Raw genomic sequence first — 288358 nt, 5'->3', positions numbered from 1 at the left:
ATTTGTTGCTTTTCCCTTGTCACTTTTACTATGCTCTAGCTTTAATTTTTGTCATTTTGATTACCAGCTGTCACAGTGTGTTCCTCTGTGGGTTAATCCTGCCTGGGATTCTCTACATTTCCTGGACTTGGGTGACTGTTTCCTTTTCCATGTTAGGTTAAGTTTTCAGCTATCATGTTTTCAAATATCTTCTCAGGCCCTGTCTCTCCCTCTTCTCCTTCTGGGACCCCTATGATGCAAATGTTGGTGCATTTAATGCTGTCCCAGATGTCTCTGAGACTGTCTTCATTTCCTTTTATTCTTTTTTTCTGTTCCATAGCAGTGATTTCCACCACTCTGTATTGTCTGCTCACTTTATTCTTCAAAAGCAGTTGTTCTGTAACTGATTCAATTTGGTGTATTTTTCATATTGTATTCTTCAACTCTGTTTGATTGTTCTTTATGTTTTCTAACTTAAAAAATAAAACTTCTTATACATTTTTGTTTGCACATCCATTTTTTCCCCCAAGTTTTTGGATCAAATTTACAATCATTACTATGAACTCTTTCTCAGGTTGGTATTGTTGTTCAGTACTAAGTCATGTTTGACTCTTTGCAGCCCCATGGACTGCAGCATGCCAGGCTTCCCTGACCTTCACTATCTCCGGGAATTTGCTCAAACTCGTATCCATTGAGTCAGTGATGCCATCCAACCATCTCATCCTCTGTTATCTCCTTCTTCTCTTGCCTTTAATTTTTCTCAGCATCAGGGCCTTTTCTGATGAGTTGGCTCTTTGCATCAGGTGGCTAAAGTACTGGAGCTTCAGCTTTAGCATCAGTCCTTCCAATGAATATTCAGGGTTGATTTCTTTTAGGATTGACTAGTTTGATCTCCTTGCAGTTCAAGGGACTCTTAAGAGTCTTCTCCAGTGCCACAGTTCAAAAGAATCAATTCTTCAGAACTCAGCTTTTTTATGGTCCAACTTTCACATCCATACATGACTACTGCAAAACCATCGCACTGACTCCATGGACTTTTGTTAGCAAAATGATGTCTCTGCTTTTTAATACATTGTCTAGGCTGGCAATAGCTTTCCTTTCAAGGAGCAAGAGTCTTTTAATTTCATGGCTGCAGTCACCATCCACAGTAATTTTGTAACCCAAGAAAATAAAATCTGTCTCTGTTTCCACTTTTTCCCCCCATCTATTTGCCATGAAGTGATAAGACCAGATTCCATGATGTTAGTTTTATGAATGTTGTGTTTTAAACTAGCTTTTTCACTCTCCTCTTTCACCACCATCAAGAAGCTCTTTTCTCAGGTATTTTGGCTGTCTCCATTTGACTTAATTGTTCTTCTAGGATTTTATCTTGTTCCTTTACCTGGAACATATTTTTATGCCATCTCACTTTGTTTAAATTTCTATTTGTATTTTGATGTACATAGTAGTTATGCTTACTGAAGGCCTGAAACCTAATCATAGGAGTCCTGAAAATACCTTTTCCCCTCACATCTTACCAACAAATTACTTAAAGTTTATTTGCAGCAGTTCATTTTACCCAGTAAATCATGTTTGGGTAAGAAGAAAAAAATTACAAGACACACTAAAAAGCAAAAAAAAAAAAAGTCAGTATGAAAAGACAGAGCAAGTATCAGAACCAGAGTGAGATATGGCAGGAATGTTGTAGTTATCAACCCAGGGAATTTAAGGCAACTGTTATTTATCTGTTAAAGGCTCTAATGGAAAAAGTAGAGAACACATGAGAGATGGAAATTCTAAGAACCAGAAACAAATGCTAGAAACCAACAAGACTGCAGCAGAAGTGGAAAATGCCTTTGATGGGCTTGTAAGTAGACTGAACAATAGACTGGAGAGATGTCTACCAGACATCTTACTGGAAATGGCCAAAGCTGAAAAGAACACAGTGTCTGCTCGCAAACCACAGTGGTTTTAATCTAGAAATCAATAGAAAAAACAGAACTGAGAAATTTCAAAATACATGGAGATTTAACAACACACTTCTTTATAACACATGGTTGAAAGAATAAATCTCAAGACAAATTTTTAAATATTTTTAACTAAGTGAAAATGAAAGCACAACTTGTCAACAGTTGTGGGATGTAGCAAAAGTAATGTATGAAAGATATTTGTGTCATTTAATGTATGTATTAGGAAGAATATTTAAAATCAATCATCTGAGTGTCTACCTCAGAAAACTAGAAAAAAGTGAGCAATTAAATACGAAGTGCTCAGTCACTCAGTCATGTCCAACTCCTTGTGACCCCATGGACTGTAGCCTGCCAGCCTCCTCTGTCCATGGAGTTTTCCAGGCAAGAATACTGGAGTGGGATGCCATTTCCCTCTCTAGGGGATCTTCCCAATCCAGAGACTGAACTCATGTCTTTGTGTCTCCCGTATTGGCAGGCAGATTCTTTATTATTAGCACCACTTGGGAAGCCCAAAAAGTACATAGAAGAAAAGAAATAACAAAAATTAGAGCAGAATCAATGAAAATTGAAAACATAAAATCAAGAGAGAAAATAAGTAAAACCAAAAAAAGTAAATAGAAGGTATACTGATTGAATAGGAAGATACAAAATGTCTTTGTTCATTTTAGAATATCTAAATCAACAAAATAATTCCTGCAATTAATAAGCTATTATAGCAAAGTTGTAAGATACATGGTTAACATACAAGAGTCAATTATTTTCCTATATATTGACAATGAACAAGTGGAATTTGAAATTAGAAACATAACACCATTTAATTAGCACCCCAAAGATGAAACATGTCAGTATAAATCTAACAAAATATGTTCAAGGTCTATATGACAAAATTTATAAAACTAAGGAATGAAATCAGTTTTCATTTCTGAAGAAAGAGAACTAAATCTATGGAGATGTATATCATGTTCATACACAGAAGGGTGTAATATTGTTAAAATGTCTGCTCTTCCCAACTTATTCTATACATATAATGCAATTTCAATCAAAATGCCAGCAAGTTATTTTATGGACACAGACAAATTGATTCTAAAGTTTGTGTGAAGAAGCAAAAGACCCAGAATAGCCAAAATAACACTAGAGAAGAACAAAATCAGAGCACTGACACTACCTAACTTCAAGACTTCCTGTATAGCTACGTAATCAAGTCAATGTGGAAGAACAAATTGGTATTGGTGAAAGAACAGACAACAGAGAAATGGAACAGAATGGAGAGGCAATAAATAGACTCACACATGTACAGTCGACTGACTTCTGACAAAGGAACAAATGCAGCAAACATATTCTCTTCAACAAATGGTCCTGGAATAAATGAACATCAAAATGCAAAGAAATCTAGACACAAAATTTTACCCTTCATGAACGTTGAATGCTAACTCAAAATATATCATAGACCTAAATATAAAATACAGAACTATAAAAGTCCTAGAACAAAACATAGGAGAAGACTTAGTTTACCCAATACAACACCTAAGCCATAATCTATGAAATAACTGATAACCTGGTTTTCATTAAAATTTAATCAAAATAAGATCCTCTTTGACCCACCTCCTAGAGTAATGAAAATAAAAACAAAAATAAACAAAAGAGACCTAATTAAACTTAAAGGCTTTTGCACAGCAAAAGAAACTATAAACAAGATGAAAAGACAACCCTACAAATGGGAGAAAATATTCCAAATGAAACAACTGACTAAGGATTAATCTCCAAAATATTCAACAGCTCATGAAACCAAATATCAGAAAAACAAACAACCCAATCAAAAAATGGGCTGAAGACCTAAACAGATACTTCTCCAAAGAAGACATACAAATGTCCAACAAACACATGAAAAGATATTCAACATCTCTCATTATCAGAGAAATGCAAATCAAAACTACCATGAGGTATCACGTCACACCAGTCAGAACGGCCATCATCAAAAAAATCTACGAATAATGGTGGCTGGAGAGGATGTGGAGAAAAGGGAATCCTCTTACACTGTTGGGGGGATGTAAATTGATATAACCACTATAGAGAGTAGTGTGTGCATGTGTGTGTGAGTGTAGTCACTCAGTCGTGTCCAACTCTTTGTGACCCCTTGGACTGTAGCCTGCCAAACTCCGTTGTTTATGAGATTTTTCAGGCAAGAATACCGGAGTGAGTTGCCATTTTCCTCCTCCAGGGTGCCTTCCCAACCTAGTGATCTAACTCATGTCCCCTACATTGCAGGAGGATTCATCCCATTCTGGGCTCCCCTGGTGGCTCAGATAATAAAGAATCTGCGTGCAATTCAGGAGACCCGGGTTTGATTCCTGGGTAGGGAAAATACCCTAAAGAAAGGAATGGCTACCCACTCCATTATTCTTATCTGAAGAATTCCATGGACAGAGGAGACTGGTGGTCCATGGTCCCTGGGGTCGCAAAGAGTCTGATATGACTGAGTGACTAACACTTTCATTTCACTTTCTTTACCCTCTGAGATATCGGGGAAGCCCATATAGAGATTCCTTTAGGAAAACTAGGACTAAAACTATCATCAGTCAGTCAGTCAGTTTAGTCGCTCAGTCGTGTCCGACTCTTTGTGACCCCATGAATCGCAGCACACCAGGCCTCCCTGTCCATCACCAACTCCCGGAGTTCACTCAAACTCACATCCATCAAGTCGGTGATGCCATTCAGCCATCTCATCCTCTGTCATCCCCTTCTCCTCCTGGCCCCAATCCCTCCCAGCATCAGAGTTTTTTCCAACGAGTCAACTTTTCTCATGAGGTGCCCAAAGTACTGGAGTTTCAGCTTTAGCATCATTCCTTCCACAGAAGTCCCAGGGCTGATCTCCTTTAGAATGGACTGGTTGGATCTCCTTGCAGTCCAAGGGACTCTCAAGAGTCTTCTCCAACACCACAGTTCAAAAGCATCAATTCTTTAGTGCTCAGCTTTCTTCACAGTCCAACTCTCACATCCATACATGACCGCTGGAAAAGCCATAGCCTTGACTAGACGGACCTTTGTTGGCAAAGTAATGTCTCTGCTTTTGAATATGCTATCTAGGTTGGTCATAACTTTCCTTCCAAGGAGTGTCTTTTAATTTCATGGCTGCAATCACCATCTGCAATGATTTTGGAGCCCCAAAAAATAAAGTTTGACACTATTTCCACTGTTTCCCCATCTATTTCCCATGAAGTGATGGGACCAGGTACCATGATCTTCATTTTTTGAATGTTGAGCTTTAAGTCAACTTTTTCACTCTCCTCTTTCATTTTCATCAAGAGGCTTTTTAGTTCCTCTTCACTTTCTGCCATAAGGGTGGTGTCATCTGTATATCTGAGGTGATTGATATTTCTCCCGGGAATCTTGATTCCAGCTTGTGCTTCTTCCAGCCCAGCGTTTCTCATGATGTACTCTGCATAGAAGTTAAATAAACAGGGTGACAATATACAGCCTTGACGTACTGCTTTTCCTATTTAGAACCAGTCTGTTGTTCCATATAACCCAGTAATCCCCCTATTGGACATATACCCTGTAGCAACCATAATTGAAAATGATACATGTACCCCAATGTTCACTGCAGCACAATTTACAATAGCCAGGACATAGAAGCAACCTAGATGTCCATCGATAGATGAATGGATAAAGAAGTTGTGTTATATATATAGAGTGGAATATAACTCAGCCATGAAAAGGGACAAATTTGAGTCAGCTTAAGTGAAGTGAATGAAACTAGAGCCTGTTATACAGAGTGAAGTAAGTCAGAAAGACAAAAACAAATACTGTATTAATACATATATATATGGAATTAGAAAATGGTACTGATGGACCCATTTGCAGGGCAGGAACAGAGACACAGATGTAGAGAAGGGACCTGTAGACACAGTAGGGGAAAGAGAGGCTGGGTGGAATTGAGAGAGTAGCATTGACATATTTTCTCTTTCTTTCTTTAAAGTTGCTCAGTTGTGTCCAACTCTTTGCGACCCCATGGACTATACAGTCCATGGAATTCTCCAGGCCAGAATACTGGAGTGGGTAGCCTTTCCCTTTTCCAGGGGGCCATCTCAACCCAGGGATTGAACCCAGGTCTCCTGCATTGCAGGAAGATTCTTTACCAGCTGAGCCACTAGGGAAGCCCGGGAATACTGGAGTGGGTAGCTTATCCCCTCTCCTGCAGATCTTCCTGACCCAGGAATTGAACCAGGGTCTCCTGCACTGCAGGTGGACTCTTTACCAACTGAGCTATCAGGGAAAACTGCATTGATATGTATACATTACTAAACATAAAATAGATAGACAGTGGGAAATGTCTGTAGAGCACAGGGAACTCAGCTCAGTGTTCTGTGATGATCTAAAGGAGTGGGATGGAGGTGGGGTGGGAGGGAAGTTCAGGAGGGAGGCAATATATGAATCATTAAAGATGCTTCACGTTATTGTATGGCAGACACCAACACAACGTTGTAAGGCAACTATCCTCTAATTAAACATAAACTTCAAATATAAAATAAAATTTTAAACTTCTGCTTTGCAAAAAACAGTATCAAGATAATTTCAAGACAAGCCACAGGCTGAGAGAAAATACTCTGTAATGACCTAAATGGAAAAAAATTCCAAAAAAAGATGTATGTAATTTATACATATGATTCACTTTTCTGATTCAGTTCTGATTCACTTTGCTCTACAGCAGAAACTAACACAATATTGTAAAGCAACTAAACTCCAATAAAAATTAATTTAAAACAGGGCTTTGCTGCTGCTGCACCTTCCTAAAATTGTGTAGTTTGAGGGCCTGAGTTGGGTATAAGAAAGGATGAAGGTGCACAGAGCCACATGCACCAAAGTCAGGAAGAAGCCTGTAAACAATCACTGCAATGCAGACTGTAGGGTTCAATACCCCAAGTCTGTGTTATACAAACAGTCATAGCAGAACAACGGTATCATCCCCTTTTTGCAAATGAGGAAACTGAGGTGTAGAAAGATTGAGAAACACCTGAGGTTGACAACCAGTAGTACAGAAAACATGATTTGAACCTGAACTCTATCACTTTGTTGAACTGCCTTTGTCAGATTTCATAAATGGTGTCAAGAGTGAAACCCTCCCCTGTACCAAAGCACACATAATGGGAACTCAGGAAGTAGCTACTGGTTGAGTGAATGATTCAAATTTTTCATATAATGAGGGGATAAACAATATTTCCCATTCTCAGGTACTACAGTAACTCCTGAGAGACTTGAAGGTGGGGGGGGGGTTCACTTTTTTTTTTTTTTAACAAATTTTCCTATTGGCTATTCCTTTTTTTTTCAGCTTTCTTGAGGAATAATTGACAAATACAACCATAAGGTATTTAAAGTGTCTATCATTAGGATTTGATATTCATCCATTGTGAGGGGAAAATTAATACATACATCACTTCACATTATTTCCCTTTTTTGGTGGGAATATGCTTTACTCACTTAGCAAATTTTAATTGTACAATACAGTGTTATCAACTATAGTCATCATTTTCTACATAATTCCTCAGACATGATTCACCTTATAACTGAAAACTTGTACCCTTTTACCAATCCTTCCCTATTTCCTCCACCTCCCAACCCCTGGCAACCACTTTTCTGCTCTTTGTTTCTTTGATTTGACTCTTTTTTCAGATTCCGCATATTTATGCGACTCCATGCAGTATTTGTCTTTCTCTGTCTTGCTTATTTAATTTAACATAATATCCTCCAGGCTTATCCACTTTGTTATAAATTACATGATTACCTTCCTTCTGAAGGCTGAATTATATTCATATATATACATATATATCAACCACATTGATATTGATATTGATATATATATATATATATATATATATATATCAATCACATTCCTTTGATCCATTCATCCATTAAGGGACATTTAGGGTGTTTCCATAATTTAGTTATTGTGAATAATGCTGCAACAAACACAGGAGTACACATAACTCTTCAATTTCCTTTGGATACACGCCCAGAAGTCAAATTAGCTGGATCGTATGATAGTTCTATTTTTAGCCTCCTGAGGAACTTCAATGCTGTTCTCCACAGTGGCTGCATCAATTTCCATTCCCACCAGTAGTGTAGAGGGCTCTGTGTTCACACCCTCATCAGCATTTTTATCCCTTGTCTTTGTGCTAATAGCCCTCCTAACCAGTGTGAGGGCTTCCCTTGTAGCTCAGTTGGTAAAGAATCTGCCTACCATACAGGAGACCTGGGTTCAGTTCCTTGGTCGGGAAGATCCCTTGGAGAAGGAAATAGCAACCCACTCCAGTATTCTTGCCTGGAGAATCCTATGGACAGAGGAACCTGGCAGGCTATAGTCCAAGGGTTGCAAGAGTCAGACACGACTTAGCAACTAAACCACCACCAAACCACCAACAACAACCAGTGTGAAAAACATCTCATGGTTGTTTTGTTTTGCATTTCCCTAATAATTAGTGATATTCGGTGCCTTTTCATGTACCTGTTGTTCACTTATAAGCTTTCTTCGGGAAAATGTCTATTCAAGTCCTGAAGGGCCTTATTCATAACAGTTAGGTGAAGACTGCCCCTGGATCAAGTCTGTACATTCCGAGTTCAGAGAGAGCATTCACTGTGGCCAACAGGTGTACCTGGCTTGGGAAAACAATCTAGTCATATTACTATAGATCCAAGAGCAAAAATCAATGAAGATAGCAGATGTGACGCAGAGCTTAATAACTCTCCTGTTTGTTGGCACTCCAGTTCATTACACAAACTTAGAGAAATGTATTCTGGTCTAATCTTACAGTAGGTTTTATACCATCTATTCTTTGCACTGTCATTCTTTGATATCAAATGCTCACTTTGCTGTCAGCTGCGGAAGTTACTATTCATCCTCTGAACAATGGAAATGACTCCCAGGAGGCGGGGAATTACCTGTCTTTCTCAAAGCAGCTCACCGCATACCCAGGCATGTTGATCTGAAGGTAAGATCTGCTCCAGTAGCCTGGTGCTACTATATGATGTTCGGAAAAAGACAAAACTGTGGAGGCAGTAAATAGATTAGTGTTGTGGAGATTGGGGAAGGAGTGATAAATAGGAGAATCACAGAGGACTTTTTATTTGGGGATAAATAGGAGAATCGCAGAGGACTTTTTTTAAATCACAGAGGACTTTTTATTTTGTATTGGAATATAACCAATTAACAATGTTGTGATAGTTTCAGGTAGACAGTGAAGGGATTCAGCCATTAACTCCCTCCCATCCAGGCCATCACATAACACTGAGCAGACTTCCATGCTATACAGCAGGTCTTGCTGATTATCTGTTTTAAGTATAGAAGTGTGTACATGTCCATTCCAAACTCCCTAGCTATTCCTTCCTCTCATTCTCCCCCCGGTCAACCATAAGTCCATTCTCCAAGTCTGTGAGTCTCTCTTTTTTATAAGCTCATTTGTATCATTTATTTTTAGATTCCACATATGAGGGATGTCATACAATATTTCTCCTTCTCTGTGTGACTTACTTCACTCAGTACGACACTTTCTAGATCCATCCATGTTGCTGCAAATGGCAGTATTTCATTCTTTTTAATGGCTGAATAATATCCCACTGTATATAGGTACCACATCTTCTTTATCCATTCCTCACAGAGGATTTTTAGGGCAATGGGAATACTCTATATGACATAATAATGATAGGTTATACTCTATACATGGACATCACCAGATGGTCAACACCAAAATCAGATTGATTATATTCTTTGAAGCCAAAGATGGAGAAGCTCTATACAGTCAGCAAAAACAAAACCAGGAGCTGACTGTGGCTCAGATCATGAACTCCTTATTGCCAAATTCAGACTTAAATTGAAGAAAGTAGGGAAAACCACTAGACCATTCCGGTATGACCTAAATCAAATCCTTTATGATTATACAGTGGAAGTGAGAAATAGATTTAAAGGCCTAGATCTGATAAATAGAGTGCCTGATGAGCTATGGAATGAGGTTCGTGACACTGTACACGAGACAGGGAACAAGACCATCCCCATGGAAAAGAAATGCAAAAAAGCAAAATGGCTGTCTGGGGAGGCCTTACAAATAGCTGTGAAAAGAAGAGAAGCAAAAAGCAAAGGAGAAAAGGAAAGATATAAGCATCTGAATGCAGAGTTCCAAAGAACAGCAAGAAGAGATATGAAAGCCTTCTTCAGCGATCAATGCAAAGAAATAGAGGAAAACAACAGAATGGGAAAGACTAGAGATCTCTTCAAGAAAATCAGAGATACCAAAGGAACATTTCATGCAAAGATGAGCTCGATAAAGGACAGAAATGGTATGGACCTAACAGAAGCGGAAGATATCAAAAAGAGGTGGCAAGAATACACAGAAGAACTGTACAAAAAAGATCTTCATGACCCAGATAATCACGATGGTGTGATCACTGACCTAGAGCCAGACATCCTGGAATGTGAAGTCAAGTGGGCCTTAGAAAGCATCACTATGAACAAAGCTAGTGAAGGTGATAGAATTCCAGTTGAGCTGTTCCAAATCCTGAAAGATGATGCTGTTAAAGTGCTGCACTCAATATGCCAGAAAATCTGGAAAACTCAGCAGTGGCCACAGGACAGGAAAAGGTCAGTTTTCATTCCAATCCCAAAGAAAGGCAATGCCAAAGAATGCTCAAACTACCCCACAATTGCACTCATCTCACACGCTAGTAAAGTAATGCTCAAAATTCTCCAAGCCAGGCTTCAGCAATATGTGAACCATGAACTTCCTGATGTTCAAGCTGGTTTGAGAAAAGGCAGAGGAACCAGAGATCAAATTGCCAACATCTGCTGGGTCATGGAAAAAGCAAGAGAGTTCCAGAAAAACATCTATTTCTGCTTTATTGACTATGCCAAAGCCTTTGACTCTGTGGATCACAATAAACTGTGTAAAATTCAGAAAGAGATGGGAAGACCAGACCACCTGATCTGCTTCTTGAGAAATTTGTATGCAGGTCAGGAAGTAACAGTTAGAACTGGACATGGAACAACAGACTGGTTCCAAATAGGAAAAGGAGTACGTCAAGGCTGTATATTGTCACCCTGTTTATTTAACTTCTATGCAGAGTACATCATGAGAAACGCTGGGCTGGAAGAAGCACAAGCTGGAATCAAGATTGCCGGGAGAAATATCAATCACCTCAAATATACAGATGACACCACCCTTATGGCAGAAAGTGAAGAGGAACTAAAAAGCCTCTTGATGAAAGTGAAAGTGGAGAGTGAAAAAGTTGGCTTAAAGTTCAACATTCAGAAAACGAAGATCATGGCATCCGGTCCCATCACTTCATGGCAAATAGATGGGGAAACAGTGTCAGACTTTATTTTGGGGGGCTCCAAAATCACTGCAGATGGTGACTGCAGCCATGAAATTCAAAGATACTTACTCCTTGGAAGGAAAGTTATGACCAACCTAGATAGCATATTCAAAAGCAGAGACATTACTGTGCCAACAAAGATCTGTCTAGTCAAGGCTATGGTTTTTCCTGTGGTCATGTATGGATGTGAGAGTTGGGCTGTGAAGAAGGCTGAGCACTGAAAAATTGATGCTTTTGAACTGTGGTGTTGGAGAAGACTCTTGAGAGTCCCTTGGACTGCAAGGAGATCCAACCAGTCCATTCTGAAGGAGATCAGCCCTGGGATTTCTTTGGAAGGAATGATGCTAAAGCTGAAACTCCAGTACTTTGGCCACCTCATGCGAAGAGTTGACTCATTGGAAAAGACTCTGATGCTGGGAGGGATTGGGGGCAAGAGGAGAAGGGGACGACAGAGGATGAGATGGCTGGATGGCATCACTGACTCGATGGACATGAGTCTGAGTGAACTCTGGGAGTTGGTGATGGACAGGGAGGCCTGGTGTGCTGCGATTCATGGGGTCGCAAAGAGTCAGACACGACTGAGCAACTGATCTGATCTGATACATTTCATTGTACATTTGTCCCAAACCATAGATGGTAAAGAGTCGACCACTACCAAAGTGACTTAGGATGGATGGATAGATTGTATAACACCAAGAACGAACCCTATGGTATACTATGCATTCTGTGTGATAACGATATGTCAGTGTAGATTCCATTGTAACAAACGTCCCATCTGGCGAGGGATGTTGATAATGGTGGAGACTGTGCATATGTGAGGGTCAAGGGTATATGAGAAATTTCTGTACCTTCCTCTCTTAATTTTGCTGTGAGTCTAAAACTGCTCTAAAAGTAAAGTTTTAAAAGATTTTTTTAAATTTAATTTTATTTTTAAACTTTACAATATTGTATTGGTTTTGCCTTATATCAACATGAATCCACCACAGGTATACACGTGTTCCCCATCCTGAACCCTCCTCCCTCCTCCCTCCCCCTACCATCCCTCTGGGTCGTCCCAGTGCACCAGCCCCAAGCATCCAGTATCGTGCATCAAACCTGCACTGGCGACTCATTTCATATATGATATTATACATGTTTCAATGCCATTCTCCCAAATCATCTCACCCTCTCCCTCTCCCACAGAGTCCAAAAGACTGTTCTATACATCAGTGTCTCTTTTGCTGTCTCGTATACAGGATTATTGTTACCATCTTTCTAAATTCCATATATATGCGTTAGTATACTGTATTGGTGTTTTTCTTTCTGGCTTACTTCACTCTGTATAATAGGCTCCAGTTTCATCCACCTCATTAGAACTGATTCAAATGTATTCTTTTTAATGGCTGAGTAATACTCCATTGTGTATATGTACCACTGCTTTCTTATCCATTCATCTGCTGATGGACATCTAGGTTGCCTCCATGTCCTGGCTATTATAAACAGTGCTGTGATGAACATTGGGGTACATGTGTCTCTTTCAATTCTGGTTTCCTCAGTGTGTATGCTCAGCAGCGGGATTGCTGGGTCGTATGGCAGTTCCATTTCCAGTTTTTTAAGGAATCTCCACACTGTTCTCCATAGTGGCTGTACTAGTTTGCATTCCCACCAACAGTGTAAGAGGGTTCCCTTTTCTCCACACCCTCTCCAGCATTTATTGCTTGTAGACTTTTGGATCGCAGCCATTCTGACTGGCATGAAATGGTACCTCATTGTGGTTTTGATTTGCATTTGTCTGATAATGAGTGATGTTGAGCATCTTTTCATGTGTTTGTTAGCCATCTGTATGTCTTCTTTGGAGAAATGTCTATTTAGTTCTTTGGCCCATTTTTTGATTGGGTCATTTATTTTTCTGGAGTTGAGCTGTAGGAGTTGCTTGTATATTTTTGAGATTAGTTGTTTGTCAGTTGCTTCATTTGCTATTATTTTCTCACATTCTTTTCACTGTCTTTTCACCTTGCTTAGAGTTCCCTTTGTTGTGCAGAAGCTTTTAAGTTTAATTAGGTCCCATTTGTTTATTTTTGCTTTTATTTCCGATATTCTGGGAGGTGGGTCATAGAGGATCCTGCTGTGATGTATGTCGGAGAGTGTTTTGCCTATGTTCTCCTCTAGGAGTTTTATAGTTTCTGGTCTTACATTTAGATCTTTAATCCATTTTGAGTTTATTTTTGTGTATGGTGTTAGAAAGTGCTCTAGTTTCATTTTTTTACAAGTGGTTGACCAGTTTTCCCAGCACTACTTGTTAAAGAGATTGTCTTTAATCCATTGTATATTCTTGCCTCCTTTGTCAAAGATTCTTAAAATAGCCAAGTGTCCTAATTCCTCCAGCCCCTTCATTCTCTCTCCATCTCTTTTCTGTTTAAAAACAACATAAATTTATAGAGTAAAAAGAAGGAGAAAAAGTATATATAGAGTCATTCAATTATAGGCCAGATATTAGTTCATTTTGTTTTTAAGCACATATATGCTGTATTTTCAAAAAAAAAAATTTGTCTTACCTTTGGCCTCATATCAAAAAATTATATTTCAGATGTAGTGTATAAAATTCTGAAAAGTCATATCCGTGTGTTCAAATTAACTTTGGAGGATTTGAGTGTTTAGATTTTTGTTTCCAAGTTTTAAAAATCACTTTGGTCATTAGAAATAGTGTTAACTTTTTTTACTTACTCGATCACTGGTTTATTATAAAAGGACAAAACTCAGAAACAGCCAGATAGAAGAACTGCATAGGGAAGGGCTGGGTAGGGAAGGTGTTGGGAAGCCCTCTCCCAGGCCATTGTATCTGTTCTCCCTTGTGTTCACCAACAGAAATAGTGTTAATTTTTACTACAAATATAAATCCATGAACCAATATCTTCATCCACAAACACTTCTAACTCTGATATTTTCTATTTACTGTCATTCCATGTGGTGCTAGTGGTAAAGAACCCACCTGCCAATTCAGGAGATGCTTGAGACAGGGTTTGATCCCTGGGTCGGGAAGATCCCCTGGAGAGGGGCATGGCAACCCATTCCAGTATGCTTGCCTGGAGAAACCCTTGGACAAAGGAGCCTGGTGGGCTACCGTCCATAAGGTCGCAAAAATATGACTGAAGCAACTTAGCAAGCATTCACAAAAAAAAGAGAGAAAAATGCCCTTTCAGATTCACGCATTACTTTTTGATTTTGAACTAAACATCTTTGAATGTTTTGTTTGTTTTGTTTTTTAATTAGAATGAGAGACTTTCAATGCCTGCACGCATGAACACACACGTTCACACACACACAAATAACCTTGTTACTATGAGATGTTCTTCTTCCTGTTCTCCCCAGCCTCACATCATCTTTCTGACAGAGGCAGAAGAGGTCGTGGAAGGCCATACTTCTGAAGCTTTTTCCAATTTTTAAAACATCCTCAGCCATTTCACAAGGGACTGCAATTTCAAGCACACAAGTCGGATGAGTTTGAGGCTGGCTCCATATGGCTCTGCACAGTAATTGAAAAATCCTGTGAAGTTGTATCATTTGCCAAGAAACCTCCGGACCTGACTCTGAGTCTGCTTAAGCAAAACCAGAAGCATTGCAGAACAATTTTTTATCTGTTTAACTCAGATTTAGTAGCTATTTTTCATTTATCTTTAAGATGGTAGAATAGCACAGTGGTTAAGAGTACAAGCTTTGGTGATACCTTGTTCAGTCACCTGCTGGTTGGGTGGGGCTAGAAACTTGACTCAGACAGTAAAGAAAAGTTGTTTAGCATCCCCCAATTTTATTTCCCTTATCAATAAAATGAGGAATCAAGATCAGTAATTTGTGTAAAGCATTGACGCAGTGCTGGCAATAGCAATGTATTTAATAAACAATACATTTTATTTATTAAAATAGTAGAGTAAATCACATGTATAGTCTTTCCTAATATACAGACATATCCAGATCACAGATCAAAACATTGGAAAATAACTCTTAGAGTCACTCTGCAGTGGGTCTGTTGCCACAAACTAGAACAGCCTGAGGGAATGTATTTTGGTTCAGGTTTAGTAGAACTAAAATTCCACAGATTAATTGAAAAATTCATGAAAGGCAAGCAAGAAAAGTTTTACACACTGTGAAGTTATTCTCTATAACTTTCCTCAAAATTAGAATTTTTCCACCGAATGGTCAATAAGACTTGCAATGAATGAATCATGTTTTATAACTAAAATATTTGTGATACATTTATATTAAATATTTCTAGATACTTAAAGAAACTATGAGTGCAGACAAATATTTTAAATTTTAATACAAATTTTAAATTGATACACTGAGGACTTTTGAATTAGCCATTATCAAGCTAAGTCATCCATCATGTCAGACATTTAAAAAAATGAAGAGATGTAGAGAACAAACTTATGGTTACCAAGCAGGAAAGGGGTAAGGGATAAATTGGGAGATTGAGATTGACATATACACACTACTATATATAAAGTAGTTAGCTAATAAGGATCTGCTGTATGGCACAGGAAACTCAACTCAGTGTTCTGTGGTGATCTAAATGGGAAGGAAATCTAAAAAGGGGGGATATATATATGTGTAGAACTGATTCACTCTGTTGTAGAGCAGAAACTAACACAACATTGCAAAGCAACTATCCTCCAATAAAAAGTTTTTTTAAAAAACCATGATTCAGTGAAATACATGAACTTTATTAGAAATTCAGTGTATCTCAAATTGGGTACTAGGAACTGGGAATTATAAGATAGAATCCTCACCTTCAAAGAATTCATAGCTAAAAGAGGAAACAGACAAAAAAGTAATAATTTAAATACACATTTTAAGTTCTGTAATAGATATAAGCTTAAATAGCTAAGGGAAGCAAAAACAGGGGCAAGAAGAAATCCTAGTGGAGTGGGGAGATGGTAGGAGCCTACAAGCTGGAGACAACTGATCATCCTCAAACTGTATCTTACAGAATGTGTAAGAATTTTCCAGGCTGGCAGAGTGAATGGACATGGAAAAGTGGACACACTGCATGACATACTTGTGCCTTCTGACACACTGCTCTTTAAATCACCGAGACACCCACACAGAACTTTCCCACAGGGCTCAGAAATGCAGGTTTAAAGATAACAGAGCTGCTCAACCTCATATCCCTCCCATGCTGCTCACTAACTCATTCCTGATTTGCCTGTCCCTGCACTTCTGCTCCATACCCCAACTTTCATAGCTACCTCTTTCCCCCTTCAGTATCTGTGACCTGATGGATGGTTAGAAGTTTCTTAGACTCTGGTATACCCACAAGAGTTTGGGCTTCATTGTTTCCTTTCATATACAGAGAATCACAACCAATATTTTAGAACATTCCCTCTCAGTTTATTTCCTAAATAAAGACACATATAGATATTGATTGGATATATGCACCCACACATGGTGAGGAGCAAAGGATAGACCTACTGACTGTCATACAAAGAGAAGTAAGTCAGAAAGCAAAAAACGATTATGGTATATTAAAGCATATATGTATAATCTAGGAAAATGGTACAGATAAACCTATTTGCAAAGCAGAAATAGAGACACACACAAAGAGACCAAATGCATGGACACCAAGTGGGGGAAGGTGGGTGGGATGAACTGGGATATTGGAATTGACATGTATACACTACTGTGCATATAAAATATATAAGTAATGAGAACCTACCATATAGCACAGGGAACCCTACTCAGTACTCTATGATGACCTAAATGAGAAGGAAATCTTAAAAAGTGGATATATGTGTAGGCATAGCTGATTCACTTTGGCTGCACAGCAGAAACTAATATAACACTGTAAAGCACCTTGACAGATTGGGATCTAGCAATATGAGCCCAGAGTAACCTCAGATTTCATCATAAATAGATGAAGCATTGCCCCTTCTATAAATAGGTGAGAAATAGAAATATAAATCCACCTTTGATTAAACTAGAGAAATTTAATCCTCCAAATCATAAAACAAAAAACAAAAAAAGTGGACAAGAAATTGAGACAGACAGGAAGTACAGAAAAATGCAAAGAGAACAACCACTGCTGAAAATCTCACAAACGCTGGGTAGGGCATTTGTGAGATAAAGTGCATGGCATGCTCTGGCATCGTTTTAGGAACGATTTCATACTTGAAACAAGATAAATGACATGTTTAGGCAAATAGTAAGAGTCTCTCTGGGTTGTATTTGCTATCAAGTGTAAAATATCTCAAACAGTGGAGGTAATTTAGAAAACACCCAGACAAGCTAGATTTGGGCAACCACCTGAGTGGGAGATAAGGTTGATTAAAATCAGACTACAGTGCTATTTTTAATTGACTAGAAAGGAATAAAAGCAAAAAGAATGTATTTAGACCCATGGCAGATACAGAATTCTCTTTATCAAACTCCCCTGAAAAGAGCAATTCTGGAACAGTTCAGGAACAATTCACCTTTCAAAAATAAAATATAATGAAAAAAGGAAACTGTATAAGATCTGTTTTTTAAAGGAGAAAGCAACAAGGAAAATAAATGGTATGCAGACTAGTTACAGAAGAAACAATGACATGGAGAAAATTAAAACTGCAGCCAAATACAAGGTGCTTTATATGAAAAGCATAAGGAAGCAAATGCCTGTTTAAAATGAAAAGACAAATCAGAGATACTAGAATTCAGAGCACTCGTGGCAAAACAGTTGAAGGTGGAAAATAAGATAGATGAGCTCAAAAAAGAAGTGCAAGGGGGAAAAAAAGTCATCACAGGAATGAGAACCGAATTGGAAGCACCACAACAAAAAATAATACACAGTAAGAAAATAGAGCACAGGGACTTCCTGTGTAGTCCAATGATTAAGAATCAGCCTTGCAATGCAGGGAACATAAGTCTGATCCCTGGTCGGAGAGCTAAAATCCCACTTGCTGCAGAGCAACTAAGCCCACGTGGGCAAATACTGAGCCCATATGCCACAACTAGAGAATCTGTGGGCTGCAATGAAAGATCCCACATGGTGCAACTAAGACTAGAGGCACCCAAATAAGTAAATAATTTTTAAAAAAGAAACTAGAGAACAGTTATACAAAAAATGAATAAAATTAAAAGAGCAAGGATTTTTAAACATTAGAAAGGAAATGGTAGTTTAGGAAAATAGGTGAAGGAGATCCAACATTTGCATATATATAGTGTTACCAAAGAAGAAAATCAGAGAACTTGGGGGAAAAAATAACTTAAGGAAATGTTCCAGAAATAAAAGGAGCAAATGATTGAAAGGAGTATTTCCACGAGAAAATAGAACCACGTTAATAAATTATGATAGTAATAATAACCATTTATATTTATGTTTTGCAGGTAGTATCTCCTCACAACACTGAGGCACTATCAACATCTGCATTTTCAACTGTACTAAAACTAAATTAGAGAAATACGTCTAAGCAAAATGATCTAGTGACTTCCATAGTAAGAATTCTGGCTAACTGTGACTTCTCTAGAAAAAACCATTTACTGTTAGAAGACAGTAGAATAACACTCACAAAACCCTCAAACAAAGAATTTTATATACAGACAACCGAATTTATACACATACAACTCAAGAATTTTATACACAGCCCAACTGTCATTCAAGTATAAAGACAACTGAAAAATACTTTTCAATATTTTAAAACTCAGAGAACTAAATTCACTTAAACCTACTAGAAGATAAACTTCAGCCAATCAAGTAATGAATAGAAAAGTTACCTCTTGTAGCTCAGTTGGTAAAGAATCTGCCTACAATACAGGATGGCTGGGTTCAATCCCTGGGTTGGGAAGATCCCCTGGAGAAGGAAACGGGAACCCAGTCCAGGATTCTTGCCTGGAGAATCCCATGGACTGTGGCCTGCCAGACTCCTCTGTCCATAGGGTCACAAGAGTTGGACATGACTAAGTGACTAAAGCACTAAACAACCATCACATTGCAGAAAGATCAGCAGTATTGATTTCACTTAAGTATAAGACCAAGAACAAAACAACTATATTTTCAGTCTGCATTGCCAAAACCTAGTCAAAAGATAAATTAAAACATGGCAAAAAAAGAGAAAGAAATCAAAACACAAAGCAAGAATTTCTGTACTATGGAGGTTGTTCCCATATTATAATCTAAGTGTGTTAAATTGAATTATTTCTCAAATTTGCAATTCTCCCCCCATAGAATAATTATACATCCTCTGCCTTGTTGGATACAGATGGAGCCATCTTTGCTTTTACCAATTGATTAGGGGCAGGATTGACATGTGTCACTTCCAGGCACTGTGTAATCTTTTTGTTTGGCTTCTCTTGCTGAACACAAGATTTTTGAGATTTGCTCATGCTTTTACATACATCAGTAGATTGTTTCTTTTTGTTACTGGTTCATAATACATCGTGTGAGTAGACTGCAGTGTAAGTATATCTATCTTCCTGTGGATGAACATTTGGGTTGTTTCTAGTTTTAGACTACTATGCATAATGCTGATTTGAACATTCTTATGCAACTATTTGTGGACATGTGCTTTCAATATCTTGGGTAAATATTAATACTTAAAAGTAGAATTACCAGGTTGTAAAATGCCATTAAAAAAATCTATGGAGAAGGCAATGGCAACCCATTCCAGTACTCTTGACTGGAAAGTCACATGGACAGAGGAGCCTGGTAGGCTGCGGTCCATGGGGTTGCTAGGAGTTGGATGTGACTGAGCAACTTCAGTTTCAATTTTCACTTTTCACTTTCATGCAATGGAGAAGGAAATGGCAACCCACTCTAGTGTTCTTGCCTGGAGAATCCCAGGGACAGGGGAGCCTAGTGGGCTGCCATCTATGGGGTTGCACAGAGTCAGACACAACTGAAGCGACTTAGCAGCAGCATGTTTAATTTTATATAAAACTACCTGTTGGAGGAGGTCATTGAGAGGACATGACCAATACCCCTCATCCCCTCCCAACCTTGGAACATAGGTTCTGTCCACTGTTCCTATACTAGGAGATACTTCAAGGATGCAGCCTTGAGAGAGTAATGTATTGCCAGACCGAATACATGAAAAAACCCTGTTAAGGCCTCTGTATAAACTTTGAGACTTTGAGGGGGGACTTCCTTAGTGGTCCAGTGGATAAGAATCCACCTGCCAATGCAGGGGACACAGGTTCTATCCCTGGTCCAGGAAGATTCCACATGCCTTGAAGCAACAAAGCCCATGTGCCATGACTATGGAGCCTGCCTGCCGCAACTACTGAGCCTGTGCTCTGGAGCCCAAGAGCCACAACCACAAAGCCCATGTGTCACAACTACTGAAGCCTATGCGCCCTAGAGCCATTGCTCCACTGTGAGAGAAGCCACCACGATGAGAAGCTCATGCACGGCAACAAAGAGTAGCCCCCGCTCCTGAAACTAGAGAAAGCCCCCAAATTAATAGTTAATTGAAAACAAAAAAGATTCCAGGGATCAACTCATCTCACAGAGTCCAAGACAACATCTTATGTAGGTCTCCTTGTTTGTTAAAGTTACTTTACTGCCTACCAATCTGGAGAGTTCTGCCTTTTCCTTCAGTCTCTCCCTGACTTCTGTGTCCAGGGGCCAGCTTTGAATTTCACCTGGCAAACTCCGAAGGTTTCAAACCAACAGTCACATCTCCAAAGTGAGAGTTCCTCATCACTATTATTTGGTGCTACCGGTCTTCTTAGTTTCAGCCATTTCAGTGGGAGTAACACATGAATTTATTGTGGACTTAATTTGCATTTCCTTGGTAACTCATTCTGTCACCTCTTTAGTGAGTTATCTGTTCAAAAGCTTTGCTTATTTGTGTTGGGCTGTTATTGAGCTACTGTTCTTTATATATTTATTTCAATGAAGTAAAGTTCTTCATTTTCATTCTGTTAGAGTTACTGGATTCATTGCCCTCTCTAAGAAATTTTTGCCTACCCCGAGATCATGAAGATATTGTAAAAGTTTTCATTTGTATGCTAGAAGCTTTTATTTCCTCTAGAAACTATAACTTTGTTTTTAAGTTAGGTTCATGCTTCACTCAAGTTAATTTTGAGTGCATTGTGTGAAGTGTGAGATAAGTATCAAGGTTTACTATTTCCCCAGATATTTACCAGTTATTTCAGCCCCATTTGTTGAAGAGACTTTCTTTGTCCATTGAGTTAAATTGAGCTGGCGACTTTTCAAAAAGCAATTGATGTCTGGGTGTCTGTCTGTGGCCTGTCCATTCTGTTTCCTTGATCTCTTTGTCTATCCTCATGTCAGTTCCTCTCTGCCTCTATTACTATAGCTTTACAGTAATTGTAGAAATCAGATGGTGAAAGTCCTCTAACTTTTCTTGCAAGACTTTTCTAGCAATTCTAAGTTCTTTTTTTCCTCCATAGATAGAGAGTAGGTTGATGATTCAAGAGAGAAAATAATTGTTTACAGTATGTATACAAGATCATCCACATTCATTGCATTGACTGTATTTTCTTACTTTCTGTATTCTTGATGTTCTAGTATCTGGGACCTTGCTGATGGGGAGGAGTCATTAATTCCAGGTTATCTAATTCCTAGAGAGAGTAAAGGGTTGCCTGGAAGTATGTCTTTAATATGAAAACAAACCAATTTGAGTCATATCCCCTTCTGCCTGCTTTTATCAGGCTCTTGCTGTGTGGGAATGCTATCTCCCTATCCTAATCACCCCAAGACCAGTTACTGGACAACTAGGGTTCACTCTAGCAGCCCTGAGCCCACCAAAGTTATTCAAAGTGTCCAACTCCAAAACTGCTTAGCTTGCTTACCTTGTCTGTTCCTTCCCAGGAAAACCACAGTAAAGTCTTCTACCCCACAGCTCCTCTCTGTCTGCTCATCTTGCCCTGGTGCTTCCATCTGTGCCCTGCATGGCAGCCAGGCCTTCTGTGTCCAGGGGGTTATGAGCATAGCAGAAACTTCTTCCTTCATGACAGTCATTTCTGTGTCTGTATGTCTTACCCTACCTGCTGGACAAACATCCAGGTACCATTAAAACTATCACAGATCACTGATACTGGGATTTATCATTTTAAAGTTTTGTAGAGCATACAAACCAGTCAATCCTAAAGAAAATCAACCCTGAATATTCACTGGAAGGACTGTTGCTGAAGCTGAAGCTCCAATACTTTGACCACCTGATGTGAAGAGCCCACTCATTGGAAAAGAACCTCATGCTGGGAAAGATTGAGGACAAGAGAAAGGGACAACAGAGGATGAGATGGTTGGATGGCTGACTCACTGGTTGGATGGTTGATCACCGATTCAATGGACATGAGTTTTAGCAAGCTCTAGGAGACAGTGAAGGACAGGGAAACCTGGTGTACTGTAGTTCATGGGGTCACAGTCGGACATGACTTAGTGACTGAACAGCAATCAATTTGATAACTGAAATTGATGTTTTATTCTCAGTAGCATCACTTGACTATGTAGGTATCTTACTGTTTTCTCTATGTTTGGTTTTTCATATTTCTTTGTTGAAGAATTCTTTTCATGTATTTTGTTCATTACTTTGTTTTGCCTTTGTGTGGTTTTCCCTTTTGCCTCAGATGAGAATGCCCACACCATGTCTGGCTCTCTCAAATAGTGCCAGGATATGGACTTGCTAGGATGACAATAAACAGTGCAAGATGGCAGAAAAAATGGTGCATTTGGAGAGCAGATGGAGATGAAGGTAGAAGCCAATAGATGAAAGATCATATTATACATGTGCAGGAAATTGTGTGTGGAGAGAGCAATGTGACAGCTGAAGGGATGCGCAGGACTGGAGTGCAAACAAGTTAGTGGGCAGTTATTACCCAGGACAGACTGAGACTTTCAAGGAAAGAACATTCAAGACCAAAAGGAAAAGTCTTATCAAACAGAACCAAGATCATGGAAAGCAACAAAACTGCAAGACAGATACAGAGGCTGAAACAGAGCACAAAGAGTGACTGGGATCACTCAATGAAGTGACCTCAGTGAATGAAGGAACACACGCCTTAAGACGACCCAAGTGAACCAAGCTGATGGTGACCAAATGCAGACACAGAGCAAACCCAGGTCATTAGGATGGACATGAACAAATCCAGCCTCAGGAAACCATGGAAACAAGGATTATGTACCCAAGAATTTTTCACAAAAGAATACTAATTAATAAAAAAATAGGATTGAAGTTTGGAGGTGATTGATAGGTGATTAATATGTTTATGGCATAAACTGTGGTGATGGTTTCATAGGTGTACACTTGTCTCCAAACTCATCAAGTTGTGTGCATTACATATACATATACATAAACATATATATATATACAGTTTTTCAGGAGCAACATTGAAGAAAGTGGGGAAGTTCCAAGTTAAAATGTACAAATTCTCTGTCATGAAGCTTTTTGTCTTTTTTTAATCAACCAGATTGTAAATTCCTAGAGAGTGGGGACCTGTGTTACACAAGTTCTCATACCTTACAATGAGCACTTAATATGTAGGCATTAAACATGATGGTGATATTCCTGTCCTATTTCTTTAAGTGCAGACTACAGTAGTGTTGAAGACATCCAGCGTCACAAAAAGTTCATGTGTTCATCCCCATCATGTAAACTGAAATATCTTTCCTACTTTATTTGTATACATTGTCATCAAAATGCATGCTGCGTGCTCAGTCACTTCAGTCAGGTCCAACTCTTCGCGGCCCCATGGACTGTAGACCCCCAGGCTCCTAAGTCCATGAGATTCTCCAGGCAAGAATACTGGAGTCAGTTGCCATTTCCTTTGCCAGGGACTCTTCCTGACCCAGGGATCGAACCTGCATCTCTTATGTTTCCTGCATTGGCAGGCAGGTTCTTTTCCACTAGCACCACCTGGGAAGCCCTCTAATCAAAATGTTCAACTCCAAACAATAAAATTCATATAACATAAAACAGTAAAAGAAAAGTAAAAAATTGAGACTTCCCAGGCAGTCCAGTGGTTAACACTTTACCCTCCAATGCAGGAGGTTCAGGTTCATATCCCACATGCCTCGTGGCCAAAAAACCAGAACAGGAGCAATATTTTAACAAATTCAAAAAACATTTTTTTAATGGCCCACATCAAAAAATCTTTTTAAAACATAAAAAACTGCCCTCTGAATTTCTTTCCAAATGTATAATAGCAATTACCCAGCCCTCTGGTAGACACCAGGGGCTTCCCTGGTGGCTCAGACGGTAAAGTATCTGTCTGCCTGCAGTGCGGGAGAGCCGGATTCAATCCCTGTGTTGGGAAGATCCTCTGGAGAAGGAAATGGCAACCCACTCTAGTATTCTTGCCTGGAAAATCTCATGGATGGAGCCCAGTAGGCTACAGTCCATGGGGTCGCAAAGAGTCAGACACGACTGAGCGACTTCACTTCACTTCACTTCTGGTAGACACATGGGTCAGAATGGGTAGCAGGTAGAGGAGAGGTGCTGATTCCTGAAGCCCATCACAAACTGAGAAAAAGACCTAGACTGATGAACAGAGAGACCCAGAGATGGAGCAAGAGGGACTCAGAAAGGAGAAGCAGAGGAGAGTATTAACATGTCAAGGAAAGAAAACACAGGAAGCAGAAAGCATCTCTGGCACCTGTTTGTGATAAAAGTGTGGTTTCAGGGCAAAGAAAAACTTTTAGGATAAAGGGTTTTTAGCCTTCCCCAATCAATAAAGCGCAGGCGGCTGCGACTGGCGCACTAAAGCGCGGCTGAGAGGAGCTACCCCACGTCAGAGGTCAGGGGCAGCAGCCAAGAGTGCCAGGCTGCAACCGCACAGAAACGGCTGAGAGGAGTTACCCAAGTCCGAGGTCAGGGGCGGCAGCCGAGAGGCGCTACCCCACGTCCGCGTCCGAGGTCAGGGGAGGCGGCTGGGAGGAGCAACCCCATGACCGCAGGAGGGCCTAGAGGAGCTATCACACGTTGAAAGTCAGGGAGGGTGGCGGTGAGGAGATACCCCTCGTCCAAGGTAAGGAGCAATGGCTGCGCTTTGCTGGAGCAGCCATGAAGATTTACCCCACGCCCAAGGTAAGAGAAACCCAAGTAAGACGGTAGGTGTTGCAAGAGGGCATCAGAAGGCAGACACACTGAAACCATACTCACAGAAAACTAGTCAATCTAATCACACTCGGACCACAGCCTTGTCTAACTCAATGAAACTAAGCCATGCCCATGGGGCAACCCAAGATGGGCGAGTCATGGTGGAGAGATCTGACAGAATGTGGTCCACTGGAGAAGGGAATGGCAAACCACCTCAGTATTCTCGTCTTGAGAACCCCATGAACAGTATAAAAAGGCAAAATGATAGGATACTGAAAGAGGAACTCCCCAGGTCAGTAGGTGCCCAATATGCTACTGGAGATCAGTGGAGAAATAACTCCAGAAAGAATGAAGGGATGGAGCCAAAGCAAAAACAATACCCAGCTGTGGATGTGACTGGTGATAGAAGCAAGGTTCGATGCTGTAAAGAGCAATATTGCATAGGAACCTGGAATGTCAGGTCCATGAATCAAGGCAAACTGGAAGTGGTCAAACAAGAGATGGCAAGAGTGAATGTCGACATTCTAGGAATCAGTGAACTGAAATGGCCTGGAATGGGTGAATTTAACTCAGATGACCATTATGTCTACTACTGCGGGCAGGAATCCCTCAGAAGAAATGGAGTAGCCATCATGGTCAACAAAAGAGTCTGAAATGCAGTACTTGGATGCAATCTCAAAAACGACAGAATGATCTCTGTTTGTTTCCAAGGCAAACCATTCAATATCACAGTAATCCAAGTCTATGCCCCAACCAGTAACGCTGAAGAAGCTGAAGTTGAATGGTTCTATGAAGACCTACAAGACCTTTTAGAACTAACACCCAAAAAAGATGTCTTTTTTATTATAGGGGACTGGAATGCAAAAGTAGGAAGTCAAGAAACACCTGGAGTAACAGGCAAATTTGGCCTTGGAATACGGAATGAAGCAGGGCAAAGACTAATAGAATTTTGCCAAGAAAATGCACTGGTCATAGCAAACACCCTCTTCCAACAACACAAGAGAAGACTCTACACATGGACATCACCAGATGGTCAACACCAAAATCAGATTGATTATATTCTTTGCAGCCAAAGATGGAGAAGCTCTATACAGTCAACAAAAAAACAAGACCAGGAGCTGACTGTGGCTCAGATCATGAACTCCTTATTACCAAATTCAGACTGAAATTGAAGATAGTAGGGAAAACCACTAGACCATTCCGGTATGACCTAAATCAAATCCCTTATGATTATACAGTGGAAGTGAGAAATAGATTTAAGGGCCTAGATCTGATAGATAGAGTGCCTGATGAACTATGGGATGAGGTTCATGACCATCAAGGGATCAAGACCATCCTCATGGAAAAGAAATGCAAAAAAGCAAAATGGCTGTCTGGGGAGGCCTTACAAATAGCTGTGAAAAGAAAAGAAGTGAAAAGCAAAGGAGAAAAGGGAAGATATAAGCATCTGAATGCAGTGTTCCAAAGAATAGCAAGAAGAGATAAGAAAGCCTTCCTCAGTGATCAGTGCAAAGAAATAGAGGAAAACAACAGAATGGGAAAGACTAGAGATCTCTTCAAGAAAATTAGAGATACCAAGGGAATATTTCATTCAAAGATGGGCTCGATACAGGACAGAAATGGTATGGACCTAACAGAAGCAGAAGATATCAAGAAAAGGTGGCAAGAATACACAGAAGACCTATACAAAAAAGATCTTCACAACCCAGATAATCACGATGGTGTGATCACTGACCTAGAGCCAGACATCCTGGAATGTGAAGTCAAGTGGGCCTTAGAAAGCATCACTACGAACAAAGCTAGTGGAGGTGATGGAATTCCAGTTGAGCTATTCCAAATCCTGAAAGATGATGCTGTTAAAGTGCTGCACTCAATATGCCAGCAAATTTGGAAAACTTAGCAGTGGCCACAGGACTGGAAAAGGTCAGTTTTCATTCCGATCCCAAAGAAAGGCAATGCCAAAGAATGCTCAAACTACCCCACAATTGCACTCATCTCACACGCTAGTAAAGTAATGCTCAAAATTCTCCAAGCCAGGCTTCAGCAATATGTGAACCATGAACTTCCAGATATTCAAGCTGGTTTGAGAAAAGGCAGAGGAACCAGAGATCAAATTGCCAACATCCGCTGGATCATGGAAAAAGCAAGAGAGTTCCAGAAAAACATCTATCTCTGCTTTATTGACTATGCCAAAGCTTTTGACTGTGTGGATCACAACAAACTGTGGGAAATTCTGAAAGAGATGGGAATACCAGACCACCTGACCTGCCTCTTGAGAAATCTGTATGCAGATCAGGAAGCAACAGTTAGAACTGGACATGGAACAACAGACTGGTTCCAAATAGGAAAAGGAGTATGTCAAGGCTGTATATTGTCACCCTGCTTCTTTAACTTATATGCAGAGTACATCATGAGAAATGCTGGACTGGAAGAAACACAAGCTGGAATCAAGATTGCTGGGAGAAATATCAATAACCTCAGATATGCATATGACACCACCCTATGGCAGAAAGTGAAGAGGAACTAAAAAGCCTCTTGATGAAAGTGAAAGTGGAGAGTGAAAAAGTTGGCTTAAAGCTCAACATTCAGAAAACGAAGATCATGGCATCTGGTCCCATCACTTCATGGCAAATAGATGGGGAAACAGTGGAAACAGTGTCAGACTTTATTTTGGGGGGCTCCAAAATCACTGCAGATGGTGATTGCAGCCATGAAATTCAAAGATGCTTACTCCTTGGAAGGAATGTTATGACCAACCTAGATAGCATATTCAAAAGCAGAGACATTACTTGGCCAACAAAGGTTCATCTAGTCAAGGCTATGGTTTTTCCTGTGGTCATGTATGGATGTGAGAGTTGGACTGTGAAGAAGGCTGAGTGCCGAAGAATTGATGCTTTTGAACTGTGGTGTTGGAGAAGACTCTTGAGAGTCCCTTGGAGTGCAAGGAGATCCAACCAGTCCATTCTGAAGGAGATCAGCCCTGGGATTTTTTTGGAAGGAATGATGCTAAAGCTGAAACTCCAGTACTTTGGCCACCTCATGCGAAGAGTTGACTCATTGGAAAAGACTCTGATGCTGGGAGGGATTGGGGGCAGGAGGAGAAGGGGATGACAGAGGATGAGATGGCTGGATGGCATCACTGACTCAATGGACGTGAGTCTGAGTGAACTCCGGGAGTTGGTGATGGGCAGGGAGGCTGGCGTGCTGCGATTCATGGGGTTGCAAAGAGTCAGACACGACTGAGCAACTGAACTGAACTGAATCAATAGAAATTGATCAGAGGCCAGACAAGAAATTCAGGCAAGGCTTTATTGGGGCCTCTACTGCAGCAGTGAAGGGTAAGAACAACCAACAAGTTCCCTTGCTTACTCACTCCCCAGGAGGGGGCAAGTTATTCCTTATATGGCTTGGGGATAGGGCTATGTCCAGGGGTCAGGCTGGAGGGATGACTTAAGTGGTCTGCTCAACCCTTAAGAGGTGTTTTTTCCATGGGGCATGAACAGCACCCTGCTTTTTCTCCAACACCCAATTTTTGCTCCAGGTTCTTCAAAAGTGGCAGTTGGATTGTTTGATCTCTTTTTATCTTTGGGGTCCAGAATTTGCCCCAACTGCACACGCATGCATTTTTGGTCCCGTAGAATTTTTTCATTTCATTCATTTTCATGAATATATTTTATTGCTCGAGGAGAGGTATATCTAGATGCAAGCACTGCAGCACTGCAGCAAAGGGTCCCAGGTCTCAGGCTGTCTCAATAGGATGGATTTTAAGCCCTGTAAGTTGGAGATCTTGAGGTGAGTTCTCACCATGAGCCATATGACTAAGACTCAAAGACAACCCAACTCAATAATAGAGTATCAGATTCATACCACCAATAAGAATAAGCTTGTTTTTTATCTAATTTAAGCTACACATAGTTTTCTTATTTAAAACACCTTGCAATTTGGAAGAATCACACTGAAATAGTTTGTGAGGCTTAGATACAAAAGAAGCACTAATAAAGTTCATGACCAGCATAAACTACAGCCTAACTTTGAAGATAAGTCAGACAGCAAACTCTGATAAGTATCTCAGCATTAGTAACCTGTCTGGACCACTGCATTATTAGAGGTATTTGCTTCACATCACTTTGCATCCAGCGTCTGTGTTTAACAGACCATCTCTTCCAGGCTATGGCAACTACAGAAATAAGACATAACAAATAGGAAGCTTCCAATCTCCTTGTCCTTATATTAACAAGAGATGCTGAGTTAGTAAATCGTGTTAGTAAAATTTTAACACTATTAAAATTGTACCGAATATGTTAGTAAATTTTAATGACAAATTGAGGGAAAGTCCATAAAACAGTTTATTATTAATTTTATCAAGGATGATTCTTGAAAAGTACTATACTCTTAGTTTAAATTTTAGAGAGTGATCTCAGAGCCAAATCATTACTCTAAAATACCACCAACTCAATCTAAAAGACAAAATTTGTTTATAAAATATATAGGTGGTGGTGGTTAGTCGCTAAGTTGTGTCCAACTCTTGCGACCCCATAGACTGTAGCCTTCCAGGCTCCTCTGTCCATTGGATTTCCCAAGCAAGAATACTGGAGCATGTTGCCATGTCCTTCTCCAGGGGATCTTCCTGACCCAGGGATTGAACCCAGGCCTCCTGCATTGCAGGTGATCTCCTGCATTGCAGGCAGATTCTTTATCAACTGAGCAACCAGGGAAGCCCAAAATATTTAGGAGGGCCTATTTAAAAACACATGATTTATTTACAGTGAAACACAATGAGAAAATTCAAATGATTCTTGAAAAGTCATTTGAAAGGAGTAATTCTATTTTGCTCAAGAAAATTGGAACATGTCAATTTTCCATTGACATGAGGGAAATGTCAATGAACAGTAAATTCCATTTATCTGTTATTTCCATTTCAAACAAGGAATAAACAGGGCATGCCATTTTCATGTCTGATTCTTATGAAACTTCACTGGCTTATGAATTCATTTGGAAGATAGACAGTGTCATTAGTTTATAAGAAATACCTAAAGTTCCAAGGATGAGACATAAACTTTTATTTGTACTATGTCCACTTAATTTACATGTTCACAAGGAAGAATTGAGGTACAAAGATATTAAAAGACCCATATAAGGTCAACACAGTAAATTCAATCAGAGGGAGAGGGAGAAATGAAGTGTAAGTTTACTAATCTAGTATCATAATACTGGGATTATCTCAGAATCCCAGTAGTTTTCACAATAGCCTCTTTTTCTATGAATGCATCCCAATTTATACAAATTATCATTCAAGACCCTTGCCAGAGTTTCAAAAATCTCTTTTTTTAAAAGTAAACACGTATACCTCTTTCAAAGCTCTGCTCTATGAGATTTCCAAGATTAATGGTAAAATTTAGTCTTCTGACATTGGTGAATGGAAACATTCATCACTGGTGGGGAAGAAGACATCCACATCCAATAAGCCAAATATATTTTTCAAGAGCGATTCATGTTTATGGAAACATCCACATGTAGTGTTCCCAAGTCTGCCTTTCTAGGCCAGCTGCTGTGTCTGTCATCAGACAAGTTGCATAAACCAGCACCTGGCTTTTCCAAAAACTGCCTATTTTGCACCCACAAATCATATTGCTGACCTCATCAAGTGGCTGGTAACTCACCTGGCCATCAACATTGGAGAGTTCTGACACAGCAAGGACAATGTGTGTTGATTAGGAACGGGTTCTATAGGGAAAATGGACTGCTTGTTTTCATGAGAATACTAGCCTCAGACTGGAAATTATGTAGTAATTTCATGCTTTCCTCTTTATTTATTGCAGAGATACATTTTAGATTATCAAAAAACAAAGACCAATATTACTATTTAAAAGATGAGCAAATATTTATAATTGAAACTCTGATCATAGACAGTTTAGCCATTATCTGACACCAAAAATGCATTTGATATTTATTTAATGCCATTAATTCCCACGTGAACTTTACCAGTTACCAATGTTATATTATTATTCCTCAATATATGCCAGTCAAGAAGTAAACACCCAGCATTACTTAACCTTTCTCCTTATTTAAATTATTTTCCCAAATCCTCAATGCCATGCCTTTCTCTAGACTGGGAAGTATTGGGTTGGTTACAGAAAAGCCTGAATGAACTTTTGGCCAACCCAATACCATCCAGCTTTCAGACAGAGTCTACTGATTTCCAGAAATGAGGAGTTATATCCATGTAAGACATCTGTGTTGGCTTAAAGCTCAACATTCAGAAAACGAAGATCATGGCATCCAGTCCCATCACTTCATGGGAAATAGATGGGGAAACAGTGGAAACAGTGTCAGACTTTATTTTTCTGAGCTCCAAAATCACTGCAGATGGTGACTGCAGCCATGAAATTAAAAGACGCTTACTCCGTGGAAGGAAAGTTATGACCAACCTAGATAGCATATTCAAAAGCAGAGACATTACTTGGCCAACAAAGGTTCGTCTAGTCAAGGCTATGGTTTTTCCTGTGGTCATGTATGGATGTGAGAGTTGGACTGTGAAGAAGGCTGAGCGCCGAAGAATTGATGCTTTTGAACTGTGGTGTTGGAGAAGACTCTTGAGAGTCCCTTGGACTGCAAGGAGATCCAATCAGTCCATTCTGAAGGAGATCAACCCTGGGATTTCTTTGGAAGGACTGATGCTAAAGCTGAAACTCCAGTACTTTGGCCACCTCATGCGAAGAGTTGACTCATTGGAAAAGACTGTGATGCTGGGAGGGATTGGGGGCACGAGGAGAAGGGGACGACAGAGGATGAGATGGCTGGATGGCATCACTGACTCAATGGACGTGAGTCTGAGTGAACTCTGGAGGGAGGCTGGTGTGCTGCGATTCATGGGGTTGCAAAGAGTTGGACACGACTGAGCTACTGAACTGAACTGAAGACATCTGTGTGGACGCGTCAAATGTTATTGGACTCTGAGACTTTCTGGTTTCTGTATTCCTGTTTTGTTAAATCCTATTTCCTGGCCTCTTGTTCTAATTACATTACCACCTCCAAGTTTCTCCTCCAGGTCCGCAGTAGAGCTTCCTATGACACCTTTGATGTCACCATCGCTTAACTCTAATATCAGTGTGATCCTTTGAATTTATAGTACTTGCTTTTCTCAGATTCAGTGTAACTCCTTTTTTTCTCCAGCTTGTAACCTCATGCTTTCCTCTCTGTGTCTCATCCCCAAACTCTCTGGTACTGTTTCGTTTTGTCCTGACCAGTCTCCATATCAGACTGCAATCGGTCATGCAGAACTGATAGCTATGCATGAAATACATATTATTGACATATACAACCGGGAATTGTGCATATTTACCAAGTAGGATGCTAATGGTAAAGAACCCACTTGCCAATGCAGGCCACATAAGAGACACGGGTTCAATCCCTGGGTCAAGAAGACTCCCTGGAGGAGAGCACAGCAACCCACTCCAGTATTCTTGCCAGGAGAATCCCATGGACAGAGGAGCTTGGTGGACATTAGTCCATAGGGTCACAGAGTTGGACAGAACTGAAGTAACAGCACAGCACAGCACCAAGTAAGGCAGCGGTGATACTTTAAAAGACAATAAATGGCCTTTACTTCACATGCTAACATAAATACCTCTATAAATAATTAAATGGGAAACTCACTGATAGACAACTTTAAAAATAACAAGTAAATAAAACCCAGAGAGAAAAACAATGTGTCAGAGACAGCTGATGGTCAACTTGCTGAGTGGATCGGGTAGAAAGAGCCAAACAAAATATACTAGAGAGCTTCGTAAACAAAACAAGATATGCATTTTTCAGAGAATCATTTCATTGAAATAGGAGGACAATTAACCTAGTGCTTTCATACAGCTATTTGAATTTTTTTGGAAAAAAAACTTTTATAAAAATCCAATTTCCCCCCCATATTCAATTTTTTAATGAATATAAAACCAAAGCATTTTAACTGGTGCACTACTCAGTGTGACCTTCCTTAGTTTCACACGTGATTCTTGTGCAATTCCTAAAGAAAAGGAAGAGATCTTAAGGTTAGCAAAGATTTATCATGTTTTATCTTTGCGCTTCCAGTATGTATGCATATATAAACTCTCAAGTCACCTTGGGAATAATAACCAGGTTCACCCCAGTTTACATCCTTTATGGGGCTGAAGGCCAGGGCAGGTCATGCAGCAATTGCTTAAGGAAACCTCAGTTCAGTTCAGTTGCTAAGTCATGTCGGGCTCTTTGCAACCCCATGGATGGCAGCATGCGAGGCTTCCCTGTCCATCACCAATGCCTGGAGCTTACTCAAACTCATGTCCATGGAGTCGGTGATGCCATCCAACCATCTCATCCTCTGTCATCCTCTTCTCCTCCCACCTTCAATCTTTCCCGGCATCAGGGTCTTTTCCAATGAGTCAATTCTTTGCATCAGGTGGCCAAAGGATTGGAATTTCAGCTTCAGTATCAGTCCTTCCAGTGAATATTCAGGACTGATTTCCTTTAGGATGGACTGGTTGGATCTCCTTGTAGTCCAAGGGACTCTCAAGAGTCTTCTCTAACACCAGAGTTCAAAAGCATCAACTCTTCGGCTCTCTGCTTTCTTTATGGTCCAACTCTCACAGCCATACATGACCACTGGAAAAACCATAGCTTTGACTAGATGGACCTTTGTTGACAAAGTAATTTCTCTGCTTTTTAATGTGCTGTCTAGATTGGTCATAACTTTTCTTCCAAAGAGTAAGCGTCTTTTAATTTCAAGGTTGCAGTCACCATCTGCAGTGATTTTGGAGCCCAAGAAAATAAAGTCTGTTACTGTTTCCATTGTTTCCCCATCTATTTGCCATGAAGTGATGGGACCAGATGCCATGATCTGTTTTTTCAATGTTGCGTTTTAAGTCAACTTTTCCACTCTCCTCTTTCATTTTCATCAAAAGGGTCTTTAGTTCTTCTTTGCTTTCTGCCATAAGTGTGGTGTCATCTGCATATCTGAGGTTATTGATATTTCTCCCAGCAATCTTGATTCCAGCTTGTGCTTCATCCAGCCCAGGATTTTGCCTGATTTATTCTGCATAGAAGTTAAATAAGCAAGGTGACAATATACAGCCTTGATGTACTCCTTTCCCTATTTGGAGCCAGTCTATTGTTCCGTGTCCAGTTCTAACTGTTGCTTCTTGACCTGCTTACAGATTTCTCAGGAGGCAAGTCAGGGGGTCTGATATTCCCATATCTTTAAGAATTTTCAACAGGAAAAAGGAAACCTCAGCCATCCCTTTAATCTTATGTTGCAGAGACATGGAAGCAAAGCACTCTCCCACGTCAAACTGGTGTCATAACCTTTAAAGGAAACATAGAACAAGGACAGTCAACCTAAAACTGAAAATAGTTACAGGAAATATGCCTAAGAATATGAGATAGAGTTAAATGAATGCCTAAACCAATCTGAGGAAGGACATTAAGTTTTTAAGAGGTAGCATCTGACCATCCTCAGATTTCCCTGATAGCTCAGCCGGTAAAGAATCTGCCTGCAACGCCAGAGACCCCAGTTTGATTCCTGGGTCAGGAAGATCCCCTGGAGAAGGGATAGGCTACCCATGCCAGTGTTCTTGGGCTTCCCTGGTGGCTCAGCTGGCAAAGAATCAGCCTGCAATGCAAGAGACATGGGTTCAATCCCTGGGTTGGGAAGATCCCCTTGAGACAGGAACAATTACCACTCCAGTATTCTGACCTGAAGAATTCCATGGACTATGGTCCATGGGGTCACAAAGAAGCGGACACGACTGAACAACTTTCACTTTCAGAGGGATCTACTGAGATATTTGCTCTCTTCTGGCACTGAGGCCACCGTTTCCCAAATGTATTGATAATAATAACAAAGAATACTTCCCTTGTCAAAAGCATAACACTGTAAATTTAGACAGAACTAGTTTCAAATCCCAACCACTGAAATGTCACTGAAGCTATGTGATTTTAAGCAAGTTGCTTTATTCTCTAAGTCTTAATTTCCTTTTCTAAAAAATGGGGATAGTAGTATCTTTCCTGTAATTACTATTACATGGGAAACCCTTGGTTTTGGTGTTTGTCACAGAGTACATGCTCAACAAATGTTAGCTAGAGTGATAAACATGAATAACTTGATATGCAGAAGCATTCCATTGGTTTCTTACCAGATTCCTTCGGTTCTCCAAGGACCCAACTGTGTGTCTTACAATTTGATGGACCCCTTGGGAGTGACAAAAGGGCCCTGTCTAAGACACAGTAGGCTAAAGTCATGGAACAGGCTAAGGCAGGTGGTATTATACTGATTAAAGAGGGAAAGAGAGTGAAAAACAGATATAACTCCACACCAGGACAAGAGGTATACATGTGGCCATGGAAAACTATAAAAAGTTAACTATATACCATAGCATAGTGACTGGTTGGACAGCAACATCGGACTGAGGTCAAGTTCTAAAGAGCAGGCAGCTTCATGGCTGGGTAATCACAGATTTTTGAGGATTTTGTTCTGCTTTTGTTTTAAGAAGTGGATTTATTTAGAGAGAAACACACTCCACAGACAGAATGTGGGCCATCTCAAAAGGAGAGAGCAACCTTTAAATTTTATTTTATATTGGAGCATAATTGGTTAACAATGTTGTGTTAGTTTCGGGTGTACAGCACCAAGAGTCAGATATACATATACTTACAATTTATTCTTTTTCAGATTCGTTTCCCATTTAGATTATTACAGAGTACTGAGTTTAATTCCCTGCGCTATATAGTAGGCCCTTGTTGCTCACCTATTTAAATACAGTAGAGTGCATATGTCAATCCCTAACTCTTGGGTTGGGCAGTTGTGATGGTTACTTTTGTGTGTCAGCTTGACCAGGGATGCCCAGGCAGCTGGTAAAATGTGATTTCTGGGTGTGTCTGTGGAGGTGTTTCAGGAGGAGATTAGCATTTGAATTGGTGAGCTGAGTAAAACAGATGAACAGATGGCCTTCCTCAATGTGGGAAGGTGTTCTCAATCTTTTGAAGGCCTGAAGAGAACACAAAGGCAGAGGAAGGTTGATTTCCTCTCTGTGGGACTGACTCAGTTGGAACAAGCCCTTGGCATGCCTGGTTTTCAGGCTTTGCAACTCAGCTTTTAATCTAAACCATTGATTCTCTGACTCATGGGTCTTTGAACTACATCACCAGTAACCCTGGGTCCCCAGATGCAGATGGCAAATTGAGTGACTTTTCAGCCTCCATAATCACATGAGTCAATGCCCTAGAATGAAACTCTTTATGTGTGTGTGTGTGTGTGTTTGTATTTCCACTTTATCATTCTGTCTCTGTCTCTCTTCTACCCCCATCCCCCTCCATTGATTCTGTTTCTCTGGAGAACCCTTACTCACATGGCAGTATAGCATATTTTCCCTTATACCCTGTATAAAAGGATGTCTCTTGGTAGCTCTCCCAGTTCTACAGAAGAACTAGGTCCAGATGACTCAGAGTGGAAAAACTATGTTAACTATCTGAACTATGATGGGATATTAACACTAAATTTTTCTCATAGATTACTTATCTTCCAGCTAATGAGTCCACCATGATTATAACTCACTAGCATATATTTATGACCAACCTAGATAGCATATTCAAAAGCAGAGACATTACTTTGCCAACAAAGGTTCATCTAGTCAAGGCTATGGTTTTTCCTGTGGTCATGTATGGATGTGACAGTTGGACTGTGAAGAAGGCTGAGTGCCAAAGAATTGATGCTTTTGAACTGTGGTGTTGGAGAAGACTCTTGAGAGTCCCTTGGACTGCAAGGAGATCCATCCAGTCTATTCTGAAGGAGATCAGCCCTGGGATTTCTTTGGAAGGACTGATGCTAAAGCTGAAACTCCAGTACTTTGGGCACCTCATGCAAAGAGTTGACTCATTGGAAAAGACTCTGATGCTGGGAGGGATTGGGGGCAGGAGGAGAAGGGGATGACAGAGGATGAGATGGCTGGATGGCATCACTGACTCGATGGACATGAGTCTGGGTGAACTCCAGGAGTTGGTGATAGACAGGGAGGCCTGGCATGCTGGGATTCATGGGGTTGCAAAGAGTCGGACACAACTGAGCGACTGAACTGAACTGAACTGAACATATATCTTCTGTATGATGCCCCTGGATACATATAAATTATGTGACTTCAAGACAATTTTTTTTTTAAGTTAGCTCTGTAACCCTAGGAGGATAGCAACTGTGGTGGAGGGATGGAAATGAGAAATAAGAAGCCTTTCCCAATAAGAAGAATTCCCACCCAGTTAAGAGCAGCACCTTGGGTCATCAGGATCTTGCCTGAGAACTCTGCACAGCTCCACAAGCACAAGCTGCAGGGTCCACGGACCCCCTGGGATCATAACATCACATGAAGCATCCTTTCAGCAGCATTATGACCATGGTACCCTGCTTCCCTGAGTCCATCATCTTGTAAATATTTTCCTAGGGAGACCAAATGCCAATATATTACATAAACCATAAATAATATAATCCACCTGCAATGCAGGAGACCCTGATTCGATTCCTGCATCAGAAAGATCTGCTGGAGAAGGGATAGGCTACCCACTCCAGTATTCTTGGGCTCCACTTGTGTGGCTCAGCTGGTAAAGAATCTGCTTGCAATATGGGAGACCTGGGTTCAGCCCCTGGGTTAGGAAGATCCCCTGGAGAAGGAAAAGAGAGCCCACTCCAGTATTCTGGCCTGGAGAATTCCATGGACTGAACTGTCCATGAGGTCGCAGAGTCAGTTCACTTACTTCTTAATATTCTGCCATTTGTAATAACAAAATCATTCACTCATTGTCCCTTGTTATTCAGTTTTATAGATATTGTCTACAAAGCACATCTTTGAAACATAAAGGCTCAATTCTGACATTTACCACCTGGAAAGCATTCGTGTCTTCCTCTTGGGTCCTGCAGTATGTCACTTTGTGTTCATAGCACCTATAGAGATGAGAAGAGAGACATCTAAAAACACTTAAATTTTATCAAGGTAGGCAACAGGAAAATATCCAAAGGATTTATTCAAAAAGAGTGCCAGAATTATCAAAGGAGGAAAAATTAGTATGTTCCTACACGTTTGGGCTCCAGGCTTGACAGGGAGTGCTTTGTGAATGTCAGTATTTGAAAGAGACCTGCCTGAATAATTAAATGGTAAATCAATGAAAATGAGATCTAACACAGCAAAAATAATGAGTGCTTTCCTATCACATCCCCAGCTCTTCACTTTGTTAAAGGTTCATGTTTTCCAATTCTTCTTTAATTCAGTGGGACAGGAAAAAGGATTTATCTTCGTCTTGTTCCATCTCATTACCTCTAAACTATTTATCTATCTCCTTCCTTCAAGTTGTCTTCATTTTATTTCAAATTCACTATTTTCTCCAAATCATTAACTGAAGTCTAAGAACACTTTTGACCCTCTGGCATAACCTAATGACTGACTGAAATTTCCCTAATTCTCAGTCCTGAGTGTCACTTCCCCACCCACTCAATTTATTGATCCATTCATCCACTCAATCAATATATTGGATGGGTAAGTGAGGAAGTGATGCTCAGGACTGAGAGCTAGAGAAATTTCCACGTAGGGCTTCCCTAATGCCTCAACTGGAGAAGGCACTGGCACCCCACTCCAGTACTCTTGCCTGGAAAATCCCATGGATGGAGGAGCCTGGTAGGCTGCAGACCATGGGGTCGCACAGAGTCGGGCATGACTGAAGCGACTTAGCAGCAGCAGCAATGCCTCAACAGGTGAAGACTCTGCCTGCAATTCAGAGAGACCCAGGAGAGCTGGGTTCAATCCCTGGATGGGGACAATCCCCTGGAGGAGGAAAATGGCAACCCACTCTAGTATTCTTGCCTGGAAAAATCCCATGGACAGAGGAGCCTGGCAGGCTACAGTCCCTGGGGTTGCAAAGAGTCAAACATGACTGAGAGATTAACACGTTCACTTTCACATCTAGCCAGTATAATTGCTTGCTAGGTTTGCAGGATAAAGTACTGCAAACTGAGTTATTTAAACAAACGAGATTTATTTTCTCATAGTTCTGGAGGCTACAAGCCCAAAGTACAGGTACAAGCAGGGTTGGTTCCTTCTAAGGAATTCAAGGCAAGGATCTATCCCAGGCATGTCTCCTTGGCTTTTAGTCAACTGCTGTTTCCCTGGGTCTCTTTATATCATCTGCTTCTGTGTGTGTCTGTGTCCACATTTCCCCTGTTTCATAAGTCATGTTGGGTTAGGGACCCATTCAACTCCAGTATAAAATCATCTTCACTAATTATATCTCCAGGGACTTTATTTCCAAATAAAGTCACATTTTGTCATCCTGAGAATTAGGACCTCAACATATGAATGTGGCTACATTTAGAGGCAGACAATTTAACCCATAATAGACAACTGTAGTAAAGTGCCATTAAGTGTTGTGGGTATCATGTTTTCACATATTTGTCATCAATGTATTAAATTCATGGCTGAGGCAGTTTTTAATTTTAGAATTTAAATGGTAGATATTTAGAATATGCTCCATTAAAATAATCACTCAAATATAATTTGTCAGGTATATTTGCAGGCATTTTATCTCTATTCAGTTATATTTTGCCTTTGTAGATAAAAACCCTTCACTATCTTTCTAATAAAAATTTTCTTTTAATAAAATTTTTTAAATGCTGTGATTACAAGGGGCAAAAGGGGTTGGGGAGGGAAGGATTGGGAGTTTGAGATTAGCAGGAGCAAACTATTATACATAAGATGGATAAACAAAGACTTACTATAAAGCACAGGGAACTATATTCAATTTCTTATGAAAAATCACATGGAAAAGAACAAGAAACATAACATATATGATAGATGTATAACTGAGTCTCTTTGCTGTACCAAAGAAATTAATGCAATATTGTAAATCAACTATACTTCTACAAAATTAAAAAAAAAAAAAAAGACTCAATTATTGCAAAAGAGTGTTAAGAAAGAGGGAGGCCCCAGAGAAGAGCAAGTGACACACATTCACTGCCTGACAAGTAGGGAGTAGAACAGGAAAGTGAGACGTGCTTTTGCAGGAATGAGAGAAAAAATCCTATCCATGAATGAAATCCAATATAATGGCGGTTTAATAACCAAGTGAGAAATGTATTATTTGGGAGCTATCTCTTGGTACATGATTAACTTAATTCACTCTTCAGATGTTAAAAAGAGCTTTAATCTTTGATCAAAGAGCTTCCAAAGGAACAGAAAACACAACATTCATTCATTTGTTCAACACTCAAAAATATGTATTGTGCCTCTGCTATGTGCCAGGCAAGACACATCATATTGAGTAAGAAAAACACAATTTTAAATATTCAACAGAAGAGGCTAATGAAGAAAATTTTGTACTGCAAAGTGAGATACTGTCATAAATAAGAAAGGTGATGTGGAAATACTAGCAAAGGTTTCTAACCTCATTTAAGCCTCTCTCCTATCTTCCTAAAAGGAAAAGTGTATAAAAAGATAAATAGCAGAACTTCCCTGGTGTCCCAGTAGTTAAGACCATGACTTCCAATGCAGAGGTTGTGGGTTCAGTTCCTGGTCGGAGAGCTAAGATTTCCACATGCCTCCTAGCCAAAAAAAAAACAAAACATAAAGCAGAAGCAATATTGTAAGAAATTCAATGAAGACTTTTAAAAAAGCAATAAGGACAATGGGGAGAGAAGTATGTCCCAGGTAGAAATTCACTTCAGTTCAGTCACTCAGTCCTGTCCCACTCTTTGCGACCCCAAGGACTGCAGCACGTCAGGCTTCCCTGTCCATCACCAATGCACGGAGCTTGCTCAAACTCATGTCCATTGCATCGGTAATGCCATCCAACCATCTCATCCTCTGTCGTCCCCTTCTCCTCCCACCTTCAATCTTTCCCAGCATCAGGGTGTTTTCCAAAGAGTCAGTTCTTCACATCAGGTGGCCAAAGTACTGGAGTTTCAGCTTCAGCATCAGTCCTTCCAATGAATATTCAGGACTGATTTCCTTTAGGATGGACTGGTTGGATCTCCTTGTAGTCTAAAGGACTCTCAAGAGTCTTCTCCAACACCACAGTTCAAAAGCAGCAGTTCTTCAGCACTCAGATTTCTTTATAATCAACTCTCACACCCCTACATGGCTACTGGAAAAACCATAGCTTTGACTAGATGGACCTTTAATGGCAAAGTAATGTCTCTGCTTTTTAATATGCTGTCTTGGTTGGTCATAGCTTTTCTTCCAAGGAGTAAGCATCTTTTGATTTCAAGGCTGCAATCACCATCTGCAGTGATTTTGGAGCCCAGAAAAATAAAATCTGCCACTGTTTCCATTGTTTCCCCATCTATTTGCCATGAAGTGATGGGACAAGATGCCATGATTTTAGTTTTCTGAATGTTGAGTTTTAAGCCAACTTTTTCACTCTCCTCTTTCACTTTCATCAAGAGGCTCTTTAGTTCTTCACTTTCTGCCATAAGGGTGGTGTCATCTGCATATCTGAAGTTGTTGATATTTCTCCCGGCAATCTTGATTCCAGCTTGTGCTCCATCCAGCCCAGCATGTCTCATGATGTACTCTGCATTTAAGTTAAATAAGCAGGGTGACAATATACAGCCTTGACATACTTCTTTCCCTATTTGGAACCAGTCTGTTGTTCCATGTCCAGTTTTAACTGTTGCTTCTTGACCTGCAAACAGTTTTCTCAGGAGGCAGGTCAAGTGCTATGGTATTCCCATCTCTTTAAGAATTTTCCACAGTTTGTTGTGATCCACAGAGTCAAAGGCTTTGGCATAGTCAATAAAGCAGAAATAGATATTTTTCTGGAACTCTCTTGCTTTTTCCATGATCCAGCGGATGTTGGCAATTTGATCTCTGGTTCCTCTGCCTTTTCTAAAACCAGCTTGAACATCTGGAAGTTCACAGTTTACATATGAAGCCTGGCTTGGAGAATTTTGAGCATTACTTTGCTAGCATGTGAGATGAGTGCAATTGTTCGGTAATTTGACATTCTTTGGCATTACCTTTCTTTGGGATTGGAAGGAAAACTAACCTTTTCCAGTCCTGTGGGAACTGCTGAGTTTTCTAAATTTGCTGGCATATTGAGTGCAGCACTTTGACAGCATCATCTTTCAGGATTTGAAATAGCTCAACTGGAATTCCATCACCTCCACTAGCTTTGTTCGTAGAGATGCTTTCTAAGGTCCACTTGACTTCACATTCCAGGATGTCTGGCTCTGGGTAAGTAATCACAGCTTCATGGTTATCTGGGTCATGAAGATCTTTTTTGTATAGTTGTTCTGTGTATTCTTGCCACCTTTTAATATCTTCTGCTTCCGTTAGGTCCATACCATTTCTGTCCTTTGTTGTGCTCATTTTTGCATGAATGTTCCCTTGGTATCTCTAATTTTCTTGAAGAGATCTCTAGTCTTTCCCATTCTATTGTTTTCCTCTATTTCTTTGCACTGATTGCTGAGGAAGGCTTTCTTATCTCTCCTTGCTATTCTTTGGAACATTGCATTCAAATGGGTATATCTTTCCTTGTCTCCTTTGCCTTTAGCTTTGCCCTTCATAAGTGAAGTAACATGAAGTCACTCAGTCATGTAGGACTCTGTGACCCCATGGACTGTAGCCTTCCAGGCTCCTCCATCCATGGGATTTTCCAGGAAAGAATACTGGAGTGGGGTGCCATTTCCTTCTCCAGGGGATCTTCCTAACCCAGGCATTGAACATGGGTCTCCCACACTGCAAGCAGACTCTTTACCTTCTGAGCCACCAGGGAAGCCTTTATCTTCATTACCTCCACCATAGTTTGGCCTCAGGTCAAGCAACAGGGAGGGAACACAGCCCTGTCCATCAGCAGAAAATTGGATTAAAGTTTTACTGAACATGGCCCCGACAATCAGAACAAGACCCAGTTTCCCCTGGTCTTGTTTCAGTCAGTCTCTCCCATCAGGAAGTTTCCATAAGTCTCTTATCCTTATCCATCAGAAGGCAGACAGACTGAAAACCACAATCACAGAAAACTAACCAAACTGATCACATGGACCACAGCCTTGTGTAGCTCAATGGAACTATGAGCCATGCTGTGTAAGGCTACCCAAGGCAGATGGGTCATGGTGGAGAGTTCTGACAAAACTCTGGAGTGGTTTTTTCTCCAGTGGTCCACTGGAGAAGGGAATGGCAAACCACTTCAGTATTCTCGCCTTGAGAATTTCATGAACAGTATGAAAAGGTAGAAATTAGGAGAGTCAAAAAGAGCAGTTGGGAAGGCTGACATGTTTCAGATTATGACACCAGCTCAAGTGGTGGCAGTGAAGGTTAAGAAGTAGAATGATTTTGAGAAATATTGTGGAATGGAATTGATGCAACTAACAGTTGGGGAGACCCCAGGGAGTGAAAACACAAAAGGAGTCAGGAGTGACCCTCAGATCCCTGACTTGAGAAAACAGGTGATGTTTCCTCTGGGTGAGGCCAGGACCACAGGAGGTGGAGCAGATGGAGGAGGAGAGATGGTGAACAGCTCTGTATGTTCTGACGCAGGGATGGCGCTGGGGTGACATTAGGATGATGTTGGGATGCCACAGGCCTCAGCTACTAGGCAGGAGAGGAGCTCCAAAGAGAGGTCTCAGCTGCAGAAACTGACTCAGGACTTAGCAGCAAAAGGATGGTGACTGAGCTAGGATAGGAAGAGATTTGCCTGAGACTCTGAAAATAAGATGTGAACAAGGCCTCTGGAGCACCTTGACAATGAAGGTTTAAGCCATTCAGAATATTTGCATTTTAAAGAGGAGCCAGTTGGGCCAGGGGTTGGATAGAAAATTAATTCTGTTTCCTATATACAAAGTTTGAAAAGACTAAAATTTTAAAAAAATAATAAGCTAGGTTAGAATTAGGTTGAATCACACATCTTCCTGCTTCAGTAATGGAGAAGGCAATGGCAACCCAATCCAGTACTCTTGCCTGGAAAATCCCATGGACAGAGGAGCCTGGTAGGCTGCAGTCCATGGGGTCGCAAAGAGTTGGACACGACTGTGCAATTTCATTTTCACTTTTCACTTTCATGCATTGGAGAAGGAAATGGCAATCCACTCCAGTGTTCTTGCCTGGAGAATCCCAGGGACAGGGGAGCCTTGTGGCCTGCCGCCTCTGGGGTCGCACAGAGTCGGACACAACTGAATCGACTTAGCAGCAGCTGCTTCATTAAATGTCAGAGTAACAAAGGTCAAAACAGAGAAGCGACTGCAAGTATTGATGTTTGTTCTTTACTGCTGCTGCTGCTGCTAAGTCACTTCAGTCATGTCCGACTCTGTGCGACCACACAGACAGCAGCCCACCAGGGTCCACCGTCCCTGGGATTCTCTAGGCAACAACACTGGAGTGGGTTGCCATTTTTTCTCCAATGCATGAAAGTGAAAAGTGAAAGTGAAGTTGCTCAGTCATTTCCGACTCTTCTTTACTAAGACCATTTAAAATTATTTGCAAAGGAATAAAATAGTTACAAACTCACTATAATCCTTATAAGAAAATACAGAATTCCAGGAAGAAGTGATCTCAGGAAAATATTTGCAAATGATATTATTCTTGAGAAGTTATTAAGAACTTGTGAATGTAATAAAAGCAGTCAATGCAACAAATTAGAAACCTAAGTAAAATCTTCAGGCAAAAAACAAAAGTTGCCTATAGAAAGAGCTAGAATCAAAGCAGAATGGGAGCCAGAGCAAAAGCAGTTCAGTTCAGTTCAGTCGCTCAGCCGTGTCCGACTCTTTGCGACCCCATGAATTGCAGCACGCCAGGCCTCCATGTCCATCACCAACTCCCAGAGTTCACTCAGACTCATGTCCATCGAGTCAGTGATGCCATCCAGCCATCTCATCCTCTGTCATCCCCTTCTCCTCCTGCCCCCAATCCCTCCCAGCATCAGAGTCTTTTCCAATGAGTCAACTCTTCGCATGAGGTGGCCAAAGTACTGGAGTTTCAGCTTCAGCATCATTCCTTCCAAAGAAGTCCCAGGGCTGATCTCCTTCAGAATGGATTGGTTGGATCTCCTTGCAGTCCAAGGGACTCTCAAGAGTCTTCTCCAACACCACAGTTCAAAAGCATCAATTCTTTAGCGCTCAGCTTTCTTCACAGTCCAACTCTCACGTCTATACATGACCACTGGAAAAACCATAACCTTGACTAGATGGACCTTTGTCGGCAAAGTAATATCTCTGCTTTTGAATATGCTATCTAGGTTGGTCATAACATTCCTTCCAAGGAGTAAGCGTCTTTTAATTTCATGGCTACAATCACCGTCTGCAGTGATTTTGGAGCCCCAAAAAATAAAGCCTGACACTGTTTCCACTGTTTCCCCATCTATTTGCCATGAAGTGATGGGACCAGATGCCATGATCTTCGTCTTCTGAATGTTGAGTTTTAAGCCAACTTTTCACTCTCATCTTTCACTTTCATCAAGAGGCTTTTGAGTTCCTCTTCACTTTCTGCCATAAGGGTGGTGTCACCTGCATATCTGAGGTTATTGATATTTCTCCCAGCAATCTTGATTCCAGCTTGTGCTTCTTCCATCCAGCGTTTCTCATGATGTACTCTGCATAGAAGTTAAATAAGCAGGGTGACAATATACAGCCTTAACGAACTCCTTTTCCTATTTGGAACCAGTCTGTTGTTCCATGTCCAGTTCTAACTGTTGCTTCCTGACCTGCATATAGGTTTCTCAAGAGGCAGGTCAGGTGGTCTGGTATTCCCATCTCTTTCAGAATTTTCCACAGTTTGTTGTGATCCACAGAGTCAAAGGCTTTGGCATAGTCACACATAGTGATAACAAAGTAAACAGCGTTTGCTGTTTTTCCAGTTTCAGAATCAGTCACTAAATAAAAGCAGATGAATTAATTATGGTTACTAAATAAAATTAATATCTTATCAACCTTAGCAATTTAAAGTGAAATGCCAGAAATTTGGTGAAACAGAGACAAAAAGTGAAAGAGAATCATATTCCAGTAAGAGAAGTCAAGATTTACTGTCTCTAGTATGCAACAAGAATTTAAAATCTGTGATTTAATTAATTATTTAAAACAGGCAGAACACTCTTTGACATAACTTGTAGCAGTTAAGATCTGTCTCCTAAAGCAAAGGAAATAAAAGTGAAACTCAACAAATGATACCTAATTTAACTTAAAAATTTTGTATAGCAAAGGAAACCATCAACGAAATAAAAAGACAACTTACTGAATGGGAAAAAACAATTACAAATGGTACAATCAATAGGGGGTTAATATCAAAATACATAAATAGCTTATACAGCTCAACATCCAAAAAAAAGTTAAAAATGGGCAGAAGACATGAATAGATATTTTTCCAAAGAAGACATACAGATGGCCAATAGGCATCAGAGAAATGCAAATCAAAACCACAATGAGGTATCAACTCACACCTGTCAAAACACACACACACACTCACACACACACACATAAGTAACAAATGTTGGCAAGGATGTGGAGAAAAGGGAATCCTCCTACACTGTTGGCGGGAATGTAAATTACTGCAGGCACTGTGGAGAAATGGAGAACATCTGAGCAATGGAGACTTCTCAGAAAACTAAAAGTAGTTACCATATGAGCCAATAATTCCACTCCTTGTTTTGTTTATATTCAAAAGAAACCCCAAGGTTCATAACAGCATTATTTACAATTGCCAAGATATGGAAACAACTTAAGTGTTCATCAGTGCATGCTAAGCTGCTTCAGTCATGCCTGACTCTTTGCAATCCCATGGACTACAACCAGGCTCTTCTCTCCATGGAGATTCTTCAAGTAAGGATACTGGAGTGGGTTGCCATGCCCTCCTGCAGGGGATCTTCACAATCCAGGGATCAAACCCACGTCTCTTATGTCTCCTGCATTGGCAGGTGAGTTCTTTACCACTAGCACCAAATGGATAAAGATGTGGCATATATCTATATCTATATCTATCTATCTATATATATATATTCAGTCATAAAAATGAATATTTTTCCATTTGCAGCATAATGGACAGATTTGGAAAGCATTATGCTAAGTGAAATAAGTCAAAGACAAATACTGTCTGATATCATTTATTTGTGAAATCTAAAAAATACAACACACTAGTGAATATTAAAAAAAAAAAAAAAAACAGCAGACTCAGATCTAGGGAACAAACTAGTGGTTACCAGTGGGGAGGGCAATGTAGAGGGGATTAAAAGGTACAAGCTGTTATGTATGAAATAAGCAACAGGATATATTATACAACACAGGGAATATAGCCAAGATATTATAATAACTATAAATGGAATATAACTTTTTCCAGGATTAAGCATGTATTATATTCTGGGACCAAGAAAGGTGGTGTATATAATATACATATATATAATCAAAGAGTATATATAAATCATTGCATACAATTTTTTCAGATCTCGTAACAGTCCACTAAGATAGTCTAACAGAGGCTCAGAAAAACCAAGCTGATTCTCTCGAGGTCACACAGTTATGCAACTAGTGTGTAGTAGAACCAAGATTCAAATCTGTATTTTTTCTGTCTCCAAAACCTTTGCCCTTATGCAGGGTTACAGTCACTTTGATCCTGGAAAGGTTTGAAACAGATTATGCCCACAGAACTATCATTGATTAGCCATTTCTGGACCATAGATTTCCCCCAGTTATTATGCTGTGAGTGACAAAAAGCCTCAAATCAGAAGGGCTTCTGCAATTCTCCCCAAAAGGGTGTACCTGACTTGTCAACATACAACTTGTCACATACACAGACAACTCTTATCTTTTTGAGACCCATTAGACTTGGGAAAATGATGCTCTACAGAGCACCTCTCATCAAAGTAAAACTTGCAAGCTCTAATTGAATTAAATGTGATTAGGCTAAAATAAGAGTAATCCAAATCATAAGTCTAAGTAAATCATTCCAATCCAAATCTTGTTTTCAATACTGCACAGACCAATGTGTTTATGACACTGCTGCTGCTGCTAAGTCACTTCAGTCGTGTCCGACTCTGTGCAAGCCAGAGACAGCAGCCCACCAGGCTCCCCCATCCCTGGGATTCTCCAGACAAGAACACTGGAGTGGGTTGCCATTTCCTTCTCCAATGCATGAAAGTGAGAAGTGAAAGGGAAGTCGCTCAGTCATGTCCGACTCTTAGTGACCCCACAGACTGCAGCCTTCCAGGCTCCTCCATCCATGGGATTTTCCAGGCAAGAGTACTGGAGTGGGGTGCCATTGCCTTCTCCGATTTATGACACTAACTACCTATATAATGCCAGGTACTGTATCTTCAAAACACTGCAAAACACCATCCTATTCTTAGTCAGTCAGTTCAGTCGCTCAGTCGTGTCTGACTCTCTGTGACCCATGAATCACAGCACGCCAGGCCTCCCTGTCCATCAACAACACCCAAAGTTCACTCAAACTCATGTCCATCGAATCGGTGATGCCATTCAGCTATCTCATCCTCTGTCATCCCCTTTTCCTCCTGCCCCCAAACCCTCCCAGCATCAGTCTTTTCCAATGAGTTAACTCTTCACATGAGGTTGCCAAAGTACTGGAGTTTCAGCTTTAGCATCAGTCCTTCCAGTGAACACCCAGGACTGATCTCCTTTAGAATGGACTGGCTGGATCTCCTTGCAGTCCAAGGGACTCTCAAGAGTCTTCTCCAACACCACAGTTCAAAAGCATCAATTTTTCGGCACTCAGCTTTCTTCACAGTCCAACTCTCACATCCATACATGACCACTGGAAAAACTATAGCCTTGAATAGATGGACCTTTGTTGGCAAAGTAATATCTCTGCTTTTGAATATGCTATCTAGTTTGGTCATAACTTTCCTTCCAAGGAGTAAGCGTCTTTTAATTTCATGGCTGCAGTCACCATCTGCAGTGATTTTGGAGCCCAAAAAATAAAGCCTGACACTGTTTCCACTGCTTCCCCATCTATTTCCCATGAAGTGATGGGACCGGATGCCATGATCTTCGTTTTCTGAATGTTGAGCTTTAAGCCAACTTTTTCACTCTCCACTTTCACTTTCTTCAAGAGGCTTTTTAGTTCCTCCTCACTTTCTGCCATAAAGGTGGTGTCATCTGCATATCTGAGGTTATTGATATTTCTCCCGCAATCTTGATTCCAGCTTGTGCTTCTTCCAGCCCAGCATTTCTCATGATGTACTCTGCATATAAGTTAAATAAGCAGAGTGACAATATACAGCCTTGATGAACTCCTTTTCCTATTTGGAACCAGTCTCTTGTTCCATGTCCAGTTCTAACTGTTGCTTCCTGACCTACATATAGGTTTCTCAAGAGGCAGGTCAGGTGGTCTGGTATTCCCATCTGTTTCAGAATTTTCCACAGTTTGTTGTGATCCACACAGTCAAAGGCTTTGGCATAGTCAATAAAGCAGAAATAGATGCTTTTCTGGAACTCTTGCTTTTTTGATGATCCAGCGGATGTTGGCAATTTGATCTCTGGTTCCTCTGCCTTTTCTAAATCTAGCTTGAACATCTGGAAGTTCATGGTTCACGTATTGCTGAAGCCTGGCTTGGAGAATTGTGAGCATTACTTTCCTAGCTTGTGAGATGAGTGCAATTGTGCGGTAGTTTGAGCATTCTTTGGCATTACCTTTGGGATTGGAATGAAAACTGACCTTTTCCAGTCCTGTGGAAACTGCTGAGTTTTCCAAATTTGCTGGCATATTGAGTGCAGCACTTTCACAGCATCATCTTTCAGGATTTGAAATAGCTCAACTGGAATTCCATCACCTCCACTAGCTTTGTTTGTAGTGATGATTTCTAAGGCCCACTTGACTTCACACCCCAATGTTTACTGCAGCTCTACTCACAATAGCCAAGACATAGAAGCAACCTAAATGTTTATCAACAGATGAATGGATAAAGAAGATATGGTATATACATACAATGAAATATTACTCAGTCATAAAAAGGAATAAGTGTGAGTCAGTTGAACTGAGGTGAATGAACCTAGAGCCCATTATACAAAGCGAAGTCAGAAAGAGAAAAACAAATACCATATACTAATGCATATATACAGAATCTAGAAATATGATACCGATGAACCTATTTGTAGGGCAGTTATAGAGGCACAGACATAGACAAAAGACTTGTGGACACAGCAGAAGGAGAGGGTGGGACAAATTGAGAGAGTAGCATTGAACCATATACATTACCATATGTAAAATAGATAGCCAGTGGGAATTTGCTGTATCATGCAGGGAGCTCAACCTGGTGCTCTGTGACAACCCAGAGGGGTAGGATGGGGTAGAAGGTGGAAGGGAGACTCAGGAGGGAGGGAGTATATGTATACATACAGTTCATTCATTGTACAGCAGAAAACTAACACAGCATTGTAAAGCAATTATCTTCCAATTAAAATAAATGAATACTTTTTTTTTTTTTAAGCTGTCTTTATTTCACACCTTGATCCAGCACATTCTACCAGTACTGTCTACCTTTGACTGGATGATAAAGAAGGACTGGAAAGAACAGGAACTAGGAGTCACCCTGTGTTTCACTCTCTTTCTCTGTAGTGACTTTCAAGGTATGTGGTCAGCTAGTGCATGGAAGGAACAAGAAGGACTGACTTGCTGGGGCCCTGGGTCATGGATGTTTCCTAGAAGCCATTGTCTGCTTTTGAAGCTTGTCTGATTGGAAAAGACAAGGAGACTCTTGAGGCTGTGGCCTCAGCCACAGATGTAACAAGCCTTCTTTGCACACCCTCTGAGTCTCACTGAATTCTCTTTTCCTAAAGAGTGATCAAACTTTCTGTTCTCAGTCTCAACTTGATGGCGGTGGTTTGGAGTGGGGGGAGCGAGGCAGAGCAGGAGAGAAATGAGTTACTTGTCTTTTGGAAACTTCTTTTAGTAAAGGATCCCTGGGCCAGTTCAAGAAATGCTAAGGTTACAAGGTCCCTGGGTAAATGTCTGAACCAGCTACTCTCCACCAGAAGAGGGGCACAGCTCAAGGTTCAAGTGAGGAGTTTGGCTTCTGCAATATGGGACCTTCAAAGGATGGCAGGCTCTGTGAGTGCTGGGGCCTGTGCACAGACCATCAGGGCATCTCAAGAGTGAGGGCAAGTTCTGATGCAGAAAGTAGACAGCTGCTGGGCCAAGCCGTACACACCTGGCTTTGAGAGCAAGAGCAAATGTCCCCTGTGTTGGACCTCACAGAGGAGCTGGGCTCTGGAAGCTGCATCAGTGTCTCAAGCAGCAGGGCTGCAAAGTTATTGACATCAGCTGTCACATAGCAAAAAAAAAAAGCGATGGTAACCATGGTGACCACCCTGGCCATCCAGGGTCAGGATCCCTGTGAAGGGAAGAACACAGCCAGGTGGGATGCACCTAGAACTAGATTTAATTTATTTAGAAAAATAAAGGAACATAATATCTTCTATATTAGTCTCATAACCACTTCTTACTTGAGCTAAAAAAAAAAAAAGCACCTCAGTCTTTTTATTTTTTATTGAGATAAAATTTACATATAACATTGTGTAAGTTCAAGATATGCAACTTGTTTCAATACATCATATATTGTTATGTGATGACCACTGAAGCTTCAGCTATGTAATTTCTATCATGTCACATAATTACCACTTCTTTCTTTATGTGGTGAGAACATTTAAGATCTAGTCTCTCAGCAATTTTGAAATACATAATATAGTATTATTGACTCTAATCACTATGCCATGCATTATTTGATCTCTAAAACTTAACTCATCTTCTAGTTTGCAAACTGGTACCCTTCAACATCATCTCCCAACTTCCCCCAGCCTCAGACCCCAGCCTCTGATAACACCACTCTACTCGCTGTTTCTACAAGCTTGGCATTTTTAGATTTTACATCTAGGTGATATCTTACAGTATTCTTCTCTACCTTATCTTTTCAAACTAGATAATTTCAACTTAAATCTCAAGTCACACAAATTCTTTCAAGTGCAAAATTCTGAAACCTCTTTTAGATAGCATAGGTAGGTATTTAAAGTCAGAACTCAACAAGGACAAATTTCTTTCATGTACTAGACATGCAGTAATGATTGCTTATATCATTTGCTTCTAAACAAAGAATATGCATTCAGCTAGTAATCACAGCCAATTTATACAAGAGAAATCACTTTCAGTAGTTCAGCAGGAGAAACCACATATTAACTTGGAGAAGTCTTAAGAATTAATTCTTTATTGAAGAATTATTTGAGTAAAGGAAATTAGCTTAGGTAAATATGTTTGGTAAATGTGTCACCAGGATGCAACATGACATTTGGAAAAATTCCTTACTCCTATAACTACTAAAGTCCTTCTACAAGACACCTGCACAATGGCATTTGATTCATTTCACTTAAAGTGGTAATGTGATCTAAAAACAGGTGTTTAACTCAGAATTAAAGATACAACAGGCCCAGACTGGGTTCCACCAATAGAGCTTGGCAATACGTCTTCATAGCAGAACTTTCTAACATCACTGGGCCTCAAATATCATTTAAAATACAAATTTTCTTGTTCTTGTTCCCACTAGGTGATGCTAAACCAAGCTCTTATGTACACATGTATTTTCTCCCATTGGTTCCCATGCTGCTGATTGAAAAGAACATTGAGCATTCTTCAAATTTCTTCACGGATTCCTAAGACATATTTCCCCAAAATAAACAATTAAAAAGGTAAAAGAGTTTTATTTTAGGCCACTCATTGATCTTCTAGACCACCAGAATTTCTAGTTAGCATTTGGCACAAATCTCTGTGACAATTTTTAACTACTTTTAAAAGTTCATTTTTCTGAAAATTAAATAAATGTACTTTTCCCCTGCAATCCTCTTTCATTCTTGATGTGGTTTGTTTTCCAAACTGCCAACTTGAAAAGCCAAGAGAAGAGGAACCCCCATTGTTTTTGTCTAATACTCTTCATTGATGGGTATTTTTAGCAACTGGGTTTACCCACTCAAAGAAGGAGCATGACAAAAATTCTCCATTAGCTTTTCAAGTTTCAAATAAGACAAGAAAGCCCAGTGGTTCTTCAACTTGAGTGTGTAATGGAATCATCCAGAAAGCTTGTGGAACCATAGCTCGCTGGCTGTACCGCTAAGTCTCTGCTTCAGCTGATGCGGCTGGAGTCTGTGCATTTGCATTTCTAACCAGTTTCCAAGCCCACAGCCTGAGGATCACTGCTATGGAGGTCCAATAAGAAACAAAAGTTGGCAAAAATAAACAAATGGGATCTAATTAAACTCAAAAGCTTCTGCACAACAAAGGAAACTATAAGCAAGGTGAAAAGACAGCCTTCAGAATGGGAGAAAATAATAGCAAATGAAGCAACTGACAAACAACTAATCTCAAAAATATACAAGCAACTCCTACAGCTCAACTCCAGAAAAATAAATGACCCAATCAAAAAATGGGCCAAAGAACTAAATAGACATTTCTCCAAAGAAGACATACAGATGGCTAACAAACACATGAAAAGATGCTCAACATCACTCATTATCAGAGAAATGCAAATCAAAACCACTATGAGGTACCATTTCACGCCAGTCAGAATGGCTGCAATCCAAAAGTCTACAAGCAATAAATGCTGGAGAGGGTGTGGAGAAAAGGGAACCCTCTTACACTGTTGGTGGGAATGCAAACTAGTACAGCCACTATGGAGAACAGTGCGGAGATTCCTTAGAAAACTGGAAATAGAACTGCCTTATGATCCAGCAATCCCACTGCTGGGCATACACACTGAGGAAACCAGAAGGGAAAGAGACACGTGTACCCCAATGTTCATCGCAGCACTGTTTATAATAGCCAGGACATGGAAGCAACCTAGATGCCCATCAGCAGATGAATGGATAAGAAAGCTGTGGTACATATACACAATGGAGTATTACTCAGCCATTAAAAGGAATACATTTGAATCAGTTCTAATAAGGTGGATGAAACTGGAGCCTATTATACAGAGTGAAGTAAGCCAGAAAGAAAAACACCAATACAGTATACTAACGCATATATATGGAATTTAGAAAGATGGTAACAATAACCCTGTATACGAGACAGCAAAAGAGACACTGATGTATAGAACAGTCTTTTGGACTCTGTGGGAGAGGGAGAGGGTGGGATGATTTGGGAGAATGGCATTGAAACATGTATAATATCATATATGAAACGAGTCGCCAGTGCAGGTTTGATGCACGATACTGGATGCTTGGGGCTGGTGCACTGGGACGACTCAGAGGGATGGTAGGGGGAGGGAGGAGGGAGGAGGGTTCAGGATGGGGAACACATGTATACCTGTGGCGGATTCATTTTGATATATGGAAAAACCAATACAATATTGTAAAGTTAAAAAATAAAACAAAATTTTTTTAAAAAGGTGAACTAAAAAAAGAAGAAACAAAAGTTGTTGCAAACAATAGCTATAAATTACCACTAAAGAAATAAAAACACTCATACTTCTGACTAAAATTTATCTTATCATGATCTCAAAATAGTTTTTTAAAGAATTTTTATAAGTAATGATATTATAAATATCCATTTTTAATTGTCAAAAATATGTCTAATGCTATATACTATACCTATTGTTGTCCTCATATTTTTAAGTTTAAGCACAGCTATTTGTTTTAGCTTATAGTTTTCCAAAGAACATATGTCTTTCATCTCAGAATAACACAAAACTAAAGATATTGTATTAACATCAAGAAACTAAATTAAATTGATTTCTTATACATTTATAGATTTTCCAAAAATTGCAAAGTAAACTCTGACTATATATGAAAGTTAAAATTTTCTAAAATCACACATGATTACATGGGTGTGGTTTGCTACCAATTGTTTGCACTTGTTAAAAGCAAAGCCACATTTTTAAGAATATCCAGTATGTACCATTTATTGTTATACTGCCATTTATGTGATAATATAATAAAAATATCAATTTCCTGTAGAATTATAAATACATACACTATATTAGAGAATAAATAAGATTAGCTCTTGTAATAAATTATTAGCATTAGTTTCCTAAATCTTATGGTGTAAAATTAACATCCAAAGGAAATATTTTTCATTCATTCATTAGACTGGTGCAGGGAAAGAGCAAAGTAGCCAAAACGGCATGGTGAGGCTCTCTGGCCCCACATTTTGTAAATAATGTTGCATAACAGCTGAGCTCTTAGCACTGCTCATGCGCATAAGGAGACTTACTTGGCCATGGGCTACTTTTGTTCTCTAAGCATATATAAGTGCCACCTGAAGAAGCCCTTGGAGCCACGTTATGGCTGCATTATGGCCGTGAGGCTGCGTTAGGGCTGTGTCCACTGGGTCAACCATGAGAGGAGAGAATACAGCGTGTCAGCTGTTACGGCTGCTGTGCCAGTCAGGAGAGAATAAATGTGTTTGCAGCTCTTATGACTTCTCACATTTTCTTCCATCCTCTTAGCTCACACCTTGCCTACCCAGGGTTCAGCGAACAGTGAGATACAGCGAGATAATTAGAAACTGAAAATTATTAAACACATGTGCCTAAGAGTTTAATTTTAATTGACTTTAGGCCCTAAATGTTTTTATGCTCATCTGAAGCACTTTAAAGATGAGCACTTTAAAGCACTTTAAAGTTAATGCCTTTCACTGTTGAGTTCTCTGAAACTAGCTGCATACTGACTAATGTAGATAAAGAGAATTTAGTGGTGACAAGGGTGCCCTCAGACAAGTTTCCTTTTCAGGACTTCAGGTTGTTTTTCTTATGGTATCATTAAATAATCAGGCAAGGTCTTAATGACAATTCTGCTCAGAAACTCACACTGGGAACACCAATTCTCCCAGCCTTTCAAAGGGATATAAGTTACTACTATGATGTGGAAACTTACAAAGCATTTGGGCAACGTTAACAAAGATGAATAAATTGCTGGAGTTAGAGAATAGTTACTATTTATTTGGGGGGAACAAAGGTGAATCCAATAATGGCCATTGAGGATATGCAGGTAAGCATAGTTTGCCATCAATTGGCTAATTCGAAATAATACACCTGGATTCATTGTCTCTCCAATCCTACCCTTTCTGACCCTTTAATGAACACTGTATTCCCAGCTTCTCCCTTCAGGAAATCTCTGGGTACCAAGTACCAGGCCTTGTCTAAGGTTTCCCATAGCTGACTAGCATCATTTTCAGAGACCGGAGGCCTAGCACGTTAGGTTGACCCATTCAGGATTCACTTCCAGAGCCTTATCCTCCTACCTGCCTTCTTGTCTCTATATTGATCATTAGTACCCAAGAGTCTGCCAAGTTTTTGTTAAGTGCCTATTTGACTCTTGGTGTTTTTACCTTGAGTCCTTATGATTCCATTTGGCTTTATTCCATGGTTTACCTCTTGGTGCCATGATTGAAGAAACTGCTATTTCTCTAGGACCTATTTATCATCTCCCCTTAGTTCCAGCAATATTCTATCCAGAATATTTCTTATCCCCCTAAAGCAAATCTGGTAAGATATTTGATCTTTCTAGGTATATGACCATTTGATATGTTTATAGATTTGACACATTATAGAAAAAGCCCAATTTCACATTTTGAAAGGTGAATAAATGCTAAACATGGTAGGAGTGAAGAGATGCCAAAATATGTCTTAAATTTTTTACACCTAGATCCAATTGTGTGTTGTGTTTGACTAGTCTGTGGAAGATGCAATAGTTGAGAAATTCCCTGTAGCTGCTCATGGCACGCTAACATCAGCAATAGTCAGTTATCTAGGACACAATTTAGAAATCATGGGAACTTAGATTTGAACTGTAGTAATTCTAAAAGAAAAAGGAGACATATGTTTGCTATGGATTTCTTATTCCAACACCTTCTTATTTCAGCAGAAGAGCCTGAAGAGTGTTATCTCACCAAAAGAAAAATAATTTGGCTAAAGTGGTCTGCCTACACATAGCAAAGTCATAAACTTAATTCCCTAATTGTATATTTCTTTATAATGTTTGCATTTACGACTACTTTGATAATTTGTAATTATAAATTATACAATTATACAATTATAATATATATATATTATACAATTATAAATTGTAATTACAATTATCAAATTGTAATTTGATAATTACAATTACTTTTAATGTTCTTCACAAGATCCACATGCACCAACTCACAAAGCCTGAAAATATCCTCATTCAACTTATAGTGGTTATTGATTTTTTATTTACCATATTTACCATGTGTTCTTTCCTTTGCCATCTTTCTTTTCCTCGGTTCTCATCCCCTCCTTTGTCCTAGTTCCTTCTTGCCAATACTCACTAACTCTGAACACCTCCTAAGATATTATCAGCTTTGGTACTATTTCTGTGTATACTCACTGGCATAGAAACTTCTGGATTGTAGTAGGCTGGGCATCTGCCCATCAATACTACTCATTCTCCATCATTTGATAATGTGTCCTATACTACCTTCTAATCATCAAGGGAAACACACAATCTAGTCTCTGGTAATTCTAAGGTCCCTTCCCCTAGAAGTTAGCTCAGTAAGTTAGCTCAGGGCTAAGCATGGAGCCCAAAGTCAGAGACTTGACCAATAATTCTCTGCTAGACTAGGAGATATGCCCTTGCTTTGGGGATTGTGGACAATGGACATGAAAAGATAACAACCAGGTGTTACCAGCATCCATTATTTCAACCACATGGAGAAAAATCTGTCTAAAGTAGCAAAGCAGAGAGAAGCAGAAACAAGAAAATAGAGTGAGAGAGACAGTAAAACAGAAACAGAGACAGATGCACAGAGAGAGACTGATGACCTCTGCTGAGTTGGATTTATGTCACTTGAACCCAATGAATCCTGACAATATAAAAATGGGAGCTGGGTCATAAGTGTTTGTGTACTTAATTGCTCAGTTGTGTCTGACTCTTTGTGACCCCATGGACAGTAGCCCACCAGGCTCTCTGTCCATGGGGATTCTCCAGGCAACAATACTGGAGTGGGCTACGATGCCCTCCTCCAGGAGATCTTTCCAATCTAGGGATCAAACCCAGGTCTCCCACATTGCAGGTGGATTCTTTACTGTCTGAGCCATTAGGGAAGCCCTTGTCAATAAGTAAGACATGCTAAATGTGGGCATGACTAGTTAATTAGTGGAGGAAAGCAATGGCAATCCTTCAATCCATGACTGGAAAGTTGGCAATTGATTCAGTTTAAAAAACATCTGACTGAACTATTGTTTCCTGTGTCTTAGGACTGAGTGTGGTTTGCCACCTTCCTTTCTCCCCAGCACAACCAAAGACCAAAGAAATGTGTCTTAGGATATAATCTTATCAGTTTGGGTCCCTGACTGATCACAATATGAAAATTAAACATTTTTGCAGGTGGCTTTTTACTGCAGTGCATGTACTGGCTGATTCAGAAATCAGTGTAAATTGAAAGATTGCAATTGACATATATAGACTACTACATATAAAATAGATAACTAATAAAAACCTGCTGTATAGCACAGGGCACAGGGAACTCTAATCAATACTAGGTAATGAACTATATGGGGAAAGAATCTGAAAAAGAATCAGTTCAGTTCAGTCGCTCAGTCGTCTCCAACTCTTTGTAACCCCATGAACTGCAGCACGCCAGGCCTCCCTGTCCATCACCAACTCCGTATATGATAAGTGATTCACTTTGCTATATACCTGAAACTAAGGCAACATTGTTCAATAAAAATTAATTTAAAATAAGAAATTGGTAGCTACATGTGGTATGCTATCATAGCGACAAAAGGAAAACTCATTACCAAAGGGGAAAGAGGGAAGAGATAAGATAGGAGACTGGGATGAATAGATACACACTAGTATATATAAAATAGATAAGCCAATAAGGACCTACAGTGTAGCATAGGGAACTATACTCAGTATTTTGCAGTACCTGATAAGGGAAAGAATCTGAGAAAGAATATATATATATGTGTGTGTGTGTGTGTGTGCGTGTGTGTGTATAAAACTGAATTACTGTGATGTACACCTGAAACTAACACAGCAATGTAAATTAACTATACTTCAATTTAAAAAAGGATTAGAAAAACATTTTTTAATTTGAAAAAAAGAAACAGAAGAAAGGCATTAAAGGAAAACAATGCAGCAATGTAAATTAACTATATTTCAGTTTAAAAAATGATTAAGGGAAAACAGTTTTTAATTTAAAAAAACAGAAGAAAGTCATTAAAGGAAAACAATGCATGTAATTAAAGATCAAGATTTAACAAAATTAATAATTTTTCAAAAAAGAAAATGGGTGATATTGGCTTAAAAGCTAGGGGGCAGACAGAAAAGAAACTGCTATCAGAAGCTCTGAGGATAGTCATCTATGGATAAGTAGTGGCAAAGCATTTCTTAATATCATCACCAGTGATAACCCAGCAATTAGATAGTATACCTAATGAAGATGCCCTGGAGAAGGAAATGACAACCCACTCCAGTATTCTTCTAGGAAATCTCATGGACAAAGGAGCCTGATTCGCTACAGTCTGTGGGGTTGCAAGAAGTCAAACATGACTTAGCAACTAAATGACAACAAAAGGATGAGAGATTCTAGAAATGCAGTAGGATGCATTGGTTGCTATTGCCGATGTTCTGCAAGATTTTATAAAAAAACAAATGAGCTCAGTAAAGAATTTGCCAATTTGCAAAAATAAATAAATGAAAAGAAATAGAGTCCAGAAATTCATAATTTGAAGGATTAGGACTGTGTGCTTCTCAACCACAACCAGTAAAAGATAAAACTGAACAATTCCCTAAGTGACAAAGGTCAATCAAAATCAGCCTTGTAGTAAGGAATAAATTAAGGTTATGGCCATGACATACATTGTTAAAATCTTTGAAGGCCCTAAAATATTTAAGAGTAAAGGACCAACTAAGACTGTGGCTCAGAAAATCCTTTCAGTTAGACCAATGGATCAGGGAAAAGACAAAAGAAGGGACTATCAGCAAAGTTAACTGACTCAAGTTACCCTCAATATATCGATAAATGAAGAGATAGGGGTGGGGGCAAAAAAAAACCCAACACAGAAAATCAGGGAATTATGTTCACAAAACCTTCCTGAGAAAAGAACTATAGAGGTGACTGCTGACACGTGAAACTAATTGGAATCAAATAAGTACACAATCAAGTCCATGAAAAAGTTGAGTTGTATTGCCACAAGGACTACTGCTGCTGCTGCTGCTAAGTCGCTTCAGTCATGTTCGACTCTGTGCGACCCCATAGACGGCAGCCCACCAGGCTCTCCCTGGAATTCTCCAGGCAAGAATACTGGATGGGTTGCCATTGCCTTCTCCGACAAGGACTACTAACCTGAGCTTAAAATTTAAAAAGACAGCAACCTTCCTGTTTATAGAGCATTGTTGTGATACAGGAGGAAAGAAGGGCAGATCTCACCATTTAAAAGAATGACAGCCATCAGTTCAGTTCAGTCGCTCAGTCGTGTCCGACTCTTTGCGACCCCATGAATTGCAGCACACCAGGCCTCCCTGTCCATCACCAACTCCCAGAGTTCACCCAGACTCATGTCCATTGAGTCAGTGATGCCATCCAGCCATCTCATCCTCTCTCTTCCCCTTCTCCTCCTGCCCCCAATCCCTCCCAGCATCAGAGTCTTTTCCAATGAGTCAACTCTTCGCATGAGGTGGCCAAAGTACTGGAGGTTCAGCTTTAGCATCATTCCTTCCAAAGAAATCCCAGGGCTGATCTCCTTCAGAATGGATTGGTTGGATCTCCTTGCAGTCCAAGGGACTCTCAAGAGTCTTCTCCAACACCACAGTTCAAAAGCATCAGTTCTTCAGCACTCAGCCTTCTTCACAGTCCAACTCTCACATGCATACATGACCACAGGAAAAACCATAGCCTTGACTAGACAAACCTTTGTTGGCAAAGTAATGTCTCTGCTTTTGAATATGCTGTCTAGGTTGAACATAACTTTATTTCCAAGAAGTAAGCATCTTTTAATTTCATAATGCAGTACTTGGATGCAATTTCAAAAGCGACAGAATGATCTCTGTTTGTTTCCAAGGCAAACCATTCAATATCATAGTAATTCAAGTCTATGCCCCAACCAGTAACGCTGAAGAAGCTGGAGTTGAACGGTTCTATGAAGACCTACAAGACCTTTTAGAACTAACACCCAAAAAAGATGTCCTTTTCATTATAGGGGACTGGAATGCAAAAGTAGGAAGTCAAGAAACACCTGGAGTAACAGGCAAATTTGGCCTTGGAATACGGAATGAAGCAAGGCAAAGAATAATAGAGTTTTGCCAAGAAAATGCACTGATCATAGCAAACACCCTCTTCCAACAACACAAGAGAAGACTCTACACATGGACATCACCAGATGGTCAACACCAAAATCAGATTGATTATATTCTTTGCAGCCAAAGATGGAGAAGCTCTATACAGTCAACAAAAACAAGACCAGGAGCTGACTGTGGCTCAGATCATGAACTCCTTATTACCAGATTCAGATTTAAATTGAAGAAAGTAGGGAAAACCACTAGACCATTCAGGTATGGCCTAAATCAAATCCCTTAGGATTGTACAGTGGAAGTGAGAACTAGATTTAAGGGCCTAGATCTGATAGATAGAGTGCCTGATAAACTATGGAATGAGGTTCATGACATTGTACAGGAGACAGGGATCAAGACCATCCCCATGGAAAAGAAATGCAAAAAAGCAAAATGGCTGTCTGGGGAGGCCTTACAAATAGCTGTGAAAAGAAGAGAAGCGGAAAGCAAAGGAGAAAAGGAAAGTTATAAGCATCTGAATGCAGAGTTCCAAAGAATAGCAAGAAGAGATAAGAAAGCCTTCCTCAGTGATCAATGCAAAGAAATAGAAGAAAACAACAGAATGGAAAAGACTAGAGATCTCTTCAAGAAAATTAGAGATACCAAGGGAACATTTCATGCAAAGATGGGCTCGATAAAGGACAGAAATGGTATGGACATAGCCAAAGGACATGACAAAAGCTGGTTAGAACCAACCAGGTCCAAGACACCATAAGATTCGACTTCCAGTAGAGCTTGAGCCTCAGTATATGCTCATTGTAGTACATTAGCTGAATGACACACCCACCAATGCAATGACAGTTCCAAGGCCAACCATAAAAGGCCAAAAAGTGGGCAGTGGTCCAGTTCCTGGAAATCCACAGCCCTTCCCCAAAATAACTGGAATAACCCTCCCACTCATTAATCTATGAAATTATTCAACCCATCAAACCTAACCACGCTGTATTTTGAAGCTCTCTTGCCTTCTGAGATGGCCCTCACTCTGCCTGTTGAGTGTGTTTCTCTCTAAATAAATCCACTTCTTACTATCCACTTCATCTCTGAATTCTTTAGTGATGAAGCAGGAACCTTAAATTCACTTGGAGCCCTTGGGGGTTGGAGCAGGAAATGGCAAGCCACTCCAGTATTCTTGCCTAGAGAATCCCATGGACAGAGGAGCCTGGCAGACTGTCAACAGTCGGACATGACTTAGCGACTAAATCACCACCACCACCACCACTTGGGTATACCCAATCAAATGAAGGCAAAGAAGAGGTTGTGAACTCTGCTCAGATAAAAACAATATTGTAACAAGATCAATAAAGACTTAAAATGGTCCACATCCAAAAAAAAAAATCTTTAAAAAAGTCTCATTAAAGTCAAAGTGCATTTATGATTAGCCATGAGTAAAATGGTGCTCTCTCCGGCAGTGACTTGTTTGTGGGCCTTTGTAGTCACATTAGACCACATAGTTAACTTACCTCTCTGACAAAACAGCCTCATCTTCCCAACTACAACCTCTGCTTTTGCTCATCTTTGAAGCCCATAGTCATGAGACTGGTCTTCCTTGTTAGCAGCCTTTTGATTTATATCAATTCATTGCTCAGAAATGAATATCAACATGTAATATAAATCCTACTTTGTGGTCTAAATTAATAAACCTAGTGCCTGACCCTCTCCAACAAAACATTACCCCATGACTCTCTGCTATCATTTCTTGTTATTTTCTGACATAACCCATTCATTGCTGCTGTTTGCACATGCTTATCCCTGCATTCACTCGCTTTTGACATGAAATATTGTTTCTATTATTGTTCTGTCAGTTCATGATCTTCTCTGTCTCCACACTCACTATGCAGATATTCTTCTCTAAAAAATCTTCCATAGTTGAACCACCTAGTCCGTCTTGAACTGGGTAGACTCGATTTGAGTAGAAGAGTCTGAAACTTGAGTGTGTTCTCTTACAATAGTAAGTAAGTAAGGCAAGGTTAATATTACTAAATTCTAGATCTAGATTGTACTTAACAAAGGCCATCAATTGATATTTACTGTGTAAGATGATAGATAGATGGATTAGATAATAGATTATATATTAGACAGATACATGATTGGTAATAGATGATATATAGATTAGACAGATACATAATGCATAAAAATGATAGATACACAGATTAGATGGGGTTTCCCAGATGGTAAAGTGGTAAGGAATCCGCCTGCCAATGTAAGAGACACAAGAGATGCAGCTTTGATCCCTGAGTCAGAAGATCCCCTGGAGTAGGCAATGGCAACCCACTCAGTATTCTTACCTGGAAAATTCCATGGACAGAGGAGCCTCATGGGCCACAGTCCATGAAGGTCACAAAGAGTTGTCTGTGACAGAGCATGCACACATGCAGATTAGGTAGATAAAAGATTAGCTTAATAAATGATAGATGATAGATAGATAGATGTTTTACATAGATAATAGGTTAGTTAGATAATAAACTAGATAGACTAGATAGATGATAAGTAATAGATTACCAATATATTAGATTAGATAGACACATGGTAGATGATAGATTGATTAGCTATGTAGATTAGACAGATGTATAATAGATGATTGTTATTGTTTAGCTCCTAAATCATGTCAGACTCTTTGCAACCCCATGGACTATAGTCCACCAGTCTCCTCTGCCAATAGGATTTCCCAGGCATGAGTACTGGGATGAGTTGCCATTTCCTTCTCCAGGGGATCTTCCCAACCCAAGGATCAAACCCCATTTCCTGCATTGGCAGGTGAGTTCTTTAACACTGAGCCACCTGGGAAGCTCAATAGAGAACAGATTAGATAGGCAATAGATTAAGTAGATAATAGATTAGCTATATGGAGAAGGCAATGGCACCCCACTCCAGTACTCTTGCCTGGCAAATCCCATGGATGGAGGAGCCTGGTAGGCTACAGTCCATGGGGTCGCAAAGAGTCGGACACGACTGAGGGACTTCACTTTCACTTTTCACTTTTCACTTTCATGCATTGGAGAAGGAAATGGCAACCCACTCAGTGTTCTTGTCTGGAGAATCCCAGGGATGGGGGAGCCTGGTGGGCTGCCGTCTATGAGGTCACACAGAGTCGGACATGACTGACGAGCCTTAGCAGCAGCAGCAGCAGCAGCAGATTAGCTAGATATGTGATAAATGATAGATAGATAGGCTATATTATAGATTAGATAGATAAGTTGGATAGATGCATGGTAGATAACAGACAGATAGATGGATTGATAGATAGATGGTGTTGAGCTTTCTAACTCTGACCCCATCTTCACACTGTCAGTTCTGCAGAGGATCACTTAATTCTGTTATTTCCATATTATATGCTTCAAAGACAACACATGAATCCATACAAGAGTTGGTTTATTGTTTAATCTTTGATTCTCTGCTAAAATGATATACGTAATAGCTTCAGATCACTTCCACCTGGGATGAAATTGTTCAGATTTTGTACAAAATGTCTTCTGAAATGCCTGTACCTATTTGTTGCTCTGTTCCAGGTGCACATTTTGCTTGATATCATTCCTCAGCAATCATTGAACTCCAGAATTGTTTAATTAATGCTAAATCAAGACAGCTAAAATTGTCTTTTGCCATGGCTTAGCGATGAGTAATCTCAAGGGTGTTGCTTGACTGACAGCTGTCAATTAGAAATGGATCCATAGGATTAGCTACATGACAGCATGCATTTAGCTCTTGGATCTCACCTATTTTTAATGTATGAGTTGGCTTACTGTTTTCTGAATGTCTTTACATTGTGGAGCCCTGAACGAGATTTTATCAACCTCTTTCATTGGGACTTTCCCAGGTCTACATTCAAAAACAGACATTTCATAAAAATGACTGTTTCTGCTGCTGAAAATGATGGTGTCAAATAGATTCAGAAGCCTGGACCAAAGCCCTTAAATATCATTATCTAATTTTAAAATATGATGCTGAAGAACATTGTTGTGTATTATTTCAGTAGTAGTGGGATGGGAAAACCACCAGGTTAGAAACTTGAATCTACAAAATACAGACAGGTTAATAATGCTCGTCTGGTTTGGCTCACCAGGTTGTTCTGAGAAGTAATCTTCAAACTGAAAATTTTGTTACTATTCGGAGAGCCGCAATAAGGTTTGAAGAAGAGGTATTGACCTCTACAAGCCTGTGTCAGCACAGATGTGGGGTAGAAACCCCAGATGCACCCAGCCAAGCAGAGGCAGTGATGTCACAGATCCCGTGGGGCCAGTGGTGCAGGTGATCATCAAACAACCTGGGGGAAAGGGAAAGTCAAGCATGTACAACACCCGTTTGGGTTTTTTGTTTGTTTTGTCTGATATGTCCTCTATTTTCTTAATTTAATTTTTATTTCATATTATAGTTGATACAATGTTATGTTAGTTTCAGGGGCATAGCAAAGTGATTCAGTTATACATATATCCATTCTTTTTCAGATTCATTTCACATAAAGATTACTACAGAATATTCAGTATATTTTGTTGTGCTGTACCATAGGTCTTTGTTGGCTAACTATTTTATGTATAGTCATGTGTGTTCATCCCAAGCTCCTGGTTTATCCCTCCCCTCACCAACATCTGTTTGTTTTTAAAACTAAGAAAAGTTATGACCAACCTAGATAGCATATTCAAAAGCAGAGACATTACTTTGCCAACAAAGGTCTGTCTCGTCAAGGCTATGGTTTTTCCAGTGGTCATGAATGGACGTGAGAGTTGGACTATGAAGAAAGCTGAGCCCCAAAGAATTGATGCCTTTGAACTGCGGTGTTGGAGAAGACTCTTGAGAGTCTCTTGGACTGCAAGGAGATCCAACCAGTCCATTCTGAAGGAGATCAGCCCTGGGATTTCTTTGGAGGGAATGATGCTGAAGCTGAAACTCCAGTACTTTGGCCACCTCATGAGAAGAGTTGACTCATTGGAAAAGACTCTGATGCTGGGAGGGATTAGGGGCAGGAGGAGAAGGGGACGACAGAGGATGTGATGGCTGGATGGCATCACTGACCCGATGGACCTGAGTTTGAGTGAACTCCGGGAGTTGGTGACAGACAGGGAGGCCTGGCGTGCTGTGATTCATGGGGTTGCAAAGAGTCGGACATGACTGAGTGACTGAACTGAACTAAACTGAGTTTTCAGGTACTGCAAAACACGAACACAATACTGCAAATCAACTATACTCCAAGAAAAAAAATTTTTTAAATAAAATCTTAAAAAAAAATTGCCAAACAAGAAAATGAGAAAATACTTTGATTTAAATTCAGGGAGACTTTCCTGGTGATCCAGTGGTTAAGACTTCATCATCCACTGCAGGGGGTGCAAGTTTGATCCCTGGTTGGGGAGCTAAAATCCCACATCCCTCGTGGTCAAAAAACCAAAACATAAAACAGAGACAGTGTTGTAACAAATTCAATAAACACTTTAAAAATGGCCCAAATAAAAAATAATCTTAAAAGATAAATAAGTAAATTTAGGTAGGAAAAATTCTCTTTCAATTATCTGTTTAAAATCAATACTTGAACACGGTTCAGGGAAATCTTTTGCTACGATGCACTTCTCAACTAGAAGCACATTGCCCCCAGGAGGCATTTGCCAATGTCTGGGGACATTTTTAATTGTCACATCCAGGGAGTGCTATCGACATCTAGTGGGTAGAGGCCAAGGATGCAGATTAACAGACTACGAGGTAAAAGACAGCCCATCACAGTAAAGAAGCCTCTGACCCTAAATAAAAATAGTGCCTGCAGCAATGTGTGATAGGGGCACTCTGATACACTCACATTTTTTCCATCAATGTGCTTATGTAAAACTAATATTCCAAATTTACTGTCTTTGCCAGAAATAAGAAAGATTTTTCATTTCCTGAAAAATCAAATGTTTAAAATTGTTCCTCTGAATAGTTATTTTAGCAAAATCTATTTATAAAGTCTTAGAGAAATGAGAAATTATTTTGAAGTTTTGTAGTGAATTTGAGATTAAAAATATGCTAAGTCGCTTCAGTTGTATCTGACTTTTTGCAGCCCTATGGATGGTAGCCCACCAGGCTCCTCTGTCCATGGGACTCTCCAGGCAAAAATACTGGAGGGGGTTGTCATGCCCTCCTCCAGGGGATCTTCCTGATCCAGGTATTGAACTCATGTCTCTCATGTCTCCTGCATTGGCAGGTAGGTTCTTTACTGCTAGCGCCACCTGGGAAGCCCCGAAATATACTCCCTGTATGTATTCTTAAAGAATATTGAGGGAAAAAAAGAATATTGGGACTTCCTTGGTGGTCCAATGGCTAAGACTTCCAGCTTCCAACGCTGGGGGCCTGGGTTCAACCTCTGGTCAGGGAACTAGATCCCACATGCCACACCTATGACCCAGTGCATCCAAGTAAATAATTTTTTTTTTTTTTTAAGGAAAGAGTGTTTCCTGGCTGCTGGCCATTGTGTCTTTCTGTGTCATAAGCTCAGGCAAAACATTCAAAGCTGACAAAATAACATCAGGATTGCTTTGCAAACCTCTGTATTAACAGCTCACTTTATGCAGACACTTTCCAAAGCAAGTTCCTCAGCACTATTGTTGAGAAGCTTCTGATGGGTCTGCCCTTGACATGTCCCACAGCCTCCTCCCAGGAAACACTATTTCCAAAGTAATTTTTAAAATTATTAACTACTTAAATCAAGTATTATTATAAACAATAAACACTAAAGGAACACTTATTGATCATGAAATGAGCACTCGAATCCAGTTAACAGTAAACGTTGCTGCAAAAAGAATGACATTTCACTAAATAAGTCTGCTAAATGAATAAGGAATTGTGAGCATTCATATATCTCATTTCTCCTTTCATGGTATTAATTACCTCTACTAGAAAAAAAAATGGTGTTAATATGATCATTTAGCCACCATTTAGAATTAGACTTCTTATGTCAGAGTCAATGATATAGTTCAGTTCAGTTCAGTTGCTCAGTCATGTCCAACTCTTTGCAACCCCATGAATTGCAGCACGCCAGGCCTCCCTGTCCATCACCAACTCCCAGAGTTCACTCAAACTCATGTCCATCAAGTTGGTGATGTCATCCAGCCGTCTCATCCTCTGTCGTCCCCTTCTCCTCCTGCCCCCAATCCCTCCCAGCATCAGAGTCTTTTCCAATGAGTCAACTCTTCTCATGAGGTGGCCAAAGTTCTGGAGTTTCAGCTTTATCATCAGTCCTGGCTAGAAAGATGTCTTCCTCCAGGGAGGCAAGGCTCAGCCAAGAATCAGTGGCTCCACAACTCTCAAAAAGCTGACTGTGACTCAAACCCAGGAAGGTTTTACTCTACCACCAATGACACAGCATGGTCTCCACCATAGTAAAACTAACGAGTCCAAGAAAATGTAAGATTTGTGTGTCATCCCTTTAGATTATTCTGTGAACAACATCCTATCCTTCAAATGCCTAAACTCAGACAGCTCACAGAAGATTACTTAAGTTATAGTTTAACTCCTGCCTTATAGTTCTTTCCCCAAAGGCATTTTGTGCTGCATAGTCCTGTACTTTTCCTAGTCCCAAATCACACAGGGAAAAAACAGTTTTGGCTCCTGGTGCATCTCCAAGCTCGATTTCTGTCTCTCTGTGTAACTTTGATCAGTTCAGACATTTGTCAGTGTCCGTACACATCCTCATTTATAGACTGTTGCCAGGGATGGAGGCTCGATATTTAAAGTCAACAAGAAGAGCCTGCGTGTTCTCTGAAACTTCATCTGTGTGTGTGTGAAGAAAAATATTAAGACTTTTACAGAAGGTGGGTGGGGAGGAGAGACTGTGAAAGGGAAAGGAAGAAAGAAAAAAGAAGGACCGGGAAGAGAGAGGGAGAGGCGGGTGGGGAGGTTGCTGTGTAACTGCTAAGATTGCAGACAGAAATAGCATGCAACCACCGTGAGCAGAAGCGACTCAGTAACCAGGACCAAACTGTATTCACTTCCATTCATCAGTTTCTCTGGGAAGGAAATGACATCTCGTCCTGTCTTCCTCTACATCTTGATTTTTGGAAAATATTGTAAGTATCCTCAGCATTTAATTTTGTCTACCTTAGGATTTTATGAAATAATCAAAAGGACAAATGTTGATTACTGACATGTATGCTTTTTAGATACAAATGCTTTTTTCTGGTAAAACTGTCATCTCACTTCAGAAGGATTCTTCGGAATACATTTCTGGTATTTACATTAAAAGCTGAAATACTGACATTCCGTGTAAATCTATGCTTCATAACAATCAATTGGTATAGTTGACGTTAACATTTGTTTCATAAGTCATGATATATTTCAAGAGGAGCGGTACTTAAAGAGATTGTGTTCAAGGAATGTGCCCAATGACACTTCCTGGGATGTTCTGTTGTTTGCTCCTGGTTCCTGAGTGTTTGCAATGCTTTTTTACCTTAGCCTTTTGTGATTTGTATCATAGGTTTGCCTCCTCACAGAGAGATGCTTTCAGAAAACTCCTTTTTTATTTAGCAAGGTTTCTCACTATTCCCGAGAAGAAAAACAAGGCAAAGTAGAAAGCAGTGAAAACCGCAGACACACGAGGAGCCCAGATGGACAGTTTACTTTTGTTATCATGACAGTTTTTTTGCTTCCTCTCTGTATACATTGTTTTCAAAACAAATCTATTTTTTAATGAAAAGAAAGAGCTATTCTGCATTAAACTTTATTTAAACTATATTAGGTAAACAGAAATAAAATGTTTTCCTTCTTGAGTAATACATGATGAGAAAAGTCAAAGCAAATTGAGAAAGAAAACTTTCTAGGTCCCTTTCATACCTTCTGGATTCACAAGCATGTTTACATTGCTCTGTCTCTTAAAAGTTTGCAGAAATTTATTGACCCTAAGACACTGTACTGAGGAATGCCCCAAAGTGTATTTCAGTTACTTTCCCAATCCTGATGGCATACTCTGCACGCAAGTGATTTTTTTCCTTTATCTCCAGTCTTCCTGACCTCTTAGTACACCTCACTTTGACGGTCAAAGATGGAAGACAGTGTGAAACCAAGAAAATGATTCCAAATCCTGGAGAAACATGATAGTTCCTAGCTTTCTCCATCTCTGATCTTACTGCTGTCATTGCCATTTTTTAACTAGAGAGTGAAAAGTCAAATTGCACACCACCACTAAAAACTGGGTGGTTTTAGTATAATCCAAGTGTTGTGGATATTTGCAAGCAACAGCCTCATAAATCCATAATATATTTTGCCATCTCCTCTCTCATTTCAATGAAATGAGCAGGTTAAATAAGCCAAAGGAATACTTCCAAATAGGCATTCTAGTATGAGGTATTCAAGGAAATTCAGGGCAAGTTGAGAAGCAATTTGGCTAGTGTGTTACCAGTCATGTGGTAAAAATGTTCTATGTTTAGTAAAAAAGAAAAGTTCTATGTTCTTTTGTCAATAGAAAATTATTTTCATGAGCAAAAAAGAGGTAATAGTGATGAAGACAATAATTGTCAAAACCCTCCAACTTTTTAAATTTATCTTTGGATTTTTAAAATAATGTTGATAATGCACTGTGAATACTTGAGAATGCCAAGTCCTCCTCCCTCCATGCCCTCCAGAAGTGGAATTGGGCAAGCAGGACTCCTGGATACATGCCCTCCACACAGTGGGCAGGCTGGAGGGCATTTGACAGGGGCCCCCAACACAGCAACCCACACCCATGACTCACCTGTTGGCTTATCCCATCACCAAGCCCTACCAAAGAGAGGATTTCCTGGGCATATAGCAAAAGAAGTCAACCACATAAGGACAACATCTAAAATCTCCTTAACTAACCCCATGGTTGTTGCTGGTGGTTTGTTTACTAACATTATCTCCTGTTGCCTGGGAAAGATAGTGTGCTGTCATGAAAGACTTAAGGTTCTTGACAGAAGCACCCTGTATGAGCTTTATAACTGTCCACAAGGACTTACCCTCTGAGCCTTAGTGAAATGGCAATAAAGTCTTGTGCCCTCTCTACCTCCCACAGCCCCTCTGTTTCATTCTTTATTGCATACATTACCTCCTTGGATCTTCACAACAACTCGATCAGGTAGATGTAATTAAGCACGTGAGCAAGGCAAGACCAAGGACATTCATTACCTTGTCAGAAGGCTCAACCTAATAAATCCCAAAGTTTGAATGCTTTCATTGTCTACACTCTTTCTCCTAGACCATGAATGTTCTCGGTAGAGATAATGTGTATAATAAGGGGACTTTGAAAACTGAAAGCCCCTTATAGACCTAAGCAATTGTTAGTCACCCTTTTACTCAAAAATGTTTATTGAATGCCAGTTACTTTAATAAACAATAAGACTAAAGGATGGCTACCACATGATCCCTCCTCTAAAAGGTTGGAGTGGAGAAGAAAAGGGTATCTAGGATCACCAAGTTCTGAGACAAGGGCAAAAACCTAGGTGTGCACAGTAGGAGGTGGGGTGGGAAGGTGACATGAAGATTCAGAAAAGATTTCCTTTTATCCTTGAGAAATTTTTATTCTTAAAAAGTTTCCTCTGTCTATGGTCTAGTTAGCTGTATCTTATAATGTTAATTTCTCAGTTTTGATAATGTACTGTGGTTATATAAGATGATTCCATTAGGCAAAGCTAGGTCAAGGATCTATGGGACCTCTTGCAGTATTCTGCAACATTTTGTGAGTCTAAAATTAAAAGTTACAGAATGATCCTCTGGGAGAATTGTATCCTAAAAAGTCCTTATCCACAGTGCTTTACTGTTACTTAAACAATATCATCAAGCGAAAAGCAATCATTTTGCTTAACACTTTGGATAGGCAGAGAATAAATAAGGAAATAAGAAATAAAAGGCCCCAAATATGAACTTGATCCACTTTAGTATTTTGCCAAGGACTGACCCAGCTGGGAAGGTCCTCACTTTTAGATTTCAAGTGAATACGTACAAGATGACCTGATCTTTGCTGTGGGTCCTGGCACTGGCATATCTCCTAGCAACTGTCTCTTCTAACCACAAAGAAGGGGCCAGGAGGTTTTCTGAACTAATAGTTGGTACACGAAAAACAGACCATTAGCACACAAGAAAAGGGAATACTGGCATATTTATCTACCTCCAAAAGATGGAGAAAAATCTTTCCAAATGCAGGCTACAGAAATCTCTAACTGTTCACCTTACTTTTTTTTAAGGTTGCTAACAATTTCATATTGTTCTTAATTAGGAATTTGGAATCACATCTTTATGTCTCAAACAGAAATAAAATTAACAAGTCTGTGCAAATGCAGCACCATGATCTGTATGAAAAGAAACAAATGATTACATCTGGGAGCTAAATCATTTCGCAAGCTTAATTCCACACATTGGGCGGACTTGTTAAACTGAAATGGCTGGAGTTGTATGTTCTATTTAGGCTTAATTTTTGTCCTTAAAAAAAAGAATTTGTATTATATAATTTTTAGGTGGAATAGCATTATAATTCAACATCTGTATACACTACAGAGTGGTCACAACTCCAAGTCTAGTTACCACAACTACAAGTCTAGATTGACCCATCCGTTACCATTGAGCCACTTCACTCACTCCATTTCACTCTCCCTGCCACCCCCTTCCCTTCTGGTAACCATTAATCTAATCTCTGTATCTATGAATTTGTTTTTGTCTTATTTCATTTGTTTGTTTTGTTTTTTTCAATTCCCAATATAATGAAATCATACGGTATTTGACTTTCTCCATCTGACTTATTTACTTAGCATGCTGCTAAGTACTGCTAAGTAGCTTCAGTCATGTCCAACTCTGTGCAATCCCAGAGACGGCAGCCCACCAGGTTCCCCCGTCCCTAGGATTCTCCAGGCAAGAACACTGGAGTGGGTTGCCATTTCCTTCTCCAATGCATGAAAGTGAAAAATGAAAGTGAAGTCACTCAGTCGTGTCCGACTCCTAGCGACCACATGGACTGCAGCCTACCAGGCTCCTCTGTCCATGGGATTTGCCAGGCAAGAGTACTGGAATGCGTAGCACATAGTAAATGCTCTGTTCCAGGGCAAAAAATCGTAATTAAAGGGCTTATTTCCTATAGGATTAGCATAATGCCCTCCAAATCCATCCATGCTGTCTCCCATGGCAGGATTGCATTGTTTTTTTATGGATTAATAGTGTCCACTATGGGGGTTTCCCTGGTGGCTCAACAATAAAGAATCCACCTGACAATGCAGGAGATCCAGGTTTGATCCCCGGGTCTGGATGATCCCCTGGAGAAGGGAATGGCAACCCTCTCCAGTATTCTTGCCTGGGAAATCCCATGGAGAAAGAAGCCTGGCAAGCTACAGACACGGGGTCACAAAAAAATTAGACACACTTAGCATCTAAACAACAACAGTATCCATTATGGACCTATATCCCATCTTCTTTATACATTCATCCATCAGTGAATAAGATCTGCATTCAGTTCAGTTCAGTTCAGTCGCTCAGTCGTGTCCAACTCTCTGCAACTCCACAAATTGCAGCACGTCAGGCCTCCCTGTCCATTACCAACTCCCGGAGTTTACTCAAACTCATGTTCATTGAGTCGATGATGCCATCCAGCCATCTCATCCTCTGTCGTCCCCTTCTCCTGCCCCCAATCCCTCCCAGCATCAGAGTTTTTTCCAATGAGTCAACTCTTCTCATGAGGTGGCCAAAGTATTGGAGTTTCAGCTTCAGCGTCAGTCCTTCCAATGAACACCCAGGACTGATCTCCTTTAGGATGGACTGGTCGGATCTCCTTGCAGTCCAAGGGACTCTCAAGAGTCTTCTCCAACACCACAGTTCAAAAGCATCAATTCTTTGGCGCTCAGCTTTCTTCACAGTCCAACTCTCACATCCATAGACTTTACTTACTGTAAGGAAATTGAAACAGTAATCAAAAATCTCCCAACAAACAAACTGTACCCATTTATACCATTTGAATGTCAAGTTGTATATGATTGTGGTTACGGATGTGGTGGTTATATACATGGTGTTATATACACTGCCAGTTATTAAGAGCTTTCCATGGACCACAAACGGTGCTAAATGCTTATGAACATGATCTGACTTTATCCCTATAACAACCTTAAGAGATTTTCTCACGTTACAAATAGGAAACAGAAAATGTGAAATACTAAGTTGCAAGCCTGGCATCACTCCTTAGTAAGTGTTGCAAAAGAGATTTCAATCCAAGTTTGTGTCCTCGAACATCCTATGCTAGTAAAACATGATTCAAGCTCAACATGTTAAAGCTCAACATCTGAGAATCAAAAGAGACCTGAACAGATCCCCTGATCTAACCCACTGGGTTTTCTTTTAAGACTGATTTGTTTATTTATTGGCTGTGCTGGATCTTCTTTGCTGTGCAAGCTTTCTCTAGTTGCAGCGAACAGGGGCTACTCTTTGCTGTGGTGTGCAGGCTTCTCATTGTGGTGGCTTCTCTGGTAGCAGAGCACGGGCTCTAGGCATGGAGGTTTCAGTAGTTGCAACACTCAGGTTCAGTAGTTGTGGCTTGTGGGCTTAGTTGCTCCATGGCATGTGGAATCTTCCTGCACTAGAGTTTGAACCCATGTCCCCTGCATTGCAAGGTGGAGTCTTAACCACTGCACCTCCAGGGAAGGCCTAGCCCATGGTCTTCAGATGCATTAGCTATTTCTCTATTTTACTGATTAAGTAATAGAGAAATATGGACCAGCCCATAGTCACAGAACTGGTAAATCCAAACAAAAACAAAGTTTCCACTAAAGCAAGGTTATCCCCATCCCAGGAGTCTGAAAAATCCATGCTCTGTATTTGTGCATCTCCTCCTGTTGGCCGGTACCATCTGCTTTGCAGACACTTCCAATTAAGCACCAAGAATTTATGGATGAGGAAAGGTGTGGAAATAACTTGAATGAATAGAACACTACACTCAACCTGTATTGATTCCAGGATTTTGCTTCGAAAGCACTTTTGCTGATAGAGCATGTCACAGAGATTTATACACAGGGAGAACCGATCCATAGTGACGTAATTCTCATCTTAGCCCACCTCTCCCACCCGCTGGATGTTTTCTGCCTTCGTTGTCTGCACAACCACAGCAGCTTATTCCCTGTTTTACCTACTGTGGCCCAACACCCTCTCATCATCTTCAAATCTGCGCCTCTAGCCATCATACTGATCAGATCAACAAGGCGGCATCACTGAAATCAAAAGCTCTTTCCTTCTTTGGAATAAAATGAGGGTGAGTTGTGAGCATTTAAAATTTAGGTTTTATTCTCTATCACAGCCAAGATAAATGTTGAATGGAAATTTTAAAAGAACAGCATAAATTGGGATCTCTGGTTATTTGTGTTAGAAATTGACATTTTCCTACAAAATCATTGTATTTTATAATAATTTGGAGATTTGATTTTCTGCTAAATAAATTTATTTTATAATTGTTTCATTATTACCTGAATTAACTAGAACCAAAGAAGTCAATGTTTTTTTGGGCTTCACAGGTGGCTCAGTGGGAAAAGAATCCACCTGCAATGCAGGAGAGAAAGGAGATGTGGGTTCCATCCGTGGGTTGGGAAGAGCCCCTGGAGGAGGGCATGGCAACCCACTCCAGTATTCTTGCCTGGAGAATCCCATAGACAGAGGAGCTTGCGGGCTACAGTCCATGGGGCCGCACGGAATCGGGCACAACTGAAGCGACTGAGCATGCATGCAAAGAGTCAGACACAACTGAGCATGCACCCCCCCCACACACACACCCCTTATTTCTTAATTCTTCTCTAATAACGAATATGTTGTTGTTTTTTTAATATTCAGTGCTCTCAAAAAAAGTAAGGATTATTTTGGGGGAAGGGGACCCTTGGCTTCTCCACTGGCTGTTCCAGGCCATGTGGAGCCCTGGCCTCTGGTCACTATGCCAGCTCCTCTCTCCACATCTCTGCCCACCACCTACATTGGCCCAAGAGCTCAAGTTCTCATTCTATGATGAAGAACACACAGATATCTCTCCTTAACCCATCTCCAATCTCAAATTCCAGGTTCACCTTTAGTCAAGGTGCCCAAGTGATTAGCCTCAAAATGGGATAGCAGATAATCTGTTGCATTCTCTAATCGTAAGATTCACCCTTTTTAGAAGGCAGTTGAGATTTTCTTTTATTTTTTAAAATTAGTGTATAATTGTTTTACAATGTATTAGTTTCTGCTGTACAACAAAGTGAATCAGCCATAGGTATATCTGGGCTTCCCAGTTGGCACTAGTGATAAAAAACCTGACTGTCAATGCATGAGACATGAAACACGGATTTGATCCCTAGATCGGGAAGATCCCCAGGAGGAGGGCATGGAAACCCACTCCAGTATTCTTGCCTGGAGAGCCTCATGGACAGAACAGCTTGGTGGGTTACAGTCCATGGAATCGCAAAGAGTCAAACACGACTAAAGCAACTTAGCACAACACATACATATATTCCCTCCTTTGGAGGCTTCTTCCCACCCCTGATTCCCACCCCTCTAAGTCAAAGGCAGCTGAGACTTTATTTTTTAGTAGCAATGTATACATATTTATTCCTTGTTTTTTTCAGTTGAGATTGAAATCATTTTTCTGTTTTTGGTAGAGTTGATTGTGTGCTTGACCTGGGTGGCCACACAATTACATGAGATAATTCATTGATAAAAACATCTCGTTGTACTATTTTTCTCCTGACAGTTTGTTCTCCTGATTCTTACCTCATTCATGTAAAGTAACATTACATGAAGTCTCTTTTTCTGCCTCCAGCAGTCTGAATCTCCAGTGAATTGCAATTTGATTGAACAGTTTCCTCATATCTCTCAAGTACTTTTTTAATTTGTTTCACATAATTAGACTTTTTGAGTTCAAAGGAGATGTAAAGCTCATATAGTACAATGCCCTCATTTTCATGTAAGAAGAAACCGAGCCTAGATAGCTGTGCTCTCTTTTATTTCCGCTTTCTTATCTTTTACTCGCTTTTAAAAGTATGCCTCCAATTTCATATGTAGGACAGGATGGGCAAGAAAAATCAGCAGGGTAAAGCATCACCTTTAAATAGAAAGAAGCTAGACCACAGTTATTAAATTACATTTATTACCCACCAAAATCCTAGCCTCAAAAATTAAGATTTGCAAATACATTGATCTTGCATTATCGTGTGTCACACTTCCACACACCTGCCTCGAAGATAAACATTTTAAACCATTCTCTTCACCAAGGAGAGACTGGACAGAGGAGAGAAGGTTCTAAGGACGCCTTCCCAAGTCCATGCTTGTCGTCAGGTCCAACTTTAAAGGAAAGGGCTTTTCAAATTGTCAGAGGAAATTCAGAGCCCGTAGATGTGTCCGCTCTCCACATCCCTCACTCCCATGCTATTCTCCAGACAACTATAAGATGCATCGTTTTCATCACATGCCATGCAGATGAGTGAATGTGGCCGCCGGGGCATCCTCATGAAGCACAGGAGGCCTCCTGCCTGTGCTGCAGGCCACGTGAGACTGATGGCTCTGCAGGAGTGCAGGAGGAAACCATCCACATCCCAGGAGAGGTTGGTATGCGATCAGAACCTCAGTGCTTCTCACTTCAAGACAGACATTTCCTAGTCTCCATACAGTAAGTCCCCCACATATGAACAAGTTCCTTTCCAAAAGCCTGTTCGTTAAGTCCAATTTGTTCAAGTCCCACAAAGTTAGCCTAGATACCCAACTAACACAATTGGCTATATAGTACTGAACTGTAAAAGGTTTATGATACTTTTCACACGAATAATACATAAAAGACAAACACAAAAAATAAAGAAAACATTTTTAATCTTACAGTACAGTACCTTGAAGTGTACAGTAGTATAGTACAACAGCTAGCACGCAGGAGCTGGCATCGAGTGAACAAGGCGAGAAGAGTTACTGAGTGGAGGAGGGAGATGAGGTGGGATATAGTAGAACTGGGAGAAGGCAATGGCACCCCACTCCAGTACTCTTGCCTGGAAAATCCCATGGATGGAGGAGCCTGGTAGGCTGCAGTCCATGGGCTCGTGAAGAGTCAGACACGACTGAGCGACTTCACTTTCACTTTTCACTTTCATGCATTGGAGAAGGAAATGGCAACCCACTCCAGTGTTCTTGCCTGGAGAATCCCAGGGACAGGGAAGCCTGGTGGGCTGCCGTCTGTGAGGTGGCACAGAGTCAGACACGACTGAAGTGACTTAGCAGCAGCAGCAGCAGCATAGTAGAACTGAAGGACCATCAGCAATAGGAGATGGAGGGCAAGCTGCAATGTCACTCATGCCTGACACTGATGGAACACATGTTTGCATCTTTGAAAGTTCACAACTTGAAGATTCGTTTGCAGGGAACTTAATCTATTATCCTCAAATAGCCTGGGCACCAGTGCTTATGTGTTTAATCCTTCTCACAATCCCTTCCTTCTCCCTACCCCAAAATACCATGTCTTCTGTCTCTGTATCTGTTCTGAGGCTGATGCTGGAGGGGGAGAGGGAGGGGGCGCAGTGGAGACTCTGTTCCTAAGGACACAGGCCCCTGAACTTCCTTTCCTCCTGCCCCCTCCCCCCGCCCCCACAGCTCACACACCATCTCCCGAGATGGAGTCGTGTTTTCCAACTTCATGGAGCATGAAAGGATGCTTACAGAAGTCCTGCAATGCACCTTCACTGTTGCGTGTTGCTCCCCGCAGGTATTAATATCAACAATTCATGGCTCAGTAGCAAATAAACCCCATACAAGTAGTAAGCTCTTGACTCCCAGACCAGTCCAACATTCTCTTTATCATGTAGGGTGAGATTGTCTTCATATTTTGGCTCCAGGCATCGAGAGATAAAGTGAAAATTAAGCAAGTCTCCTCAGGCACTTTCCCACTTCCTGCAAGTTCTCCGTGCTCACTTCCTCCTCCTTCTCATCCCTCCCAGTGGAATCTCAGCAGCACCTCAACTCTGGCCTCTGGGTGGCCCAGATATTAATTCCCAGTCCTAACCAACCGGTTCCTCCTTCTCTCTTTTTTTATGTGAACTTTTGTCTCTATTCCTCAGATTCACCACACCTCCTGACAAAATTTACACTAGAGATTTTGGTCACAAACCTTGCAACCGGAATCCTTATTTCTACCCACCTTTTCTCCCAAAGATTCTCCTCACAAATTCGTCCTTTCATAGAGGACAACTGCCTATTAAACACACTCTATGCACATTATACCTTATCCTTCCAACCTCATTCCACCGTTACCCAGATTCATGGAGATTTTTGGCTTTTCGTTGTTGTGTTAGTCTTTCAGTCGTGTCCAACTCTTTGTGACTCTGTGGACTGTAGCCCGTCAGGCTCCTCTATCCATGGAATTTTCCAGGCAAGAATACTGGGGTGGGTTGCCGTTCCCTTCTCCAGGGGGTCTTCTTGACCCAGGAATCAAACCCAAGCTAATTCTGCATTATTTAGGAAGATGGTTCCAATACCTGATCCTCCCAGTGTAAGAAACTTATGATCTTGCAAATTTCTGTAGTTGTAGTCATTTCAACAGAGATAGCTTTCTTTACAGATTTGAAATTGAAATGTTACAGACCTAGATATACAAATGGACATGAATTGACAAACTGTGAACAAAATTTGTAAATGTATGGGCCTGGATCTACTGGGAGAAGTCAGAGAAGCTGAGAGAGGCTTTTTTGGAAGCCTTTATCCAGCACACATACTGCAAGTACTGATTAATGAAATAACTGATCAAATTCTCAGGCGCATGGAGCCCTGAGAACACCAATCACACTCCCATTGCGTTCACTTGCAAAGCCTCTGATCCTCGCCTTTCCTTTTTATCCTTTTCTCTCACTCTCTGCTGCTTACTCCAGCCTTTTGATATTTTAATAGGTTTTTCCCAGAGCAGGCTGGAAATGTTTGGCTCATTTTCGATGGTCCAAAAGATTTGCCATTTTTACTTCCTGCATTGTGGATGATTTGTTGGAAATTGCAAAACTGCCTCGTGGTTTATAAATGTTCTGCTTTCTCACACATTTCAAATTAAGACAAGAAGACATCAGTGGTCATGCTGTAAGTTTCTCTGAACCTCCACTTAACCCCCTCTTTGTGTTAACATCAGGAGAAGTGGCTGGTTTGGCTAGGCTAAATATAGATTTTTACTTCTGCCTTTCTGATTGCAGTCCTTGCCCCTGAACTTCTAAGCTCACAGCACAACAGTTAATGCTTCCTGGAAGAAGGATAGTTTTTGTTTTTTCAATAACTTTTGGGGGCAACTGAGCATCCATCTCTAATGTTGACCTGGAATAACATGGCAACTCATTTGTCCATCAAGTTCATTTTAATTAAAAAAAAAAAAAATGCCTGTACAAATCATTTTGTAATGCTGCTGGCTCCTGGGCATCTTTTTTCAAGATTCCTAAGCTAGTTTATGCAGCAGATTTCTTATTATCTCATGGTCCATTATCCACACAAAGATATTAATAGATGTATTCCCTGCCCTCCAAGAGTTCAGAATCTAAGACATAATGTACATATTGTAGACATGCATAGACATGAGCTAGAATTATTAAATTAAAATGATAACAGACAGGTTAAGGCCAAACAAGTTATTATTACTATATCCTGTCAACAATCTATCTGTAGAATAGTCATCGTGAATGCCTGAATTGATAAATGGAGAATGAATCTGGTACTGATCAAAAATGGAATTTAACAAGGCTGGAGTTATGGAGGAGTCAAAGAAAGAATGATGCCGTGTGGTATTGAATTAAATAGTGTTTGCAGACAGAGACCAAGCCCTCAGATAAAAGAACTCAGTGAAACCACCTAGCTGGCCATGATGCAGAGGCAGGAGGGACAGGATACAGTGGATATGTGTTGGTGATGATGTTCAGTTCAGTTCAGTTCAGTCGCTCAGTCGCATCCGACTCTTTGCAACCCCATGAATCGCAGCACGCCAGGCCTCCCTGTCCATCACCAACTCCTGGAGTTCACCCAGACTCACGTCCATCGAGTCAGTGATGCCATCCAGCCATCACATCCTCTGTCGTCCCCTTCTCCTCCTGCCCCCAATCCCTCCCAGCATCAGAGTCTTTTCTAATGACTCAACTCTTCACATGAGGTGCCAAAGTACTGGAGTTTCAGCTTCAGCATCATTCCTTCCAAAGAACACCCAGCGCTGATCTCCTTCAGAATGGACTGGTAATGATGTTAGTGTAACCCTTATAAATCCATTATGGACTTTCCTGGTTGTTGTTGTTATTCAGTCACTGAGTCCCTTCTGACTTTGCAACCCCATGGGCTGTAGCCTGCCAGGCTCCTTTGTCCTTGGAATTTCTCAGGCAAAAATACAGGACTGGGTAGACATTTCCTCCACCAGGGGAGCTTCCCAACCAAGAGATCGTACCCATGTCTCCTGCACAGGCAGGTGGATTCTTTACCACTGAGCCACCTGGGAAGTAGTTAAGACTCCATGCTCCCACTGCAGGGTGCACAGCTTCCATCCCTGGTCAAGGAAGATCCCACATAGCGCCTGGCCAAATAATAATATTAATAAAGTCATTTTTTATAAAGCCCTTATATATGGCACAGTCCCAGAATGGGCTCATATTTAAAGACACTCATCTAGAATCAAGCACAGTCTGTCTGCCTCATATGGCCAGGGAAGGGTGAAAAAAAGGAATAACCAACAAGACAGCATATTTGGATAAATGCTAAAAACATGGAGCATTTGACAAGCGAGAATTATAAACACAAAACATCAATAGTTTGAAGTAATAATTACAATGACATGTATTAGTAAAATAAGAACTCTTTTGAGAATGTTCAAAATATATAATATGAAATATTTAGCTGTATTTCCACCACTGTTAAGCGGATGTAGGGAAGTCACATGTTTACTCCCACTTTTAAGAAACTTCGAAAGATAAAAGAATATATGTATGCATGTGTATAACTGAATCACTTTGCTGCACAGCAGACATTGACACAACACTGTAAATCAGCTATACTTCAATTATAAAAATTTTTTAATTAAAGAAAAATCAGGATTTGCAAAATTTTCATGATGGTAGTAGATAATGTTATTCACTTTACCAGAGGGGTATCTTCATTTGTTAGATTTTTTTACATGCGTGCATGCATGCTCGGGCATGTCGACTCTTTGCGACCCTGTGGACCTCTCCAAGCTTCTCTGTCCGTGGGATTTTCTAGGCAAGAATAGTGGAGTGGGTTGCCATTTCCTCCTCCAGATTTTCCATGTCTCTTCCATTGGCAGGCAGATTCTTTACCACTGAGTCACTTGGGAAGCTTGGTAGTTTTTTTTAATCACCCAAAAATGTGCCCACCCTATTCGGATTCTAACTCAAATATCATGACTCAAAACTCTACGCTCTTTCTGGTACTATTCCTCCCACTCTTCCATTCTGTGGCCCAGATCAGCTATTCTTATTTCACTTACCTTTTCTGTTATTTTTGTTTTCAATGTCTTTTACCTACATTTTATTTAATGCTTTCTTTTCTTGTGGCTCTAACCAACATGAATCACAATACTATAGATAAAACCACCAAAACAGAGAAGTGTTACTCAAATAGTGACAAATCCCAAATCATTGTGTTGGTCTATTAACTGTCTTCCACAAATTCCTTCTGACAGAATGTCTAAACAGCAGAGTTTGTGATAAATAAGAGGAACAAAGAGGAGTCTGGTGTGACGATCCCATCCTACCTAGAAGCTGCACCATCACAAGCACACATGTCTAATGAGTCCCCAGGAATCTACTTTTTAAATTCATTCTGAGGAAACTTCCAAATTTTTAATATGATTCATAGTGTGCTTAGAGACATGAAATGTGCTAGGCCAAAGTTGCCGTATTCTGATGATTAACATGAATTATTTATATTGCTGAAGTTGTAATTAGAGTCAGTTACAGTACTGAAGTTATGGTTAAATGATAAACACTTGGAAGTGTTGTCTAATTAAATCTTCCTATGAACCATGAAGGGCGATGGATCCTCCCCTCCCCAGAGGAGGAACTCAGTCTCAGAGAGACTTGTGGAATTGCCAAGATCACAGGCTCCTAAGTGCTTAAGGCAGTATGTGAATTCATGTTTATCTGAGTTCTTTCCACTTGCCATACAAATACCAAAATCATGGTGCATCGTTATGTATACTGTCTCTCATTTTATAGGACAGATGAGCAAACTGACCATGCAAGGTGAACTCAATCCAGATCTCCCACTTGCTGCTTCTGGGGGAAGAGGTCAAGGCAGGGCAGGAACAGGTGGAGAGTGGGTGGGGCCAGGCCTGGGAAACTAGGAGAAGGTGGGGGCTCAAGAGGAAGGCAGGAGGACAGGCTGGGAGATGAAGTTGGAGGAGATCCTTGGATACAGAGTGAGTCTCAGTGAGCTGCACTAAAAAATGACTTTGGACTTAGGGCATCAGCAATTGGAAGGAGGTTTTGAACACAATGAAATAGTTATCTTTCCTTAAGAATTAACTCTGGCAACTTACCCAAAATAATCTAGAGTGTGAGGAGCTGAAAGGAAGCCCTAAAGGAGTGTGGCTGTTGCTCTTCATCACTAGAGAGGAAGAGGCTACGACCAAGTCAAGTCAGCTGCTTTCCTAGAACCTGAGTACCTTTTCAGTATATTTTCTCCCTGACTAGTGCTGAATAAATATACCTATGAAATATACAAAATACATGTGGAATGCAACACAACAGTTTTGTCTAGTACCCTGACTGCAACAGGACTGGCCAGTTTGACACTGCACTCCACAAACATGCAACTCCCATCTCTACTTCTCCTTCCCAAAGAAGTCTTAGTACCTAGTCTGTATTGATGACACTTTCAATTTCTCCTGTGCTCTCTTGTTACTAACCCATCTGTTAACTTCTGGGTCCAATTTGCAAACAAGCAATAGATAGAAACACAACAGAAAACATTATTAACAAAGATGCATACAATGATGGAAACTAGGTGGACAAAGTGTCCAAATACAGGGTCATTTAAATCAAAGAGAAAGTACTGACCGGCTAGAGGTACAATCTGTCTTCTTCAATCAATAAGTAACTTTGCAAATCAAGGCTGTTACTAAGAATCAGTCCAGTCAATAAACTTTAGACTTTACTCAGCAGCTGCAACCTCCCAACAGTGGAGGAAAAGCATATATATAATTTTAAATATTGTGTTAATAGGTCCAAAACCTAATCTATAAGAGCATAATTTTACTCTATTTTAACACATTTACATTTTAATCAATAACACTCTCCATGGTAAGTTTGAGGCACTTATAGGTATACATTCATGACTTTATTTCTTGGTCATTCCTTTAGAAAGTGCACAGTAAGGATAGGGTAAAATGGTGCTGAATATTTAAAGTGCATCATTGGAAATGCATCAAGATACTTTCAACCCTCAGCACATTTTTAATCTCCCTAAAAATTGCAGAACCATGGTCATAACTAGAGAAATAGCTTGCCCAGAACACCTTTGAAGTCAGAATACATTATATCATTCTTGAAGGTATTAATAATTATTAACTCAAGTACTGAACTAAAAGAGATACATGAATGAAAATAGGCTCTTTTTTGCAAATACATTATATAAAAACCATGCTAATGGCTTCTAACATGATAAGAAATGCTTTAACCACAGGTCACATAAAACTGAAAAAAATAGTTTTCAATACATTTATGAAAAGACAAGTGATTCACCTTCAGTTGGACCAAGTAATGTCTTTTCATTGAATAAATTACTTTCTGGTATAAATTAAATGTGCATCTGGAAACCCTATTAACTCTTTAAAAATAACATAGAAAATTATATTCATTCTGGAGTTACAATATTGGTTTACTAAATGGGGTTTACAGTGGTAGACTGAAATAACTTCATGCATACATAATGTGTAAAGTTTTATTTCTTGTTTCACCCCAAAAGTAAATCCCATGTCAATTTAATCTCTTGTCATTTAGAGAAATCTAGCTAACCTAGGAAAATAAGTTTTTATTCATTCAGTTAATACACATGTATATTCTAGATTCTAAATCCAAACTCTCTTTAGGATTTTCTCTATCATTTGATAACAAATTACAGCTATGGTAAAAACAGTATTATGCTACTACCAGCTTTACTGAAAAGCTAGTCCTAATCTAAAAATATTTCTCTCTTTATCCCTTTCTTCTTTAATTTTCTATTTCCTCCCTTTCCCTCCTTGCCCTAACAACAACAACAACAAAACAGCTAAGACTCCTTAGTATGATGGTTCCACAGACAAAATGTAGACCTCAGAGTTGCTAGGTGTCTGTAAAGGGCTCAAGTCCTTTGAGAAACAAAGACCAATATAGTCAGATTTTCTGCTGACTGTACTAGGATCAGACCCAGGAGGCTTTGGGGATTTTTCATAACTGGAGGTTTGTACACTTTTTCACTGCCTTCATCCAATTCCCCCTTCCTATACCCACCCCCCCCCAACTCTCCACCTCTGATAACCACAATTCTGATCTTTTTTTTTTTTATGCATTTGTTCATTTGATTGTGTTTGAAGCATAACTGACCTAAAACACAGTGTTAGTTTCTGGTACAAAACATAGTGTTTTGATATTCCTGTATATTACAAAATTATCACCACAATAAGTCGTTAGGTTATGTCACTATACAAAGATGTCACATAACTGTTAACTTTATTCTCCACACTGTGCATTTTATACTGGTGACTCATTTATTTTACAACTGGAAGTTTGTGGCTCTTAATCTCTCTCTTCTATTTCTTTCCTTCCTTACCACCTGGTTGTTCTCTGTATCTATAACTCTGTTTCTGTTTTGTTATGTTTGTTCCTTTGTTTATTTTTTAGATTCCACATATAAATGAAATCATACTGCATGTCTTTCCCCGTCCAATTTACTTCACTCAGCTTAATACCCTCAAGGTTCATCCATGTTGTCACAAATGCAAGCTTTCATGCTTCTTTAGGGTTAAATTGTATTCTATTATATGTATGTACAGAGAAGGCAATGGCACCCCACTCCAGTACTCTTGCCTGGAAAATCCCATGGATGGAGGAGCCTGGTAGGCTGCAGTCCATGGGGTCGCGAAGAGTCGGACACGACTGAGCGACTTCACTTTCACTTTTCACTTTCATGCACTGTTGAAGGAAATGGCAACCCACTCCAGTGTTCTTGCCTTGAGAACCCCAGGGACAGGGGAGCCTTGTGGGCTGCCGTCTCTGGGGTCGCACAGAGTCGGACACGACTGAAGCGACTTAGCAGCAGCAGCAGCAGCATATGTATGTACAACATCTTCTTTATCCATTCTTCTATTTATGGGCACTGAGGTTGCTTCCAATGAACATAGGAGTGCACTTTTGTAATTAATGTTTTCATTTTCTTCAGATAAATACCCAAGAGTGGATCATACGGTAGTTCTATTTTTAATTTTTTTGAAGAATCGCCATACTATTTTCCAAAGTGGCTACACCAATTTATGTGGACGGGGACGGGACGTCCTCTTTTGGAGGGCGGGGTCTTAGGCCAGAAGAGGAGGGGCTTAGACCGGAAGGGGAGGAGCCTAAGACTGAAAGGGGCCAGGGCCAGGGGCTAGGGCTGCTGCTGCTGCTGCTGCTGCTGCTGCTGCTAAGTTGCTTCAGTCGTGTCCGGCTCTGTGCGACCCCATAGACGGCAGCCCACCAGGCTCCCTCGTCCCTGGGATTCTCCAGGCAAGAACACTGGAGTGGGTTGCCATTTCCTTCTCCAGTGCTGAAAGTAAAAGTGAAGTCGATCAGTTGTGTCCAACTCGTAGCAACCTCATGGACTGTAGCCTACCAGGCTCCTCCGCCCATGGGATTTTCCAGGCAAGAGTACTGGAGTGGGGTGCCATTGCCTTCTCCAAGGGGCTAGGGCTAGGGCTCTCCTTAGGGTCAGGGCATTAGGGTTAGAGGTTGAAGGGCACACCAACAGTGCATGAGGGTTCCCTTTTCTCCACATCCTCACCAACACTTCTATTGTTTGTCTTTTTAATGATTGCCCTTCTGTCAGATGTGAGGTGAATATCTGTGGTTTTCAATTATATTTCCTTATTAATTAGTGATTTTTGACACCTTTTCCTATGTCTGTCAGCCATCTGTATGTCATCTTTTTGGGAAAATGTCTATTCAGGTACTTTACCCATTTTAGTCAGGTTGTTTTTTTGATATTGAGCTGTAGGAGATCTTTGTATATTTTGAATAACCCCTTATCAGGTATCTCATATAAAAATATCTTCTTCCTTTCCATAATTGGCCTTTTTGCTTTGTTGATGGTTTCCTTCAATGTGCAAAAGTTTTTAGTTTAATATAGTTCCATGTGTTTATTTTGCTTTTGTTTCTCTCGCCTGAGGAAGCACATCCAAAAAAATGATTAAGATCGATGTCAAAGAACTTAATGCTTATGGTTTCTTCTAGAAGTTTTATGGTTTCATGTCTTACCTTTAAGTCTATAATTCATTTTCAGTTTATTTTTGTGTGTGGTGTGGCAGAGTTCTGCAGTTTGATTCTTTGGCATGGAGCTTCTACTTTCCCCAGAACCACTTATTGAAGAGGCTATCTTTTCCCTATTATATAGTCTTGTTTCCTTTGTTGTAGACTAATTAACTATATAAGTGTGGATTCATTTCTGGGCTCTGTATACTATTCCATTGATCTTTGTGTCTTTGGGCTTCCAACCTATACACTGGTCTAGTGAGCTGGGTGCAGGTGGGCAGCTCAGCAGGCAGCCACTCAGAGTCAGCCCAGGTGACAACAGCAATCTCCAAGTATGACCAGAGAAAAGAAAATGAATCTTTCCTCACTGCTTAACCTGGTGACCTGAATTAGCAGCCACTTTACATCATATGCTTCACTCTTAATTTGAGATGGCAGGGTGGACAGAAATAGGAAGACAGGCAGTCAGTACAAAAACCGAAGTACCCACAGGTGCCAATGTCCATTCGAACTCAATCATGGTGGGTTTGAGAATGGGAGAGCTCTACAAAAGATTAAAGGGGTATATTAACTCGTTCCTGATACACATTTATAAGAGAAGAAGAGAGGCATAAGCAACGTTTACTTGGTATTAGAGAGACTCTTTGGAGAAGGCAATGGCACCCCACTCCAGTACTTTTGCCTGGAAAATCCCATGGACGGAGGAGCCTGGTGGACTGCAGTCCATGGGGTTGCTAGAGTCGGACACGACTGAGCAACTTCACTTTCACTTTTCACTTTCATGCATTGGAGAAGGAAATGGCAACCCACTCCAGTGTTCTTGCCTGGAGAATCCCAAAGACAGGGGAGCCTGGTGGGCTGCCGTCTATGGGGTCACACAGAGTCGGACACGACTGAAGCGACTTAGCAGCAGCAGCAGCAGAGAGACTCTTAGTATCCAAGTGGACCACATGTGGCTCTTATCATCTCAGTCAGTATTCATCCTATGCTACTTACAAGTTCATGGGTTGTACAGTATAAATTCTATTAAATGTATTTTTAGAACAATTGTTAGTTACAATAGAAATTACCTGGAAATTAAGACCAATGGGCTAAAGAAGGGAAATTCACATTTAGTATATGTGACTTCTTTCTCATCCATTAGCTTCATCTAATCACACCAAAAACCCTGGGAAGGAGTTTCACTATTCCCTGCTTTCTGGAAGAGGAAACTGAGAAGTAACAAAATATACTTAGAGTCCACAGGGCACAATGGGAACTCCTACCCCATGGCAGCCATGCACAAACTGCACTGGGCTTGTAGGCACGGTGTAGGGACCAAGCCTCAGGAAATGCTGTGGCCTGTGGTTGCAGTAACTTCAAGAAAAGGCAAGATCAGGAAAACACTGCTTTCCAATTTAAATGAGCCTGTTTGACTTTTGCTGAATTGATACTTGGCTGTATGGAAAAGCATTACAATTAAGCCTGTGGTAGATGTCATTCACAAAAGAACAGCCACATGGGAATTCTAAAAAGGAAGCAGTGGACACTTAATCTGCAGGCTGCAGATGTTGATTGGCTAAGTGTCCCTGCCCTGAGCTGCCCCGTAATGGCATTTAGAATCTTGCTCATCATATATCCTCCCCAAATGGTAATATCCCCACTATGCATCAGGAGACATTTATATCATAGCCAACAAAATCTTGTCCAACTCTCATAGCCTGAAAAATGCCTTTGAAATTGTCCTTTGGGTTAAAGATGGAAAAATATCAGATTCCAATTCATTAACACACAGATGATATGGAATGATATATCTTATAAACAAATAACGCTTCTGGCATTTAAAATTCTTTGTCTCACTCCCATAATTTGAGAAAGCTTAAAGCAGACATGCGTTATACACACACACACACATATGATGTCCAGGTAATTTCATATTTACTCAAAAACTGTTGGTATATATCCAAATACCAGGCATCTAGGAGTGAGTTAAATGTTCTTCACATAATAAAAATTCTAGGGAATTCTCTGGTGGTCCAGTGGTTCAGACTCTGTACTTTCATTGCCATAGAAACTTTACAAACTGTTTCAGCTACAATAAGTTTAAAAAATTAAAATATGTACCAAAAATTTTTATTGTACTTTAAAAAATTTCAAATCCACAAAATTATGATAAAAGTAGTACAATGAGCACCCATATACGTTTCCCCCGGGCTTACCCATTAACATTTTCCCACATTTGCCTTTTCTCTCTCAACAAACTCACACACACACATACGTTTTCTTGAGGAATGATTTGAGAGCAAATTGCAGACACCAGGACTCCTCTCCCCTAAACACTTCATCCTGGCTCTCCTAAAAACTACGTTCTTATGATTACTAAATTCAAGAAAGTTAACACTGATAAAATAAGGCTATCTAATATAACATCTATATTCATATTTTATCAATTATCCTAATTACATCCTTTATAGAAAAAAATTATTTCTTTTCCTAATCACACCCTTGCATTCAGCAGCCACAGCTCTGTAGCCTCCTTTAATCTGAAGACAATGACGTAAGTTTAAAACGAGGGCCAGTGGAACCATACAGAGTATTCCTCAAATTTTGGTTTGTCTGATGCAAACACAAGACTGTTACGGAAGCTGTCATAGAAATGTACCAGAGGAAGCATTGCTGCTGTGTTGACAGTGGATCTCTTTGTAAAGTACTGTGTCCCATTTTTGTTTCTTTTTCTTTAAAATTGTGACTCTCAAGATTTCCAGTTTTTACCCATCTCTATCACAGAGTCGGACATGACTGAAGTGACTTAGCAGCATTCTTGTAAATGTCCTCAGATAATGCTTAAAGACTTGCATTTATCTATCCTAACTTTCAGAGTCATCTCTGAAGCCTTACCCAAGGCCAGTTGGTGATTGTTCCCAGGTTCCTTTACCCTCAGAGTTCTGACATTCTCCACCAGGTAGAGGGTCTCCATTGCTGTTTTCATCCATCCTTCTCTATCAGTGAGAAATGCCCTCTCTGTGCAACAAAGAGAAGGACCAAGCAACTGTGTCTTAAACAAAGAAGAATTAATTTTTCTCACATTAACAGTGCAGCAGTCAATGCTTATGGCACCAGATCAGCTCTCCAGCCATGCCATTAGGGTCCTGGGTTTTTCCTGTATTTCCCACTTCACCATCCTCTGTGTTGATTATCAAATTAAAGGTTTATCTCCTAATTCATGGAAAGATGGCCACTGAAGCTCCAGACACCAAGTCCAAGTGGCATGTAGGTCCATCTTTCCACAATAGTTTTCCCAGAAATCCCATTAGAAGAATTCTGATTCTCAGATTGTATAGGTCAGGATTTGGTCCCACAGTCATGCCTAAATGCCCAGGCAGCAGAGAACCTGGGAAATGAAAGTAGCTTTACTATTTAGACAGACGTTTCTTTTTTCGGCACTGAATGCACCATCAACACAAAAACAATGCGGATTCCGGTATTAGAGGAAAAGGGAAATGGACAGCCAGTCAGCAACCAACCGATTCCCTGACTCCTCCCAACACTGTAGATTCACTTATTCCCTCCTGCTCAATCTCATTCTAGTTTTCTTGTCAGTTTTCCTTCTTTTCTCTTCTCTCCTATCTACGGCCCCTTGAAAAATGAACTTTCATGCATGTTTATTAACACCTCACCTTCCTCCTTGAGTCAAATAATATTACAACAACTGGTACTGTTTCCACCTTTAACAGGTGAGGAAAGCTGGAGTCCAGGAAAATGAAGAACCTTGCTAAAATTTGCCCATCAACTGAGAGGCACACCCAAGAGTAAAACAAAACCCTGCTGGCTTTCAGTATTGTCATCTGCCTCTCAGAACACAGGGTTCCTATTTTCCACTCTGCTGTTTGGCCCCTCTTGCACATACCTGAGATATTTAAATATAAAGTTCTCCATGAGGCTTCATCAATTCAGTTGTTTATTTCTGGAAACTTCTTCAAAAAGGAAAATTAATGAGAGAACCATGTTTTTTCCTTTTTGCTTTTTTAATTTACTCTCTAAATATGAAGGAAGGAGAAGCCAGGGTGATAAACCATTGCCTTCCTTGGAAATTATTGCTCCTCTGAACCCTGAGTCCAAATTTGCAGGGCTGCCATCTCCAATATGTCTGTCAAGAAGCAGTGGGACTATGTCTATGTAGACACATCATGCTTGTCTTTGACCTTGTGGGGAAATATCTTGCAACACCCAAGGCAACATAAATGTAAAGTACCCTGATGAAGCAGCCAGCATCTCATCCTTGCACTGAAAGGTTTCAAAAGAGGGACAGATCACCCAGAATAGAAATGCTCAGAGAAGGGATCAGTTTGAAGTTGTAATTGACCTTGATTATGAAGGGTAAAACTTGGGTGAAAATAAGATATGCAGAACAACTGTCACAAGTCAAGAAACAGAAATATGGGTGGTTTTCAGGAGCTCCTAGGCTTGTCAATATATGGGAGCAGTGGTTAAAAGCACACGTTCTGAAATCAAACAGTCCTGAGCCTGAACCTCAGTTCTGCCATGTCCTAGTTGTGTGATCCCTGAGCAACTTACTGCTCTGTGCCTTACCTTCTATGGTAAAATTATGATAATATTAATAATGATTCAATGGCATTGTTATGAGAATGAAATAAAATATGTAAAGCTCTCATTGCTAGTCCCTAAAATTTAGTACATGCTCAAAAACATGAAAGAAAAATCTTCTGATTAGAGTGAGAAGGTCAATGCACTGGACTCTTAGGTTTAAGAAAGTAGATTGTGGTTGTAGTTGCTTTGACTCTAAGGCTAAATTGTAATGCAAAGGAAGCCATTAAAAGTGTATCAACCAGATGAACTTACTTACAAAGCAGAAAGAGACTCACAGACTTAGAGAATGAACTTATGGGTGCCAGGGGGAAGGATGGGGGGAAAGCATAGGGAGTTTGGAATGGACATGTACACATTGCTATATTTAAAACAGATAACCAACAAGGACCAACTTGTATAGCACATAGAACTCTGCTCAATGTTATGTAGCAACCTGGATGAGGCGAGTTTGGAGGAGAACAGATACACATAAATATATGGTTGAATGCCTTTACCGTTCACCTGAAACTATCACAACATTGTTAATTGGTTATACCCCAATACAAAATAAAAATTTTTTTTTTTTTAAAGTGTACCAGGCAGATGTGAGATAATCTAGATTGGAATCACAGCTGAGACAATGGGAGTGGAAAGGAGCTGCTGGGTAGAAAGGTCATTAGGAAGATGTTTAATTGCCCTTGATTTCAAATCTGTCTTTTTGCTGCAGTGTCATCAATAAACTGCTGTCAGCCACTGAGCAGGAATCAAATGGGATGGTTGAACAGTAGACAAAGAATCGTGTCCTAGTTTGACACATAGACTAGAAATGTAAAAATACAAGATTTAGGACTCCCAGCTATTCTGTGTGTTGGGAAGTATGTGCGCTCACTTGGCAAATGCTCACTGGATGTTTATTATGGCAGAACCATAAGCCTTGAACAATGCTTACAACAGCATCTCACCCAACTAAAGATCACTCATCCTACAATCTCCAAAACTTTAATTCTTGAAAACCCAGGCATTAAAAAAGAAAGAAGTCTTCTCCTTTTTCATAGCTCACTGGCTCACACTTTACACAGAGGTCTACATGTCATGTCCAAGTATCTGCAGTTTTAGCCACAGCAGATTTAAGTAATAAATTAGAAATGGTAATGAGTGCACCGAGACCACAGAGCAGACACATTAACGATAGTGAAGTGACAGCTGGTAAAGAACCGTGCAGGAAAAAACACAAGAAGCTGAAACAACTCCAAAAGCACAGGAGTCTGTGGTCAAAGTTATAGGACACGAATGCCCTCAAGGGCCCTAATGCGTCAGTGTCTTAGCAAGCCCAAGCTCAGACTGCTTCCGCATGACAGGCCAATAAATCGAGAGATGGGTTGTTGGGATAAGAAATAGTGCCTTTATTCAGAAAGCCCCCAGACCAAAAAGATGGTGGACCAGTGCCTCAAAGAGTTACCTTTCCCAGGTTTCTTTTGTAGAACAAAAAGCATGAGGGGAGGAGATAAAGGTAAAAAGGTAGTAAGTTGTTGCAAATATATTCTGGTTCTAACCAGACTCCAGAAAGGATATGTTAATTTCTTCTTTCCCGCAGCCATTCACTGGAGGATCTGGTCAGGATATTTTCTGTGAGTTTAACAAAGGTATTATAGCTTAACCCTCAAGCTTAACTCTTAACATTCAAGGTTCCCAGAGATGGGGCATTATATATACTTTAAGCTGTAGGCAACATTCCTTTAGTGATTAAGTATAGCAAAAGCCATACCAAGTTTAAAGTAAAAGAAGCCGTTTCAATATGGAATCAGAGTTGTTCTTCCCCATTACAAACATGATAACCCAAATTCATTTGGTTTCAACAGATCTCCAAACCTTTAGAAGTAAAAGTGAAAAAGTGAAAGTGTTAGTTGCTCAGTTGTGTCCAACTCTTTGGTATCCATGGACTGTAGCCTGCCAGGTTCCTCTGTCCATAGAATTCTCCAGGCCAGAATACTAGAGCGGATTGGCATTCCCTTCCCCAGGGTATCTTCCTGACCCAGGGATCAAACCTGGGTCTCCTGCATTGCGGGCAGATTCTTTACCCTCTGAGGCACCAGGAAAGCCCTTAGAAGTAAAGCTAAACCCAAAATAGAATCAGACACACCAGTATAGACTTTTCTGACAAGTTTTGCTAAAAGGGGGAGATACAAAATAAAGATGCACCTGGTGTGGGGAATGAAATGTGTTTTCTTTAGTCTTGTTTTTAAGAAGGGGGACACAGCATGTTTCAGGAAAGAGGTGAAAATGGACGTGGTAGAGAGAGAAGGGAGAATCATCGATCCATCTGAAGCAGGAAAGAAGGATGGAAATGGGGGGGAGGGTGCAGGGGTGGGATGCTGACTTTGGACCAGTGTGAAGAGGGTGCAAAGGAGGCAGAGTGTGCAATGTAGGCTCAAGGAAAGAAGGAATGAAATCATCGTCTAGGAGATGGGAGAGTGCGTAGAACAGAGATCCGCTGCCACATGGCATCAAGGCCCCTCCCATTTTATTAGAAGGAAGAGTAGTGTGCCTGGCACATTTGGGGACCACAGACAGTTCCGCTCTTGAGTCAGTGCTCTATAAGTTCTGCAGTCAGACTGCAGTGAGGACAGTCAATAAGAGAGGCATAATTCTTGAGAAATTGAATGTCTAGTTCATCTGGCCCCAAATGAGTTATAAGAAGAAACTGGACTAAGACAAGATCATGAAGAGACATTGAGTACCAGGATTTAGTCAGGATGTTGCAGAAACCAGTAATCAAGAAACCAAGCACCACACTCAGAAAGTTGGAAAACTCAGTTTTATTATGCTGGTGGGCTCAGAGGAGTTAACACTCTAAGCTCTGAGTCCCAAACAAAGGGGTTACAGACTTTTTATAGACCTACTGCTGCTGCTGCTGCTGCTGCTAAGTCGATTCAGTCGTGTCCGACTCTGTGCGACCCCATAGACGGCAGCCCACCAGGCTCCCCTGTCCCTGGGATTCTCCAGGCAAGAACACTAGAGTGGGTTGCCATTTCCTTCTCCAATGCATGAAAGTGAAAAGTGAAAGTGAAGTCGCTCAGTTGTGTCCAACTCCTAGCGACCCCATGGACTGCAGCCTACCAGGCTCCTCCACCCATGGGATTTTCCAGGCAAGAGTACTGAAGTGGGTTGCCATTGCCTTCTCCATAGACCTACTAGAGTAGGTCAACTATATAGTAGGTCAGCCTACTATAGTAGGGCAACACTAGCTGCTAATAGGCTGATTTAAACTAAGGGGTTTCATGTGCCCGGGAACAGCAGTCAAGACAGGGAGGGGGATGCCTGACCTTTACACGGACAGGCATGATTAAGCAGGTTTGCAGGGGCTGGGCAATTGCAAAGAGCAGGACAAGGGTGAGTGAGATAAGCTCCAGTTCCTAGTATTGTGAGTCCCCACTTTCTGAGACTACGTGACCTACATGATCCAGACTTTGTAAGAAGCAAAGTTACAGAGGCAGAACGAGCAGGAGGTTATGTAAAATTTTAACATTTCCTCTTCAAGGACATTGGTGATGTTGTTTTTGTTTTACTTGTTTTTTTTGTTTGTTTTTTTGTTTTTACTGTTTCAGCTTTATTGAGGTATAAGCAATTGAATTTTTCAAGTTTTTTTTGTGTATATCTCAAAATCTCAACGGAGAAGGCAATGGCACCCCACTCCAGTACTCTTGCCTGGAAAATCCAATGGACAGAGGAGTCTGGTAGGCTGCAGTCCATGGGGTCGTGAAGAGTCAGACACGACTGATCGACTTCCCTTTCACTTTTCACTTTCATGCATTGGAGAAGGAAATGGCAACCCACTCCAATGTTCTTGCCTGGAGAATCCCAGGGATGGCGGAGCCTGGTGGGCTTCCATCTATGGGGCCGCACAGAGTTAGACACGACTGAAGCGACTTAGCAGCAGCAGCAGCAAAATCTCAAATTTGAAGTCTAAAATATTCCTTTAAATAATAATTTCTTTTAAACATCTGTTTATGTTATTCACAGACTGAGAGAATGAATTCAAGCAGCCTGAAAATATTTTGCTCCCAATTCCCTTAATTTGGCAGAATACTCTTAAATTAGCTATCCAATTTTTCAAAACCTCCAGAGGTTGTCTCAGTAACCCCATCCACTGTTTAATGATTCCAATAGCTAAGAGATGACTCCTTATAACTGACTTGAATGTCATCCCTGGCATCAGGGCACAGAATAAACGCAGCCTCTTCCCTGCGTTACTTGCCAAAACAACAGTGATAACAACCTTCCAAGAGACACAACAGCTGCAGTGGTGCCTCTGTTTGGTAATGTCCCCCCACTTCTAAGATCTCATGAAAGCAGCTAGAAAATCTCCACTAGGAGATAAACAAGTCACAAAAGTAACAAACTGCCTGCCTGCAAGTGAGCCCATGTGTTCTAGGCTGCTGAAAAGGAATGCTTTCCCCACTGGGGCTTCAGCAACACCTACTTCTGGGTTTCTCAATCTGGGCACTATCGACATTTTAGGAAGACAAATCTTTGAGTGAACTGTCCTGTGCATTGTGAGATGTTTAACAGCATCACTGGACTTTACTTATTAGATGCTAGTAGCACCTCCTGCCAAGTAGTAATAATATAAAATATATCTCCAGACTCTGCCAACTGTCCCCAGGCTACAAAATCATCCCTGATTGAGAGCCACTGGCTTGGTCCTACCTCTTTTCAAAAAGCCTAAAGAAAACAGGCTGGTTACAAATCAGTGTTTTTTCATCTATAGCCAATAAGCCAGATTTTCATACATTTGAATTATCTGTAAACAGCTTCAGATTTTTTTAAGAAGAAGAAAATTTTTACTGGAATATAGTTAATTTATAATGTTTCCAGTGTACAGCACACTGATTCACTTGTATAACACATAGCTATATAACATATAGTTCTGTAATTACATAACATTTTTACTTAAGAATCCTCTATTACTACTGGTATTTTTATTTGTTTTGTTGTTGGATATCTGAAATAGTTATTGATAGTCAGCATTTGGGCTTTCCTCATGGCTCAGGTGGTAAAGAATTCACCCACAATGCAGGAGACCTGGGTATTTAAGATAGAAATTATAAAATAAATGGGTTAAATATATGGAAAGTTTCTAATGGGTTTTCCTTGTCTTGTTTTAAGTTTTACTTGCTAACAAAGTATTTTAACAGACTCCTACACTTTTGATGTTGTGGGTAGTTACCCCCAAAATAGGAATATTGCATATTTTTCCATAGAGTATAAAAGGGATTTCAAATGTTGGTAGTCAGACACAGAATCCAATAAAACTCTTATCTTAGTGTTTGCCAAGTCATGGCTATTCAGAAATACTATAAACGATTAAACATACCAATTATATTCACCTCCTTTATTCTGAATTTAAGTTTGCAGAACGGCCTTTAATGCAGTGACTGCACTGATTCGAGAGCAACAAAGCTGACATTTTTCTATATTAACATTTAATGGTGTTACAGAATAAGGGCTATAATTTCACTGAGTTACTGTTTTCCATAAAAAATGAGTTCCCCTAGACACATCCATAAGTGCTTGTGCATTTCTGTCGAGGTCTGTCAAAAAGTAAAAGCTGACTTTTATTCTACTAAAGATAAATCAGAAGGAACTTAGTTTCCAACACATATTTATTGAAACCTTTAAGATTTTAGTTCTGATAGAGGGATTCAAGATTTAAACGTGACCCAAGTCAGATCATGTCGCTCCCCTCCAAATGATAGCCAGCCCCATCATAACCACTTTAGTATATGGAAACATTTGAAAGCAGAGTTCCAAAGAAAAGCAAGGAGAGATAAGAAAGGCTTCCTCAACAATCAATGCAAAGAAATAGAGGAAAACAATAGAATGGGAAAGACTAGAGATCTCTTCAAGAAAATTAGAGATACCAAGGGAATATTTCATGCAAAGATGAACATAATAAAGGACAGAAATGGTATGGACCTAACAGAAGCAGAAGATATTAAGAAGAGGTGGTGAGAATACACAGAAGAACTGTACAAAAAAGATCTTCATAACCCAGATAACTATGATGGTGTGGTCACTCACCTAGAACCAGACATCCTGGAATGTGAAGTCAAGTGGGCCTTAGGAAGAATCACTACAAGCAAAGCTAGTGGAGGTGATGGAATTCCAGCTGAGTGTTTTCAAATCCTTAAAGATGATGCTGTGAAAGTGCTGCACTCAATATGCCAGCAAATCTGGAAAACTCAGCAGTGGCCACAAGACCGTTAAAGGTCAGTTTTCATTCCAATCCCAAAGAAAGGCAATGCCAAAGAATGTTCAATTTCACTCATCTCACATGCTAGCAAAGTAATGCTCAAAATTCTCCAAGCCAAGCTTCAACAGTACATGAACCATGAAATTCCAGATATTCAAGCTGGTTTTAGAAAAGGCAGAGGAACCAGAGATCAAATTGCCAACATCCGCTGGATCGTGGAAAAAGCAAAAGAGTTCCAGAAAAACATCTATCTCTGCTTTATTGACTATACCAAAGCCTTTGACTGTGTGGATCACAACAAACTGTGGAAAATTCTGAAAGAGATGGGAATACCAGACCACCTGACCTGCCTCTTGAGAAATCTGTATGCAGGTCAAGAAGCAACAGTTAGAACTGGACATGGAACAACAGACTGGTTCCAAATTGGGAAAGGAGTATGTCAAGGCTGTATATTGTCACCCTGCTTATTTAACTCATATGCAGGACACATCATGTGAAATGCCAGGCTGGATGAACCACAAGCTGGAATCAAGATCCTGGGAGAAATATCAATAACATCAGATATGCAGATGACACCACCCTTATGGCAGAAGTGAAGAAGAACTAAAGAGCCTCTTGATGAAAGTGAAAGAGGAAAGTGAAAAAGTTGGCTTAAAACTCAACATTCAGAAAACTAAGACCATGGCATCTGGTGCCATTACTTCATGGCAAATATATGGGGAAACAATGGAAACAGTGGCAGATTTTATTTTTTTGGGCTCCAAAATCACTGCAGATGGTGACTGCAGCCATGAAATTAAAAGATGCTTGCTCCTTGGGAGAAAAGCTATGACCAACCTAGACAGCATATTAAAAAGCAGAGACATTACTTTGCCAACAAAAACCCATCTAATCAAAACTATGGTTTTTCTAGTAGTCATGTATGGATGTGAGAGTTGGACTATAAAGAAACCTCAGCGCTGAAGAATTGATGCTTTTGAATTGTGGTGTTGAAGAAGACTCTTGAGAGTCCCTTGGACTGCAAGGAGATCCAACCAGTCAATCCTAAAGGAAATTAGTGCTGAACATTCATTGGAAGGACTGATGCTAAAGCTGAAACTCCAATACTTTGGTCACCTGATGCAAAGAACCAACTCATTGGAAAACACCCTGATACTGGGAAAGATTGAAGGCAGGAGGAGAAAGAGACAACAGAGGATGAGATGGTTGGATGGCATTACCAACATGATGGACATGAGTTTGAGTAGTCTCCGGGAGTTGGTGATGGACATAGAAGCCTGGCATGCTACAGTCCATGGGGGTCACAAAGAGTTGGAAACAATTGAGCGACTGAACTGAGCTGATATGGAAACAAGGACAGTTTCCTCAAAACCACATTACTAACATGCTTCACTTCACTTCTTCTTTGACTCTGGCCCTTGAATTACATTGCTGTTATCGTTCAGTTTCTAAGGCATGTCCAACTCTTTTTGAGACCCCATGGACTGTAGCCTGCCAGGCTCTTCTGTCCATGGGATTTTACAGGTAAGAATACTAGAGTGGTTGCCATTTTCTCTTCCAGGGGATCTCTCCAACCTAGGAATGGAACCTGAGCCTCCTCCATTGCAGGCTGATTCTTTGCCTCTGAGCCACCAGGGAATTACATGAGGACCCAATTAAGTCAAAGAGAAGTTAAGATCACTGAACAAAGTCTAGACCATCTGTCCCTTCTTTGTGCATTACCCAGACCCACAAAATGCAGACAAGGCACATACATATTTTTAGTCATAGGAGAATGACAGTAATTTGCTCTTTGGCAGAGAAAAAGAAAGTCACTGATTTTCATTCAGCACTGTGTTTCACTTGGCAATCAGCTCATGGAGCTCTCCGTCAGTTTTTCCATCTACTTAATCTTACAGGGGGCTTCCCAGGTGGCACTAGTGGTAAAGAATCCATTTGCCAATACAGGCAAACATAAGAAACACAGGTTTGATCCCTAGCTCAGGATCTCCCCTGGAGGAGAACACAGCAACGCACTCCAGTATTCTTGCCTAGAGAATCCCATGGACAGAGGGGCGGGGCAGGCTACAGCCCATGCAGTCGAAAAGAGTCAGACACGATTGAAGCGACTTAGCACGCACGCAATCTCATAGGATTTCCAAAAGAAGGAACACATTTAAGTGCTTCATCCAAAAAAAGTCTCTGCTGTTGCAATTAAAATTATCGTGCATTTTTTCCAAATTGCTTCAAATTTTGACTGTGATATTTATTTGAGTTCTTACGCACTAGAGTAATTTTTCAGTTAGGGTGCTTTTTTAAAAAATCATTTATGAATTTCTTAAATTATAAGTGATTTTTGTATGATATGAGAGTATTTAAATTAAAAAGCTATAATCACAAAAATCTAAATTCAGGTATCTCGAAAAGCAAGATACCTTTGTGCCAATATTAAGTACTAACTTACACTGTGCTGACAGAGCCAGCGCCTCATCACTGCCGTGCTCTCACCGTCATCAGATGGTCCCTGCATCACGAGTGCTCTGCTAGGTCTTTTTCATTCAGTTCTGAATCTATCACTACACAGTCTCTGTTGAAATTATTAATATTCTGATTCCACTGCATAACCCCTCATAGCTCAGTTGATAAAGAATCCGCCTGCAATGCAGGAGACCCGGGCTCACTTTCTGAGTCAGGAAGATCCCCTGGAGAAGGGATAGGCTACCCACTCCCGTATTCTTGGGCTTCCCTCGTGGCTCAGCTGGTAAAGAATCCACCTGCTATGATGGACCTGGGTTCGATCCCTGGGTTGAGAAGATCCCCTGGAGAAGGGAAAGGTTACCCACTCCAGTATTCTGGCCTGGAGAATTCCATGAACTGTATAGTCCATGGGGTCACAAAGAGTCAGACAGACATGACTGAACGACCTTCTTCTTCTCAGTGCATAAATATATCCAGTGAAAGTGAAAGTGTGAGTTGTGTCCAACTCTTTATGACCCCATGGAATGTAGCCTGATGGGCTCCTCTGTCCATGGGATTCTCCTGGCAAGAATACCGGAGTGGGTTACCATGCCCTTCACCAGGGGATCTTCCTGGCCCAGGGATCAAACCAGCATCTCTTAGGTCTCCTGTACTGGCAGGCAAACTCTCCACCATCTGAGCCATCTATAGTCAGAAAGTCTTCAAAAATTGTATTTAGAAATTCATCTACTCCTAAGCCACATACCTTCCCTGTTATTAAACTTGGCAACACATGCACTGAACCCCATTTTCTTAAACTTTTCTGTCTCATCTGTTCGCTCCTTATCTGAAAAGAGCTTACTACCAAATTTAGGACTAAATTTAAAAATAAGCAAAAAATGATTCAAATGAAATGACTTATTGTCTTTCTGCTGCCTTTCTCTTCCCTTGATGCTTGGTGAGTGCATTTTGCAAATTCACACACACCCGAGATGAATGTAAACAGAGATGTGAAAAGGTGTTTGTTAACTCCATTTAAGCTCCACATCCAGAAATGACTGAATCTTCCTTATTTGGATCCAAACGGCATAGAATCATCTGCACAGAGATTCAATGAAGAGGAGCCCATCAGGATTGAGGAATAGATAGTGTAAGGCATGTACAGCAAAGCAGACCCAATATTATAAGTTTATATTTGGAAAAGTCATTTTTTATTCCTATCTTAATAATTTCAAAAAATAGAACGGGACCAAATTGTTTTAACTCAGAATGAATTAAAGGCTTATATGTAAGACAGGAAACCATTAAACTCCTAGAAGAAAACATAAGCAAAACACTCTTTGACATAAATCATAGCAATATTTTTTTTACTCTGTCACCTCAGGCAAAGATAATAAAACTAAAACTAAACAAATGGGACCTAATGAAACTTAAAAGCTTTTACACAGCAAGGGAAACCATTAACAAAATGAAATGACAAAAAGGGACTTCCCTAGAAGTCCAGTGGTTAGGGCACCACACTTCCCCTGCAGGGGGCATGGCTTCAATCCTTGACTGGGGAAATAAAATCCCACACGCTATACGGCATGGCCAAAAATTTTTTTTAATTTTTTTAAAAATTGAAAAGACAACCTGCTGAATGATAGAAAATATTTGCAAATGATATGACCAGTAAAGAGTTAATATCCAAAATATATAAATAGTTCATACAATTTAATATCAAAATAACAACTTGATTTTTAACATTAAATAGGTGTCACCACCACCACCCCCCCCCACTCCCACATATGAGTAAGCTCTGGCAGTTCCTACAACCTGGCCTGTTCTCTTCCTCCCCAGTACAAACCAGCCACGATCCTCAGTCAACAGTAAGAATGCAAGAAAGTCCTTTATTGACTGTTCAATCCTTTCTGTGTTTTTCTTTATAATTGACTATTATTCCAGAAAGTCTCAAAGATGTACAAACTTCAGAAGGATAATAAGCAACAGAATTATCTTGGATTCTATAATAATCTTTGAGCTCATATAAATCTGGAGTTTTAAATGGAAAAATTAATTTATGTCCCTTCACACAAAAACCTACAGATAGATGTGAATAGGAGCTTTATTAAAAACTGCCAAAGCTTGCAAGATGTCCTTCTGTTAGGTGAATCAATAGAATCTATCAATATGTTTCATTCAGACCATGGAATATTATTTAGCACAAAAAAGAAATGAGTTAAATCATGAATAGACATAGAGGAAGCTTAAATGAAATTTATAAGAAAAAGAAGCCCATATGAAAAGGGCAGAAAGCATTTTATTAATGCTACATGCTACAGGGCACAGGGCCCGCTATGGCAGTTCCTACTGCCTGGCCTGTTCTCTTCCACCCCAGTACCAAACCAGCCATGATCCTCAGTCAACAGTAAGAATGCAAGAAAGTCCTTATTTTAAAAATGATTGGATGAAATATGTTTGAAAGAGAAAAGGGGAATTGAGCTCAACTATAAAGTATGGGCAGACCTTTCATAGAAAAGAGGAATGACAAGGAAATTGCAGGTGGGAAACATGAGAAAAGGCAAGGAGCGGGGAATCCTGGCATTTTCTGAAGATGTGGAAAAGAACTTTGCTTAGGTGTGGAGGTTCTTGGAAAAGCACTGGCATCAGGCTAATGCTCAAGGTGAGGCAGCATAAGGAAGGGGGGACCTGCCAGGATGACAAGAAGTAGGTTTGCAGACTGTGGGGAGTCACTGTGTGCAGGGCCTTGTGTAAACCTCTCTCCCCTTCCACATCACAGTCGCTCCCGGCAGAGCGCAGAACGCACCCTGCGACCTGGGCTACTTCCCCTGCGGCAACACCACCAAGTGCTTACCTCAGCAGCTGCAATGCAATGGCGTGGACGACTGCGAAAACCACGTGGACGAGGACAACTGTGGTGAGCAGTCTCCTGGGTCACAGCTGGGCGGGCAGAAGGGCCGGGGTCAAGTCCTGGCAGGACCCAAGGGCAGAAGGGCCAGTATCCAGCCGCTGAGACTCTTGAAATAGAAATGGGAAAAGAGAAATGAAGTTGAGAATCAAAAATACATGTCACTTAAGGAAATCTTACATTTATTTTATTAGTTTAAAATATTTATTCTTATAAAGAAGATGTGGTATTATATATACATAATATAATACACACACAACAGAATACCACTCAGCTATAAAAAAGTGAAAGAATGCCATTTGCAGCAACACACCTGGACCTAGAAATGACCGTACCAAACGAGGCAAGCCAGACAGAGAAAGACTAATACCATATGATATCACTTTTATGTGAAATCTAAAATATGACCCAAATGACCTTATTTACCAAACAGAAACAGACTGGTAGACATAGAAAACAAACTTATGATTACTGTATGCATAAGGAGATTAGGGGGCTTCCCTGGTGGCTCAGAGGTTAAAGCGTCTGCCTGCAATGCGGGAGACCTGGGTTCGATCCCTGGGTCGGGAAGATCCCCTGGAGAAGGAAATGGCAACCCACTCCAGTACTCTTGCCTGGAGAATCCCATGGACGGAGGAGCCTGGTGGGCTACAGTCCACGGGGTTGCAAAGAGTCGGACACGACTGAGCGACTTCACTTTCACTTTTCACTTTCAAGGAGATTAGGGAGAGAGCAATTAGGAATTAGAAACTAAGACATACACACTTTTTATAAGTAAACAACACAGACCTACTCTGTAGCACAGGGAATATATTCTTTATCTTGTAATAAACTATAGTGTAAAGGAATCTATTAAAGACTATATATATATATATTCATCCAGTATAATGATTTATATGTGTGTAACTGAATCACTTTGCCGTATACCAGAAACTAACACAACATTGTAAATCAACTATACTCCAACATATTTTTTTAATGCATTCTCTTCTATGTATTAGTATCACAGCCAATATTTCAAGAAAGTAATGATTGTGGCACATGGTTAAATTTAAGCCATAGATCTGCTCAGTTAATGTCTTAGAGACAGAGTAGTGTAATTGCGAGGATGGGCTCTGGAGACAAGGTTGAGTGGTTGAAAACTGGTGCAAAAATAACGAGTTATTAACCTTGAAGGCATTTCTTAACCTCTCTTAGCCTCAATTTCCCTGTGTTGAGAATTGTACCCACACTAATAGAATCTGAAAAATTCCATGGACAAGAGTAGCCTGGCAGGCTGCAGTCCATGGGGTTGTAAAGAGTTGGACACAACTGAGTGATTGTAAACACACACGCAAGGGAATTTGAGCAGATTGAATCAGAAAAGCACAGATATGCAGCAGATGCTGTTTGTCAGTTGCTTGTTATCGTTTACTTGGTACAATTATGAAGGGAAAATGAGGCCTCCTAAAACAGACAGAATCAGTAAGTCCAGCTTACCTCTCTCTTAACTAACAACCCTATTTATGGCCTTATAAAGCCAAAAGTAGGGCTTCTAAGACAGTTAAAATTTGGCTTTCAATTAGGTTTTTGTTCAAATTTCTAAAGGTCTCAAAAACACAAATTTATAAAAAGAACTTAAATTGGCTGGATCTGGGGGCAGAGAGGAAATGGGCCTTGGTTAATAGTGCAAAATAAGGAGATTTCTCACTCATGGAAAAATAAGGTACTATTTTTAGAGGATCAAGACATGCATGCACAATTTTGTGCTGCATAAACAGCTGATACCTCACTGTTATCACTCCCTGAAGCATTACAGACCTTTTAATATTAATTTTACTTATTTATTTTTGGCTGTGCTGGGTGTTTGTTGCTGTGGAAGCTTTTCTCTAGTTGCAGAGAGCAGGGGCTCCTCTCTAGTCATGGTTCGAGGGCTTCTCATTGTGGTGGCTTCTCTTGCTGGGGAGCACGAGCTCTAGGGCAAGTGGGCTGAGTAGCTGCTGCTTCTGGGCCCTAGAACACAGACTCAGTAGTTGTGCTGCTGCTGCTGCTAAGTTGCATCAGTCGTGTCCGACTCTGTGCGACCCCATAAACAGCAGCCTACCAGGCTCCCCCATCCCTGGGATTCTCCAGGCAAGAACACTGGAGTGGGTTGCCATTTCCTCCTCCAATGCATGAAAGTGAAAAGTGAAAGTGAAGTCCCTCAGTCGTGTCCGACTCTTAGCGACCCCGAGAACTGCAGCCTATCAGGCTCCTCCATCCCATGGGATTTTCCAGGCAAGAGTACTGGAGTGGGTCGCCAGTGCCTTCTCCACAGTAGTTGTGAGCTATGGGATAAGTTGCTCCACGGCATGTGGGGATCTTCCTGGGCCAGGAATTGAACCCACATCTACTGTACCAGCAGGCTAATTCTTCACCACTGAGCTACCAGGAAAGTCCCTATTACAGACTTTTTAAGGCATTGCCTTGTAGGAATTAACTTCTTGGTCTGGAGAACTGTCTCTAGGTGGTGGCAGTAACTCAGAAGTGAGCACACTGTCTATATCTAAGCTTAGGCTGCAGTTGCCTTTGTTTGGGATGGCTGTGCAAATGTTTTTCTTCTTTAAATATATATATATATATATATAATCACCTTGTTAAAAATAACTGAATACTATGTAATTTTTTAAACTAAGAAAAATATGTCCTGCCCATTGCCAACCACTTCACCATCAAGCTGCTAGCAATTTCAGACAGAGTGACAGGAGTTATTCCCTGCCCCCCAATTGAAATGGTGGCAGGAAGCAGAAGGAGCACTAAATTCAGCCCCAAACAGCTTCACGGGGAAAAGGGTTTTGGAAGTTTTGTCTTTGAGTTAAGTTTTAAAAGACCAAGTAATGAAAGTAACAATCTAAAAGTATCGAGCTATCAACAGAGAAAACAAGCACACGCACACACACACACACACACACACATACATTCTAAAAGTTGAGAATTACGGTTTATTTTGTGGACATACAGAGGACTTAAGCCTGGGAGACAGCCTCTCAATAGCTCTGAAAAATTGCTCTGAAGAGGTAAGGGAGAGGGTGGGATAAAGAGGAGTTTTTGCAACAAAGACCAGGTAGTTGGAACATCAAAAGACTACTGCTAATTAAAAAAGACCAGATATCTCAAATTAATGAATTCAGCACTTTTTTGTGTTTGGGAAGATGCAGGAGCCTGGGCTCATTGAAATCATTCCTGTGATATGCACCTTAACTATCCAGAGCCAGTATCCTGCTTTTCTCCATCCTGAATCCCCTCAACGTACAAGTCAGGTGAGGGCTGCAGGGACTGAAGCCTTGGTGGCCACAACATCCTTTGTTTGCTGATATGGCAGGTGACATTCTTCATTCAAATCCTTAAACTCTAGCAGTTTCTCAGAATCCAGACGGAAGCAGTATCACATGGAGGTTTTAAGATCAGGCTTCCAGAGACCTAGGCATAAATTCTGGTGAAACGTTTTGTAAAATGGGAATGATATGAGTATCTGTGTCTGTGGGCTGTTCAGAGAATTCAATGCGATTCTGTATCTAAGATGGTGAGCAGAGCACCTGCCAGACTGAGCACCTGACAAACTGAACTTGCTGTTCAGTCCCCAAGTCATGGCCAATCCTTTACAGCCCATCGACTGCACCATGCCAGGCTTCTCTGTCCCTCACCGTCTCCCGGAGTTTGCCCAAGTTCATGTCAAATCCCTTATGATTATACAGTGGAAGTGACAAATGGATTTAAGGGATTAGATATAATGGACAGAGTGCCTAAAGAACTATGAACTGAGGTTCATAACATTGTACAGGAAGCAGTGATCAAAACCATCCCCAAGAAAAAGAAATGCAAAAAGGAAAACTGGTTGTCTGAGGAGGCCTTACAAATAGCTCAGAAAAAAAGAAAAGTGAAAGGCAAAAGAGAAAAGGAAAGATATAACCATCTGAATGCAGGTTTCCAAAGAATAGCAAGGAGAGATTTTTTTTTTTAAGCCTTCCTAAGTGATCAATGCAAAGAAATAGAGGAAATCAATTGAATGGGAAAGACTAGAGATCTCTTCAAGAAAATTAGGGATACCAAAGGAATATTTCATGCACAATGGGCACAATAAAGGACAGAAACAGTCTGGACCTAACAGAAGCAGGAGATATTAAGAAGAGGTGGCAAGAATACACAGAACAACTATACAAAAAAAAAAAAAAAAAACCTTAATGACCGTGATAGTGTAATCATTCACCTAGAGCCAGACATCCTGGAATGCAAAGTCAAGTGGGCCTTAGTAAGCATCACTATGAACAAAGCTAGTGGAGGTGATGGAATTCCAGCTGAGTGTTTTCAAATCCTGAAAGATGATGCTGTCAAAGTGCTGCACTCAATATGCCAGCAAATTTGGAAAACTTAGCAGTGGCCACAGGACTGGAAAAGGTCAGTTTTCATTCCAATCCCAAAGAAAGGCAATGCCAAAGAATGTTCAAACTACCACATAATTGCATTCATCTCACACACTAGCAAAGTAATGCTCAAAATTCTCCAAGCCATTCTTCAACAGTACATGAACCGTGAACTTCCAGATGTTCAAGCTGGATTTGAAAAAGGCAGAGGAACCAGAGATCAAATTTCCAACATCTGTTGGATCATAAAAAAAATCAAGATAATTCTAGAAAAACATCTACTTCTGCTTCATTGACTACACTAAAGCCTTTGACTGTGTGGATCACAACAAACTGTGGAAAATACTTAAGGAGATGGGAATACCAGACCACCTTACCTGTGGTCTGTGAAACTTGTATGCAGGTCAAGAAGCAACAGTTAGAACTGGACATGGAATAACAGATGGGTTCAAAATTGAGAAAGGAGTGTGTCAAGGCTGTATACTGTCACCCTGCTTATTTAACTTCTATGCAGAGTATATCATGTGATGCGCCAGGCTGGATGAAGCTCAAGCTAGAATCAGGATTGCTGGGAGAAGACCCTTGAGAGTCCCTTGGACTGCAAGGAGATCCATCCAACCAGTCCATCCTAAAGGAAATCAGTCCTGAATATTCATTGGAAGGACTGATGCTGAAGCTGAAACTCCAATACTTTGGCCACCTGATGCGAAGAATTGACTCATTGAAAAAGACCCTAATGCTGGAAAAGATTGAAGGCAGGAGGAGAAGGGGATGACTGAGGATGAGATGTTTGGACAGCATCATTGACCTGTCTCCGTCATTGGCTCTGTCTCTTCATTCTTTCTGGTGTTATTTTTCCACTCTTCTCCTGTAGCACATTGGCCACATACCGACCTAGGGAGTTCATCTTTCGTTGTCACATCTTTTTGCCTTTTCATACTGTTCATCTGATGCTGAAGCTCCAATACTTTGGCCACCTGATATGAAGAACTGACTCATTGGAAAAGAACCTGTTGCTGGGAAATATTGAAAGCAGAAGAAGAAGGGGATGACAGAGGATGAGATGGTTGGATGGCATCACCAACTCAATAGACATGAGTTTGAGCAAGCTCTGGGAGATGGTGAAGGACAAGGAAGCCTGGGTGTGCTGCAGTCCATGGGGTCTCAAAGAGTCAGACACGACTAAGAGACATCAGGTGGCAAAAGTATAGGAGCTTCAGCTTTAGCATCAGTCCTTCCAAAGGTTGATTTCCTTTAAGATTGACTGGTCTGGTCTCCTTGCTGTCCAAGGGACTCTCAAGAGTCTTCTCCAACACCACAGTTCAAAAGCATCAATTCTCTGTCGCTCTGCCTTCTTCATGGTCCAGATAATAACCCTCCATAAATTCTCCCTGACACATCAGTCAGCTGTGAGTATGTCACGAGCCCAGTGTCTTAGCTCAGATTCTGTGGCTCAGCCATCCCTGCTGGGCTCAGCAATCCCTGCTGGGCTCAACTGAGATCAGCAGCAATGTGTATGTCAAACCTAAATCAGGAAAGGTCTATCTCTTCATCTGTAGAAGAATTTAATTTTGATAAAAAGCATGGGCATGACTCTTGTGGAAACAACACTTAATGAGACCTAGAGACTGTCACGGGCTTCCCAGATGGCCCTAGTGGTAAAGAACTCAACTTGCCAATGCAGGAGACATAAAAGACATGGGTTCAGTCCCTAAGTTGGGAAGATCCTCTGATGGAGGACATGGCAATCAACCCCAGTATTCTTGCCTGGAAAATCCCATGGACAGAGGAGCCTGGCCAGCTACAGTCCATAGGGTCTCAAAGGGTCCAACATGACTGACTGAGCACGATGGGAAGCAAAATCAGGTTGCAGATGGATTCCTTGTAATGGTTCCTTCTTTCCCCTCTCTTTTCCATCCTCTCCCTCCAGTATTTTTCCACCCTCTGCAGGTCTGTGGCCCATATGTTTCCCCTTCTATTTCTCCTCTCCAGCTGCCCCCCTTCCTTCTTTTACTCTCTCTCAATTCCCCTATTTCATCCTTCTGTTGTCCTCCATTCTTTGCTCTTTCCAACCAAACACACCACAGTGTTCATAAATTAGACATTATTATTGAACTCATTTCATTAAGTCTATAAGCTGCTCATTTCAAAGATGTTAACACCTTTATTTCCAAAGAAAGAACCCAAGAACTTGTTTTTAATTTCCAAGTAGCTATAAAAAGATGCTTACCACCCCTACCCCACCCTTGGGCTGAGTAAACCGGAAGGGTGGTTTGTATCTTAAGGTTAGTGGATTCTTTGAGAATCAAGAAAATCTTCAGTGTGTGTTAGTTGCTCAGTTGTGTCCAACTCTTTGCGAACCCATGGACTGTAGCCTGCCAGGCTCCTCTGTCCATGAAACTCTCCAGGCAAGAATACTGGAGTGGACTGCCATTTCCTTCTCCAAGGAGATCTTCCCAACCCAGGGATAGAACCCAGGTCTCCCACACTGTAGGCAGATTTTTTACCATCTGAGCCATCTATAAATCCCCTGAAGACTATAAAATGTTGTGTATTTGTGTACATGTGCCTTTTCAATAAGAAAAGTCTCTGTAACTTAATCAGCTTTACAAAAGGTATAGAGTTTTTAAAAGGTAAAAAGCTTCCTTATTTCTGCTGTCGGCTAAAACAGAAATCTCCTAAAAATAAACAATTTCATTATGAATTGGAATCAGTTTCTCCCAATTAGCACTCCAAATTTGTTCATATAAAATCAATAGGTTGTGTGCATAGTTTCAAATAACTGCAACAGTAACAACTTTTCCTTACCATCTTTGATTTCTTTTTAAAATAGAAGCAAAGTTGTAGGCAGATTCCTTAACCAGGCATCAGAAGGCTAAGACTCAGAACTTGGAAGTGCCTCTTTCTGTCTGTTACTTGGGCGAATCCTTTCTTTAGGCTCAGTCCCCTTCCTTTCTTGTGAAACTGGAATCATAAATTTGTTGTGAGGATTAAGTGAATTATCTGGGTAGAAACGCTCGTCATGTAATGAGCATGTAAACCTGGGCACACCAGAGTTTTGACTACTGTGCTTGGCAGTTACTCTGGAAATTCACATCTTTGAAATTCTGTCCCAGGAATTGTTTAGATTTGACTGGACTCCAAACATGCTTCCCTAGTATCTCAGTTGATAAAGAATCTGCCTGCAGTGCAGAAGACCCAGGTTTGATCTCTGGGTTGGGAAGATCCCCCGGAGAAGGAAATGGCAACTTACTCGAGTATTCTTGCCTGGAAAATGCTATGGATAGAGAAGCCTAGCAGGCTACAGCCTAGGGGGTAGTAAGAGTTGGACACGACTTAGTGACTAAACCACCACCCACCCACCACACCAGGGAAGTTCTGGTTTGCAGTTGTGAAGGGAAGTATGAAGCAAGTTGAGACAAGGTAGTATAAGCAATCTGTCCCCAAGGGTCTGAAAATATGTCATCTTAGGGATCTCTGACATGAGCAGGGAATGGTGTATATCACTAACTTTTATGAAAAAGAAATATTCAGAGCATAGATCAAATAACTTCTAGCTACATGTACATATAAATACCTTAAACCTTAGCATGTGAAGATAAACAGCATTTTGTTTAATCAATTATTATTATTAAAAATACAAGTGAGATTTGAAAAGCAATTAATATCTTAAATTTTTATTAGACAAAATAAGAGTATGCTCTTTTAAAATCTTTCTTGTTCATCATTGTCAACATTTAAAAATCCACATGTCCAGTTTGGTAAACATGGGAAAAATCATGATCCACCTTTATGAAGACATGTCTTTGTAACAAATACTGTGTTAAACTATTACTGGTCTTCGTATGCCAAAATTAGATAACACTCATGAAATTTACCTAAACCAGAAGGTCTCCAAACGTGGTTCAGAACCAAAGTCATCAGCAGCACCCAAGAAGCTGTTACAAAGGCAGATTCTCTGTCTGTATCTCAGCTCTATTGACTCAGAAAATTCTGCCACTGGTTCCGCAATTGCTCTTTACGATCTTCAGGTCATTCAGGCGCACGGTAGACTGTGAGCACCACTGACCTAAACCCAAAGGAGCAGAAAATAAGGCATGCACAGGAAACAGTAGCCGCAGAGAAACTAAACCAAAATCAAGACTTCAGTATGGTGTGCAAGCATTCTTACTTGCTAAGAAACTCCATTATCACAATCGTTATCCATTTGTTTTAATTTCTATAAGACAAATTGCTGCTCTGCTAGTGGCAGTCATCTAGAAAAACCAAAAAATCGAACTATGCTCAAAACCTCGAAGATGGCCAGTTGGGGTGCTTCTGCTGTCCACACGTGGGTGGGTTGGGACTTCCCAAAGAGGATGTCAGAATTTCACACCATCTTTATAGTCCAGGTGATAAAAATTATGAAATGTAGTTGTTTCTTCCTGCTTCTTATTAATTTCCTTCACCAGCTGTATTTTTTCTTTGTTTTATAGTATCTGGATAATTTACGCTCCCTAGCCTGTCCATTTTTAAGACATTCACATTTAAATTTAGTCTAATGCTAATTAAATCAAGTCAGAAAGTTAGTTTTTTTCACAATATGTAAACCTCATGCGTATTTGAATAAGCAGCATTAAATGTATTTGTAATCACATAACATATAATATCTTAGATACAAATAAAAGGAAAACCCACAGATAAAAATCACTTTTAGAGTGATTATTTACAGCTTAGTATATTGTAGAATAAAAACAATTTTCTAGCGGAAGGGGGGACATTTTTCTTAACTAAACCTTTTAAAAGATACATCCTTTAAAAAGTAGCTCCAAAAACCTCTCCCATGTTCCCTTAAATAATTTAAACATTGACACCAATAATAATTACTAAAGTGGAGAAATAAGTCAAACAGAATTAGTGACAAAATTTAGAGAAGTCACTAAAAAAATGAAACAGCATCAAATAAACTAATTCCCCATGGATTGAACTACAATATAAACTGATTATATTTATTTTTTTTAATTTTATTTTATTTTTAAACTTTACAATATTGTATTAGTTTTGCCAAATATCGAAATGAATCCGCCACAGGTATACCCGAGTTCCCCATCCTGAACCCTCCTCCTTCCTCCCTCCCCTACCCTCCCTCTGGGTCGTCCCAGTGCACCAGCCCCAAGCATCCAGTACCGTGCATCGAACCTGGACTGGTGACTCATTTCATACATGATATTATACATGTTTCAATGCTATTCTCCCAAATCTCCCCACCCTCTCCCTCTCCCACAGAGTCCATAAGACTGATCTATACATCGGTGTCTCTTTTGCTGTCTCGTACACAGGGTTATTGTTTCCATCTTTCTAAATTCCATATATATGTATTAGTATACTGTATTGGTGTTTTTCTTTCTGGCTTACTTCACTCTGTATAATAGGTTCCAGTTTTATCCATCTCATTAGAACTGATTCAAATGTATTGTTTTTAATGTCTGCGTAATACTCCATTGTGTATATGTACCACTGCTTTCTTATCCATTCATCTGCTGATGGACATCTAGGTTGCTTCCATGTCCTGGCTATTATAAACAGTGCTGTGATGAACATTGGGGTACACGTGTCTCTTTCCCTTCTGGTTTCCTCAGTGTGTATGCCCAGCAGTGGGATTGCTGGATCATAAGGCAGTTCTATTTCCAGTTTTTTAAGGAATCTCCACACTGTTCTCCATAGTGGCTGTACTAGTTTGCATTCCCACCAACAGTGTAAGAGAGTTCCCTTTTCTCCACACCCTCTCCAGCATTTACTGCTTGTAGACTTTTGGATCACAGCCATTCTGACTGGCGTGAAATGGTATCTCATAGTGGTTTTGATTTGCATTTCTCTGATAATGAGTGATGTTGAGCATCTTTTCATGTGTTTGTTAGCCATCTGTATGTCTTCTCTGGAGAAATGTCTATTTAGTTCTTTGGCCCACTTTTTGATTGGGTCATTTATTTTTCTGGAGTTGAGCTGTAGGAGTTGCTTGTATATTTTTGAGATTAGTTGTTTGTCCGTTGCTTCATTTGCTATTATTTTCTCCCATTCTGAAGGCTGCCTTTTCACCTTGCTAATAGTTTCCTTTGTTGTGCAGAAGCTTTTGAGTTTAATTAGGTCCCATTTGTTTATTTTTGCTTTTATTTCCAATATTCTGGGAGGTGGGTCATAGAGGATCCTGCTGTGATGTATGTCAGAGAGTGTTTTGCCTATGTTCTCCTCTAGGAGTTTTATAGTTTCTGGTCTTACGTTTAGATCTTTAATCCATTTTGAGTTTATTTTTGTGTAAGGTGTTAGAAAGTGTTCTAGTTTCATTCTTTTACAAGTGGTTGACCAGTTTTCCCAGCACCACTTGTTAAAGAGATTGTCGTTAATCCATTGTATATTCTTGCCTCCTTTGTCAAAGATAAGGTGTCCATATGTGCGTGGATTTATCTCTGGGCTTTCTATTTTGTTCCATTGATCAATATTTCTGTCTTTGTGCCAGTACCATACTATCTTGATAACTGTGGCTTTGTAATAGAGTCTGAAGTCAGGTAGGTTGATTCCTCCAGTTCCATTCTTCTTTCTCAAGATAGCTTTGGCTATTCGAGGTTTTTTGTATTTCCATACAAATTGTGAAATTATTTGTTCTAGCTCTGTGAAGAATTCCGTTGGTAGCTTGATAGGGATTGCATTGAATCTATAAATTGCTTTGGGTAGTATACTCATTTTCACTATATTGATTCTTCCAATCCATGAGCATGGTATATTTCTCCATCTATTAGTGTCTTCTTTAATTTCTTTCACCAGTTAAACTGATTATATTTAGAAAGACTATTACTTTTGTATTATCACAGATATTTTAAACTAAAAGCCTTATTTAAAAAAAAAAAAAAAAAGCCTTATTTGGCAATAAGTTCCCAGTTCTCTTAGAAAACCTATAAAAAAAGAATATAAAGTATTAACAAATAAAATATCTCAGTACAACAAGCATAAGATATCAAATCACTGAACATTTTTCATGGACCCAATGCATGAACAAATTTTAATCAAGTTTTTGATATAAAGTGACAAAAATTTTCAGTTGAATTCACAGAGATCCCTTTCTTTATAAAATATCTGGGCAATACAGAATTTATATATTATGCCTGCTGCTGCTGCTGCTGCTAAGTCGATTCAGTCGTGTCCGACTCTGTGCGACCCCATAGACGGCAGCCCACCAGGCTCCTCTGTCCATGGGATTCTCCAGGCAAGAACACTGGAGTGGGTTGCCATTTCCTCCTCCAATGCATGAAAGTGAAAAGTGAAAGGGAAGTCGCTCAGTCGTGTCCGACTCTTAGCGACCCCATGGACTGCAGCCTACCAGGCTCCTCTGTCCATGGGATTTTCCAGGCAAGAGTACTGGAGTGGGGTGCCATTGCCTTCTCCATATTATATCTACGAAATGGTTATGATGAAGTTCACGTCTTCTTTATTCTATCCCAGGTATTGTTTACATTTGACTGGACTCCAAACCAGTGAAGTCCTAGACAAAATTGATTGTATCATTTTTATAACTTTGATCCTTTCTGATAAGCTCCAACATGGAAATGTACAAATTACTCTCATTCATGCATTATTTGGGGAAATTTCCCTGGTGGTCCAGTGATTTCACTCCCAGGGGGCATGTGTTCAATGCCTGGTCAGGAAACTAAGATTCCCACATGCCATGAGACATAGTCAAAAAAAGAGGGGAAGGGAATTATTTTTGTTCATTTCAAATTGAATTTCCTAACTTTGCAGTAAAAATAAAATATTAAAATAGCATCAGATTCACAGATGCTTTGCACTTTATTGATTATACCCAGATTTTTATGTTAAAGGAACTCTCTGCATTTCCAGATTAGAATTTACCAGCAGTTCTTCTGTATTGTAAATAAATGGCAATACAAAGAAGGCTCCTCATCACAGTCACACTCACCCAACTTCATCCTCCTTGGAGACAGGTTGAATCACTCTACCATGAAGACCCAAGTTCAGATGCTCACCTCTGTAGACTCAGAGCATCGGCCCTGCTCTGCACTTTAGCAGCCTAGTCTACAGGAGAAAGACAAAAACTTGGTTCCTCTGTTTCCATATTTGTATTTCTTTGTTCTACAGGGAAAATGGAAGCTTTCTCTAATACATTTTGCATGATGCAGTAGGTTAGCCTGCACTAAAAACTGATGTCCACTCAGAACCTCAGAATGTGATCTTACATGGAAATAGGGTCCTTGTAGATATAATGAAGTTGAGGAGTTTCTGGTTTCCCCTGGTGCAGCCCAGGCAGACCCTTCTCCCCTCCCTTTCTGGTCCAAATCTCTTGTCCAGTCCAGGAAGAGCAAAGCCTAGCTCTTCTTTTTGTTTTTTCACAATCATTGTCAATGCTCAAAGCTGGGCCTTTGGCAATTAAATACTAAAAATTTGATTCCTTTGTTTCCTGCAGACATCTGCTTCGTTTCTTCTCCAAGGCAATAAAAGTGGAAAATTCTAGCCTCTTGTTACAGGAAAAGGGCAGAGTGCAAGGCATTCAAGGGAAAGGAAACTAACATCCCAAATATTTGCGTGTCACTGGCTGGCACTAATCTATAAGAATTAGATAAACAGTATTTATTTATGGGTATGATGGTGATAATATATACCTTTTAATAGGCTTATAAGAATGTTTGAAGTGTATTCAAGGATTCTTTTAATTTTTAATTGGGCCTTCATTTAAAATTCTAAGTTGCTAAATATTCCTTCCTTTCTTCAATACAGCTTTTTACAGAGCTGTCAGAATGATGGCAATGCCAATCCATTTGATGTAGAACTTAGCGTTCTCATTTTAGACTATTTCATCAGAGTTGTGGGTTTGTCTTTTTTAAGGCTAACAACACAGGAGGAAAACTGACACACATCATAAATACACGAACTGATAAATAACCATTCATTGTATGCTCAAAAATGGCTGTTTTTCTGTTTATTATTCTCAAAATAGCATTAGAGAAACCTAAGTAGCTGAACCCTTGGCTTTTCTATAAATACGAACCTTTTTAAAACCTCAAATATGTTTATCTATGTTTATCCAACAATTATTCAAAGTTTGAGTTAACTACACAAAGACTCTCAGCTTAGAATGCTTCCTTTGAGATAGGACACAAAAGGCAGTTTCTGTAGTGGTTCGATTTCCTTTAAAATATCCCACAATAATATCACACTCAGTTTCTTCAAAGAGTCGCCTCTAAAGGTCCTCAGAAATAGAGTCACAGATGTAGAAAACAAGCTTACGGTTATCAAAGGGGAAAAGGGTGGGGGGTAAATTGAAAGACTGGGACTGGCAACTGATACCCTATTGATATAATAGATAACAGGGAACTATACTCAATACTCAATACTATACTTAATACTCTGTAATGGGATAAGAACCTTCAAAAAGAGTGGATATGTGTATACATATACACTGATTCGCTCTGCTATACATCTAAAACTAACACAACATTGTAAATCAACTATACTTTACAGAAATTAATTTAAAAATAAAAAAGGAAACTATAAACAAGATGAAAAGACAACCCTCTGAATGGGAGAAAATAATTGCAAATGAAACAACTGGCAAAGAATTAATCTTCAAAACAACAAGCAGCTCATGCATCTCAGTATTAGAAAAACAAACAACCCAATCAAAAAGTGGGAGGAAGACCTAAACAGACATTCTCTGTAGAAGACATACAGATGGAAAATAAACACATGAAAAGATGCTCAACATTACTCATTATTCAGTTCAGTTCAGTCGCTCAGTCGTGTCTGACTCTTTGAGACCCCATGAATTGCAGCATGCCAGGCCTCCCTGTCCATCACCAACTCCCAGAGTTCACTCAAATTCACATCCATCAAGTCGGTGATGCCATCCAGCCATCTCATCCTCTGTCGTCCCCTTCTCCTCCTGCCCCTAATCCCTCCCAGCATCAGGGTCTTTTCCAATGAGTCAACTCTTTGCATGAGGTGGCCAAAGTACTGGAGTTTCAGCTTTAGCACCATTCCTTCAGAGAAATGCAAATCAAACCTACAGTGAGGTATCACCTCACACCCACTAGAATGGCCATCACCAAAAAAATCTACAAAGAATAAATGCTGGAGAGGAAGTGGAGAAAAGGGAACACTCTTGTATTGTTGGTGGGAATGTAAATTGATACAGCCACTATGGAAGACTGTATGGAGATTCCTTAAAAAACTAAGAATAAAACTACCATATGACCCAGCAATCCCACTACTGGGCATATACCCTGAGAAAACCGTTATTGAAAAGACACATGTACCTCAGTGCTCATGGCAGCACTATTTACAATAGCCGTAACATGGAAGCAACCTAGATGTTCATTGGCAGATGAATGGATAAAGAAGTTGTAGTACATGTATACAATGGAATATTACTCAGCAATAAAAAGGAACACATTTGAGTCAGTTATAATGAGGTGGATGAACCTAGAGCTTGTTGTAAAAGTAAGTCAGGAAGAGAAAAACAAATATCATATATTAATGCATACATATGTGATCTAGAAAAATGGTACTGATGAACCTATTTGTAGGGCAGGAAGAGAAATACATAGAAAACATATTTATGTATCTGGTCGGGGGGGAGGAAGGACAGGGTGGGAGGAATTGAGAGTAGCATTGACATGTATACATTGCACATATGTGTTAGTCGCTCAGTCGTGTCCTACTCTTTGCAACCCCATGGACTGTAGCCCACCAAGCTCCCCTGTCCATGGACTTCTCCGGGCAAGAATACAGGAGTGGGTAGCCATTCCCCTTCTCCAGGGGATCCTCCCAATATGTAAAATAGATAGCCAGTGGGAAACTGCTCTGTGAGCACAGAGTGCTCAACTCGGTGCTCTGTGACAACCTAGAGGGGTAGGTTGGGGTGAGGGGTGGAGGGGAGGTTCAGAAGGGAGGGGACATGTGTGTTCTTGTGACTGATTCATGTTGTTGTGTGGCAGAAGCCAACACAATATTATAAAGCAATTATCCTCCAATTAAAATAAATTTAAAAATAAAGGTACCCACAAAGAGGCATACCCATTTCATCCAGTAAACTATTGTCATTCAAATTCAAGGAGCTCTCACACTACTGGTTTGATGAATTGGTCTATCTGACCAGGTGAAGGTCAGATCTAAATACCCCAAGGTCTATTCTAATGGCCCAGGAAACCTCTACTCTAGGGATCATTATTTCCTGAGAAAAAGATGCTCCACTGTGTTCCCCAGAATGCGTACTGAGAATCGAGGAAGTATATGAAATCAAGAATGTTCCACTTGGCATAAATCTAAACTGAATTAACTTACCACCTATTCATCTATTCTGGCTTTCCTGGTTGGCTCAGATGGTAAAGAATATGCCTGCAATGCAGGAGAGCCAAGTTCAATCCCTGTGTTGGGAAGATCCCCTGGAGAAGGGAATGGCTACCCACTCCAGTATTCTTGCCTGGGTAATCCCATGGACAAAGGAGCCTGACTGGTTATGGTACATGGGGTCGTGAAGAGCTGGACATCACTGACCGAATAACACTTCTTTCATCCATTCATCAATAAGACTACATTGTAGGCAATAGGATTTATGCCTTCAGTTTCATAAGACAGAGGCACAGATCCCTCAACTTTTGAATATTCAAAATCCCTACTTGAAAGGAACCCAGGAGTGGCCCCTGCAAACCTACAGGATGGTTTGGAAAGCGTGCTGCAACACAGGTGGTCCCACAGGCTGGTGAAAAATGCAGAGTCCTGAGCTCCACCCCCAGAGACATTGCTCCAGTACATAGGAGCAGGGCCCAGAAATCTGCATCTTGGGTATATAGCACACTTGTTAAAGGTTTGAAATGACTCACTTCTTGATGCAGACAATTTTATTACCGAATTCAGAACCTATTGAAAGTGATTTATTAGCCAGAGCAGTGATTTCCAAACATGAGCAGACATCAGATCAGCTAGAGGGCTTGTTAAAATGCAGAAACATGGGCCCCATCTACAGTTTCTAATTGAAACCCCTCACTTAGGGTTCAAGAATTTTCTTTTCTTTGAAGTTCCCAAGTGACGCTGAAGCTACTTATCCTGGATCTGCACTCTGAAAACCACTCAACAAGACATGTCTTGTGAGAATGCAAAAGCAAACACTTCCCAAAAGTTATTAAAAGATGGTGTTATGAAAGGGTTGGGCTTCCCTGCTGGCTCAGATGTTAAGAATCTGCTTGCAATGCAGAAGACCTGGGTTTGATCCCTGGGTTGGGAAGATCCCCTGGAGAAGGGAATGGCAACCAACTCCAGTGTTTTTACTCAGAAAATTCCATGGACAGAGGAACCTGGAGGGCTACAGTCCATGAGGTCGCAAAGAGTCAGACATGACTGAGCAACTAGCACTTTCACTTTACTTTCATAAAAGGGTTTAACAAAATTAAAGTTATTTCTTTGAGCCTGAGTTCTCCTTTCATCGTATTAACCTGAATTATTAATTCCAAGCGGGGGTACAGGATTCCCAAGCATATTAAGCCACAGAACTCTCTTCTCAAGGAGAATCCTGGAAAACTGTTTGAGGACAACCTAATACAGCACCGTGGCAAATTATGCAGTGCCTTCAAGAAACTTAGACCTTTCTCACCTCCCTCCAGACCTCATCTCTTGACACCCCCTCCATCCCACCCCTGACACCAAGGATAGCAGGCAATCAGAGCGTGGAGGAGAGAGATGCGTGCTCCAGAATTCAAGTTGATGGGTCTCACCTACTTTTCCATAAAACTAAATTGTAACTAATAGTTGATGCTGATGAAATAATAATCTACTGTTTTATGTAATTTATGAGAGCTAGTAACAGTCATATTTTAACTATATTCAAAGTACCTTAGAAGTCACTGAGGCAATAAAAATACATAGGCTAAGATTAATTCCTATCATATTCTCATGAGATAAAATGCATATATAAATAGTCACAGTATGAAGCAGATTATAATAAGTGTAACAAGACATATGAGTAGTGTGCCCTTAAATTACAGACCACTTGCATTAACCTTATTAACAATCAGCAACTTTACTAAGGAAAGGAACCTGCTCATTCTGATTGACAGGCTTTTTCCACTGCTAAATCTAACTCTTCTCCACTATAATGTAAGAAGTGCTCTAATCAGAGAACATTCCATAATGTAGTTCTCCCAAAACTTGCTGGAAGAACCCCCAAGGCATTGACAGAAAATATAGACCTCCAGACCCCCTACAGACCAAATAAATCAGAATCTCCAATAGAGAAAGAAGCCTGGAAATGTGTGTTTTTCTTAAGAGCCCCAGTTCCCAAGTTTTACTATAATGTAAGAGAAACTGGGTTTTCTCTGAAGTGTCTTTCAGGACAGAGACCCATTCATTCATTCATTCATTGAATTAATAAATACTTATTAATGCAGCATGCAAGACCATGTTTTTCTTGGTCTATGGCATTCATTTTTATTCAGAGCATCATTACATGTTTTTAGCTTTAAAAAACTATTTTTAGTAAATATATATATATATCTGATCAACAGTGTTCATATTTCACTACCCACACATACAGGAAACCATATACCCTAACACAGCATCCTCTTAGTACCATGCAGTTTACTCCATGATGCTTCAAGAAACACCAGAGAATCAATTTCAGTGGGATCATACCTAAATCATGAAAAACCACTCTGCTCACTGTCTCATACATACTTAAAATATGAAGGAGATAGGATTTAAAATATAGAAACACATATGCCAAAAGCTGTTTTCTTAAAAATGTTAACTTTCCAACCTTGCAATTTTGGCTACGTTTTCTATTCCTGCCTTCTGGGGAGAGGAAGCAATGGGTGGAAAGAAGAAAATGCTTTGGGAAGGCAGGAAGGAAGGTAAATGTTAATTACGAAAAAGCTTGTTTGTTTGAAGATGTTACTATTCAAAAAGAGAACTCCCTACAAAATATATGCTCTGACTTGGGGGAATGTTATATAAGCCGTCTTGTCCTGTTTCCTCTGCATTCTCAAATTCCACATCACCTTTCTTTCTCTTTTCCCTCTCTTTTTTGTGCACTCTCGCTCTCACGCTCTCTCTCTCTCTCTCTCTCTCTCTCGTGTGTGTGTGTGTGTGTGTGTGTGTGTGTTGTGGTAGAATAAGATAGAAAAGGAGAGAAAAGACAAGATTAGAAAGGGACAGAGCAAAGAAGCAGTATAAGTAACTACATTACTTAGATTTGTTGGACTAAATTGTTACAAATACACCATGCTTGGTGAACCCCCTTCTGTTCTTGGTGAACACCTAGAACAGAAGGGCGAGGAAGTGATAAGGACAAAGCATTAGGAAAGGCTACTAATGCCCCTGATGTGAAGCACTGCACCAGCTATTAATGGTAAAAGTGCCGCAAATTGAAACAGTTCAGTTGTAAAATCTCAGTTAAATATAGCACCTGCTGAAGAACCAGAGCAAAGAAAAAGCAACATCTACTGGCTGTCATCCAAGCTTCCCGGCTTATGAATGTCATAGCGGCAGTGAGACGCCACCGGTGGAAGCAAGCCTGGCTCTGCAATGCTGTCACGTCACCTGAGTCCCATCGCTGTGTGCTAAGGTCCGGGTGGATGGGTCAGGACAGGAACGTGAGCATGGGTAGCACCACCCCTGCCCCAGACAGGCCCTGGCAGCCTGCGGGGTTGAGTCATTCAGACTTCCACCCTCCAGCTATAGATACAAAAAAAAACTCTTCTATAGAATAATCAGTGCCTTGACACATCCAGAGCCAAATGACTTCTCTTACCCACATGTTTTATTTGTAACATTTAAAAATGTATAAAATTCAATAACATTAGTATGAAAATTCAGTCAGTCAGTTCAGTCGCTCAGTCATGTCCGACTCTTTGCGACCCCATGAACCGCAGCATGCCAGGCCTCCCTGTCCATCACCAACTCCCAGAGTTCACCCAAACTCATGTCCATTGAGTCAGTGATGCCATCCAACCATCTCATCCTCTGTCAACCCCTTTCCCTCCTGCCTTCAATCTTTCCCTTCATCAGGGTCTTTTCCAGTGACTCAGTTCTTTGCATCAGGTGGCCAAAGTATTGGAGTTTCAGCTTCAGCATCAGTCCTTCCAATGAACACCCAGGACTGATCTCCTTTATGATGGACTGGTTGGATCTCCCTGCAGTCCAAGGGACTCTCAAGAGTCTTCTCCAAGAGTCTTCTCCAACACCACAGTATGAAAATTAATCTACTTTAAAACTTTTTTTAGTTATACCTTGCATGCACGCTTAGTCACTTCAGTTATGTCGAAACTGTGAGACCCCATGGACAATAGCCCACCAGGCTCCTCTGTCCATGGGATTCTCCAGGCAAGAGGGCGTTGCTGTGCCCTCCTCCAGGGGATCTTCCTGACCCAGGGGTCGAATTCACATCTCTTATGTCTAACTTGCATTGGCAGGCAGGTTCTTTACCACCAGCACTGCCTGGGAAACCTAGTTATACCTTAACGATTCACAGTACTTCCATTGATTCCATGGCTAACAGTAATGATGAACTTAATTGCTATTTAATAACAGCTTCTGATTATCGTTTAAATGAATTTTTGTATAATCCACACAGTGCTGATGTAAGAGCCTGTAGAATGGAAGTGAAACAGGCAAGAGAACAATAGGTAACAGCAACAGTTACATATTTCAAAGCAATGTTGTATAAAAGCTGAAATTTCTGTAAGAAGAATATAAGCTTAGTCATATTTGGGGCTTAGAAATGAGTACAATAATTTTATTATTTTAATCCTTCAGTTAGTTTTAATAATTCTTTTTCTTAGATCACTTAAACTTCTCAGAATCAGTTTTTCCATGTGTAAGTGGAGCTGGCAATAATGACCAAATAGAGATACCATGAGAATATAATAAAAGTAGTAATACAGTATAGTATGTACTTGCTAAATGCCAGTTCTCTGTGTTAAGAGCTAATATTCAACTTCTCTGTTAAAAAATCAGAGAATTTAAATTTCTCACAGTATCATCCTTTCTTGTATCTGAAGACAAAACTCAGTTTTTAAAAGTAAAAACTTGCCTAAAAAAATCAAATGCAGCTAGCTCAGGAAAGGGCAACAACCCAATGCCGTAGACTTCAAAACCTGACAACCGAGGAAAGAAATAGATGGTTTCTGGAGCCCAGTAGAGCAGAGCATTCTGCAAGGCTCCTGACCCCACCCCCAGAACCCATATGGGCAATGCAGTAAAATGCTGGAAATTATCCCCACCATTCCTGCAGGGAGCCCACTGAACCAAACCACACTGAAGTGCCTGGGTTCAGAAAAAGAAAATCACTGCTTTGTTCTCACTCATGAGATTCCACCTGAGTTCCCCCATATAGTTAAATATCCAGTGCTACTTAAACCATGTTTTAATTCAATAACTAAACCAGTCTCTATATCCATCAAGCTCTCATACAAGAAACTCAAGGTATTTCAAACAGAAATTAGATGCTTACAAAATTCTCACACAGGCTAGAAACGTAGGCATCAGCAAAGTCCCTACGAAAGCCCCTAAATAGCCACTGAATCCAGGAGCACAGCACCAATGCTCCTATCCAGAGATGGAGACACACCTGGTCACATCCCCAATGCCCTGCCACTGCCACCACCGCTTCTTAACGCTACATCTCTGTTTAGACAGAAGAGCAGGAAAATGACTACTACCTCTCTTCTACCAACCAAACTATGTGTGAAAGTTGCTCAGTCGTGTCCGACTCTTTGCAACCCCATGGACTATACAGTCCATGGAATTCTCCAGGTCAGAATACAGGAATGGGTAGCCTTTCCCTTCTCCAGGGGATCTTCCCAACCTAGGGATAGAACCCAGGTCTCCCACCTTGAAGGCAGATTCTTTACCAACTGAGCTACTAGGGAAGCCCAAAATATGTGTGAGTGCATCCCAAATTCTGGCTGTAATGGAGATGCAAAATGCTGTAAGCTTTTCAGACCTTGCTCTGCAAAAACACACCAGAGAAAGCTGTTGTCAAATGGAAGTTGAAAGGGTCAATCTACAGTATCCGCTACGGATCTGTTGCAGCCCTGCAATGCAAAGGTCATGTCCCTCATACTCTATCCCTTCAGTGACTTGTCATCCACACACATCCGTTGCTCAACTTTATTTCGCCCAAGACAACATTGAATTCAGATTTCAATCAACAATCTGCAAACTCTAGCTTGAGCTAGCAGACTGAATTCAGAAACCCATATTAACGCACTTTGCCCCACCTAGAGTCCCTCCTCCTGGTGCAGTGCTCTCAGAAACTGTGCTCACACAAATTCCCTAGGTTCCTGCCATTATCAAAGAGCAAGATCTTCTGTGATGTCAATCTTCTCTTCCTAGCTCCAAATGCTGCATGTCTTCTGGGATGGGCTGTAAGTTGGAAGACAAGGAAGCATGGTCATAAAGGGGCCTGAGGAGAGCTGGCCAAGTTATTTTCCTCAAGTAAAGGCAATGCCAAAGAATGTTCAAACCACCACACGATTGCACTCATCTCACATGCTACCAAAGCAATGCTCAAAATCCTCCAAGCCAGGCTTCAACAATATTTCAACCAAGAACTTTCAGATGTTTGAGCTGGATTTAGAAAAGGCAGAGGAACCAGAGATCAAATTCCCAACATCCGTTTAATCATTGAAAAGGCAAGACAGTTCCAGAAAAACAACTACTTCTGCTTTATTGACTACACCAAAGTCTTTGATTGTGTGGATCACAACAAATTGTGGAAAATTCTTCAAGAGATGGGAATATCAGACCACCTGACCTGCCTCCTGAGAGATCTATATGCAGGTCAAGAAGCAACAGTTAGAACTGGACATGGAATAAGAGACTGGTTCCAAATCGGGAAAGGAGTATGTCAAGGCTGTATATTGTCACGCTGCTTATTTAACTTATATGCAGAGTACATCATGCGAAATGCCAGACTAGATGAAGCACAAGCTGGAATCAAGATTTCTGGGAAAATATCAATAACCTCAGATATGCAGATGACACCACCCCTATGGCAGAAAGTGAAGAGAAACTAAAGAGTCTCTTGATGAAAGTGAAAGAGAAGAGTGAAAAAGTTGCTTAAAACTTAACATTCAGAAAACTAAAATCATGGCATCTGGTCCCATCACTTCACGGCAAATATATGGGGAAACAATGGAAACAGTGAGAGACTTTATTTGGGGTGGGGTTCCAAAATCACTGCAGATGGTGATTGCAGCCATGAAATTAAAAGACACTTGATCCTTGGAAGAAATGCTGTGATCAACCTAGACAGAATATTAAAAAGCAGAGACATTACTTTGCCAACAAAGGTCCGTCTAGTCAAAGCTATGGTTTTTCCAGTAGTCATGTATGGATGTGAGAGTTGGACTATAAAGAAAGCTGGGTGCCAAAGAATTGCAGCTTTTGAACTGTGGTGTTGGAGAAGACTCTTGAGAGTCCCTTGGACTGCAAGGAGATCCAACCAGTCCATCCTAAAGGAAATCAGTCCTGGATATTCATTGGAAGGACTGATGTTGAGACTGAAACTCCAATACTTTGGCCACCTGATGCAAAGAACTGACTCATTGGAAAAGACCCTGATGCTGGGAAAGATTGAGGGCAAGAGGAAAAAGGGGTGACAGAGAATGAAATGGTTGGATGGCATCACCAACTCGATGGACAGAAATTTGAGCAAGCTCCAGGAGTTGGTGATACAGGGAGGCCTGGCATGCTGCAGTCCATGGGGTCCAAAGAGTTGGACATGACTAAGTGACTGAACTGAACTGAACTAGCAAGCTCCAACAAACAAGTAACCTCATCGGACAGAGGAAGGCAGCTGCTTAGGCTGGCCTGGGAGCTTCAGCGGGATGGGGATTTGGGGGGATGCAAATTCAATTGAACATGCTCAAATGTCTCACTACAATTCCCAGAGTCCCTCTCTTTTCAAATCAGAGTCCTAGTGTTCACTTTAAAGATAGGACAAGGGCTTCCCTTGTGGCTCAGTGGTAAAGAATCCGCCTGCCAATGCAGGAGACATGAGTTCGATCCCTGATCTGGGAAGGTCCCACATGCCACAGAGAAGCTAAACCCATGAATCAAATATTGAGCTTCTGCTCTAGAACCATAGAACCACGACTTCTGAGCCCATGTGCCATAATTACCGAAGCCCATATGCCCTATAGTGTGTGTTCTGCAACGAGGGAAGCCGCTGCAATGAGAAGCTCACACACAACTAGAGAAAAGCCTGTGCACAGCAACAAAGACCCAGAACATTCAAAAATAAATAAAAGAAAGGACAAAATGTGAATTCAGCTAATGTTGTAACCTTAGCAACCCATTAGATTTGAGTCCTATCTGAGTCCTAAGGTCCCAAAAGATAAAAGGTTATTTAGGGTAGTTATGGCAGCTCCTTGATTCTCTGAACCTTCTTGAGCTAATGACGTCATTTTCTGAGATTGTTATTTTCTCTCTTTAATCTCTCCAGGGCTATCCTCATAGTCATTTCATTCCACAACACTTGACATTTCATTCTGATGAGTTACCATAGCAACTGCTTTGCCAGAGTTTATCTTTTAAAGGGGCACATAGTCCAGGAAGCCATAAGTGATCATTTAAACAACACTTTTTGTCACAGTGTGCCACAGACCATGAGAGTACAATTTTCTAATAGTAATAGGACTGTTGTTATCTTCAAAACCATTCAGGTCAGATAACCAATCCAATGTTATTATCCTTGAGATCGTTATCTGCAACCCCTTCTGGAAGGAGAAAACAGAAACCACTCTGGGGTTTGGGAGGCTTAAGAAAAAAGAGGTTTCACGTAGAGAAGAATGTATTTATAGAATCATTATAAAGAACATAGAAGCAGGAGTGGAGAAAACACTACTATACTTGCAAGCCCAAGATTAAGCAGCATCCACGATGGCTTGTCAGCTCTTTACCCAGGAAGCTGGGACCGTGGTAACTGTCCCACCTGCAGTAGGTACCCATAGATGGAGTCTACAGACTTCAGTGTCACATGAGTGCATCCCACTGGTAGAAATCTATCTGTAAGAACTGAACTTCCTAGGGTCTGGAAAATATAGAACTAAGTTACCAGCTTCTGAAGAATGAGAAAGCATTCTAAACTGAATGGTGAGAGAGCAAAAAAAAAAAAAAAGGATGCATTAAATCTTCACAGTTGCAAAAAGCTACCGTCTCTATTCACCTGAACAAACTCAGTCTTTCAAGTTTCCTTCCCTTCCTCCTTTTACTCTACTCACAATGTCAAGGGTCAGTGAGGCACTTCAACCTGGTTCCTGGTTGTTCAGACGCTGGGATTTACTGTTTCTGGGTGTATCTTTTGTCCATCCAATTACTGGCACTCAGTTGGAGTCTCAAGCTGATGTCTGCAGATGGTAAACTTGAGGTCCATCAATCATCTCCTTCTGAGATATCATAATGATATCATTGAGATATCATAAAAATATCATTGGGATATCATTATACTGCCTTGCTACTTGTGTTTATTTTGAAATCCTTCATAATAAAGAAGTGTTCAAACTAATAAGTAATACTAAAGTATGGAAACAGCTATAAATACAATCTTTAAATAGCATCTCTTCTTTCCAATTTATTTTTAGTGAAACTTTAAAAGGAAGCCTGGTTTTACAAGCATATATAACACTTATGTTAGAATACCTTGCCTTTCCCAAATGTAATCTTCATGAAAGAGTTAATGAGCCATGGAAAATAAGAAAATAACCTGGAGATGGAGGAAAACTGTACAAATTATATTTAATCAGATAAGAGCACATTCAAAAATTTGAGCAGATTTGAGCAGACCATTCACCAATCCAGAAAATTTAGGAGAAATAGCAAGATTATATGGAGAAAGATAATGAGTTCCATTTGGTGAATGCTGTGTTCAAGGTGCTTGTAGTGAGCGGGCTCCATGTTACACAAGATAAAGTGCAGGCTGGAAATGTAATTTGGAAGTCTTCTGATTAGAAGGAAAACCATGGATGAGGTTAGGTTCACGAAATCCAGGCAAAGTTGCACTATCTGGACTCAATCTCAGGTTTGAGTTACACATACGCAGCAGAAATAACTTATAAAATAGGTGCCAGACTTAAATTTAATCCTAACTTACATAAGATAAACTTTTATCGCTTCTATCACCTGTCTATATGTTTGAAAGTTAGTGTTAGTCCTCAGTCATCTCTGACTCTTTGCAACCCCAGGCTCCTCTGTCCATGGAATTCTCCAGGCAAGAATACTGGAGTGGATAACCATTCCTTTCTCCAGGGGATATTCCCCATCCAGGGATTGAACTCGGGTCTCTTGTTTATGCATCCTTAAAGAGTCCCAACAGCATCCTGAAAAAAGCTTGGTACCTTTGGGAAGGATCCCCTTTAAACCCATCCCCAACCTGCCATGGGATAGGGCTGGTACCCTCTGCAGATGGTACAGAGAAGTTGCTCCTTCCCCCCAGCTCACATCCTTTCCATCTCATGACTGGCCTCATGGTCTCAGGTTCAAAAATAACTGCAAGTTCATGAGGAATTTCGTGAGGAAAAATTATTTTTTCCCTCCCACCAAATGAAGATTTTTTGTTTTTACTGATTTTGGTTTCATTTTTTTAATGAGACAAGTTTCATATCAAAATCAGAAAATATAGATGAGAAAATACGTAAGCATTCAGAGGATAATCACTAAACACTATCCATGATACCACAGTGCCTTAAAAAAAAGAATGAGATCATGCTGGTCATGTTATTTTTTCTTTTTCTATTTAACAACTATGGCCGTCCATCTCCAACATCAGTCTAACATGATTGAAGAGACTGAGGGAAGTTAAAATGAAGATGCTGAGAACAGTGTGCTGTGTTTCAGTACATCTAAAGTACTGTTTGTTACAGTTATATTTAAAAGAGATAATACACAAGGACTTATAGCACATGAAACTGTTCAATATGCTGTAAAAACCTAAATGGGAAAAGAATTTGAAAAGGGATAGATACATGTATATGTATAACTGAATCACTTTGCTGTACATGTGAATCTAACACAACATTGTAAATCAACTTTACTCCAATATAAAATTAAAAATGTGTGGCTCAAACACTGCTTGGTGAAGAATCACCTCTAGTGCCTATTGAAACCAGAGATTAGGGGACCTGTGAAATCAGGATCTCTAGGTGAGGGGCCAGAAATTCTCCTTGTTGACAAGCTCCCAGGTGATCTTTCTCTGTTTGTCGATCACTCATTTCTTATTTTAAACTAATTTTTATTGGAGTGTAGTTGATTTACACTGTCTCATTAGTTTATGCTGCACAGCAAAGCAATTTAGTTGTGTACAGGCAAATTCTTTACCATCTGAGTCACCATGGAAGCCCTGGATATGTGTATATATCAGTTCAGTTCAGTCGCTCAGTCGTGTCAGACTCTTTCGACCCCATGAACCACAGCATGACAGGCCTCCCTGTCCATCACCAACTCCCGGAGTCCACCCAAACCCATGATCATCAAGTCGGTGATGCCATCCATATATATACATACATATACATATACATATATATCTACTTTTTTAGATTCTGTTTCCGAAAGGTCATTAAATTATCTTAAAGAGAAGACCGGTTTTCCCCAACACTCCAGAATATTTCTATTCTTGAACCTTTATGTTCTCTGATCTTTATTTTAGGAGACATCAACGGATGGTCTACACAATTTGACAGATATTATGGCAATAACTACAAAATGACTTCCTTGTATCCCAGTATTGTGGCAGAAACATCTGAATGCTGTAAGTAGTTAGAAGGGCTGAGCATCCTTGTCTATGGGCTTATAGTAAGATACCATGTTGTTAAAAGTTGGATACAATGGTTTTAATATTTTTATACAGTTAATTTCAGTTTTCTATTTGCAAAATTATAATTTTCTATTAGACATACAACCTGAAATTGAGAATTTGATTTTTAAATGACTCAGGGATCATAAGTGCAACAGGACTAAATCATGCTAGGTATTGATGCAAACAAAATTAATGTCAGTACATTGGGGTTTCTATTTTACATGTCCCCTTTTCACAATCACTGTAAACTCTGATATAAAAGCAACTCCATACCAGGATATTTGAGGGAACAAAAACTTACCTATGTGCGTGTCCCTATAGCAAATTAGAGAAGCAATCACCTTGAGTTGCTGAATTGTGCTGTGGAAGCTGTGTAAAGAAAAGTGAAGTCTCTTTCCCTTATTCATGTGGCTGTACCCATGTTTGATGTTGGATCTGAACTTATAGTTATATTGGATTTAACCTCATGTGTGCAGAACCAATTAAATGTTTTAACCAATGAAAAAAAAAAAAGAAATGGAAACAAGAGCAGAGAAGCTGTTGGGATTTTAACATGTGTAAGTGAAAAAGCTTCTGGGGTCTAAGTCATACTTTACAGCTACCAAAAAAGCCTTATTTGTTATACTCTACATTTAGTCACATAACAAAAACTTACAAAAACCATGGAAAGGATTGTAGGAGGGTATAACATTGAGGAAAAACTCTATAATTTCTAAAATCAGGAAGATCAATATACATAATTCTTTTTAAATAAATTGGGTTTATTCTGATAAATTATTCACATATAAATGTGTACCTTAAAGTTGTATTTCAATCGTATCTTTCAAAACCTTGGTTAAAAGGAAGGGTTTGGGGAAAAGAATCCTTTGTTACATTTTCCACTTTATGTTCTACCACAAATTGTAAAGTGCAGCTTTTTAATTTTTTTAAAAATATTTTTTGCCTTTACTGCTCAAATAAAACTCATAAAAACTGCTAACAGTCCCCACTTTGAGTGGATATAATCCCTCCTGTTAACCTCATAGGTCACTCAGCAATCTAGCTCAACCACATGTTGTCTTCTTGTCAAAATATGGAAACCATGGAACCCCCTTGGTGGTTCAGTGTTTAAGACTGCACTTCCACTTCAGGGAGCAGAGGTTCGATTAGGGTTAGGGAACTAATCTGTGGTTAGGAAACTAAGATCTTGCAGGCTGCATGGTGCGGCCAAAATATATATATAGAGAGACCAGATTACTTGATCATGAAAAAGCTGAAAGCTTTTGGAAAAGGAAAAAGTTAACGGGTATAATTTAGCTACTAATATCAAGCGTAAAACTAATGGATTAAGCCATACAGTCTCAAAATATCATTTTTATTTTTCTCTTTTGATTCATTCTATATCCTTTTCATTTCTTAAATTTTAATTGACTCTCTTTATATTTTACATTATTCCCAAAAGGATTTAGGCAATTTTCAATAAAAATAAATATGGCTATGAACAGACTTAACCCATTAACATGACATAAGAGACAAAAATTCCATGGTAAATGGTATAAGGAATAGAGAAGGAAAATTATATAAGAAGAGTTACTACCTAGTTCTTAATTTCGTAGTCATTAGGTCAAAGACCGAAAATAATGGGTTGCATAACTTTCGTAGTTTGGTCTGTAAAGCAAAAACAAACAAATGGGAAAAACAGATCAAGTCAGCAAGAGAAATAAATTTTTTGCCAGACGATGAGCTCTGGGAGAAATGTTCCCTAAGTATTCTTACATAAGAGAAATGCAGTTACATAAAGAGTGATGCTTCAAAAAGTACAAAGGCAATTTTTTATCTGTTCTTAGAAATGAGCAAACATATAATTTTTAATTAGAATTTTGAAGAAAGATAGGGGTGGGGTGGTAATTTAAAATTCAGTATCTTTTTTCAAACTTAAAACTAGTATAAAAAGTAAATGTAAACATAGTGTAAAATTAGGGGGTGAAACTTAAATTAAGGTTCTTACTGTATCACTTTACTCAATTTTATTATAAGTGTTTATTGGAAACTTAACTGAGAAATTTAACTGGCTTATAATACTTTATGACTGGATGAATGTGAGGAACTCACATTTATAAAGTCACCTCTCAAGAAAAATATCACTGAAAACATATCCATCATAACAAATATATTCATAAAGTTTAAATTTGAGGAATATGGAAAGTATAGAGATTTGGAAAAAATTATTTACTTAGCCATAATTTCACCACTCAGAAGCCACCAGCATTAACTTGCTGGTTCATTACTCATCTTTCTTTTTATTTTAGCATAGTTGAAACTTTCAATGCAATCCATTCTTGTCATATTTTGAGGTAGCACTTTAGCATAGTCAGGTATTCATATTATAAATCTTTCAAAATACCATAAATTTTTAAGTGACATAATTTGCTTCATCCTTCTTTCCTGGTAGGATATTTAGGTGCTATTTTTTCACTTTCCTTATCAACACATATGAATTATCAATCTTAACTCAGCCTATAAAAATAGAAAGAAAAAAAAAAACCACACCAGATTAATGCTATCTTCTCCACCTTCTATTTTTACCCTTTGTACCAACTTCTGAGGCCCTTCATCTCCCCTCCAAAAGCTCCCTGTCCCCTCCCAACAATACACACGTTAGCACAGGAATTTAGATAGAATTAATTTTTAGGGATCCATTGCCAAAATGGTCACTTACAACCATAAGACTGTTCAAAACCTCTTGGCACAGACTCTGCTGACACAGAAAACACACAAAACCTAAATTATGATCGTAAGCTCTCAGGATTCTGTAGGGAATCTGCACAGTTGTTTGGAAGGAGACAAAAAACACCCGGTGGCCACATATCTGAGCAAAGGAATACCTGGCTGTTTCAAAGGCTGGAGCTCACTGTGCAAATTTCCCACCATCATCCACCATCTTTGCCACCAGAATGTCTTCTTTGCCATCAAGATGCTTTTCCACTCTCTAGAAACTTTCCTGTAAAGGTTCTAGACTAAAAGTCTGCAAACAGAAAGTTCTCACAAGAAGTTTTGTCTGTCCTATAGTGATTTAAACGTTTTTAAGTATTACTGTTTTTAAGTAGGTAATTATATAAAAAGTATTGTCTTTCTGGCTTCTTTGAGGAAGTTGGTTGACTCGGCCACACATGTTCCTATGGTAATAGGGCAACAGTTAGGAGAAGCTGTCCCACAGGGACTCCAAGATGCAATCGGTACCCGCTTTGCCTGCTTCTGTAAATATTCAAGTCTATAAGCTCTGCTCTAAGTGCAGGGTTTCAAAGTAAATGTAAAAGAGAATATCCCCTATCGCTCTTGATGAGGCATCATCCATTCTTCATCAATTCAGGGATCAGACGATGTCTGTGACACTGAATAATACTCCCATTTAGCTATATGAACACACCACCCCAAATCTCTAATAAACCTTAGCAATATCGGGAGCCCACAAGGTAGCCGACGGCATACATCCCATTTTCCCTCTCTTTCCAACTCCCATCAGTGAGAACAGAAGAGCTATGCATAAAAAATGTTCACTTCCTTAAGTGAAGCAGTAGCCATTCTTACAGTCCTATATAAACCAAAAGAAGTCCTTTAAAGAGTTCCTGAATTTAAAAAGAAAATCTACCAGCACTATAGTTCATAGTCAAGTTCTTTTTCTTGCTAGTTAAAAACAGCTTAGCATTCCATTAAAAGGAACACTTTATTCTTAAGTAGCAGCTTTAAAATGAACATTAAAGCCCATCACACACTGTTGTGTCACCTTTAGACATAGCTACTCTCCAAGGATAAAATAAGAGCAGATGACTTCATTTTCCAACAAATAGAGAAAAGCAAACTGCTACTTTTTTTTAATGCATGGGCTGTTAAATGTGTATGTTTCCCTATCTTAAGGTCCTAATATCATTTTAATGTTTAAAGCAAACTTGGAAACTTAATTTAAAGCTTTGCACAAATTGCTTACATAAGACACAACACACTTTGGTGTATGATTTTCTCATAGATTTTTGTTTCTTTCTTTTCATTCCCCTCCTGTTCCTGGTCCCTCATCATCCCTTCTCCTTACTACATCCTCTTTATTCAGTGGTCGGTTCTGCACCCATGCAATGTATTTGCCAAGGTTTAGAGCTTGAGTGTGATGAGATCAATTTACGAGCTGTTCCATCAGTTTCTTCAAATGTGACTTTTATGTAAGTAGAAAAAAATGTTTTCATTCTGACAGCCAGTACAGCACTTGTAAAACTTGTAAAACTTGTAAAACATAATTAAGGTGTAATCATCATTGGTAATAATGCATTGTCATTCAAGAAGATATCATTGTTCCTTGGTCAATTATAATGATTGCTGATATTTATTTGTATTATTAAATGATAGCTCCTACTCTAAGTTATTCTCTGTACTCACTTATTCAGTCTCTCATAACAATCTTACGAAGTATTTAGTATCACTATGTTGTATCTAAGCAAAAGATGCCATCAAGTATATGTGCTACTAAAGAAAAAAGCTACGATCAAATTACTATATAAAGCTTTCTTAACACCGGAATTGACACATTAAAAGAGTCAATTTTTTAATTATTAGAAATAAATTTTAATACGCTCATGTATAAATAAAAATATAAAGCAAGTAAAATAAAGTGGCATCCAACCCCATTACTTCATGGCAAATAGAAAGGGAAAAGGTGGAAGTAGCTACGAATTTCCTCTTCCTGGGCTCCAAAATCACTGCAGATGGTGACTGCAGCCATGAAATCCGAGGACTATTGCGTCTTGACAGGAAAGCAATGACAAACCTAGACAATGTGTTGAAAAGCGGAGACAGTACTCTGCCGACAAAGGTCCATATATCAAGGCTATGGTCTTCCCAGTGGTCACGTATGACTGTGGGAGTTGAACCATAAAGAAGGCAGAACGCCAAAGAATTTTTGATGCCTTCAAACTGCAGTGCTGGAGAAGACTCCTGAAAGTCCCTTGGACAGCAAGGAGATCAAACCAGTCAATCTTAAGGGAGATCAACCCTGAATATTCATTGGAAGGACAGAGCCTGAAGCTGAAGCTCCAGTATTTTGGTCATCTGATGCAAAAGACGACTTGTTGGAAAAGTCCCGATGCTGGGAAAGACTGAGGGCAGAAAGAGAAGAGGGCATCAGATGATGAGACGGCTGGATGGTATCACCAGTGTAATGAACATGAACTTGGGCAAACTCTGGGAGATGGTGAGGGACAGGGAGGCCTGGCATTCTGCAGTCCATGAAGTTGTAAAGAGTCAAACACGACTGGGCTACTGAACAACAACAAAATAAATTGGATAAAATATTCCATCACTTCACATTTAAAATCTAACTCTTCTGAGTCACACTTGACCCAGAGACTTAATGTTCATTTTTTCCCTAAATAACTCATACTTAGCCATGTAAAAGAAAATTATCCTCATAAGAAACAACTTACTGATCCAATCTTAATTTGAATTCAACAAACTTCAGCAACACAAACACACACATTTGGCTGAATTGTTAAAAGAAATTAGCAAAGAATAGACATTTTAATCCAATATTTCTGCTGAGTTTTTTGTTTTCATACAGGTGTTTTAGTGCCTTACGGCTCTGACTTTTGTATATATGTGTATATATATATATATATATATATATGTGGATGAGATAGGAGCAATTCTTAAGGTGATAAATGTTGGCAAGTCCTGCCCTTTTCAACCCAAACCACATAACACTGCAACTTATATGCCTGACATATTCAAGGAACAGAGAAGAACTCCAGCTCAGAGTTCCTGTACACAATACTATAATCAAATTTACAGAATCTGAGGAGCTTACCCAATTTGTCAATGAGCTGAGAACACTGGACAGGTTAAGCCACAAAGATCTGTTTTCCAAAGGAGGTGACATTTTCCCATATACTAAGAACAGCATTCAATCTCATCCTAGACTCATCATAGCTATTTTCATAGTAATTAGTCCTGCCAGAAAAAAGATATCCCCCCCCCAAAAAAAGTCTGAGGTCCTGTGGAGAGTTTCTGCAATTTAAATTATGACTAGAACACCTAGGTATAAAAATTTAAGATGAGTTTCTTCTAGTTTTAAAGAAAAAAATCATCACTAATACTGCTTGTACAGAAATGCTAGCAAGTCCAAATCAATGAATACCCTCATGTTGGTAATCTCATCTTTTGTTTTCCTACAAATAGAATTTGAATATATTTTTCAACAATTTAATTTATTTTTGTAAAAGGAAAAAGAGGAAAAGGGCTGGAGGAATGGAAGTAGATATAGCAGTGACTAAGAAGAGAGTGTAAGTGCCCCTGAAGGCATTCTAATTCAACTTAGAAAAGGCTATCCTGGCTCAAAATACATATACACACGCATCCAAAAATATAGACATTTATAAAGAGATGTATACAGACCTATGAGCTGCCAATTTTCAACCCTTGATATGAAGAAAAGCTGGAATCAGATCTTTTTTTAAATTGAGGCATAACTGCTTTACAGTGTTACGTTGTGTGCTGTGTGCTAAGTCATTCCAGTCATGTCTGACTCTGCAACCCTATGAACTGTAGCCTGCCAGGTTCCTCTGTCCATGACATTCTCCAGGCAAGAATACTGGAGTGGATTGCCATTCTCTTCTCCAGGGGATCTTCTCGACCCAGGGATAGAACCGGCATGTCTTACCTCTAACCTTCATTGGTGGGCGGGTTCTTTACCACTAGCACCACCTGGAAAGCCCATAGTTTTGTGTTAGTTTCTGCTACACAACAAAGTGAATCAGTTATATGTATACATATATCCCCTCCCTCTGGAGCCTCCCTCCCACGCCCCATCCTAGCCTTCCAAGTCATCACATAGCACCAAGTCAAGTTTCCTGGGCTACGCGGCAGCTTCCCACTAGTTCTTTATTTTATACATGGTGGGGTCGCACAGAGTCGGACATGACTGAAATGACTTAGCAGCAGCAGTGTGTATTTGTCAATCCCAATTTCCCCCCACTCGCATGTTCACACATCCATGCTCTACATCTGCATCTAGAATGCAATCTGATCTTCATGAATGATTGGGTACAGAAGGCAAGAGAGAAGAAAGGATTCAGGGTGACTCCAAGGTTTCTGTCCTGAGGAACAGGGTGATAGGGGAGACTTGGTGACAGTTAGTGGGGCAGATTAGAACTTCAATTTAGTTGTTTTTTCAATGATAGATTAAAGATCACTCCATGGAAATTGCCAACAGGCATTTGGAAATGTAGGAGTCAAGCTCAGGAATTCATGTCTATAACATTTCATTAATATTAAATGTTAAAATACAAGGCTCTACTATATTAAAAAGTATTTTGGTCCATCCTGTAAAGTGAGAGAATTAACACCTACCTCTTTTTATGTCAGTAGGGTATTATAAAAATACAGAGAATGCTACTTGTGAAATATTCTGCATAATTAGAAAGAAGTAGTCTATAAGTTCTAGGCACTATTAATAAAAAAACTTAACTTCCTAAGAAACATTATTCAGGAGTCATTAAAGGAGCCACCCCTCCTTCTAGAGTCACCCTCTCACTCAGGAGCTATTAGCCTCTTCCTCTTGAGTTCTTTCGTAGAATCTCAGTTGTATCTCCTTTAAGTATATCAAATGTTCTCCCTCGTGCCATAGTGGTTGGGGTGGTCCTAATCACCACCAGAAAAAGGAGAATGCCATAAGCTTCATGGGGGCCCTACAATGTGGTTTTTCTATATAACTTTCAAGTCCATAACAAGTACAATAAGCTCTAAACCGTGTTTCTGAGTTGAATTTACAAGTAAATCATTACAATAAAAAATAGTCCTGAGCTATTATCCAAAGAAGAATCTTTATTTAATAAAGTATGTTATTTGTCATCCAAATAGAGTATGAGTTTATCCAGGACAGGGATATTACCTTTTTTGCAAAGTACAATAGAAGGCATTCAACCCAGGTTTGTTGAGAAAATTAATGAATGAACACCCTTTTGGAAGCACACTAAACTTTCATCAATAACTTTAAATCAAACCCAAACATTTAGCAGTTAATCCTTACACAACACAAACATTTGAACAGGGATATAAAGCAGAATTGAAGCTCTAAGCCAAGTGAGAACTCTTAGTAGAAAAGGGATTTTCAATTAGCTGATATAAGGAATAAAACATTTGGTGATAACCCAGCAGCTAAGAGTGATCTCTAGAGAAGGTTACTAGCTAATCAACCTTTGACATTCAGTCATTAAAAGAAAAAAAAATCACTAAATGACGGGTCTGTATAGTTTAGAATGGTGTTTCTTAACTTTTTTTCTTTTCTTTATTGCCTCTCTTCCTGAGGCTATTTTAGACATTTTTGTCCTCATCTGTGATGTTTTAATACTTCAGATATACTGTGTATATTTACACATACTAGTTCTTTATCTATTAAAAAAAAGTAAGCTTTTTTCACTCCTTAAGAAATTAATTTCTTAATTTTCCAATAACGTTCATGTTGAGAATACATAGTTTTCTATATTCTAGAATAGTTTTTTCTCCAATTAGTTTCCAAAAATGTGTTCTCAAGAGTCTGAGAAGCTATTTTTAAGAAGGATTCATTATCAAGTTCAGGCAATACTGGTCCACACCAACACAAGTAACACTAGTCATGTCTTTTGTATGAAGCTGTCTCTTCACTGAGTTCTTTATGTTGACCATTGTTTCCAAATGTTTGTCCCACAGCAGATCAAACTCCCATCAGTGAGGTGTATTGCTCATTTCTTAATGAGCACCTGCTCCGTCATAATAGACGAGGACAGTAACAACAGTGGCACCATATTATTAGAGGTCATGTAGTCCAAATACATTCTTTCACAGTTAAAGAAACTGACATGGAAAGATTATGTATGTTTCATGCCAGGGACTGCCAGCTTCAATGGTTGGGATTTTTTGCTTGTTTTATTTTGTTCCTACCATATTATATTGCTTAAAGAATTAAACGTTAGGTCCTTTTCAATACAACCACAATTATGTGAACCTGGCCTGTGTCAAGCTGCTTATAAACTGTAATACAAGTGGAAATCTTTTTTATACAACTTATTAGAAATTGCATTGGGATTACTTCTTGAATAAAGATGGTTCAACTATATGGACCAATGGACAGTTTCCTTTATAAATAATTTTTAAAGGAAGCAAAGGTAGTGGAATGTGAAAATTGAAATATTGAGGATTATAATATTAGGTTCTTGAATATGCTTTAAACAAGAAAACACTATCCTTATTGTCACTCAAAAACTGAGATGCTTTCTGTTTGTTAAATAAAAATAGAAAAGAACATAACTGAAGATTATTTTACCAGTTTTATTGTTTCAAGTTTTTGTCAGAATTACAATGTTGTAACTTAAATTTAAGAAAACTATTTCAAATAATTCAAAATAAACAGTCCTAGTTCAATTACTACTATGAAGAGAAGCAATTCCCAAGACCGAAGGATGGTAAGACCCTGAGCTCACCTCCTCTCATGGGCACCACAAAACCATCACTATCTGCAGAACCATCTGTGAAAAAGACTGGAACCTACCAGGAAAGACAGTCTACAATGAATGTCAGAAAGAAGTAACTACAACAAGAAGGGAAGTAGGAGCAGAAACTTCGTATAATCAAGACCCATAACCCCAGGGGATGACCCAAAAATGGGAGAACAATTGCAATTGTAGAGATTCTCCTAAAGGGACCAAGGGGCCCAAACCACACATCAGGCTCCTCAATATGGGAATCCTGTACCAAGAAGACGAGGTCCAAGAACACTGGTCTTTGAAGGCCATCAAAGCTTACTTTCAGGAGTCCCAGAGGGCAGTGGGAAATAGAGACTCCACTCTTAAGCGGTGCGTGCAAAACCTTACCTGCTCAGGGACCTGGGGCAGAAGCAGTAATTTGAAAGGAACCTGGATTAGTCTCACCTGCTGATCTTGGAGAACCTCCTGAAGAGGCAGGAGGCAACGAGAGCTCACTCTGGGGACATAGACAAGGGGGCAGCCATTCTGGGAGCTCATTCTACCAAGCGGACCCTGGTGCTGACAAATGCTATTTTGGACTTGGAAGCAATCTAAGTGTCCATTGATGGAGGAATGGATAAAGAAGATATAGTACATATATATAATGGAATACTTCTCCACCATAAAAAAGAATGAAATTTACCATTAGCAACAAAGTGGATAATACCTCAAGGGTATTATGCTTAGTGAAATATGTCAGAAAAAGACAAATACTCTATGTTTTCACTTATATGTGGAATCTAAAAAATAAAACATATTACCAAATATAACAAAACAAAAAAACTCATATGTATAGAAACCAAGCTAGTGGTTACCAGTGGGGAGAGGGAAGGGGGCAAGGTAAAATGGGGATTAAGAGCTACAAACTGCTGTGAATAAAATAAATGAGCTATGTCACAGGAATGTAGCCAATATTTTCTAATAACTATAAATGCAGTATAATCTATAAATATTTTGTATTTCTATGTTGTATATCTGAAACTAATATAATACTGTAAATCAGCTGTATCTTAATAAAACACTAATTAATTAAAATAAAATTAAGATATCTCTCAAACAAAAATCTCTTCTAAAAAATTTTAAATGGTATGAATACAAGAGTGACATTATGAATCAAAGTATTTCCTGAAAGCTAGTCTTAAAGTAAATAGAGTTTATAATTGTTCATACTGCTATTAAAAGTAAAGAAAAGAACTTTAAAATCCAAAATTTACATTTATTTCAGGTCACTCAGGCGGAACTTAATAAGAAAGCTTCCTCCTAATGTCTTCAAAAGGTACCATGGTCTTCAGACTCTGTAAGAAAAAATTTTAATTCTTAGTATTAAATTGACTAATGTTTTTTGGCATATCTGTTTCTTCGCACTTCTGCAGAGACCAACACTACACCTCTGCTTAAGTCTAACCCCTCTTTGGGGAAGTATTTAACTGTTAGCTGGAGACTACCAAGTAACATTGTTTTTCTGACTGCTTCTAGAAGCCACCCTAGCAAACTCTCAGATATCTATCCCTAAAGAAACCAAAGTATGTGTACTGTGAATTCTCTTACTCTGAATTCTCAATGTGTATTGAGAATTCTCTCAATTCTCTTGCCCCTCCCCCAAGTAAAGACACTCAAGAGGCTTTGCTCTCTGTACCTCAACGTCAATCATAGAGAAAGATGTTAGTACCCTTTACCAGGCCTGCCCTCATGCTTAGATAGGGAAATTTTTCTTCCGTATGTTTGCAAGTCCAATCTCTACACAAGATAGCAAGTTCTTGTGGTTTGAAACCTCCAAGCATGTTGTTTTGTAGAATTAATTCCATGTTCACATCTACCTCATTGAGTTTTATCTGACATGTTGGCTTCCCATCAATCTAAGATTACCAACGTACTCTCAAAATCTGTAATGGCCCCGGTGATGGTCGCCTGTTATTTAGGTCAGTTTTGTGGCTGAATTATATTGTCACAGGCTTAAACTGCTAGGTTTAAGTATTCTGTGTCTGCATTACACTATGGAGAAAACATGTCAGAGTTCCTGGTTTCATTTTCACATCTGCATTGGTTTTGGGTTTGTGTTTACACTATAGAACCCTGGTACATAGATATCATCTATCTGTACTTTTTCTTTAAGATAATAGAAATAGAACAGAATCAGAAGAAAAATTATGCATTTTGTTTGATGAAATATTCTCAAACCTCAGATTATCTGAAGAAAAAGTTTTCACATCCGAAAACTGAATTCCAATAAAAGACTTTTCAGAAGTATATTCTAGATATTAATCAATCAAGAGAGAAGAGGTTTTCAAGTTTAAGCCTGATACACAAATTTCAAGAGGACACTTTCTTCCTGTTTCCTGATCTCTGGAGTAGGAAGAATTTTCCCGATCTGTAGCACCACCTTGTGTTCACATGGTTTAAAAGGAGTCAGGCTGCTACTGCTGCTGAGTCGCTTCAGTCGTGTCCGACTCTGTGCGACCCCATAGACGGCAGCCCACCAGGCCCCGCGGTCCCTGGGATTCTCCAGGCAAGAACACTGGAGTGGGTTGCCATTTCCTCCTCCAATGCATGAAAGTGAAAAGTGAAAGTGAAGTCGCTCAGTCGTGTCCGACTCTTAGCGACCCCATGGACTGCAGCCTACCAGGCTCGTCCGTCCATGGGATTTTCCAGGAAAGAGTACTGGAGTGGGGTGCCATTGACTTCAACTCTAATTTCAGTATGTTGGCATTGTTATACAATGAACTTTAATTCTTGAACAACCAATTTGTTCCAAGTAATAGATCAAAATAGCCTAATTACCAAAAAAGTTGTAATTGGTGGCTAGAGATATCCTTTGATTCCACCTCCAGGCAATATATGGCTTCCCAGGCAGCACTAATGGTAATGAACCCAGTCTGTCAATGCAAGAGACGTGAGAGACATAGGTGCAATCCCTGGGTCGGGAAGATCCCCTGTACGAGAACATGGCAACCCACTCCAGTATTCTTGCCTGGAGAATCCCGTGGACAGAGGAGCCTGGTGAGCTACAGTCCATTGGGTTGCAAGGAGTCAGACTCAACTGAAGCGACTTAGCACGCACTCACACCAGGACAATGGTGACCCACATCAGAAGAAGGAAAGAAGTCAGGCTTAAAATCCTTACTTCCTCCTTGCTACAACCTGGGGCCGGTGCTTATGAATGTGTGGAGCTTAACTGGGTACATGGGATGCAAGGGCTTGTGCTCCAGGTTCTGTTTCCTCTGACCTCCTGTTAATTCCAGGCCCCACCTTCAGCATGACCTCAGTGAACTCTGCAGCCAGCATCCTTGCTTGGCCTTCCAAGCTCATTTATAGTCTTCTAGACCTGACTTTTTGTATTTCTGTTTTTCTCTTCTGTGGTATGTATATTTGATACATTTTCTCAAACACTTTTTGGAGCAAAACTTGGGTGTCAAATAAATACAATCCAAGTTGACTTGCTTGGCCAATCTGTGATGAACATGGCATATGGTTTAGGGTCTTAGTAATGTCATAGCCTTGTAGTGCTACCAGGGCTGTGCTGAATAGTATCAAGTTTATAGAATTACATCAGGAAATATCAGAATGTTAAAAAGGCTTCTAGGCCTCTTTGATTAGTTTAAGTACCTTGCTAGGCCCTAAAACTGAAGTTTCGCTCATTGAAAATTCAAATGTTAAATTTTAGGCATCATATGTCTAAATTTATAACTAGAAGCTCTAAATAAAAACCAGCCCAGTAATTTATGAACTTAATCAAGAAAGAAAATTACATATATCCAGCTTCACTATTTTGTCCTGTTTATCTTTTTTAAGTTTAAAGAATTCTTGACATTTCCCCTTTTTTATTTTTTTCAAAAAAAAATTATTGCAGTATAGTACAATGTTGTGTTAGTTTCAAATGTACAGCAAAATGATTCAATTATACATATATATAAACATAGGTATTCTTTTTTTTACATTCTCTTCCATTATAGGTAATTACAAGATGTTGTGGTAAAATACACAGGACATAAAATGTACCATCTTCACCATTTTTAAGTGTACATTCAGAGGCATTAAACACGCCCGCATTTTTGCACCACCATCACCACCATCCATCTACAAAATTCTTTTCATTCTTGCAAAACTGAAACTCCTTTTCCTCATGTTTTCCCTTTAATAATCATTTTCACAGGTGCCTGCAAAACAATAAGATTAGATCCGTATCTGTCTATGCTTTCCGAGGACTCTACAGTCTTACTAAACTGTAAGTACCAGGACCAATTAGTCTTCCCATTCCGTGGTGGCCTGTGGACCCGACCCATCCCACTGTATATTCCCCTGCCACCCATGATGGCGTTCAGGGCATGTGCAGACAGCAGGCGTCTCCACACTGGGGCCAAAGGCGTGGGACCTTGAGTCACACATGCTGCACCAACTCACTGGGTGTGTGAACTTGAGGACTGATTTTCCTTTCTAAGCATCAACTCCCTCCACCGTAAAAGTGAAAACAACAGTACCTACCTCAGGGTTGTTGAGGGGAATGAATGAGAAAAATCAGAAGAATTAGGCACACAATATGCATTAGCCATAGTGATGGGAATGAGGACTGAATGACCTTTATCAACCTGAGAAAACCTAGTGATGGCTAAAATTTATGAAGGAGAAAACCCAAAATTGTGCTTTTCCCACTAATTCTCCTTGTACAAATATATAAAGCATGATAAGTTTGAAAGAACAAAGTTTAAAAAAAAATTATGGTAAAATACATATAGCACAGTTGCCATTTGAGTCATTTCTAAGGATATAGTTCAGTGGTATTCGGTACATTCACACTATTCAACTATCCAGCTCCAGAACTTTTCATCCTCCCAACTAAGACTCCACATCCATTAAACTCTAACTCCCCAAGCCTCTCTTCCAGCCTCTTGCAAATACCATTGAACATTCTGTCCCTACGAATCTGACTACTCTAGGGACCTCACAGAAGTAGAAACAGGTAATATTTTCCCTTTTGTGTCAGGCTTATTTCATAACATCTTAGTCTTAGCATTATGCCTTCAAGATTCATCCACATAATATATATCACAATTTCATTCCTGAATGTAACTATAGTAAGACTGAATAATATTCCACGCTGTGTATCACATTTTTTATTTATTGACTTAGATAGACAGACACTGAGGTCATTTCCACCTTTCAGCCATTGTAAATAATGTTGCTATGAACATTGATGTACAAATATTTCTTTGAGCCCTTGATTCCATTCTCTTGGGTGAATGCCCAGAACTGGAATTGCTGGATTATATGGCAATTCTACATTTGATTTTCTGAGGATTCACCTTACTGTTTTCCACAGCATCTGCACCATTTTACATTCTCATCAGCAATGCACAGGTTCCAATTCTTCTACATCCTCATCAACTCTTGCTATTTTCTGGAATTTTGTTGTTGTTTTGTGCTGTGTAGTTTTTAATGACAGCCATCCTTATGGCTGTAAAATGGTATCTCATTGTAGTTAAGAGCAAAGTTTTTTAAAATAGTCATTCTCAGAGTTCCATTTCATTGCATTCTACCAAGCAGCTGACTCCCAGGAGTTATTGAAGGGATTTATGACCCAAAATCACATAAATAAAAGTTTTTTGTATTTCTATTCCTGGCCCCTTGCTTTCTATTCTATCCCATTTTTTAATCCTTAGCTCAAGAAACTTTGGTCAGATTGCTCACTGGTGGTATCAGAGTTTGGGGTTGAGTCAAAAAGGCCACCCAATCACTTAGTAACAAAGTGGAAGAAAGTCACTGGAGTTCCAAAGTCTTAACAGTAACCCCTGTAGCCGTGTCCTCGTCCCTTCTGTCCCCTGCTCTTTCATGTCATAGCAAATTACCCGAAGTCAGGATTGGACTCATCCTTATCATATTTCTGACTACCTTTCTTTACAATCTCTCACAAATCTATTCAAAACTTTTAAACATATCTGCTTGGTATAATGTTCAATGAATATACAGGGGGCTCTTGAAAGATAGTAGAAACTGGAGAGTAAATGCAGAAGTGTCTTCCATCCGCTCCTTGGCTTTTTCCTGCCACTAGAATATTGTCTGCATGTAAAAATGTCACACGGTCCTGGGTTTTCATGGATCACCATCAGATTCTGCTCGTCACTCATCCATAGATATTCATTATCCCTCAGAGTGTGCAAGTTCTTCAGCTAGACATTCTACAGGGCGGTACAGAGAAAGAGAAGTCACACCTGCTGCCTTCTAGCACATTACACTCTCGTATTTCAGGGAGAACCATGTGCTTCCTCTGGGGAGAGGCACCCCCTTGCTTTCCAGAAGCTTACAGTCTATGTTGGGGAAACAATGCCCATGTATATATCATAGTTAGAGATATGGTGAGGGATTTACTTTCTTAGGACCTAAACCTGCTCAAACCACAGCTGCTATGATGGTTGTCTGAAAGCAGTTATCATTTCAGGTCCAGAGCAGTGGATGAAGACTGAAAACTGAAGAGGACTGGGTGAAACAGACAGCACAGGGCTTTGGGGGTGGGGATGGATCAAATACCTTTACTTGGGGGACTTCCAGTGACTCTTAAGGGAGCCTCTGAGATGCTTTCCATCTTCCCGAGCCTAACTGGGGCTCCAGGCTTGCAAGGGAAGGGAAGAAGTGGCTAGAGTGTGGGGGTCTTATCCCATGCTACCCCCAAGCAAAAGTCAGATCTGCGGGGTGGAGAGGGGAAAGGAAATTCTTGGCAGGAGAGATTTCATAGGATATCAGCTCCCTGATCTGTCAGAGTGGAGAAAAGAAGAGAAATCAGTGTGGTCCACATATGAGTAGAAGTGGAATTGGGTTTTCCTGGTGGCTCAGACGATGAATCTGCCTACAGTGAAGGAGACGCAGGAAGTCTGGGTTGGTAAGAGACCCTGGGGAAGGGAATGGCTACCCACTCCAGTATCATTACCTGGAGAACTCCAAGGACAGAGGAGCCTGGAGGGCTACAGTCCATGGGGGTAACAAAGAGTCGGAGACCGCTGAGTGACTAACAACACATCACACGCAACTGCCCAATTTGTCAGAGTGAAGAGAGAAATCAATGTGGTCCACGCATCAGTAGAAATGGGACTGAATGAACACTTGCATAGGAATCACAGGCAGTGGGGAAAAGAGGAGGCAATAAATTGATGTGGGAAGTTGAACAGAGACATCGTCATGATAATATGTGCCAAGCGCTTCTGACACGCCTGGCCTCAAATGCTCAACAACCCCGTGAATTAGGTTCTGATGTTATTTCCACTTCAGAACTGGGGAAACTGGAGATTTCAGAAGTCATTTGCTTCAGGTCACACTGTTAAGTGGCAGAGCTAGGAACCAAACTGTCTGACAGCAATTCAGAGCAGAATTGCTGAGCCAGAGAAATTGATACAGAAATAAACATGTAAGACAGTTTCTCTGCCATTTTAAGCCAAAATAGAAGGAGAGGAATTTTGCATACGTTTCAGTCCTGGACTCTTGCTACCACTGGCAACCTTAGGTATTTTGAGAGTTTCACCTCCACTTTCCCAAATCAAAAGGACAAAGTTAAATAGAATTAGATTAAACTAATTTTATTAAATTAGATTGATTAGTTAAATGGAATTAGATTTTTGCAACTATTTCCCTTTATTTATCCCATTATTTATTCTGTTGGGTTATGTGTGTCTGTGTGTGTGTCCAAAAGTTTTCTTCAGGGAAAAAGAAACTACACAAAGACTCTAAGGCCTCTATAAAAGAAGAGAGGTGATTTTTTTTAATGTTTTTTATATTGAGGTTAAAGTTACAAAATATAAAACAATTTAATCATATTTAATTGTACAGTTCAGTGGCACTAAATACATTCACATTGTTGTGCATTCTCACCACCATCCATATCCCTAATTTTTCACCTTCCTAAACTGAGACCCTGGCCCCATTGAACACTACCTCCCCATTCCCCTCCCCACCCCTCACCCCTGGCCCTTGGCATCTACCAGTATACTTTCTGACTCTACGAATTGACTATTCTAGCTTGATTCCACTTATACACGAGGTGATTTTGAAAGTTATTAAAAGCTGGTGTTTGCTCTTGGAAGAAAAAGAAAAACGCATAAGCAATCAGTATAACAGAAGGAAGAGAGCATCTACTCTGCAGAAGAGTGAGAAATCAAGTCTCCTCAGAGTACAGGGGGTCAGACTCCCCATAAGGTGCTCAGTGTCTTTTCTCCAGAGCAGGTCCCTGCCTGCCCCAGGGCGTGTGTCCCCCCTCTCCTGTGTCCCCTTTCAGCCTCTTCACAGTGACCCTTCAACTTGTCACCCTCACACCTCTTGCCTTTGCATAAGTCATTTCCTCTCTCTGGGACTCACTCCCACCCATGCTTTGCTTTATGGATGACACACCCTCATCCAAATCTCTTCTCAGTTGAGCCTCTTTCCATTAGGGCTCGCTGTCTGCTCTCCCCTCCAAACTCCACAGCCCCAAACAGCATTCAGCATCTTCTCTGCTGGAAAGTCAGAGTAACTGTATGTTCTAGCTCTTTCCCTCCGCTGCTATACTATTTACCTGCTCAGATGTCATCTTCCTCAAAGAAAGGGATTAGAGACCTAGCACAATGGCACCCCACTCCAGTACTCTTGCCTGGGAAATCCCATGGACGGAGGAGCCTGGTAGGCTGCAGTCCATGGGGTCGTGAAGAGTTGGACACGACTGAGCGACTTCACTCTCACTTTTCACTTTCATGCACTGAGAAGGAAATGGCAACCCACTCCAGTGTTCTTGCCTGGAGAATCCCAGGGACGAGGGAGCCTGGTGGGCTGCCGTCTACGGGGTCTCACAGAGTCGGACACAACTGATGTGACTCAGCAGCAGCAGCACACTGTCAAAACAATCTGATGAATAGATGAATAGATAGAGTGACTGACTGACTGGTTGATGGTTGATTGATAATTGAGAAATTAAAAACTGGATATGGAAAGGTAAATGATAAAGAACATTAAGAGTTCCAAAGGCAGGAAAATGGCCTGATGAGAACAGCATATAAGAAACTTTAAGATGAATGACTATTGTTCTTCCTTTCCTCATTGTAAGATATCAAGAAGATAACCGATTTACTGTCATTTCTCTTTTTTCAGGTATCTCAGTCATAACAGAATAACCCTCTTGAAGCCGGGTGTTTTTGAAGATCTCCACAGACTAGAATGGCTGTATGTTTCATTTCTGTGGCATATTATGGTATTTGTCTTTATGTTGAAAAAATATATAAAATGAATCCATTTTTTCTCCTGGTTGGCAGGATAATTGAAGATAATCACCTCAATCGAATTTCCCCACTAACATTTTATGGACTAAATTCTCTTATTCTCCTGTAAGTACTAAAAATTTAAGCAAATATTTCAGTTGAAGGAAAACACATGAATAAAAATGATCACTTTGAGTTTAATAGTGTTTTATTTGGAATTAGAACCCGAAAAAGACCTTTCCAACTAAAAACCATTTCCTAGTCCTATTCTACGAGGCTATTCTGTAGTCATAACAATTTTATAAGATCTTCTGTCTTCTAGAATGTCAGCCCATCGAAACTGAACGCAGTCTCACAGTCATGTTTCATTCCAATATTCTTAGGCACACCAGTACTATGCTTTACAGTAAGTCCCCTACATGCAAACCTTCAAGCTGTGAACTTTTAAAGATGTGAACATGTGTTCCATCAACATCAGACATGAGTGACATTGCAGCTTGTCTTCCATTTCCTGTTGCTGATGATCCTTCAGCTCTACCATCTCCCACCTTCTTTCCGTCCTCCAGTCAGTAGCTCATCTTCCCTGTTCACTCAGTGCCAGCCTCTGTATGCCAGCTGTAGTACCACACTACTATACTTTTCAAGATATTACACTATAAGATCAAAAATGTTTTCTTTATCTTTTGTGTTTGTTATGTATTATTTGTGTGAAAAGTATCATAAACCTATTACAGTACAGTACTATACAGCTGATCGTGTTTGTTGGGCGCCTAGGCTAACTTTGTTGGACTTACGAACAAATTGGACTTAAAGAACATGCTCTTGGAATGGAACTCATTCATACGTAAGGGACTTAGTATATTAATCTTGGTAAAGAAAAATAACATTCATTTGAAATCACCGTCTTTTCACCACCCACAATTGAAGGGTACAGGTGTTTTCTTCAGTCTGCTGGTGTCACTGCTTCTTCCATATGACAAATATCACTTGTCTAATTTTATTACTAACAAGCACTTAAATATAACAAGACTTACCAAAAAATTAGAATAAGAATGTACCTAACTTATTAGATGTTCTCTACTTCATGAGAATAATGATAAACCCATGTTTGACTTCGGTTGAAAAAAGAAACAGAAAAATGCGACTCCTTTCTGATTCTCTTTTTCAGAGTACTGATGAATAACGTCCTTACCCGCTTGCCTGACAAATCTCTTTGTCAGCACATGCCCAGACTGCACTGGCTGTAAGTTGCTGTATTTTTCTTTTTTAATTTTTATTGAAATATAGTTGATTTAAAATGTTCTGTTAGTCTCAGGAGTACAGCAAAGTAATTTAGTTATATATATGTATGTGTATAATGGAAAAAGAATTATAGGTTATTACAAGATATTGAGTATAGTTCCCTGTGCTATACAGTAGGTCCTTGTTGGTTATCTATTTTATATATAGTACTGTGCATCTGTTAATGCCAAGCAACTAATTTATCCCTTCCTTCCCCCCTTTCTTCTGTGGTGACCATTAGTTTGTTTTCTATGTCTGTAAGTCTATTTCTGTTTTGTAAATAAGTTCATTTATATCATACTTTAGACTCCACACATAAGCGATATCATATGATATTTGTATTTCTGTCTGATTTACTTCACTTAGTATGATAATCTCCAGGTCCATCCAAGTTGCTGCAAATGGCATTATTCTTCCTTTTTGTGGCTGAGTAACCACATATTCTTTATCCATTACTCTGTTGATGGACATTTATGTTGCCTCCATGTCTTGGCTATTGTAAATAGCGCTGCTGTGAATATTGAGGTGCATGTACCTTTTCAAATTAGAGTTTCTGCAGATATATGCCCAGGAATGGTTTTGCTCTATTATATGGTAGCTCTATTTTTAATTTGTTAAGGAAACTCCATGCTGCTCTCCATAGTGGCTGTACCAATTTACATTCCTACCAACAGTATAGGAGGGTTCCCTGTATCTCTTCTTACAGAAGACAACTAACTTTTCTATTTTTGCCTAGTTCATTTTGGATATCGGGTTTTTCTCAAATGGAGCTTGTCAATATTGTGTCACAATTCCTCAAAAATTTTAGCATGATTTTATTAAACATTCCTATTATCTAAACTAACTCCTCTAAGCTTAGTTCACTTTGGTAGCTCAGTCACGTCCAACTCTATGTGACCCCATGGACTGCAGCAAGCCAGGCTTCCTGTCCATCACCATCTCCTAGAGCTTGCTCAAACTCATGTCCATCAAGTCACAGTGCCATCCAACCATTTTGTTCTCTGTCATCCCTTTCTCCTCACACCTTCAATCTTTCCCAGCATTTGGGTCTTTTCTAATCAGTCAGTTCTTTGCATTAGGTGCCCAAAGGATTGGAGTTTCAGCTTCAGCATTAGTCCTTCCAATGAATATTTAGGACTGATTTCCTGTAGGATTGACTGGTTTTATCTTACTGTCCAAGGGACTCTCAAGAGTCTTCTCCAAAATCTCAGTTCAAAAGCATCAATTCTTCCCATTCAGCTTTCTTCATGGTCCAACTCTCACATCCATACATGACTACTGGAAAAACCATAGCTTTGACTAGATGGACCGTTGTTGGTAAAGTAATGTCTCTGCTTTTTAATATGCTGTCTGGGTTGGTCATGGCTTTTCTTCCAAGGAGCAAGTGTCTTTTAATTTCTTGGCTGCAGTCACCATCTGCAGTGATTTTGGAGCCCAAGAAAATAAAGTCTGTTACTGTTTCCATTGTTTCCCCATCTATTTGCCATGAAGGGATGGGAATGGATGCCATGATCTTCATTTTCTGAATGTTGAGTCTTAAGCCAGCTTTTTCACTCTCCTCTTTCACCTTCATCAAGACGCTCTTTAGTTCCTCTTCACTTTCTGCCATAAGGGTGGTGTCATCTGCATATCTGAGATTATTGATATTTCTCCCAGAAATCCTGATTCCAGCTTGTGCTTCATCCAGTCCAGCATTTCATATGATGTACTCTGCATATAAGTTAAATAAGCAAGTATTCAATATACAGCCTTGACATATCCCTTTCTCAATTTGGAAACAGCCTGTTGTTCCATGTCTGGTTCTAACTGTTGCTTCTTGACCTACATACAGATTTCTCAGGGGACAGGTCAGGTGGTCTGGTATTCCCATCTCTTTACGAATTTTCCCTAGCCTTTGTTCTGCTTCATTTTCTACCTCAAGGCCAAGCTTGCCTGTTACTCTAGGTATCTCTTGACTTCCTACTTTTGCATTTGAGTCCCCTGTGAGGAAAAGGACATCTTTTTTTGGTGTTAGTTCTAGAAGGTCTTGTAGGTCTCCACAGAACCATTCAGCTTCATTGGCATTAGTGGTTGGGACATAGACTTGGATTACTGTGATACTGGATGGAAACTCTTACTAAAATAAAATATCTCCAAAAAAACAAAATACTTTGGAGGCAGGAAGAAGACAGAAGGGATGTTGTGACATTGTATAACATCACCTCTTTTCTTTGTCAATCTATTCACCCATTCATTTGGTATAGACAGACTAAGTGACTTTAGTTCCATCTCTAAATTCTGTGTAACAAGAATATAATATTTAGAATTTATTTTTGAAGCCTCATCACAGAATATGTTCCATGGAATTTTTCACACCGTAGCTTTGTTGGTGGTACTTAGCATCAGCCCACCTATGCAAAATTCAATTATCCAGTAAATGTGGCTAAGAGACAGGTAAAAAAATGAAGAAGTGAATCCAAAATATCTCTTCAAAATTTGATCCATAAATTGCATGCACTGTGTCATATGAAAATTCCCTCTGTCTTTTATTTTATAGGAGATTCCCAAAAGTTTGGTTGTTGGAGTTTTAAGCTCACAGCAGACTAGAAGTGCCAGCTTGAAAGTAGGAGGGGAAGTTAGTAAGGTTGGTTTTAGTGAGAAGTAACAACTATCAACCTAATAACAAAGCAGCAGCAAGAAATGCTGTAAAAAGCAGATCCTGTAATTCAAAACACACTAGTTTGGAACCATCTAGGAAAAGAGCAACATCTCCTAAATCGTTACTTACTAAGTCCAAAGGGCATCTGGGTATGACAGTATAGTACCCTCACTAATGACAAAGGAAAGGGCAAATTAAGTGCAATATCATTTGTGGTGATTAAATTTGGGTTCAAAGAATTCATTAACTGTTATAACATACTCAGTAATCCCAACTTAATAATTAAGTAAAATTGAGCAATATTTACATGAATGAATTAGCAATTAAAAGTCCATGCGTTGGTTGAAAACAGAAGCAAATGTGGGACACTCATACAATAATAAAACTTTGCTTTGATTTTAAAAAGGTAGGAAAATTTACATTTCAGATAAAAATAAAACAATTAGGATTTATCACTAAGGAGGCAGACTTTTTAAATTTCTTTATAAAGTTATAATCTTTATAAAAATTATAATCTTTAAATTTTAACTATCCAAACAACTCACTCCACATGCACTCCTGATAGTGAATACTATCCCAACTTTAATGCTAGTAATAATTTTTGCTTTATAAGTATTCATTTTAAAATTAATTATAATGACTTTACCTTGCATATGAACTTTCATTTAGCAAAGTATAAACTAGAAAATCTGTTGGATGTGCTAGCAAACATAGAAAAATATAAATAAAATAAAAAGAGACATGACAGCCTAGGAGAATATACCTGTAAGATATACGACAGACAGCAGACTAAAACCTTTAATATGTGCGTGCATACTCAGTAGCTCAGTCATGTCCGACTCTTTGCAACTTCATGGACTGTAGCTCACAAGGCTCCTCTGTCCATGAGATTTCCTAGGCAAGACAACTGGAGTGGGTTACCATCACCTACTCCAGGGGATCTTCCTGACCCAGGGATAGAACCTGCGTCTCCTGCATTGGCAAGTGGGTTCCTTACCCATGTGCCACCCGGGGTTGGCCAAACCCAATAGCTCTTTCAAAGCAATTTTTAAAAACCTATAAACACCACAATAAAATATGTGAAATTCAAAAAGGAAGAAAAATAAGTAGTAAATAAGCACACGAACAGCTGGGGCAGTAGCCAAAGTTGAAATGATGATCCCAAGAGTAAAGTAAACTTTCATTTTTGGATGAGACTAAGCAAATTTATATATAGAGAAAAGAAGCTAATATAAAGAATCTGAAAATATAGAAACCAGTGAGGATGCATTATGGAGCAAGGTCCTGGAAGCCATGGAAAGGACAGGCTGTGATGTGACGTGATGTACAAACACAGGTACAGTAAAGATGAATGCACCCGCCCTGCTTCCATCAACACGGTGCAATTTCAAGATCATAATATGAAGTATAAATAAAATATACATATTATTTTTATATATTATATAATATATTGTAATATATAAAATATAATATAAATAAAAGATATATTATAGATATATAATAAAATATTATATATTATATATACTTGTTATATATTATAAATATATATAAAGAAAATAGTGTATATTACAATTCCATTCCAACAATGCTGTGCTGAAGGTATAGAAAGCCCCAAGACAATATTGCTCCCTCTCTACCAGTGAGAAAGAACTTTACAATCTACACAATCATAATTTTCTCAAGCCCATCAGAGAGCTACAGTCATAAGGCAAGCAAGTACACTGAATTCTAAGGCATGACCAGGAGAGATAGGACATCTACAGTATTTTGCCCTTAGCAGAGCACAAGGTGAAGAGTTGATGGTCATAAAGCAGGTACAAAGAAAACTGCTAAAACTGTAATAAACCTATAAAGGTTAAGTGTGGGATAGTGTAACCCTCTGGAATAGCTGTGAACCCCAGACTCTGGGGAGTCAGCTACTCCTAACAGGCTCTTTTCCTCTGGTCTCCACCAACTCACAGCAAGGGTAGGGGTGATTAAAGAAACTGGACAGTCTTCTTTGGTGGCCCACAGGCACAAACCCCTCCTTCTTCCTGAGACACTTCCTTCTTAGGAAGCAAAAGCTTTATGATACCAGTGTGTGTGTGTGCTCAGTCATGTCCAATTCTGCGACCCCAAGGACTATAATCTGCCAGGCTCCTCTCTTCATGGAATTTCCCGGGCAAGAATACTAGACTGAGTTGCCATTTCTTCCTCCAGGGGATCTTCCAAAACCAGGGATCAAACCCGTAGTTCTTGCAGCTTCTGCATTGGCAGGCAAGTTCTTCACCACTGAGCCACCTGGGAACCCAAAAGGGTGGTAGAAGCCAAAGCTCTCTACTCCAGCAACATGGACAGATAAGCCTCTCCAGCCCAGGATCCTGTACTGTTACAAAGTGGGCTGGGGCTTCTGGGTCATGATTAACAGCAATGCTGAGAAAGTCCAGTCCTCAAAAAGAGCAAGAAGAATAATCCTTGTCACATTATAAAGCAATCAACAGAACCAGACCTAGAGATAACTCAGATGTTACAGCTACCAAACAAGGAAATTAAAATACTTACGATTGGGACCTCCCCAGCAGTACAGTGGTTGGAACTTCCCCTTTCAATAGAGGGGTACAGATTTGATTCCTGGTTGGGGAGTTTAGATCCAACATGCCTCATAGCACACACACAAACACACACACAAAAAAACATAAAGCAGAAGCAGTGTTGTGATAAATTCCACAAAGACTTTAAAAATGGTCCATGTCAAAAAATCTTTCTTAAAAAACTTACCATTAATCAGTTAACTGATTTATTGGAAAAAGTAGGCAACATACACGCACATGTGTAAAATGTGTGCAAAAAAGACGGAAGCTTTAAAGAGAATCAAGGAATTACTTCAACAGGCTTAGCAGCAGGATGAACATAGCTGAGCAAAGAATCAATCACCTTGAAGATAGATCAATAGAAAGCTTTCATTTGAATCAAAAAGAAAAAAAAAAAAAAACATGAAATACAGAGCCAAGAATCCAAAGTTGCAGGATAATATAAAATTGGCTAAAACTGAATTAAAGGGTCACAGAAAAAGAAGAGAGGAAAAACAAGATGTCATCAACTTGGGTCTTCTCTCCAGACATATCAATTCAGTTTAGTTCAGTCGCTCAGTCGTGTCAGACTCTTTGCGACCCTATGAATCGCAGCACGCCAGGCCTCCCTGTCCATCACCAACTCCCGGAGTTTACTCAAACTCACATCCATTGAGTCAGTGATGCCATCCAGCCATCTCATCCTCTGTCATCCCCTTCTCCTCCTGCCCCCAATCCCTCCCAGCATCAGAGTCTTTTCCAATGAGTCAACTCTTCTCATGAGGTGGCCAAAGTATTGGAGTTTCAGCTTTATCATCAGTCCTTCAAAGAAATCCCAGGGCTGATCTCCTTCAGAATGGACTGGTTGGATCTCCTTGCAGTCCAAGGGACTCTCAAGAGTCTTCTCCAACACCACAGTTCAAAAGCATCAATTCTTCAGCACTCAGCTTTCTTCACAGTCCAACTCTCACATCCATACATGACTACAGGAAAAACCATAGCCTTGACTAGACGGACCTTTGTTGGCTAAGTAATGTCTCTGCTTTTGAATATGCTGTCTAGGTTGGTCATAACTTTCCTTCCAAGGAGTAAGTGTCTTTTAATTTCATGGCTGCGGTCACCATCTGCAGTGATTTTGGAGCCCAGAAAAATAAAGTCTGACACTGTTTCCACTGTTTCCCCGTCTACGTCCCATGAAGTGATGGGACCAGATGCCATGATCTTCGTTTTCTGAATGTTGAGCTTTAAGCCAATTTTTTCACTCTCCCCTTTCACTTTAATCAAGAGGCTTTTTAGTTCCTCTTCACTTTCTGCCATAAGGGTGGTGTCATCTGCATATCTGAGGTTATTGATATTTCTCCCAGCAATCTTGATTCCAGCTTGTGCTTCTTCCAACCCTGCGTTTCTCATGATGTACTCTGCATATAAGTTAAATAAACAGGGTGACAATATACAGCCTTGACGTACTCCTTTTCCTATTTGGAACAGTCTGTTGTTCCATGCCCAGTTCTAACTGTTGCTTCCTGACCTGCATACAGGTTTCTCAAGAGGCAGGTCAGGTGTTCTGGTATTCCCATCTCTTTCAGAATTTTCCACAGTTTCTTGTGATCCACACAGTCAAAGGCTTTGGCATAGTCAATAAAGCAGAAATAGATGTTTTTCTGGAACTCTCTTGCTTTTTGGATGCTCAAGGTCAATTTACTAACACCAGAGGTGGTCAAGGAAAGGACAGCATTTATCACAAGTATCAAGCAGTTCAAGCTCAAAAGACCCAAACTCCCTGATGTCTTTCAAGGAAGGGTTTTTAAAGGCAAGGTGAGGGATAATATTGCAGGGTGCATGGTCAACTGAGGTTCAGTTCTCTGATTGGTTGATGGTGAGGTAGCAAGGTGGTGAGGTAGCAAGAATCTCAATCATCAACCTTCTGGTTCCTGTCAGTCTAGCATCTACATGCCTGTGGTCAGCAGTTAACTTCCTCCACCTGGTGGGGGTGACACCTCCACCTGGTGGGGGTGCAAAACAACTCAAGGACATGGCTCAGGGTGTTATCTACAGCCCTTGAGGAGGAAATTAACATCCTTGACTTTGTTTTATGGCTAACAGTCTTGCTTGACTGTTTTCCTTTGTTTCTGCATTTTCTCATTTTCTCATTTCTCATTTCTGCATTTTGTTCCTTGGAATTCGAGAAAGAGGATAAAACTCTTCTAGAAACAAGAGGCAAGTCAGGAGACACAGGGTCCTGCTCAATTTTAAAGAAATATCTAAAGAGATAATGACCAAGAATTTTCTAAAATAACATAGTGAACCCAAAAAATCTAAGAACCTCAGAGAAAAAAACAAACAGAAGTAGAAAGGGGAAAACTTGATAAATGATAATCAAGCTGCTGAAAACCAAAGATAAAGGAAAAGAGCTGTGGCAACCAGAGAAAAAAGATATTATAATACATGCTGCTAAATGAAGATAAGAAATGCAGCAGTGATTTTTTTAAAAGCTGGAGGGGCTGTGTTAACACTGGAGAAAAGGAGCCTTTTGAACAAAGACTATAACCAAGGATAAAGAGAGGTATCACATAATGATAAAGGGCTCAATTCAGGAAGAGGACACAATAACTTAAAAGGGAAGGCAGTTTCAAAATGAATAAAGTGAAACCATAAAACTACTAAGAAAAATAGCTAGGTGTCAAAAGATGTCATTTAAAACTAAGACATCTACCAGTATGTGGATATTTGATATTCCTAAGACGAACATTAATAAATAGCATATAATTGATCGAAATCCTATGGTGAGAGACAGATGGAAAGAAAGTCAGGAAGACAATATATACTAATTTAATCATTTCTAATAATAGGAAATTGTTAAGTACTAGTGTTACTCTCTAAGAAAAAGAAGATAGAGTATACTGGATAAAGTTATAAAGGTAACCAGTAGAATATACAAAGCTTTTTAAATATTAGAAGAAATTTAAGCCGTTTGTTCAAAGGTTTTTTAGCCTATAAAAACAATACAGGGAGGCCGCTGGCAACAGGCTTGAGTCTGGTTTGCATTTCCTCACTGCCTCCTCTGGAGGACAGCGAGGCCAAAGAAAGAGAAGCTTGCTGGGGATGAGAAGGAAGAGGGGGCCTGTTCCTAAGCAGGCAGGTGGAGGCAGCCGGTGGGCCTTCCCCTTTCAACTCTGACAGCCCCTGTGGCCTCTTTGAAAGTTTAATCTCGCCCATCAAGTCCGAGACTTTTTTCAAGGAATTCCGGGAGCAGAAGCCCCTTCTCATCCAGAGAGATGACCTTGAACTTCTTGTTCACGCTCTCAGATCTGAAGAGTACTATGGAGGATTCGAAAATATCTACAGGTGTGTCCATGGGAAGAAGAAGGTTTTAAATCAAGAGGGAAAAGTGCACTTTCTTCAGCTGAGAAAAGATTTTTATCAGAAAAGTGCAACAGTTCCATTTCACTAGCCTCGGAAAATTACGGATGAGCTCTGGAAGTTCTAGGAGAAGCTGGAGTGCTGCTTTGGCCCCAATGTGTACATAACCCCCGCGGGAGATCCGGGCCTGCAGCCCCACTACGATGATGATGTCGAGGTTTACATCCTGCAGCTGGAGGGAAAGAAACACTGGCGCCTGTACTAACTCATGGTACCGCTCTCCGCCCCCGCCACTCGCCCCCCGCCCCACCCGCCGCCCCACCCACTCCTCCGCCGCCTCGCGGGCCGGAATGAAACGTGGGGCGCTAGCACAGGAGTTCACGCTGAAGCCGGCAGATCTGAGCTTTCGCAGAGGGACCATCCAGCAGGCGGACACTCCGGAGGGGCTGGCCAACTCCACGCACGTGACCATCCACACCTCCGGAGCAGTTCGTGGGGAGATTTCCTTTTGGACACCATTTTGGGGCTCGTGTTTGATACCACAAAGGCAGACGTTGAGCTCCGGGCTGGCATCCGCAGGTGGCTGCTCCCGCAGATGGAAACCACAGCTGTTGCAACAAGAAGATAAGGTGGCTTTCTGAGGATGCTTGCAGACCAGCTAGAGGGCATCAAAGAACTGCCTTCAGCAGACATGAGAAAGGATGTTGCCATGAATGGATTCTCTCCTTACTATATGGGAAGTTCGGCAGAGCTTTTCAACACCAGGTGGACAGTTACCAGGGCTGGACAACACAGTGAGACTGCAATTTAGAGACCACATTGTCCTCACCGTAGGACCCGATCAAGATCCATCTGATGAACCTGGAGAAAAGATGGTTTACTCTATCATTCCTGAAAGAATAGGTGAGAGACACACATGATGGGAAGTGAGGAAACAGTCTCATGGACTTCGCTTTCCTTTATCACATATGGTTGCACTGAAGCAAATTTGGAACAGTTCAGCTAGTTCTGTCAAGGTTAGCTTACTACAGATGAGGAAAAGCAGAAGCAAAACCTAGTATTATCCTTGCACAGAATGTTTAATCCAAGCAGTCTGGTCCTTTCACTGCTTTTTAATATTAATATGTATATATAAAATAGTAGACACTTGATTCTGCCAAGATTTGTGTGCTAAGGAGCCCCTGCTGCTTTGAGCCAAGGACATGATGAATGTAACTTTTCTTACCTGTGTATCTAATAAGATGAGATGTACCTTTTACAGGTGATCAGTTGGCCATATGTACTAATAGGTACAGAAAAGAAAGAATAGCAAATTACTAAATGTCCCAGAAGGTGACAAAAACCATACTTCAACAAGTTTATTTAATCCAGTGTGGTAGAAAACACACAGCTCCAATAACTGTATTATTTAAATTAAATATATATATATATAAAATAATATTTTTAAATAGCAGGCGAAGGTCAGATATATTAGCCTTGTCAATGAACATAAGTGGCCTAAAATTACCTACTAAAAAGAAAAAGTATTTTCAGATTGGCTCACGAAGCAAAACCTAACATTATTTACAAAGTCAATGCAACTGTAACTAAGTGATTAAGAAAGATTAAAAATAAAAGACTGTTCCAAAGTATGCCACGTAAATGCAAACCAAAAAAAAAAACCAGACACTTTTTTTTTTCTAAATAGTAGAATTCTGGCCAATTTGGATTAAGCAGTACCAAGAAGGACATATAAATGCTGTAGTGTGGGACTTCGCTGATGGTCCAGTGGTTAAGAATCTCAATTCAGGGGACTCAGGTTTGGTCCCTGATCAGGGAACTAAGATCCCACGTGCTGTGGAACAACTAAGCCTGCACACCTCAGCCAGTCTGTGTACTACAAGGAAATATCTAGTATGATGCAATGAAGATCCCACGTGCCCCAACTAAGATCTACACAGCCAAAGAAATAACTATTTTTAAAATAATTTTAAAAAATGCAATTTCTAATATAAGATATTATATTAGGAGTATATATGCACCGAATAGATGCATCTAACCACCAAAACAAAAGAAAAATAAAATATATAATTGGTAAGAGATAAGAATCAGCCTGTTTGATTCTGTGAAAGATCAAGTAAAACCAAAAAGCAATAGGCAGAACTAAATAACACTGTTAATGAGTTAACTCTGATCAGCACCTATCAAACTGCCAAGTCCCTTCTCAACAACAGAACTGATTTGTTTGGGATGGCAGTGTACCCAGATGAAATATTACTTTCCCAGACTTCCCTGCTCCAGACAAAGTCACATGACTAGGCACTAATGAGGAGGAAGAAGTATCAGGTGGAACTTCTGGGAAATTCTCTTATAGAGAAACAGACAGACCCTTCCTTTCTCTTCTTATCCGGAAAAGATGGATATGACGGCTTGAGTTTTAGAATCTTCTTGGACTACGAAGACAAGGGCATATGAACAGTGGATATGAAAGATCTTAGGTCTCTAACAACTTGGTAAAATTACCGGTCTAGCCTTGGACTACATGACCCTAGACTTTTTTTTTAATCCTTGTGATGTTATACTATCATAGTTGGTTCTCTGTTCTACATGCATGCCTGCAAGAGTACTTGTTCAGTCACTAAGTTGTATCCAACTCTTTGTAACCTCATGGGCTTCTCTGTCCATAGGATTTTCCAGGCAAGAATACTGGTTGGGAAGTTTTGCCATTTCCTTCTCCAGGGGATCTTCCCAACCCAGGGAATCTAACCTGGGTCTCCTCCATTGGCAGGCAGGTTCTTTACCACTGAGCCACCAGGGAAGCCCTCTGTTCTGTGTAACTGCACTTAATCCTAATAGATATAAACTTGAAAGTGAAAAAAGGCTGAAAAACATTCACCAAAATTGACCATATATTTTAAGACATGTTCAGTTGCTCAGTCGTGTCCAACTCTTTGCGACTCCATGGACTGCAACAGGCTAGGCTCCCCTTTCCTTCACTATCTCCTGGAGTTTGCAAATTCATAAACCAAACTCAGAAAACATAGGATTAGCCTAAAACAAGAGGAGGGTCATCACACACTGGGTGTAGGAGACCAGGTGCCCATTTGGGTAAATTACAGATGTTGGGCGGAAAGACAAAGGCTTTTCCTGCCTTCATTGCCTAGATTTTCTCTGTGAAAGAAAAGCCAGAAGTGTTTAAAAGGCAAGGAAGAAAGTAGAGGTAGAGGAGATTTGCATGTTTACGCCACTAGGGGATGAGAGAGGGAGCTGAGCAGGAAAGATTATTTTTGTTTTCTGTTATTGTACTTCAGGTCCAAAAACCAAATTTTCATTTTCAACTAGTCCTGCTATATATAAAGGAAAAATTACAGTGGTTAGATTCAGAGGCTCATTAAGTTGGAAAAGTGATCCAGGAATTAAGTAAGCAAAACACCCCCTCAAGTCACTTAGAGCTTGGGGCCCTGGCACAAGCAGCAGATTTGTATACCTGATCCCTGAGTATCAAGAACTAATACCTCTAATTTTAGGAAGAAAGCCAAAGCAAATTCACAAATAAAGACTGAAATAAATTCAACGTTGAATGTAACAATTTGATCAAAATTCCCTAGTTTATACCTCTTACTGACTTTTACAAATTAGTAAATTAATATGAATATTAAATGAAATATTTTTGCTACTTTAATAGAAAAAAAAAATTACAAGTGTAGCTAACAAGAAAAGAACATCAACTCTCCTAAAGATATTTTGTGAGGTTCAAGAGAGAGTCACCCCCTTGGTGGTAGATTCATAGTAATAGCAACAAAAACAGGAAAAAGAAATGAACAGTTTTTGTCACTGACAGCCTGTGTAATGGAAGGCCAAAGGGCTTGGCCAAACCTAATGACCCAATATATGTGTTTCATTTCCAACTTAATAAAATAATAGAATTTGTCTTTAAAAGGGTAATCTAGGATCAAAATTTAAGATTTTAATACAATATTCCATATAATACAGAAATCCTGTCTATAGAATTCTTATGGTATGCTACAGTGTATGCCCTTGCTAAATCACTACAGTAATAAAAAGCTTAGTCTCTGTACACCATGGGCTGTGAGCTTAAATTTGAAATGTTTTGTGTCCTTCAACCAGTAAATCTGATTTTGCAATCCAATGCCAAAGAGAAAAACCCTATGCCTGACTTCAAATATATCTCTCTGACTTGCTCTTCTCTGTGATAAATACACGCTTTCATCCCATTAACTTGATTTCTAGAACCCTTACATGCTGGCCTTCTAGATTTTTCAGATAGACTTTGATTTGTCTGCATCCATTTTTACTGTATCCCAGATACAGCCTTGCCAGCAGAATAAAGGCACGTCTATTAATGCTCATGATTTTAGTAGCTGTGTCACACTTCAGCTCATGTATTTTAGTCCCAATTATTCCTGAATGGCTCTACATAGTATGGTGATCAGTCAGCAAAGTGTTGGGGTAAAATAAATAGATTTAAGAGCCAGCATCTATTTCTGAAAGTGTATTCCTGAGCTCAGCTTACTCTGTTCCACAAAATTCCACCATAAGCCTTATGATAGATTAAAGACAATAGAAGAATACCTTCATGATAACTCTGAAGTAGAGATAATAAAACATCAACTATTTGACAAGTTTTGATGTACAGACCAGATTCCTGTTGGTAACCTAGTATCACACAGCAAGGGAGCTCAAATCAGGAGCTCAAATTGGGAGTGGACAGCCAAGGGCAGCTGTGGGTCTCCCTCTGCACTGGCCTATGTGGCCATACACTAAAACAAGAAAGGGCGTTCTCAGTGGTAAAAGGCTATTGAGAATTTTTTCTGGGGAGTGTTTAGGCAGAGGAAGTAGAGGTTAAACTTTATTTTGGCAGTGGCAACTTCTGCAACAATAGTAGGATCTTCTGAACAAATGGAGACACACCACTTAGAGTAGTCATGGGTACCTCTGGATCTCTGGACAGATGTTTAATATGGATCACCATTTGATATCTGTTTATATAGTTGGTGGGGCTTCCCTGGTGGCTCAGTGGTAAAGAATCCGCTTGCAATGCAGGAGCCTCAGGAGACACAGGTTCGATCCCTGGGTCGGGAAGATCCCCTGGAGGAGAGCATGACAACCACTTCAGTGTTGTTGCCTGGAGAATCCAATGAACAGAGGAGCCTGGCAGATACAGTCCATAGGGTGACAAAGAGTCAGACATGCCTGAAGCGACTTAGCACACATGCATGTAGTTGGAAGTGTTTAATGCGATTTTCTTCATTCTCTTCACATTAGTTGGGATAACATATATATCCATATGAATACCTGATACAGATGCCACTCAAAGCATTTTTACTATTAACAGAAAAAAGAAACATTTTATATAAATATATCATTTTAGCTATTAGGTAGCTGGCTACACTTACATTATATGAGAATTTATATGAAATAAACAGTATGTGGGGGAAAAGATATTTTATGAGAAAACTTAAATAATTCTTAACCAATTGATTTCTGTCTGTGATTAAAATTTAGCTTTGTCACTTTTATTTTTATATTTCAGGGATTTTGAAGGCAACCATATCCATAATTTAAGAAACTTGACTTTTATTTCCTGCAGGAATTTAACTGTTTTGTAAGTAATGTTTTGTCCTTTTGAAGTAATGTTTTATCTCTTTACAAACCAAATGAATCATTTATGTGAACAGGCTCTGGCATACACATGCATAGTAATTATAACAAATATTCCCTCTCAGTTTGAAGTTCTTTGAAATGGAAGCACATTGGCAAAATTACTGAAGTTCAAAGCAGGCGTAACCACAGATTCACAACATATCAGTACATGAATCATCACAGTGGTACTTGTACATGAGACCTACTTTTCTCAAACTTAAGTAATACCCGATTTAGTGGAAAAAAATTCTCATAAACCACCTAGAATCTGTCCTTGGATGGCAGTTTGAGAAATACCAAGATCAAGTCCTACTCTATGAGAATTATTACTGCAAAGGTTGTGGGGAAAGATTAATTATAATTTTTTTCAAAAGCTGCAGAATGTTCATATCTGTGAGGATACGACTATGACACCCACCAGAATAAACCTTAGAATGTTATCAAATATAATTTCTCCTATGCCACTCTGTCTTATTTTAAATCCATGTTGCTAGCTCATAACACCAGATCAGTGTAGAAATGAACTGTCAGGCCTTACAGTCTGCTTCAGCATCGCAAATCAGAGATCTTCTGAGTTGGTCCAGCTTAGAGTAGACATATTCCAGCACCTCCACTTTAAATCACAGCAACTACCCAATGTGCACGAGTACTATTGTGGTGTTGGGGGCAGGGGTATATTTTGTTAGACAGACATGCCACAAAGACTGCACAGGCGACTCTAAGAGAGTTGTGCTGATACTCAGACTGTATTCTCAGAGATCGAGATTTTTCACTCTTATCGCTGTGGAGCTCTTCCCTAAAACACTTGAAAATGTCAACACTATTTTACTTTTATCATCACTAAAAGATTTGGGAAATTTAAGATTAAAATGAGCTTGGATAATTTGTCATACTATTTCAACATACCTTGATATGGAAATGCATTATACATAATTATCTTTGTTTTTGCAGGTTGTTAATCTCCTCTCCAATAACTCACCTGTAAGTTACCTCCAGAAGCTACAACATCTTTTTTCTTTTTACTTTCAGGGTAATGAGGAAAAACAAAATTAATCACCTTAGTGAAAATACATTTGCACCTCTCCAGAAACTAGATGAATTGTAAGTTTGATTACACATATATTTTATAAATTTGATTACACATATATTTTGTAAATTTGATTACACATATAGCACTACTTCTGTATACCCTGAGCCACAGGTATTTCAGGAATTCTGAAAGCTTAACAAATATGTGTTAAAGGAATCTGTAAAATAAATATGTGAGGAAACTGAAGTAAAGGAAACAGCTGTGGAGGCGAATAAAGCCAGGGGAAATTAACAAATAAGTTACATCCTACATCACTTTAATCCACTTCTAGAGACAGATAGCAAATTTATCTTTAAATTTTCTAGAAAGTGAGGATTCAGAGATCAGGAGATAAAAAGGCATCACTTTGCTGGTTCTGAAACCAAAGAACAATCTTGGATCTGTAAGATTAGATACTGCCATGGATAACAACATCCAAATCTGTAATAAAGGTCAAGAGAGCAGCTTGAGACAGCTATTTATAACATCCCATTTTAAGATCAATGACACAGTTCCAAAGGACAGTAAAGCAAGTATCTGATGAATCAAAGCCTTGCAGTCAAGCCACAGAGTAGTTGATTCTCCAAATAAAATATACGTAAGACAATGGAGGAAACCCATGCTCTTCAGACAGTTTGTATTTCATTTTTTATGGCTTCATTTCTTCAATTGGAGTTTTGTTAAAGTCTGGACTAGCCACTAGTTTGATTTTGTGTTTTCTGAAAAGAATCTGGAGTGTGAACAGAACTACATGTTTTGACAATTAGCTGGGCAGAACTTGGATTCATTAAAACTTTTCCATAAGAAATTAAAGAATGTAACTAAAATTTTGCTCAGGACATCTTGCTGCTGCTAAGTCACTTCAGTCGTGTCCAACTCTGTGCGACCCTATAGACGGCAGCCCACTATGCTCCCCCGTCCCTGGGATTCTCCAGACAAGAACACTGGAGTGGGTTGCCATTTCCTTCTCACCTGCATACTAAGACAAATGGAGGAAACACACATGCCACAGGCAAAAACATCCCTCAGGAAACAATCCAGCATTCTGCTCCAAAACTTCAATAAACAAGCCATTGAAACCCCAACATTTTTTCCATAACCTTAGGTTTGAAACATTTTTTGGTAGACAGTACCAATCATTCACAAAACACACAAGAAAAATCTCAGGAAGTATCAGAACCAAACATCTGCTGTTATGACTCCTGGTGTCTGGTGAATGAACTATACCATCAGCACATAGGAAATTATTTTATTCTCAGCAGTGGGGAGCAGTGCATGCAGGTGACTCAAAAAGTACTATCTAGCCATTAAAATACAAGTTAGTCAAGGGGTCCATACTTTTCCTTGTTTTATCATGCTTGCAACTCCAATTTGAATACCAGAAGGCAGTTTCTCCAAATTCTAACTTGCACAGTGGCCCTAAGGTGTGGGTGCAAGAAAGAATAAAGTCAGGAGAAATTAACAAGTAAAATGCATCCTACACTGCTCTAACCCAATGCCAGAGAAGTTTATCTTTAAGTTTTCTAGAGAGTTAGGATTCAGAGACCAGGAGATAAAAGGACACCACTTTGTTGATTCTGAAACCAGTAGTGAGCATGGGGCAGGACAGCTTAGTCCTCAGTCAGTGCTAATCCAGGTTCAGAGGTAAAAGAAAGAGCAACAAAGGGGCAGAGAGGGTCCCCACACCAAGAATTCAGTTCAGTTCAGTTCAGTTGCTAGTCATGTCCGACTCTTTGAGACCCCATGAATCGCAGCACGCCAGGCCTCCATGTCCATCACCAACTCCCGGAGTTCACTCAGACTCACGTCCATCGAATCAGTCATGCCATGCAGCCATCTCATCCTCTGTTGTCCCCTTCTCCTCCTGCCCCCAATCCCTTCAAGCATCAGAGTCTTTTCCAATGAGTCAGCTCTTCACATGAGATGGCCAAAGTACTGGAGTTGCAGCTTTAGCATCATTCCTTCCAAAGAAATCCCAGGGCTGATCTCCTTCAGAATGGACTGGTTGGATCTCCTTGCAGTTCAAAGGACTATCAAAGAGCCTTCTCCAACACCACAGTTCAAAAGCATCAATTCTTTGGCGCTCAGCCTTCTTCACAGTCCAACTCTCACATCCATACATGACCACTGGAAAAACCACAGCCTTGACTAGACGGACCTTAGTTGGCAAAGTAATGTATATGCTTTTGAATATGCTATCTAGGTTGGTCATAACTTTCCTTCCAAGGAGTTAGCATCTCTTAATTTCATGGCTGCAGTCACCATCTGCAGTGATTTTGGAGCCCAGAAAAATAAAGTCTGACACTGTTTTCACTGTTTCCCCATCTATTTGCCAGGAAGTGATGGGACCAGATGCCATGATCTTCGTTTTCTGAATGTTGAGCTTTAAGCCAACCTTTTCACTCTCCTCTTTCACTTTCATCAAGAGGCTTTTGAGTTCCTCTTCACTTCTGCCATAAGGGTGGTGTCATCTGCATATCTGAGGTTATTGATATTTCTCCCGGCAATCTTGATTCCAGCTTGTGCTTCTTCCAGCCCAGCATTTCTCATGATGTACTCTGCATATAAGTTAAATAAGCAGGGTGACAATATACAGCCTTGACGTACTCCTTTTCCTATTTGGAACCAGTCTGTTGTTCCATGTCCAGGTCTAACTGTTGCTTCCTGACCTGCATACACATTTCTCAAGAGGCAGATCAGGTGGTCTGGTATTCCCATCTCTTTCAGAATTTTCTAGTTTATTGTGATCCACACAGTCAAAGGCTTTGGCATCAAGAATTAGTCCTACCTAAATCCTGTCAAATCCCATGCCTGAAAAATCAGATTTACAAGGATGAAAATGGCATGTTTTCTAAGAGGTAATGGTTTTACATGAATGAAAGTGAAAGTGTTAGTTGCTCAGTCTTTTCTGACTCTTTGTGACCCCATGGACTGTAGCCCATCAGGCTCCTTTATCCATGGAATTCTCCAGGCAACCCTGGCTGCTGCTGCTGCTGCTGCTAAGTACGCTTCAGTCATGTCTGACTCTGTGCGACCCCATAGATGGCAGCCTACCAGGCTCCTCCGTCCCTGGGATTCTCCAGGCAAGAACACTGGAGTGGGTTGCCATTTCCTTCTCCAATGCATGAAAGTGAAAAGTGAAAGTGAAGTCGCTCAATCCTGAAGTGGGTTGCTATTCCCATCTCCAGGAAATCTTCTGGACAAAGCGATCAAACCCATGTCTTCTGAATTGCAGGCAGGTTCTTTACCATCTGAGTCACCAGGGAGGTCCCTTAAATGGATGGGTCTAGACCTAAAATGAGTGACTCTCCCTTTGAAAGAAGGTTGGACTACATTCTGTGCCCCTCCTTGCTTGATCCCACTGACAGAATTAATGAGGGCAAAATTAGCAACAGTCAGATTCACTTCTCAGAGTAGAGGTTAAACAGTTCTGGTGAGACTTCTCTGGTGGTCCAGTGGTTAAGACTCGGAGCCTCCATTGCAGGGGGTATGAGTTCCATCCCCGCTACTGCTGCTGCTAAGTCACATCAGTCGTGTCCAACTCTGTGCGACCCCATAGACGGCAGCCCACCAGGCTCCCCCGTCCCTGGGATTCTCCAGGCAAGAACACTGGAGTGGGTTGCCGTTTCCTTCTCCAATGCATGAAAGTGAAAAATGAAAGTGAAGTCACTCAGTCGTATCTGACTCTTCGTGACCCCATGGACTGCAGCCCACCAGGCTCCTCTGTCCATGGGATTTTCCAGGCAAGAGTACTGGAGTGGGGTGCCATTGCCTTCTCCACTGCAGGGAGTATGAGTTCCATCCCCAGTCAGGAACTAAGATCCCACATGCCCCACTGTGTAGCCAAAAAAAATTTTTTTTAATTTAAATAGTGGCGGAAACTTTGCTACATACTTGATTTATTATTACTTGTGCTTTTTTAGTTTTCTTTTAATAAGATTTATGTATTTGTTGACCCTGGTGGGTCTTTTTTGCTCCATGGGTTTTCTCAAGTTATAGCAAGTGGGACCTGCTCTCTAGCTATGGTATTCCGGCTTCTCATCACTGCAGCTTCTCTTGTGGAGCACTGGCTCTTGGCATGTGGGCTTCAGTAGCTGCAGCATGTGGGCTCAGTAGTTGCGGCTCTTGGGCTCTAGAGCACAGGCTTCAGGAGTTGTGGTGCACAAGTTTAGCTGCTCCAAGGCATCTTCCTGGACCAGGGATCGAACTTCTGTCCCCTGCATTGCAAGGCGGGTTCTTAACCATGGAAACACCAGGGAAGCCCTAATTTGTGCTTTTAAAGCAACCACTCAAGGTGACAATGTGTTTCCTGAGCCCATTCAGAAATGGACCTCAAGTCTAGTTAAGTTTAGACCAACTTTTCTAAAATTAAACTGAGAAAATCGTCTTTGTTCTTGTCACTTAGGATCTAAGCCAAATGGTCCCCATTACATTATTGATGATGAAAGAATTATTTGTCCGAATTTGCTTCAATAGCCAAAGCCAGCACTCTCACCAGAAATGGCTGAACATGGTAGTTCGAGATTTAACATTCTAGTGGACTCTTCTAAATCTGTTTTTCACATTGCCTCACTAGCATGATTGATATTTTACTTGGCTTCCCATACAAGGAACTGGAATCATCCTGCCCCTTTTACTTAAATATGAAAACAGATCTTCAATCTATTAATAGTCTGCCAGTAGGGATGGAAAGAATAGCTAGTCCAAAACTAAGCTATATGCTGGAAACCCAGATCTTGCCCTGAAAGAGCTCACACCCTTCAGAAGAGAAGGTAGGGACAGGAAAAGTTTTAATATGATGCTGTAAGTGCTATACGTGAGAATGCCTGACTCTCCCAGTCATGAAGGAGTGACATATGAAAAGAATCTTTTTTTAAAAGTATAGTTGGGCTTCCCAGGTGGTCCAGTGGTTAAGAATCCACCTGCCAATGCAGGGGATACAGGTTCAATCCCTGGTCCAGGAAGATCCCAGATGCCGAGGAGAAACTACACCCACTGTCCACAACTGCTGAGCCAGTGCTCTAGAGCCCAGGAGCCACAGCTGGCACACCGAGAGCTAGCGCTCTGCAACGAGAGAAGCCACCGCAATGAGAAGCCCAAGCACTTCAACTAGAGACGCGCCCCCACCACCACCACAGCTAGGGAAAGCCTGTGCGCAGCAACAAAGACCCAGCACAGCCCCCCAAAAAAGGTATAGTTGATTTACAACGTTGTGTTAGTTTCAGGTGTACAGCAAAATGATTCGGTTTTGCATATCTATTCTTTTTCAGATTCTTCCCATTATAGGTTACTACAAGATATTGAGTATAGTTCCCTCTGCTATACAGTAATTCCTTGTTGTTGTTGTTGTTTTCTGAGCAGAATCTTGAAGGTGTTCACCTGAAGGACCAGAAGTAAAGCTTTTTCCAGGTAGAAGGAAGCACCGATGCAAAAACCTGAAGTTAGAATATTGAGGTGCATTGAGGTCCTGGTGAAAGTCAATTTAACTGAGCAGAACCTGATGGGAAACTAAGCTGAAAGTACAAAATATTTAAAGACTTTTTTTCCATCACACTAAACAATTTTGATTTTATCTCTTATGCAGCAATGAGCCATTGAAGAATTTTTAAAAGGGGATGAAATTTTTGAAAGATTCCTTTGGTTATCAAATCAGAGAATCTATCCACATAGACAATTCACCCAAAAATACGTAAATAACAAAAACAGTCTCAAGAACCATATTACAATATGAAAATATAACATTTACAGCAAAGACATTTATAATTTCGATTATATTACTTGTTTTTAGTTTTAAAACTCAATCTAAAACTGCCCTACCCTTTCAAATTCAATAATCTAACTTTTGATTTATAAGCACTCCAATTTATCATGGCATCTAGATCTACATCCTTACCTCTCCCTGTGGCAACTAATACTTTTGAGGATAGATAGGGAAAGTGGTTAGACTTTCTCTTAGTTTCTCGTGATGACATTGGAGAAATCAAGCCTATCTTGTTTAGAAGAATTCTAGGCCTTTCTCATGAGAGTTGCTACTGTAAAAGCTACTATAAGAGCTGGTACTGTCCAAAATCTTCTCACAGCTAAGCTACAAAGTCACATCACAGTGGGCAGCCCAACCTCTATACATATATGAAGTATCCTTCCCCAAGAGTAAATAAGACCTCGTTTATATCAGCTATCGAAGAAACTGGAACCTGAAATAATCCACTTCCAGTTAAAAACCATCAGATCAGATCAGATCAGTCGCTCAGTCATATCCAACTCTTTGCGACCCCATGGATTGCAGCACGCCAGGCCTCCATGTCCATTACCAACTCCCAGAGTTCACTCAGACTCACATCCATCGAGTCAGTGATGCCATCCAGCCATCTCATCCTCTGTCATCCCCTTTTCCTCCTGCCCCCAACCCCTCCCAGCATTAGAGTCTTTTCCAGTGGATCAACTCTTCACATGAGGTGGCCAAAGTACTGGAGTTGCAGCTTTAGCATCATTCCTTCCAAAGAAATCCCAGGGCTGATCTCCTTCAGAATGGACTGGTTGGATCTCCTTGTGGTCCAAGGGACTCTCAAGAGTCTTCTCCAACACCACAGTTCAAAAGCATCAATTCTTTGGCGCTCAGCCTTCTTCACAGTCCAACTCTCACATCCATACATGACCACAGGAAAAACCAGAGCCTTGACTAGACGGACCTTAGTTGGCAAAGTAATGTATATGCTTTTGAATATGCTATCTAGGTTGGTCATAACTTTCCTTCCAAGGAGTTAGCATCTCTTAATTTCATGGCTGCAGTCACCATCTGCAGTGATTTTGGAGCCCAGAAAAATAAAGTCTGACACTGTTTCCACTGTTTCCCCATCTATTTGCCAGGAAGTGATGGGACCGGATGCCATGATCTTCGTCTTCTGAATGTTGAGCTTTAAGCCAACCTTTTCACTCTCCTCTTTCACTTTCATCAAGAGGCTTTTGAGTTCCTCTTCACTTTCTGCCATAAGGGTGGTGTCATCTGCATATCTGAGGTTATTGATATTTCTCCCGGCAATCTTGATTCCAGCTTGTGCTTCTTTCAGCCCAGCATTTCTCATGATGTACTCTGCATATAAGTTAAATAAGCAGGGTGACAATATACATAATCAACTGAAACAATAGAAAAAATTAAGTCTCCAAACCATATTTCTACTTTAGCACAGAAGGAAGGAAAGAAGAATGGATGGGAGGGAAAGAGCGAGGTGGCAGAGGGGAAAAAGAGAAAAGAAGACAGCACAATATTAATTAAATTAGAAAACTGGATCTATTAGAACCAGATCAAATACCATCAAGCATTGTCTCTGAATGAGGAATAAAATGAGGAAATATTTTTATCTTTCACATTGCATTCCCTTTTTAAAGTTTTGACTTCTGTTAATTTCCTGGTGGCTCAGTCAGTAGAGAATCAGCCTGCAGTGCAGGAGGCCTGGGTTCCATCCCTGGGTCTAGAAGATCCCCTGGAGAAGGAAATGGCAACCCACTTCAGCACTCTTGCCTGGAAAATCCCATGGACAGAGGAGCCTGGTGGGCTACAGCCCATGGCATTGCAAGAGTTGGACACAACTTAGCAACTAAACCATCACCACCAATTAATATAGCTCACTAATAACATTGTTTGAAAGTTGTATAATGGTTTTCTAATAAACCACAAAACTATGGATAAAGTCTTAAGAAAATAACATGACATGTTTGCAATTATTTCCCTAGGGATTTAGGAAGCAATAAGATTGAAAATCTTTCTCCACACATCTTTAAGGATCTGAAGGAGCTCTCACAACTGTAAGATTGATATGAATTTTTATCTTTATTTTTAATTTGTTTCATTTTCTAAAGTTGCCATTAAAATACACATCAGTATGTGTGTTTACCATTTCAACCATTTTTAAGTGTACAGTTCAGTGGTATCAAGTTCATCCATGCTGTTGTGTAACGATCACTACCATCCATTTCTGGAACTTGTCCTGCTTTCCAAACTGAAGCTCCATACCTATTAAACACTAACTCCCCATCTACACCCCTCCCCAACCAGCCTCCATCACTGTTTGGTCTCTATGAATTTGGCATCTCTAGGTACCTCATAGAGGTAGGACCATACATACCTTGTTCTTTTACAACTGGCTTATTTCACTTAGCCTAATGTCTTCAAGGAGAAGGCGATGGCACCCCAATTCAGTACTCTTGCCTGGAAAATCCCATGGATGGAGGAGCCTGGTGGGCTGCAGTCCATGGAGTCGCGAAGAGTTGGACACGACTGAGCGACTTCACTTTCACTTTCCACTTTCATGCATTGGAGAAGGAAATGGCAACCCACTCCAGTGTTCTTGCCTGGAGAATCCCAGGGATGGGGGAGCCTGGTGGGCTACCATCTATGGGGTCGCATAGAGTCGGACACGACTGAAGCGACTTAGCAGCAGCAGCAGCAGCAGCAATGTCTTCAAGTTTCATCCATGCTGTAGCATGTGTCAGAATTTCGGAACATTATCACCCGTGTTAGCGATCCATTGTGTGTAAGTACCACATTGCATTTATCCATTGTTCCATTGATGGACACTTGGGTTTTTCCACCTTTTAGCTGTTATGAATAGGGCTGCTATGAACATGGGTGTGTAAATATCTGTTAAAGAACTTGCTTTCAATTATTTGGCGTATATAGCCCCAGAAATAGTATTACTGGATCCTATGGTAACTCTATTTTTAATTTTTTGAGGAAACATCATACTCTTTTCTATAGTGGCTGCACTATTTTACATTCTAACTGCACAAAGATTCTAATTTCTCCACATTTTCAACAGCACTTATAATTTTGTATTTTTTAAATAATAGCCAACCTAATGGATGTGACATGGTATTTCATTGTGGCTTTGATTTGCATTTCTCTGATGATTAATGATGTTGGGCATCTTTTTATGTGCTTATCGGTCATTTGCACATCTTTGGAAAATGTCTATTCAGGTCCTTTACTCATTTTTAAATTGGGTTGTTTGATTTTTCATTATTAAGCTGTGTATGCATGCTGAGTCACTTCAGTCGTGTCCTACTCTTTGTGACCTTAAGGACTGCAGTGCACCAGGCCTGTCTGTCCATGGGATTCTCTAGGTAAGAACACTGGAGTGGGTTGCCGTGCCCTCCAGGGATCTTCCTGACCCAGAGTTCAAACCTGCATCTCTATGTCTCCCTCATCGGCAGGTGGGTCCTTTACCTCTAGTGCCACCTGGGAACCCCTGTTAAGTTGTTAGATCATATATATTTTAGATAGTAAATAATTTCAGATATATGATTTACAAATACATTCTCCTATTCTGTAGGTTGTCTTTTCACTCTGCTTATAGTGTTTTCTGATGCATAAAAGTTTTAGATTTAGATGTAGTCCAATTCTTATATTTTTTTCTATTGTTACCTATGCTTTTGGTATCACATATACAAGAAATCACTGCCTAATCCAATGTCATGAAGTTTTTCTCTTATGATTTCTTCTAAGAGTTTTATAGTTTTAGCTTTTATATTTAGGACCTAGATCCATTTTGAGTTAATTTTGTACATTGTGGAAGCTAAGGGTCTAAGCTCTTTTTTTTTTTTTTTTTTTGGCATGTGGACATCTATCTGGCTTTCCCAGAACCATTTGTTGAGAAGTTTGTCCTTTCTCCATTGAAAGGTCTTGGCATGTGTTAAAAATTATTTGACCATACATACAAAAGTTTGTTCCTGGGCTCTCCATTCTATTCCATCATCCTATAAAACTGTCTTTATGCCAGCACCACACTATTACTGGTTATTGTAGCTTTGTAGTAAGTTTTGATTCAGAAAGTAAGACCTCCAACTTTGTCCTTCTTTTTCAAGGCTTATTCAGGTTCCCTTGAGATTCCAAACAAATTTTAAGATGGATCTTTCTATTTATTCAGAAAATCTGTCACTGGGATCTTGATAGACATTACACTGAATCTTTAGATTGCTTTGGGTAGTATTGCCATCTTAATGATTTTAAATCTTCCAGTCCCAAAACACAAAATGTCTTTCCATTTATCAGTGTCTAATTTCTTTCAACAATATTTTGTTTTCACAGTGCAAGCCTTTCACCTTTATTCAGTTTATTGGGGTTTTTTGGCTGCACTGGGTCTCCACTGCCACATGAGCTTTCTCTGATTATGGCAAGCGGAGGCTACTCTTCATTGCAGTATGGAGGCTTTCCATTTCGGTAGCTTCTCTTGTGGCTCAGGAGTTGTGGTGCACGGGCTTAGTTGTTCTGTAGCATGTGGGATCATCCTGAATCAGGAATCAAATCCATGTTGTCTACATTGGCAAACAGATTCCCAACCTCTGGACTACCAGGGAAGTCTCTATTCAGTTTATTCTTAAGTATTCTTCTGATGCTGTTGTAAATTACATTATTTTCTTAATTCTCTTTCTGGATTGCTCAGGGTTGATGTATAGAAATGCATTTGATTATTCATCATTGTCTGATTACTGTGCATTCATTTTGTATTTAGCAATTTAGTTGAATTTGTGTATTAGTTCCAACAGTTGTGTGTGTGTGAAATCATTAAGGTTTTATACACATAAAATGGGCTTCCCTGGTGCCTCAGATGATAAAGAGTCTGCCTGCAATGCAGAAGACCTGGGTTTTATTCCTGGATTGAAAAGATCCCCTGGAGAAGGAAGTGGCTACCCACTCCGGTATTCTTGCCTGGAGAATTCCACGGACAGAGGAGCCTGGCGGGCTACAATCCATGGGATCACAAAGAGTCTGACACCACTGAGCAACTAACACTTTCACTTTTCGCACATAAAACGTCATCTGTAAACAGATAATTTTACTTCTCACTTCTCAATTTGGATGCCTTTTATTTTATTTCTTGCCTCATCCCTCTGGATAGAACTTCTAGCACTATCTTCATCTCTTTGTTCCTAGCTGTAAAGCCATTTACTTTTCACTTCATGCCTCATAACTTACTAACACATTATGCCACTATTTGACATGATTTATTGTAAAAAGAATTCAATATGGTTTCATTCATTCAAATTTTGACTAAATGAGATTCTTTTTCTTTTATTTAAATCATACCTGATGATAGGCAAAATCTGAAGTGGTGTGCCTTCCTTTTGGGAAGTCTGCAGGTTCCCTGGTGGGACCGTCCTGGACCACCCCACCTTCATGATCATGTGGTCTTAGCTTTTCTCTGTCACTAAGATACTTACTTAGAGCCACGCATGGTTCTAAGAGTTCTATCTACATTAATCCATTTGATGTCTAATGAGCCCTATGGTACAAGTGCCGTTGATGTACTTTTTTGCTAATGTTTACAAGCAACCCTCAGTCAACAGGTATACTTCCTCTTTAATCAAATCCTTTCTAGAAATGACCAATTGCTGCTCTTTGTTTTGTTGTTAAACAGCAATCTTTCCTACAACCCAATCCAGACAATTCAAGCCAACCAATTTGATAATCTCATCAAACTCAAGTCTCTGTAAGTATATGCCTATGGGGATAGTATTATGATACATTTTTTACTTATGTACTAATAGCTAATAACTTCTATAAAATAAGATTAATAGAGTCTTGAATCAGAAGCTTTATTCCCAGAATGTTAGTTAAACTACAGAAACCATATGAGTACTTGCTAAGCTATAAACAAACAGATGGCTATTCGTTTAATCTTTCATATTTATGAGCTAAAAATTAGATAATAAGTAATCACTTTCTATGTTTCTATAATCACCAGGAGCTTATATTGGATTCTTTGTTTTGATCCTCTGAAGGCATCTATACATATTTATTCCTTCATTAACACTGGGGGTATCTAAGAGTTTATTATAACTATTGTTATCCCAAAGTAGAATGTTCTAGATTATATAAATCTTTACTTGCCACACACACGCACAAACACACACACATTATGTGTGGTGTTAAACCTGAAGTATGTTAGAACCTAAATTATGTTAGTTCTATGAATTGCCTTAAGAAAGTGTGCTTCAGTTCTTTTAAGTATTCCCTCAGTAAAATGTCATTGTATTAGAAAAAAATTATTTAAAAATTATTAGAAAAATTTCAAGAATGTAAAATGTCCCTCTCTGCAATTGCAATATCATCAAAAGGCAATGTTTATTCATTTATTTCACAAATATATGTTGAGTAGTTACTATGAAAAAAAGCATCATGCCACAATCTATTAGAAGCCAAAAATTAAAATAGGAAAGATATAGAATCAATATAAATATAAGTATTTATATTGTATATAAATAGCAGAGTCAAAAAGGCATTGGGGGAAGATAGGGTTATTATGGGATCACATGAAATTATGTGTGTGAAACTTTGGAAAATTGTAAATCACTATAGAATTTTAAAAATCTTTCATGCAATGTAAGGAACTGGGAAAGTGCCCAGGGAAAGCTAAGTATGAATTTTTAGTTCAGAGTAAGTGTTAAATAATTGTGTATTAAACTGTCCTTCATAAAAGCTCATTATACCCTGCATAACATATGTTTTTTGATAATTTGATATTTTAGCAGCCTAGAAGGAATTGAAATTTCAAATATCCAACAAAGGATGTTTAGACCTCTCATGAATCTCTCTTACATGTAAGCAGATGTTTTTCTTGTTCTTCACCTTGATTTTTAATCTTTTAGGTTTCCACCTGTATTGTGCCAATACCCCCATATGCAGTACATCCAATTTATTAACATTTTCTACTGACTAATTTGCCTAAACAATAACTAACTTTTAAAGCATAGATATAGGGTGAGGTGATTTTTAGTTGTCCATGGTTTGGTCTGAGAAAATGAAGTGAGATTTGTTTGAGTGTCAGACAACAGGAGTATGGAGGGAACCCACTCAGGCTTGTAAGCTCTAATGATCTCTCGTGACATTCACAGATATTCAAGTTTGTCCACTGAGCTAGCAACTGGTGCACATGGCATAAATGCAACCAGATGAAAAAGTAGGACGTCACATAAAAGACATCAAACAATTATAAATAATTCATGTAAATGGAGGAAGGAAGAGAGAAAGCCTCCTCAGTGAAAACTGCCCACAGTGTCAGTGCATGGTGGAGCGAGGGTGTATGGATAAAAATCTTTTATTCAAACATCATGTCTCATCATGCCATCATTACAAGCTTTAGAAACATTTTCTTTAGTTGAATGTAGTATATAGCAGTATATATATATAATATACACACACATACACACACAATATTAGAGTGATCTCCATGCCAAGGCAATTAATTCTCAATAATTTAGAAAGTGTCATGGCAGCCACAACCACTCTATAATCTCGCTTGTATTTTAAATCTAACAGAGGACACTGATTTTTTTTCCATAATTCCTCAGAACATATTTATAAAAGTTTCCTTGGTTACGCACAATATAAAGCACTCGGACTAAATTTAGCAAAGCAGAGTTTATTGAAAGAAATTAGTGTAACTCATAAAACCCAAGAAACAACTCAAGGATTAGACTTGAATTGAGCAGGTCCTGGGATCCAGGCAGTAAGAGTTAAACAACAGGACTATAGACTGTAATTGTCAAGTTTTTATCTTGTATTACTACAGCTCTTTATACTATAAAGATCATTTATACTTTTTGCCAGAGTACATGGCTTTAGGGGCAAACGGATCTAATTTGAATACTAAATTTCTGCACTTAGTAGAAAGTTTCCTAGCAGATAATTTGCCTCCATTGAGGATTCATCTCCTCATATAGTGATAGCAACACCAACCTCATTGAGCTGATTTAAGAAGTTATTCCTGATTTGAGAAGTTATACTTAGAAGATGCTCAGTAAATGGTGTGGGTGTCGGTAGTACACAGTAGTAACTACTGATTAGCCAGGTGGTATCTTTTATTAACAAGGGAGGTCTCTCTACTGATGAAAGAATTCACTCAACAAATATTTATCAAACACCTTATCATGTACCAAAACCTAGTGTGAGAATAAACGTGTTAGCAAGTAGTTACAGATCATACAACTTCTATAATAGAAAAGCCATAGGAGCACAGAGGACAAAGCCTTTAACTCTCTTCCCCTGGGTTTAAAAAAGCAAAATCAATTGTAGCAACAGAGGACTTATGCACTAAGCACTGAAAACCCAGTAACAGTTTCCTTCAGTGGATTATCTAGATCACATGACAACAATTGATTTACATTCTAAAATATGTCTAATGCTTGTCTGTTCATTATGCCCATTTACTGCTCTCACCCACACATTCATTTATAGTAATCAAGTTAATACGAATTAAACTTAAGTTTCTTAATAAAACTTTAGTGTCCTGAATGTTTTACTTTTATTCTTCTGAGACTAAGATGTTTTCTTTTTACAGAGGAAATGGAGAAAATAGATATTAAGGTAGAGTGACACTTCAGTTTAAAGTCTTATTTTCCCTTCTCTTTGCCCAACAGCTATTTTAAGAGATTTCAGTACTGTGGCTATGCACCGCATGTTCGCATCTGTAAACCAAACACTGATGGACTCTCATCTTTAGAGGATCTCTTGGCGAGCATTATTCAGAGAGTATTTGTCTGGGTTGTGTCTGCAGTTACGTGCTTTGGAAACATCTTTGTCATCTGTATGCGACCTTATATCAGGTCTGAGAACAAGCTGCATGCCATGTCAATCATTTCTCTCTGCTGTGAGTATTTCCTGGCTGAAGAGGAATTAAAAGTTTTGAAATGTATAAAAGTGTTACTATTAGAAAATAAGTAACCAGAGTACTAGAATCATAGGATGTTAAAATTTTCTCCCCTTTGCTTGGATGTTTTCTAAGCATTCAATGAAATGCTACATGAAAATAAAGTGGTAAGAAAGTTTTTAAAGTAAGAAAACTCAGTCACCTTACACAGATTAATGAAGCACTCATTCGTTAATTTTGTCTGATAAGGAAGCATTTGTTCATTCACTTTTTTCTCTAAAGGTATAATATTTTGTGAGTTAGTCGCTCAGTTGTGGGCAACTCTTTGTGACCTCTTGGACCGTAGCCGCCAGTCTTCTCCGTCCATAGGATTCTCCAGGCAAGAATACTGGAGTGGGTTGCTACTTCCTTCTCCAGGGGATCTTCCTGACCCAGGAATTGAACCCGGGTCCCCTGAATTATAGGTAGATTCTCTACCAGCTGAGCCACCAGGAAGCCAGTGTAGTATTTTTTGAAAGCATGTAAAATTTTTTACTATGAATAACCTTGAAACCTTTCATTGTCACATTACCATGCCCAGAGCTCTGTTTATTTTTTGTGTGCGCGTCCAGTTCGTAGACACTAAGTTCAGACATTATTGTTCTTCTGGTCTCTGAGCTTCTAACATCTTTTCCATTCATAATTTGAAATATTTAAATAAGAAAGTGTTTTAAGTAGTATTAATTTTTTTAAGTTGCTGAAACGTGATTGCAAGGTAGTATGTTAAAGGAAGAATATTAAAAAAATAAATAAATAAAAGCAAGAAACTAGTCTTCCAGTTGCTTATAATCTGGGTCAAGTGGCCTATAATTCACCTATACTCCCTCAAGCAAACATCCATCTACATGGTGTCCTGCTTTTTATGAGTGCTGTGCTATGTCTTACCCCTGCACTCATTCAAAGTCTAAGACTGAGCTGTTTTTTCATTGCAAACTGCCTAAGAAACAGAACTCAGAAATTGTTAACTACTTTGTATTGCTAGCTATAAAATTTTGAGTTCACTCAATTTCCCTGGTAAAGGCTAGAATATAACCTAAGTGTTTAAAGATTAAGGCTACCCTTGTGATTTACACTGTGATATGATTTTAGGATCATTGTGTAGAATGCTTGCACAGTTAAAAAAAAATTCTCTTTATGATATGCAATATTTACTTAAAAAAGAAAATACACCAAGAAATGTATCACACGAACAACTGATTTGGAGGAGTCTCAAAAGAGACAGAGAAAGATGTTAACATGGGAAGAAAGAATCAGAACAGTTTTGCTTAGACCACCTCTGGATAAGACATTTAAGCCCCTTAAAATTATACTAACTATAGAGCACTTCATAATTATTCATATCTTCTAAATTATAGACCTCAAAATTCATAGTCATTACTCTATCATAGCAGCTTCTGAAATACTTTCTCTGGGATTTTGAATGACTTAACTTCTTAAACTGGGAGAATTTCAGTGGAAGAAATGAACCAAATTATAATACCCCTATCTTGTTCATAATTGAATGCAGAACATAGTTGCATTTTACTCATTTATTCAGCATTTCTAGGTGATGGGACTAGGAAGGAAAACAAAACAGACAAGACTCCTGCTCTTACAGACCTGTGTGTTAGATAAAAGCAGAGACATGATTACATATTTAGCTGCAGAGGATGCTGTAAGCATTGTTATCATAGAGGATTCTTAGAATACATCTTACCTCCCCCCAAAATAGAGACACTTGTCTATTTGGGGCTAATGTTAAAAATATTACTGTTTAATGATAATTCCGTTTCACCTATTTATTTCTCTACATTTGTTAAATTTACTGATTCCTGCAGGTGCCGACTGCTTGATGGGAATCTATTTGTTTGTGATCGGAGCCTTTGACCTGAAGTTTCGAGGAGAATACAATAAACATGCGCAGCTGTGGATGGAGAGCATTCATTGTCAGCTTCTGGGGTCCCTGGCCATTCTGTCCACAGAAGTATCTGTATTACTTTTAACATTTCTGACACTGGAAAAATATATCTGCATTGTGTATCCTTTTAGATGTTTAAGACCTGGAAAATGCAGAACCATTACAGTTTTGATTCTTATTTGGATTATTGGGGTTATCGTGGCTTTCATTCCACTGAGCAATAAGGAATTTTTCAAAAACTACTATGGCACCAATGGAGTATGTTTCCCTCTTCATTCAGAAGATGCAGAAAGTACTGGAGCCCAGATTTATTCAGTGGCAATTTTTCTTGGTAAGAAATTCTGTATTAACAGCCTTTTCAAGGACGTGACAGTCCAGTGGTTAAGATTTCCCTTTCCAGTATAAAGGATGCAGTTTCAATCCCTGGCCAGAGGGACTTCCCTGGTGGTCCAGTGGTTAAGAATCTGCTTTGTAGTTCAGGAGATGTGGGTTTTGATCCCTGGCAAGGGAACTAAGATCTCACATGTTGTGTGCCATCCAAAAGTGAAAAAAAAAAAAAGAATGGCAAAAATAAAATCAATCCCTGGTCAGGGAACTAAGATCCTACATGTCTTTCAGCCAAAAAAAAAAAAAACAGAAAAAAATATTGTAGCAGATTCAAGACTTAAAATGAGTATTTTTTAAAAGCCCCTTTATTTAAGTGCTAAAATAAGTCACAATATGAAACTCATTATGCCTTTTAACATTTACATTTTAATTTCAGATCTTCTAGCCAGAATGGACACTGGGGGTGGATTTTATCAAAACTCCCTAAAGGGAATTTTTTTCTAAATTACCACTTTATCATATTAATTCACATATGATGCACTTTAATAAAAGACAAGACATTAAACACTTGCATTTCATGCATTCACCCTAATAATACTAAGCAAAATATATTTCAACTCTTTGCCTTTATAATATGAATAGATTCAAAGTAGCAACACAGGTCTTTGGCTTGGGAATAGACAAGTGTTTCCTTTTGAAAAAATATTCTCAAAGTATAATTTAAAGTAACTGAATTACAAAAAAAATAGACAGATTAATTTAATAAGCCCAGGATATTCACTAAATCACTATAATCACTGAAATCTAATTTTAATATGTCATTTTATTTTTTTAATAAATGCCTTTTTTAATTTTTTAAATTTAAATTTATTTATTTTAATTAGAAACTAATTACTTTACAATATTGTATTGGTTTTGCCATACATCAACACGTGTACACCCGTGGCAGATTCATGTTGATGTAATATGTCATTTTAAAATTAAACATTTCATCATCCTTATAACTTCAACAATATTTAAAATTTTTAATTCACGATTTTTGCACTTCAGTAATTCTTATAAAGAACAAAAACACATTGTGGTCTTTGCCTTCTCCTTTATAATAACAGCTGAGGGTATGTTTGTTTGGAAAGAATGCTCGTATTTATTAATAATAATCTATGTGTTCTTAATAGGTATTAACTTGGCAGCATTTATCATCATAGTTTTTTCCTACGGAAGTATGTTTTACAGCATTCACCAAAGTGCCATAACAGCAAATGAAATACGGAATCAAGTTAAAAAAGAGATGATCCTTGCCAAACGGTTTTTCTTTATTGTATTTACTGATGCATTATGCTGGATACCCATCTTTATACTGAAATTTCTCTCATTGCTTCAGGTAGAAATACCAGGTACAAATTTTTTCTTCTTATAATGAAATAATAAATCTGTTTCTAAGAGTTCCTCTAGAAAGAGTATTAAGATTCCTAACAGTAACTCATTTCAAGAATCATAAGTCAGAGTTACATGTAGTTAAAGCTCTGTTCATTGATCAAATGTTTACTAGGAGGAAGTTGCTTAGTTCTTTTTTTTCCTAAGCCATTTCCTTTTATTTTTAGATTAATGTTATTTACTTGTAAATTAAGTTTTTTTCTTAATTTACTAGTAAATAACTTGTAATGGTCAACGATGGTCAACACCAAAATCAGATTGATTATATTCTTTGCAGCCAAAGATGGAGAAGCTCTATACAGTCAGCAAAAACAAGACCAGGAGCTGACTGTGGCTCAGACCATGAACTCCTTATTGCCAAATTCAGACTTAAATTGAAGAAAGTAGGGAAAACCACTAGACCATTCAGGTATGACCTAAATCAAATCCCTTATGATTATACAGTGGAAGTGAGAAAAAGATTTAAGGGACTAGATCTGATAGATAGAGTGCCTGATGAACTATGGAATGAGGTTCGTGACATTGTACAGGAGACAAGGATCAAGACCATCCCCATGGAAAAGAAATGCAAAAAAGCAAAATGGCTGTCTGGGGAGGCCTTACAAATAGCTGTGAAAAGAAGAGAAGCGAAAAGCAAAGGAGAAAAGGAAAGATATAAGCATCTGAATGCAGAGTTCAAAGAATAGCAAGAAGAGATAAGAAAGCCTTCCTCAGCAATCAATGCAAAGAAATAGAGGAAAACAACAGAATGGGAAAGACTAGAGATCTCTTCAAGAAAATCAGAGATACCAAGGGAACATTTCATGCAAATATGGGCTCAATAAAGGACAGAAATGGTATGGACCTAACAGAAGCAGAAGATACTAAGAAGAGGTGGCAAGAATACACAGAAACTGTACAAAAAAGATTTTCACGACCCAGATAATCACGATGGTATGATCACTGACCTAGAGCCAGACATCCTGGAATGTGAAGTCAAGTGGGCCTTAGAAAGCATCACTACGAACAAAGCTAGTGGAGGTGATGGAATTCCAGTTAAACTATTCCAAACCCTGAAAGATGATGCTGTGAAAGTGCTGCCCTCAATATGCCAGCAAATTTGGAAAACTCAGCAGTGGCCACAGGACTGGAAAAGGTCAGTTTTCATTCCAATCCCAAAGAAGGCAAAGCCAAAGAATGCTCAAACTACCCCACAATTGCACTCATCTTACACACTAAGAAAGTAATGCTCAAAATTCTCCAAGCCGGGCTTCAGCAATATGTGAACCATGAAATTCCTGATGTTCAAGCTGGTTTTAGAAAAGGCAGAGGAACCAGAGATCAAATTGCCAACATCCTCTGGATCATGGAAAAAGCAAGAGAGTTCCAGAAAAACCTCTATTTCTGCTTTATTGACCATGCCAAAGGCTTTGACTGTGTGGATCACAATAAACTGTGGAAAATTCTGAAAGAGATGGGAATACCAGACCACTTGACCTGCCTCTTGAGAAATCTGTATACAGATCAGGAAGCAACAGTTAGAACTGGACATGGAACAACAGACTGGTTCCAAATAGGAAAAGGAGTACGTCAAGGCTGTATATTGTCACCCTGTTTATTTAACTTATATGCAGAGTACATCATGAGAAATGCTGGACTGGAAGAAACACAAGCTGGAATCAGGATTGCCGGGAGAAATATCAATAACCTCAGATATGCAGATGACACCACCCTTATGGCAGAAAGTGAAGAGGAACTCAAAAGCCTCTTGATGAAAGTGGAAGAGGAGAGTGAAAAGTTGGCTTAAAGCTCAATATTCAGAAAACGAAGATCATGGTATCCGGTCCCATCACTTCATGGGAAATAGATGGGGAAACAGTGGAAACAGTGTCAGACTATTTTTCTGGGCTCCAAAATCACTGCAGACAGTAACTGCAGCCATGAAATTAAAAGACGCTTACTCCTTGGAAGGAAAGTTATGACCAACCTAGATAGCATATTCAAAAGCAGAGACATTACTTTGCCAACAAAGGTCCGTCTAGTCAAGGCTCTGGTTTTTCCTGTGGTCATGTATGGATGTGAGAGTTGGACTGTGAAGAAGGCTGAGCACCAAAGAATTGATGCTTTTGAACTGTGATGTCAGAGAAGAGTCTTGAGAGTCCCTTGGACTGCAAGGAGATCCAACCAGTCCATTCTGAAGGAGATCAGCCCTGGGACTTCTCTGGAAGGAATGATGCTACAGCTGAAACTCCAGTACTTTAGCCACCTCATTTGAAGAGTTGATTCATTGGAAACGACTCTGATGCTGGGAGGGATTGGGGGCAGGAGAAGAAGGGGACGACAGAGGATGAGATGGCTGGATGGCATCACTAACTCGATGGATGTGAGGCTGAGTGAACTCCGGGAGTTGGTGATGGACAGGGAGGCCTGGTGTGCTGCGATTCATGGGGTTGCAAAGAGTCGGACACAACTGAGCGACTGATCTGATCTGATAAATTTTTTTCTTAAATGAAGTGAGAAAACATATAGTATTTGTTTTTCTCTGACTTATTTCACTATGCCTAATACTCTCCAGGGCCATCCATGTTGTTACAAATGGCACAATTTAATTCTTTTTTTTATTAAGCTTGAGTAATATTCCATTGTGTTTATATACCACATCTTTTTAATCATTCATCCGTCAATGGCCTTTTAGGTTGCTTCCATATCATGTCTATTGAGAACAGCATTGGAATGAACATTGGGATACATGTATCGTTTTGGATTAGTGTTTTCACTCTCTTTGGATATATACCAAGGAGTGGAATTGCTGGATTGTATAGAAGTTCTATTTTTAATTTTTTGAGGAACTTCCATACTATTTTACATTGTGGCTACACCAATTTATATTCCTATCAACAGTGTACAAGGGTTTCCTTTTCTCCACATCCCCACCAACATTTGTTATTTCTTGTCTTTTTGGTGATAGCCACACTGACAGGTGTGAGGTGATATCTCACAGTGGTTTTGATTTGCATTTCTCTAATGATTAGGGTTGTTGAGTATTTTTTCTTGTGCCTGTTGACCATCCATAAGTCTTCTTTGGAAAAATGAATACTCAGGTCTTCTTCCTATTTTTTAAACAGATTTTTTTTATATTGAGTTGTATCTGTTCTTTATGTATCTTGGATATTTCCGCTTGTCAGTCACGTCTTTTGCAAGTATCTTCTCCCATTCAGTAGTTACCTTTTATTTTGTCAATGGCTTCTTCTGCTGTACAAAAGCTTTTTAGTTTTATCAGGTCTCATTTGTTAATTTTTGTTTCCCTAGGCTGAGGAAATAGAAACCAAAAAATATTGCTAACATTAATGTCAGAGGGTCTACTGCATATGTTTTCTTCTAGTTTTACGGCTTTAGGTCTGACATTGAAGGTTTTAATCCATTTTTAATTTATTTTTGTATAAGGTATAATGTGATGTTCTATTTTTATTCTTTTCAGTGTACCTGTGCACCTTTCCCAACAATCACTTATTGTAGAGACTGCCTTTTTCACATTGTATATTCCTGCCTCCTTTGTCATACATTTAGTTCAGTTCAGTTCAGTCGCTCAGTTGTGTCCGACTCTTTGCAACCCCATGAATCACAGCACGCCAGGCCTCCCTGTCCATCACCAACTCCCAGAGTTCACTCAAACTCATGTCCATTGAGTCAGTGGTGCCATCCAGCCATCTCATCCTCTGTCATCCCCTTCTCCTCCTGCCCCCAATCCCTCCCAGCATCAGTCTTTTCCAATGAATCAACTCTTCACATGAGGTGGCCAAAGTACTGGAATTTCAGCTTTAGCATCATTCCTTCCAAAGAACTCCCAGGGCTGATCTCCTTTAGAATGGACTGGTTGGATCTCCTTGCAGTCCAAGGGACTCTCAAGAGTCTTCTCCAACACCACAGTTCAGAGTACATCATGAGAAATGCTGGGCTGGAAGAAGCACAAGCTGAAATCAGGATTGCCGGGAGACATACCAATAACCTCAGATATGCAGATGACACCACCCTTATGGCAGAAAGTGAAGAGGAACTCAAAAGCCTCTTGATGAAAGTGAAAGTGGAGAGTGAAAAAGTTGGCTTAAAGCTCAACATTCAGAAAACGAAGATCATGGCATCCGGTCCCATCATTTCATGGGAAATAGATGGGGAAACAGTGAAAACAGTGTCAGACTTTATTTTTGGGGGCTCCAAAATCACTGCAGATGGTGATTGCAGCCATGAAATTAAAAGACGCTTCCTCCTTGGAAGGAAAGTTATGACCAAACTAGATAGCATATTCAAAATCAGAGACATTACTTTGCCAACAAAGGTCCGTCTAGTCAAGGCTGTGGTTTTTCCAGTGGTCATGTATGGATGTGAAAGTTGGACTGTGAAGAAAGCTGAGTGCCAAAGAATTGATGAATTAACCATAAATGTGTGGGTTTATTTTGAGGCTCTCTATTCTGTTCCATTGACTGTGTCTTTGTTTTGTGCTAGTGCCATACTGGTTTTTTTTTTAATTTTGTATTTATTTTTGGCTTTTCTGGGTCCTTGTTGTAGTGCGTGGGCTTTTCGTGCACGGGCTCTTCATTGTTGTGCATGGGCTTTCTCTAGTTGCAATGAACAGGGACTACTCTCTAGTTGCTGTGTATAGACTTCTTCTCATGAAGTGGCTTCTGTGTTGTGGAGCACGGAGGCTTCAGTAGTTGCAGCATGCAGGCTTAGTAATTGTGGTGCATGGGCTTAGCTGTTCCGTGGCATGTGGGATCTTAGTTCCCAGACTAGGGATTGAAAAAAATGTCCCCTGACTTGGCAGGTAGATTCTTTTATTTTTTTATTTATTTGTCTTTGCCAAGTCCTAGTGCAGCATGCAAACTCTTGGTTGCAGCATGTGGGATCTAATTCCTGGGCCCACTGCATTGGGAGCTCAGAATCTTAACCAATGGACCACCAGGGAAGTCCCAGCAGGTAGATTCTTAATCACTGTAGTACCAGGAAAGTCCTTGTGCTGTTTTGATTATGGTAGCTTTGTAGTATAGTTGGAAGTCATGAAGTATGACACGTCCACTTCTGTTCCTCTTTCTCAAGATTGCTTTAGCTATTTGGGATCTTTTGTGGTTCCATACAAATTTTAGTATTTTTTGTTCTAGTTCTGTGAAAAATATCATGGGTATTTGGATAGGAATTGCATTGAATCTATAGATTGCACTGAGTAGTATGGACGTTTTGACAATATTAATTCTTCCAATCCATGAATATGGTATATCTTTCCATGTATTTGTATTATCTTCAATTTTTTTCATCAGTGTCTTACAGTTTTCAGAATACAGGTCTTTCACTTCATTGTTAGATTATTCCTAGGTATTTTATTCTTTTTGATTTGAGTGTAAGTGGGGTGGTTTTCTTGATTTCATGTTCTGATAGTTCATAATTGGTATATAAAAATATACATCTGGTCCTGGACTTTTGTTGGGGGTTTTTAATCACAGATTCAATCTCAGTACTTGTAATTGGTCTGTTCAGATTTTCTATTCCTTCCTAGTTCAGTCTTGAGAGATTGTACCTTTCTAAGTATTTGTCCATTTCTTTTAGGTTGTCTGTTTTATTGGCATATTGTTTTTTGTAGTTGTTTTATGATCTTTGTATTTCTATGATGTCAGTTGTAACTTCTTTTTTATTTCTGATTTTATTGATTTTGATCCTCTTCCTTGTTTTTTTATGAGTCTGGTTAAAGCATTATCAATTGTGTTTCTCTTTTCCAAGAACCAGCTTTTAGTTTCATTGATCTTCTCTATTGTATATTGAGTCTCTATTTCATTTATTTCTGCTCTGTTTTTTATGATTCATTTTTATGATTCATTTCCTTCTACTAATTTTGAATTTCGTTTGTTCTTTTTTCCATATATCCTGTATGTAGAGGTTGTTTATTTGAGATTTTTCTTATTTCCTGAGGTAAGCTTGTATTGCTGGGCTTCCCAGGTGGATCAGTGGTAAAGAACCTGTCTGCTAATGCAGGAGACTTAATTGTTCTATGTTCTTCTTGATTTGATCCCTTCATTATTAGGTAGTAAGAGTCTTTGTCGCTTGTAACACTCTCCATTTTGAAGTCATTTGTCTGATATAAATATTACTACTCTGGCTTTCTTTTGATCTCCATTTGCATGGAATACCTTTTCCCATATTTTTCCTGATTCACTCTTATAAGATTTTATGTTTCTAGGAATGTATCCATTTCTTGTAGATGGCCCAATTTGTTGGCATATAACTGTTCATAGTCTTCTCTGATGATTGTTTGTACTTATATGATACCAATTGTAACTACTTTGTCATTTCTAATTTTATCCATTTTGATTCCTCTCTTTTTTCTTGATGAGTCTGGCTAAAGATCTATCAATATTTTTTTCAAAAATAAACTCTTAATTTCACTGTTCTTTTCTATTGTTTTTAGTCTCTATTTCATTTCTTTCTTCTCTGACCTTTATTACGTCCTTCTTTCTACTAACTTAGGCCCATGTTTGTTCTTTTTCTAGTTCCTTTAATTAGAAAGTTAGGTTGTCTATTTGGAATTTTTTATTTCTTGAGGAGGTGATGAATCACTATAAACTTTCCTCTTAGAACTGCTTTTGCTGTAGTCCATAGATTCTGTAGGGTTGTGTTTCTATTTTTGTTCATCTTAAGATATTTTTATTTCCTCTTTGATTTCTTTGTTGACCCATTAGGTTTTTAGTAGCATGTTGTTTAATCTACTCATCTGTGTTTTTCCAGTTTCTTCCTGTAACTGGTTTCTAGTTTTATACTATTGTGGTTGGAAAAGATGCTTGATATGATTTCAGTCTTATTAAATTTATGAAGACTTGTTTTGTGGCCTAGCATGTGATTTATCCTAGAAAAGGTTATTTGCACATTTGAGATTATTAATCTTCTGTTTTTAATGGAATATTCTGTAGATATTTATTAAGTCCATCTGATATAATGTGTTACTTAAAGCCACTGTTTCCTTATTGATTTTCTGTCTGGATGATATAGCCATTGATGTGAGTGGGGTATTAATGTCCCTTACTATCTTGTAATACTGTCAATTTCTCCCTTTATGTCTGATAATATTTGCTTTATATATTTAGGTGCTTCTGTGTTAGGTACATATGTGTTTACAAATGTTATATATCCTCTTCTTGGGTTTACCCCTTTTCATTATATAAGTGCCCTTCTTTGTCTTTGGCTTCAGACTTCCCTTTAAAGTCTGTGTTGTCTGATATGTATATTGCTAACCCAGGTTTCTTTTCATCTACATGGAATATCCTTTTCCATCTCTTCATTTTCAGTATGTGTGACTCTTTGTTCTGAAGTGACTCTCTTGTAGATAGCATACAGATGGTGCTTAGTTTTTAACCCATTCAGTCACCCTATGTCTTTCTTCTGGCGCATTTAGTCCATTTACATTTAAAGTGATCATTCACAGTTATGTACTTATTGCCATTTTGCTGCTTGTTTTCTGGTTGTTTTTATAGTTTTCCTTTTTGTCTTTTAGCATCTATCCTTGATTTTCTTTAGTGTTATGTTTGGATTCCTTTCCCTTTGTATTTTTGTGTGTATCTGTTGTTCGTTTATGATTTGTAGTTTCCAATATATATATATATATATATATATATATATATATATACACACACACACACGCACACACACACACACACACACACATATATATACTTTTTATTCTACATTTTATTATTTCCCTGTGAAGTTTCATTTTGATGTCTATTTTACAGCATTAACTGTTTAAGTTATATTTGATGTTTATTTTACAACTTTTGTCTTTTAATCTTCATATTAGTTCTTTTAAATAGTTGATCCACTGCCTTTTCTATATATTTACCTTTATCCATAAGATTTTTTTCCTCATATAATTTTTTTATTATGGCCTTCTTTTTTTCACTTGGAAAAGTCCCTTTGACAGTTCTTGTAAGGCTGGCTTACTAGTGATGAATTTTTAAATTTTTTTCTTCTTGGGAAACTCTTTGGTGCTCTTTCAATTCTGAATGATAACATTGCCAGGTTATAGGAATTTTTCTTTCAGGACTTTAAATACATCATGCCACTCGCTTCTGGCCTGCAAATTTCTTCTGAAAAATCAACTTGTAGGCAACTCTTTGTCTTTCTCTTGTTGCCTTTAAAATTCTCTCTGTATCTTTAACTCCTGCCATTTTAATTATTGTATGCCTTAGTGTGTATCTCTTTGAGTTCATTTTGTTTGGGACTTTATGTGCTTCCTGGATCTGGATATCTGATTCCTTCTTCAGGTGAAGGAAATTTTCAGCCATTGTTTAATCAAATACATTTTCCCCCTTCCTGTCTCTTTTCACCTTCTGGGACCCTTAATAATGCAAATATTTGTATACTTGTCTCAGAAGTCCTTTAAACTATCCTCATTTCTTAAAATTATTTTTTCTTCTTGCTATTCTAATTGGGTGATTTACACTATTCTGTCTTCCAAGTTCTTCTGTTATCACCCAATCTACCATTGATATCCTCTAGTGTATTAATTCAGAGAAGGCAATGGCACCCCACTCCAGTACTCTTGCCTGGAAAATCCCATGGACGGAGGAGCCTGGAAGGCTGCAGTCCATGGGGTCACTGAGGGTCAGGCACGACTGAGCGACTTCACTTTCACTTTTCACTTTCCTGCATTGGAGAAGGAAATGGCAACCCACTCCAGTGTTCTTGCCTGGAGAATCCCAGGGACAGGGGAGCCTGGTGGGCTGCCGTCTATGGGGTCACACAGAGTTGGACACGACTGAAGTGACTTAGCGGCAGCAGCAGCAGTGTATTAATTGCTCAAATAGATTACACTCAGTGTGTTGAAATTCTAATAATTCCATGCTCGAGATGACCAGAAAGGAACACAGGTCAATATGATTATCAAGTAATTGCTTCATTTTTTCCAGAACATAAGAAATTTTTATTCCTGGAATACATAGCAATTTAAGGAACATTACCCCAAAGTGTGAGAGATGATAAGGCACTCTTGATAGTTCAAAATAAGATGCACCACACTCATTAGGATGGTTGTTCTCAAAAACAGAAAATAACAAGTACTGGTGAGGATGTAGAGAAATTAGAACTCTTGTACTTGTAGGAAAGTAAAATGGCACAGCTGCTATAGAAAACACTATGGTGGTTCCTCAAAAAATTAAACATAAAATTCCCATGGGACCCAGAAAGTCTTCTTCTGAATATATACCCAAAAGAACTGAAATTAGGGAACCATGCATTCATACACCCAAGTGCAAGGCAGCATTATTCACAGAAGCCAAAATGTGGAAATGAAACAACCCAAGTGTCCATCACTGGTCAATGCTTAAACCAAATATATTATATACACACAGTGGATTATTATTCAGCCTTTAAAGGGAGGAATGTCTGATATATGCTACAATATGGATAGATTCTGAAGACATTATGCTACTGAAACAAAAGGACAAATACTGTATGATTCCACTTATATGAGGCAACTAGTGTAATCAAATTCACAAAGACAGAAATTTTGTGAATGCTGTTGTCAGGGATTAGGGGGAGGAAGGGATGGGGGGTTATTGTATAAAGGTACAGAGTTTTAGTGTGGAAAGACAAGAAAGCTTTGGAAACGGATGGTGGTGATGGTTCACAACAATCTGAATGTAGTCAATGCCACTGAACTGTACACTTAAAAATGGTTAAAATGGAAATTTTTATGTTATGTATAATTTCCACAATAAAAATGTATAATCCTGTTAACTGTATGCATATTGCAATATGCATTCATACTTTAAAAATTTATAAACATACAACTTTAATTTTGCTTTTTCCCATGGTTAGTGGTGATAGTGCTTTACATTTTACAAGTACAAGAGGAAACATAGCATAAATTAAATCATCAAGAAAATCTGAAGATTTGGTAGTTGCATATATACTACAGTAATTTTAAGATAAGTTTAGCCAAACATGTTTTTATTGAAATAAATAGCTAGTCAAAAGCCTAAAAATGCATACCAGTTTTTCAAACCAAATAAATAGCAGAAATATATTAAGGATAAGTCTATATATTCTAAGAAATACATGTACTACCTAATAATTAAAGCACTTGCAAAGGTATGATTTAAATACTAAACAATATTGTTTTTCCTAAAATTGAATCATATCAGAGTAGTATGTAATCACCTGGTTAAAAAAAAAACAAAAACACACATTTCTAGCTACTAGAATTCTTTTGTTGATATATTCAGGAGGTTACTTAGGCAGAAAACTGCTCCTTGAAATGTCAGTTCAGTTCAGTCGCTCAGTTGTGTCCAACTCTTTGCAACCCCATGGACGGCAGCACACCAGGCTTTCCTGTCCATCACCAACTCCCACTACTCAAACTCATGTCCATTGAGTCAGTGATGCCATCCAACCATCTCAACCTCTGTCGTCCCCTTCTCCTCCTGCTTTCAATCTTTTCCAGTGTTAGGGTCTTTTCCAGTGAGTCAGTTCTTCATATCAGGTGGCCAAATTATTGGAGTTTCAGCTTCAGCATCAGTCCTTCCAATGAATATTCAGGACTGATTTCCGTTAGGATGGACTGGTTGGATCTCCTTGCAATCCAAGGGACTCTCAAGAGTCTTCTCCAACACCACAGTTCAAAAGCATCAATTCTTTGGCACTCAGCTTTCTTTATAGTCCAACTATCACATCCATACATTACTACTGGAAAAACCATAGCTTTGACTAGACGGACCTTTGTTGGCTAAGTAATGTCTCCACTTTTTAATATGCTGTCTAGGCTGGTCATAACTTTCCTTCCAAGGAGTAAGCGTCTTTTAATTTCATGGCTGCAATCACCATCTGCAGTGATTTTGGAGCCCAAAAAAATAAAGTCAGCCACTGTTTCCACTGTTTCCCCATCTATTTGCCATGAAGTGACAGGACCAGATGCCATGCTCTTAGTTTTCTGAATGTTGGCTTTAAGCTAACTTTTTCACTCTCCTCTTTCACCTTCATCAAGAGGCTCTTTAGTTCTTCTTCACTTTCTGCCATAAGGGTGGTATCATCTGCATATCTGAGGTTATTGAATTTTTCCTGGCAATCTTGATTTCAGCTTGTGCTTTATCCAGCCCAGAATTTACACGATATACTCTGCATATAAGTTAAATAAGCAGGGTGACAATATACAGGGTGAAATGTCAGCACCCCTTCAAATACTAGCACCCTGGAAAAACATCCTGGAACTACATGTAAACTTGGTATTTAATTATGTGACATCAGGGGTGAAAAATTAAGACTAAAAAGACAGCTGGGGGAGAACTAAGGAAAAGACGTTTACATACCTTGTAAACATCCACAGAAACTCAAAGAATTTCATTTTTCTCTTCTAGGTACCATAACCTCTTGGGTAGTGATTTTTATTCTGCCTATCAATAGTGCTTTGAACCCGATTCTCTATACTCTTACCACAAGACCATTCAAAGAAATGATCCATCAGTTTTGGTATAACTACAGACAGAGAAGATCTATAGACAGCAAAAGAAGTCAGAAGACATATGCTCCGTCATTCATCTGGGTAGAAATGTGGCCCATGCAGGAGATGCCTACTGAGTTAATGGAGCCAGTTCTTTTCGCAGATTCCTCTGAATTATCACTTATTTCTCAATCAACTAAACTCAACTCCTATTCATAATCGGTGGATACCAATTCTAAACAGAGAATACTGTGAGATGTTTCATGATGGATTTATGAGTATAAACTAAATGCCACAAAATAATTTATAATAATGGCTAAAATCAATTTGCTTAGAAGGACATGAGGTTATTTGGGAGAAAACAAAATGACTGATGCCCGTGTAAAGGGAAATAAATTATATTGATAATATGTATGTATTAGTACATATTTTGGATAGGAAATTAAGAGAAATATATTTCAGAAAGATGCATTTGTTCTATTAGCATGCATTTACTGAGTACCCACTATGTGCCTGGCACTGTGGTAAATTCCTGGGAGCAGATAGTAAAAAAATCTTGCAATGTTAAATTGTATAACTACAACAATATATTAATACAAAGACCACCTGCAACTTTTAGTGTAAGGTACAGCTTTGCCTGTCTTGAAACATAAGGATCATGGACACTTTTAAATAAAAGTTTAGTGTTTTCTAATAATCAATATATTAACATCAGAGAAAATGTCTCATTATTTGCAAAATACAGATATTTTGTTTTAAGAACTCATTTGACCTCTCTTCAAGTCTTCATACACTTGAGAGGCAATAAACATTTATTCTTATGGAAAAAAAAAGATGCTCTGATAGTAACTCAAAACAGCACCTTTCTGTCAATTTCCTGCCCAGTTGTCTTTTTGCTTTAAATGAGCACCATTGTATGAGATTGTAAAAAGGTGATAAAAGTATTGCAAAGGAATGAATCAGAAAAGCTAGAATGAGATAAGTGGAATAGAACTGAGAGTACAGAAATAAAACCCTCATATTTACAGTCAATTGATGTTCAACAGATATGCTAAGATAATCAAATGGGGAAAGAACAGTCTTATCAATAGATTCCAGTACAACTGGATATTACCATGCAAAAGAATGAATTTGGACCCCTACTTTATACTATATATAAAAATTTACTCAAAACAGATCAATGATATAAACATAACATACATCACTTAGAAGAAAATATATGGGAAATCTTCAAAACCTTGGATTTGACAGTGGATTTTTAGATATAACATGAAAAGCATGAGTAAGGAAAGGAAAAAATGGATAAACTGGAATTCACCTGAATCAAAAACTTTTGTGCATCAAAGAACATAAACAAACACAATGAAAAGACAACCTTCCAGAATGAAAGGACATTGTTACAAATCATATGTCTGAGAAGGGTGTAATGTCCAAAATATATAAAGAACTCTTACAACTCAACAAAAGACAAGCTACTCAATTTTTCAAATGGTCAAAGGACTTAAACAGATATTTCTTCAAAGGAGATATACAAATGGCCAATAAGCATGTCCAGTATCACTAACCATTAGGAAAATACAAATCAAAACCACTATAAGATAACACTGGGCCTACTGCTACTGCTAAGTTGCTTCAGTCGTGTCTGACTCTGTCCCTGGGATTCTCCAGGCAAGAACACTGGAGTGGGTTGCCATTTCCTTCTCCAATGTATGAAAGTGACAAGTGAAAGTGAAGTCGCTCAGTCATGTCCGACCCTTAGCAACCCCATGGACTGCAGCCTACCAGGCTCCGCCGTCCATGGGATTTTCCAGGCAAGAGTACTGGAGTGGGGTGCCACTGCCTTCTCTGACTAGGCCTACTAGGGGGTTACAATTTTTTTTTAAAAAATGGAAAATAACAAGCACTGGCAAGGATATGGTGACTGAAACCTTTCTACATTGCTGGTTTTGTTTGTGCATGCATGCTCAGTCATGTCCGACTCTTTGTGACCCTATGAACTATAGCCTGCCAGGCTCCTCTGTCCATGGAATTCTCCAGGCAACACTACTAGAGTGGGTCGCCATGCCCTCCTCCAGGGGATCTTCCTGACCCAGGGGTCGAACCTGCATTTCCTGAGTCTCTTGAATTGCAGGCAGATTTTGTACCCACTGAGCCACCTGGTGGCTGTCTGGGGAGGGCTTGCAAATAGCTGTGAAAAGAAGAGAAGCGAAAAGCAAAGGAGAAAAGGAGAGATATAAGCAGCTGAATGCAGAGTTCCAAAGAATAGCAAGAAGAGATAAGAAAGCCTTCCTCAGTGATCAATGCAAAGAAATAGAGGAAAACAACAGAATGGGAAAGACTAGAGATCTCTTCAGGAAAATTAGAGATACCAAGGGAACATTTCATGCAGAGATGGGCACAATAAAGGACAGAAATGATATGGACCTAACAGAAGCAGAAGATATTAAGAAGAGATGGCAAGAATACACAGAAGAACTATACAAAAAAGATCTTCACGACCCAGATAATCACGATGGTATGATCACTGACCTAGAGCCAGACATCCTGGAATGTGAAGTCAAGTGGGCCTTAGAAAGAATCACTATGAACAAAGCTAGTGGAGATGATGGAATTCCAGTAGAGCTATTTCAAATCCTGAAAGATGATGCTGTGAAAGTGCTGCACTCAATATGCCAGCAAATTTGGAAAACTCAGCAGTGGCCACAGGACTGGAAACAGTCCGTTTTCATTCCAATCCCAAAGAAAGGCAATGCCAAAGAATGCTCAAACTACCGCACAATTGCACTCATCTCACACGCTAGTAAAGTAATGCTCAAAATTCTCCAAGCCTGGCTTCAGCAATATGTGAACCGTGAATTTCCTGATGTTCAAGCTGCGTTTAGAAAAGACAGAGGAACCAGAGATCAAATTGCCAACATCCGCTGGATCATGGAAAAAGCAAGAGAGTTCCAGAAAAACCTCTATTTCTGCTTTATTGACTATGCCAAAGCCTTTGACTGTGTGGATCACAAGAAACTGTGGAAAATTCTGAAAGAGATGGGAATACCAGACCACCTGACCTGCCTCTTGAGAAATCTGTATACAGGTCAGGAAGCAACAGTTAGAACTGGACATGGAACAACAGACTGGTTCCAAATAGGAAAAGGAGTACGTCAAGGCTGTATATTGTCACCCTGCTTATTTAACTTATATGCAGAGTACATCATGAGAAACGTTGGACTGGAAGAAACACAAGCTGGAATCAAGATTGCCGGGAGAAATATCAATAACCTCAGATATGCAGATGACACACCCTTATGGCAGAAAGTGAAGAGGAACTCAAAAGCCTCTTGATGAAAGTGAAAGTGGAGGGCGAAAAAGTTGGCTTAAAGCTCAACATTCAGAAAACGAAGATCATGGCATCCGGTCCCATCACTTCATGGGAAATAGATGGGGAAACAGTGGAAACAGTGTCAGATTTTATTTTTTGGGGCTCCAAAATCACTGCAGATGGTGACTGTAGCCATGAAATTAAAAGACGCTTCCTCCTTGGAAGGAAAGTTATGACCAACCTAGACAGCATATTCAAAAGCAGAGACATGACTTTGCCAACAAAGGTTCGTCTAGTCAAGGCTGTGGTTTTTCCTGTGGTCATGTATGGATGTGAGAGTTGGACTGTGAAGAAGGCTGAGCGCCGAAGAATTTATGCTTTTGAACTGTGGTGTTGGAGAAGACTCTTGAGAGTCCCTTGGACTGCAAGGAGATCCAACCAGTCCAATCTGAAGGAGACCAGCCCTGGGATTTCTTTGGAAGGAATGATGCTAAAGCTGAAACTCCAGTACTCTGGCCACCTCATGCAAAGAGTTGACTCACTGGAAAAGACTCTGATGCTGGGAGGGATTGGGGGCAGGAGGAGAAGGGGACGACAGAGGATGAGATGGCTGGACGGCATCACTGACTCGATGGACGTGAGTCTGGGTGAACTCCGGGAGTTGGTGATGGACAGGGAGGCCTGGCGTGCTGCGATTCATGGGGTCGCAAAGAGTTAGAGACGACTGAGTGATTGAACTGACTGACTGAGCCACCTGGGAAGCCCCTACATTGCTGGTGGGAATATAAAATGATGCAGTCACTGTAGAAAACCATTTGGTTGTTCTATAAAAGTTTATCATAGAATTCCCATGTGATACAGCAATTTCACTCTTGGGTATAAACCCAAAAGAAAACAGGATTCAGATACTTGTTTGAAAATACTCATCATAGCATTATTCATAGTTGCAAAAAGATAGAAGCAACCCAAGTGCCCAACAACTGATGAACAGATAACAAAATGTGGTGTACACACACAATGGAATATTATTCAACCACAAAAAGGAATGAATTCTGACATATGCTAGAACATAATGAATGTGAAATAAGCCAGACACATAAAGTTGAAATAACTATATGATTCCACTTACATGAAATACCTAGAATAAGCAAATTCAGACAGAAAGTAGATCAGAGGTTACCAGGGTAGAGGGGTTGGAGAGATGATACCTGAGAAGTACAGGGTAACTTCTTGGGCGAAAACAAGTTCTAAGGGCTTCCCTGGTGGTCCAGTGGTTAAGAATCCACCTGCCAATGCAGGGGACATGGATTTGATCCCTGCTTATGGCAGAGAGTGAAGAGGAGCTAAAGAGCCTCTTAATGAAAGTGAAAGAGGAGAGTGAAAAGGTTGGCTTAAAGCTCAACATTCAGAAAACTAAGATCATGGCATCTGGTCCCATCACTTCATGGGAAGTAGATGGGGAAACAGTGGAAGCAGTGTCAGACTTTATTTTTTGGGCTCCAAAGTCACTGCAGATGGTGACTGCAGCCATGAAATTAAAAGACTCTTACTCCTTGGAAGGAAAGTTATGACAAACCTAGATAGCGTATTCAAAAGCAGAGATATTACTTAGCCAACAAAGGTCTGTCTAGTCAAGGCTATGGTTTTTCCAATGGTCATGTATGGATGTGAGAGTTGGACTGTGAAGAAAGCTGAGTGCCAAAGAATTGATGCTTTTGAACTGTGGTGTTGGAGAAGACTCTTTTGAGAGTCCCTTGGACTGCAAGGAGATCCAACCAGTCCATTCTGAAGGAGATCAGCCCTGGGTGTTCATTGGAAGGAATGATGCTAAAGCTGAAACTCCAGTACTTTGGCCCCTCATGTGAAGAGTTGACTCATTGGAAAAGACTCTGATGTTGAGAGGGATTGGGGGCAGGAGGAGAAGGGGACGACAGAGGATGAGATGGCTGGACGGCATCACTGATTCGATGGACGTGAGTCTGAGTGAATTCCAGGAGTTGGTGTTGGACAGGGAGGCCTGGCATGCTGTGATTCATAGGGTCGCAGAGTCGGACACAACTGAGCAACTGAACTGAACTGAACTGGGAAGACCCCACAGGTTGTGGGGCAACTAAGCCTGTATGTCATCATTACTGAAGCCAGGTCTGAGTCCTTTCTGTTCTTATATGCTGCTGCTGCTAAGTTGCTTCAGTTGTGTCCAACTCTATGCGACCTCACAGACAGCAGCCCACCAGGCTCCTCCATCCATGGAATTCTCTAGGCAAGAATACTAGAGTGGGTTGCCATTGCCTTCTCCATTCTTACATGAAATAATACATTTTTTACATGAAGAATGTCGTACTTTCAACAAAAATATATATATTTACATATGCAAAGAGATTTATTACAAAGAATTGGCTCATGAGATTATGGAGACTGGCAAGTCCAAAAACCTGCAAAGCCAATATCCCAGTTCAAGTCCAAAAGCCAGAAGCTACTGTAGAACCAGGAAAAGCCAATGGCCCAGTTCAAAGGTCATCAGGCAGGAAGGTCCATGGTTCTACTGATTGCATGAGGCCCACCCACATTATGGAGGGCAATCTGTTTTATTCAGTCTACTAACTGAATTGTTAATCTCATCCAAAAACACCTTCACACAAATACCCTTAATGTTTGACAAAACATATGGGTACCCTGTGATCCAGTCAAGTTGACACATAAACTATCACATATGGGGAAACTAAGTAAAATCACAGCCTTGAATATTAATAAGGTTAACCAAGAGATAGGTAGCAAGGCATAGTATAGACAAGCATATTGGTTTTGGTGTTGGAGACCCTCAGGCAAATTATTTCACCTCAGCCTGTTTTCTATAGATAGGAATAATATCACTTTCCTCAAAGAGCTAATATGGTTACATGAAATAATGTTTATAAACCTAACATTGTTTGGCATGTATTTCATGCTCAGAATTTTTGAAACTAAACACACTATTTTAATATTAAAAATTCCATTTTACTGACATCATCCTCTTGAGGCTCTTAAAAGTCTACATCAGTCCAGAACATTAAGTTGTCCTCTGAGGTTTATGTAGATCTGACAATGAACTACTAAGTTTTAAAATTTTTTGTCTTTAAGTAAGACAAAATGTTTACGTTTTGACCTCCTTCCCCATCTCTCCCATGAAGCGGAGCAAAAAGAAATATAAAAAGGGATGATTTTTTTTAAGTCACTCTTGAAAATAAGATGAGGTTCTCTGTGGACTACACATGGCAACAGAAACTGAGCAGAGCTGAGCTCTGGGCCTGTGGACTCCAAACAATGGCAGCTATGAGTTTTGCAAGAGGAATTAAGTGTCCTCAGAAGGCTCACTGCCTGAAATTGGGGGTTAACCCAAGCAAATGGCAATTAAATAAAATTAGAAATCAATTAACATGATTTTTCTACCTTAGAAAAACATATGTTGGGGGGTGGGGCAGGCAGGGAGAGGAACTCACACACACGAAGACCAAAGTAGTACAGATCACATTTATGATACAGCTAAACCAGGGGGAGTTACAGAGAATTTTGGCACGAGATGAAGCAAACAGATCAAAAGAATGAATGCAGAACTCAGACCAAGTCATTTGTATGGTAACTGAATGACATATAGCATCTGAAACATGGTATTTGGAGGAACAGCTATACACATACAAAAATAAATAAAACAAAACCCAAGAACTAAACCACAAGCCAAAAGAAATTCAGGTGGACTAAACATCTAAACACTAAAAACACTAAAAACTTTTTTAAAACTTTTGGAAAGATGTACAGGAGAGTATCTCTATAACATCTGCTAGACAAGACTCAGAAAACACTATTATGAAAGACTGGTGAGATTACATTAAAATTAAAAATGTTTATTTAAGAAGACTCTATAATCAAATACAAGGATACACCATAGACTTCAAGACAGTTGAAACATACATAACAGAGCATTATGTAGTATCGAAAATATGTAATAGCTGTAAATCCATACGGAAAAGACAAAACATAACAGAAAAACGGGCAAAAGGTATTGCCTGCGAAATCATACCGCATACTTACAGGAGGCAGCGCTATTCAGTGTGGGGGACTATCTATAAGAAAGGAATATCAGAAGAAGACCACTGGGGCCCTCTGGAGGCTGGTTACTACACACACAAAATAGTATTTTTTTTTATTTGACATACAGTCAATATTATTAGTTTCAAGATAGTACTTTGTAGTGTTTTGATAACACATATGTGTATTAAAAACATAAAAACACAAACTAGAATATTTAATCCCTCTAGGACAGAGGTTATCTCTGGGGAGAAAGGGATGGAATCAAAAGGTAATAAAATAAGTTTCAAATGCATCTAACACTTACATATTAATATGTTCATAGATCTAAAGAAAACATAACCAAATGCTAACATTTATTAAATCTGCATGGTGGAAATATACGGGTGTTCTTTAAGTGATTCACCTTTCCTCTTAAGTTTGAAATATTTCAACAAAGTTTTAAAATAATGAACCTGAAGAAATGAAAATAACATTTGCTTTGAACAAGCTTATTTTTATAGATTTTACAAATTGCAATTTTCATGACACATAAGAAAAATATTTTTCTAACATCAAAATAAGCATCTCTTTGGTATAGCAACACACCACAAGTGTTATCTTTAACATAAAAAATTAATCAAGAACTGTGACTTAATATGTTAAATAAAACTATCCTTTGCCCATCCATGTGTCCCCTTTCACAGGCCCATTGTGGGGCTTGGAAGTGTAGTTCTGTGCATACCTCCACAGCTACAAGAATTAAGATGCTGCATCAGATATGTCCAGAAGTCACACAACAGAGAATTAGTTGGCTTAATCATCGATACATATGACACAAACTCACCAAAAGAGAGAGAGCACGTGTGCACAACATATGATATGAGACGTAAAACAGAGCATTGTCATGAAGATCAAATAATATGAAAATAATTACATCATTTAAATTTGATGCATTTTTTTAAAGTACTTGTTTAGAATTATTACATTCAGAATTTAAAATTATTACCTGCCAAGCTCCAAAAGTAATAATACAAAGCCGTAATTTTGATAAGGCACTTTAAGGAGAACAATTAAACATACAAAACAGTGAATATAAGAAATATCCATAAAAGCAGTTAACCTCAGAAATAGAGGGGAAAAAAATATGTATTTTTTTCAAGATAGGCTTCAGTAAAAGTTTTTTTGAAAAGCATCACAGAGGGGCGAAAAATATTTATCATATATTTTTAAAAGTTGTTATCAAAGTTCAAATTCCTGTTTAAAAAAAAAAGATAACATTTTCCTTCAAGTCAGTGAGGTTCTGACTCAAATACTTTTTCAAGAAACAATTAACATCCTTATGCTAAAATTAAGAAGAAAAAGCAGCTTTTAATTATGCTGTCAACTCTTATTTAACAAACATCTAGTGACTGTTGTGTAACAGTGTTTTAGGTTGATGGAAATATGTAAGTAAGACACAATCATTGGTTCTAGGGAACTTAGCCCAGTGGAGCTAAATCTAACATTGGTAACATGAAAGTTTACCTTCTTTGGGCCATAAATAAAGCTCAATTTCAAATTCTGCTATTCTTGGCATCTTCTTGCAAATAGAAGAGCATAATGGCCCACCTAGTTTGCTACTGGTAACACTGTGGCATTATTATCTACTGATAACTTTCATAAAAGATTCTTTGAAAGTTCAGAGAACAGAAAGTGTTTAAAGATAAACAAATATGAATCAGCCTCAAAAATAACATCAGCATTCTGTTTACACAAAATGAAAAAAAACAAGAAAAATTTCATCTTCAGTATCCAGAACTGTGTGATTATCCAGTCTCCATGGTACATGTGCAAACACCATAGATGAGGAGGTATGCATTATTACAGTCAAATCAGTTGTCAGGCTTCAAGGAATCATAGCCTTCTTTCAAGAGGTCCCGCCATGTTTTAAGGAAACGTGCATTTTCTGTACATTTGAAAGCAAGCTCTTCCACTTGAGCTGATACTGCAGATGTGGCTTCCAGAAGTTTGGTTAATGAAAATGCTGCCTGAAAGTTAAAAAAAAAAAAAAATCAAACAATGTAAGTTTATTTTTTAAATTCTCTCCCTATTTTATGAACCTGGCTGAAAATAGCTTAGAATCCAATGCCCAAGTTCTTTTCTTTAAAAAGTTAAAAATCTTCAAACTAAGACACGCCAGCTCTTTAGTGGAACCTAAAAAAAATTTCTACATTAAATAAGCTTTGAGGACATATGTCTACTAGAAAGATATACATTATGTATGAGACATGACCAGTCAGCATCTTTTTCGGGTGATAATACACTAGAGTCTCATTTAGCTCAACAAGACGACTTGTGCCTGTTGACACCAAGTTCCAGAAGTATTTGAAGGACTTATGATACAGCTCTTACTGATGGGAGGAAGCGACTTGCTCCGCTATTTTTATCTGTTTAACACTGCAGACCATGAAATCGTATGAACCAAAGAAGAGACATTCTGAGCTCACAATTAACACCAATAAAAACAACACCCATGCAGAAAACACGGCACTCTTGGTGGAAAACTCATTTCTTGATCAAATGCCTTCTTCACCCACCGTATAAAATAACACTGTTCCTGGGTAACAAACACATCAGCACTGCATTCTACACGCTCACTTGGAACAGCCTGGTTCAGCAAAGATGAAGCTGTGTCAGCATTTCAGCCATCTTTTTAAAACAACAAATACTTGCTGAGGAATGAGAGAATAACGGAGTTCACCCCGCGGTTTGCAATCTGCACAGGAGGATCTCCCGGTTAAGACGACACCCTACAGACTTCATTCACTTGACCTTAAATCGAGAAACCCGACTGTGTGTATGATGGGTGGCTGGGTGGCTGTGAGTGTCCGCGCGCGTCTACAAACTGGAGACTCAACACGAGCAGTTCAGACCAGGAATCCCGGCCATCAGAAGGACGGGTCTTTGTACTGTTAGGGGAAGCAATCTGGACCACGGGGCGGGGACTAACCCATCCTAACTGGGTCCGCTCAGAAGGATAATCGCCTAGCCAGCAGGCTCTGGGCAGGCGGCCAGCTAAACAAGGCGAGGGGGAGGGAGACGGATCAAGTCCGAGCAGAGGAATCCCTGTCTGGCCCTCAGCCCCGCAGACGAGGCAGGGCGGTGGGTTTGTAAACTGCGCCGTTTCGGGTTACTGCGCGAGAGCGGAACCAGACCTCCAGGCACAAAGACCCGGCGCGGGTGCGGCGGGAGAGGGATGCCCTGGACGCCCAACGCGGCTCTTGAATACGTGCGGGACACGGCCCGGACCCGCCGGCCGCACTCACGTCTCCGATCTGCAGCTCCACCTCTTCCAGCGGGTCCACCAGTCGGCCGCTGCTCCTGCTCGGAACCGGCCAGCCCAAAACCCCCGGGGCGCTGGGGGAAGATGCTGAAGACGTGTCTGAAGACGAAGGAGAAGAAGGGGGCGGCGGCGGCGGCGGGGAAACCTGCAGCCCTTCAGGGTTCGCCATGGAGCGGGGCTGGCCGACTGGACCGGACTTGGGAGGCCGAACCAATACCAACCGTCTTTCAACTGCTCGCGCCCAAAGCCCAGCGGGCCCGCCTCCTCTCGGCTCTCCGCCGGGGACCGCGAAGCCGTGTCTCTTTCTCGGGACAGCCAATCAGATGCCAATGAGTTCGCCTGAGGCTGCTCTCCGCTCCAGGGGAAAACCTCCCAACGGGCTCCCAGACTCCGGAGCAGAAGACCACAGCTCCCAAGGTGCCGTGCGCGCCGCTCCGCCTCACCGTCTTGGGACTCTGCGCGCAATTCACCCTGGGATTTGTGGTCCCCCCACCCCTCCCCAACCATTCGGGCGCCCTCAGCGCATGCCGGGTGAGACGCCGCTCAGCCTGCCGCCGCGGGCGGCGCTGGGACTTTGAGTCCCTTCCCTTGCCCCTTCGGTCCGTGACCCGGAAGCGCTGCGGGCGTCGCGTCGCATCGCGTCGCGTCGCGTCACTCGTGGCGCCCGCGCACAACAAGATAGGCGGGAGCGTGGTGAAGCTGGAGCGTTCCGCGGAGCAGACAGGTGGTGACTGCTTGCGTCTCGGCGGGCGATGGCGCCCCCAGTGGCTTAGAGGTCCCGCGCCCATACGAGTCAAGCCCAACCTCCTCCCCCGGCGTCGGCCAGCGTCCTGTCTGCTGTGAACATGCAGGTGCTGCTGGCCAGATTGGCCTGCCCGGGTGAGCGGGGTCGGCGGGCGCGGGTTGACAGGGCAAGGTCGCGGGCCAGTCCGGGCTCGCCTCGCTAGGGAAGAACTCGGGCAAGGGCGCGCGATCAGCGCCAGGTGGATCCTGGTTTCCTCCCCGGGCTTGTCCCTATTGAAAAAGTTGACAACTAGGGCAGAGGTCACGGGCGGAGGAAACTTGTCAACGCGGCTCCCGAGCGGAATCTTCCCCGAACCCTGGTGCTGACCCTCTTCCCAAAGCCCAGATGTTGTCCTAGACTTGGAACAGCCTTGTTGGAAAATGGGTAAATTAGCTATTACACAGGTTTTCTCCTTGGTCCTCTCCTGACTTGGGTCTTGCAGCCGTCCTACTCCTTTCTTAAGAATTTGAACTCTGTTCTGTCACACTGACTTTTATATGGTACCCAAGTCATCAGGTTATCTCTGGAGCCGGGAATTTTTCTGTGTTGTCTAAAATTTACTCTACGGCGTATCGTGTTATGGTTGCCCCTAGAACCATCATGATGACTTGGTAATACCTCATTACCTCCCCTTTCACCTTAAAAAAAGGTAGAATGATGTCGTTGGACGGTTTTTGTTTGTTTTACTTAAAAACAGTTAAAAAAAAATTTACTCCAAGATATCTCTCAAAACTGACTTAATGTTTTCCGTAGTTTATTTAAATTAAATTTTGGTTCTAGAATAAACAAGTGTACATATTGCAAATTCACGGATATTATTATGTAAATTTCACAAAAGTAGAATTTTGTCAAATTTGTCTACCATGTATTAAATAATTGGAATTTAAAGTTTCTGTTACTGGTGCATGTTTTACGACACCTAATGTGTATATACTGTTGACTGAAAAAAAATGCACACCCTAAAAGGTTGAGGATTATGTTTTACTCAGCAGGCACAGGGAGCACTTAGCCCAGGAGACAGCCTCTTAAGAGGGACAGCTCTGAAGAGGTAAGGTAGAAGCCAGGATATATAGGAGTTTTTGCAAAAACAAACAAGTGAAACACACAAAATAGGTAGTTGGAACATCAAAAGATTACTGCTAATTAAAAAATATATATCTCAAGTTAATGAATTTAGAGCTTTTCTGAATTAAATTTAATAATGAGGGACAGATCTGAAGAGGTAAGATAGAAGCCAGGATATATAGGAGTTTTTGCAAAAACAAACAAGTGAAACACACAAAATAGGTAATTGGAACATCAAAAGATTACTGCTAATTAAAAAATATATATCTCAAGTTAATGAATTTAGAGCTTTTCTGTGTATGGGAAGATTTAAAAGTTTGGGCTCATTGAAATCATTCCTTTGATATGCATCTCCACTATCTAGGCCCAGTGTCCTGCTTTTCTCCATCCTGAATCCCTTCAGAGTACATAGTCAGGGACGGCTGCAGTAGCTGAGAGCTACTGATACAGCAGGTGATATTCTTTGTCCACAGTGCCTCCTCTAAGTCATAAATTTGACCAACGTTTGGGAGTAATTTCATGACCAGTTTTTGTCCCTTGGTGCTAGGAAGGTTCATTCCTAGATCAGGCGAAGATTCTGTTGATAGGCCACCCAATGTGTTATTTTTGGATCAGGCCCTGTTGATAATCTAAAATTCTCTGGAGTGCCTGTCTCACTAGTTTATTATGATCCAGGAGATGTTTTCCCTTGTCGTTTATTCCCATATCTGAATTGCACTGTTACAATTATTCTGTGTAGAGTTAATCTATATGTAAATTGTCTTAAGACATTCATTTTGTTGGAGGCCTGGTTAAACATTGGATGATGCCAAAGGAAATCTAATGAAATAGAAAGGATATAAGTAATTCAGCTAATAACATTAATAAGGTCATAGTGCAGCAGAGAGAGGGACGAGTCATAAGTAATTTGAATCCAACAAGAGAGCAAATGAAAACAATGATCAGTATAACTAGTTGTGGTCTGGTTGAAATAAGCCATCCAATCCAGAGGAGAACCAGCTGAACAAGCCAAATTTTGGAGGGATCACAGAGAAAGATAATGTTTCATCTTCATTTACAAAGGTATACTTTATCAACTTGTTGTAGGTAAGTGTAAGAGGAAAGGTTTTTCAGTTCCGTGATATGATCTGAAAATTATCAGGAATTTGTATTTGCCAAAAAGTCATTTTTATAAATCTTGAAGATCTTCATTTTACAAAAGTATCAGAGTGAAGCAATGATTGTCTATAAATGACAAAATACTTAAAATGACATGGTTAAAGATCTGATTACAATGCAGTTGACAAGAAACTTGGATATTTCTGTGACAGCATTTTAAGATAATAACTAGAATTATGATTAATAGCATTATATTGATAACAGGGCATACCAGATTTGTGGGAGTTCTTTATTTACTTTAGAATATCTGTATTAATGACATCTAACCTTAGATGGCTTCACCACCGCTTATGTGGCAATGTTTCCCATGTACATTAACATAAATAAACCTAATTAGTTTAATATCTCTCTGCGATATCAGGGTTCCTTTGAAGTATCCCAGAGTTAGTTGAAGGTCAAAAGGACTTTAGTTAGAATTTGCTATTTGGGACGTTTGTCAAAAATATCAAAAAGGTTTCAAAACACTGGTCAAGTAGGATCATAGGTCATTGTGAAACAACACTTATTCACTTAACCAAAGTGACAAAATATTTCAAAAGCAAAAACAGATCATTTAGAGGCACAGAAACTCAATCTGTTATCAAAAGCAGGGAAAATTTTGTTCTCTTAACAGAGAGAGGAACCAAGACCAGTCCTACTCCAGCCTACTTTTAATTACAAAATCCATTTACATTATTAAATTTAATCTAATCCTAGCCTGACCATTTTCAAAACTCCTTTTTCAGGGCTCTTTTTCTATAGACCTTCCACAACTTTCTCTATTCTTATTAGTTTGTTCCTTAAGTTTTTTAATCCAGAAATAACTGGCTCTAGGACAAAATCACCCTTACAGTTCCAACAGGTTCATTTCTATTCTTCAATCTTCTTTTGCCGAAAACATATATCCTACTTTGCTTATACACTGAACTACTTCCCTTGATAGTTTTAGTGGCTTTGATTACATGTTATAATGTTAACCCTTAAAAACCTTAATCTTTAGCAGAAACCTAAAAGGAACAAGTGATTATGAACTGTTTGTGAAACCAGCATTTCCCATTTGGGATATTCTATAACTTCTAGAAACATATATCTTCTCATAACATAATTTCTTTATTCTATGTGATATAAGATATGTCCAATAAAGCCAAAGATCTTTGGTTTCCCTCTTGTGAGGAAACAAAAGTAGGTCAATTCAGACCTGTTTAGCAATTAATGTTCCAGTATTTTATCTTATTTGAAATGACCTGGATATTCAAGGAATTACCATCATTTAACTTATCAAAATTCAAATTACCAAAAATCTGAAGAAACTATTTTAAGATAAACATACCCAAAACAAAAGAATTCCTAAAGAGTTCACCAGAAAACTTTTATCTCATTTACCTTTATTGGTTAACTTAAAGTCATATCAAATTAATTTTTTTTTTCACATTGACAAACTCTATAACAGAAATGACATGAACTTACTGACCTTCAGTAAACTTAGGTACAATAAAAGTAAGACATGTCTGTATTGACTAAACCAATGAGCTTAATATAACTTTAATATCAGATGTTAATTTAATATTGAATATTTTCTAGACCATGTGAACCCCAAATTCCCTCCAACAAGTTGCTTTTATATTTAGAAATATTTAGTTTGTAAACACTTACTTTAAGTCAATTAAATAGACCTCTTTTTTTTTTTTTTTTTTTGTTATTAGTGCCACAAGTCATCTTTGGCACCTTTAATATCACTTTTCTTTTCTTTTTTTTTTTTAATTTATTTTTTTTTAATTTTATTTTATTTTTAAACTTTACATAATTATATTAGTTTTGCTAAATATCGAAATGAATCCGCCACAGACCTCTTTTATAAGTTTAATTTTGTTCATATTTTCCAGAGTCAGAGATATCTCATATGTGATGTACACCCAGACACATAAACAGACAAAACTAGAGATCGCATAGATTCACTCTAAAAACTTAGTTATGAATCAGGTATTGCCATATAAACTCACAAGTTTATAAGTAACAGTTGGAATAAGATAAATTTGTTTGGTCTGATTAATACTTCACTATTTGTGGAAAGGTCTTCAGATTTATATTTGTCCTTGATAAACGCTTAAGGAAGCTAAGAATTAGATTTTGGGTGAGGGAACCTTTCCAACAGTTTGAGTTTTAAAAGGTCTTTTTCCCACTTTCCCCCCTCCAGTTCAGGTTTTATTTGATTGAGCTAATTAGGCTCAGTCTCAGTTTTTTGGGAGCTGTATTTACATTTCTGATCTGTAGAGACTTGCAAGATACAGTAGCTCCTGATATTAAAAGATTGATTTGTCCATCTATACTTACTATGATTTGCTTTTGTATCAGAGATTTCCAGCTAAACTGAAAATCAAAAAAGAGTCCTGGGTTTTAGAACTTTAGGATTTAATTTGTCATGCCTTCAAAAACTTGTATAATGCATTGACAAAGCCCCTCTTTCTGAGTACATAGGTAAGATCCAGAGCAAAATGTCTATTATTATTTTTTTAGCCTCTGAATATTAGTTCCCAGTTTTTACTTTATATTGTCTTGGCTCAGGTAACCCTATTGGTTTCCTTTCACATGTTTAAATAATATTTCCTGAGGGCCAGATTCATATACCCTGTCTTAGAATACCAAGAAGAGGAAGCCCAGTGAAACATGTCTATCCCACAATATAATTCAGCAAAAGAGATGTAAAACATCTTATATAAAGCTTATTTAAACTGTACCAATTTTTATAAACTTTCATCTCAATTCTGTCAACTTTTGGCTGACAGTTAGAAACCAGTCAATAGGCTTTGGTCTTAAAAGGAGTCATAGAAGCTTTCCTTTCTTTTATTCTCCAACCATTTTGACTATTTTGTATAAAAGGTTCTCAGATCCCTAGTGAGGGATTGAGCCAAGGGACACAAGCCCTCTTGTCAGTCTTGTAACTGGTCTAAATGTTGCCCCAGCTAATTGGCAAACTACCACACAATTGCACTCATCTCACATGCTAGTAAAGTAATGCTCAAAATTCTTCAAGCCAGGCTTCAGCAATACGTGAACCGTGAACTTCCAGATGTTCAAGCTGGTTTTAGAAAAGGCAGAGGAACCAGAGATCAAATTGCCAACATCTGCTGGATCATGGAAAAAGCAAAAGAGTTCCAGAAAAACATCTATTTCTGCTTTATTGACTATGCCAAAGCCTTTGACTGTGTGGATCACAAGAAACTGTGGAAAATTCTGAAAGAGATGGGAATACCAGACCACCTGACCTGCCTCTTGAGAAATCTGTATGCAGGTCAGGAAGCAACAGTTAGAACTGGACATGGAACAACAGACTGGTTCCAAATAGGAAAAGGAGTACGTCAAGGCTGTATATTGTCACCCTGCTTATTTAACTTATATGCAGAGTACATCATGAGAAATGCTGAACTGGAAGAAACACAAGCTGGAATCAAGATTGCTGGGAGAAATATCAATAACCTCAGATATGCTGATGACACCACCCTTATGGCAGAAAGTGAAGAGGAACTAAAAAGCCTCTTGATGAAAGTGAAAGACGAGAGTGAAGACGTTGACTTAAAGCTCAACATTCAGAGAACGAACATCATGGCATCCGGTCCCATCACTTCATGGGAAGTAGATAGGGAAACAGTGGAAACAGTGTCAGACTTTATTTTTGGGGGCTCCAAAATCACTGCAGATGGTGACTGCAGCCATGAAATTAAGAGATGCTAACTCCTTGGAAGGAAAGTTATGACCAACCTAGATAGCATATTCAAAAGCACAGACATTACTTTGCCAACAAAGGTCCATCTAGTCAAGGCTGTGGTTTTTCCTGTGGTCATGTATGGATGTGAGAGTTGGACTGTGAAGAAGGCTGAGCACCGAAGAATTGATGCTTTTGAACTGTGGTGTTAGAGAAGACTCTTGAGAGTCCCTTGGACTGCAAGGAGATCCAACCAGTCCGTTCTGAAGGAGATCAACCCTGGGATTTCTTTGGAAGGAATGATGCTAAAGCTGAAACTCCATTACTTTGGCCACCTCATGGGAAGAGTTGACTCACTGGAAAAGACTCTGATGCTGGGAGGGATTGGGGGCAGGAGTTGCTCAGTCGTGTCCGACTCTTTGTGACCCCATGAATCGCAGCACGCCAGGCCTCCCTGTCCATCACCAACTCCCGGAGTTCACCCAGACTCACGTCCATCGAGTCGATGATGCCATCCAGCCATCTAATCCTCTTTCGTCCCCTTCTCCTCCTGCCCCCAGTCCCTCCCAGCATCACAGTCTTTTCCAGTGAGTCAACTCTTCGCATGAGGTGGCCAAAGTAATGGAGTTTCAACTTTAGCATCATTCCTTCCAAAGAACACCCAGGACTGAGCTCCTTTAGAATGGACTGGTTGGATCTCCTTGCAGTCCAAGGGACCCTCAAGAGTCTTCTCCAACACCACAGTTCAAAAGCATCAATTCTTCAGCGCTCGGCCTTCTTCACAGTCCAACTCTCACATCCATGCATGACAACAGGAAAAACCATAGCCTTGACTAGACGGACCTTAGTTGGCAAAGTAATGTGTCTGCTTTTGAATATGCTATCTAGGTTGGTCATAACTTTTCTTCCAAGGAGTAAGCATCTTTTAATTTCATGGCTGCAGTCACCATCTGCAGTGATTTTGGAGCCGGAAAAAATAAAGTTTGACACTGTTTCTCCATCTATTTCCCATGAAGTGATGGGACCAGATGCCATGATCTTCGTTTTCTGAATGTTGAGCTTTAAGCCAACTTCGTACTCTCCTCCTTCACTTTCATCAAGAGGCTTTTTAGTTCCTCTTCACTTTCTGCCATAAGGGTGGTGTCATCAGCATATCTGAGGTTATTGATATTTTTCCTGGCAATCTTGATTCCAGCTTGTGCTTCTTCTAGCCCAGTGTTTCTCATGATGTACTCTGCATATAAGTTAAATAAGCAGAGTGACAATATACAGCCTTGACGTACTCCTTTTCCTATTTGGAACCAGTCTGTTGTTCCATGTCCAGTTCTAACTGTTGCTTCCTGACCTGCATACAGATTTCTCAAGAGGCAGGTCAGGTGGTCTGGTATTCCCATCTCTTTCAGAATTTTCCACAGTTTCTTGTGATCCACACAGTCAAAGGCTTTGGCATAGTCAATAAAGCAGAAATAGATGTTTTTCTGGAACTCTTTTGCTTTTTCCATGATCCAGCAGATGTTGGCAATTTGATCTCTGGTTCCTCTGCCTTTTCTAAAACCAGCTTGAACATCTGGAAGTTCACGGTTCACGTATTGCTGAAGCCTGGCTTGAAGAATTTTGAGCATTACTTTACTAGCGTGTGAGATGAGTGCAATTGTGCGGTAGTTTAAGCATTCTTTGGCATTGCCTTTCTTTGGGATTGGAATGAAAACGGACCTTTTCCAGTCCTGTGGCCACTGCTGAGTTTTCCCAATTTGCTGGCATATTGAGTGCAGCACTTTCACAGCATCATGTTTCAGGATTTGAAATAACTCAGTTGGAATTCCATCACCTCCACTAGCTTTGTTTGTAGTGATTCTTTCTAAGGCCCACTTGACTTCACATTCCAGGATGTCTGGCTCTAGGTGAGTGATCATACCATCGTGATTATCTGGGTTGTGAAGATCTTTTTTGTACAGTTCCTCTGTGTAGCTAAGTATATTTTTTCCCCAGCCTTTTAAGGGTATATATTTTTTAAACTGGGTAAATAGAGCAGACTTGTTTGGGGCTCATTAATATTGGGAACCAACAGGGTGTCCCTTTGGCTCATCCATCTTTTCTTAGTGTTGTATAAAATCCTTTTGCTTTAATCCCATTAACATCTGTCTTATTTATCCCATTTATCAATAACCATCTCTAGATTTCTTTATTTTGGGGAACAAGTACCTTAAAAATTTTCACCTTTTTGGGAAGAAGTCTGTAGACTTCCCCTTCAGTTTTTTTTTTTTTAACTTTCATCTTAACATTAATTATTCTAATGCTTTTATTAGCATCTATAAGACCCATTGAGGGGGAAGCAGAGACCAAAAATAAATCTTCCCAAACTTTTGTTCTTTGTTTGTTTTAAAGGAGTTCTTAGGTTAATCATTATATGTGTTTTCCCATCCTCTAATTTGCTTTTTTCATGGGTATCAATAAAACAGTGCTTGTTATGAGAGCTCTCTAAAAATTTACCAATTTAAAAGTTTTTCCAATTAAAAGATCATCATCTGGCCCTTAATGAGCTATATGTTAAAAGTGACTCAAACATAAAAGATGCAAGAGGCTTCCCCACAAGAGTGTGAAGAATGCCACCTAAACAAGATCCAGAAGCTTTACTCCCCAAAATAGTCTAAGAAAATGAAGGCTGACACAATAAAGATTAAGATTGCAAAGTCCCTGAGAGTTGGCCCAGTGGACAACAGACTGTGCAGAATCTCAGTCTGTTCTATTGGCTGACAGATGTACAACATATGTGTACCTTCTGGAAGGCAGAGACCAACTTTCAGGACACACACACATACACCCCCATACAACACCAAAGATCAAGTAGGCATTTAGGCAAGTAGGCAAAGACACAGAAAGAGAAATGCAAGTTCCTCCTAGAGGACTTTTATTTCTTTAAGGGAATTCTGAAAAGATGTTTTATCAAGCTGGCTTTCTCTGACTTAACTCTGTACACAATGAAACAACCCCATCTTAGTCATTTTCAAGGCGTGATTTCCTATAATTCCCAATTAAGTAAATACTTGGAAGTATAAGTTTTGTGTGTAGATAAACCTAGCTGGAATGTTAATTGGAGGCAAAGATATTAGGCCAGCCTCTCACTTAATCACCCAGTCCACTCAGTGTCTTTCAGCCAGGGAGCTTTCAACTCAACATCTGTCAACTGGGGAGCTAGGTACCTATTATACTTCTCCAGATAAAACTCAGAATCATCAACCAATAATCTGGAGCTCCTAGAACCAGGAAAGAGTCACCTGGATTCATCTTGACTCTCCAAGGAGGTGGGTGAGCAGAAGAGGCCACTACTGGTACCAAGGCTCTCATTCCTCATAGAGTTCAGGTGAAGGAGAGAAGTCAGCTCTAGGTCCTTTTGTGGTCACCAACTAATTGGGTCAACTAGTGAGGGCTGTGGGGTGAAAGGCAAAACCTAAAAGTTGAGAGTTATGTTTTATTCAACAGACATGAGTGCATGCTCAGTTGCTAAGTCATGTCTGACTCTTTGCAACCCCATGGGCTGTGGCCCACCAGGCTCCTCTGTCCATGGGGTTTCCCAGGCAAGAATACTTGAGTGGGTTGCCATTTCCTTCTCCAGGGTATCTTCCTGACTCAGGAATTGAACCCACGTCTCCTGCATTTGCAGTCAGATTCTTTACCACTGAACCACGAGGGAAGCCTGATATGATCAACAGAAATGCTGAGGACTTAAACCCAGGAGACAGCCTCTGAGATAGCTCTGAAGGACTGTTTCAGAGAGTTAGGGGAATAGCCAGGATATACAGGAGTTTAGGGCTGGGGGAGTGAAAACAGAAAAAACAGGTAGCTGGAACATCAAAAGGTTACTAATTAGAGAAAACTAGACATCTCAAATTAATGAATTTAGCACTTTTCTCTGTATGGGAAGATGCGAGAGTCTGGGCTCATTGCAGTTATTCCTTTGACAAGCATCTTTACTATCTAGGGCCAGCACCTTGCTTTTCTCCATTCTGAATCCCCTCAGGGTTGTACTGTTGGAGGCAGCTGCTATGGCTGATCGCTTGATGGCCACAACATCTTTTGTTTACTGAGATTAGCAGGTGACATTTTTTGTCCACAATATGCTTTATGTTTTTCAAAATTTCAGAGTAATCAGATGCAATCTGCCCTCCTCTTAATTTAATTGAAATCATTCTTGGGTCAGGTGCTATCCAGATCCCACCAGAATTACTGTTTCTGTTTTCACTGGGTCTCTAAATCATTGCTGGAGATGGAAAGGGCAACCCACTCCAGTATTCTTGCCTAGAGAATCCTGTGATCAGAGGAGCCTGGTGGGCTGCTGTCCATGGGGTTGCACGGAGTTGGACACGACTGAAGTGACTTAGCGTGCATGCACGCATTGGAGAAGGAAATGGCAACCCACTCCAGTATTCTTGCCTGGAGAATCCCATGGACAGAGGAGCCTGGTGGGCTGCCATCTATGGGGTCACAGAGAGTCAGACACTACTGAAGCGACTTAGCAGTAGCAGCAGCAGCTAAATCATTGCTGTTTTTATGGCCTGGTGTTAGGACTACAGACATCAAAGAAATGGACACAGAATTCCCATCAGTGTGATTTTGTATCGTGATATTATGAGTTCTCTGAACTTTCTGACCTCACTTCTCTACCAAAATTTAGCCAAGGTGTCTAAGTGTTTAAATCTCTAAAGTTAAGTGTCAGATTTGTATTCAAAAAAGGAGTAAAGGTTGTGACTTTCTTTAACCCCCTGAAGGAAATTAAACTACCCAGTTCCAGATATTTTTAAGAAAATTATTAGCTATATAAGCAATGGAATTACAATTTTGTCTGGGACCAAACCATCAGATTTCAAAAGCAAATGATAACTTCTGTATGCTCAATTACAATGCATCAAAAAAAATGTATTTTTATAATAAATAAGTATTCTTTTAAATGATGATAATACTCTATTTGAATTCTGGAACTGAGCTCTCCTATAATATCTTTATTTGCCTTTTTTTTTTTTTTAAGATTTAGTAAAGGTGAAGGGATACGTAGATTTTAAAAAGTTATTCCCAATATTACAGTTTTTAGTATGCTGTTTGCAAGTAGAGAAAATTAATATCTTGACTTTTTTTAATAAAAGAGTGACTCTCAGAAAACAGATTTCTAGTGTTTAAGAGGCTTTAGGGTTCAGTGCTTCAAACCCCTTCCCCTCCTGCATTCATCATAATCTAATTGATTGTCTGATGCTAGGTTTTACTTTTTTAAAAATTCATTTTATTGGAAAGCATGAAGCATAAAAATAAATCAGTTATGCAGTTGAGGTCTTAAGAATATAAATAATTAGCCTTTGCCAGGCCAACATCTCCTTTTAATCAGAAAAGAAGGAATGCGAGAGGAAGAAGGGAAGGAGGAAGGAAACAGCTAGTTTCAGGTCCTATAACTTCAGAGACAAGGTCAAATCCAGTTGTAGCCTCAGAGTTTGACTGGTGTTGGAAGGATAGAGACTGGGTTGACTGGGGTCATCTGAATTTCTCTCTCTCTGTTGTAAATGAGGATTGAGGCTGTGCCACAGGTCTCATAAAGTTATAAAGAGTACCATGTGGTAATAAAATTGAAATTCATAACTGTTCTATATGCCCATGAAAATATAAATTTTATTATATACTCCAAATCCAAAATGCAAAAACCTTTGTTGAGATTTACTGTTTTTGTTCCATGTTTAGAAACTCATTCACATGCAGACAGATGCTTCACTATAAGAGACAAAAACTGAGAAAGGCCTCATCATTATCATTATAATCCAGGAATTAGTTTTAGGAAAATAAAGCAGAGATTTGCAAATTGCTGGATGACATTTAAAATTGTAATTAGGAAGGTACCTATCGGGTTAACAAATGTGTATTAGTCACTTGTAATTAGGAGGGTACCTGTCAGGTTAACAGATGTGTATTAGTCACTTGCTTTGTGTGAGACGTACTGGGTCCTGCGCAATAGTATTTTCTAGGCAAAGGTTGACAATAAACTTCAGAGCTGATGAAGTGGGGAGAGTTCATAACTTGCTGAATTCAAACACAGTCTAGACAAACTCCAGAGTCTGTTCACTTCAGTTCAGTTCAGTCGCTCAGTTGTGTCGGACTCTTTGTGACCCCCTGAATCGCAGCACGCCAGGCCTCCCTGTCCATCACCAACTCCCGGAGTTCACCCAGACTCAGGTCCATCGAGTCAGTGATGCCATCCAGCCATCTCATCCTCTGTCGTCCCCTTCTCCTCCTGCCCCCAATCCCTCCCAGCATCAGAGTCTCTTCCAATGAGTCAACTCTTCACATGAGGTGGCCAAAGTACTGGAGTTTCAGCTTTAGCATCATTCCTTCCAAAGAAATCCCAGGGCTGATCTCCTTCAGAATGGACTGGCTGGATCTCCTTGCAGTCCAAGGGACTCTCAAGAGTCTTCTCCAACACCACAGTTGAAAAGCATCAATTCTTCGGTGCTCAGCCTTCTTCACAGTCCAACTCTCACATCCATACATGACCACAGGAAAAACCATAGCCTTGACTAGACGGACCTTTGTTGGCAAAGTAATGTCTCTGCTTTTGAATATGCTATCTAGGTTGGTCATAACTTTCCTTCCAAGGAGTAAGCGTCTTTTAATTTCATGGCTGCAGTCACCATCTGCAGTGATTTTGGAGCCCCCCAAAATAAAGTCTGACACTGTTTCCACTGTTTCCCCATCTATTTCCCATGAAGTGATGGGACCAGATGCCATGATCTTCGTTCTCTGAATGTTGAGCTTTAAGCCAACTTTTCACTCTCCTCTTTCACTTTCATCAAGAGACTTTTTAGTTCCTCTTCACTTTCTGCCATAAAGGTGGTATCATCTGCATATCTGAGGTTATTGATATTTCTCCCGGCAATCTTGATTCCAGCTTGTGCTTCTTACAGCCCAGCGTTTCTCATGATGTACTCTGCATAGAAGTTAGATAAGCAGGGTAACAATATACAGCCTTGACGTACTCCTTTTCCTATTTGGAACAAATCTGTTATTCCAGGTCCAGTTCTAACTGTTGCTTCCTGACCTGCATACAGATTTCTCAAGAGGCAGGTCAGGTGGTCTGGTATTCCCATCTCTTTCAGAATTTCCCACAGTTTATTGTGATCCACACAGTCAAAGGCTTTGGCATAGTCAGTAAAGCAGAAATGGATGTTTTTCTGGAACTCTCTTAGCCGCTGCCTTATTCTGTGTTGTCTTTTTTGTTTCTTCAGTTAATAAATGTTATTTCTTTTAGCAGCTTTAGATTAAAAACAAAAAATCAAACAGAAAGTACACAGCATTTCCTTCTAACTTTCTCCCATTCCCTGCTAACATCTTGCATTGGTGTGGTACATGGGTCACACTTGGGGAGCCAGTATTGATACATTAAAGTTCAGAATTTATATCAGGTTCACTCTGTGTCCTACATTCTGTGGGTTTTGACAAATGTGTAATAACACATATCCTCCATTAATAACATTATCATACAGAATAGCCTTGCTGCCCCACAGATCCCCTTTTTCCACATATTGATCCCTTCCTCCCTCTTTCTGAACACCTGACCTGATCTTTTACTGTCCTTTTTCCAGAATTCATAGAGTTGGAATCATAAAGGGTGTAGCATTTTCAGTATGCATTTTCGTTTCCTCCAGTGTCTTCATTTCTTTTTAGCACTGATTAACATTCCATTGTATGGGTGCACACAGTCTGTTTATCCACTCACCTATTAAAGGACATCTCCCGAGTTTCGATAGTTATGTTGTATACATTCAGGTGAATCTTTTAAATTCTGTATATTTTATTGTGATAAGAACACAACATGACATACACACTTTGGACAAAATTTTAAATGTATGTTATTGACTATAGGTACAGTGTTGTACAGTAGATCTCTAGAGTTTGTTCATCTTGTTTGTGGATTTTTGTATGGATGTTAATTTTCAACTCATTTTGGTGAATGCCAGATGCAATAGGAATTGCTGGATCCTATGTTAAGAGCATGTTTAGCTTCAGAAGCAAGTATCAGAGATGCAGAGGAGTGTAGGAAGAGTTGATGGAGCACTTTCTTTGCTCAGCCCCTGCAACGGGCACTAGGTTTTCAGGATAAATCAGACCCTCTCTGCCTTTGAGGAACCCACGAGCTGAGAGGAGACAGATAAGACAATCCTGTACGATGTGTTACAAGAGCAAGGAGGGGGTTAGAACTATCAAGAAAAGTTTTCAAAATTTCCAAAGGAAGTTTAACCAGTATAGAAAACTGAGGGAAAATTCCCGGCAAAGAGGGGATTTCCTGACAGTTCAGTGGTTAAAGCTCTGCGTTTCCACTGCAGGGGGCACAGGTTCCATCTCTGGTCTGGGATCTAGGATCCCGAATGCCTTGCTGCCCAGCCAAAAAAAAAAAAAAATTTTTTTTTTTAATATTCCAGACAAAGAAAATAACAAGTTGTCCACTTAAGAACGGTTAAGATAATAAATCCTATTTTATGTATATTTGACCATAATAATAATTTTTAAGAAAAACAGCAAAATACGAAGCAAAGGGCCCAGTGATGTGAAAAAAATGCAATATTTGGGAATGTGTTTAATAGATTAATGCTGGGAAATAGTTTCAAAAGATAAACTGGGTTCAGATAGTAAGAGATCCTATATGCTCTTCTAAAGAATATATAATTTATCTTATATTTATTTTTTTTTCAGAGTATCAAATGATTTAATATAAAACTTAAGCCACTTATTCACCCTCTAAAAAACACAAACAGGAGAATAAACACACCCAAGACTTCCTAGGCCTTGCAGGATAGGAAGAAGCCCTGGACAGAGAGTCTGCAAATGTTTTTCCCTACATCCAACTCTGCATTTCCTCATCCATTGGAGGGTCCCATGTTTTGACCCCTTTTGCAGTGGAAAGGAAGCAGAAGCTACAAGAGTTATGTAGAGGGTGGCAACAATCTTAGAGCTATCTGGTGCTAATAGCTTGTACACTCTGATTTGCAACTTTGAGAAACAGTATCAAATAAGCATTGTCAAATACCTACTCCTGGCCAACCTTTACTGTCATTCTTTTAAACTGCATCTTTGAGACTCACTGTGTTAATTCATGGTAGCTTTTGCTTACACAGTCTCTTAAGTAAGAAGGTTACTTTCAGGACAACCCCCAAGATGATGTGGTGTTTCTTAATATAGCTGTAGTGTCTGCTGGGTGTCATCCCCTAGGACAGGCTGGCCAGATGGCAGCACCATGCGGGGGCCCACACAGTCACTTTCCTACAGCCCTGCTTGCTCCCTCTCCTGTCTGAACACCCCACAGTCAGCATTGAACTCTGAAGTCAGTGAGGACCTTGGCTTGTCTTCATTCTGAAGTTGAATGAAGTAATTGAATCCAGTTCTTCACCATTAATTCAAAGGAGCTTCCAAAATGTGTCAGGCATGTTCTAGAGAAGCCTTCTGGAGTGAAGCTGGAGGGTCTTGGCTTCCAGGCTCAGGGGGATTGGTGGGGGGCGGCGGGCAGCGCTGGAACAACTTCTTTTTTCTGGGCCGCCAGGAATTCATGAATTGCTCATTCTGTTTGTGGCCAGAAGATATGGGTTAGTTTGGGATCCACCACCTCAGAAAGAATTCTGTCCACTCCAGCTTCCAACATCCCTGACTGAACCACACTCTGCCTCAGACCATTTTACAGCTGGTTTTTGTTCATAGAAGGATTCCATTCCTGCTTATCCAGATGTGTTGACAACAAAATTATCCACTTTCTGCCTCTGGTTTTGGTAAGCTGGCTTGATGTCCATCTGGGCCAGGCAGTCCTGGCAGAAGCTGTCAAACAGGTCCTGGTTCTTGAGCTGCTCCAAGATGAGCGTGATGAGTGCGAGGTCCCGCAGAGGCACTGAGGCCAGGCTGATGGGGCCACCGCTCCCGACAGCGCCCATCGTGGCTCCCGTGGAGGCCTGGCCTGCACTGCCACTGCCCATCACATGGGTGTCCCCACTGTCTGCCATGGCTGCACCTCGGACCCTCGAAGGAGACCGAATATGGCTTCCTCTCAGGGACAGAGGGCCTGAGTCGTCTAGAGGAGGCAGAGGTGGAGGAAGGGCTAGGAGGGGGGCTGCAGCATGGCCTCATTTTTTCTTTTTTTTCAGATTTTTGTATTTGGCTATGTAGGGTCTTAGTTCAGAGAAGGCAATGGCACCCCACTCCAGTACTCTTGCCTGGAAAATCCCATAGGTGGAGGAGCCTGGTAGGCTGCAGTCCATGGGGTCGCGAAGAGTCGGACACAACTGAGCGACTTCACTTTCACTTTTCACTTTCATGCATTGGAGAAGGAAATGGCAACCCACTCCAGTATTCCTGCCTGGAGAATCCCAGGGACAGGGAAACCTGGTGGGCTGCCGTCTGTGGGGTCGCACAGTCAGACACGACTGAAGGGACTTAGCAGCAGCAGCAGGGTCTTAGTTACTGCAGGCAAGATCTTGGTTGTGGTGCATGGACTCTCTAGTTGTGGCACATGGGCTCAGTTGTGGCATGCAGGCCCTCTAGTTGTTTTGTATGGACTCCAGTAGTTGTGGCACATGGGCTCAGGATGTGTGGCATGGGCTTAGTTGTTCTGCGGCATGTGGGATCTTAGTTCCCAAACCAGGAATCGAACCCACATCCCTGTATTGCAAGGCAGATTCTTAACCCCCTGGACCACCAGGGAAGTCCTGCATTCATTTATTCTTGAAACATTTTGAGAAGGGGCATTTTCACTTTCCCTTTTATTCAGCATTGTGTTATTTTAATACTTACATTGGATCATAAAGTATTTACTTAATAAAAGAGTTTAAAGGAGCGGGGGGGCGGGGGGGGTAGTATTTTTAGCTTTGTAAGAAACTGCCAAACGGTCTTCCGCAGTGTCTATATGGTTTTGCGTTCCCAGAAGTAATGAATGAGTTCTGCTGCTCCACCTCCTCAGTGGTGCTCTCCATGTTCTGGGTTTTGGCTACTCTAATAGGTGTTTTAGTTTGCAGTTGTTTTAATTTGCAATTCCCTAATGAAACGGGGTGTTTAGCATCTTTTCCTATACTTATTTTCCTTCTGAACAACTGTTTTGGCCAGGTGTCTGTCCAGATCTTTTTGCCTGTTTTTAAATTGAGCTGTTTACTTTCTTGTTGAATTATCGATAAATGAGTTTTTCGTGTATATTGTATGTCAGCCCTTTATTGGCTATGTTTTCTGCAGATATTTCCTCCCAGCCTATGGCTTAGCTTTTCTTTCCCTCTTGTTGGCCTTTTAATGCTTCTTATTTATGACTCTAGCCTGCCTTTTCACAGAGAATTACAATAAAACAGGACTAACCTGTTTCATAATAGCATGAGTCAGTCATAAGTAAGTACTCCAATACAAAGGAATATAAAAAGGACTGATACTCAATCAACAAATTTTTATACCTATATATAGGCTAGCACTGAGATTTAGCACACACAAAATAAATAGGAGTATGCTATCTACTGGAGAATACAAATAAGACACTATTTATGTCATTTTTTGTTCATATAGATGTTTAAAATTTTAGTTAAATGATTTTGTTTTTTGAGATTTTTTTTTAACTATAGTTAGAAAAACTTTTCCAAATCCAAGTTTCTTCCTAAAAATTATAAATGTTTTTCCCATAATCCCATAATGTCTTTCCCATAATAACAGTTTTATTGAGATGTAACTTATATAACATATCATTACATCATCTGAAGTATACCATTCAGTGGTTTTTAGTATGTCCACAAAGTTCTGCAACCATCACACAGTGATAGAACATTTTCATCATCCCAGGAAGAAATCTCATAGCCTTTAGAAATCAATCCCAACTCTCCAGCCCTAGGTAACTAATTTATTTTCTATTTCTATCAATTAGTCTATCCTGGATATTCTGTATACATAGAATCATGTAATACGTGGTCTTGTAAAAATACAGCTTTATTTGAGTGCCCTGAGTCTTCGTGGTGGCGTGCGGGATCCTTAGCTGCGGCCTGTGAACGCTTTCACTGTGGAATGTGAACTCTTAGTTGCAGCATTGTGGGATCTAGTTCCCTGACCAGGAATTGAATCTGGACCCCCTGCAAGGGGAGCACGGAGTCTTAGCCAGGGGACCACCAGGGAAGTCCCTAATGTGGTCTTTTTGTGGCTGGCTTCTGGTCACTTTAACTTAATGTTTGCAAGGCCTGTGCACGTTCACGTCTTCCTATTGCTGAATAGTATGTCAGTATCACTTGTTATTTGTCCATTCGCTAATGAACATTTGGTCATTTCCACTTTGGAGCTGCTGTGAATAATGTACCTATGAACATTCATGCAGAAGTTTTTGTATGGACATGTTTTCTTTGATCTTGAGTTTATGCTTAAGAGTGAATTACGTGGAAACTATGCTTAACATTCTGAGGAAATGACGGACTGTTTTCCAGAGTGGCTGCACCATTTACATTCTCACCAGCAGTGTAGGGGAGGGTTCCAGTTTCTCCACATCCTCACCCACACTTGTTGTTGTCTATCTTATTGATTATAACCATCCAGTGGATATCAAGTGGTATCTTATTGTGGTTTTGATTTGTATTTCTCTGATGGTTAAAGATATTGAGCATCTTTTCATGTGCATATTGGGTATTTGTTTATCTCCTTTGGAGAAGCATCTATTCAGGTTCTTTGTGTGTTTTTAATCATGTTATTTGCCTTTTTATTACTAGAAATGAGTTCTTTGTATATGTTAGATACAAGCCCCTTATCAGAGATATGATTTGCACATATTTTCTCCCCTCCCATGAGTTATCTTTTCTCTTTCTTGATGGTATCTTTTGAAAACAAAAGATTTTAATTTCGGTGAAGTACAGTTTATCTGTTTTCTCTTTTGTTGCTTGTGCTTTGGTGCCATAGCTAAGAAACTATTGCCTGATCCAAGGTCACAAGCGTTTACACTCTTTCACAATCTTTTCTGATAGCATGAGGAATTCTCGATATTATATCCTTCATCCAGCTTAACTTCGTATCCATAAAATAATCATCAAATGTAAAGAAATTAACACTGACACAACAGTATTAACTAAACTGTGGCCTTTATCCAGATTCTTTTTCTGTTCAGGACCCAGGCCTGGTCCCCACCTTGCTCTAGTTGTCACACCCTCTCCTGTCCCGTCTACTTGAGTATGGTGCTTCCTCTCTCTTTTCTTGCGTCTCATGACCTTGACACCTTCAGTGTGCACTGGGCAGGCATTTTGTTGGATGTCCCTTGATCTGAGTTTGGTGATTTCTCACAATTAGATCAAGGCTGTAGACTTGGGGGAGGTGTGCCACAGAGGTGAGGAGCTTTTCTCAACACATCACATCATGTGATACTAATGTATCTTACTGTAGTTATGGTAAACTTGATCACTTGGTCAGAGTGTCTGTCATGGCTCTCCACTGTAAAGTTAGTATTTTTCCTTGCCACACTCTACTCACTGGAAGCTGATCCTGAAGTTCAGCCCACACTCAAAAGCAGAGACTCAAATAATTTGTAGATTTATCACTGTAATCCTTTATACTTTCACTTTTTTCTATTAAAATCATTGATCAAATGAAATTCATTTTGATATTAAGAAAGAGCTAACTTTCTGCCAGTATCTGACCATTTAATGAAGAACTATCTCTTCTTCCTGATTTGAAAAAGCATCTTTATCATATACCAAATCCTTATATGTATTCTACCTTTTTATGAACTCTTTATTCTGTTCCTTTGATGATTTTATTCCTTCTCCCATGACAGACTCCCATAGCTCCATATGTAAGTTTTGATAGCATTCAGGGCTATTCCCAAGGAAGGATTCTGTCTTTTTATTTTTGTTATTATTAAGGGATCACTGTGGAGAGAAGTACTAGAGAAGGGGGTAAGAAATTGAAGATCCAGGAGTAAAGGAGGGTATTAATATTTAAAGTAGGAATATCTCTAAGAAGATGGGAAGGAAAAGCATCATCATCCAGGTGGAAGGATTCATCTACGTGAAGAGAAAAGACCTGTCTTTACTGTAATCTGAGTGAATGAACAAGGGCCCAACACAACAGATGACTTGACAGTTCCCACCTCACTAGTTCTCTCTTTCTGTGAGGCCTGCTGTGCTCGGTTTCAGGTAAGGCATGGAGGAGAGAGAGGTGCAGGTTTAAGGACAATGGAAGTTTAATGAACGTTCTTGCAGATAAATCTTGGCACACTTGTGTTTATTTCCATAAAATTCTGATTTGCTAACTCAAAGAATATATATACATTAACTCAGTTGGAAGGTGGGTCTCCTTAATTTAAAATGAAGCCGACCCTGAAGTGCAGTTTGCCCGCGTGGTCCCAGTGTAACCATTAATACCTCCCTTGGTGCTGACCACGAAAGGCTTCCCTGGTGGCTCAGCTGGTAAAGAATCTGCCCACAGTGCAGGAGACCTGGCTTCGATTCTGGGTTGGGAAGATCCCCTGGAGAAGGGAAAGGCTACCCACTCCAGTATTCTGGCCTGGAGAATTCCATGGACTGTACAGTCCATGGGGTCACAAAGAGTCGGACATGACTGAGTGACTTTCACTTTCACTGTAGTGCTCTCCAAGTATCTGGTTTAGGTGGTAAATTATACGGTCATCCTATTTATAGGTGAAGCTTGACATAAGGTAAATTGAATAGATTAGCTTATTAAAAAGCTTTTAAAATGTTCTAGTTTGTGAACATTGCTTTATGAGGAAAAGCCGACTGGATTGTCTACCTTGGAAAGATGACAGTCCGCTTCAGTTCTCTCCCAGCTAAGGGCTCTGCAGTGTAGCTTTAACTGTTCATTGACTGAATGTCTGCAGTGTTGATGTGGCCAGAAGATAAACAGCTTTCCAAAGAGAGGGCATCACGTGGACTCACACAGTTACCTTAGTAGGGGGGAAGGTTTCCTGGCAATCCAGTGGTGAAGACTCAGCACTTTCACTGCCGTGGCCCTGGGTTCAATCCCTGGTCAGGGAGCTAAGACCTTATAAGCTGTGTGGCAAGACTTAAAAAAAAAAAAAAGATGGTACCTTAGTGATCACCTGGTAGCCCTTTACTTTTTTGAATAAGGAAACAAACCTATAACAGTTGAGTGATTCTTTAAGGTTTTAGGGCTAATTAACAGAAAAGTCCAGGATTCTTGCGTGAGAAATCCCATGGACAGAGGAGCCTGACAGGTTACAGTCTGTGGGGTCGCAAAAGAGTTGGACATGACTTAGTGACTAAACAACAACAAACAGAAAACAGATCAGATCCCCAGTCCTAGATTTTGTGTGTGTGTTTGCTGTAAAATTTTTTTCAAACTACTCCTGAGAAAAACTATTTGAAAAAATAATACTCTTCTTAATTTTTGTGCAGTATACCAGTGCTTTCATGCCATAAAAATTAAGAAAAATTACCTACCTCTGTGTGCTACACGATGGTCTTCAACTTCTGTTGTACCTCGAATTACTACCCACTATACTGTCTATCCCCGGGATCAGGACAAGCGATGGGAAGGTAAGTCATCATTTTTGTGAAACTGTTGAGATGTTTCTAGAAACATTGAATCATTTTGTGGAGGTAAATATTGATATTATATTTTTCATGATAGCATAAAATCACCTAAGATTTTATAACTTTATCAAATCTGTTACCTGTTAATATTTAGATAAGCAAATATTTGCAAACTTACACTAATAGATCTCAGTAATAAAAGTTGACTTATGGAAGCTGAAGTAAGATAATGCCCTCAAACAGAACCCAAGAGAACATTCTGCTGAAACAATAATATACTTAGTATAGCTCTCGCAGGAAGCAGAGGGGCAATTTATATAAATAATGCTGTAACTCACAGGCTTAAAGAATGAACTTATGTTTGGGGGGCTGTGACAGGGAGGGGAGAATGGGGGGACAGATAGTTAGGGAGTTTGGGATGGCCACGTACACACTGCTATATTTAAAATGGATGACCAACAAGAACCTACTGTATAGCTCAGAGAACTCTGCTCAATGCCTTGTGGCAGCCTGTATGGGAGGGGAGTTCTGGGAAGAATGGATACGTGTATGTGTATGGCTGAGCCCCTTTGCTATTCACCTGAAACTATCACAGCATTGTTAATCAGCTATACCCCAATACAAAACAAAAAGTTTATTTAAAAAAATAATAATGCTATAAAGGATAGTGAGTACTCATAACCCAACCTTGTGATTTTATCAGGTCATAGTCATCCCAGAATTGTCATGCATGTTTAAATCCTCTTCACTCCCAGGAGTGAACATGGAGCGGTTTGCAGAGGAGGCGGACGTGGTGATTGTGGGTGCCGGTCCCGCGGGGCTCTCCGCGGCCGCACGGCTCAAGCAGCTGGCCGCCCAGCATGAGAAGGACATCCGTGTGTGTCTGGTGGAGAAAGCTGCTCAGATAGGCGCTCACACCCTCTCAGGCGCGTGCCTGGATCCACGAGCTTTACAAGAGCTGTTCCCAGACTGGAAGGAGAAGGGAGTATGAAAAGTTGTTATTTATACCGACTCTCATCTTGATTGTATTTCTATGTCCAGATGAAAGGAATGTGGAGAACCCTTTTCACCTGGTTCTAGCTCTTAGAGGGTAACTGGAGATAGGTTTTTAATTTTAAAAGGGCCAAAAAAATTGACTAACATCAAATATAGTCAATAATTTTTAAATTAACTCATTTTCACATATTGCTTTCTACATGTTGTGTTTGTGTACTGGATTTATGAGAAGACATTATCTTGAGAAGGTTTTTGAATAAAATACAGCTTTTTGATTTTGAGGGTATTTCCTAACTTACTCCATAGGTGTTTATATCATTGTTCTTAATAAAATTTTCTATAACTATCCTATTTTTTAATACATAAAGCCTCTTTAATACATAAAGAGGATAATTTAATCTAATTTTCTAAAGAAATACATGAGTAAGACTTATAACCTAAGCAGACACGTCACTGGCGAGCTATACAGAGAAGCCAGTGCTAGTCTTACTGTGCTCGTTTGTATGACCTCGGTTAAAATCTTATACTCTGCATATCTCAGTTTTTTCTTCTGTGAGATGAGCTATATTATTTCTGTTCAAGGTATTCAAGGTTAGAATATTTAGTATCTGTGAATACTAAATATTCTATATAAACAGTTGTGAAAACTGTTAACAAACACAATTCACCTGAGTAAATCTAAAGGTCAAATTGGCTTCATTCAGTGATTCTGAGCAGCACCCCATCTAGCAAACAGAAAAGAGCTCCAAAGAGCAGCAGAAAAGGAGAGGTTTTGACAGACAGAACGTGGTTGGGGCACGGGAGTCATAAGCAAAAGCACTGTTTGAGGCACTGTCGCCTCCCAGGCGGGGAATTCAGGAGGACACCTCACCAGGACTGGCAGAGAGGCTGAGATGGAATGAGGTCAGCGCCAAGGCTGGGAGGTCAGTGCCGAGGCTGGGTGTGCTGACCTGGGGCTTTGCACAAGTGACCATGCTCTTCCTTCTAAAGTAGCAAGCTCCTTGAAACTTGACATGCTGTAATTATGCCTAATTTCTCTCTTCAGTGTATTTCAGAAATAAGCATCATTTAATTAGTATTGACAAAATAGCAGTTCTAATATTAATAGAAAAAATTTTTCACATCAAAGCCTCGTGTAGCCAGGCAGATCCAATCCATTCCATACCTGTTAATTGTCTTTATCCAAAGAAAAATAAAGCCTGTCTTCCGTGTCCATTGAGCACTGGAGCCAGTGTCTAGCCTGACCTCCACAGAGGCAGGGAGACAGGAGGCCAGCCTCCTTGAGGTTCACTCAAAGGTGGCTCCAGGTCCCCCAGGAAAAGATAGTCCTGAGATGAAAACTGGCTTGTTTAGTTTTTTAAAAGATTCCCATGCACCTCAAAGAGACAAAGGGTTTACAGTGTCAGGTTTTCCAAAGGAAGTGATGGAAGAAAAGTGAAGAAGACAGTTCTCTTTCCTTTTTGACTTATTATTTTACTATTTTGTGTTTCCCCTTACAGATATGAACTCAAAACACCCTTTTCTCTCCTCCTTTTGTTTCCAGGCCCCTCTCAACACTCCTGTAACAGAAGATAGATTTGGAATTTTAACAGAGAAATACAGAATTCCTGTGCCAATTCTTCCAGGTAAAGAATGATAAATATTGTGGACTTACAGAATTCCACAGCTGGAAGGAACTACATTTCATCTGGTTAAATCCTTTCCTTTTACAGATGAGAAAGCAAAGGCCCAGAGACCTGAAGGACTTGCCCAAAATTACACAGCTAGCTTGTGGAAAAGGCGGCAGGACCAGAGCCCAGTGCTTTTTTGTCTTCCAGTCTAGGAGCATTGGGATAGTCTTGTAAAGCACCCAGGAGTTTCTGATTTAGTTCTGTAACGTTGTTTTCAATGTAACAGTTTGAACTCTAGACAAAAATTATTAGGAAATAAATTGAAATTATGGCCAGAAGATGATGCGTGTATATAATGCAGAAATTAGACCTTAGAATTTCTAAATTTAGTACTTAGGTTTTTGCGACTTACCACTAAAAAGTCAGACTTCTGAATCCAGCCTCTGTCTGTAGGTCTCCCGATGAACAATCATGGCAATTACATTGTGCGCCTGGGCCATCTGGTGAGCTGGATGGGGGAGCAGGCGGAAGCCCTGGGTGTGGAGGTGTACCCTGGCTACGCAGCTGCCGAGGTTTGTGCCTCTCTCTTCCTAATGCTGATGGGAAGTGATCACTGTTTCCTTTGAAACTAAACCAAGAATGTAAATAGATAAATATTTTCAAAAAGCCATAGGATATTAGAGTTATAAAATCAGAAGAAATCTTAGCAGGATCAATCCAGAGTACTTGAAGTCCTGGTATTGCTCCATATCAGGTGACTGGTCAACCTAGGATGAAAAAAGCCTCCAATGTACGGATTGTTGGTAATGCTCTCGTCTGTAAATTGAGTAGATGTTTCTTTATTTTCTTACAGTGTATAGAACAAATCTGTGCCCTCCCCCAAGGACAGCTTTCCAATTTTTATGCCCGCTCTCCTGCCTCACCGTCACTGGTGATTTTTTTTTCCAGGTTAAATATTCTCAATTCTGACAACCACCATGTTACATATTTTGAGTTGCTGTAGTACTCTCATTGCCCTCCTCTGAATGCATTCCCTTTTATGTGGCCCCCAGAGTGAATCAACGACTTCAAGCCTGATTACAGCAAGGCGGGTTACCATGTTCATTCTAGAAACTGCGCTTCCAATAATCCCTTCAAAATAACTCTGGTAACTACATCTCACTATGTAGAGTCTCACTACTTGTTGGGGAAATTATTAAAAATAAAATCTCCAGCCAAACCAGAAAAAACTCACCTCTACAAATTATAAACAAAAATGAAACAGTTTTATTACTGAATGAGCATTAAACCAAGACTGCAGTGCAATTACAGGCCATCTGCTAGGGTGATTGCCAAGACAGAGGGAACTCTTAACCTTTTACTCAGCCAGACAGATACCGTCCATTACATACATGCTAATCGTCTTTCTCCAGAGGAAAAAATAAAGCATCCTATATCTTTTTGACTGGCAGCAAGTGACGATGTGGAGGCAGGCACGTAGCCCAGACTGTCCCCCAGAGACAGGGAGACTGGACACCATCCTCCGTGGTCACATGTCAGATGTGTCTCTGAGGACCCAAGAAACACTAAGATGCTGACCTACCAGAAATCTTACTTAGCTTTTTATATGATTCCCATATATCTATGAGAGACAGAAAGAATTTACAGTCAAGTTTTCTAAAGGAAATGCTGAAAGAATCTGGATAGGAGAGGGAGTTGTCCTTTTTGTCACCAGTGAAATTAAAACCATCTTTGTTTTTCCCATTACAGTAGATGTAAGCCAAATAAAACACATGGGCCTCGGCACTGCACGTCCTGCTACTGGTTTCTATGTTCCCAGTTCATACACGTGGATTTGGGTTTGCATTTCTCCCGAATAAACTGTTCTTAATGGGAGTCAGTGTCCAAGCCACAAGTAGGTGGTTTGTGGCATCCATGGTTCACACACACACACACACTCACTCTCAGAGTCGCCAGCAGCTCTCCTCTGCTCCGCGGTTTCCTGTTTGCCAAGGCCGTCTACAGGTCCAGGCCACAGCCCTTCCAAGGTGCAATGTGCATTGCTGCTGGTTCTCATCTCACCTTTTCACTCGCATGCTTTCTGGCATGAGGTTCCAGTTCTTTCCTGTCCAAAGAGCATCTTCCTCTGGAAGAAACAGAAACCGAGTAGGAGAATTGTTCCTTCTCATCTTCACAATCACACTTTTGATCAGTTTTCCCTCTTTCTTCGTGGTCCAGAAATAAGCTTTAATCACCCCGGGCTGTCTTCAGCCCCACTCTGTTTTGTCTTATTCAAGTGTTTGGTTTTGGGGTCTGGGCTCACTGGGGAAGAGGCTTTCCTGACACTGTCCTCAGCGACCCCAACTGACAGTCCAGTGTGTCACAGGCCCTGAGTCCAGGCTCCTTGGTGTCCTCTCAGTAGATCTCCCATTCTTCCTCGTCAGGTTGGGACATTTCCTCCATTTCAAGCTGTTTGAGTTGAGTTCTGTTTGATCTTGAAGGGAGTATCTTAAAAGCACATCTCTTATTTTTACTTGAACATTCTTAAGCCTGTGTCTCTATAATCTAGAGAATAAGTTCACCTTCTAAAAATCAAAAGCCGTTTGTTGTTTCTTTGCAAGACAGTTACGAGTCTCCAGGTGATAATGAAAAGTGTTTTTGTTTTAGGTCCTTTTTCATGAAGATGGCAGTGTGAAAGGAATTGCCACAAATGACGTAGGGATACAGAAGGACGGTGCACCAAAGGTGAGCCTGTGGACAGTTCATGCTCTGCAGACTGACAGTAAAATATAAAATTAACTCACACTCAATGATCTGGTCTTGCTACAGACTGCACATTAATTAAGTGCATGTTAGTGTTTAGTTATTAATGTGGAATTTTATCTCATTGTTAAAAAATAAACATCTTTGAATTAAATATAATTTAGATAAGTGGATATAACATGTTTAAGAACAATTTTCTTAAAAGGTGAAAACATGATTCATATAAATATAAAACAAACACAGGTCACAGATATTATTTCATTCATTTATTCATGAGGGATTTGGAAAGATGTTATAGCCAGTTCAGGGAAATCAAAAAACATGTACACGTGGGCCAGCTGCTCAGCTCCCCCTCCACAGTCCGCCACTTCTGTGGACAAGAGTTGTTTGCATCACTGCTGTCAGTAATGTGGATTGAATCTTTGACATCTTTTGGTAAATACAAGACTGATTGCCTTTCTAGCTTTCAGAATATGCCTGAATGGCCTTCCAGTTTTCACAGCTCATTATTTTTGAATTTGTAAAAGAAGAGCTCTTACATGGATTTCAGCTCTGTTAGGTCCTTTGGAAAGGACAAGGAAAAAATAACCTTCCTTTCCTATAACAAGAACAAAACACAGATTAACATCTTGATAAACAAATTTGTCTATTCATGCTTGTTTATTGTCTTAATTTCTCAACTAGAATAGAGGCTCCTTGAAGGCTGAGATCATGGAGGGTTACGCCAAGGCTGGCACAGAGCCAGGTAATGCCAGGGCCTCAGGAAAGATGGGTCACGTCCTAGTCAGTCCTTTTCTCCCATTATACAACAGAACTGCGCCTCTAGTCTAGCATTTCCCCGAGCAGGTCTTCCTGCTTCTCACTCCTTCGTGCTTAGAGAGCAGCATGTGCCCATGTCCTCGAGTCTTAGTGCCTCACTGTTCCTCCTGGTGGCTTACCTGGCCGTACAGAATCTCGTGAGGTCGTGGGACTCAGCCTGTACTATGGCAGGGCCAAGGAGCTGTCTTGTAACTGGCCCCAGGGATTCTGATGCATAGCCAGGTTTGCAGACACCTGTCATCTCATCCTGCTTCTCAAAATGTGGAATGTACCTGCATCACAGAAAGCCAAAACTCTGAGAACGGGAGTTTATGACAAAGTAAGGGTTTATTCCAGGATGCCGAGCAGCATGGGGAAAGAAGCCCCTCATATCCACGCCAGCTTGGTCTTTGAGCTGAGGGTATCTTAAAGCCGAGGAAGTTAGGATTGGGAATTCACTGGGGGTCCAGTGGTTAAGACTTGGCAGTCTCACTGCTGAGGGCCCAGGTTCATTTGCTAGTCGGGGAACTAAGAGCCCGCAAGCCACACAGGGTGGCCAAGAGAAAAAAGAAGCAGCTGGGATTAACCACTTCCTCTGACTGGGAAGTCAGGATGTCTCTGGTTTATGACTTTCTGGCTAGGTACTCCGTGCCTCCAGGGTTTGTGGGCTCATCTCGCACTGGAGAAACAGCCTGAGTTTGTACGTTAATGATGGATCTGTAACAGCAGTTGTAGTACATTAAAGGTATTTTCATAATAGCCCCTGTAGTCACCTGACTCTGGTTGATTGGTGTTCAGAGAGCACAGGGTGAGGTCAGAGGCGACAGAAAGGGAATAAAATTCTGGATTGAGAGAAACTTGCTTTAGGGAACTCAGTTTTCTGTGTATTTTTTTACATTTTCAACTTCTTGTTAAGTAGTACATAGTATTTTTTATTGACTTATTGAAAAGAGAGTAAGCCTTGTCCAAGACGTCGTTTGGTAGAGAAATGACTGCTATTGTCTTTTTCCTTTTTAATTTTTATTGGAGTCCAGTTGCTTTAAGATGTTAGCTTCTGCTGTGCAACATAGTGAATCACCTATATGTTTACATATATCCCCTGTCTTTTGGATTTCCTTCCCGTTTAGGTTACCACAGAGCACTGAGTAGACTTCCCTGAGCTACACAGGAGGTTCCCGTTAGTTATCTGTATTACACATAGTATCAGTAGTGTATATGTGTCGGTCCCGATCGCCCAGTTTATTTCACCTCCCCTTACCTCCTTGGTAGCCGTATGTTTGTTCACTTCATCTGTCTCTCTGTTAATGCTCTGCAAATATTGATAAGATCATCTGTACCATTTTTCTAGATTTCACATACGTGCATTAATATACAATTTTTTTTCTGTCTCTGACTCACTTCACTCTGTGTGACAGTCTCTAGGTCCACCCATGTCTCTGCAAATGGCACAGTTCCATTCCTTTTTATGGCTGAGTAGTATTCCATCGTGTATACATACCACATCGTCTTTATCTGTTTCTTGATGAACGTTTTAGGTTGCTTCCATCTCCTGGTTATTGTAAATAGTGCTGCAGTAAACACTGAAGTTCATGTGTTTTTTTCAAATTATGGTTTTCTCTGGGTATATGCCTAGGAATGGGGTTATTCAATCATATGGTCATTCTATTTTTAGTTTGTAAAGGAGCCTCGATTCTCTTCTCCATAGTGGCTGCACCAGCTTACATTCCTACTAACAGTGTAAGAAGGGGAACTTAGTTTTAAGGGGACTTAATAATAATAACAGAATATTGTTTTCCTATATTCTTTCCTGTGTTATGGCTATTCTTTTCTATATTATGGTCAGGTAATTATAAATTGCCATTTAGTCTTTAAAAAATTTTACTTTTAATATTATGACACTGAAGCACACGAATTCTCCCATTCTGATACTTTCTTTTTGTGTGTGTTCTTGTGATATTTGTCCAAATGTATATTTTTGTGTTCTGTGCTTTGTAGTTGTAAAAACATTTTTATATTTTATATATTGTGTATGTATAGAGGTAACAGCATAGACGAGTACAGTGGAATCTCAGTAACTTGAGCTACAGAGTCTCAGTTTTTCAGTCTGTCTTCATATGGCCGTGTGGAAGGGGAAGAACTGAGGGTGGGCTCTGTGTCCTCTGCTGTTCGGCTCATTTATTCCAGCATGGCTGGGCTTCCCCCTGCCCTTCTTATGGCTCACAGACACCTCATCTAGCAGACCCAGTTCTCTGTCCTGTCACCCGGCCTCCCGGTGGGCACGCTGGCACAGCTGAATAACTTTCTTCTGGAAACACTTCCTGCTTTTCACCCCACCTTCTCCTGGTCTTCCTGGTGTTTCATGGGCCCCCTTCTGCCTTTGCCTGCTCATCCTCTGCTACCCCCACCCTGCCCATCCTGTAAGTATCTGGGCTCTAGGCTTCACTGTGGGATCCTCTGCCTATATTTTCTCTGTAGTGGCCTCATTTAGTGACATAACTTTAAACACCTCTCCCCCAAGTCCCAGAATTATTGTCCAGCTGCTCATTCAGTAGCTCTAACCTTAGATCTGTCAGGCTTCTTACTGTCAGAATTCTTTTTTTTTAATTTTTATTTGTTTGTGTGTTTTTAGCTGCTCTGGGTCTTTGTTGCTGCGTGAGGACGTTGCTCCAGTTGCAGCAAGTGGGTGCTACTCTTGATGGCAGTACATGGGCTTCTCTCATTGCAGTGGCTTCTCTCGTTGTGGAGCATGGCTCTAAGGCACGCAGGCTGCAGTAGTTGTAGCTCCCAGGGTCTAAAGCAGAAGCTCGGTAGTTGGGGCACATGGGCTTAGTTGTTTGCAGCATGTGAGATCCTCAAGGACCAGGAGTCAAACCCGCATCTCCTGCATTGACATGTGGATTCTTTACCGCTGAGCCACTAGGGAAGCCCCCTGTCAGAATTCTGATGTGGATGTTTTCACATTTCAGAGGTTAAGTGACTTGCCCAGGGTCAGACCCCTGTTCGGCAGTGGGGCTGGGATTGGAATAGAGGCGTATGGCTCCAGGACTGCCCCTTGCACACGCAGGGGTGTGTTGCCTCTCAGAGGAAGCGGAAATATACTGAGGAGTACTTTAGTTCACTGAGATTGAATTGTTGTGGCGTAAGTTAAGCTAGATAAACTGCATGTCTATCTGGAAGCAGATAGGGTTGGACCTTCATTTTATAAAAATTCTGATGACTTCTTAAAACAATAAAAAAAAGTTAGAAAGAAATCTAGGTTATAATTACAACCTAAGTATAAGGTAAGCCATCCTATAACAGAAATTAGAAACCTATAAGAGACAGGCCTTTTTTAATGACTTAAAAATTAAGCACTTTTTTGGTATTTTTGTATACCAAAAATACCACAAAGTCTGCAGATAAGCAGTAGATTGGAGACAATAGTTTGAGTGCCAGTGATATCAAAGAGCACTTCTGCATTGACAAGAAAAAAGGAGAACATGTTAAAAAAACAGGCAGAATCTTAAAATATAACAATGGACAGAAGAGCAGATCCAGGTGAGCACTGACCAGGAGGCACGTCCTTAGGCGTCTCTTGTCCCGGGTCCGCAGCTCCCAGGCCAGGTCCTCACAGAGACCCTTCCTGCTCCCCCAGTCACGCGGCTCTTCCCCAGAACCCCTGCCACCACCATGCTCTCCTCCATACATCCAGTCACACTTGGTCCTTGTACACCCACGTAGTTATTGATATTTAGTCCTGCCCCTGTGCCTCACCCCAGGGAAGGAATGGTGCTTTTCTGTCCTCTCTTCCCCAGTGCCTAGCATAGAACCTGGTACACCAGATGCATTCAGTTAATAGTTCTTGAATCAAAAAGAAAAGGATGCTGAAGAGAGTAATCAGGAAAATGCAAATTAGCATAGCAGTGCGTTAGTACTACATTTAGCAAAAACGTAAGAAGAAAAGGTATGGGCTTGCCAGGTGGCTCAGTGGTAAAGAATCCGCCTGCCAATACAGAAGGTTCAGGTTCGATCTCTGGGTTGGGAAGATCCCCTGGAAAGGGAAATGGCAACTCACTCCAGTGTTCTTGCCTGGAGAAGCCCTGGTGAGCCACAGTCCATGGGGTCGCAAAGAGTCAAACACAACTGAGCACACACAGACACATACTGTCACGAGCTGGAGATAGGGACAGTGTCTTCTTACATTCTGCAGGCAGGAATGTGACTTGTTCAGACTCTGGGGAAGACGTTCTGGGGACAGCTAGCAAAATTAAAGTAGGTGTGTCCAGGAGGAGCAGTGCCACTCCTGGAAACCTAACACTCAGGAACAGAAGCACCAAGGTTGTAAGGGCACGTACACAGGGTGTATGTTTTATAACACGCTGTTCATCACAAATGAACTGGAAACAGTGAATGTCTGTTACCTGGTACCGAAGCACCAACCTGTGGTGTTCCCGCATGGAAAGGTTTGAGCCACACGGTGACTTGCGAGATTTCCATGAAGTGCTATGGTGAGAAAATAGGATGCACAAAAGGTTGGATTATATGATCCTATTTTTGTGACATCAGGAACCAGAAAAGTTTGGTTGTATATGTAAGATCTCAGTATATAGGTGTGTGTATATATTTGGGTAACACTCCGCATGCTAGGTTCTTAACATGGTTTATGGATGATGAAGTGTAGTAAGAGGAGGACAAAAACAAATTCAGAGGCACTAAGCAGAGTCATTTATAGGGATCACGTGCGTGTGGATGATGCACGAGACAAGCACAGAGTTACCAGCAAATGTGAAAGGTGTTCACACTCCCAGGAATGGAAGTTCCTGATTGATTCCTCCCCTCCTCCCCACACATTTCTCCTTTGGTAATCATAGGTTTGTCTTCAAAGTCTGTGAATCTATTTCTGTTGTGTAAATAAGTTCATTTGTATCCTTTTTTAAAAATTAGATTCCACCTATGGGTGGTACCATGTGATAGTTGGTTTTCTCTGTCTGACTTACTGAACTTAGATGATCATCTCTGGGTCCATCCGTGTTGCTTCAAATGGCATTATTTCATTCTTTTTTATGGCTGAGTAATATTTCTTTGTGTATATGCACCTCATCTTCTTTATCCTTTCATCTGTTGATGGACATTTAAGTTGCTTCCATGTCTTGGCTAATGTAAATAGTGCTGCAATGACTATAGGAGTGCTTCCAGATTTTTGAATTAAGAGTTTTCTCCAGATACATGCACAGGTGTGGGATTGCTGGATCATATGGTCGCTCTGTTTTCAGTTTCTTAAGGAATCTCCATACTGTTCTCCATAGTGCCTGCACCAGTTTACATTCCCATCCACAGTGTAGGAGAGTCTCCTTTTCCCCACACCCTCTCCAGCATTTGTTATTTGCAGACTTTTTGATGCTGGCCCTGCTGACTGGTGTGAGGTAAAAAATGTTTTTTAATGATAGAAGTTTCAGGTATCCAGTGTTATAATTCAACTTCTGTATACACTGGAGAGTGACAACCACCCCAAGCCTGGTTACCAGCTGTCACCGCACAGTTGACCCCCTTCATCCATTTTGCCCCTCCCCCTCACTTCTCACTGTACATTCATTTGTAGGTAATGGGGAGAGGGAGCATGCTCTATTTGTTTGTTTGTTTGTTTTAATTCTTACAAACTTAACCATTCAATCAAGTACTTTTGAAGTGAAAAAGTAAATATAATAAAGACACAAGATATTGATTGACTGCCTTATAAATTTAAATTCCACTTAAAACAGTAATTAGTTTTACGTCTAAAATTATATATTTGTACCTTCTCTTCTATATCTAAATCATAGTTCAATTCAAAACCAACCAGAATGTGAACATTTTAAAAACTGTCAAATGTTGCAATTTAACGTGTTCTTATTTCTTAGACAACTTTCGAGCGGGGACTGGAACTACATGCTAAAGTCACAATTTTTGCAGAGGGCTGCCACGGACACCTGGCCAAGCAGCTGTATAGGAAGTTTGACTTAAGGGCCAACTGCGAGCCTCAGACCTATGGAATCGGGCTGAAGGAGGTACCTGCATTTGCTGGTGTAATTTTAATGTGGCAAGATGAAGTTTATACTCATTTGTATTGTCATGTAATTATCATTAATTGGAAATGTTCATAATGACTGAAGATATTTGGGATATTTTTCAAGAGGCTTTCCCGGTGGCTCAGACAGTAAAGCATCTGTCTGCAATGCAGGAGACCCAGGTTCAGTCCTTGGGTTGGGAAGATCCCCTGGAGAAGGAAATGGCAGCCCACTCTAGTACTCTTGCCTGGAAAAATCCCATGGATGGAGGAGCCTGGTAGGCTACAGTCCATGGGGTCACAAAGAGTCAGACACGACTGAGCGACTTCACTTTCTTTCAAGGGGCTAGAGAATATAACTAATCAAATTTCACTATTATATAAATTGTGTCTGCATGTCCTACTTGTTTTGTCAAATGTTGATTGAAATAAGTCTTGAATTTGAAAATATTTGTGACATTAATTTTTTTTTCATTGTAATTCCATTTCCCTAATAGGATTTGACCTGTTATCCCTATGCTCTTTGTAAGATGACCACATCCTATAAGAATTCTTATACAAAATTATAATGTAAAAATAACTTAGTTTATGAAATACCCGCTCAATATATTTAATCTGCAGCATACATTTTTATTAGGTTAAATGGATATTTTCTCAGTTTATCCAATCTCTAGTCTGATTTCCCAAACTTTAGGTTTATTAACATAAGAGTTTCATTATAATTCTTTTGTTAAAAATATTTTGGGGGGTAAAATTCAGAAAGGTTCAAATTCTGTACATAACTAGAGTTGTTATATTGTGAATAAGGGCTTGTTTTGGCGGATTGCTTCCCTCATAGCTCAGTTGGTAAAGAATCTGCCTGCAATGTAGGAGACCCTGGTTCGATTCCTGGGTCAGGAAGGTCCGCTGGAGAAGGAATAGGCTACCCACTCCAGTATTCTTGGGCTTCCCTTGTGGCTCAGCTGGTAAAGAATCTGCCTGCAATGTGGGAGACCTGGGTTCGATCCCTGGGTTGGAAAGATCCCCTGGAGAAGGGAAAGGCTACCCTCTCCAGTATTCTGGCCTGGAGAATTCCATGGACTGTATAGTCCATGGTGTCACAAACAGTCGGACATGACTGAGCAACCTTCACTTGGCAGATTGCACTTAACACTATGTGATGTCACATAAAATCTGATTTTTAGATAGTATTTCACATGAAAATTGTTGTATAAAGTTTAGACCTTACCCTTCTGAAAGTAGGATGATCGATTTGCTTCAGTTGAGGGGAAGGCAATGCAGGAGGAAATAAACTTTTTTCTACTGAAAAATAACATCTGTCCTGTGAAGTAGCAGCTCTGACATGCAGGGCTCAGTGCACTTTATGAGGCAAGCACTCCTGCATGGCCCCCGCCTGGATCCAGGTGTTAGGTGGCTACCAGCACCTCATCCCCTCTATGGCGTTTCCTACAAACATGAACACCTTTCCCATTTGAGAACTTGGTTAATGTCTTAAGCATTCCTGAATTTCCTAACTCGTTTATTTACTTCCATTCATCCCTGCAGTTTGCTGGGATGTTTGAAATGCCTTTTATGTGTTTCTCTCATTACAGTTTTCCACTTATAACTTCAAAAATAAAACATAAAACTTAGCAGCTTTTGTACATGTGGTGACATAAAATATCTAAATTATATACTAGGACCTTTTTTTTTTTTTAAGTTATGGGTTATTGATGAGAAGAAGTGGAAACCTGGGAGAGTGGATCACACCGTCGGCTGGCCCCTGGACAGACACACCTATGGGGGCTCGTTCCTCTACCACCTAAATGAAGGGGAGCCCCTAGTAGCACTTGGCTTTGTGGTGAGTCATATGCCCATGATGGGAAGTTCCACTGTGAGAGTCAGTGCTCCTCAGTGTTACAAAACCAGGGTGTCAAATCTGGAGAATGTGAAAGGCTAATCACTTAAAGCTTCCTTTCTGCTTTTATCCATGCATGAAATGCTTATGGCCATTGTCAACATCAGTCTACTTCTGCTACACGCCAGACCCTGTGCTGGGTGCTTCCCTGGGAATGCTGTTCCATAAGGTTCCCATGAAGTCTGTCCATCCTTATTTTACTTATGGGAAAACTGAAGTTCCCATAGGCAAAACAACCTTCCCAAACACACCCAATTAAGTGACAGAGGCAGGACTCCCGCCCAAACCTGTCCTACCTGAAGCCCGTGTCCACTGAGGCACGCCATCTCTGGAAATGCAGTCCACACCAGGTTTGAACCTGTAACTTTTTAACAGGAACCTTTTCTCCCTCTTGGTCACGTACATCTTTGCAATAAATTATATCTTGACCATTACAGGGAATGGAAAAACAATATGAGTAATTGCACCTTGCCATTGGTTGCAGCTTTATAGTTCAATGTTGATTAGACTTGTATATGATACATTAACTTTGTGCACTATTGGTGTCTTCAGTGCATTCCTTTTATTTTTTATAGTGATTTAATCTTCTCAGAGCAAAAAAGACTTGGTTACTAATTTCAGCATTTCATAATACCATGTAAAATATAACCTCATATTTCTTGCCCTCTTTATAAATATGATTATATTTGGTTTCTTAATTTTTGCCTCAGTGTACTATATAGAGCTTATTAGTTGATTTCTAGAGTTGGTGTTGATAAATGAATAATAAATTATTACAACTCCTTTTGTAGACACATAATGCATGACACCTACCTACAAATATTTTTTAATTTTAATTTTGACTTAGAGAGTACAGTGATTTATTAATATGTTCTAAGTATTTTAAGTTTTGCAAGTTATAAAAACATGGCATGTATTGTTTGCCCTTCTTTTCCAAAGAGATTTTATTCCAATTATTTAAATAAATTTGGATCATTGCATATATTTCTCTAAGTCCTTTGAGAATAAGAATTTTAATGTATATGTTTTCTGATAAATAATTGCCCATACTTCATCTTGATATAATTTGAAATAGCAATGTCTTATTTAAATATAAACATTTTAAGGTTGGTCTGGACTATCAAAACCCGTACCTCAGTCCATTTAGAGAGTTTCAAAGGTGGAAACACCACCCCAGCATCCAGCCAACATTGGAAGGTGGGAAAAGGATTGCCTATGGAGCCAGAGCACTCAATGAAGGTGGCCTTCAGGTAACTCTGCCTTCTTTTTTATTCCTTATTTCTGTATTGGTGAATGCAATGTTGAAACATGAGGTCACAACTCTAGGTAAACAATAGAAGGTTATCTCATAGGGAGAAAATTTAAGTAACCAAGCAAAGCACTCTAGTATTTATAAAACTGTACCTACCACACCAGAGTTAAATAAATTATACCATGGATTTGATCTTAAGGATATACTTGTTCCTAGAGAAAAATTCATGGGCCTTTTTTTGTTTGTTGGTTTGTTTTTAACCAGAAAATTTAAACAAGATCTTCTCCTTTATTCCTTAGCTAGCTGCCAGGAAAGTCAAGGACAATAGTAGTTTTCAGCAAAGGTAATTAATTCTTCTCAACTACCTAGTAATATCCATGCCCTTTAAGTGACCTCTGTTAAGTTTTTACCCTTATTTGTCCTATTGTAGTACATGTTCAAAATTAGAACTACTTCAGAAATTGGGTATCTTTTTTAATCTATTGTAAAAGTAACAAATAGAGCATAGAAAATTGAGAAAAGTTAACTTAACCTTAAGTGAAGTTCTAAATACATGCATAAAGTCAAGTAAAATCACAACTAAATTATGAATGGAATTGCTAGAGTTCTAAAATAACAGTCCCTAATTTCCATTGCTACAGGATTACCTCTCATGAGGTTTTTATTTCTAGAGTAGTTACTCATTCGCAGTAATTTTGTTAAATTCCCTGTGTTCAAGCCCATTAAACTCTTTTGAATAATTTCCACAATAGCTACTGCCACCCTAATGCTGCTCTTTCATTTCTAGTACAAAGGCTTCTGTATACTCAGCAGTACATACAGATTCGTATTTACATCATCTGCCTGTTCACTTCAGCGTCCCAGACGATCTTTAGATGGGCAGGAAGAGATGATCCGCCCCCGCCCTGCACACACGCACACTTCTTACCTAAGTTTTCTGATTTAATTAGTCAGAGATTCGGAGACTCCCATTAAGTTTTTGAAGACCCTTAAGATGCAAAAATTTAGAACATTGGATTTTATTTTGAGTATTACAAGTATTATTTTGAGTATAACAAGTATTACATGACTTTTTATTTCTCTTTCCTCAGTCTGTACCAAAGCTTTCTAATTATTTAGCCCTGTTCAACAGTTGTCCCAGGATACATTTCTCAGTACGAGTTTTCCTGGGCCCCTAGCCCCTTAACAAGATGCTCAGCTGCCAGTAACTCCTCCCACACAGGTTGGGGTCCTCCCAGAACTGGAAAACACGCATTTCCCTTGGGCCATAAGACTTAAGCGCCCATTGGGAAGAATTTACACTAGCAATCCACGTCCTTTTATTAAACTTCAGTCTTCTGGTTCTTGAATCAAATTTAGGAATAGCGAGGCCAAAGCCTTATTTGAGAAAAGCATTGTCATAATCCAGGTTCCTGACGTTATCTCTGTTTTCAGCCCCTGGCATTCTTTCTGTTGTCTGCTCTGTGATCCTGATTTTGTGCTCTTTTGTCTCTGTGGTTCTGATACTGAGTTGGTCTGAGAACCCCCGTCATACAGTGACCCCCACACGTACTGTGAAAGGCCCTGGCCCAGCCCTTCTTTTGCCAGCACTCCCTTGGCTTGTTACCACCTCTCCCTCAAGGTTAGACTTGAGTAACTGCCAGGAGCTGGGGCAGCATGCCGTCGGTGTGGCAGCTGGTGTCCTCGGGGTCCCTGTCAGCTTCATCTGGCAGACTGTCACCACCCACCGCTTTCTCAGCAGACTCATGGCGTTCCTTAGGAAGGTTCCAGAGAAGGAAATAATACATGACGAGGAAAGAGCCACTGTCTGTTTTTTCATTTTTACTCTGTAGATTAGATTACAGTACATTTTCCCGTGCTAACTATCCACAACTTAGCTGCTACATTATGGGACTAAACCAAAACATCACCACCTTTGATTACATTGTTTTTCATCAGAAATGTATACTGAGGGCCAAACAGTCGTCTTAAGATTTATTTCGGAAATTCAGTTTACTCTTAGGTTAAGTAAAATATATTATTTAGGGTGGTAGCTAATTGTGGTGATGCCATGATTACAATCTAGGTTTCCATCCTTGAACACCAAGGTAAGACAAAAGGGCACGTAGAGTTAAGATAACATTCTTGGTAAATCCTGTGTTACCCAGAATGGCTATAAAAGCAAATCACAATTTACATAATAGTCTTTCAGGTTTAGAGAATACTTTTATTTATGACATGGATATGTATAAATAACATTTTATTTAAGTGCTGATGCTCTGGTCTTACATATGTCTCATGTGGGTAAGTCATGGGGAGGGAGATGGGAGAATCCTTAATAGAAAAAGATTGACAGTTCTGATCCTCATTTTCAGGGAAGGGGAAACTGCTTTTGCTCCGATTTTTCCTTTAACTATATTCATTTTCATGTAATTTTTTTTTTCAGTTTTTCTCTACAGCTTTAAAAGAGGCTATAGTATGGAGTATTTAGTTTTAGAGTGTTTGTTGAATCTGAGCTAACAAATGCACTTACTTTCTTTCCTCAGTGTATACCAAAGCTCACCTTCCCTGGGGGTTTACTTATTGGTTGTAGCCCTGGTTTCATGAATGTTCCCAAGATCAAAGGCACTCACACAGCAATGAAAAGTGGTATTTTGGCAGCAGAATCTATTTTTAATCAACTAACTAATGAAAATCTCCAATCAAAGACGATAGGTAAGAACTTCCTATGTATTCTCAGGTTCTTCACAGAGACATTTAAAAAGAAGCTATTTAAACATACACACAGTGTGCACATGGAGGAGGACAGTAAATACAATTAAGAATCTTGTCTTTACGTCTATTTCACTGGATACTGGAAGATGCTTACTGTGTCTGTCCCTTTACACAAAGCACTAAGATGCGTGCTGGGCAAAGAAACCTATGGCCCACTCACAGTGAGCGAGGTTTGTACGGCCACCTTCTAGTTTATGAACGTGGAAAGTGGAGCAGTGCCTGTGGTGTCCTGGCCACAGGAACACGATCAGCATGAGGGCCCCACGTCACATCACACACACGCCCAGGGAGACCCTCGCCAGCACCCCCAAGTGTTTGTTCCTGGGCAGGCAGAGGAGTCATGGCTGCAGGCTCCACAGGCCTGGCCCAAGGACCCCTCAGGAGACCGTTCATCCGAGGACAGCCTCTTCTCAGGCAGTCTCATCTCTTCCCCAAGAACAGCAGGACCTGCCCCACCCCTCTGGCCTTCACCTCCTTTCACTCTCCTTTCTGGTCCTGTTGCTGCTTCCCAGGTCCTGGGAGCGCCAGGCACCCCTGAGTTCCCTGCACCTTTGCTCAGATCATGTTGATCCATACACTGTGTACACACACATATGTACACACACATATGTACACACACAGCACTCCCAGCCCCAGCCCCTCTTTCCGTATGGTATTTTCCACCTTTCAGCCGAATTGATCAACTTTATCTCCTGCCTCCTGGATGGAAAATCAGAGCAGGGGCTTCATTCCCTGTGAACCGCAAACAACAGTAGCAACTCAATACTTGATTTACGCCATAGTCCAGAGTCTAGTAACTTGATGCTTGCCCAGGAGGTTGTACCTTCAGGTGTCCTGGAGGCGTGGAGGCCTGGGCAGGGGGGCGGGGGAGAAACTGCAGGGGACAGAATCCTCACCAAGGGTGTGTCCCAAGGATGCTCTCACTGCACACAGCGTTGCATACCGGAAGGGTGGAGTGAGCAGGTCACCGAGACCAGGTGGAGCAGTGGAGCTGCTCACCGTGGATCTCACAGGAGGTAACCAGAACTAAGACATCGTGCTAGAGGTTAAATGCAAGCCCCGAGCTTTAGGTATTGTCAGGCAGTCATTGGAGAAGGAAATGGCACCCCACTCCAGTACTCTTGCCTGGAAAGTCCCATGGATGGAGGAACCTGGTAGTCTACAGTCCATGGGGTCGTGAAGAGTCGGACACGACTGAGTGACTTCACTTTCACTTTTATGCATTGGAGAAGGAAATGGCAACCCACTCCAGGGTTCTTGCCTGGAGAATCCCAGGGACAGGGGAGCCTGGTGGGCTGCCGTTTATGGGGTCGCACAGAGTCAGACACAACTGAGGCGACTTAGCAGCAGCAGTAGCAGCAGCAGGCAGTCATTTCCTAGGGCTATCACAACAAAGCACCACAGACTGGGCGGCTTGATTATTCTCAGTTCCCCACACCAGCAACTCGAAGTGAAGGTGTTGGCAGGACCACTCCCTCTCCAGGTTGGTTTCCAGCTTCCAGGAGCCCCTGGCATTCTTGGCTCCTGGCACGGCAACTCCAGCCTCTGCCCTGGCTTCCTCTGAAGTCTTCTCTGTGTGTGTCATCTTGTTAAAACACCAATCATTGGACTGAGGGCCCAGTCCACTCCAATATAACCTCGTTTTAACTCATCACACAAGCAGTGACTCTATTCTGACTCCATCTGAGACAACCCAGTGTGACCCAGTCTGAGACACCTCAGGATTACAACATCAAAATGCCTTTCGGGGTGGGTACAGTGCAACCCATAGCAGGTAGGAGGGCTTCGCTGATCAGTTCTGAGATTTCTCACTTTCATAAGTAGCATAAGCTCTCTTAGCTTCCTTTTCAGGTTCACTGAATTTTAAAACTTATTTCCCATGCTACCACTTTGGCCTTACTGCCGTGCCTGTTACCACCACATCAGTGGGTTCTTTTTGGATGATGTCAACATTTATGTACAAAAGATTCTTCAAGTGTAGTCTTACACGACCACCTGCTTTTTGTAATTACGTAAGATGCATCACTTATTTTGGTAGCCAAGTACCTTGACAGTAAGACTCCTTGAGGCAATTTAACACTATTTTTTTTTTTTTTTAATAAAAAGGGCTTGATGTAACTGAGTACGAGGACAATTTGAAGAAGTCGTGGGTGTGGAAAGAGCTCTATGCTGTCAGGAACATCCGACCGTCCTGCCACAGCATCCTGGGTGTGTACGGAGGGATGATTTACACTGGAATCTTCTACTGGATATTCAGGGGGATGGAGCCCTGGACTCTGAAACATAAAGGTAATTCTGGCCCCTTTGAGCATAAGCGTTAGTCATTAACTCAGGAACGGGATCCAGTCAGTCGGAAGAAGAATTTTCTTTACTGTTCTAAACTTGCCATATGAGAGAAATTAATTCAGTGTTGTTAAGAGAACAGGGTATTGTTTTAAGAGAGCTAAAATCTTGCTTCTTCAGTATAATATTTACAAGGTATTAAGTGTCTAAGGAAGTACTTTAAAATTAGTTCTGTTTTTACTAAAAATCTTCCTCAAAACTTTGGAAGGGTCTGACTCAGATAAGCTCAAGCCAGCCAAGGACTGCACACCCATTGAGTATCCAAAACCAGACGGGCAGATCAGTTTTGACCTTCTGTCATCCGTGGCTCTGAGCGGTACCAACCATGAACACGACCAGCCAGCACATCTGACCTTGAAAGACGACAGCGTGCCTGTCAACAGAAACCTGTCCATATATGACGGGCCCGAGCAGCGATTCTGCCCTGCAGGTTAGTACGTTCATTTCCACATGTGCTCCGAGTATCTGCTCTAACACATCAAAAACAGGCTTCCATTAAGAAATTTCTCCTCCTATTGCTTAGAAATTGTAAACGACTCCTACATCTAGATTCCTTTCGAAAACCATTATTCTTACGGTTCTTACTCTCATTAGCAGTTTAGAGTAGGGATTTCTTAAGCCTAATTTAGATGGCATTTCTCAGAAAAATTGTTTACCCTCAGCCCAAGGTGAGAGTTGTGGGAAAAAGCACCAAACATCTCTCTCCATATTCATGCGACTTAAAAACCATTTTTGTCAGAGCTGCTCCCGTCCATATGTGTGTATACCCATCATGTGTTTAGTTGCTAACTCGTGTCTGACTGTTACCCCATTGACTGCAGCACACCAGGCTTCTGTCCTTCACTATCTCCCAGTTTGCTTAAATGCATGTCCATCCAGTCAGTGATGCTGTCTAACCATCTCTGCCACCCTCTTCTCCTTTTGCCAGCATCAAGGTTTTCTCCAGTGAGTCAGCTCTTCACATCAGGTAGCCAAAGTATTGGAGCTTCAGCTTTAACATTGGTCCTTCCAGTGCATGTTCAGGGTTGATTTCCTTTAGGATTGACTGGTTTCTATGCTGACATACACACGCACATATACACATATGGTATGTATGTAGATATCCTAAAATACTAGATTTTGGCCACATGCAGCCGAGGGAAATGCTTCCAGACTTTAAATCCATCGTGGATACTGTTATCTTTTAGTGCTAAGCTTTCAACTAGAATTATAGTAGGAACTGGCCTCCAGTGGTGGTGAGACAGACAGTACTCAGGTGTGTGAAAACCAGTGTACTCTGGACAAGGGGAGGGCTGTGACCGTCTCTGACTTTCGCTCCTAACCCTGTAATCTCAGTGGCTTGTAAACTGAGGGTAAGAGCTGATCTTTGCAGCCGTAGCCACATACATATGAACAGATCTCATGTTACTGCACTTGGCGGATGTTGCGCTTTTTAAAATTGAACATCTGTGCAATCGTGCATTGAACAAGCCGACTGGTGCCATTTTCCCAGCATTTGCTCATTTCACATGGCACATGAAATTCGTGCAAAACTCCACACTTCCTCATTATATTTGATATTGAGATCAGTGATCTCTGATGTTACTACTGTGACTGACTGAAGGCTCAGATAGTAACACTGTAACTGCTACATACACTGAAAACACAACCCCCAGGATGCACTCTTACTTTTGTCTTGTGGTGTCTCCTGTGCAGGCCTATGTATAACATCACATTCAGAAACTGCTCAATGAAGATTTCCCTTGGTAGTTACACCAACTCAACCACATGCTACCACACCTTCTGCTTTTATCGTATCTGATTTAAAACAATAGCAAATGCACATACCCAGATCTTTATAATATTCTCTGTGGGTAAATGTTCTATCAGCAAACCTTGTGGGTTTCTGTGGCTAGTTCCTCCAGGACCTCAGCTTCTACTTTGAAGTCAGCTACTGCACCATGTTGTCTATTTTTCCTCACAGGAGTTTATGAATTTGTCCCTGTGGAACAAGGTGATGGATTTCGGCTACAGATAAATGCTCAGAACTGTGTGCACTGTAAAACATGTGATATTAAGGATCCAAGTCAGAACATTAACTGGGTGGTACCTGAAGGCGGGGGAGGCCCTGCATACAACGGAATGTAAACTGCAGCTGGCTTCAGGGTCTCTAAAACAAATGGCAAACTAACTTCCAGTATTTGGAAGTTCACAGGTATCAAAATATCTTACAATATATTAGTGATCAGTATTCAAACAATTACCACCAGTGAAATCATTTTATACTACAATTGTCCCATAAAGATTATGAATATTTCTCTTAAATAAAACTTTGTTAAGTGCTGAAGCATCTATTTACGTCTCCAATTCTTCCAAGATTCAGCACCAAAAGCAAGATACACCATTAGCCTGTAATGTACGTTTGACTTGTCAAGTTCAACACTTCACATAAAGTGTGTATTACGTTGTAGACCAGAGGCTGGCATCCAGCCCACCACTCTTACAAACAGTGTTATGGAGCCAGCAACGCCTCCTGGCTTACATGCTGTCAGTGGCTGCTTCTGAGCTCCAAGTGCAGAACTGAGTAGCTGAGACAGTAACGTCTGACCCTTTAGAGATGCCTGCCAGCTCAGAGCCTGTACTGCAGAGAGGCACATCAAAGAACTGAGAAAAACAATACACAGACTCAAGCTTTTGTCTGTTTATTCAAACACGATGTGTCTTTAGGAGTTTAAAAACAAGCTGGAAACACCATTATCCTTTGAATAACGCAGAGAGTCACTGAAGAGGGAATCGACGCCATTGTAGTTTATAACTCTGGTGTGTTAAGCAGTAAGTCCCTATCCATATTCCTGGACTGTAAACACAGGGAACCAAGTATCAGAGGGAGCACAGGAGGGATCACAGAACAGACAAACCATTAAACTGCTCCTCGCTCATACAATAAACACACACTTAAGCAAAACTGAATTCCTCATCAGGCAAACATTTTTGCATAAGCTGCCTTCTCTTTATCTTTCTGTGCCTTTATCTTTTGCTTGACTTTCAGCAATTCTGCCTGGATCGCTGCAAAATAAATATGGAGTGTAAGTTATTTCTCAAAACATCCAAAAAATTACGCTGACCAAACTGATGCTTTAGTATGGTTTAAAAAAAAAAAGATAAAACTCTTCTCCTGAAGAGTAACTGAGCCCTATTAACAGAGCATAATTTAGAAGACTGTCCACCGAGAGAACTAACAATTACACACAGATGTGCCTTCTCCCTTCCGTTAGAGGCGGCTCCAAAGTGCCTCCCCTGTTTCCTTTTAGCAAAAGACTCAAGATATATTTCAATATCTAGACTGATGATCACTATTTGTAATTGGCTTATTGGGAAAGAAGCTTATTTTTGTCACAGCTTTCCAAAACTTTCCTACAACATATCCAGTAGCTATTTGGGATATGTCCACATTCAGCTTAAGGAATGGTCCCAAACATTAATTAAATCTGCCATAAATACGACTTTCTAATGCTGCTCCTTCATCTAGCATTACCGGACAGTAAAGCAAATAGTCCAGATACGTGCAAACGGGTGTTCTGGACAGAGACTAGACTAAGCTGAAGGCAGGGCCCTGACTCGTTCATTGCAGTGTGATTGGAGCCTGGCCCCATAACAGGCGTTCTGTAGTATCTGCTTAACAAATAAAACTCTTTAATGGCAAAGGGTACAATGGCTCACAAACATAAATTCTTAAAAGACAAAGTGAACTTTCACTCCAAAAACTGCCAACTTACCTTTATCTTCTGGTGCTATTTCCTGAGCTTTCTTAAGATCAGCCTTTTAATTGGGAGAGAACAAAAAAGAAATAATAGATTATGATTCATGAAAGTGGTTTGCTTTTTTTTTTTTTTTAATTAAAATTTAGAACAAAGTTTTACCAATGCTTGATCATATTCTTTTAATCCTTGCCATCCTTGGGCTCTACGGTACAGTGCTTTGGTATTTGATGGGTCTATTTCAAGGGCCTACAAAAAAATTATAAAATCAGTTGTTTTTTTATCCAAACATTAAATACTAAATATGTATCTTAGATTTCAATTTACTGCCTGTCAGCTCCAAATCAATTCTTCACTGCTTTGTGACAACAACACTAGACCCTGGAGAGCCTCCTCTGCCTGCTGACATGTTGTTTGGTCAGCAGAGGGCGCTAAGGGGACATGGGCAAGGAACCTCTGTCCCTTCCAGGCTCCTGCCTGCGGGCTCCTCAAGCATCCAACCTCCCTGCCATCCAGTGAGGCAAGGCCATCCCCTCCGCAAGGACTCTGGATCTCAGCCCAGCCCAGAGGGAGTGGGCACTCCTATGTTATACATACAGATGCACATATAAATACATATATACCTGCTGTGGCCATATTCCTCAGGGTTCTCTTTACTAGCCAACCTCCATTACTCCAATTCCCCCTTATATCTATTTTACAGTAAACTTTCTCTACAGAAATTACCAGGGCCCAAATCTTCTGTTTGGGCCCTAGCTGATAGGAAAAAATATTCTGAATAAAAATTTGTATATACTCATTTAAGCTGACATCTAGGTTTTTTGCAGGAACATGAGTAACTTAATAGGCTTCTCCTCTGAAACAAACGTTTTAAAAATAATATATTTATTTATTTAACATCTTTTAAAGGTCAGCACTCAGATTTTACTGAAAAGGGTATATTACTTGCCTCACAAAGGTCAAAAAAGCAATCCAGAGTGAAGAACCACCTTGTCTTCTGCTGCCTACTCCCTTCTAAATATACTCTTACATCTTATTCCACCTACCCCATAAATTGGGACCTCATTTCATTTCTACTTGCTCGGGCATAGCTGACCTGTGTACACCAATTAATGGGCAATATACATAAAAATGACTGGAGGTGGTCTTTCTGAAATGTATGTTCTCGTTTGAAAAACTTGATCACACACACTGTCCTAACTGCTGTGCCTAAGGAGGGAGTGGGGCCACTTCCCAGCTCTCCATCAGCACTGCTGACATCCCCGTGAAGGCAGGCAGCCTTCCTGTGTGTTCCAACAGCACTTATCCCCCCAGAAGAGTCCTGACAACCCTAAACTGAAACTGACTCCCTCTCCCACCAAGTAAATTCCTTGACGGGAGGGTCTTTCAACCAAAACACCTAAGCGCCTATCAGCTGCTTAATCTGTGCCCAACATTGCGCTTAAAATGCTTTACACACATAACACAGTCTTTATAACAATCCCAGGAGGAAAGCAGTATTTCCACTTAACACAAAGAAATTAAGACTCTAAAATTAAGAACCTCCTCAAAATAAAAAAGTGACAGTGGTCTAAGAGAAAAGCCATGTCTGCTGACTAACTCCACAGCCACATTCTTAACCATTCCTGGGTTTATCTTCCAATGTCCGGCACATAATAGGTGCTCAATAGTCAATAAATGAGCTGAGAAAGTATCTTCATGGAAGTTAAGTGATCTCGTGTTATAAGCTAAATGAATGGTTTGAGAGGAAGAACTGAGATCCAAATATTCAGATGTAAGAACATCAACAGACTCACCTCCAAACAGCTATCGACTGCGCCCTGCCAATCAGACATCTTCAGTTTGCAGGCGCCAATATTCAGCACACAGCTCAAAGCGACAGGCTGCAGCTTTGCTCCATCTGCATCCTCAGCAGCAGCCCTGGAACCTTCCACATACCTGGAGAACACCCCCGTACAAGCAGCAAGCAACACCCCATTAAGACACTCTGCCTGTGACTCACTCATAACTCGTCAGTTTTGATATAAAAGTTCACCGATCTAATATTAATATTAATGACCACCATCTTTTTATTAAATGCTTTCCTTTAGAAGATTTTTTTGTTCCAACTTTTTTCCCCAAAATGTTCAAAAACACCAACTTAAGAACAATCCCCAAACCTAAAGATTATATATACTATTAACACTTTTCTATTTGTAAAATTAAGGTTTTTATCAGCCACTTTCCAATATAATTAGGTTTGGAACTAAGGTTGTCATAGCAGGAGAGGGACTGGGAAAGATAAGGAAACCTGCAGCGGTAACGCTGACTCATCTTTTACTGTAGTTCCCGTGAAAGGGGCCCTGAAACAATACATGTACCTGGTCCGACAGTCTAGTCCCTAGTCTCCCTCAATGAAAAGAATCTGGGCTCCTGAGAGAAATTCAGATCTGGACATGAGGTTAAATATAAGATGAGCCTGGACCATCTTGTGGCAGAAAGCGGGCAAGTGCTCACAGACTAAGAGGAACACGTCAGATGGGTGCAGCCAAGGGGCTTCCACTGGGCAAATCCGAAACCTTACAGCATCAGAAAGAATGATGGGAACAGTATAATAGGCTGAACTGAAAAAAAAATAACCCACAGATCTATAGTGATACTAAAAAGGGTAAGGAGTCCTTTCAAACAGAATGATAGCTAGTAACTGCAGAATGACTGGTAAAATCAGAAAATCACAGTTCTGCAAGCCTCAATGCAGTAACTGATTCAGGCAAAGGTCTTCAGTGATGCTGAGACCACTGGATGAATTCCTAGAAACTTAGTCATACAATCTCACAGCACCACTGCACAGAGGACATCTTATTTATTTAAAAGGTAAAGGCACTTTTGTAATAGAGACGTATGACTAACACCACTTTAACCAAGTGCCAGAACTCAAGGTAAGCCGAACTGCCATGTGCCTTCAGGACATGATGCATAGGGTATAGACACATCAACTATCCTCTTGCTAAAATACTTAACCTCAAACGAATCTGGAGGAAGCAATAAACACATACAGGTGATACTCCCTAAGATAACTGGCGTAGACTCCACAAAATGGAAATGACTTAAAAAACGTGGACATTAAAGATTAGAGAAGCCTTAGAGACATACAAACAAATGATACAATGGATACTGGAGTTAAAAAAAATTTTGAGACAACTGGGCATATTTGCATATGGATTACATAGTAGATAACAGTGTATCTATATTTGGAAGATGTTTTGATGCATTAGGCTAAGTAGAAAATGTCCTCATTTGGGGGGAAATACTGATACTTGCTAAAATATTAAGGGGTAAAGTGTCATGGTATCCACAACTTCCTTTCAAAATGATTCTGCAAAAATACACGTGGCAGAAGTTAAAAATTGGTGAATGCAGATAAAGGTACATGAGTATTCATGTACTATTCTTAATTTTTCCATATTCTGAAATTTTTCAATTAAGAATCTGTAGGCAACTAAAATTTCAATATACCTGGTTACTCTGCAAGTAGTAGGCCAAAAATACAAAAAGCAACTCTTGAATTGCTCTGTAATTCAATTTGTAAGTTCTTAAATGCAATTTATTAAAAACATTTTATTACCTTAAAACTTTTGTGTATTTTTTAATGGCCATCTCCCAGTTCTGGGATTTGAAAAACGTATTTCCAATGTTTTTTAAGTCTTCTGATATTAATAAAACTTTATCTACCTGTAAAAAAGAAAGAATACAAATATGTGGGGTTTGAGTATGTAATGCAGTTTAGTCCCAAGTTCTATCTTTAAGACAGACTGACAAAAGGCTCAAAATTTTAGCCCTGGGAATTCCCTGGTGGTGGTCAGGACTCTGTGCTTCCACTGCAGGGGGCGTGGTTCCACTCCTGGTCGGGAAGCGAGGGTGCCACGTGCCACACGGCACGGCCGATAAATAAGTAAAATTTAAAAAATTTTAGTACTAAATTTTTTTTTAGCAGTTTGGCCAATCTGAAAGTGTTTTTAGCTGCTCAGTCATGTCTGACTCTTTGAGTAGACTGTAGCCAACCGAGCTCCTCTGTCCGTGGGATTGTCTAGGCAAGAATACTGGAGTGGGTTGCCATGCCCTTCTCCAGGGCATCTTCCCAACCCAGGTATCCAACCCCAGTCTGCTGCATTGCAGGCAGATTCTTTACCATCTGAGCCACCAGGAAAGCCCCAAATCTTAAGTTACTCACATCTTTTAAATCCACATCTGCGTCCTCGGGGAAATCTGGGTGACTGTCACCAGATCCATCCTTTGGGAATATTCCCCAATCATCCCCTTCTTTCAGTTCTCCACATTCTGCAATAACGCACAACTGTAAAAATAACCCTCAATTGTAGAAGCGCACTCCTACATTAGTGATGATTTTTCAAAGGTCTGGGTTTAAAAGCTCTACAGCCGCAAGCCATGTGCACGACTGTCCACGTCGCTTCCTGGCAGGCGCACCACACTGGTAGGGGCACAGCCACGCCCCGTGCTACGGAAGCACTCACCGCAACCAGTAACTCAGTGCACAAAGAGTGAGTGGACGGTGTCACCATTCCCTTAGGTGTTGCACATGCTTTCAACTGACTCTTTCCTTCACACACTGAGTGACAGCACACCTCCCGCAGATCTGACTCTCCAGTTTCCACTCCCAACCCTGTGGATGCAGGTGCCTGTGATGGCTGTGTTGATCCACAGACATGTGGAACACAAGGATCTTTGCAGTGACAGGATCTAGTCCAAACCCTTAAGTGATTTCTATGGGATGAGAAATCAGGCCAAGGAAAGTGAAATCACAAGAGCAAGCCTAGACCACAAGTTACATGGCAGAGGAGACCAGAGGACTCCTGGTTTCCCGCTCGCTCTGTACTCTGCACCCGTACACACACCAACGCAAAGCTCTACAGGCGTAGGAGACTTCAGTTATCAAGATCAGCAAGACTGAAGTTAAAATAATAAAGTCTCTTTTTAAACTGCCCTCATCTTTCCCACAATAGAAAACAGCTTCAAAGAAAAAGTGGCAGGTACAGGCTTCTAGAACAACAGCCTTCTGGACATTTTTTAACAATCACCCTTTTATTCACGCTTCTCTAATCCAGCAGCTAAGATAATATTACCATCTTGCTACTCACTTTGGCAGGTTTTTCACCTTTCACCTCCACATTTTCCAGAATCTTTGCCACACCCATTCCTTTAATCACTTGGCCAAACACTACGTGCTTCCCATCCAAATGCGGAGTCGGAACGGTGGTGATGAAGAACTGGGAGCCGTTGGTGTTGCTGCCGGCGTTGGCCATGCTCAGCAATCCCTCCTTGTCATGCTGCGGGAATAAACCATAAAGAAAACCAAGATGAGAGTTCCCGCTCTACTCTACCAACCATTCACAGAAAGGGGGGCGGGCACCACTGGAATACCACTTAGAGCACATAATGTAGAGTGATTTTACTTCATTATCAAGTGTGACTTTAATTCACAAAACAGAGTACTTAACCACTTTTTAAACTTTAAGGAGAGCTTATGAAACTAAATTAAGATGAAACAAGAGTGGGGGCAGGGGTGGTACTCCTAAATTGATCATACTGGGAACATGCTTGGACTTCATCATTAAGATGAAGATGCCATAGGAGGGAAGTCTAGTAATTCTGCTTCACCCTTTCTTATGACTGAAGCATTTTTTTTTCTGAAAGGCACTCAACAGTGTTCCCACTTGCGGGCCTACATTATGATTCTCTCTTCCCACGTCAGCAAAGTTAGGTCCTTTCCTACTCTCCACCCGTGTAACACTCATGTTAGCCCTCCTACCTGAAATGCCTTTTACCCCTAAACCCAAATCTAATCCAGCTCTCAAGACCACCAAGTGTGCGGAAGAATCACGTGTCCATGAAATAGCCCCTCTTTTTCTAAAATTTTATTTTTGTTTTGGTTGCACTGGGTCTTTGTCGCTTTTGTGCAGGTTTTCTCTTGTGGCGAGTGGGCTCTTCTGTTGAGGTGCTCAGGCACCTCACGGTGGTGCTTCTCACTGCAGAGCACAGCGCTGGGTGCACAGGCCTCACCAGGTGCAGCACACGGGCTCAACGGTTGGGCGTATGCGTTTATTCACTCTGCGGCATGTGGGATCTTCCACGTCGGGGATCAAACCTGTGTCTCCTGCACTGGCAGGCGGATTCTTATTCACTGCACCACCAGGGAAGTCTACCTGCTTTCTTTTGATCAACTTTTCCATCACATAATCTGAGTTTTCATCCTTCTGGTACTTTCTTTCTCCCTTCCAAAAGTCTGGTGCTTTCCCCACAATATTAAATATTATTAACTTTATTTCCTCAGCCTCCTCATGCCTTCTTCCTTCTTCACTCATATGCTCCCTCAAAAGTATCTGAATTTTAGTTCCTTCTAACCAAATCTCAGCCACCTGGCGAGGTCCAGTCTGCCTAGTTCATGCACCATTCCCCCTTGATGTCTTCCCTAGTAATCCAGACCACAGGAGTCATACCTTTCTCCTGTAGTATACACAGGTATTGGTCAACTTAGCACTTCTACATTATTCTCCAGTTGCCCTATGTGTCTTAATCTTGCCTTTTTGGCAAGATTTTATTCCTTATCATGAAGGTCTTTCCTTTTTATAAACTCTTTGGTGCCAGTGACTGTATTAGCTACAAGAAATAAACTGCTTAAAACATTGATGACGTTTATTCTCAAATGATCCTAATCACCTTGCTCCTGTTCCCCATTTCCAAAAACCCATGTTTACTTTTGCTCTTACATGTCCATTGTCATGACTGAATGATACCACACCCCGACCGTGACCCCAGGGTCACTGAAGTTAAGCAGGCACAGGCGTCACGAAGGTCCCTTAGGAGCCTGGACATTAACAAGATCTGCTAGTCTGCAAATGCCCTGACACCCCGGACACTAGCCATGGTTTTGCTGCTCTTCAAATTTAGGCATAAAGATGCACAACTTACCATCCCTCTAATGGGAACATTTTTCCTGGAAACAATTTTGCCATATGCTGGCCACCCATGAAAACTCATTGGCTTTACTTGCAGTGTACAAACCTGAATCACACTGAAATAGCTGTTGTATTTTTGCCAATAAAATCATTGCTGGAGGAGTTTTTTCATATTAAAGATGTGTATTTATAAATATGATACCTTTCACAAATAAAGGCAATCTAAGCACATCTGAGGCATTTATCCTAATTTGACAAGAATCCCAGACACAGGACAACCTTTATTGTTAGCAACATACATTTTTGTCTACTTTACCTTATAATGGAAATTTTCATCTTCAAATTTTTCACCATAAATGCTTTCTCCACCTGTCCCATTCTGATTTGAGAAGTCTCCACCCTGAATCATAAATTTCTTAATAACTAAAAAAAAGGAAAATCAACATTAGAAACTACAATACAGATGACTACAGCAATGTTAACTAATGAATGTGTGGCAATAAAGACAACTTCTCTCCTGCTCTCCCCACCTATACACCCGACTCCAGGCTCTTAAAAAGGCTTTTCCCAATCCAAATCCCCACTAACACTCAGAGAATTAGTTCATATGGCACCTCCCCTACAACACTGTCAAACCTCAAGACTGGATCTACTAACTTTTCTCCCATAGTACCTTGATTCTACCTTTCTTTTATAATATGGAGCGTAACGATCTGTCTCTTCTAGCAAACAATTAAGAACAGCAACATCGTTTTTCTTCCGTGGTAACCATGTGCATGGCTGGGCACATAATGGTTACTCAAAAATGCCTACTGAATAAACCAATTATTCCCAAGAGGCCTGTTACACTGTATTGGAATTACTTCTGCAAATGTTATTACTTAACACTGCCACCACATTCAGATTCCCCAGAACTCTGTATCTGCTTGTATGACACTCATGTGGTCAGGAAACACAGCTGGACAATAAAGGAAAAAGATAAGGCAGAGCCTGGAAGAATCCATGTGTTTCCTTATGTGAAAGGTCACAGGGTGCCTTCTTCCCCCAGCCAAGAAAATGCAGCAACACGTGTACAATGCTGCTCCCCAGGAAAGCCCATGAGAAACTCAGCACCCAAGGTTTCTACAGGGGCTGATCATGAAGGCACTCTATGCCTAGCAGATACCAAAATTGCACCACATCCTCAAAAGGAAAGCAACTGTTCAGCATAAATCAAACTGTACAGTCTCAGCAGAGTAAGCCACCTTACAATTCAGAGAATGGTTAAGTGCTCTGACTTCAGGCAATTCCACCCTTGCAAGTAGACTTTATGGACAGCAGTCTCAGGTCTGCAACGTTAACTCCTTGTCCACAGACACTTTATTAGAATACAGGCAACTCCTTGATTTACTGCGCTTTGCAGATACTGTGGTTTTTTAACTTGAAGGTTTGTAGCAATTCTGCATCAGCGAGTCTATCATTTTTCCAACAGCACGTGCTCACTTCATGTCTCTGTGTCACATTTTGGTAATTCTCACAATATTTCAAACTTTTTCATTATTATTTGCTACAGTGATCTGTGACCAGTGATTTTTGATGTTACTACTATAACTGTTCTGGCACTTTTTTAGCAATAAAATATTAGATTAAGATATGTATTTTTCTCCAGATACAATGCTACTGTGCACTTTAATAGACTATAGTATCCTGCACACATAACTTTTATAGGCAATGGGAAACCGGAACTTTGTCATTTGCTCTATTACAACATTTACTTTATTGCAGTAGTCTGGAACCAAACCTACAATATCTCCCAAATTTGTGCTTATATTTGGGACTTCCCAAGTGGCGCTAGTGGTAAAGAATCCACCTGCCAAGAAGGAGACACAGGAGATGCAGGTTCAATTCCTGGGTTGCAAAGATCCCCTGGAGAAGGAAATGGCAACCCACTCCAGTATTCTTGCTTGGAATATTCCATGGACAGGGGAGCCTAGTGGGCCACAGTCCATGGAGTCGCAGAGTTGGATCTGACTAAGCACAAACACACATGCTTGTATTTTGGTATTTTATTAAACACGAAAGTAAATCAACAGTTTAAGTAATCTAAAATCAATGTTAATTTTTTCTTAATCAAGTTTCTTTAAATACTTATATAACTACAAATTAACTTATCTGTTTATTCATTAAATAAATATTGAGTGCCTACTCAGTAATGATACTAAATGCTGAGGACAAAATGGTGAGAAGATGCAGTTCATCAAATATGGAGCTACTCCATGGGGAGTACCAGCAAATCATCACTAAACAGAAGTATGACAACACAGTGAAAGGTCACCTTGTCATCACATGTCACACCAGGGATCCAAAATATGGAATCTTTAAGTCAGCGGCAGTCTTCCCAAGCAATCCTGCCCAAGAAGTAGGCATAACTTTTTGTCACCAGGCAGTCAAGCTACCCAAGCTCTATTTGTTTATCATGGCCACATCCTGGTGAAGCAAGGGTAACCCATTTCTCAATAAATAAACCTTTAGGACCCTGCCATAATTACTTCCACCTTTCACAGCCCAACATCAATGAAACTGACCTATAGTCTCAGATGTTAAAGCATCCTTTTGAAACTAATAGTAATTTTTAACTCTCACCCTCTCCTTAGTATTTTCTTCCCTAACTCCCTAAGTAACAGGATTCAATGACCTCTAAGAAGAATCAGATTCACAAAATGTATACATACTTCTATGGAAAGGACATCCTTTGAAATGAAGAGGTTTCCCAGTGGTGGGTCCAATGCCTTTTTCTCCGGTACACAATGCACGAAAATTTTCTGCAGTTTTGGGTACAATATCTGCAAACAATTCTAAGACAATTCGACCAACTGAAAGAAAAAATAAAACTGTGTCAGTACGCAAAACAACTAAATAAGCACATGATAGAATTGGTAAAATTACGGTGACTGAAAAATACCAAGTTTTCCTTTTTTGGTCATTTTTCTAATATTCTAATTCAGTCTACCTACATTGAGTATCGTGTATCCAGATGACTTTAAAACAACTACTTTACTACATCTTACAAAAGATCATAAACAGTAGCCAGAAGATTAGCAGCACTGAATTTGAGCAAACTCCGGAAGATAGTGAAGGACGGAAACCTGGCATGCTGCAGTTCATGGGGTCACAGAGTCAGACAAGACTTAGTGACTCAACAACAGCAAAGGACACCATCATTTGATCATGTGTGCATAATTTTAAATCACCAAATGACCAACAGAAGAAAATGAAATATTCTCTGAGTGGTCAGGTTGGCCAAGTTTTAGGTCTAGCTGTAGTCTCTGTGCTCTGTGGAACCTGCCTAGTGCTGCCTCTGCAGCAAAACCTGAAAAAGTTGCCATTCTAGGCAATTCCTAATGCAGGCAATAAACCCAGCACTAAATTTCAGAACAAAATGAATGCACACCTAAGTCCCTCTGTGTGTGTTTGCCTGCCATCTCAGTAAACAAAGAATGTTGCAGCCATCAAGCCATCACATTATGCTGACCTGAGGCTGCTGAAGAGCCCTGAGGGAACTCAGTATGGAGACAAACGGGCCGCCCACTTCCAAGTCCACCTACCAGTCAGTTGCTGCAGCCACCCTGAACAGTATACCCTGAGGAGACTAAGGATGAGAAAACACAGGATACTGGCTCCAGACAGCTGAGATGCACATCAAATGAATGATTTCAGGGAGCCCAGATTCTTACATCTTCCCAAACAGAAAAAAGCCCTAAATTCCTTAACTAGAGATACCTGGTTTCCTTTAATAAACAGTAATATTTTTTCGATATTCCGACCACCTGGTCTTCATTGCAAAAACTCCTGTATACCTTGACTCCTTCCTCATCTCTTTGAACAGAGCTGAGCTACTTTGTCCCAGGCTTAAGGCCTCAGTTTTTTCCTTTAAAGCAGTTGTAACGTGTTCCAGAACAGCAGCAATTAAGCTGTAAAGCAACGTGAGAATTCACAAGACCTGAGGCGCCTCCAAGCTGCTACTGTAGCCTAGGCAACCACACCGCCACACAGATCTCATTCTCCCCATGCCAAAACGGAGAAAATGTCCACCAATCTGAATGGATCAGTAGTAAAGAAGAATCAGTAGTAAAAATGAAAAAGAAAACCACGCAAAAGTCGCTTTAATTTACAGATAACATGGCAACTGCTGACATACATCACGTGGCAAAAGACACAAGGTGACAGGAGCCCACCAGAAGCTTAACCTGGGGTTTTCAAAACAGGTTTTCGCCCTACAAACATAAAATCATCTCGTTTTGTGCTAACTTCACGGTGCTAGGTGGCGGGCAGGTGCGGCCAAGTCGGGACAGATAAACCCAAAGGCTTCCAGCATTCCTCGAACAGAAATTTCCAGAAACTTCTCCACGCCCCACGGCCCCGGTACAAGGTCGCGGGCGCAACCCAGCCCGGAGGCTTGGACCAGTCCAGGTCCCAGTGTGGGCAGCCGGCCCCCACCTCAGAGCATCACCCTGCCAGAGCAGCGCTCCAGCCTCAGGGACCCCCGACCCAGGGCGCCCCGCCTCCTCACCTCGCTCCCCTCCGATGTCCACGTCGAAGAAAACTCGAGGGTTACTGGGGTTGGAAGGCTTAGCCTGGGGGGATGGATGCGACATTGTGGCCCTAGGACGCGTGTATGACCGCCTCGTAACACCGCGTGGTCACCGTGCAGCTCGAACCCTAAAGTCACAAGGTCCGCGAAGAACGGCGGCGCTGGTGAGCTGCTTCCGGCGAGGGTACGGAGGACACGGCCGACTTTCCGGCGCCGCCTCTCAACTTCCTGCGGCGCGGCCCGACTTCCGGCTTCGCTGCGCTTGGAGTCCGCTGGCGCTTGAGCCCGCGCGGCCGGCTCTGCGCTTTCTGAGCCAGATTTTTCCTCTTTTCTGGTTCACTGAAGTTGCAGGCCCAGTTGTTTTTATTCCTGTCGCTCGTGTTTTGGGAGAGCGTTGTCAGGTTGTCACCCCGTTCCACCTCGGGGCTCCGCTCTCAGGCGAGGGGCCGGCTGTCAGAAAATCCGTTTGTCTGGGAAATAGGACTGGAAATGCTCACATCGGGGGTCGTCAGAGGGTGGAGATGGTAGCCCTCAGCACCCGCCTGGCGGCGCAGCTAGCGGCGGCGAGTCGCTGATCCCTGTGCGGTGGCGGCCGTGTTGTTAAATCGATTCTCTTACTTGGCTGTGTGAGCAGTGGCAGGAGGCCAGGCCGAAGATTCCTGGTTCAGCTGCCTTATAGATCGCCCGCATTCCCTGGGGAACTGTATTCAAGCTTCTGATTTCGCTGCATGACCGCATACTTACTTCTTGATAAAGCTTAATTCTGGAGAAGAGTGGTGCTATGGTCCTTACCACTTGATAATATTCTAATTGTTTATTGACCTATTCATCTGTCTTCTCCCGTTAAACACGAAGACAAGAATTTGGTGTTCTTTTTTCTAACCTCAACACTTCTCACAGTGTCAAGCCCTGAGAATGTTTATAGGAAAATGTCAAGAAATTTCATTTTCATATGCCTTTATGTACAATGCGAGAAGAGTTCCTGTATCAGCTCCTCGTACTGATCCTTTCAAATTCCAGCACATTAAAGTTAATGTAAAATGTTACTCTTTTATGCATTGGTGGCCTTCAGTTTCATGGTGTTTATCCGTTGTGGTTCCCTGAATGTCCAGAAGAAATTACTTAGCACATAACCTCTAAGCCGCTTGATAGAGTCAAAATAAATTATTCCTTAACCCAACCTCATTTCAGAACTACAAATTGGTAGCTTAGACTTTTTCTCACAAATATCAAATGATTAAGTAAAAATTTTTATTCTGATCTACGAGCTTAAACTCAGCTTTTAGCTTATTCCAAAAGTAGTCTTTTATGCACTTCTGTTATTATGGTTGATTATCATTACCATTAACTAGGCAGCATAGCTAAGCACTTCTACTTGGGGTTGAATCTCTAATAGCAGTTTGTGATTTTCGAAAAGTTACTTAGCCTCTCTGTGTCTTAGTTTCCTTACCTGTAAGTTAAGACTATGTATTTTCTAATGTTTTTATGAGGAGTAAATAAGTTATTTAGGTGTTTTAGTTTCAGACACATAGTAAGTACTCAAGTGTAAGCAATGATTAACCATAAATAGCTAATTATTATAATTACTAATATCAACGTTGATATTACTAAATACTATATTACAGTTAATTACTAATATTAAAAGTTACTAATATCAATTTTGAATAAGACTTAAATGAAAGAAGCAAATTGCTTTGAGGATGCCTCTGCATTGTCAGAAAATGCAACGTGATTCTTTCTCTGATACAGGTTTCTGGGTGTAAAAGACGAATCCAAATGTTACTCTCACTCTGTCTAGATTTTTCACAGTAAAGTCACAACTTTATATAAACTGCCATATTCCTAGAACCAACTGGATTAACAGAATCTACCTTTGAAAATCTCTCCAGAACTGATAAATCCTTATCCTAGAAGACAACCTGTCTCATTGTCAGTCTGCTTAAGACAGGACTCTGAGTTCTGAAGTCTTGCCCAATGTGTAGGAAGGAACAGCACCAAGACTATGAATTATTTCTCTCTCTCTATATATATATATATATATTTATATATATATAATTTTTATAACTTTCTTTTTATGTTGAAGTATAGCTGATTAGCAATGTTGTGATAGTTTCAGGTGGACAGCAAAAGGACTCAGTTGACTATGCGCTATTTCTTAAGGCTAAGGACACAGTTTCGTTCGAAGAGAGGGAGGGATATTATTCCTAAGAGCCCTGTTACTGTTTCTGTCTGTTCCTAGTGTGGTAAGATAATATTAACAGATTGCCTCCCCTAACCAGTATTATCTTCTTTCAATGTTTTTGTGCATGACTCCACCCCAAACAAGCAGCTAGGTATCCTGTGCTTATTTATTGCTTTAAGGGAAAGATGCAGAGAAAGAAAACAGAGGAGGGAATAAAAGGCTTTCATACTGGCTTTCATACTGCAAAAGGCTTGGCTTACAGGAACAAAAAAAAAAAACTGGTGGAGCAAGAGATGTGGATAAAACATGTTCTGTAAGAGCATGGCTTTCCATTCACAGAAAAAAACTGAAACAAACAAACTCCCCTCTTGTGCTGGAGAAAGAGGAGGTTGTGGATGGTAGAAAGTGGGGAGAAAGAGGAAAGGTAGAAGTGGACCGGTGTAAATGGTCCTTAACCTGGAGAGTGAGCAAAACAACATCCCTGTATTTGTCAGTGTGCCCTGGAACTTGCTGTTGTTCAGTTTCCCAGTCGAGTCCAGCTCTTCACGACCCCATGGACTGCAGCACACCCGGCCTCCCTGTCCCTCACCATCTCCCGGAGTTTACCCAAGTTGATGTCCATTCCATCGACTATGCCATCCAGAAAGGAACTCTGAGCCCTGTAGAGGCTGGGAGAACCAATGACTGGGTTAGGATGCTGAGTTTCTCACTGTATGCCCATGTAGACAGATGGCATTGGGAACCAGAAGTCCCAACCTAAACACTTGCCGCCACACTAGACATTCTCAAATTTAGATCCAACCCTGGTGGTAGGGAAAGGTGGGATACCAGAAATTGGCAAAGATTATGGTACCACCAACCCTTTGGAATAGACAATTCAAAATTGAACTTAAAGGTGAGTTATGAAAAAATAAATTTGTGTTTATACATTTGCATGGTTATAGGCTGTGACAAGGACACAGACAACCTTGGAGTAATACCCAAGCATGTTGTCAAAGGCAAGAAATCAGGAAGGACACCAGGGTTTGGGGAGAAAGCTTCAGGATCTTAGATGTTTAAAGTCAGGCTCTGATTGCAGCCATGAAATTAAAAGACGCTTACTTCTTGGAAGAAAAGTTATGACCAACCTACATAGCATATTGAAAAGCAGAGACATTACATTGCCTACAAAGGTCTGTCTAGTCACGGCTATGGTTTTTCCAGTGGTCATGTATGGATGTGAGAGTTGGACTGTGAAGAAAGCTGAGCACCGAAGAATTGATGCTTTTGAACTGTGGTGTTGGAGAAGACTCTTGAGAGTCCCTTGGACTGCAAGGAGATCCAACCAGTCCATTCTAAAGGAGCTCAGTCCTGGATGTTCTTTGGAAGGAATGATGCTAAAGCTGAAAGTCCAGTACTTTGGCCACCTCATGCAAAGAGTTGACTCATTGGAAAAGACTCTGATGCTGGGAGGGATTGGGGGCAGAAGGAAAAGGGGATGACAGAGGATGAGATGGCTGGATGGCATCACCAACTCGATGGACGTGAGTTTGAGTGAACTTCGGGAGTTGGTGAAGGACAGGGAAGCCTGGTGTGCTGCAGTTCATGGGGTCGCAAAGAGTCGGACACGACTGAGCGACTGAACTGAACTGAACTGAACTGACAGCAAAATTGGAACTGGTCAACATGTAACTCCTTAAGGAGACAACACAATTCTGCTCCTGGAGGGGAGGGCTGGTGTTCATGAGGTAGTAATGGAGGGAGAGAGTACTGACTTAGGGCCCCTGCTCTGAACCACATAGAGAAATGGCTGATTCCACTACAAGAATGGAAAGGCAATTCACAGGCTCTGCCTACTATATGTACGGCTCTATAAGAATAACTTGGTTTTCTGACCTGGAACATTGAACCAATGGAAGACAGCAGAGGCCACCAGGGGACAGCAGAGTCTGCCACGAGCAGAAATGGTGCCTGGGACTCCGGGCCTGAGGACTCCCAGTGTGACATTCTTCTTCTACGTGCTGGAGGTGACACGACAAAAACGGTATTGATGATCAGTTGACAATAACACCAAGTAAGAGGTCTATGTCTATTCCTTTTCTGAGGAGAAATAAGATTAATTTTAACTTTTCAGTTGCAAAATGTGTAGTTCTCTGATAGAGCAGAACAAATGATACACTGAAGTGAACCCAAAAAACCATTGTTGAAATCCAGTTTACATTTATCTAAAAGGACTTCCTCGACATGGATTTTATAATTATCACAAAAATAATAAGTGGCACCTACTGTTCACTGCCATGTGCCAGGCTCTGTGCTAAGTGCTTTACATAATGAATGTTATTCAGTCTTCAACTTAACTGTGTCATAGGGGATATTAACATCCTATTATCAGACAAATAAGTGCCAGTGAGGTCACAAAAGTTGCCCAGTTTGACTCCAAAGCCAATTCACTATGTATCGGGTTGGTCAAAAAGTTCCTTTGGGTTCTTTAAGTAAAAAGAAAAGACACATTTTTCATTTTCACCAAAAACTTTATTGAACAATATATTCAGTGTTTGGTTCCACTACCTTTTGTCACTTTGCACTCAACTTCATAATTCTGTCTTCCCCAAACTTTCTCTCTTATTGGGCAAAGAACTGTTAATAGCAAGCCAGGGCTCTGTGGCTTAGACAGTAAAGAATCTGCCTGCAATGTGGGAGACCCACATTCAATCCCTGGGTTAGGAAGATCCCCTGGAGAAGGGAATGGCAACCCACTCCACTACTGCTGCTGAGAAAATCCCATGGACAGAGGAGCCTGGCTGGCTACGGTCCACGAGGTCACAAAGAATCAGACACGACAGAGTGACTATTAATACCAGGTGCCTTTTACAGTATTCCAGGGAATTGAAAAATTTTCATTAAGAGAATTTTGTAAAGACCAAAATAAATGGAAATTCAAAGGCTCAGTGAATACAGGGGATGAATTCGTAGCCAAGCTGTAACAGTTTTTGCCTGGTCATCAAAGAAATATGTGGCCTTGAGTTATCCTGATGGAAGATTATGTGTTTTCTGTTGACTATTTCTGGACACTTTTCATGAGGTGCCTTCAGTTGGTCTGAGGGTAGTACTTGTTGGAATTAATCCTTTGGTCTTCCAGGAGGAGTTCATAATAGAGGACTCCCTTTCAATCCCACCATATATACAATATCACCTTCTTTAGATGAATACTGGCCTTTGGTGTGGTTGGTGGTGTTTCATCTTGCTTAACCCAAAATCTCTTCTGTTCCACATTATTTTTAAAATGTATTTTATTAGTTTTGGCTGTGCTGGGTCTTTGTTGCTGCACAAAAACTTTCTCTAGTTGTGGCAAGTGGTGGCTACTCTTCATTGTGGTGTGTGAACTTCTCATCACAGTGGCTGGTTTCGCTTGTTGCAGAGCACAGGTTCTAGGTGTGAAGGCTTCAGTGACTGCAGTGCATGGGCTCAGTAGTTGGATCACTGGACCACCAGGGAATCCATGTTCCACATTGCCAAGGTAAAAAATAGTCAAGACCTAAATGTTGTGAGTTAGGTTTTATTTGGTGGCAATTTTAGGACTTTAACCCCAACAGACAGCATTACAAGTGACCCCGAGAGAACTGTTCTGAGGACGCAGGGGTAGGGTGAATCAGGTTATATGGAACTTTGTAACAAGAGGCAGGTAGTCTGAACATCCAAAGATTATTATTAATTAAGGAAAACCGGATATTTCAAGTTAAGGAATTTAGTGGGTTTTTTATGTATGGGAAGATGTACAAGTCTGGGCTTACTGAAATCATTTCTTTTATGTGTATCTTAGTTATTTGGATCAGTATCTTGTGATTTGATTTTTTACATCTTTAGTTTCTCGTTTGGTGTAGGGAGGAGTGGCAGCTTGAGGTGGTTCACTGGCTGCCACATAGCAGGCATTGTTCTTCCTGGGGGCACTCCAGGCCCAGAAATTTACCTTTGGAAGGCCAAGGATAGCTGATGGCTATGACATCCTTATTTACAGATACGGCAGGAAATACGCTATTTCACAACATTATGTGCATTATCCACTTTTCATCACCCATCACAGTATATTTTAAAAACAGAACATTTTCATTACCTTTAAGTAGAGAATCGCATGCAGAAATACAGTCAAGAAGGCTTTTTTTCACTTGTGTGGAAACCAAATATCAAAACAATTATTAATAATATAACCAAGTTTGTGCAAATGATTTTCAGCTCTTGATTTGGATACTATGAGTATGTCAGCTGTCTCCCGCATGGTATAATATTGATTGTTCTCAATTAATGATTTGATTGCTGTCAACTTCAACTGGCTTACCTGACCATGAAATGTTATCTAGAGAGAAATCTCTAGCATGAAACTTCAAAAACCACTTTTGACATGTTTGACCAGTCACAGCACCTTCTCCATTCACTACACAAATCTTTTTTTGTGTTTCAGTTATGTTTTTAGCTTTCTTGAAATAATAAAGCTTTTATGTTTTTATGCCAAAATGTTGCTTTTTTCTTCCATCTTCAATCTTAAAATGGGTACACAAAAATTCACCAATTTTGATAAGTTTTTTTTTTAATGCATGCTAATATGAGAGCGATCACAATACAATTTAACAAAATCGTTTTCAATGAAGTTAAAGACAACTAAGCACTACTAGAGCCATCTTCAGAAAAAAACGAACAAACATTTTGACCAACCCAATACTAGAAAGATAAAACCTAACATTATCTTTAAACCTACAAGTTTTAAATATTGTGTAAGAAACACCAAGATATGTAAAGGGCCTTGAGCTCCTCATGACGTTAGTGCTGGACTTGGTTTATTCTTGCATAACTCAGTTTTGACCTGATATTATAAAGCAGTTTAGGCTCCTATACATTTTGTAAGTTATTCTCTATCTATAGAATGTGCTCTTGCCATTCAGTCTTTCAGTCATATCCAACTCTTTGCAACTCCATGGACTGCAGCACACCAGGCTTCCCTGTCCTTCACCATCTCCCTGAGTTTGCTCAAACTCATGTCCATTGAGTCAGTGATGCCATCCAACCATCTCATCCTCTGTAGTCCCCATCTCCTCCTGCTTTCAATCTTTCCCAGCATCAGGGTCTTTTCAAATGAGTCGGCTCTTCACATCAGATGGCCAAAGTATTGGAGCTTCAGCTTCAGCATCAGTCCTTCCAATGAATATTCAGGTTTGATTTCCTTAAGGACGTTGACTGGCTTGATCTCCTTACAGTCCACGGGACTCTCAAGAGTCTTCTCCAGGACCACAATTCAAAAACATTAATTCTTTGGCGCTCAGTCTTCTTTATGGTCCAGCTCTCTCATCCGTATTTGACTAAAGGCATTCCTGATAATACCAAAAACACAGAATGAACTACTTCCGAATTCTTTCTCTTATTTTGACCCTCAAAAACAAATAAACAAATGAACATACTGTTATGTCATTTTTACAGGTGGTCAGAATAGTACTATCTATTGAAGGGAATAGGTTCCTAGAATTCAAATTTGAAGGACTTTGAATTTGATTATGTTTAGTGAAACTAGGGTTTAATGGTTATCATATTCTTTATACCATTCCTGTTGATTGTTTTGTGGTTTCAGCTAGGCTTTGGTGCTGTGCTGTGGCTTCATCATCAAGATTTGGGAAGCAACAATGGGAAAGGAAGGATTTCTATGAAGTTGAGAGAAGAGTCATTCAAGTGCCCTGGACTGCACACCAAAAGCAAAGAGCTGATTTTGTATTTTTGCCCACAGAATGGAATATCTCACCTTGCTAAGAAGAAAGGTTTCAGAGAGGGTTTTGATTTTTTTCAGATCACAACGGTGGATCTATTTAAATCCTGGAACTCTGATGATTGCTCCAGAAATTCATACAACAGAGCATCATCCGAAAAAGTTCAGCTTTTATTGTTAATATAAAACTGTGAGGCTGGTGTTTGGATCCCTTTTCACAGAGGAGGAAACGGAGTACAAGACATAAAGAAGCACCCCAAGACCATGATGTCGAGCTGTCAGGCCATGAAACATGCCTCCAAGGTCCCCAAGGGCATTGTTCTTCCTTTATCTGTATGTTTGGGAATATCTGCCAATAATAACAATTTTGTTTTTGTCATTAGTGATGACAGTTTTATCATTGTTGCTTTTGAGAAAAAAAAAAAATGAGCCAACAGATTCAGTGCTTCTTGAATAATCCCTTAAAAGTGACTATTGGATCACACTGTTGAAAAGAGGCCGTGTATTCAGGTCATTAAAAAAATAAAAAAGCTTTTAAGCTTCAAATGGAGAATTTAGATCATAATTATTTAGTACACAGCTAAATTGCAACTAGATCTAGGAAAATAGAATTCCTCTGTACTCAGAATCTTGATACATGTTGGATGAGGACTCTATTCTTTTGGTTTACTTTTATAGCTAATAAGATACTCAGATATAATAGAGTGATAATATTTGCTGAAGTATTTCCATTAGCAGTACAACATCTACTGGGGAAAAAAACTGTTGTTATTCAGCCAACATTACTGAGTACCTAAAACCTGCTGGGCTAACATATCGTTATAAGAACAACAGAGTTGCTGTTTTTAAGGAGTTCACTGTTTTCTAAAAGAGACAAATCATGATAATATATGTGCAATTTATGTATAATAATGCATATACATAATAATATGTATTATACTCAAGACACTGTGGGAAAAAATTGGAATATTAGACTTTGGAGTGCTCTAACAATTTTATAGAGGAGGTGCGATTTGATCTAAGTCTTCTTAAATTCCAGAAAATACTTCACCAGGCTAAGAGACTAGAGTCTGGGGACACCTGTTAATATTATACATATAGCATGGCCTAAAAATGATTTCCATTTAAGAAATTAAAAGCCAGAGAAAGAAGAGAAGCTGTTATTCCCAAAGCATGGGGGAAAACATGGTGGAAGGTTAATAGCAGGACATCTGATAAGAGTAGGACCTCGATGCTCAGTTCATTGAGGAAAAAACTAGTGCAGAATGATGGTCTAAATACATCAAAGTCAAACAGAAAAAGAATTCCCCATGAACTCACAATTTCACCCAGATTTGCTCAAAACTCACAACTATAAGCAAAACTTGGCTATATATAAATACATAATTCTAGAGTACACACAGTATTTTCATTCCTTTTCCAAAATCTAATAATGTTTGACAGAAGTTTAAATAATACCAAAACTCTTAATTGTTCAAAGACTAACTCATGAGAAATTTTCATTTGTATGTAGAAAACTTTTCCTTCTAGTCATGCTCTTTGCCTAAGGAGATTTTTTTTTAATAATTAATTTTTATTGGAGTATAGTTGATTTCATTCTGTCTGTCTTCTGATGGATGAGGATAAGAGGCTTATGAAAGCTTCCTGATGGGAAGGACTGGCTGTGGGGAAAACTGGGTCTTGCTCTGGTGGGCTCAGTAAATCTTTAATCCAATTTTCTGCTAATGGGTGGGCCTGTGTTCCCTCCCTGCAGTTTGGCCTAAGGCCAAACTATGATAGAGGCAATGGCAGTAATGGCAACTTCCTTCAAAAGGACTTATGCCAGCACACTGCAGCTCCCAGGACTGTTGTAGTCAGTACCCCTGACCCCGTGGCAGGCCACTGTCGCCCACACCTTTGCTGGAGAGTCCCAAGCACTCCCAGGCAAGTCTGGCTCAGTCTCCTGTGGGGTCACTGCTCCTTTCTTCTGCGTCCTGGTGCACACAAGGTTTTGTTGTGCCCTCCAAGAGTCCCAGTCCTGTGGAAGTTCTGAAATCAAATCCCACCAGCCTTCAAAGTCAAATTCCCTGGGGGTTCTCAGTCTCTTTGGCGAATTCCCAGGTTGGGAAATCCATTGTGGGCCCTAGAACTTTTCCAATAGGGCAAGAACCTCTTTCTTATAATTGTTCTCCAGTTTGTGGATCGTCAGCTCAGTGGCTATACAGTGGAGCTAACAGGGACCTCCTCCAAAAGGACTTATAACCTCAGATATACAGATGACACCAGTCTTTTGGCACAAAGCAAAGAGGAACCAAACAGCCTCTTAATGAAGGTGAAAGAGGAGAGTGAAAAAGCTGGCTTAAAACTCAACATTCAGAAAACTAAGATCATGGCATGTGGTCCCATCACTTCATAGCAAATAAATGGGGAAAAAATGGAAACAGTGACAGACTTTACTTTCTTGGGCTCCAAAATCACTATAGATGGTGACTGCAGCCATGAAATTAAAAGACACTTGCTTCTTGGAAGAAAAGCTATGACAACCCTAAACAGTGTATTAAAAAGCAGAGACAATACTTTGCCAACAACAGTCCATATAGTCAAAGCTATGGTTTTTCCAGTAGTCATGTATGGTTATGAGAGTTGGACCACAAAGAAGGCTGAGCCCCAAAGAATTCATGCTTTTAAACTGTAGTGTTGGAGAAGACTGTTGAGAGTCCCTAGCACTGCAAGGAGATCAATACCTGTCAATCCTAAAGGAAATCAATCCTGAATACTCATTGGAGGGACTGATGCTGAAGCTGAAACTCCAATACTTTGGCCACCTGATTCGAGGAGCCGACTCTTTGGATAAGACACTGATGCTAGGAAAGATCGAAGGCTGGAGGAGAAGGGGACAACAGAAAATGAGATGATTGGATGGTATCACCGACTCAATGGACATGAGTTTGAGAAAGCTCTGGGAGTTGGTGATGGACAGGGAAGCCTGGCGTGCTGCAGTCCGTGGGGTCATTAACAGTCGGACATGACTGAGCAACTGAACAACGAACAACAAATAGTTGATTTACAATGTTGTATTAGTTTCTGCTATACAGCAAAGTGATTCAGTTATACATACACATGTATCCACTCTTCTATATTCTTTTCCAATATAGGCCATTAAAGGGTACTGAGTACAGTTCCCTGTGCTACACGGCAGGTTCTTATCTATTTTATGTATCAGATCAGATCAGATCAGTCGCTCAGTCGTGTCCGACTCTTTGCGACCCCATGAATCAAAGCACGCCAGGCCTCCCTGTCCATCACCATCTCCCGGAGTTCACTCAGACTCACGTCCATCGAGTCAGTGATGCCATCCAGCCATCTCATCCTCTGTCGTCCCCTTCTCCTCCTGCCCCCAATCCCTCCCAGCATCACAGTCTTTTCCAATGAGTCAACTCTTCACATGAGGTGGCCAAAGTACTGGACTTTCAGCTGTAGCATCATTTCTTCCAAAGAAATCCCAGGGCTGATCTCCTTCAGAATGGACTGGTTGGATCTCCTTGCAGTCCAAGGGACTCTCAAGAATCTTCTCCAACACCACAGTTCAAAAGCATCAATTCTTCGGCGTATAGTATTATGTATATGTCAATCCAAATCTTCCAATTTATCCCTCCCCCACTGTCCACCTTGGTAATAATAAATTTGTTTTCTTTGTCTGTGATTCTATTTCTATTGTGTAAGTAGTTCATTGGTACCATTTTTAAAGAATCCATGTATACATGATATCATGTAGTATGTGTCTTTCTCTGCCTAGCATTATTTCATTCTTTTTATGGCTGAGTAATATTCCATTGTGTATATGTACCACATCTTATGTATCTATTCCTCTGTCAGTGGACATTTAGTAGATTTTTAAAACTTTTGTTTTTGTTTAGTCACTAAGTCATGTCTGACTCTTTGTGACCCCATGAACTGCAGCAGGCCAGGCTTCTTTGTCCTTCACCATCTTCTGGAGTTTGCTTGAATTTATGTCCACTGAGTCAATGATGCCATTCAACCATGTCATCCTCTGTTGCCCCTTTCTCCTCCTGTCTTCAATCTTTCCCAGCATCAGGGTCTTTTCTAAAGAGTCAGCTCTTCACATCAGGTGGCCAAAGTATTGGAGCTTCAGCATCAGCATCAGTCCTTCCAGTGAATATTCAGGGTTGATTTCATTTAGGATTGACTGGTTTGATCTCCTTGCAGTCCAAGGGACTCTCTAGAGTCTGCTCAATCACCACAGTTCAAAAGCATCAATTCTTCTGTGCTCAGTTACCAGATAGTTATGGGGGGTGGGGAACCCAAGCAAGAGCTGAGGCAGAGTATCAGCACGGATGCAGGCCCAGGCTCCCCATCTGCCACTGGCACCCCAGCACATACCCCAGGCCTGTGGTGCATCCATGAGGCTGGGCTCCAGGGAAAACACCTGGGCCACTGAGGCTCTTTTCCCAGTGCTGGGTGAGGCAGTGCTCAGGAACCTGCTGCTCTGCGTGAAGTCTCTTATCCAGATAGGTCATGAGCGGTCCCACCACTGGGACCAGCATGCTGGGGAGGAAGGTCCTCTGCCCACCAAGCTTCCTCATCTACACTGTGGACCCTGTGCAAGCAGATGGGAAGCTAGGCTCTTCCCAGGCCTGAGCCCCTGGCTGATGTCTGTCACCCTCCCCACCGTGACCTGGGTGGTATGAGGACTGCTTTTCCTCTGGCTGAGATGGAGATGGTTGCCAGCACAGATGACACAAGGACTTCTCTGAACAGAAGTGGTGAAGGAGACCCCTAGAGACGCCAATGCAGGTTGCATCCCGCATGCTGGCCCGCCCCTCTGCCTATCATCTCCATCAGCTGCAGAGTTGGTTCTGTGGACGGAGGGCCAAGGACAGCCCAGAGTTGAGCCCCACGGGGAAGATTTTCATAGAAGAGAGGCTGCTGGGATTCTCTATGGGCTTAGCCCCTCAACTCCTGGGAGATGCAGTTTTCCTGTGGACCTGCTAGGCACTTCATCAATGCCTACCTGGCGGGTGACTGCATGAGGGACACCCCAGGAGGGCTGGGCAATGAGACCACAATCCAGGTTCCCAGTTCAGCCAGACCCTGGCCATCCGGAGCCACCCTAAATTTGTGATTGGGGTCTCAGTCAGCATGTTGACCTACCCCTTCCTGCTGCTCAGCGATCTCATGGCCGTGAATGACTGTGGGTTGCATGCCAGGTTCCCTGCTCACTCCCCAGTGTTCCAATCTTGGACCCACTGCTGGATGGACCTGAGTGTGCAAGGCCAGCACGTCTGAGGCTCCAGTCTGCTTTTCTGCTGGGTGGCATCAGGATCCTGCTTAGTCCTGAAGTAAAATGAATCATGTGAAAACAACAGAAGGATCTCTGTTCATTTCCAAGGCAAACCATTTAATACCAGAGTAATCCAAGTCTATGCCCCAACCACTAATGATGGAGAAGCTGAAGTTGAATGCTTGTATGAAGACTTACCTACAAGACCTTCTAGAACTAACATCAAAAACAGATGTCCTTTTCATCATAGGAGACTAGAATACAGAAGCAGAAAGTGAAGAGATACCTGGAGTAACATGCACGTTTGGCCTTGGAATACAAAATGAAGCAGGCAAACCCTAACAGAATTTTGCCAAGACAATGCACTGGTGATAGCAAGCACCCTTTTCCAACAACACAAGAAACAACTTTGCACATGAACATCACCAGATGGTCAATACCAAAATCAGATGGCTTATATTCTTCGCAGCCGAAGATAGAGAAGTTCTATAATCACAAAAGCAAGACCAGGAGCGGACTGTAGTTCAGATCATGAACTCCTTATTGTAAAATTCAGACTTATATTGAAAAGAGTAGGGAAAACCACTAGGCCTTTCAGGTATGACCTAAATCAAATCCCTTATGATTATACAGTGGAGGTGACAAATAGATTCAAGGGACTAGATCTGATACACAGAGTGCCTGAAGAACTATGCATGGAGATTCGTAACATTGTACAGGAGGTGGTGATAAAACCATTTCCAAGAAAAAGAAATGCAAAAAGACATAATGGTTGTCTGAGGAGGCCTTACAAATAGCTGAGAAAAGAAGAGGACCAAAAAGCAAAGGAGAAAAGGAAAGATATATCCATTTGAATGCAGAGTTCCAAAGAATAGCAAGGAGAGATAAGAAAGCCTTCTTAAGCGAACAATTCAAAGTAATAGAGAAAAAACACTAGAATGGGAAAGACTAGAGCTCTCTTCAAGAAAATGAGATATACTAAGGGTACATTTCATGCAAAGATGGGCATAATAAAGGACAGAAATGGTATGGACCTAACAGAAACAGAAGATATTAAGAAGAGATGGCAAGAATATACAGAAGACCTATACAAAAAAGGTACTAATGACACAGATAACCACAATGGTGTGATCACTCACCTAGAGACAAATGTCCTGCAGTGTGAGTGTGAAGTCAAGTGGGCCTTAGGAAGCATCACTAAGAACAAAGTTAGTAGAGGTGATGGAATTCCAGCTGTTCCAGCTGAGCTATTTTAAATCCTAAGTGATAATGCTATTAAAGTGCTGCATTCAATATGTCAGCAAATTTAGAAAACTCAGCAGTGGCAACAGGATTGGAAAAGGTCAGTTTTCTTTCCAATCCCAAAGAAAGACAATGCCAAAGAATGCTCAAACTACCACAGAGTTGCACCCATTTCACATGCCAGCAAGTAATGCTCAAAATCTTTCAAGCTAGTCTTCAAAAGTATGTGAACCGTGAACTTCCAGATGTTCAAGCTGGATTTAGGAAAGGCAGAGGAACCAGAGATCAAATTGCCCACATCCATTGCATCATAGAAAAAGCAAGAGAATTCCAGAAAAACTTCTGCTTCATTGACTGTGCTAAAGCCTTTGACTGCGTGGATCACAACAAACTGTGGACAATTCTTAAAAAGATAGGAACACCAGACCACCTTGCCTACATTCTGAGAAACGTGTCTGCAGGTCAAGAAGCAACAGTTAGAATCGGACATGGAACAGTGGACTGGTTCAGAATTGTGAACAGAGTACGTCAAGGTTGTAATTGCCACCCTGCTTATAACTTACTTGCAGAATGCACATCATGTGAAATGCTGGGCTGGATGAATTACAAGCTGGAATCAAGACTGCCAGGAGAAACATCGACAACCTCAGATATGCAGATGACACCACCCTTATAGCAGAGCCAGAAAAGGAACTAAAGAGTGTCTTGATGAAGATGAAAGGAGAGTGAAAAAGCTGGCTTAAAACTCAATATTCAAAAAACTAAGATCATGGCATCCAGTCCCATCACTTTGTGGCAGATAAATGGGGAAAAAATAGAATTAGTGATAGACTTTATTTTCTTCGGCTCTAAAATCACTGCTGATGGTAACTGCAGTCATGAAATTAAAAGACGCTTGCTCCTTGGAAGACAAACTATGACAAACTTAGAAAGTATATTAAAAAGTAGAGATATCACTTTGCCAACAAAGGTCTGTATAGTCAAAACTATGGTTTTTTCCAGTAGTCACATATGGATGTGAGAGTTGGACCATAAGGAAGGCTGAATGCCAAAGAATTGATGCTTTTGAACCACGGTGTTGGAGAAGACTCTTGAGAGTCCCTTGGACTGCAAGGAGATCAAGCCAGTCAATCCTAAAGGAAATTAACCCTGAATGCTCATTGGAAAGACTGATGCTGAAGCTGAAGCTCCAATACTTTGGCCACCTCAGTTGAAGAACCAACTCACTGGAAAAGACCCTGATGCTGGGAAAAATTGATGGCAGAAGGAGAAGGGGACAACAGAGGAAGAGATGGTTAGACGGCATCACCGACTCAATGGACATGAGTTTGAGCAAACTCCAGAAGGTAGTGGAGGACAGGGAACCCTGGCGTGCTGCTGTTCATAGGGTTGCAAAGAGTTTGACACAACTGAGTGACTGAATAACAATAAAAACAAACATAGTTCAGTTCAGTTCACAAATCACCCAAACATCAATCACCCAAAAAACCATGCTGTCTGAGCCTGGCCACTGTGGTGAGGCCTGATCATTTCCAGGCACCTGTCAGATCAACGGAGCAGCACCTAGAAATGCTTCAGACCAGCTGGACTCTGGTTTCCATATTCCCCTTATATCTCTCTGGAAGCAGGGTTGGGTGGGGCTGAAGCTGCGACCAGTGGATTGATGACTGTTAGACCCGGGAAGTTGGGGTAGGGCTGGGGAATTGAGGCAGAATTCCCTACTTTGCAGATTTCCTGAGTCTCTCTTGTGCAAGGGACCAGAGAATGGCTTGTGGAGGCCCACGTTGGATGAGCAAAGGGTTGTGAGGTCAGGTGCCACCTCCCCCATTCACATCTCTGGGATCAGCCCCGGCTCTGATCCTACTGGCCAGCTGGGACCTTTGCTCTCTTGCTTTGTAAATAGAATGTGATCCCCTTTCACAAGGCCACCAGCCTGTCCATGTCTTTGCTGGAAGCTCACGTTATTTTTCTTAACAGTGGCGGCACCTTCTGAATGGAAATCATGTGACTGCTCAGAACATGGCCTCCTAGTCAAATGCTTGTCTGTTTAATGGTGACGCCTTTCACGCAGGATATGGTTACCTATGCAGTTTTGAATACCCAAGTGTTAGGCAGATCAGTGACTCTGCTGCTGCTAAGTTGCTTCAGTCGTGTCCAACTCTGTGCAACCCCATAGACGGCAGCCCACCAGGCTCCCCGTCCCTGGGATTCTCCAGGCAAGAACAATGGAGTGGATTGCCATTTCTTTCTCCAATGCGTGAAAAGTGAAAGTGAAGTCGCTCAGTCGTGTCCGACTCTTAGTGACCCCATGGACTGCAGCCCGCCAGGCTCCTCCATCCATGGGATTTTCCGGGCAAGAGTACTGGAGTGGGATGCCATTGCCTTCTCCGAATAATTCCAAACAGTTCTAGCCTAAATAAAATAGTGTGCCAGTATTGGGATCACTTCTTCAGCTACTGCCAGGTGGCTTATCATAAGTACTCAAAGTAATGAAACTAAATTTATTATTATTCAGATATTTTAAAGATACATTATGAGAACCACTAAGTTGCTTAAATTATTTATAATTAAAAGAAAAGTTAATGAGAAAAACAAAAATTAGAAAAGTCTGTTACAGATAGATTTCCAATCAAGACTTTATTTGGTATCATGAATCTCTCAACTTTTGAGCTAAAATTTCTAAAATTGGGGAGAAACTTTTGAACTTCAAAGAAGTTCTTATGGTAAAGAAACATGAGATTCTGAAAAATTCTGTATCTATTAATGTCATAAAAAATTCAGTACTTTTTAATTTGAAAAATCATCAAAATTATTAAACTTTTGAAAATATTTTTTAAAGACCTACCACAAGAACTGACCTAAACACTGTTAAAGAAAGGGAATCCTGGCAAAGGAAGGCACTGATCTCAAAAATGTCCATCTCTTGTGTTAGCACAGCAAAACAAAATAGGTGTAATGTTCAATTTTTCTTTGGTTATTTCACTTTGAGTAATACTGGGGCACTATTTAAAAGAACATTCTACAAGAGGAAAATTAAACTGGTTATTCTAATTTTCATGCACCAATCGATTTGTAAACTGCCATAATCATGAAGTCATACCTTTTATGAACTTTTTTCCTCAATCAAGAGTACTTACCATTACCGTGTTGGACAGTGGTGCACTAAGTGATCTCCAGCTGCCACAACTTAGTCCTATTCAATGTAAAAGTCCTGGGACTTCCCTGGTGGTACAGTGGAGAGTGATCTGCCTGCCAGTGCAGGAAACATAGGTTCAATTCCCAGTCAGGGAAGATCCTGCATGCTGTAAGCCTGTGTGCCACAACTACTGAAGTCCATGTGACTAGAGCCTGTGCTCTGTGCAGAAAGAGAAGCCTCCACAGTGAGAAGCCCGTGCACTTCAATGAGGAGTAGCCATGGCTCAGCACAACTAGAGAAAGCCCAGGCTCAGCAACGAAGACCCAGCACAGCCTAAATAAATAAATATATATATATAAGCTCCTAATAAGATTTGACCCTTTCTCCCTCAAATAAATATATTGATGATGATTTAGGGGGGAAAAAAACAGATATTTGAACAACTTTATGAAAAATGTAAATGATAATGAACTCAGATTGTGGGACTTTATGAGCTAAAAGAAACACCTTCATAATTTATAGTAAGGCACATTTTATTGTTTAAAATTATTTGTATACTATGAAATTTGTAGTATTTAAAATTTTAAACAGCTGATTTTAAAATTATTTGGGCATCTTTATTTTAGTGGAAGATAGTTAATTAACATTAAATTGAAATTTTTTTTTTAATTAAAAAAGTTTTAACTGTTTATTTTGTCTTGGAGTATAGCCAATTAACAGTGCTGTGATAGTTCAGGTGAACAGCAAAAGGACTCAGCCATGCATATACATGTATCAATTCTTTCAAACTCAGTAGTCTCAATCAGTTTCCTCAAACTCCCCTTTCATCCAGGCTGCCACTCTGAGCAGAGTTCTCTGTGCTCTACAGTAGGTCCATGTTGGTTATCCACTTTAAATATAGCAGTGTGTCATGTCCATCCCTAACTCCCGAACTATCCCTTCCTCCCATCCTTCCCCCCGCCAACCAAAAGGTCATTCTCCAAGTCTGTGAGTCTGTTTCTGTTTTGTAAATAAGTTCATTTGTGTCATGTCTTTTTAGAGTCTACATATAAGGAATGTCACGTGGTATTTTTCCTTCTGATTCACTTCACTCAATATGACAATCTGTAAGTCCATCCATGTTGCTTTATTTTAGTGGAAGATAATCAATTGCCATTAAGTTGAAATTTTAAATAAGCACTAATATTTGTTGCATGCTGATGTGTCACAAGTGTTCTGTATACTTTGTTTACTTTTTAAAAAGTAAGCTGCACATTAAACAGAGTGAAGTAAGTCAGAAAGAGAAAGACAAATATTATATATTAAGGCATATATATGGAATCTACAAAGATGATACTGATGAACCTGTTTGCAGGGCAGCAATGGAGAGGCAGACAGAGAACAGACTTGTGGGCACCTTGGGGGAAGGAGAGGGTGGGATCAGTGGAGAGAGTAGCATGGAAACATGTACATCTCCATATGTAAAATAGGTAGCCAGTGGGAATTTCCTGTGTGATGCAGTGAGCTCACACCTGGTACTCTGTGACAACCTAGAGGGGTGGGAGGCCGGTTCAAGAGGGAGGGGACATATGTATACCTATGACTGATTCCTGTTGATATATGGCAGAAACCAACACAATATTGTAAAGCAATTATCTTCCAATTAAAACAAATTAAAAAAAATAAGTTACACATTCAAAGAGTACAATCAAAAGACAGAAAAGATATATACTGAAAAGTTATCTGGACACTCAAGAAATTCTTTAAAAATTTCTACCAGGAAATTGCAGCTTTAGAGGAAATCAATGCTATTCTTTTCTCAAGTGTTTTTCTTGAGCTTTTTTGTGATTATACAAACAAATGTGTGTGTGTGTCTTTATTCCCATCCTGTTTTCACATACTGTTCTACATCTTGTTTCTTCTGATTAGCAGTATATCCTGCAAATATCCCATTTGGTGACATAAATATTTCCTTGTTCTTTATTACAGCATGATATTTGATTGCATGCGTCCATCAGAACAAACCTTTAATAGATGGAAATTTAGTTTTTTTCCACTCTATTCTTATTATAACAGTGCTGCATTAAATATTTGTATACAGTTATCAGTTTGCTAATTTACAATATATCAATCTATTTAATAAATTCCAGCTAGAGGAATGCTTGTCAGAGTTATGTATATGTATTTGATAAATATTGTTAGATATCGCCAAATTGTTTTATGTGGTGTTTGGATACATTTACACTCTCCCAAGCAATGTATGAGAGTATGTCTCCACCAGACTTTCACCACCAAAGATGTTATTAATCTTCTTGATATTTGCCAATCAGATAGGAAAGAAGTACCTTATTTGTGCTTTAAGTGGATTTTCTTATTAATCCCTATAACAATAAGTACTATTACTAACACCATTTTATATATGAGGAAATTAAGGCTTACAGAAGTTGGGTTACTTGCTCAAAGTTACTCAGATAAAATGTGGAAGAATCAGGATTAAACTCACTCTTGTCTGTGTCTTAAACAAAACTCCTAACCCTTAAGGATCACAAACCAATAAATAACCTTGAAACTTAAATTATACTTTTTATAATTATTTTTGATGATTCAGAACTTAGTTCAAAAGGTAGAGCAAAATATCATAGTATCTTAGTGTCAGCATTATCAATATAATTATCACTGAACAATAGTTGTATTGTCCTGGTTTATTTATTTATTTATTTATTTTTTTGTCCTGGTTTAAAAAGCACCCTTGTGGATAGATGCCAGGTAAACTGGCTTCAACGGTCTCATATGCCATCAGCAAACATGAAAAATTCCATCCTATCCTCAAAAACTTCAGCCCTCAGAATCCACACTCAGTGGCCTCGTTTCATAGCTAGTTGAACACAGAGGAATGAATTTATAAAAATTGAAATAAAACTTCATTAAGCCTAAAATGTTGATGTCACAATAACATGCTTGGAATCTAAAAGGTAACACAAGGATTCCACAATACCTTTCTTCTCCATAGCTCAGAGTACTTGGCAGGTTTAAGTATAGGTCTTCCTCACAGGTTGATGGTGTAAGTCTGCAAAACGAACAACCGGAACCACGTGACTACTCCCTGCCAACTTTTGACATTATTAGTGAGACTGTGCATGGAGTGGAGAAACCAACTAGATGAAAATCATGTGCTCACAGCCTTTCAGGCTGCAATTTGGAGACGTCACACGTGCCCATTCTGGGTGTGGGCTCACAGCGTGTGACAGGTCTGACTTGTTTGCAGTTCTCAGCAGTGTGAGTTTGAGGTCTCTGCCTGACCAGAGAGGTTTCGCAAAGAGGAAACACTGTTACCTCAACCTCAGCTCAGAAGGACCAAAGTCTGCCCTAGAATCTTCTGGGTGGCATTTCATGTCAACAAAGAAACCAAGGAGCACTTACTAAATGGTGTGGAGGCAGATGGTGGGGTCCATCTAGAAAAACAACAAAGTCAGACATATATCTTACATCTTGTACCCAAATGAATTCCAGATGTATAAAAGATTTACATGTAAAGAAAAAGAAAAGTTACCTCAAATGGGAGAGGGCTTTTATGACACAATACTCAGAACCCATAAAAGAAAATATTAATGAAATAAACTTTCAATTTTAAAAATTCTGTATAGAAAAACCCACCATAAATAAAGTAAAAAGCAGATGATAAACTGGAGTTATTTTATTTTGTCGACTGAAAAGAAATACACAACGTGAGAGTTGCGAGGTAAGTTTTATTTGGGGCAAAATGAGGACGATAGCCTGGGAGAAAGCATGTAAGATAGCCCTGAGAAACTGATCCAAAGAGGTAGGGGGAGAGGTCAGTGTTATATATGACTCTGGTAGAAAAGGGTACACAATCACGCACGCGTTTTGGCAGAGGGTTACTGCTAGTCACAAGAAGCAGATGTCTCTGTTAATGATTTTAGCACTTTTCTAGATACGAAATGCAACCATCGGGCTCATAAAATCTTCTCCTGAAAATATTTAACTCTCTGAAGGCCTTTTCTGCCAGTTTTTCCTAGCACAGAGAGTGCCTCCTTTCTGATCTCCATACTGAACTCCTTTCAGGGAGTGCTGAAGGTCAAGAGCTGCAGCAGCACATGATATAACCCTCGTTAAAAAGTGCCAATTTGTAGTTGAGAATTCTAGCTATTATCACAAACCAAGTACTCATTTCTGTAAGGTACAAAGAGTTTCTACACATCAATAAGACCAATACTTTTAGAAAAGTGGATGAGGAATATGAACATATAGTTCTCAGAAACGGAAATTCAAATGGCTCTTATACTGATATTCAAATTCTCACATGAGAAAAGAAACACAAATTAAACAACACTGTGATTGTTAAAAGATTCAAAAGCTCTTAATAGCCTCCATTGGCCAGGCTCTATAGGAAACTTGTATGCTTATGCATTATTAGTGAAAGTAATTTGGTCATACTCTAGTATTTATCAGAACTCAAATGCTTATTTTCTTTTACTCATCAGTTCTACTTCTAAGGGAGTGTAGTTCTGCAGAGAGCAGTCAGGAAAGGACTCCATGAAAAAGCAATGCCTAAAGAAGTGAGGGAATGAGCTATACTGATGCAGTGGAAAGACCATCTGAGGCAGAGTACCAACTGCTAAGGAGGTGGAGGAGGGCGGGAGAGGAGGGTGGGGAGAGGGAGGCAGGCAAGTGGTGGAACACCACCAGGAGGGCCAGTGTGGCCAGAAAGCAAGCTGGGGAGAGCATGGGGTACGTGGCAGAGGAGTTTTGGAGAAGCAGGACACAGAGGATCTCACAGGTCATTTTAAGGACTTCAACTTTGGCTGTAAAGAAATGGGGAAATCACTCAGATATTCTGAGCAGAGAGGTGACCTGATGAAACCTACATTTTTTTAGCTGAAGTTGACTTACAATGTTGTGTTAATTTCTGCTGTAAAGCAAAGTTACTCAGATATATATTATATGTCATATATGATATTGAGAGTGAATTCTTAGGTAGGTTGATAAGAAGTCCGGGGTCCCCGAGGAAGAGGAGGAGGAGGCGGGGGAGGGGGAGATGGAGGTGGAGGAGGAGAAAGGAAGGGGTCTGGAGTTCTCAAGGAAGAGAAAAGGACAAACTTTCTTTTCTACATTGCTTTGTCTTGGTCATTATAACAGTGTGTCTTGCTTGAGGACATGTTTCTCCTGAACAAGAACCTTCTGACTAATCTTGTTATCTTAAGATATATGCTGTGGGAGTGAGCTTGGTAAGACCTTTCTATTGTTAGTTCTAATCTTGTTAATTTAACATGCATGTTGTGAGAATGGGTCTGGTAAAAGTATATAAGGCCTTGATAAGACTAGTGAGTGGGGGGCACTCTGCACCCCACTTCTGATGTCTATGTCAGAAGTTTTCTCTGTCCCTTTTTCACTTTAATAAAATTCTGCTACACAAAAGCTCTTGAGTGATTCAGACTGGTCCACAGTCCCAAAGCTAAGTCTTCTTCAGAGATCACCAATTCAACATGGTTCACCATAAGCTATCACTATATCATATATTTTATATATATGTATATATATATCTTTTTCAGATTCAGATTCTTTACCATTTTAGCTTATTACAAGATACTGAGTATATCTCTCTGTACTATACACTAGGCCCTTGTTGTTTATCTATTTTATATATAGTTGTGTGTATATGTTAATCCCAAATTCCCAATTTATCCTTCTCTCACTTTCCCCTTTGGTAACCATAAGATTGTTTTATATGTCTCTGTTTTGTAAATAAGTTCATTTGTATCATTTTCTAAGATTCAGCATATATAAGTCCATTCTGCTGCTGCTGCTAAGTCGCTTCAGTCATGTCTGACTCTGTGCGACCCCAG

The 288358-nt window shown here is 40.1% G+C and overlaps 4 protein-coding genes and 2 pseudogenes across 49 annotated transcripts; 3 read left to right on the top strand and 3 right to left on the bottom strand.

The window, feature by feature from the left end:
* The first annotated feature begins 69160 nt into the window (after nucleotides 1-69160).
* Nucleotides 69161-197095, top strand: RXFP1 (relaxin family peptide receptor 1). 42 transcript variants are annotated; one of them, XM_086346970.1, is made up of 18 exons: nucleotides 69180-69589; nucleotides 103987-104124; nucleotides 131179-131280; nucleotides 135413-135518; nucleotides 142072-142143; nucleotides 144997-145068; nucleotides 149946-150017; nucleotides 150107-150178; nucleotides 151221-151295; nucleotides 165414-165485; nucleotides 166475-166624; nucleotides 174324-174395; nucleotides 178007-178078; nucleotides 179118-179189; nucleotides 181008-181237; nucleotides 183094-183504; nucleotides 184676-184894; nucleotides 196304-197095. In XM_086346970.1, the coding sequence occupies exons 11-18, from the start codon at nucleotides 166557-166559 to the stop codon at nucleotides 196603-196605; spliced, it is 1446 nt and encodes a 481-aa protein (XP_086203096.1). In that variant the 5' UTR covers nucleotides 69180-69589; nucleotides 103987-104124; nucleotides 131179-131280; nucleotides 135413-135518; nucleotides 142072-142143; nucleotides 144997-145068; nucleotides 149946-150017; nucleotides 150107-150178; nucleotides 151221-151295; nucleotides 165414-165485; nucleotides 166475-166556; the 3' UTR covers nucleotides 196606-197095. The 42 variants fall into 42 exon arrangements, with proteins under 42 accessions (XP_086203104.1, XP_086203096.1, XP_086203067.1 ...); XM_086346941.1 differs by having other exon boundaries at nucleotides 69201-69589; nucleotides 166553-166624; XM_086346942.1 differs by having other exon boundaries at nucleotides 69231-69589; nucleotides 166475-166504.
* Nucleotides 159970-161056, top strand: LOC147355226 (ribosomal oxygenase 2 pseudogene; annotated as a pseudogene).
* A 6458-nt stretch (nucleotides 197096-203553) lies between the features above and the next one.
* C17H4orf46 (chromosome 17 C4orf46 homolog) lies at nucleotides 203554-207315 on the bottom strand. Of its 2 annotated transcripts, none has more exons than XR_015144380.1 (2): nucleotides 206317-207315; nucleotides 203554-205767 (listed from the first exon to the last, which is right to left on the bottom strand). XR_015144380.1 is itself a non-coding variant. In XM_086346993.1 (2 exons), the coding sequence occupies exons 1-2, from the start codon at nucleotides 207229-207231 to the stop codon at nucleotides 205612-205614; spliced, it is 342 nt and encodes a 113-aa protein (XP_086203119.1). In that variant the 5' UTR covers nucleotides 207232-207315; the 3' UTR covers nucleotides 203554-205611. The 2 variants fall into 2 exon arrangements, 1 of the variants encoding a protein (XP_086203119.1); XM_086346993.1 differs by having other exon boundaries at nucleotides 207046-207315.
* A 422-nt stretch (nucleotides 207316-207737) lies between these two features.
* Nucleotides 207738-252015, top strand: ETFDH (electron transfer flavoprotein dehydrogenase). Of its 4 annotated transcripts, none has more exons than XM_086346988.1 (13): nucleotides 207738-207941; nucleotides 229138-229278; nucleotides 230031-230260; nucleotides 231815-231896; nucleotides 232335-232453; nucleotides 234528-234605; nucleotides 241298-241444; nucleotides 243143-243283; nucleotides 244447-244590; nucleotides 247118-247286; nucleotides 249453-249635; nucleotides 249898-250119; nucleotides 251653-252015. In XM_086346988.1, the coding sequence occupies exons 1-13, from the start codon at nucleotides 207908-207910 to the stop codon at nucleotides 251814-251816; spliced, it is 1854 nt and encodes a 617-aa protein (XP_086203114.1). In that variant the 5' UTR covers nucleotides 207738-207907; the 3' UTR covers nucleotides 251817-252015. The 4 variants fall into 4 exon arrangements, with proteins under 4 accessions (XP_086203114.1, XP_086203117.1, XP_086203115.1 ...); XM_086346991.1 differs by having other exon boundaries at nucleotides 230031-231194; XM_086346989.1 differs by having other exon boundaries at nucleotides 207738-208230.
* Nucleotides 223254-223902, bottom strand: LOC147355223 (biorientation of chromosomes in cell division protein 1 pseudogene; annotated as a pseudogene).
* A 339-nt stretch (nucleotides 252016-252354) lies between the features above and the next one.
* PPID (peptidylprolyl isomerase D) lies at nucleotides 252355-265103 on the bottom strand. The gene is made up of 10 exons (XM_086346992.1): nucleotides 264929-265103; nucleotides 263091-263231; nucleotides 260696-260802; nucleotides 258562-258750; nucleotides 257637-257759; nucleotides 257031-257137; nucleotides 255223-255364; nucleotides 253589-253675; nucleotides 253445-253487; nucleotides 252355-252734 (listed from the first exon to the last, which is right to left on the bottom strand). The coding sequence occupies exons 1-10, from the start codon at nucleotides 265011-265013 to the stop codon at nucleotides 252646-252648; spliced, it is 1113 nt and encodes a 370-aa protein (XP_086203118.1). The 5' UTR covers nucleotides 265014-265103; the 3' UTR covers nucleotides 252355-252645.
* Nucleotides 265104-288358: the final 23255 nt, after the last annotated feature.

Source organism: Bos grunniens, chromosome 17 (genome assembly GCF_055505025.1).
Source record: "Bos grunniens cultivar Pamir isolate PY7600 chromosome 17, Bosgru_T2T1.0, whole genome shotgun sequence".
Classification (NCBI taxonomy): Eukaryota; Metazoa; Chordata; class Mammalia; order Artiodactyla; family Bovidae; genus Bos; species Bos grunniens.
The sequence above is the reverse complement of the archived record's forward strand: the minus strand, read 5'-3'. Positions and strand labels throughout refer to the sequence as shown.

What these genes read in the sequence shown, in the direction of transcription:
- RXFP1 (XM_086346941.1), top strand. Translation starts at nt 69,541, where the DNA reads ATGACATCTCGTCCTGTCTTCCTCTACATCTTGATTTTTGGAAAATAT. An exon ending in CTCATCAAACTCAAGTCTCT is followed by an intron (nt 178,079 to 179,117) that starts GTAAGTATATGC and finishes TTGATATTTTAG; the next exon opens with CAGCCTAGAAGGAATTGAAA. An exon ending in GTCAATCATTTCTCTCTGCT is followed by an intron (nt 181,238 to 183,093) that starts GTGAGTATTTCC and finishes TGATTCCTGCAG; the next exon opens with GTGCCGACTGCTTGATGGGA.
- C17H4orf46 (XM_086346993.1), bottom strand. Translation starts at nt 207,231, where the DNA reads ATGGCGAACCCTGAAGGGCTGCAGGTTTCCCCGCCGCCGCCGCCGCCC. An exon ending in TGGAGCTGCAGATCGGAGAC is followed by an intron (nt 205,768 to 207,045) that starts GTGAGTGCGGCC and finishes TTTAACTTTCAG; the next exon opens with GCAGCATTTTCATTAACCAA.
- ETFDH (XM_086346988.1), top strand. Translation starts at nt 207,908, where the DNA reads ATGCAGGTGCTGCTGGCCAGATTGGCCTGCCCGG. An exon ending in CAGACTGGAAGGAGAAGGGA is followed by an intron (nt 230,261 to 231,814) that starts GTATGAAAAGTT and finishes TTTTGTTTCCAG; the next exon opens with GCCCCTCTCAACACTCCTGT. An exon ending in TCAATGAAGGTGGCCTTCAG is followed by an intron (nt 244,591 to 247,117) that starts GTAACTCTGCCT and finishes TTCTTTCCTCAG; the next exon opens with TGTATACCAAAGCTCACCTT.
- PPID (XM_086346992.1), bottom strand. Translation starts at nt 265,013, where the DNA reads ATGTCGCATCCATCCCCCCAGGCTAAGCCTTCCAACCCCAGTAACCCT. An exon ending in ATGAAAATTTCCATTATAAG is followed by an intron (nt 258,751 to 260,695) that starts GTAAAGTAGACA and finishes TTATTCCCGCAG; the next exon opens with CATGACAAGGAGGGATTGCT. An exon ending in CAGTCGATAGCTGTTTGGAG is followed by an intron (nt 253,676 to 255,222) that starts GTGAGTCTGTTG and finishes ATTTTTTTGTAG; the next exon opens with GCCCTTGAAATAGACCCATC.